Raw genomic sequence first — 245,428 nt, 5'->3', positions numbered from 1 at the left:
ACAATTCCATTTCAGAGAATATATCCAAAGAAACAAAAGCACTAACTTGAAAAGATATCTGCACTCCAGTGTTCACAGCCACATTATTTACAATAGCTATGACATGAAAACGACCCACATCCTAAGTGTTCACTGATAGAAGAATGGGTAAAGAAGTTATATTATATACACATATATGTACGTATACACATATATATGATGGAATATTTATATATATAATGGAATATTGTTCAGCTGTAAAATACAAAGAAATCCTACCATGTGTAACAACATGGATTGACTTTGCAGGCATTATGCTAAGTGAAATAAATCAACAAAGACAAATACTATATGATCTTACTTATCTGTGGAATATATTTTAAAAAAATCATAGAAAAAGAGATCTGACTTGTGGTTACCCAGAGGTGGGAGGGCAGGGTGAGGGGGAATTGGAGGAAGGAAATCAAAAGATACAAACCTCCAGTTATTAGAGATATAAATACTAAGGATGTAATGTACTATATGATAACCATAGCTAATGCTGATGTGTGATATATAGGAAAGTTGTTAAGAGAGGAAATCTTCAGAGTTTTCATCACAAGGAGAATTTGTTTTCATTTCTTCTTTTATGTTTATCGTATCTATGTAAGAAAATGGACGTTAGCTGAATATATAGTGGTAATCATTTCACAATATATGTAAATCAAGCCATCATGCTGTATGCCTTAAACTTACGCAGTGATCATGTCAATTATTTCTCTATAAACTGGAAAAACCCTAATATTTAAAATTTTATTTTGACAGATGATTAAGGAGAAGTCTATAAAACCACTTCCCAGGTTGACTCTGTGGTAGAGAATCTGCCTGCCAATGCAGGAGTCACAGGAGACATGGGTTCCATCCCTGGGTTGGGAAGATCCCCTGGAGAAGGAAATGGCTACTCGCTCCTGTATTCTTGCCTGGAGAATCCCACGGACAGAGGAGCCTGGCGGGCTGCAGTCCATGGGGTCACACAGAGTCAGTGGCAACTGAGCACACATGCTCCTTGCTATATGCTGCCAGTTTGTACCTCAATTTATTTGCTAAATTCTACAGTTAAGTAAGTTATGTAAGGAAGAACATTTACTCTCAAAACTTTAAAAGTATTTTTTAGTTGTGAGAGATTTGAAGAAATAATAAAGTATAACTATTTCAATTTTAAAAAGTCCCCTTAGGATCACCTGTATGGGGATGAATGGTAACTGGACTTACGGTAATGATCCCTTTGTAGCATATGCAGATGTTGAATTGTGATGCTGCACACCTAAAACTTACATAATAATGATAAAAATTCCCCCTCAGTTGTAATAGAGATAAAAAAGGAATCATGGTATTTTCAATGACATCATGGTGACTCAGATTTGCTATATGAAATATGCACTTTGATGTCTCCAATCACTTCCTCAAAGAATTTGCCAAGGAATTGATAGATTTCTCTTTATCAATTGTTGAAAGCTTACACTTGTGGGATAACATGAGAGGAAACTTATCATCATGTTGAAGGTTTGAACTAAAATGTTTTTAAATTGCATCATAACTTCCCTTTCTTAGAACTGTACTTCCTACAAGTAATAAGTTAGTATTTAATTCCAAAGCCATGTTTAATTATAAAATGTAATATGCCATAAAACATTAAGTAAATACTTTAAAAATATTACTGATAAACATTATAGCAGGAAAATGAATCAACTGCTTTATAATCTTAAGCTAAACTAAGGGTAAATCATGACAAATTTCAGTTTACAAAGAGAATTTTTATATTCATGTCAGCAAATGCAAACAGGAATGGAAAGTAATCTATAATTTTACTATGCTATTTGCATTAGCAAATATTAAAATATGCAGTTTAAATACAATTGTGTAAACTAGTCAAGAGTGTGTGAATACACAGTCATATCTTTTTTTGGAAACTTGAGAAACATATAATAGTCACTCACATCTAATCTTTTTGTATGTGTTTTCACACTTGAGGCTTCATTATCTTTTTGTTAAGCACTGTAGTCTCACGATTTTTATTTACATCTCTAAGAATTGTATTTTTAAATTTTTGACCCATTAAGCAAGTTCCCTCTGTTTTTAAGGCACATTTTACAGCTAAGATACTTTTATTTGTTGCATTAAACTTGGTGAAGTATATAGAAAAAAAAATTTAAGAAGAGAACTCTGCATTGAGACAGCTTAACTAAATAAAGTCTTAGAAATGCAAAGCTTCAAAATATAAGTCTTCAAGTGGCATGTGCTTTAAATGATAATGTCACTTATTAAAAAAAAAGAAGAGTTAGTTAAAAAAAGAAAGAAAGAAACGGCATTGTCTATCATCTATCAGTTTTTAGGAGGTGAACTTCAGTGGGAAAGCTCTAGAAGTGGATCATTTCCAAGGCATCAGCCTCTTCTTTTGAAGCAATAGTTCCATCTAGTGGACATTAACTTAGAAACAAAGCTTCAATTTCAAAAATTAGTTTTTTTTTTCTTTCTTGAATGAAATCAGCATTAAAGGAAAATAATAAGGATAATAGCAGAAACAATTTGTTTAAAATACTAAATTCAAAAGTAACAAAGTAGAAACCAAATAATTAATCTGTGAAACAAAAATATCTGCTTGTAAATAAAACACTTTTCTTATGCTTAACACACTAGAAATTTAGTAAAAAAAAAAAAAAAGATAATTTAATGAGTGCAGAGAGCCAAACTAGGTAACACTGGAATGACTAGGATAAGAAACAAGCTACAAAATTGAATTTTTAAAAATCTGGCACATATTTCCAAAAATACAGAGTAATAGAAATCATTCATTTATTCATTTTCAAAGTGGTTTTCCAGGTGGCTAATGCTAAAGAATCTGCCTTCCAATGCAAGAGAGGTTAGAGATGCCGGTTCATTCCCTGGGTTGGGAAGATTCTCTGGAGGAGGGCATGGCAACCCACTCCAGTATTCTTGCCTGGAGAACCCCACGGACAGAGGAGCGTGGCCATAGTGTCGCACAAAGTTGGACATGACTGAAGCAACTTAGTACGCATGCATTCATTTCAACAGTATTTATTGGCCTTCAAGGTCAAATATTTACTGTTCAGTTCCTAGCATTTCTGATACTGACAATTGCTTTTGTCCTATAGCACAGGAGGGGCTTCCTATCAATATTGGAGCCCATCTAAAGTGATCTATTGGCAATGTGCAAAGGTAACCTCTGACAATGGCTCTCATTTGCAATACAGTAGCAAGATGGCCAGTCTAGTCAGGTATTTCTTTTAAATATTAATCATCTGGATGATTCCAAGACACTAATGTGGCTGGATTTTTTCTTTCTTTCTTTTTTTACTAATTTGGTGGAGTCTTACTTCTAATCACAGTATGTCTAAAAGCAGATTGGAGGCCTACAGAGAATACCTCTAACCACTTGGAATAAAGGAAGTCTGAAGTCACAGTTCCTGTTACTGTTATTCTGTTCTCAAGAACTTGAAACCTAGCCTACAGATTGCTCTGTGTCAAATGGATTTCTTATTTCAAAAGAGCAAAATGGTTGACTATTTAGTGAGTACAGTTTGGGGTGAGGAAAAATTCTGGAAATAGATAGTAATGGTGGTTATACAACACAATGAATGTATTTAATGGTACTGAGTTGAACACTTAAAAAAGGCTAAAATGGTAGCTGGTACATCCTGAAAAGTCAGAGGACAGATCCTGAACATTTCTGGGACACATTTGGGATTCAGGGGTTCAGCCCAGTCTGGGTACAAATCATCAAGGGAAAGAGGACAAACAGCACATCAACGTACCTGAGAAAGTGCATTTATTAGCCTAAGATCCTGGTGAAGGCTGAACTTGCTCCCAAATCAAGCCAGGAACAGGAGACATGTTTTGCTTTCCCATATGTTATAGGCTCAATTATATTCTCCCCCCAAATTGTGTATTAAGTCAGCAATGCCCAGTACCTTAGACTGTGTCTATATTTAAGGTTAAGACCTTTAAAGAGCTTATTAGGTTAAAACGAGGCCATTCTAGCGGGCTCTAATCCAATCTGACTGGTGTCTTTCTAAGAAGAGGAAATTTGGACACACAAGAGTCTCCAGGATGCTCACCTATAGAGGAAAGACCATGTGAGGACAGCTTGCCATCTGCAAGCCAAGAAATCAAATTTGCTGACATGTTATCTTGGGCCTCCAGCCTCTGGAACTGTGAGAAAGCAGCTCTCTGATGTTTCAGCCCCCCAGTCTGCGGGGTTTGCTGTGGCAGCCCTAGCAAACTAAAACAAGCACAAAATGTGTCTCTTGAGACATTCTTGTTCTATGGTAGAATAGTTTCATAGGCACAAATTTTTCACGCATGTGTGCTAAGTTGCTTCAGTCATTTCTGACCCTTTGTGACTCTATGGACTGAAACTCACCAGTCTCCTCTCTCCATGGGATTCTCCAGGTAAGAATACTGGAGTGGGTTGCCATTTCCTTCTCCAGGGGATCTTCCCGACCCAGGGATTGAAACTTCCACCCAGGGAGCGAACTTTCCACCCAGGGATTGAACCTGCATCTCTTATGTCTCCTGTATTGGCAGGTGGGTTCTTTACCACTAGCGTCACGTGGGAAGCCCCTAACCCTTCACAGGCTGTGCTGAAGAAGACTAAAGGGGAAGTGAAGGAGAACAACCCTGATAAACATTGCCTTTGGGGTGACTTGAGCACTTGTCTAGATAGGAAGTTGTGAGGACCATCTTCTACAGTTGTCACACATTCTCTCAACCGGAGATTCACCCCTATGAGGCCAGCTCCCCAGTATCGTGTCCTCCTGTGGCTGACGGGATGACCATCATCAGGGTCCAGCCATCTTCATTCTCTGACCCTGTTCCCATGCAGACCTAGAAATAGAAACAAATTCTGCTCTAGACTCAAGCGGCTTAAATACCTGACAAAACAAATGTTATTATTAAGCTAAAAGTAAGCAAAACAACTGAACAAGAAAAAACAGCATATTATTTTTTTTCAAAGAGTCAAAGATCTTTTTGAATGAGTTTTTAATTGATTGGAATTTTTTAAAAGATATTTTTGATGCAGACCATTTTAAAAGTCTTTATTGAATTTGTTACAATATTCCTTTTGTCTTTTATATTTCAGCTTTTTGGTCTAAGGCATGTGGGATCTTGGCTCCCTGACCAGAGGTCGAACCTGTACCCCATGCATTGGAAGGGGAAGTTTTAGCCCCTCCACTACCAGGGAAGTCATGACTGGAATTTCATAGAAAGAAAGCTTCTAGCCCCTGGTACTTTGGGGAGTTACCAGTTCCTAGCCTGGTGACTACTTTATTCTCTGCCTGCTGGTTTGTTTGAATCTTCCTCTTTTGCTTCGTTCTATGTGAAATGAATCCCTACTGCAGACAAAACACTATGTTGAGTTGGTACAAAAATGAAGTTCAGTAAACACAGTTTCTACCCAATCCTCCTTTTGAAGGAGTGAAGTCATGTGAAGAGCCAAGTTGTCCAGTGATTTCCTAAAGTGTGTTTATTCTCCTTGTAGTGCAGTGATGCAGGCTGAGAACAGAGAGCGGGTGTAGCCAGAGGAGATGGAGGCTCAGCGAGGCTCAGGAGAATGATGCTTGAGCTTGATTTTGACGGAGACATTCTTTCACTCATTCAACCAACAAACATTTACTAAGTACCTGTTATGTGTCAGGTATTTTTTTTTAATTAGTTTATTTTCTATTTTTTAACTTTACAATATTGTATTTGTTTTGCCATACATTGACATGAATCCACCATGGGTGTACATGTTTTCCCCTTCCAGAACCCCCCTTCCACCTCCCTCCCCATCCCATCCCTCCGGGTCATCCTGGTAAGACCAGAAACTATAAAACTCCTAGAGGAAAACATAGGCAAAACACTCTCTGACATAAACCACAGCAGGATCCTCTATGACCCACCTCCTAGAATATTGGAGATAAAAGCAAAAATAAACAAATGGGACCTAATTAAAATTAAAAGCTTTTGCACAACAAAGGAAACTATAAGCAAGGTGAAAAGACAGCCTTCAGAATGGGAGAAAATAATAGCAAACGAAGCAACGGACAAACAATTAATCTCAAAAGTATACAAGCAACTCCTGCAGCTCAATTGCAGAAAAATAAACGACACAATCAAAAAGTGGGCCAAAGAACTAAACAGACACTTCTCCAAAGAAGACATACAGATGGCTAACAAACACATGAAAGGATGCTCAACATCACTCATTATCAGAGAAAATGCAAATCAAAACCACAATGAGGTACCATTTCACGTCAGCAGTCAGAATGGCTGCTATCCAAAAGACTACAAGCAATAAATGCTGGAGAGGGTGTGGAGAAAAGGGAACCCTCTTACACTGTTGGTGGGAATGCAAACTAGTACAGCCACTATGGAGAACAGTGTGGAGATTCCTCAAAAAACTGGAAATAGAACTGCCATATGACCCAGCAATCCCACTGCTGGGCATACACACTGAGGAAACCAGACTTGAAAGAGACACATGTACCCCAATGTTCATCGCAGCACTGTTTATAATAGATAGGACATGGAAGCAGCCTAGATGTGTCAGGTATTTTTGTAGCGTTTCCAAGCTTTAGTGTACATTAGAATCATCTGGAGGGCTTGGTTAAATGCAGATTGCTGCTTGCTAAGGCAGGAGGTCTGCAGCAGGGTTTGAGACTGGGTTTCTAATACATTTCTAGGTGATGATGCTAGTGACCCAAGAATTGTACTTTGAGAACCACTGATTTAGGCAGAGCAGTAGGAAATAGGGAAAAGTAAGCAGTGCTAACTGTCGGGTTTTGCAATGTTAGCATGAAACAAAGGCACCAGCATGGCTAGTGGGGTGGCAGTGAGCTTGAAATCCAGCCCCAATTGTACTTGTTAAGCCCCTAGGGCTATGTAAACATAAGGGAAGGGCCACCTGTCTGTATTTTGTCCTCCCAGAAGGTCCCCTTTGTTAAATGTCTGCCCTGTGGGTGTGTCTGCTCAGAGGGACCACGTTTTTGTAACTTGCCCAAAGGCATGGAATAAATGAAAGGCTTGAAGTAACATACAAAGCAGGGCATGTGAGAGGGAAGTAGATGTGGCTCAGCCTGCCCGGAAGGAAACAGTGAGGATGAGGCCATGGTTCCACACTGGCTGACCTGACTTCTGTCTGTGGTCTGTTTCCCTCAAAAATCTCCACCCTTTTCTACACACAGATGGATTTTGTGCTCAGATATTTCACCCACAAGGAGATTGTCTGCATCTCAGCCTTTCTTAGGTTCATCCTGTCACTGTGGACAGCTCCTCAGCTTATCTACATTTAGGTCAGGTGACGCTATCAGATACTAAATAGATGTCAGAGAAAGGCAGAGATAAGGGAGTCAAAGGATTGATCAAAGGAAACTAATAGAATAATGGTTTGGGTTGAAGATGGTGCATGGATGGAGAAAACCACACAGGAGCAAGAAGCCTGAAGATTACCAGAGAACACCAGGGCTCCAGGTACGAGCCTGGTGATTAGTGAGAAAGATGAAAGGCGATTACTCACATGTAAAGTCAAGAAACAACAACAGGAAAGATGATGACAGTGGCTGCATTTGGAACTGACCTGAGAGGATTAGCAAAATGCTGCCTGAGAAGAAAGCCTATTAAGACAAGGCTAGAGTCCTCGGACAAAATAACATCTTAAAGAAGAGATCTAGCTTAGTACGGAAGAGAGAATAGCCACTGAGAAGCCCAAATAACCTACAGACGAGGAGTTTTAAATATCTACAAGGAGCACAGCCTGCTGCTTACTGTGTGGGAGCCACGCTCACTCACGTATCTAGAGTGCTTCCACTGCCTGGAATGATTCACCTGCTTCTTTTCAACAGGACTTGGTTTCAGGGAATAAGATTCATGTGATACAATAGATTACGGGGAGAACAAGAAAATATTGAGATGTCAACCTTTCTGTAGTAGAGGCAAAAGGCTTCAAAAAGATTTATTTAAGGTCCCCCACAGACTGCTTTGTTCAGACTTCCCTCAGCACAAGAGAGACTCTTCTCTGTGTAATCTTGTTACCGTGAAGGTAGAATCTGCTGTCTGCCCAGTATCCCACAAGTATCCCACATCAAGCCCCTGGGACGATTGTTCCGACACCCTCTGGAGCGTCTGATTCAACTTCTTGGATATGACCTGAAAGCTTGCATTTCTAACAAGTTCCCAGCTCATGCTGATGTAGCTAGTCTGGGGGCCACACTTTGAGAGCCACCGTTTGTAAACAGTGATAATATCAGTTCTTATAATCAAGAAATCATGTCTAAATGCCCGAAGTCACAGCTGTTGGACAGTTCATAAAGCATCCTGGTAAAGCCATTGATTTAAGACGGCATCCTAGGGGACTTCCCTGGCAGTGCAGGGGTTGACTTTGACTTCCAACTCAGGGGGTGCGGGTTTGATCCCCAGCTGGGGAATCAAGATCCCACATGCCTTGCAGCCAAAAAAACCAAGACATAAAACAGAAACAATATTGTGCCATGTTAAGTCGCTTCAGTCGTGTCTGACTCTGTGCGATGCTACGGACTATGGTGATGTCCACAAGAAGGTCTGGGAGCCTGGAAATCAAAAGAGCCACTGCTGAGATGGGTTATAGCTCACCTGTGCATTATTTAAGCACGCCTAGATTAACTGGCTTATTTGGCCCCAAATGAATCACTGAAATAATTGGAAGCAGGAAGAGCTTTTGCACACTGTCCTTCTTTATTTGATTCAGGACTCATTTCTTCAGTAAACAGATTCCACCCAACATAATGATAAAAGGTTCAGAACTATGATGGAATAAGCTCAAACTGGTGAACCAACAGCAATGCTGACTCCAAAATGAAACTGTGTGGGCACTGAATAACTATTGTAGGAAAACATGACCGAAACTTATTAGGAATGCTGCTGGAAGTAGCTGTGATGAGAGGGTGGAGTCCCGTCCCTTTAAGAGGAAGGTTGGCACTATTGAGTTCGCCCTCCACTTCTCTCATTAAAGGAGACTTGAATGAAGACTCCTGACTGTGAAGGGGAGGCTGGCCAGACTGGGTGAAGGAGGAGGCTTCTGCTAACAAGCCTGGTGTGAGGCCTTACAGAGAAAATCATCACAATCGACTTCCTTTGTTGCTTCTACGTGGACTGATGTATAGGAAAGAGGGCCTGATGGGTTTGTTAAGGACATCCCTTTGGAGGGAGCCCTGAAGGAACCAGATGGTGAAATAAAGACTGGCTGAGATCAGTGTGACAGAGTCTTCACAGCACCTTTAGTTATGGCTCTGTTATTCTGGGAAAACACTCGTTCCCCTCCTAGTTACACGCTTTGCTCGTGGGTGTGAGTGTCGTGAATGTGCCCCTGTAAATGCAAAATGTCAAGACCAATAAAGAGTGTTGTTTTAACTTGTACACACAGAGGCTCCTCAATTAGACCTCTTCCCATGATTTAAGTATTATGATGGTTGCCATTTTCTACTCTGCCTGTGGGGTAGAGCTTGTTGTTCAGCTGCTCAGTCGTGTCCGACTCTTTGTGACTCCATGGACAGCAGCATGCCAGGCTTCCCTGTCCTTCACTGTCTCCCAGAATTTGCTCAAACTCATGTCCATTGGGTCGATGATGCCATCCAACCATCTCATCCTCTGTTGTCTCCTACTTTTCCTGCCATTAGGTAACCGTAAATCCCAGATGGGCTGATCAGCAAAAGTTCACTCTAACCCACTTCAGTCATGCATCTCATGTTCTTTAAAGCACTTAAGATGTGCTTAGCACATTTGTATCCTCAGTGCTTGTGAATATTTGGGCTTCCCCAACATGGAGAATGAGCTGGTCCCTACAGTGTGTTCCCTACTGCGTGGCCTTCAGAGAGTGTGCTTATTATGGATGAGTTCAACTCAAAGACCGGATTTCAGATCAGATTCAAGGTTAAATGGAATCTGATTTGGTAAGGAAATATATTTACTTCTTAAATGTTAGCTCTGTCGTGTGTTTTGTCTGTTGTTTAGTCGCTAAGTCGTGTCCGACTGTCTTGCAACCCCATGGACCATATCCCACCAGGCTTCTCTGTCTGTGGGATTTCCCAGGCAAGAACATCGGTGGTTATAGTGCACTAGAACAAATGAAAGTTAACTTTAATATTACTACTAGTGATACTAATGGTCAATATTACCACGTTTAATGCCATGGGGGTAATACAGTTTCTGAGGCTTTGCTGAAACATGACTACTGCTAGTAACTACTGCTCTTTTAATGCCTACCATATGTCAGGGGATTTACATACATTATTAATCATCTAAAAGCTCTATCAAATGTGTAAAACTTGGAATTAAGAAATAGGGACTGGCAAAAAAAAAACAGAAAACGAAAAAAGCCCAGGTTAATTCCTTCCAACTGTCCAAGTAGTAAGCAGAAGAGATGGGCTCAAACTGAGATCTGTCTGACTCCAAATTCCATGAGTTTCCACAACACTGTGTTATTATTTTGGAGTTTTTCTTTAAAATGAAGGAAAATTATTTTAATATATTTGAAAACAATTTTTTTATTTTAAAGTTTTGCAAGTCAGAAAAGGAACATAATCTATCATAAAAGTGTGTTCGGTACCCCAAACTCCAGGAAAATAATGGACGCCTTTCCAAAGGACGCAGCCGTTCTCCTCCATTGACTCTTCACAGCATTCAGCTACAGAATGTTTTTTCTAGACTTCTAGTGGAAAATATCCAGATTTTAAGCAAAGCTACTTTCTGCATCTTCTACATTAATGTCACTAATTTTAAAATGTACTAATTAGCTGATGGACAGTGAACTAAGGTATTTTCACCTTCTAGTAAATTATGGGAAGTGGCGGCACCTACTGACGATATACGATATTGCAGACTGGCATCAGAAATTCTGAAGACTTTAGTACAGGAAGAAACTGTTTTGTTCAGGTTCTTTAAATTACAGAATGCATCTTCCTGGAGAAATATAGTATGTCTGGAGTATAAGTAGTTACATAATATGCATGGAACAGCTTTCTGACATCTCAGTTTTATTCAACATTTTTATATGAAAATAAATACATGTTGTGACATAGGATGCACAATTAGCCTATTTTTTAAAAAATCTATGACGGAAATTTTCTAAAAGTGTCTCTGTTTCAAACACATTCATTCTCATCTTTCCATTAGAGGTTCTTCAGTGGAAAACTTTTAGAAATATTGGATCTAGCTCATTCCCTTAGTATGAAACATGAGAAAATCATGTTCCAGCTCTGGGTCTAGACAAGTTCATGAAAGAGAAAGTTCCAGACTCTTAATTCCCATTTCTTTCCATCTGAATTTACCACAGGATCCCCATTTGTATTGCACTTACCCAATCAAAATAGAAAAAAATTCAATTTGGGGAATCACAAACTTGTGATTTTGGGTCAAAAGAATTTGGAAAATATGAGAATTTCTATAACCTTAGAATCACTAAAAATTGATAGCAGTGCTAGAATAAAAATCTCTCATGGGAGAAATTCTGCAAGTCCTTAAAGGGCTGTGAGTGACAACTAGTGATTCCAATAGCAAGCATGTCTTCTTTTTGCTGGAAGATTTAAACTTCTATTCTTCCTGGAAGAATTTTTGGTTATGAATGTATCTTTAATTTTATTATGTAAGACAGCTAATCAATCACCAGCATTAACATTATAGCGCAGTCTGCATTATGAAACACACCTCATCCATAAAATGAAGAACGCTCACACTTAGGTCAAATTCTTAAGTTCAAAGAATAGTTTTAAAATAAGACTACCAACGAATCTATATTGTTTGATTTGCAGCTAGATATCCAGATTTGGGGTATCACAGATGTGTTCTACTTTGCTCTATCAGAAAGCAAAAGAACTTAGATATGGCCTAACAATAGATCACTTCAAAGTTTCCAAATGATCCTTCAAAATGAAATCATAGACTGAGGTTGGCAAAAATAAGAACTGAAAATATGTAAGGATCATTACGATAGCAAATAGCCAAGCCAGGCTCAAAAATGTGTAAATTAGCTGCTACCATATTGCTGAAGAGGCATGTTTTTTCTTTACTTACATTATATTATAAAAAATTAAAAAGTTATATTATTATTATATGTTCTTATCATGTTAAAGTTTTGTAAACCTTTTTGATAGTGACAAAATAGCTTGCAAATTAAAAATTTATTAAATAAATATTAGGCATATGAGCCAGTTGTTCACCATATTTGATGTGTATGTGTTTTCCTAGTTTAAGTTTACATATTTATGTTCTTAAAAAATATTTAAATATATTACATGTAAATACCACATATGATGTGGTGTCTACATAATTATGATTGCATTTGTAGACCAAATCTATGGATGCTTTTAGTTGTTCCTTTCTTCTATTATGTTAAATATCACTTTTAAGGTTTTTACCTCTCAATTCATCTAGAATATATTCTTCAGCTACAATGTAACTTGCAAAACATGTTTTAAAGATACACTGTAGCTATATAGACATTATAGATGTATAGATACTGTAGCTATACATACATGAGCATCTGCACATGGTATAAGAGTTCAGCAAGTACATTGGTTCTCCACATTGTCTCTTCAAAACGTGAGGATCCTTTTTGACTTTTGGGAATCAGTCTGGCTCAGAGAGCTGCTCTCAACCATATGGAAGGGTTAGGATTAGAGGCCTGACCCTGTCAGGAAGGACCACGTGGTCCAACACTGCGGTTGTTGGATCAGTATGAGGAAGATTCTTAGTCAAGAATTATCTTAAAAAAACCCAAGACAGTAATTTCAAGTGGGTGAAAAAGTGAAGAAAGAAGAGAAGCTTTTTTCTTAAGAAAGCTTGTAAAGAGTGGAAAAAGAAAACCCAGTGATTTCAAGTGAAGAATCAGAGCAGAGGGAGTCCCTCTCTGTGTGGACTTTCAGAGCTAACATAATGCTAGTAAGGAACACAGAAGCATCTTAGGCCGTGAAATGTGTGCTAAGACTCAGAAAGTTCAAAAAAGTACTTGATGACTCTTATCCCATAAAGAGCCATAACAGATGGCCTTTCTCAGAAAAGTGTTCCCTGCTGGCTTGGTTGATAATTATGCCATAGTTATACATAACTATGGCATAATCATACATATATATGGGCTGCTAATTTACCAAAGAGGACCTGAATGCTTCAGACATTGACACTTGAGTATAAGGAACTTCTGGCTGTAATGCTCCTGCTGTTCCCAGTGAAGGGAAGGTGATTGGTTTTGCTCCTGGAGTGTCAGATGATGGACATTCTTTGAGGTCATCCTTCCTCCATTTCACTAATAAACCCTCTTTCTGCTAACTGCCTCCTTCCCCTTGTCAAAGTCCAGTAAAATCAGAAGACTGTGAAGAGGTCAATTTAGATAAGAATGGGAGAACAGTGTTTTAAACTTACCACACTCTGAGTTCTGCTTCTTATTCTAGCAATTCTCAATCCCAGAATGTGTAAATGCCACACTGGCATGACTGTCGCTGCCATGTAACATCCTTACAATCACTTTGGACATTGCTTATAAAGAATTTGCATTGCACTCAGGTGGCATGTTTTATTGTTGCAAAAGAACTTTCAGAAAGTTATCAGGAGGGAAAAAAACCCACCAAGTTCTGTGCTCTTTCTACAAAATTTGCTCACTCATTACATTCTTATTTGGTGAAAGTGAATCTCTTACAAGACCTCAGATAGAAGCTCTTAAACTATCTCAACTCTCCCTATTGGGAAGAAAACTTATTTTTACCTGATGGTTTTTTTCATTTTACTGGAAAGCAATCAGCAGAGGGTGAAGGAAATAGATGCTAAATTATTTGGTAACAAAGCAAGAATTAGTGTCCAAAGGTAAATTAAAAATTTGCTAAATATTGTTAATGATAATTTCTTTTGAAAAACATGATAAACCTGGAAAAATTAAATTTATGAATACAAATAAAATGTATATCAGAAACATTGGTCTATCACTTCCTTATAGTTAAAAATTCATTTTAACTTTGTAAATTATCTTAGTGATTTATCCATATCTTGGGGTTAGCTTTAATGTTTTATGGGAAAGATACACATATGCCATACTGTTTGTTAGAGCCCTATTAAACTAAGAATACTATGAAAATAAATTAAAGCCTAGTTGTCCTTTTGGGGAAAACAGGTCTACATTTGCTAATTATTGAAATAATACATTTTGATAAAAATCTTACAAAATTTTGCTAGCATATTTGAATATCATTATAGCTTGCTCAATTTAAATTGCCAAACTTTGACTGACTATCTCCTGTGATTTATAGAAGGAAGATAGTATTTGTACTTCTAGAGACATTGAAGGGCCAAGGAATAGGTTGGAAATTAGAAAGAGATTTAGTCTCCCCTGGCTTCAGTGTATTCTCCCCACAGCTGCTAGAATATTTTTCCTTAGACCTCAGAAACAACAGGAACTGCCTCTGGTTGATATCACCCTCCCAACATGCCACACACAGTACAGTTTTATGCAAGCAAAAGAAATTTTCAGTAAAATGACACTGATAAATAATAGCATCCAAAATAGATAACCGACCAAGATGAGAGTTAGGATATGTGTAGAACTGGCCAAATGTCCAAAAATGTATTGACTGACAGAAAATTTTGCAGCCATCAGGAATTTTACCTTACCTTCTCACTGAGGAACTACACTGTAGTTGAATTAGCATTTTGCTACAGAATAACTCAAAGCTTACAATGCTAGAGTTTAACTTTGCTGGAATGTGGCACCATCATCTCACTGATTTTTAAAGCAGAACCCATTCGGTACAGTGCTTTCACAAAGGAATACTATTTCCTATAATTTATTTATTAACAACCTATTAAAATGTAAATTATCAGTTACATGCAAGCAGGTACTTCATCGAAAGAAATAGGGAAATTAGACATGGGCTTTGGTGGTTTTCTTTCATTGGAACTTTTCCCAAAGTTGCTTCATTAAAATATTTTCTTAAGGGACTTTGTCAGATTTTGGAGGAAATTCAAATGAATAATTGTATTTTATTTGTATTACAGTGTTTTCCACTTTAAAATATATTAAAATGTACTGTGCAATGGTCCTAGGTAATATTTTGTCAGACTTGGAAGCATAACATTTGAATTAACTCAGCTGATTATATTATTTTAAGGCTACCACCAACGCTACTTTTGATTTTCTAAAATATAATAAGGAAAAAACAAAAAATTTATATTGGATATGCACATATATTCGTCACAAGACCATTAACTTAAACTCTGAGCTACATCTTCCACATCTGTGGTTAAGATTCTTTTGTTTCAAACTGGAGAAACTAACTCTGGCTGACTTAAAGAATTGATTGGAGAGATATGGGTTACTCACATGAATAACAGGGAAGTTGTAGACAATGGTCAGTCTTAAGCGGCCAGTATAGCAGCTACCACTTCCTCAAAGCACCCTGCTGGCTTGAGGATCAAGTTCCAGCAAAGGAGAGTGCAGCTGGCCTGGTCTGGATCACAGGGTTTTCCTTGCCTAGGAGAGGACAGGACACTTTAGATCAAACTGGGTCCAGTGGAGAATAATTTTTCTAAATGATATTAATGCACTATTCCAAAACCAAAATGGAATAAATGTTTGCAAATCAAGGACAGAGACTGAATACTCAGTGGAAAAAGGCAGAAGAGAAAGGAAAATAAAAATAAGAAGGCGAAAAGCTATAGCAGAGGGCAAGGCAGGGTACCTAAATACCGGATAGGAAACTGTGGTGGGATGCTGTAAACGCAATCCCTGTGACCCAGCAAATGTTCAGGACAGACTGTGCAAACTGTGAGAAACTCACGGCAGGGATCGGTGACTTGTGGACCCTCTGAGAGGTTCTAAATGTCATATCCAGGCTTACATACAGAGTGACATGAGGCTTGGAGGTCACCATGAGCTGGTACAACAGAGATGGCAAAATAGAGACAGCAAGTCATCCTAGAGGGTTATGAAGTTCATAGAAGCTGAGTGTTTTGGTCAAACTCACGGAGTTACTATGCTGTGTGTCAGAGGTTTAAAAATAACTATGATACCTCTCTCTAGGAGCAAATAAACAAGCAAGGGAAACAGGCGCGTAAACCAATAGTTTATAAAAGAGTGTTACTAGTCTAATATGTGAAGCAGGTGTGGGTGGGATCACAGAAGAGGAAATGAGCAAGACCAGTGGAAGACTCCTCTGAGGGAAGCTCTCTCTGAGGCCAGGAAGGAGGCCACTGATTATTGGCAATGGGAGGATGCTCCAAGAAGAATTGTTTGGGTGTGAATTGTCTTGGAAGCCATAATGAGGATCTCTGTGTTATACAACAGGTTATTTTTTAAAACCAGTTCAGTTCAGTCGCTCAGTTGTGTCCAACTCTTTGCAACCCCATGGACTGCAGCACACCAGGCTTCCCTGTCCATCACCAACTCCCGGAGTTTACTCAAACTCACATCCATTGAGTCAGTGATGCCATCCAACCAACTCCTCCTCTGTTGTCCCCTTCTCCTCTTGCCCTCAATTTTCCCCAGCATCAGGGTCTTTTCAAATGAGTCAGCTTTTTGCATCAGGTGGCCAAAGTATTGGAGTTTCAGGTTCAACATCAGTCCTTCCAATGTATATTCAGGACTGATTTCCTTTAGGATGGACTGGTTGGATCTCCTTGCAGTCCAAGGGACTCTCAAGAGTCCTCCAACACCACAGTTCAAAAGCAGCAATTCTTCAGTGCTCAGCTTTCTTTATAGTCCAACTCTCACATCCATACATGATTACTGGAAAAACCATAGCCTTGACTAGATGGACCTTTGTCAGCAAAGTAATGTCTCTGCTTTTTAATATGCTGTCACGGTTGGTCATAACTTTCCTTCCAAGGAGCAAGCGTCTTTTAATTTCATGGCTGCAGTCACTATCTGCAGTGATTTTGGAGCCCTTTTGGGGACATGAGGCTTTATTTTTTTAATAAAGTCTGCCACTGTTTCTACTGTTTCCCCATCTATTTGCCATGAAGTGATGGGACTGGATGCCATGATCTTAGTTTTCTGAATGTAGAGCTTTAAGCCAACTTTTTCACTCTCCTCTTTCACTTTCATCAAGAGGCTCTTTAGTTCTTCTTCACTTTCTGCCATAAGGGTGGTGTCATCCGCATATCTGAGGTTATTGATATTTCTCCCGGCAATCTTGATTCCAGCTTGTGCTTCTTCCAGCTCAGCATTTCTCACGATGTACTCTACATACAAGTTAAATAAGCAGGGTGACAATATACAGCATTGATGTACTCCTTTTCCTATTTGGAACCAGTCTGTTGTTCCATGTCCAGTTCTAACTGTTGCTTCCTGACCTGCATACAGGTTTCTCAAGAGACAGGTCAGGTGATCTGGCATTCCCTTCTCTTTCAGAATTTTCCACAGTTTATTGTGATCCACACAGTCAAAGGCTTTGGCATAGTCAATAAAGCAGAAATAGATGTTTTTCTGGCGCTCTCTTGCTTTTTCGATGATGCAGCGGATGTTGGCAATTTGATCTCTGGTTCCTCTGCCTTTTCTAAAACCAGCTTGAACATCTGGAAATACATTGTTCATGTATTGCTGAAGCCTGGCTTGGAGAATTTTGAGCATTACTTTACTAAACTGTGAGATGAGTGCAATTATGCAGTAGTTTGAGCATTTCTTGGCATTGCCTTTCTTTGGGATTGGAATGAAAACTTACCTTTTCCTGTCCTGTGGCCAAAGCTAAGTTTTCCAAATTTGCTGGCATATTGAGTGCAGCACTTTCACAGCAAATAGTGCACACCTTTTGTCAAATAACAAAAGATAGAGCTCTTAATTAAAAGATGTGTGTGTTAGTCGCTCAGTCATGTCCGACTCTTTGAGAGCCCACGGACTGTAGCCTGCCAGGCTCCTATGTCCATGGAATTCTCCAGGCAAGAATACTGGAGTGGGTTGCCATTTCCTTCTCCAGGGGATCTTCCCAACCCAGAGATCGAACCTGGGTCTCCTGCATTGCAGGCAGATGCTTTACCATCTCAGCTACTAGGGAAGCTCTGTTAAAAGATTGAGCAAGCATTAAAAGATGCTTACTCCTTGGAAGGAAAGTTATGACCAACCATGACAGCCTATTAAAAAGCAGAGACATTACTTTGCCAACAAAGGTCCATCTAGTCAAGACTATGGTTTTCCAGTGGTCGTGTATGGATGTGAGAGTTGGACTATAAAGAAGGCTAAGCACCGAAGAATTGCTGCTTTTGAACTGTGGTGTTGGAGAAGACTTTTGTGAGTCCCTTGGACTGCAAGGATATCCAACCAGTCCATCCTAAAGGAGATGAGTCCTGAATATTCATTGGAAGAACTGATGTTGAAGCTAAAACTCCAATACTTTGGCACCCTGATGTGAAGAGCTGACTCATTTGAAAAGACCCTGATGCTGGGAAAGATTGAAGGCAGGAGAGAAGGGGACGACAGAGGATGAGATGGTTGGATGGTATCACTAACTCAATGGACATGAGTTTGAGCAAGTTCCAGGAGATGGTGAAGGACAGGGAAACCCTGGTGTGTTGCAGTTCATGGGGTCACAAAGAGTCAAACATGACTGAGCGACTGAACAACAACAGCAGAGCTCTTAAAGAAGGCTCTATTTCCATATCTATTGGAAGGCCGTGGAACTTCTCTCTGGCTCAGGTAGAGGGTCCCTGGCCCTGAGCACTAACTAGTCTTTCTATCACTCCTAGTGGTGGCTCTTAGGATTGCATCAGGGGACTTCATGACCCCAATTTCAAAATTGTGACAGAGCTTCTGCCACTTTTACTGGGCTGCCAGAGTGAAATATAAACTATCTGATTCATTATTTGAAATCTATTATTTTCACTTTTCCCTTCCTCTTCTGTTCTTTGTGACTCTATGTGAGCTGTACACAGATTTATTTTTCACCAACATGAATTATATTCCCTAAGCAATTGCAGAAAATGGTGATAAAAAATAATCTCTAGTATATAATATAGTGGGCTTCCCAGGTGGTGCTAGTGGTAAAGAACTCTCTTGCCAATGTAGGAGATGTAAGAGATGCAGGTTCGATCCCTAGGTCTAGAAGAGCCCCTTATCTAACAGCATCTTCACTGATCTCCCCAAGTCTCTTATTGTGTACCCACGTGCATGTGAGGGATGGTAGAGAAAAGAAGTCAGGTACCCCGGCTGGATGGGGAGGGTAGCTCAGTTTGGAACAGGGTTGAGATGATCCACAAAACTGATCTTACTTATCAGAAGCAGAAGCTCAGGGCCCAGTGTTGCTAAAAAAAAAAAGTAAGTTACTCCTGGAGAGGTTAGGAGGGATGCAAGGTTGAACTACATTTGAACTACAGGTGTAGCGTAGGTGAGAGCTGATGCAAGCATGAACAGATGTTGAGAGTGAAGGATCTGAAGAGGAGCAAAGAGATGCAAGTGACACAGGGGCGGTGAAATGGGCAGTTTGAAGAGGCAGAGGGGAGAGGTGCTGCTGTTTCACAGGCTTCTGTCTTGTGGGACTAGATGAACGGCAATTCTGTAGATGAAAATAAGGTATAGAAAACAGAGTGGGCTTGGAAGGGAAGATGTCATTCCTCACGGTTTGCAATGTGTTAAGCTCTTAATTAGGAACCAGGAGAGGGATCTGGATTGAGAAATAGGAATCTAGAAACCCCCATGTAAGAGAGAACTTGAGATCATACTGTTTCCATGTTTGCTAGCATCCATCTTGCCTCTTTGAAACTTCAGTTACTTAAAAGGAATGTGAGGTGAGTATGGAAAAAGAAATAGAGGACACTGAAGGGAAAGACATGTTTGTGATTCAAGTCATTCAGCAGCAGTCAGGAAACAGGAAGACATTAGGGCCTCCACCCAGGACAGAAAGAAAGAACCTATGGAAGTTAAACAGACTCAAAGGAGGGGACAAGGCAGAAGTCTCATCCTTTACATGCTAAATTCTCTTTAACGCTGTATCCCCTTGTGAGAAACGCAGAGTGTTTCAGCCTAGGCCGGACCCTGAGACCTTGCCCACGTGTTCTCTCAGCCCCCCTTCCAGTGCAGGTGGAGGATAGGGACTGAGCATGGCAAATGCACGTGAAGGGACCCACTGAGAGCTTCACCAGCGTGAAGCCCGCCCTCCTGCCTGCAGAGGGGTGTCTCAGCGGAGGGGGCCTCGCACTTGCCAGCTGCCTATGTGTCTGTACTGGCCGATGTGGGCTGTCATCCGAGGGCTGCAAAGGAGCAAGAAGGGAGCTGTGAGGCTTCCCTGCAGATGTGCAAACGGGCTCACCAGGCCGCCCAAGCACACTCCCCACCAGTCACAGGCGGACTCCAGAAAGTCAGTTCACAGGAGGGATTCTCCCAGCAAATTAATTCTCAGTAATAAATTAAGGGCATTGGGAAGCCCTATGGGTTGGGTTTAGCTGCTTCATGAATCTCATAAACTGGGCTCTTCTTTTGGATATTGGAATGGAATAAAGTGGAAGAAGAGCAGAGAGAAATTATTTTAACTTCTGAGTGCAGGACACAAATTAGTGAAACTCATACCTTTCCACAAACATTAAATTCCCCTCATATAACTTGCAATTACTGGCAAGTTAATTGGTTTTAGATCTCAATGTTATCACTTTCTGTAGGAAGCATGAGATAGAGTTTGTCAATATTCCTGGCAATATTATACACATGCGAGCATTTGAGGCAAAATTGGCAATATATTATACACATGCAAGCATTTGAGGCAAAATGGAAATAAATAGCTTTATTATGGAAAATTTTCGATTCGAACATATCTACCCAACCACAGGTGGAGAAACGGGAGGCCCACAGTGTTGCCTGGGAGGATGGGGAGGCAGAGGCAGGGTGTGTGTGTGTGTGTTTGTGTGCGCGTGTGTGCACACGCGTGCATGCAGTGTATGTAGATGTGTGTATGGCATGTGTGTATTAGCAGAACTTTCCTTTTTTATGGAATCACAAAGGCTGGAGGTGTAACTGTTTCCTATAATACCATTCTCCCTTGGAGAGAAGACTGATGAAAGTGAAGAGATATATATACAAAAAAGAAAGTAGGCAAGAGAAATTATTTCTAAAATTATTGAAAAGTAAAAGTAAGGATTATAACAAATATTTTTCTTTCCTTTTGAGCTTGTACTTGAAGCTTAAGCCAGATCACAGAAGAGTTGCAGCAGCAATGCAACTGATTTTATGTCTTCTGAGGATGTAATATCATCAGGTGATCGGGAAGATTAGAAGGAAAATGAGAGAAATGAGATAAGGCAAAGAGAGCTTACATTGGGGAGAATAATGGCTGCTAAATGACTCTGTCCTCCCCTTCAGAGATGGACTCAATCAAAATTAGTGCATAGAGAAAGAAGTGTGATATTTTGAGCTGCCTGGACATTTTTTTAAAACAAGTGGGTATTTAAAGAATAATTGTTAAATTGAATGGTGGAATTGGGAGATATATGTCTTTTAGATTCAATTCTACCAGTGACTGAGGTATGTGAAACTGTGTCAATATGTGAAAGCAACCTACAAGGCCCATAGTTGTACCTTTAATGCATTTTAACATTAAATGTTTATTTTCTTTTTCTATGTAGGAGCTTAAATGAGATAATTCTCTTTACTCAGGGGTTAGCATAAATTCTATACAATATATAGTATTTTTATAAAAATATTTTCTCCTAAGAAGTATGCTCTTGTACTGCCATTTGGTGAAGACCCAAAGAACTGTAAAACAAGTGGAACTTGCTGGAATAATTTAGAAGCAGGATTATAGCCTGCACAGAACTGGGCAGCCCTGGAGAAGGTTTGAATCCTGGCTCTGTCATTTTCTTGCCATGAGATTTTGATTAATCACCTGTAGCAAGAGGATAATTATACCTCTTTTGCTTGGTGATGGAGCTCAATAAATAAACTAAAGAAAATCATCTGGAAGCTAGCCCATGCTTAATAATATTAGAAATTTAGTCTGAAATATTCTTTTCTGCTGATAAGGAAAGTGAAGTTAAAAAACTCTATGCTAGTGAGGGAGCATTACAAGCTGGCCCCACTCCCAGACCTAACTAGACTCCAAGGAAGGTTTTCAGACGTCACCCCACAACCATGACAAAGTGAATACGCTTTTCTTTTAATGTGATACCTTCAAGTCAAAGATCAAATTCTCCATGATCACTGAAAATCTAAAATATGCCTGGTCTTACTTTTCCAAAGCAAAGGAGACTGAGACTGTGAGTTGTGACTTCCTCTCCTTTCAAAGGGACAAGGCTATTCCTCACACAGTTTCTACACATTGTGTGTGATAAAGAAGCAAGTGCCATGGCCTAGGGGTATGACCTTCACAAGGAGCTGAGGCAGAGAAGGCCCCTAATGATTTAGGGAGAGGGACACAGGAGGGACTGGCTGACTTGTAGATGAGGCGTGTGGAAGTCGGTCTTCTCAGATTTACAGTAGTACTCTGAGCAAGGGTCCTCTTTGAACTTTTGCAGTCACCCACTGGGAGTTCAAAAGAAATTAGGTCTCACCTAAACTGGATTTTCTCCTAATACATCAGCATTTGTACAATCTTGCCAATGTTTGGCAACTTGCTAATTGGTAATAGGATGTCTTCAGTAAATTAATTCATGTGTTATTGCTGCTGAATTGACCTATAACAAGCCTATCAAGGAGTACTTCTTGTATATATGTTCAATTTTTATTCTGGTGGGAACACCTCAGTTAGCAAACATAATCCAGTATTAGACGTTGGGTTACAATGACTTTTTTACTAATTCAAGGAAGTGGGAATTTACAAAAATATAGTAAAATGTTAGGAAGCAACTGTTGTTTTTCTGATTCACTTACACTCAAGTATTGGCCAGGAATGATTATCTCTTTAACAAGTAGTAGAAAAAACAAAGCTTTAGTAAAACAAAGCTTTAGTAAGGAAAGGATAATTCTTTCTCAAGAATCATTAAGAATTAAGCAACCAAAGACTGAGGTTGAAAAGTATTTTACTTTGTAAGACCCTTTAATCTTCCTATTATACAAAGCTTCAAGTATTTTCAAAGTTGAAGTAGAGAAGATTGAGCTGGAATTAAGCAGAATAACATCTGGAAGTTGGAGCTAGATACTCCCAGGTGTATCTCTGGATTATTTATTTCACTGCAGCTTCAACTGATGCTCCTGGTTTTCTTTAGATACTTAGAGAAATACAGATATTCATGAGTCTCACACTCTTGCTTTACACCTCCTCAGAAAGAGGATCTCCAGTTGGTCCTAGCAGAATCATTATAAAATGGATGAACTTAGTATTTTTAAATCTGCTTAATCTTTAGGCAGGCTTCCCTGGTGGTTCAGACGGTAAAGAATCCGCCTGCAATGCAGGAGACCTGGTTTCAATCCCTAGGTTGGGAAGATTCCCTGGAGGAGGGCATGGCAGCCCACTCCAGTTTTCTTGCTTGGAGAATCTCCATGGACAGGGAAGCCTGGTGGGCTACAGGCTTTGGGGTCATAAAGAGTTGGACATGACTGAATCACTAAGCATAGCACGGCACACCTGTAAATATTGTTGATCTGTGTTTGCTGAAAAGTTCTCAAAGGATTGAATTTGGGGCTTCCCAGTTGGTGTTAGAGGTAAAGAACCTGCCTGCCAACGCAGGAGACATAAGAGATGTGGGTTCGATCCCTGGCTTGGGAAGATTCCCTGGAGTAGGAAATGGCAACCCACTCCGGTATTCTTGCGTGGAGAATCCCATGGACAGAGGAGCCTGGCAGGCTACAGTCCATACGGTCACAAAGAATCAGACATGACTGAAGCGACTTAGCACAATCTTTAGACATCTGTCATGTAACTGTATAATTTAACTGCAGAAAAATTTGGATACATCTGTTTTCCATTTTAATTGGTTTGAGAAGACAGAGTTATGCTTTTTGTTAGTAATTATGCAAATGCACAGGAAGGAAAACAGATTTAACTGCAAATTCACGTATTTTTGAACTACTTCTCTAAATACATATGTATGCAGCAAAGCCATCACCATCACATTAGGATTTTCTCTTTCATAATCTAGTCCACCTAAAAATGAAGTAGGCTCACAATTTCTCATCTTAAAGAAATGATTTGTTGATAGTTTCAAGTTTCCTATTTTCTTTTGGTTGAATCCATTTAAGAAAGTATATACACCTCTTCAATTCTGTTTATAGGTTCACTGAGGTGAATAGTCATGAACATAGCATCTAGTTAAACTGGCTAAAGACCTAAGCCCCTATAAAAATAATGGGAGCAATGTTAAAGTTTTATAACTGCAGAAACTTTTCCCCCAGGGAACACATTTAAATCAACACACGATATCACTGCATCACAAATGGAGCTGCTGAAATCATGAAATCATTCCTGAAAGTCCAACAGCAATATGCTGAAGAGAGTTTCAAGGCATCACCCATAATTCATCAGCCAAATCTCATTTCGAGGAAACTGGAAGTTGTGATAAGCTGTAAATTCTGGCTCCTTGGATGTGATCAGGATCTCAGCTGTCTCAGCCTTGTCCTCCATTCCTGCCAGGGGAACCATTCCTGGGCACCCGTAGTGAAGGCGGGGATGTGCAGAGGTGGCAGTCACAAGCCCCAGCAAGCAGGCGGACCAGGGCCCTCCACCAAGCTCTCCCCGGCCCCTGTGCTCCTCCACCGGTGTGTGCATCTACTGACTGGCTTTCTTTTCTGAGGGGAGACCTATGAAAACGAACAGGAAAATGTTTCAGATTGAAAATCAAAGATTCACTTCTCTTCTTCTGGCTTAGGGCTAACATAAACTTTGAGGCTGGCAAGAAAAGAAATCCTTTATTCATGAGCCCCACAAGTTTACACTGGGAAATGAAGAGGGGGCAAATGGAGCATTCAGCATTGACACATGCTTACTATTTCCCAAAATCACTTGTGGCCTAGTTCTAATCATGCCTGATGAGGAATGTTCTGTACTACTTCTCGTTCTTGCTGGCATTTTGGTGGCTCTGGCATTTGCTTATGAAAGTGAATTATATATGTTACTATTAGGTTCAGTACTCAACCCACAAAGAGATAATTGCCAAATATGCTACTTTAAAAATATGATACTGGATGCATTATTGCCAAAGCCATAGAAAAGATCAGAGTTGGTAAGATGTGAATGCGTATTATGAAAACCAATATGAAAAATTTGGAATGTTAGTAGGAGCAGCTGAAAAATGACACAAACGAGTGCCATAGGGAAGACAAAATCAAAGATGTTTACTCACGGCAACAGAATTAAAAGATCATATGAATGCAAAGAAATGGAGTTTTCCTGATTGATGATAACGATTTAGTATGCTAAATGTTTTATATTTGCTGCCCTGCATTTGGCATTTCAAATATATGCTAAACTAACATTTTGGTAACAGGAAGATAAGAAGTTACTTTTTCATGTTTAAGAAATACTCTTCTGAGAACTGTGGTCACTACATAAAAAAATATCCACTGGAAACCACAAATCTTCTAGAAGAAAACATAGACAGAACTTCTTTGACATAAATCATAGCAATATTTTTTTTTTTTGATCTAAGGCAAAGGAACAAAAGCAAAAATAAACAAATGGGATTTAATTAAACTGAAAAGCATTTGCATAGCAAAGGAAACCATCAACAAAATGAAAAGACAAGCTACTGAATGGGAGGAAAATACTTGCAAATGATTTGAATAACATGGGGTTAAAGCTGACATATATAAATAGCTCATATAACTCAACATTAGTAAAAGACAATTGAAAATGGACACAAGACCTGAATAGACATTTTTCCAAAGAAGACAGACATTTGACCAATAGGCACATGAAAAGATATTCACATCATTAATCATCAAAGAAATGATAATCAAAACCACAATGAGAAATCAGCTCACACCTGCCCAAATGACTGTCATCAAAAAGACCACGGATAACCAATGTTGGCAAGGAAATGGGGAAATGGTAAACCTCGGACACAGTTGGTGAGAATGTTAGTTGGTATAGCCACTGTGGAAAACAGCATGGACATTCCTCAAAAAAACTAAAAACAGAACTACCATATCATCCAGCAATTTTACTCCTGGGTATATAGCCAAAGAAAACAAAAGCACTAATTCAAAGCGATATATGTATCCCAAAGTTCGTTGCTTATAAAAATCAATGTTTGTCTAGGAATATGTTTACTACTTGTATTTTCATATGTTCCTGTACATGTAAATGTACTTTTGCATTCTATTTAGTATTCTTGTAGCAAAATCACTTAGTTTACTGGTAGGTTGACCTTTAGAGTATTAAAGGTGAGGCGGCATTTCTCCTATAATTCTTTTCTAACACTCTAGAAACAGGCATAAAATTATCTGCCTCTAAATTTCAATTAATTCTTCTCTATTCACTAAGAAAGTAAAATACGTTACAAAAGAAAAATATTATTTTGTCCACTGGTATTGAAAATTATACAATGCATAGTCTCTAAGTTTCTTCGGTTTCTTACATTTCTTGAGTAGTTTTTACTGTTTACACTGGTTCTGTTATCTCTTCATACAACTGGGAACTGTAAAAAGTCCAACTAACCCAAGCCATTTCCCAATGTAAAATCACCTGTAATGTTTAAATATAAAGACAGCTATAAAAAGACACAAACTGAGAAATATAGATTCTGACTTTCAGGCCAGACCATTAGCATTTATTTAAATACAATAAGTGCAAAGTATGATACTACTACATTTTCTGTAATATGGCTTAGTGGTTGCAATGTGGGCTTTGGAGCTCGACTGTGTGGGCGTGTCTGCGTCCCAGCCAGTAACCAGCCATGTGGGCTTTGACAAGTTACACAATCTCTCTGCTCCTCAGTGTCCACATTTGCAAAACAGGGACAATGCAGTCCTCATTTCACATAGTTGCTATAAGGTTTTGATGAGATAATAAACAGAAAGCACCTAAAATAGTTTCTGGCATGTAGTTAGTGTTATAGGGTGAAATGTGCCCTCTTTAAAAGATATGTTTAAGTCCTTGCCCTGTAAACATGTCCTTATTTGGGAATAGGGGCTTTGCAGATTAACATAAGGCTCTACTGGATTAGCCTAGTCCAATATGACTGGTGTCCTTATATATGTAAAACGGGGGAAATTAAGACACAGACACACAGGGAAGATAGCCACATGAAGACAGAGACAGATTCAGGTTATGCTGCCCCAACCAGGGGACACCTGGGACTACTAAAAGCTGAAAGAGGCAAGGAAGGACCCTCCCCTCCCTGCAGGCTCTTCTAGTTCTGAGAATAAATTATGTGAGAGCATAATTGTTTGATGCTATAAGACACCTAGTTTGTGGTATTTTGTTATGGTCACCCTAGGAAATGAATTCAGCCATTATTTTATTAATTACTTATTACTTGACATTGATAAAGGCCAGTTAGAATGGTTGGGCTTTGATCTTCTGTATTGTAAAGAAATAATGATGTTTGCTTACAACACAATCTTGCATGCCTACATTCATGAGGTTCCAAATATGTAAGAACTGAACTCCAGCTTATTAGACAAAGTTTAACTCTACACCATATGAGAATTTTGGAAGGTACAGAAGTGATTGGTATACAATACAAAAACCATAGCCTTGTAACATTTCAGAAAGGAGGCAACAATGTGTTTTCAAGATTATATTAACTCTACTGTGCCATAATTGTTCTGGAAGCATGGAAATCATTTTGCATCCCATTCTGATAACAGATAAAATGAGATTGAAATATTCTATGTAAAATCACACGTTTAAACAGAAATTGTAACCCATTAACATCTGTGGACTTCAAAGTAGAAAAATGCTATTACTTAATGCTATGCACAGAGAAAGCCAGGAAACTCTCAAAGATTTGAAAACTTCTATTTAAATCTTTAGTTCCAAAAGATTTGCTTTTCAGTGTGTCCCCAAAGCATTCTAAAATAACCACGGATGTAACTGAGAGCAAGCCTGGGGGTCAGCTGACTCGACGACTGTCCCATATGTACTAAATACCTGCTGACCTTACTGCTCAGCCAGGGAGCCCTTCACTGTGCTTGCTCCCCTCTTCAGAGGACCCTGCTCTGGCCCTCTTCCAGCCAGACTCCCCTTCACTATGTGAGCCTGCCTCCCTTTAGAACAAGCCCTAGCACCCATAAGTAGACCCACAGATTCTCTGCCAGGTGACCCTGGGCTGCTTCCAGGCCCCATGTGGTCCTCTTCTGTTTGTAGGGTGGTGAGGGGTATATGGATGAAGTTGAGATATGGGCTGTTCTACAATTCACACTCAAGACCCCTCCCAGGGGCAAGGTGAGAGGGCAAGGTGTGGGGGCACTGCCCAGGTCTTTCCATGCCACTGTGTTCTGGCACTGAACTGATTGAAATCTGAGTGTTCTCAATTTGACACTGGCCTTCCAGCTTCATTTATCAATAGGAAGATTGACTATACTTTGGGATTCCCTGGTGGCTCAGATGGTAGAGTCTGCCTGTAATGTGGGAGACCTGGGTTCGATCCCTGGGTCAGGAATATCCCCTGGAGGAATGCATGGCAACCCACTCCAGTGTTCTAGCCTGGAGAATCCCATGGACAGAGGAACCTGGCCGACTATAGTCCATGGGTCACAAAGAGTCGGACATGACTGAGTGACTTCACTTTCACTTTCTTTTGCACCCACTATACCTTTGAAAAATCAGAAGCCTACTGTTCTATGTGTAAAAATCAGAGTCACTATTTCAGGTTAAGTTATAATAAGAGGAATCACAAAGGAAGATGCTAAGATAAAAATATCCTACATATATTGGGGTCAGAAAAATAGATCTGTCACGAGTTATAGGAAATTAATAAAAACCTAGAACTAGGACAATCTATAAAGCACATGTACTAATTAACATTAATTTAAATATCCATATTTTAAAAAGGATCTTTTTATTTAAAAACATATAAGATATTTAAAGTATTTATTATATGAGTAAAACTTAGAGCAATTTTCAGAAATAGTTTCTGTTTATAGATTATCAAAAACAGAGTCTCATTTTACTACTCAATTTTCTTTCCACTGCTAGAATTTTGGTATTTCTGGCCCCAAACACAGGCCATATTGACTAGCGCTATATTCTTGAATAGTGGAGAATAAATATATTAGTCATATAATGAGACAATAGAAATATCTTTATAATAAAAAGATTTTTAAACCTATATTTTTAAACACTACCATAAAATTATTTTTAAGAATTCTGAGCAATTGCGTTGGATCTACAAAGCAAAAGGAGCTTTCCAATTAAATGAAACAAAAACTAACAAGAATCACTACTGAAATTAACTAATGGTACATGCAATGTCTGTTACAGGGTGATTTCAGAGCTTCTGCCAAGTCCCAAGACCTGGCTTGACCTTGGAAATAGCATCAGCTTTGGAAGCTAGAAGAGGAGCAGGTAGATTTTTAAGTAAGGAGTTTCTCTCTGTGATGGTCCTCTAGTCATGATCAATCCTTTTTCCTGCTATAGAGAAGCCACAGTTAGCTGAAGAGCTGTGTTGGTATGGAGGTCAGGTTTCAAATGGTAATGTCCCTTCAGTTTCCACCAGGACTGCTCAAGCAAGATTTATCTCATGACACATTTATTATGCACTTATTCTTACACGGGCTCCCTCGGTGGCTCAGTCAGTAAAGAATCTGCCTACAGTGTGAGAGATCTGGGTTCAATTCTTGGGTTGGGAAGATCCCCTGGAGGAGGGCATGGCAACCCAACTCCAGTATTCTTGCCTGGAGAATCCCCATGGACAGAGAAAGCCTGGTGGGCTACAGTCCATGGGGTTGCAAAGAGTCGGGCATGACTGAGAGACTAAGCACATTCTTACATGTCTTTTTCCTGTGATAGTCTAAGTGTCAAATGAGAAGCATATATAATATATGCTATGACTTCTTAGGAAGAGGAGATTATTGAGGGTTAGGTACTAGTCCTATAACTATCCAAGATAAGACCCCAATTGTCATTTTTATATCTATCATTTTAGAAAATTTTTAGTATAGCGAGAGAGGTAGGTTTTCAAGGGCACTATAGGATGTAGTTCAAAGCACAGGTTTTGAAGTCTTAATATACCTGAAATCTAATTCCAGGGCTAAATCTTCCTAATCAGTTTCCTCATCTGTAAAATTGTCACTTTATAACATTGCTGTGAAGATTAAAACAATGTTTTAAAAGTACTCAGGTTGCTACATAATAAAGGCTAATTTTTTATTGTAATTTTACATCTGTAGACCATGTCACACAACATGTTTTACATCACAAAGCTCTATATTTCTTATCAAAGACAAAAATCAGTAAGTCTCACACCCTGACTATAAAATTATATATTTGCATGCTATTTAGTTTCTGAAGGTCATCACAATTCATTCCTGTTTTATATAGTTATCAGGTTCTATGATATTGGTCCAAGATGAATACAATAGTGATGTATAAATGGCTTTATGATATTATTGAATTTTCTATTGTATAATTTTTTTCTAGTGCTTAAACTCCAACTCGGAGAAAATATCTTTAATATTCATTCCAGATCAATATAATATAAAATGGGAAATTATAATTGGGTGGCAACTCAGCTATTATATAATAATGGATTTCAAAAACATAGACATTATGCAACAATCATTATGGTTAATAGCATTCCTTTCAATTAAAAACTCTCCATTAAGACTTGAATGCAAGAACTTTATTAAAGCCAATGGTTATATTAGTAGTAGAAAAGAAAAAAGAAAGTACTACAGTTTTCTGATAAATATATAGACATTTTATTATAGAGTTCTCATTTTTTATCTTTCTTCTCCATAACGCTACTGTTAGTTGTGGCCTTTGCCACTCCCACTGCATCTGTGTACAGCTGTCAAGGTTGTGTACTGCACAACTGTAGGAAGCTCCATTTATGCAGACTACCATGAAAAGGCCCTGGACTTGTGAAGAAACTACATATGGTATCCCTGGCCCCCTACTTCCACTCCATGCTGGACTCCTTGCACTAGAAACTAGAATTCTGTGACCTCAGCTATGAACTAAAGGAGAAAACATTTCAAGCATGGCCTGAAACTGGAATACGGCTCATTTTTAGCTTTTCTAGATAGATTCCAATATCTGGATACTAACAACTTAAAGAGTTACAGGTGTGTGTCATGTGGGATTTTTAAACAGGTAGCAGACATTGGTGACTTTTGATTATGTGATGAGAACAGAAGTGGGATTATGATTATAGTCTAGTTTATTCAGCCTACTTCTGGGTGGCCTCACGAGAGCAGAGAAACAAGCAGAAGAATGTCTAGCAGGTTCCGAAAAGAAAGAGGAGCGTGATAAACCAGAGAAATATAAGACAAAAGAGTATTCTTATTTGTGAGTGCTTTGTAAGTGCGTTTTCACTGGTTTCCAGCACACTAAGAGTGGGTGTTGTGGGCCACTCTGGCCTAAACTTGGAGTTTAGTCCTTAGGGAACATGGCCCTGAGCTCTTGGTTTCCTCTGTCTGTCTGCCAGTGACATCTGAAACACCTGTCTAGCAACCTCAACCTGAAATAGTGATGTGCATCTGTACTTTGTAGTAGAATCATGGAACTTTGCTGTTGCTGTTGGTATAACAGAGCTCTGCTGGAATTGCTAACCCCAGATGGAATACTGACTCTAAGACAGAATAAGAACAGAAGTCAGGACTGAGATCCATGCATTGCTGCACTCGAGCATTTTCTTTTTCTAAAGGAGTTTGATTTAACTCCAGGTGCATCACATTAGAGTTGTGTATGCAACACAACTTTATAGTGGGTCCTCCCCAAGTACAAGTGAGTGTATGTCAAGTAAACATCCCCCCCAAAGCTCCTATTAAAATGTAAACATGAAAGAATGCTCAATCCAGCTGGGGTCTTACCATTTGCCTTGTGCTGCACATCTGGCGGAAACTGGTCAGGAGCATACCACTGGTAGTCTGGCTGTGTGGAACAATAAAACATTATTATAGCAATATGGGCTGCAAACCAAACATGGTGGCACCTTAAAAACATAACTATCTTATGTGGCTTTATTACGCAGGCAACACAAAAGTAGTTGCTACCCAAACCTGTTGCCCTCTTATCTCCCTGATCACTGTTACCATCTCCCTACCCACCCCCCTCCTAAATCCACTTAGTGTTCGGTCAGTATTTGGGATTCTGACTTTTTTTTTTTTTGAAACAGATGTGTTTTGAATATGTGCAGAAGGATAAACACATTTGTGAAAACTTACTATAGCCCATAAATAAAACAAAAGAATTTATCATCAACAAATACTCTTTTTTAAAGCCCTCACACAGGAGGTAACAGGAAGATCAAGACAAAAATGTACAAGTTTAATGTTTTCCAGTGGTTCAAGGAAGAAATCTCAGCCCTGAGGACATGGCTTATAGAGGCTCAGGATGGTAAAGCAGGGGAAAATTTTCCTTTTGTACTGTTCCTCTGCAGAAACTGTTCTAAACTGCTTAGATAGTTTAGACTAGAGAGGCAGTGAGAAGACAGGGCACACTGGGATTCTTCTCTTGGGATTTCTCCTAGATGTACGCCAATTAAGAACAGCTAGATATTGAACCTCAGGAAACCTGTCAAATGAACTGCATTGAAATAAACATAAACTATGGGCTTCCCAGGTGGATCAACTAGTAAAGAATCTGCCTGCCAATTCAGGAGATGCAGGAGATGTGGGTTTGATCCCTGGGTTGGGAAGATCCCCTGGAGGAGGAAACGGCAACCCACTCCACTGTTCTTGCTGGGAAAATTCCATGAACAGAGGGGCCTGGTGGCTACAGCCCATGGGGTTGCAAAGGGTAGGACACAACTGAGCACAGACAAACAAAATATAAACTATAGACCTGAATTTCAAAATATAGGTCCAAGGCCAGAATATTTGTATTTACCCACTCAGAACAGAGTAGTCTCAGCTTTACCCATCCAGGAGGTTGGTCTGTCTTCCTCCTTCAGATGCTGATCCCTGCCTCCTCTACCTCTCTCCCTAAGACATAGTGGATATAAAGCTTTTGTTCTGTTATTCAATTACCACCTGAAAACAACTCAGGAACATTTTCTCTAACAACCAGCCAGTAGGGAGCATTTTACAGGGCTGCCAGACCACTGAAAGTAGCCTAAAATTTCAATTCCTGACAAGATGCGAAGAGATACTGGATCTGGTGCAGTCTGACTCCACTTTACCCTCACTCAGACACCTAGGCTCTTGGCTCCCTTTAGTCCATGAAAAAACTAAAAGAGGATATGAGATCATCTCTGTTTTTCATCTCCTCATTTATTTTTAGATGTCTCAAATAACACTGGATAAGTGATGTGAGCCTCAGTTTTATATTCCAGGACAGTTGCCAAAAGAAGGTGAATGTATCATAATTTTACAAACACTATTGCATGGGCTTTAATTCAGGCTTAGAAATAAGCATGAAATATGAAATATTCTTTTAAAATGAACTCTAGGAGTTTCTGTAATTTTTATCCTTATACTGAGATTTTGTTTAACTGAATACTGCTTGAAAATGTAGCCATTACATGACTTGGAATCTAGTTTCAAATATAGACCTTTATTTGGTGATAATTTTATGTGATCTGGACTGCCTTATTGCTTTTAATTGATAGAAAAAAACTCATGAGCTTTTGTAGTAGGTGAATTTCTGCATTCTTGAAGATTTGAAATAAACAGTCATTTTTACTTCCAGGCAAATTTGAATGACTCATTGGTTTTCTAGTTAACCTTCCACAAGAGCATTGCCCCCCAATTTCCTAACCTGTAGACAACTAAACTCCTTAGTAAATTTTTATCTCTTTATGTTTCCCACAATATTAATTTCCTTCTATAGTCTGAAAAAAAATTTAGAATGATAGCTGTGTTTGGAGATTCCCACAAATGTTTCTAATGAAAAGAAAAAAGTAAGTAAATAGGTAAAGAAAAAAAATGGAGGGGGGAGAGTAGGCAGAAGCAGCAATCAACAGCAACACAAAAAGAACCAAATTCTCATCTGTGCACTGTGTCACACCAGGGTCAAATAAGAGATGCTCATTAAATTCTGACATCCTTCCGCCATCCAAAGAGTAATTATCTCCTCTCTTGGAAAAGGGCTTTTGAGTCACACTCAAATACAAAAGCGTGAGAAGTTTCAGGTAACTATGAACTCCTTGACTGTTCTCCTAGGAAAATCCCAGCTAAAATTTCAGATTCTTTGCATAATCAGAAATATGGTTAATAATAACTAAGGGAAAAGAGATTGTCTGAGCCAATCTAAAATGAAGAAAAATGCATGATTTATTTCCCATGTAACAATTCTGTCTATGTAGGCGAAATAGAGAATAGAGGCAAATTTCCAGACCATGGGGAAGGGTGGGTGGAATACTGCCATTGAGAAGGAAAGGGAAGGTGTTTTGGGTCTGACTTATTCAGGCTGACTGTTCAAATCAATTCCACTCACAAATAATTGCTTCACTGTTCACTTCATTTTGCCTGGGTAGATAGCCATAGAAAGCAACTTAAGTGGGTCACTTTTTCTTGAATCCTTTAAGAATACCCTTTCAATTGGAAAATGTCAAAGACTATTTTGCACAGATGTAACCATATTCACAGTAGTTGAATATAAGTTTACAACTGAAAAAGGCATCTCCCAGACTGTTTTGTTAATATTCACTTTGCTTTTCTTTATACACAGAAATGTCTTCTTTGGTAGAGTCAGATGTGTCATTAAAAATGACCCATATCAAATAGTATGTTTTTTCATGGAATTTTAGCTCAAATACCTTTCAGTGAATGTATTCATATCTATATGTCCTGTAGATGCAGGGTTCCAAAGATACTTACAGTGTACATTGACCACTGTAACTCTGCAAATCAGAGGCTAAGATAAATAGAGGCTCTTTATGTAGAAAATAGTATGTGCCAGTATTCCAGAGACAGACATCATTTCTACCGAAAGAAAGTATTAGCACATATTCGAGATATAAGCACTTGATTGTTGGAATGAAAGTGCTTACTTACTGGGTGCTTCTGTAGGTCCTGCACAGCCCCAGGGCCTGTCAGTAGGTATGGATCCCTCAGGTGGAAATTCCAGCCACAGTTACAGGTTGGCAAATACATCTGAGGAGAAGAATGCTGTTAGTTCACTGAAAGCAGGTGAAACTGGGGAGTCACTCTGACCCTTGCTTTATACAACCCCAAGGTTTGGTTGAAATCTTAAGGTTTAGCCTAAATCTGGCATAATCCAAATTCAAGAAAGGAGGTCTGTCAATGCAGATACTGAGATAGATGAAGCCACAGGCCAAATTTTATTCAGAATGAAACTATAGTTATTTTTCCATGTTGAAGATATTAAAAATACTTGAAAATGTATATAGAGTTAATTTTATGTTTCTGAGTTATCTTCACAGAGTCCTCACTTAAGAAGAACCAATCTTTAAGTCATAAAACAAATTTTATTAAACTGTAGCCAGAGACTCCAATAACATAACTAATGTCCAGAGAGGAAATTAGCAATTAAGAGAAATAATATTCATTCCTAAATCTACTAGAGAACCAGTAGAATGGAATGCTCTAATGCCCAAGAAGATATTCTTTCTCAAAAGAAGGCAGAAGTCATCTTTGATGTAGTTTTCCACTGTCTTATAAGCAACTGTATGAACTATCAAGGAAATATATTTCTCAGGTATTTGTAGTATGAAGAAATTTCTATCTGTATGAACACACACTAAGGCGTGTGCTACTGTTAAAACATATTCTGTAAAGCATGTGCTTTTCTTGAGTGTTAGGGTCGAGAGGCCTTGGTACCTAAGTATTATCTCTCCACTGACATTTTAGTTGATAATGAAAAGCATGAGTTGTCCTAGGCCCTCTGTAGCAGAACTTGAATTTGCCTTTAATTGGGACCATGAGAAACTGCTGCATTTGGGAATAAATGTGAGTAAAACTCCGAGTCGGCATTTCTAACATGACAAGAAAGTTGTGAGTAAGGATCAACATACCTGTTTTAATTGCCTCTCTAGTCTTTCTTTCTCCATCTGATAAGTTTTTATCTGTGAACAAGACAAAGGCATTTGTGTATCAGAAAGAGCTCAGATGTCTTAAAGCAACTCTTGGCCCATTTGGCAGGGATCTGCTCACAAATCCAGGGGGCGAAGCCCTGATAACAATAATGCCAATAAAAATAGTTGAGTTTTGGATTTTCCAGGCATAAATTGGTTCTATTGTGAAATTTCCAAATGAAGTTTACAAAGTTCGATATTTTAAAATTGTTATTCCCAATTATTGGGACCACTGCAATTCTGTTTTAGGTTGATGTATTTAGCTCTAGGTATGAATGTAGATATAGACATGGATGTGGGTATAGAAATAGCTTCTGCTGCTTATTGAATGTAATTGTACAGTCAATTGTACAGTCAAAAGTTTCTGCAATAAATTTTAGAAGTTGCATATGCACTTAATACATGCCAGACACTGATCTAAGTGCTTTACACTTAATAACTCACATTCAAGCCTCCCAATACCCCTAAATGACACTTAAAAATTATTATTGCTATTTTACAGAAGAGGTCACTGAGGTATGAGATGCTGAGTAACTTGTTTAAAGTCACACTGTTGTACTTCATCAGGCAGGGTCACCTCCCCTGAGTTCCCCCAACATCTGACACATTGAAGGAAAGCTGGTTTTTCTTGGACTCTTTAGTCATGCTGTTGTCATTCCTGAAGTGAAAGTGAAAGTGTTAGACACTCAGTTATGTCCGATTCTTTGCGATTTCATGGACTAAAGCCCACCAGGCTCCTCTATCCCTGGAATTTTCCAGGCAAGAATACTGGAACCAGTAGCCATTCCCTTCTTGATAGGGTCTTCCCAAGCCAGGGACTGAACCCAGGTCTCCTGCATTGCAGGCGGATTCTTTACCAGCTGAGCCATCTGATACCTTTCCAAGTCCCACCCATTAGAATTAGTCTCTCCTTTCAGTTCAGTTCAGGTCAGTCGCTCAGTCGTGTCCAACTCTTTGCGACCCATGGACTGCAGCACGCCAGGCCTCCCTATCAATCACCAACAACTGGAGTTTACTCAAGCTCATGTCCATTGAGTTGGTGATGCCATCCAACCATCTCATCCTCTGTTGTCCCCTTCTCCTCCCACCTTCAATCTTTCCCAGCATCAGGGTCTTTTCAAATGAGTCAGTTCTCACATCAGGTGGCCAAAGTATTGAAGTTTCAGCCTCAACATCAGTCCTTCCAATGAACACCCAGGACTGATCTCTTTTAGGATGGACTGGTTGGATCTCCTTGAAGTCCAAGGGACTCTCAAGAGTCTTCTCCAACACCACAGTTCAAAAGCATCAATACTTTGGCGCTCAGCTTTCTTTATAGTCCAACTCTCACATCCATACATGACCACTGGAAAAACCATAGCTTGGACTAGATGGACCTTTGTTGGCAAAGTAATATCTCCGCTTATTAATATGCTGTCTAGGTTGGTCATAGCTTTTCTTCCAAGGAGTAAGCGTCTTTTAATTTCATGGCTGCAGTCACCATCTGCAGTGATTTTGGAGCCCTAAAAAATAAAGTCTGACACTGTTTCCATTGTTTTCCCATCTATTTGCTATGAAGTGATAGGACCGGATGCCATGATCTTAGTTTTCTGAATGTTTAGTTTAAATCCAACTTTTTCACTCTCCTCTTTCACTTTCATCAAGAGGCTCTTTAGTTCTTCTTTGTTTTCTGCCATAAGGGTGGTGTCATCTGCATATCTGAGGTTATTGATATCTCTCCCAGCAATCTTGATTTCAGCTTGTGCTTCCTCCAGCCCAGCATTTCTCATGATGTACTCTGCATATAAGTTAAATAAGCAAGGTGACAATATACAGGTTTCACATACTCCTTTCCCAATTTGAAACCAGTCTGTTGTTCCATGTCCAGTTCTAACTGTTGCTTCTTGACCTGCATACAGATTTCTCAGGAGGCAGGTAAGGTGGCCTCGTATTCCCATGTCTTTAAGAATTTTCCACAGTTTGTTGTGATCCACACAGTCCAAGGCTTCAGCATAGTCAATAAAGCAGAAATAGCTGTTTTTCTGGAACTCTCTTGTTTTGTCTATGAGCCAGCAGATTTTGGCAATTTGATCTCTGGTTCCTCTGCCTTTTCTAAATCCAGCTTGAACATCTGGAAGTTCTTGGTTCACCTACTGTTGAAGCCTGGCTTGGAGAATTTTGATTATTACTTTGCTAGCGTGTGAAATCAGTGCAGTTGTGTGGTAGTTTGAACATTCTTTGACTTTGTCTTCTTTGGGATTGGAATGAAAACTGACCTTTTCCAATGCTGTGGCCACTGCTGAATTTTCCAAATTTGCTGGTATATTGAGTGCAGCACTTTCACAGCATCATCTTTTAGGATTTAAAATAGCTCAACTGCAATTCTATCACCTCTGCTAGCTTTGTTCATAGTGATGCTTCCTAAGGCCCACTTGACTTTGCATTTCAAGATGTCTGGCTCTAGGTGAGTGATCACACCATCGTGATTATCTGGGGTGTGAAGATCTTTTTTGTACAGTTCTTCTGTATATTCTTGCTGCCTCTTCTTAATATCTTTTGCTTCTGTTAGATCCATACCATTTCTTTCCTTTATTGTGCCCATTTTGCATGAAATGTTCCCTTTGTATCTCTAATTTTTTTGAAGAGGTCTCTAGTCTTCCCCATTCTATTGTTTTCCTCTATTTCTTTGCATTGATCATGGAGGAAGGCTTTCTTAACTCTTCTTGTTACTCTTTGGAACTCTGCATTCAAATGAGTATATCTTTCCTTTTTTCCTTTGTCTTTCACTTCTCTTTTCTCAGCTATTTTTAAGCCCTCCTCAGTCAACCATTTTGACTTCTTGCATTCCTTTTTCTTGGGGATGGTCTTGATACCTGTCTCCTGTACAATGTCACGAACCTCTGTCCATAGTTCATCAGGCACTCTGTATATCAGAGCTAGTCCCTTGATTCTATTTGTCACTTCCACTGTATAATCATAAGGGATTTGATTTAGGTCATACTTGAATGGTCTAGTGGTTTTCCCTACTTTCTTCAATTTAAGTCTGAATTTGGCAATAAGGAGTACACTATCTGAGCCACAGTCAGCTCCTGGTCTTGTTTTTGCTGACTGTAAAGAGCTTCTCCATCTTTGGCTGCAAAGAATATAATCAATCTGACTTCAGTATTGATCATCTGGTGATGTCCACGTGTAGTCTTCTCTTGTGTTGTTGGAAGAGGGTGTTTGCTATGACCAGTGCGTTCTCTTGGCAAAACTCTATTAGCCTTTGCCCTGCTTCATTTTGTACTCCAAGGCCAAAGTTGCCTGTTACTCCCGGTGGTTCTTGACTTTCTACTTTTGCATTCCAGTCCCCTATAATGAAAAGGACATCTTTTTGGGTGTTAATTATAGAAGATCTTGTAGGTCTTCATAGAACCATTCAACTTCAGCTTCTTCAGCATTACTGGTTGGGGCATAGACTTGGATTACTGTAATATTGAGTGGTTTGCCTTGGAAATGAACAGAGATCATTCTATCGTTTTTGAGATTGCATCCAAGTACTGCATTTTGGACTCTTTTTGTTGACCATGAAGGCTATTCCATTTCTTCTAAGGGATTCTTGCCCACAGTAGTAGATATAATGGTCATCTGAGTTAAATTCACCCATTCCATTCCATTTTATTTTGCTGATTTCTAAAATGTCAACATTCACTCTTGCCATCTCCTGTTTGACCACTTCTAATTTGCGTTAATTCATGTATCTAACATTCCCGGTTCCTATTCAACATTGCTCTTTAGAGCATCGGACTTTGCTTCCATCACCAGTCACATCCACAACTGGGTGGTGTTGTTGCTTTGGCTCCATCTCTTCATTCCTTCTGTAGTTATTTCTCCACTGATACCCAGTAGCATATTGAGTACCTCCCGACCTGGGGAGTTCATCTTTCAGTGTCCTATCTTTTTGCCTTTTCATGCTGTTCATGGGGTTCTCAAGGCAAGAATACTGAAGAAGAAGTGAAGTCACTCAATCGTGTCTGACTCTTTGTGACCCCATGGACTGCAGCCACCCAGGCTCCTCTATCCATGAGATTTTCCAGGCAAGAATACTGGAGTGGGTTGCCAGTTCCTTCTCCAGGGGATCTTCCTGACTCAGGGATTGAACCCGGGTCTCCCGCATTGCAGGCAGATGCTTTACCCTTTAAGCCACCAGGGAAGCCGGGTTTGCAATTCTCTTCTCCAGTGAACCACGTTTTGTCAGAACTCTCCACAATGACCTGTCAGTCTTGGGTGGCCCTACAGGGCATGGTTCCTAGTTTCATAGAGTTAGACAAGGCTATGGTCCATGTGATCAGATTCATTAGCTTTCTGTGATTGTGGTTTTCAGTCTGTCTGCCCTCTGATTGAGAAGGATAAGAGGCTTATGGAAGCTTCCTGATGGGAGAGACTGACTGAGGGGGAACCTAGGTCTTGTTCTGATGGACAGGGGCATGCTCAGTAAATCTTTAATCCACAGCCCTGCACATAAACAGAAAATTGAATTAAAGATTCTCTCCTTTGGCCCTCCCATATAGGGTCTTACATTTATTACATGGCTTTTTGTACTCCAGTGTGTGCTATGTTCAGTCAATTCACATTATTCACAGTAGTTATATTCTATAAAGTAACCATGAGCACTGAAGTAGCAAACACTGAATCTTTGCTTCCAGGGAAATGCAGGCTCAGGTTCCTACCAGCCTCTGGTCATGCCATTTTTGTTAATCAATCAATACACAATCTTGTTTTATGTGTGTTTCTGTTAAAGATAGCTTATTTGGTGTTCAGTCACTCAGTCATGTCCAACTCTTTGCGGTCCCATGGACGGCAGCATGCCAGGTTTCCCTGTCCTTCACCATCTCCTGGAGCTTGCTCAAACTCATATCCATTGAGCCAGTGACAACATCCAACCATCTCATCCTCTGTCATCCCCTTTTCCTTCTGCCTTCTATCTTTCCCAGCATCAGAGCCTTTTTCCAATGAGTCAACTCTTCACATCAAGTGGCCAAAGTATTGGAGCTTCAGCTTCAGCATCAGTCCTTCCAATGAGTATTCAGTGTTGACTTCCTTCAGTACTCACTACTGTGAATACTTGCTGTCCAAGGGATTCTCAAGAGTCTTCCCAGCACCACAGTTCAAAGGCATCAATTCTTCGGTGCTCAGACTTTTTTATTGTCCAGCTCTCATATCTGTACATGACTACTGGAAAAACCATAGCTTTGACTATATGGACCTTTGTAGGCAAAGTAATCTCTCTGCTTTTTAATATGGTGTCTAGCTTGGTCATTGCTTTTCTTCCGAGGAGCAAGTGTCTTTTAATTTCATGGCTGCAGTCACCATGCAGAGTGATTTTTGAGGTGAAGAAAATAAAGTCTGTCACTGTTCCCATTATTTTCCCATCTACTTGCCATGAAGTTAGTATTATAGATCCATAAACAATAGCACTATATTCGTCCCTGAATGAAGCTTATCTGACACATATCTTTGCTCCATTAGGCATTTTGCAGCCTTCCTGCACTTAGGAGCACTGGACAGCACTTCAACACTAGCTTGAGGGCCATTAAAAAATGAAATCCCCAACAAAAGCACAGAAATGTGAAAAATGTGGCACTGAATAGACCATGGAAAGAACACTGTTAACAGTATGAGAGCTGAAAGAAGAAGGCAGCCTCACCTCCTGGACTTCCACTGGGAATAAGTGTGTTAGGAGCTCAAGCATTTTGCTCTCTGTGCGAGTTCACAAATGAACTTACAGATGGTCCAAGAATTGATTTTGTAAAGAGATGAAAACAAATAAATTTTAGTGAGTAAACGAAATTTGTTTAGGGGTGAACAAATATATTTTAGTGAGTAGGTGAATTCACAAAATTGGAACCTGCAAACAATGAGGATAGGCTATATGAGTTCCCCTCACTATATTGTGGGCCTTTTCATAGCATGGATTATTTTTCAGTTCCTTCATAGCATATAGCAGAATGCCTTGCAGAAACAAAGCATCAAAATTAGATATCATGAGGCACTGAATGTGGCAGGCTAATTATAAAACTAAATGAAACTATTATAAATTCTCCCTTCCAATAAACTATTTATGAAATACCTGTGAGCCATGACTTGGGCAGGATGTTTTTGAATAGATTTTTTTTTCACTTAATCCTGAGAATAACCTTGTGACATCATGAGGCAAGTATCATTATATTTTACAGGTGAGTATGGTGGTGGTAAAGAACCTGTCTGCGAATGCAGGAGACTTAAGAGACTCGGGTTTGATCCTTGGGTTGGGAAAATTACCTGGAGGAAAGTATGGCAACCCACTCTAGTATTCTTGCCTGGAGAATCCCCTGGACAGAGGAGCCTGGCGGGCTATAGTCCACAGGGTCACAAAGAATCAGACACAACTGAAGCGACTTAGCATGCATATGGTGAGAGAAGTTAAGCAACTTATTTTAGAGACAGAAGTCTTGGAGTTATATGAAACATTTTAGAGATCATCTAATTCAATTTTGTCATTTTACAAATGAAGAAATGGAAGTACAGAAAAAAGGTCAATATTTACTCAAGGTCCTCACCAACTGTTAAAGCAAGCATGAACATCAGACTTTTTTATCCTTAGATTTCTCCTAAGTATCTTTCACTTTGCCACACTGACTGTTTTTACCAGTCATTGCCTTAAATGATAGGAGGCAGTGATAGGGGGTGATAGGAGGAATCACTGTTCTCAGAGATAGGAGGAATACACTCTGGTATGTAAGCAACTAGTACCAAATTTATTTGACCTAAAAATTCCTTTGGTCAAGTGGTCCATTTGGACCACAGGTAATATATTACTCAAATAAGTACTCTATTATATTATGGCATTTAATCTGCTGTTAGTACACTTAAAACAGATTGTTACACCATCTACTACATTTTGTGAATTCTATCATACTTTTACCTGAGTAAACGAGACTTTCGAAGAATAAATGCTTGTACTATCACTATAAAGAAAATTTTGATAGTTTTAACATATTACTAAGATCTTCCTTTAGTTCATAAGCACAGTCATACAGCACTGTGATTAGACAGCACATTCATTTTGTTGATATCAAATAAAAATGATAGATGACACAGAAAATTACTTTGGATTAGAGTCTATAACACAAATAGATGATTGTGTGTTTCTAGCTGTACTAGAGTTTCTATAACGGGAAGAACATTGCCAATCTAGGTAAATACTTATCATCAATCTGATTTAATGTAGTAGGATGAATAAAATTAAAATATGGCAGGGAAGTAAAATGATTTGTACAGTGGCAAGTTCAAAGAAATTAAGACAGCTTTGCATGTAAGACATAAAAATTGAGAGCAATTTCCTAAGAACAATCAGAACATTTCTCACCCACTGTTGTAAAAGTAGGTTGCATGAATTACTTTCAGAAAAAGCATTTTATTATGTTTTTACCATGTTTTATTCCTTCCAATTTCTTAGAAAGGAAATGGTTGTTCCAAATAATTTTCCATGTGAAATTAGGAATTTAAAGTTAATCCTTAAAAAAGATGTCAAAGAAGAAACTGAATTCAATTCACAATCTACTTTGTATTAGGAAGAAGAGTATGACAAAAAGTTTAAAATCTCCTCTGAGACTAAGAATCTCGAACTTATGGAGCTGTCACAGCATGTCTCACAACAATTTCCTATTTACTGAAACACATGGCATAATTTTGCAAATTAAAAATTTGGTGGTTCCTTTTCTTTTCTTAAGCCTAAATTGTGTTAGCTATATTTCCCTCATTAACATCAATATTTACCCATTATGGCAACTTCTTGAGTCTGTGTTTAATAAATTCTATTGTACTTAATTTTAGCATGCTTACAGTTAATATTCTGTTCTAATAAAGTGGCTTACATTATCTGGCTTCCTTGAGAGCGCTCCAGTTACATTAAATCTGGGAACCCACTGAACAAAATTCTTGGTCTCACTAGATATATAAAATGACATTCCTTATGCATGTTTTTGGAAGATAGGACCATTCCAATATAGTCCTTCAAAGAAAAATGGTAAGAATTTAGAAATAACTTCAATGTATTGGAGTGTTTCAGCTTTGAATTTAAGTGCTATTTAGTTTCAACTCTCATTCTACCAAGATAAATATTATGAGAAAAAAGATCAAAAGAATTGGATTTTGTAAAAGACTTTGGAATCCAATTTCTTGGATAACTCCTTAATATACTTAAGCTAAAAGGAATTGCCAGTCATTTTCATCTCTTTACAAAATCATTTACAAATGATTTCATCCCAGATGCTAATCTCTCAAAAAAAAAAAATGGCCATTAACAGAAGCCAAAATGTCTTGATTTTTTAATGAGAAAATAAATATAAAATACATATGTGCTGGCAAAGGTTATTTGAACTTATACCTGAGAATTGAGACTGTTCAACTGGGATTGAGAAGTCTGAATAATTTTCTGTAGCTCCTCTTTTTCTTGATTAAGTCTTTCTCGGTCTGATCGTTCCTTTTTGAAGTCTTCTTCATATATTTGCACCTAGGAAATATTAACATGTTGTTACTGCTAGCTTCCTTTTCTCTTAAGCCATTTAAATGAGTTCAGAAGAGATGCTGTCTGGGTTTGTCCAATCTGAGACGTGGATGTCCTCTTTCCATGAATATTTCTTTATGGTGGGACTCCATCTTGATACCTGTGACTATAATTTTGTCTTTTAGCTTGTTTAGAATGGCACTTTCTCATTTTTTTTTTCTCACTGAGCAGTAATTCATAAGTAAATTCATGGATATTTTGAAAAAAATTCCCCTCACCAATACTTCTATTGCATATTACATGACTGTGAGGAAACCTTGATCCCCCTGACTCCATCAATGTTAAGTGGCACTGTTTTGGAGCAAATCATTCATCTCTAAAACAAGGCTTTGATATATAAATATTGCTTGAAGTTCTTTAGTTAGTTTACTGACAATAGCTAAGTGAAGCCACTGAATACTGACATGTCAAAGTTTCTAAACAGAAATTATAAGTTGAGCACAAGCTAAAAATGAAAGGCTCATGTATGTGGGAAAGCAAGGGATGTTTATTAAAGGACATTCACCAGAGTTGTCCTTTATAAGTAACTGTGGGCGTATATCATAAAAAAGAGGAACATTTTAGTGGACTGCCTCTTGAGATGTACTCCAAATATTGTAGAAAAGTAATAAAAACAACATTGCCCAGAACAGATTTAATTATTGTTTCTTTTAATTGGCATAGTGTTGATTGGTGGCTTGGAGTCTAGAATGTGGAGTTACGGAAACAAATGAAGCTTAAGGAATGAAGCAAAGGAATTCCTCTAAAACTAGATTGAAATTATAACTTACATGAGAATCTACTAGTTAGAGGTTTGTCTATTACCGTTAAACCACATTGCACCATTATCACCAACAGTGCAACAGATTTTAACTGAAAGACTATCAATTTTAAGTTAATAAAAATAGAACAAAGTGTAATAGGCAAGAGAGGAAAAAATGAAACATTTTATATAGCTCTATCACCTAGAGCCAGACATCCTGGAATGTGAAGTCAAGTGGGCCTTAGAAAGCATCAATACGAACAAAACGAGTGGAGGTGATGGAATTCCAGTTGAGCTATTTCAAATCCTCAAAGGTGATGCTGTGAAAGTGCTGCCCTCGATATGGCAGCACATTTGGAAAACTCAGCAGTGGCCACAGGACTGGAAGAGGTCAGTTTTTGTTCCAATCCCAAAGAAAGGCAATGCCAAAGAATGCTCAAACTACTGCACAATTGCACTCATCTCACATGCTAGTAAAGTAATGCTCAAAATTCTCCAAGCCAGGCTTCAGCAATACGTGAACCATGAACTTCCAGATGTTCAAGCTGGTTTTCGAAAAGGCAGAGGAACCAGAGATCAAATTGCCAACATCCGATGGATCATCGAAAAAGCAAGAGAGTTCCAGAAAAACAGCTATTTCTGCTTTATTGACTATGCCAAAGCCTTTGACTGTGTGGATCACAATAAACTGTGGAAAATTCTGAAAGAGATGGGAATACCAAACCATCTGACCTGTCTCTTGAGAAATCTGTATGCAGGTCAGGAAGCAACAGTTAGAACTGGACATGGAGCAACAGACTGGTTCCAAATAGGAAAAGGAGTACGTCAAGGCTGTATATTGTCACCCTGCTTATTTAACTTATATGCAGAGTACCTCATGAGAAACACTGGGCTGAAGAAACACAAGCTGGAATCAAGATTGCCGGGAGAAATATCAATAACCTCAGATATGCGGATGACACCACCCTTACGGCAGAAAGTGAAGAAGAACTAAAGAGCCTCTTGATGAAGGTGAAAGAGCAGAGTGAAAAAGTTGGCTTAAAGCTCAATGTTCAGAAAACTAAGATCATGGCATCTGGTCCCATCACTTCATGGGAAATAGATGGGGAAACAGTGGAAACAGTGTCAGACTTGATTTTTTTGGCCTCCAGAATCACTGCTGATGGTGATTGCAGCCATGAAATTGAAAGAATGCTTACTCCTTGGAAGGAAGGTTATGGCCAACCTAGATAGCATATTTAAAAGCAGAGACATTACTTTGCCAACAAAAGTCCGTCTAGTCAAGGCTATGGTTTTTCCAGTGGTCATGTATGGATGTGAGAGTTGGATGGTGAAGAAAGCTGAGCGCTGCAGAATTGATGCTTTTGAACTGTGGTTTTGGAGAAGACTCTTGAGAGTCCCTTGGACTGCAAGGAGATCCAATCAATCCATCCTAAAAGAGATCAATCTTGGGTGTTCATTGGAAGGTCTGATGTTGAAGCTGAAACTCCAATACTTTGGCCACCTCACGCGAAGGGTTGATTCATTGGAAAAGACCCTAATGCTGGGTAGGATTGGGGGCGGGAGGAGAAGGGGCCGACAGAGGATGAGATGGTTGGATGGCATAACCGACTCGATGGACATGGGTTTGTGTAGACTCCGGGAGTTGGTGATGTACAGAGAGGCCTAGCATGCTGCAATTCATGGGGTCGCAAAGAGTCGGACACGACTGAGCGACTGAACTGAACTGAACTGATATGCAGATATACATATTTAATTTCAAGCCTTTCTTCTTCAGAAGCATTGCAAAGGAACTATATGCAGCCAAGCTGACATTTTGTTTCTGGTGTTGGTTTTTTTTTTTTTTTTTTTTGGTTAAGAGTCGTGATCCAAAGGCTCAGATACAGTTTAATCAATGTATAATTAATAGACAATTACCAGAGGCAACTGAAGTAGGAGAAGCCCATTGAATAGAACAGAACACACTTATAGCGATGTCATCACTTAGGTGGCCAATTCAAGCTCAGTTTCTTTGTGAATTTAAATTCTCTAGAGTTTCATGCAGCACTTGGTGGTGTAATGATTGTAGGTATCCAGTTAGAAACGTGCACAGTTAAAATGTGAATGCAGAAAGCTAGCAAAAGGGCCATACACAAATGAAGGAGATGAATTCTGGTCTACTCTTGGGGGTTATGAAGAAAAGAATACTTGCCACTGTCTCTATCAAACACAAACTAAATCATTACTGCAAACATTACATGCAAGAGCAACTCTCCTGCATGAAATTTACATTACGTGAGAGCAACGAAGATGACTCAAGTGTCTGAACATAAGCAGTCCTTTTTTCAGAGGCATCCTGGCTTGTGCCAATGATATTTCAGGGGTTGAGAATTTGGCAGAATTTTAACACTCTGACTATACCCTTATTCTCTCCATGGGTTTATTTTTAAGCTGTATATTTGATCCTGAATGTAATGAAGCAGATTATTCAAATAGAGTTGATAGAAGAAAAAAATCCAACTTTACATCAAATGCTCTGGATATTTTAGATTTATAAATAGGTTACATCCTATTAAGTAATAAGAGTAACGTAAATAACAATATCACAGTTGCTCAATTCTTCTATGTATTGCATCAAGATTCCTTGTAATTGGCACTTGCTCAGAGCAAAACAGCCAAAAAGTTACTCCCAGGGACGTCAGAAAATAATACATCTCCACTCTTTGTTCTATGACATCCTATCCCACAACCTGCCATTGTTAATATATCACCAACAATGTGTGCTTTGAGGATTGGAATTCCTGTGTTTCCTATATTTATCAATATCACCTTGAACTGTTCCAGCCCTTTACCTATATTAGTTCATTTTACCTCTCATAGGAAAAGAGATGTGATATGCTCGAGTGGCCCCTTGGCTAAGCTAGTTGCAGCTAGATGAGCTAAATTTAGGCTCCGGTAGCTTAGGCAGTGCTATGTCCCCATAGCCCTATGCTGCTGATGCATGCAGGAGCTTGTTAGAGCATCCTTGACTCTTGCCGTGTACTTGGCAACAGTGAGTGAAGCAGGGTGGGTGGGAAGGAGGAAGCCATAACTCATCAGTAAATTTCTAGGCAGTGCCATCCATATGTGGGAGTAGATAAACAGACGTGCCTCTTCTGTGATCAGTGCAGAGTATTCCCTTTAAAACTGCCCTCATTGTTCCAAAGCCTGGAAGGTCTGCAGCTCCAGAGGAGCAGCCCAGCTGCTACCATTTTCTGAAAAGGTCCAGAGTTTGGGTTAATAGTGTCTTCGAAATAAATTGTGTCTCCATGAAAATCTCTGGAACCAGTGCTAATAGAATTTCACTAAAAGGTTAATTAGCATGCCCTTCTTTTAAGTTGTGTGATCTTGGGCAAGCCACTCAACCCATCTGAAATTCAATTTTCTCTTTTATAAAGTGTGAGAGTTGGACTAGCTGATCTAAATTTTCCCATAAACTTTTAAAATTAGGTAATTATAATTAAATACATGCAAAAACTTTTGACACAGAGTGAAAAGCAAGACTTCTAGAAATGTCTAAAGCAGCACATGAACAACAGGCCCTAAGTTCTCCTCAAGATTGCTCCACTTTCAACTCCTTACCTGCTGTTTGAGAACCTCCATTTCTGTTCTCATCTCCTCATGGCTGCACTCCATTTCAGACTTCTCCAGACAGTCCTCAAGAGATGAAGAACACTTCATTTTCAAGGCATCCTGAAGAGCCTGTGTTATAAGATAAGCACACTTTTGACCCAAGAGTTGCCACATATGTATTTCTCTGCAATTATTACAATCATGTCAAATGCACTCACAAGGTAGAATTTCATTTTTAAGGCCTCACTAAATAACATTATTCTGATTTTCTAGCATATATGCATTTTTTCCAGAATCTCTGTCTTTTCTCCATGATGGTGCTTATGTTATTCAACTCTCATTGTTACTTAAGGTTTTTGATATTACAGACCCTCCCTCCCACGTGGCTAATCATGGTTGGAAAACAGATAAATAGTCTTTCTCTAGAGTCTCTGCTTCAGTCAAATATATGCTCCATCAATAAAGCTCAAACTTTAGGAAGCATCAAAATCACCTGGAGAGGTAGCAAATATGCCCATCCCTGGGCATTGTCCCCAAGGATCCTGAATCAGTATATGTGGGGATAGGAACTGAAAATCTGCATTCTTCAAAAGCTGCAGCTGAAGATCTCAGATGACATTTTGAGTAATATATTTCTGCTATATAGCCATGTCCCCTACAGGAGAGATGGGAATCCATGAAGATTCGTTACCATTAAATCTGTGGCACTGTTCTGCTCTGCACTCCTTCAGCATACCATGCCCTGGCCTAGCTACAGTTATATTTATTTTCCAATAAAACATCCATTAACCCACCACAGGGTAGAGAGTTGTTGTTGTTTAGTTGCTAAGATGGGTCTGACTCTTTGTGACTCCATGTGCTGTAGCCTGCCCAGTTTCTCATCCATGGGATTTCCTGGGCAAGAGTACTGGAGTGGGTTGCCGTTTGCTTCTCCAGAGTATCTTCCCGACCCAGGGATCAAACCCATGTCTTCTGAATTAGCCAGGTGGATTCTTTACCACTGAGCCACCAGGGAAGCCCACAAGGTGGAGAGAGTGCTCTGCTTTCTTGACATTCAGTACAATTTGGTGTTTCCACCATGGAGTGAGGAAGTGGAAGAAATAAGAGACTCTAAGATTTGCCAACCAGATCATCATCCTTACTCATAAATCCATAGTACTCTTACATATACTACACTTTGTCAGATTATATAAAAGATACTGTCTATTCTGAAGACCTTTGCCTTGTGATGAGTTAAATAAAGTTGCTTCAGTGATGTTCATTTGATGATTCTACTAGTAACTCACTTCCTTGTATTACTATGCAATATGGTTGTAAGGTTAGAAAAGCAAAGTAAATTTATGGTGTTAAATGTGTATATAGTTAAGACTAGAAACTTCCTAATAGGATGTCATCTAGTCTATGGATACTGTCTAGCCTGATGCAAATATAATTTTTCAGGAAGTTGTAAGAAAAACAAGAACTTCTTTCTTCCTCCAGGAATTCTTAAAACAACAGAAGTTGTTTAATAATTTATGTTTTGTTAGAATTTATTGCTAATCTATATAGTTCTAGGAATTATCATAATAGCTATATTAAAAAAAACATGTTAGTAGTATCAGAATCTAGGTGGGGTGAGTGAAGTGAGTCAAGGTAATCAAATATGCTGGCTCCATGTCCTGCAGCTATAAATAGACTTTTTGTGGGTTGTGTAATATTTGAATTTCTTGATCTATCTTTCATGCTATTCAGACTTCTAGAAATTTTGCAAATGAATCATAAATGAAAGGTGAGTTTAGTAGATATTTATTTCATCTTGGGGTTTTCCAACTTCCCTGAACAAACACCTGTAATCTATTATAGAATAGCAGTTTATCATCAGCACAGATAAGATACACTAAACACATTGATGGTGAGATGTCAGACACATCAATTCTGCCCATGGGTAGCACTGGTTGACTAGCCCCAGGTAATTTTTTCTCTCTTAGATTAAACAGCTGGATCCTCTTGTCTAGAACTTTATGAAAACAATACCCTTAGGTATCTCCTTCAAAGCAAAAAAGCAGAACTGAGTACATGTAGTTGTGTGAACTTGTGAAAACCATCTGCTAATTGCTAAGCTGACATGCTATGAATTTCTGCTGGGAGACTGGGTCAGCAGGCAGTAGGTTTGAGCAAGCAGGGTGGGCCCCAAATTCCTTCCTGTGATGAATGGTGTGCACAATTAGCTACCCAAATCATCATTTTTGAGTAACTTCTATTTATTACAGCGGTAAAAGAGAAAAGAAAACTCTGCAGTATAAAACAGAATAATTTCTTACATTTCATTAGACACTAAATGAGAAAAAAATCTCTTTGTACTAAATGAAAAAAAAATGAGAAAAAAGAGAAAAAAAATCTTGTTATAGCTCATCACTTTTTATCTGTGTTTTAAAAGTGACAGTTGAAGATATAGATGTGGGGGATGAAATCTCGTTTGAAGTACACTTTTATATTTTCTTACTACTCATAAGTAAGAGTAAAGCATTGTGCCTATTAAAGCATAAATATCAAGATCAAAATTGGCTCTTGAATATATTATGTTATCAGTAAATTACATTAGTTAGTTAATTTATCCATTCAACAAATATTTAAGAACATATTGTGAGCAAGGCCCTGTTCTAGGCACTTTGAATACAGCAGTGAACAAAAGAGAGAAACTCAGGGCCCCATTATGACTATTGTCCTTGTGAGTCTCCTCCTTCAAATAAATATGTGTTGATAGTAAATTTATGTAATTGCATTATTACAAAGATAAATATGTTAATATTAATATGAAATGTTTTTTCGACCTAAAACTTTCAGTTTTTTTTCCTCTGACTTTAAGAGAAATTAAGCATCTCAATGGGCCACTAAAACTTTTGTGAGTACTCAACACTGGGTCTACCATGCCTAGGAGAGATGTCTGCCCTGCAAAAATCCTGCCCACATAGAGCTTACAATCAAGACTGGGAGACAGCAGGCAACTATGATAATAAACATGAGACATTTTGCACGTATTAAATAGCAATGAATTCCAAGGAAAAATTAAAACAGGAAATTTTAGAGGTGTAGTATGTAATTTTAGTTAGGATAACCAGAAAAAATCCTCTTTGAGAAGATGACATTTGTATCAAACTCTGAATTTTACTCAAATTAATTTTTCTCATTGAGATTTCAGGATTATAATCATGAGCTATAAAGTTTTTACTTATTAAAAGTTATTTTTTTTCTGTTGACTATAAAAATGGATACACACAAAATAAGGTTGTATATGGGCTTCTTGAGTTAAAAACAGAGTTCTTGACTGTTCTAACTTATAGAGGCTTTATATCCTTATGTCCACATTTAGAGAAACAGAGAAGAAAACTAATAAGCGATGACATACCAAAAGTGGGAGACATTTCAAATATAATCTCAATTAATGTCAGTTCCTCTAATTCATTTGCAGAGAATCTCTAGCAGAGAATAAGAGAGAAAATCCATTTGTCCTGAATCTGTATCTCTGAACATTGTTTTTCTCTCTTAAAGGATAGAGAAGTACACTGTTTATGAAGTCAATCTCCAATTTTTCACATTACCCTGAATAATAGCTTGCCTCATAAATAGATCAAATACAGCATCACATTTGTAAAGCATCCTATCAACTGTCCAGGCACATAGTTAACACTCTGGGAATCTTTAAGTTATACCTCTGAAAACTACTTAACTACAAGACAGCACACAGTCCAAAATGTAAGCACTGAGCATGTGTTTAAGGCCAATCATCTACTCGTTTTAGAAGACAATTTCTGTTACTTTGGCCAAGAAATACCTAGCTTGAGAGATGAATATTTCAACTCCTACAGGTATTTCTATGGTCCATATATCAAAAAGTCAACAGCAAAGGGTTTAATTTTTTTCCCCTGAACAAGTCAGCAATCCCTTCCCACAGAAAATTAAGGTTTAGTCCATGAAACAACACACAGACACACTCACTCACTCACATGTCATTCTTTTGCAGCAATTCAAAGGTGGCCCCTTTGAATAGTTAAGATGGAGCGAAGGCATTAAAATCACCAGCATTTTCTTAATAGATCTATCCCCACTCTCTCCTCTAACAAGCTTATTCTCAGAAAGGCCACCACTCTTGGATTTGGCATTTAGCCTGCTTCCATATAGTGTGCTTCACACCCAGCAGCTCCACAGTGATGACTGTAAAGTGCAGTCTGTTTCCTCAGGAAACTTTTGTGGTTGACCAAGACATATGCTACCGTTCGCAAACGCCCACTTGCTTTATGTGGTTCTTTGAACTACCAAAAAAGAAATTCTTCCTCTCTTTTATAATATCTCCTTATCTTTTTCATGACAATCTTTGCAGGGACATGAATTCCCCCAAAAATCCTTAGCCAAGTATAGCTGAACGAGGAATATAGAAGAGATTTATAAAATTACAGAGACCTTTTGTGCAAGCCCCCAAGACTGTGAGCTGCATTGCAGCATGAGTGGATTTCGCTGTGAGTCTCAGCCCAGAATGTACTCTTTATACAGAAACCTCATATTTGACCTCTCCAACTTCACCTGGCTTGATACCTTATTGAGACGTTTTATTTCACATTCATAATGTTGCTTCTTGTGGTTCATGATAGCATTTTTTTCCTTCAAAAGGTTATTCTCTATCTTCAATTCATGTAATTCTCCATTTAGACTCTCCTTTTCCTTCTGAAATAGAAAGCAAGAAAACAAATTCCAAATCAGTAAAATTCAGATGAGATGATTTTATAGGACTACTTCTAAAATTAAAATAAAAAACAAACAAGACCTACTAGATTTTCACTTAACATTCCACTTGAGTAATAGTCTCTGGGTGGGCTTCCCTCATGGTTCATCTGTAAAGAACCTGCCTGTGAATACAGGTGATGTGGGTTTGATCCCTGGATCAGGAAGATCCACTAGAGAAAGAAATGGCAACCCACTTCAGTATTCTTGCCTGGGAAATCCCATGGACATAGAAGCCTAGTAGGCTACAGTCCGTGGGATCTTAAAAGGGTCAGATGTGACTTAGCAACAAAACAACAACTCTGGGTGGGGGTCAGGATTAGGATAGAAGAAATCTTTATGTTATCCTTACTGCTACTAAGTTTTGTGACCCCAGAACAAGATATCAAAATCCCCACTCCTCACTTTTAAGAATCAAATGAGTCTGCAGAATAAGCTAGTCCCTATGCACTGTTATAAGGTGGTGATAAAAGACTGATTCACTAAAAAATAATTGAAAGTTCTAAAATGCAAAATGGTATCTGGTCCCATCACTTCATGGGAAATTGATGGGGAAACAGTGGAAACAGTGTCAAACTTTATTTTGGGGGGCTCCAAAATCACTGCAGATGGTGATTGCAGCCATGAAATTAAAAGACGCTTACTTCTTGGAAGGAAAGTTATGACCAACCTAGACATCCTATTAAAAAGCAGAGACATTACTTTGCCAACAAAGATCCATCTAGTCAAGGCTATGGTTTTCCCAGTGGTCATGTATGGATGTGAGAGTTGGACTATAAAGAAAGCTGATCGCCGAAGAATTGATGCTTTTGAAATGTGGTGTTGGAGAAGACTCTTGAGAGTCCCTTGGACAGCAAGGATATCCAACAGGTCCATCCTAAAGGAGATCAGTCCTGGGTGTTCATTGGAAGGACTGATGTTGAAGCTGAAACTCCAACACTTTGGCCACCTCATGCGAAGAGTTGACTCATTGGAAAAGACCCTGATGCTGGGAAGGATTAGGGGCAGGAGGAGAAGGGGATGACGGAGGATGAGATGGCTGGACGGCATCACCGACTCAATGGACATGAGTTTGGGTAAACTCCGGGAGTTGGTGATGGACAGGGAGGCCTGGTGTGCTGCGATTCATGGGGTCACAAAGAGTTGGACACGACTGAGCGACTGAACTGAACTGAACTGAAAATGCAAAAAGTGTCACTGCAACAAAAAATACCAATATCTCAAAGCCCTGCTTCATTCTGGCCTGGAGAGAGACAGAAGAGGATAAAGGATAAAACTTCAGGCAATAAGACCCTACACCACAGATAATTATTCAGTGTGCTGTATTTTTGTGATGATTACTTTTAAAATGTAGAGATGGGCTGGTCCAACTTCCATCACTCCTCCACTTTTCAGATCACCTTCAAGCAATCCAGTGTTTTAACTGCCTGAAGCAAGGCTGGTGGCTTAAACACATGTTCTGGATTCAGATAACAGCTGTCTCCTATCTCTTAATTTTATATTCTGGGCAGTAAACTTTTTGTGGAGTGAATTGGATTCTTAATGAAATGAAAATTTTAACCTAGTAAAATAAATATTCTGGAGTTTAGGTAAATCTATATGTTGAAGTATATTGTTTTAATAGCTATTCTTTCCAAAACAACGATTTAAGAAATCAACTTTAGGTGAGTTGCTTTCTTTAAAACTGAAAACATTTCTATTTGCCTTTGATTAACCAGAATAGATCCATATGTACACCTAGAAAATTCACCAATCTTTTTCTAATTTAGCATAGCTTAAGAGAAAATTATTTCAACTAAAAAATGATCCAAATGGCATAGGGGAAAAAAATAACCATGATTCCTGTGCTGGGTGTAGATGGAACAGAAAGGAACTTTTACATGGCAGAAAGGGAATTGCTAAACTTTGCTTTCTTTGTACATTGCCAAAAATATCCTTAGCAAGGTGGGAAATCTGAAGAGATGTTGTCATGTACTAATTTGTGAAACTGCCGTAAGACTGGTACATGTTGTGAAACACAACCACTTCATCACAATATCAGCCACAAGACTTCAAATGAGAAAATTAGCCTTATTCTTCTTTTCCCTGTCTGAAAAAATGAGGCCATTAGAGCTCAAGGGCCTCCACCCTTTTCCTACAATATTCATGAAGTCCCATCAGTTTAGTGCAGTTCAGTCTCTCAGTCGTGTCTGACTCTCTGCGATCCCATGGACTGCAGCACGCCAGGCTTCCCTGTCCATCACCAACTCCCGGAGCTTGCCCAAACTCATGCCTATTGAGTCAGTGATGCCATCCAACCATCTTATCCTCTGTCATCCCCTTCTCCTCCTGCCTTCAATTTTTCCCAGCATCAGGGTCTTTTCAGACGAGTCAGTTCTTTGCATCAGGTGGCCAAAATATCGGAGTTTCAGCTTCAACATCAGTCCTTCCAATGAATATTCAGGACTGATTTCCTTGAAGATGGACTGGTTGGATCTCCTTGCAGTCCAAGGGACTCTCAAGAGTCTTCTCCAACACCACAGTTTAAAAGCATCAATTCTTTGGTGCTCAGCTTTCTTTATAGTCCAACTCTCACATCCATACATCACTACTGGAAAAACTTTGACTAGACTGACCTTTGTCAGCAAAGTAATGTCTCTGCTTTTTTAAAATTTATTTTTATTGAAGGATAATTGCTTTACAGAATTTTGCTGTTTTCTGTCAAACCTCAACGTGAATCAGAGGGGTGGAATGGGGATGGAGATGGGAGGGAGCTTCAAAAGGGAGGATATGTCTCTGCTCTTTAATATGCTGTCTAGGTTGGTCATAACCTTCCAAGTAGTAAGCGTGTTTTAATCTCATGGCTGCAGTCACCATCTGCAGTGATTTCGGAACCCCCCCAAATAAAGTGTCTCACTGTTTCCATTGTTTCCCCATCTATTTGCCAAGAAGTGATGGAACCGGATGCCATGATCTTAGTTTTCTGAATGTTGAGCTTTAAGCTAATTTTTTCACTCTCCTCTTTCACTTTCATCAAGAGGCTCTTTAGTTCTTCTTCACCTTCTGCCATAAGGGTAGTGTCATCTGTGTATCTGAAGTTATTGATATTTCTCCTGGCAATCTTGATTCCAGCTTGTGCTTAATCCAGCCCAGCATTTTGCATGATGTACTCTGCATGTAAGTTAAATAAGCAGGGTGACAATATACAGCCTTGATGTACTCCTTTCCCAATTTTGAACCAGTCTATTATTCCATGTCCAGTTCTAACTGTTGCTTCTTGACCTGCATACAGGTTTCTCAGGAGGCAGGTCAGTTGGTCTAGTATTCCCATCTCTTGAAGAATTTTCCACAGTTTTTTGTGATCCACACAGCCAAAGGCTTCGGCATAGTCAATAAAGCAGAAATAGCTGTTTTTCTGGAACTCTCTTGCTTTTTTGATGATCCAACGGATGTTGGCAATCTGATCTCTGGTTCCTCTGCCTTTTCTAAATCCGGCTTGAACATCTAGAAGTTCAAGTTTCACATACTTTGAAGACTGGCTTGGAGAATTTTGAGCATTACTTTGCTAGTGTGTGAGATGAGTGCATTGTGCGGTGGTTTGAATGTTCTTTGGCATTGCCTTTCTTTGGGATTGGAATGAAAACTGACTTTTCCAGTCCTGTGGCCACTGCTTAGTTTCCCAAATTTGCTGGCATATTGAGTGCAGCACTTTCACAGCATCATCTTTTAGGATTTCAAATAGCTCAACTGGAATTTCATCACCTCTACTAGCTTTGTTTGTAGTCCCATAAATGTAAAGTCCAATAACTAAAAGTAAAACCAGGAGTCCACCTTAAGAAAAGGCATCATCTCGATGTCACCTTCTAGTTCTCAGGAGGATTAAAGGATCCTTCCAATCTGGAGACTGGGTTCAAGTCCCATTTTCCCATGTGCTACTTTTAGACATTGACAAGCTGTCTAAACTCTACACCTCAGCCTTCTCATCTCTAAAATGACAAACGTAAGATTTTCCTCACAGATGGGCAGAGAATGTTAAATGAGATGAGGAGGATGAGGCACTTTTCAAAAATGTTTTCTTTTTAGGCTGACAAAAGTCATACTTACTTGTAAAGCTTCTTGTAAGCTGAAAAGCAGCTGTACAAAGATTTGTAATATTATCAACAATAGCAGTAAAAATAAATCAGTACGAGTAAAAGCAAAAAAGCAAAATGATTTTTTTCCTAGGCTGCAATGCCCTAGAAAAACACCCCCAAATCTGTGGCTTGGTTCTCCCTGCGGAGGGAGCCTGCTGTACGACAAAAGAGGAAGCGAATGGGGCACCTCCTGCCTTCTGATTCTAGAGACGTGGCCCCTGGTTTGGGGTGCTTGCATAACCTGTACACCCTGGCCCGGGTCGCCGCTCTGCAGATGGTTGGCTGGAATGAAGCGCGGGTTTTCAACGGCAGGGGCCCCGCCCTCCTGGGGGCGGGGATTCGCTCCCGAGCCCCGCCCACCTCCGCAGGCCTCAGCGGCTCTCGGGTCCAGCAGCGCGGCGGGAAGCTCTCCCTCTGGCTCTGCCGGGGCTCCTTCTCCAGGGTTCCCAGGAATCTTTCTGCGGAATCCAGTTTCGATTTCAGCTCTGCGACCTGCAGGAGTGGTTCACAGACAGCTGCAGACACCTAGTCCGAAGCCCACCAACCCCTGTATTTTTTACCAACCTAACACCCCGGGACAGAACTGGCTCACTCCTGGGCATCCCCTCGGGAGGGGCTGCTCTTCCCACTGCTCCAAACCAAGATCAGGTCTTTTGCTTTTAAAAAAAATGCTTCCTCTACAAGAGAAAAAAGCAAACACCAAAACAGCTTGTAGGCTCCTTTCTCCAGACTACACTTCTTTGGAGGGAATAAACCCTTAGACCTCAAGGGAGCCATCGAGGCTTGTCATTCTATTTTCAACTGGCAAGGTGTGCCTTGCCTGATTTGAAGAGGGCAGCGAAGGATGGAGATCAGTGAACATGCTTACATTGCAGAAAAACAGATATGGCCTTTAACTCCTCAGTAACCTGCAGCACTTGACCTGCTGTGCAGTGCGTGCCAAGTCTCTTGACCTGCTATTCAATTCCAAATTAGGTGTCTGGGTGACAGAGGTCCAGCGAGAGAAGCCTTGGGAGCAAGCACTTCATCAAAGGTGGGGAGTGTGACCATTTTTAATCCTGGGTCTTCACGCAACTGCAAGCCCTTTGGGAAGGTAACTAAATGTTTTCTCTGGGATCATGTGATTTAAAATTTGGAGACACAAAAGCTGCTCCTCTGAATATTATTATATAAGGTGGCTTGACCATGGCCTGGTGTAGTGAAAACTATCCTGCTTTTTCTAAATGTAATACTTTGAGTATCAAAATGGGGAAGAAAAGAGCAATTCTGCTGTATTTCTCACTTGTCAAATTTCTTAATTCTAAATTATTTAGGGAGCTTACTTTCTCTTCTCTCTCTTTTGAAACATGAAATGATTTTAAACAATAAATTGACTTTTCCTCTTTAAATATGTATTTTTCCAAAAAAAATTACTTCTCACCAAAAAAAAGTTTCTTGCCTGAGAACATGCTTTAGAGAGAAGAGGGTTTGCCCCATTTCCCCTCACTCACTGTTAGCATTCTTTCCTTATCTGTGGGAAACAGCTTATGCTATAAAGAATTAGAAAACTAGCCTTGTATAAAATAGTATGAACTTTAAGCCATCTCTCACCTCACATATAACTTTGTGCTTTTATGGCTGCTAGTAACAGCCAGGATGCTCTGTGAGCTATGATAAATGTGCCTAAGAACTTAGAGATATCTGGAGGCTATTTTTAGTATCTTTATTTTTACATTCTCAAGACAATTCACTGACACCTTTGCTTCCTTCATTAATCTTCAGTACCAAGAGGCTAGTAATACACTCAGCACCCTCCCCCTTATCATTTTTCAACAGATGGCTGGCTATTCACAAATCTCCTGTAGTTGAAATCAAGGAAAATCTTCACATATTTGGCTCACTCAGATTATTGATTTAAAGCAAATACCAAACAGAGAGGTGTTTACCTTTCTTTCATATAACTCTTTCATGCTTCTAAATTGTTGATCCCATTGCTGGTTAACTTCCAGGAGCTGCAATTATTAGAATTTGGTAAATCAGCAAAGGATTCTGGCCATTTGGAAATTTAGTCAAAATGAAATCACTTTTTGAGGTAAGATTTTAGAAGTCATTGGTGAAGACAGTATTCTTTCCACCAAGTTCTGGTAGATCTGGTATGAGTTAACACATTCACCTTTCATAATTGGCTCACACATGAAAAACTATTACATCTTAGGTATATCTTGACTAGTCAGCCAAACAATTTATTAGAAACTTTTAACTTTGCATACTTATTTGAATTTTCATCTTTGTTCAATCCAACCAGAACCTGATACAAATTTCATTAATCGTTTTCTGTAGTATTTATTCATATTTGAAGTCTTTTTTCAAATCTTTCCATATTTTTCTACGTGCTTACTTGACTATTATAATGTAATATTTCTTATAGCTTTAAAAGGCAGAATTTATATTAAAAATTCCAAGTCTCATTAACTGATAATCATTTGCTTGCAATAATGTGTTTTTTTTTAAATCAGTACATGATTTGTATAATATACTCAACTAATAGATAATATCACTTTTTTGAAAGCTTAGATTATTCAAGGAATAATAGTTTTGTCATAAGACAATTTTAGAAGCAATTTAGGCTGCGAACAATTTGCAACTTTGTTTCAAACTTCAAAACTATGTGCTAAATAGATGAAAGGAAAAACACTATGACCTCTTTTTAGTTTTCTAGTCAGGGAAGTCTACGCTTTCCACATTAAAAGAAATTCCAACAGCTATAAATATAGGACAGACATGGAGAAGATGGACAGAATGACTAAAAAGATAACAAAACATTCTCTTAGTTACAAAACAAAATATCTAATCCAGAGTAGCAGTAGCTAGGTAACTCTTATGCTAGAAATAGATATGACTTTTTAGTATAAGACTAATATTATTTTATAAAGATCCTTGAGCTGCTGTCATTCTAAGGACTAACATTTCTATGCTCTGGTAACATTACTTTGCTGAAGTTCAGTACTTTTCCAGAAGAGCACGCTATTTTATGCAGTATCAAAGAAGGGTGGAGGACACCATAGACGAAAACAGAAAGGCTGTACTGTAGAAAATGATTTAGAAAAGGAAGTACCAAATTGACAACATAGTGCCAAAATTGGTGTTTTTTTACCTTTTCCTCTGTCAAGGAGAATAAAGAAGTTCTAATATTCATTAAACTCAGAAAAATAGAACTCAAAATAATATCCATTTCATACCCAATGACGTTCTAAAACAAACTTCTTTTGTGATAATGTTCCTTAAACCCTGTTGGTCAGATGCCAACTCATGATGTCATAGTACCCAAGTCAACTATACAATAAAGCCTTTGACAGTTTGAGTTTCAAGGTGTGTCAAGTTGCAGAGCATTAACAGCCCAGATGATAAACTCACTTGGCCCATGTGGAAGAAACATCTAATTAAAAAAATTAAATGATAATTATTGAATTTATGGGTTTGTCAGTTTTTATTCATTTGCACAAGCGCTGAGAGACCGAGTAAGAGATATGTAGGTGAGTAAGAAATAAGCATTTGCTCTCAGTATAATGCAGTCTATCATTCTAAAGATAAATGCTGCAACCAATAACAAAAACAGAGGCCCTATGTGCCTCTTTTATTCTCAGCGTTAATCCAGGGCCCATGTTGCTTCATCCAATATTACAAAATTACCTCTTTTCTCTGCTTTTCCAGACATCTTATCTTTTCTTCAAGAGAATTTAAGTTCTTTCTTCTTGACGACTGAGCACACTTTAAAAAAAAAGAGCAAAGCAGGATAGTCTATCAAGTAAACAGGAGAAATGCTGCCCTTTCACAAGCTCTCATGTTGTAATTTATAAAAATTTGCTAAAATATTATCTCTTTCATAGAGAACTGTTGATGAAAAAGCTTTATATTTTAGAAACTCTTTTATATAAATTAACTACCTAGACAATAATTGAATAAATTACAAATGTATCTATATAAGAGGTAAGCAAGAAATTAGAATTTTATGAATTTGGATTTCAATCATTTTCCCCAAAACATGAAAATACAGAATATAATGTATATAGAAATCAGGTAAGTTTCATAGATACATGTTCGGTATTTACCTGGTAAAATTAAAAAAAAAATTCATTTACGTAGACATGCCCATGATTTGGAGTGGCCCTGACAAAAGTCAGAAGAGTGATAGAACCAAGGAAAAGAGGCTGACACAGTACATTACACAGAGACAATCTCATTCTGAAACAATAATAATATATTAACTACTTCAGTGACCATCATATGATTATCTTAGAGAGGTGAGCATAGGTTATCTGGTGTTGTGTAATTTTAACCAGCCCTATGTATAAAGTTGCTAGGTGACAAATTTAGATTAATAATCAATCATTGGCATAGTGAAAAATTAATCACTTTTATTTTTAAGAAAATATTATTCATTGAAAGAAAGCACAAAAATTCTGGAAACTGCCTACCATCTGTCTAAAGCGATCACCAGCAAAGTTCACTAAAGTACTGTTTTCTCTGTTCTAACTCAATAGTCTTAAAACCACTGCATGGCTGAATCATAAAGTAATACAATGAATTGGACGATGAGGGTAGTCTGGAAATCTGCCATTTAGTTTCAGGCTCAATAATTATTGTGAACCAAGAAATTGCTTAAGGGTATTCATGAACAATAGAAATATTTTCAAAACCTGTTGACCTTTTCCAGAAATGTTACAAGAAGTGTTGTTTTGTAATCATCATGGAATTTCAAGGACTTTTTTCATTAGAGATGATTTATAAAATTATTTTTCTATCTTTGCTAACTTTTGTCTCAGTGTTTTAGGGTTCCATGGTGTTTTACACCTCTATAGATGCTGTTCTTAGTTTTCTTAGTTTCTTCCTATTCAGACACATGTGTTAACTAAGACTGCATTTAAAAAGAGGCATTCTTCTGTAGGTCAACAAAAATCAGAATGATTATACCTGCTTGTTGACCTCGGACTGGTTTAGCCCAGTGCCAGAAGTGATATCAGTTTCCAGGTGACAAGTATGTTGGGTCCTGCAATTGAGATTTCTGTTTTTTCAGGAAGACTTCTAAGGGACAGAACTTATTCTGGGTCAGAATAGACAAAAAATTAGTCATAGTTGATTTGGAAAATGCTGTGAACCAACCCTCCTTCGTGTGTGCTGGGCTAAAGGAGCAGAGATGCAGTAAACCTGGATTTTAGACTAGTGGTTCGCTCACCACTAGGGTGCATTCACCCTGGGGGGTTGCTAAACATAGGGCACCCAGAACATTGATCAGACTTTCTTAAAGGGAGCTATAGCATTCTATCTTCTTTTTAATCGACTTTACTTTTTAGAGCAGTTTTAGGTTCACAGCAAAACTGAGTGGGGAGTATAGCGATTTCCCATATATCTATCGCCCCAACACATGGGTAGCTTTCCCCACTGTTGGCATCCTCTACCAGAGGGGTATATTTGTTAATAGATGAGCTTGAATTGACACAGCATTATCACCCAAATCCACAGCCTACATTACGATCCCCTCTTGCTGTTGTGCATTCTGTGGCTGTAGATGAATGTGTAATGACATGTATCTATCATTATAAGAGCCTGGAGAATGTTTTCACTGTCTTAAAATTCTCTCTGCTTCACCTATTTATCCCACCTCTATTTTTAATAAATACCACTGATTTTCATGATTCATATTAAAGTTCAAGGTTCCTCCATTCCACACCATGGTTCAGAACTTGAATTTGGGGTCCTCAAAAAGTCTTTTTTCTATTCCCAACAAAGACAAAAAAAATTCTGTGACCAACAGACATTTGTATGACCCTGCCTTCTGGGAATTTAGACTGAGAGTAATCAGACAGTTTGCATTTTTTCCATATACAATTTTCTCTGAAAGATTATGAAGTATTTTGACCCTTGATTTTCTTTTAAAAGTTATTTTTAGATAATTCTTTATAAAATTATTTATAAAATGATTTAGTAAATATATTAAATCTGCAAGACAGATAAAGCACAGCAATAGGTATGACTTACAAGTCATAAATATATCACTAAGAATTTCTGTGGAGATTAATTAACATTTTACCACCATTCATATGACTTGGATGTGTATTAAAATGAAACAAAACAGTCAAATACAAAGTTTTGGAGAAACTTTTCACTTGTTTTTGCTGTGCTTCTTATTTGCTAATAAAGGCATAGAAAGATTTTTAGGTCACTGGTCCTTCTAAGGGCTCCTTTAAAGAAAAATTACTCCCTATAAGATGTAATCTATGTGCAAAGTATTCAGACCTTGCTTTCTCATTTAACCTAATGCCTAGATCAGCTTTTAAGAGATTCAAGTTCTGGGACCGCCAAATTAAATACCTGAATGGACGAAAGAGTCTGTTTCCTATTATATCTTAGTTATCATTAAAAAATACTTTAAGAAAGCACTTTCAATTAGTATCTGTTGCAGTAAACAGTAACAGAACAAAGAATGTGATATTAATTGCATGTATATTTTAACACAGATACTCTACTGCTGTAATAGATTTTATTTCTAAGCACATCAATATAATATTCTCTTAAATTTTACATTAAACCAAATTCATTTTTAAGTCAAGAGCAAAATATGAAACATAGAATTGAAAAGCTGAAAGGGCAGGATTTTATTTCTCACTTTGTAAAAAAAAAAAAAAAGAAATGTAGCACAGAGGTGTCAAAGAAAATGCAACCAGTCACCTCGATATTTTTTCTTTATTGAAGAGCATTGTTGAAATATATAGAGCATATCTTAGCTAAAGAAAGCAAACTAGCCATTTCTGTTCTTATTAATCATTGCATAATTAGCCATTACCAATGCTGTTGATGCTACGTATGGTCGATTCATCTCCCAGAAATGTGTTCTTACCTCTGCATGATCCGTAGAACTTTCTGCACCACTCATTCTAGTTGTGCTCTGGAAGAAATGTGCCACAGAAGCTGTTTTTCCTGGAGGCTTGGAGAGCAGAAAGAAAAAAAGAAGAAGATGTGTTTTAAAGTGAGAGCAAAATATATGTAATTTAAAAACTACTACAAAAATAGTTAACTTGTGACAGAAAACAACAGTAACAATTTTTCACTGAAACTGTACAGAAGTGACTCTGTATGTGAATTATACAGAATAAGGCTAAAAGCAACTGCGACGATAACTTTTCTTCTCTTCCAGCTAGGGATTTCCCAGGATGTCTCAAGCTGGCAGGTTGTGACTAACACACAAGGCAGATAGCCTTGCTATGGTATGTAAATTGTCTTTCTTCCTTTACTGGCAGTTTCTCTCACTGGAGGAGGAAGTTACCACAGACTAGCCTAGGCACACCAAGTCTTTCCTCAGTTGCCGAACTGCCATAACTTCACTGTATTTCCCAGATCAATTAAGTAACTGTTGACTTTTTGATGACTCGGGGTACTTGCTTCCCTAAGGGCTGGATTTTCTGGCAATGTCTTATGTGTATCAGCTCAACTGTGTGAAATTTAATGTCATGCATAATTCTGTAAGTGCTACTAATTCTTGTGAAACTAAAAAAGAAAATAATTCATTACAAAGTTATTGGGTATTGTTTGGGAAATTAATCTATATTGGCAGGAAGTTTAAACTTGGTTCTCAAGCGTAAAGTCTCAAGACTGTTTTTTCTGTAGTTGGTCCACATTTTCTCCATAACTCCAGGGAAGTAAAATCTTTTTTTTCACTAACATTCAGCTTTAATGAGTTGGCTTGTAGTTTTACGGGGAACTGAGGTAATGGAGCACTTGATAGGAAGTGCAGATAAAAGCACGGAAAGCAGATGCTCTGAGCTACACACAGGGGCCGTGATGGAGCAGAAGACCTCATTCTTGACTTGGAGGAAAGGGAACAAAGGAAGAGGCAAGAATATAGAAAGGAAAGAATGTGTGGCTGAAAGGAGAAAAGAATTTAGTTACTTAGTTTACGTTTTTTTTATACCTCTCTATTTGATATCAACATATACGTAGGATAAATCCTAAAACTCCTGAAATTCAAACTCTTTAAAAGGGAATGAATGGGTGGCTAGGATTTGACTCTGCTTTGTCTCCTTAAGCTCTCCATCTCGATTCTTGTGTTCCTGCCACACCGAATTCCCTCTGCTTCCTGAACTGTCCACACCTCTGATATCTGTGGGTCTCTCCATCTGGGATGTGTGTTTGTGTGTGTGTGTACGTTCTGCTGGTTTCTTGGTCTGTTTAGGGGGTACACTTGAGTGAAATAGAATGATATCTCCTTAAGGCAATATCCAAAATACAAGTGAGAAACAAATTGTTCAGAGTTCTAAAGGTAAAATGACTCATGTGTGAATTGATTTTAAGGAATATAAGCAGGGGTTTCCTGGAGACTGACACTTCATTAACTGTCAAATCCACTTATCAAAAAAAAAAAAAAAAAAAGACAATAACATAAAAATGTATTCTTTTCTCTCCCAACGCCTCCTCCCAAATACACACATACTCAAAGCACAGTTATATACGGTCAAAGTTCCCTTCAACCTTATCTATATTTTTAGTAAGAATAATCCAGTGGATGCGGTTCAGTTCAGTTCAGTCGCTCAGTCGTGTCTCACTCTTTGCGACCCCATGAACCGCAGCACCCCAGGCCTCCCTGACCATTACGAACTCCCAGAGTCCACCCAAACCAATGTCATTGAGTTGGTGATGCCATCCAACCATCTCATCCTCTGTCGTCCCCTTCTCCTCCTGCCCTTAATCTTTCCCAGCATCAGGGTCTTTTCAAATGAGTCAGCTCTTCGCATCAGGTGGCCAAAGTATTGGAGTTTCAGCTTCAACATCAGTCCTTCCAATGAACACCCAGGACTGATCTCCTTTAGGATGGACTGATTGAATCTCCTTGCAGTCCAGGGACTCTCAAGAGTCTTCTCCAACACCACAGTTCAAAAGCATCAATTCTTCAGCGCTCAGCTTGCTTTATAGTCCAACTCTCACATCCATACATGACCAATGGAAAAACCATAGCCTTGACTAGATGGACCTTTGTGGACAAAGTAATGTCTCTGCTTTTTAATATGCTATCTAGGTTGGTCACAGCTTTCCTTCCAAGGAGTAAGTGTCTTTTAATTTCATGGGTGCAATCACCATCTGCAGTGATTTTGGAGCCCAGAAAAATAAAGTCAGCCACTGTTTCCACTCTTTCCTCATCTATTTGCCATGAAGTGATGGGACTGGATGCCATGATCTTAGTTTTCTGAATGTTGAGCTTTAAGCCAACTTTTTCACTCTCTTCTTTGACTTTCATCAAGAGGCTCTTTAGTTCTTCTTCACTTTCTGCCATAAGGGTGGTGTCATCTGCATATCTGAGGTTATTGATATTTCTCCCGGCAATCTTGATTCCAGCTTGTGTTTCTTCCAGCCCAGCGTTTCTCATGATGTACTCTGCATGTAAGTTAAATAAGCAGGGTGACAATATAAAACCTTGACGTACTCCTTTTCCTATTTGGAACCAGTCTGTTGTTCCATGTCCAGTTCTAACTGTTGCTTCCTGACCTGCATACAGGTTTCTCAAGAGGCAGGTCAGGTGGTCTGGTATTCCCATCTCTTTCAGAATTTTCCACAGTTTATTGTGATCCACACAGTCAAAGGCTTTGGCATAATCAATAAAGCAGAAATAGATGTTTTTCTGGAACTCTCTTGCTTTTTTGATGATCCGGCAGATGTTAGCAGTCTGTTAGTAATCTCTGGTTCCTCTGCCTTTTCTAAAACCAATTTGAACATCTGGAAGTTCACAGTTCACGTATTGCTAAAACCTGGCTTGGAGAATTTTAAGCATTACTTTACTAGCGTGTGAGATGAGTGCATGTGGTAGCACTGTCCTAAAGATGTGGTTAGAAAGAACATTTGCTTGCCAGGCATTGCTGTCTGTAGGTCCTCTCTGTATGGGTATCCTGTTGAACATTCATTGGTGTAGTCCATCAGGGTGTGAGTGATTCTACTGAGTCAAAATCCTGTATTTTTGCATTTTTCATTATATTATTTTTTGCCTCTCCTACCATGGCAGTTTAACAACAAATGGATTTTCTAGTAGATCCAGAGAGCCATGTGGTGATTTATGAATAAATAATAACTCTTCTGGAGTGCCCCACGTTTGGTGGGAGAAAAAAAGGAATTTGCATTAGTACAGGCCTAGGAATAAACTGGATATTTTCTGTTATACCTGCTCTTTTCGCCTCACCTCCACTGCCTCACATATGCTGTATACTTTCAGTGTCTGGCTTTTAGTCGAACTTTGTTCCCTGAGAAGCCTTAGTAGCTGCAATAACTTTCAGAGAAATGGACATGTCACTCCATGTTTCTAAAGCAAGTTTGAGGAGTTCTCATTTCTCAAGTGACTAAAATAATATTAATATCTAGAGGAAAATAACAAGCATAGGGAAATACGGTGAAGTAAAGGACCAAGGAGCTACCAGTCAGTGTTCAGGAACTGTCATTCCGGTTGATGTTAACTCCCTCAAAATTAGTCCAAGAGAAATCATCACATTTCTATAAATGCTTGGAGAGATTCTTTGGTATGTGAAATAAACATGGATTTTTCTTCAATATCCTTTTAGAATGGGGGTTGAAAAACTTCCTTTGCTTTCTGGATCTATTTGCATGGATTTTAAGTGAATGTGCTATCTAAGGGGGCTTCCCTGATAGCACAGTTGGTAAAGAATCCACCTGCAATGCAAGAGACCCCAGTTCTATTTCTGGGTAGGGAAGATCTGCTTGAGAAGGGATAGGCTACCCACTCGAAGCAGGAGTACTTACCTACTCTAAGCTATCTAACTAGGAGACAGAGTATCTAGTGGTGACTAAAACATCTGCCCTTGGAAAGCAGTCATTTGGATTCATATTTCATCTCTACCATTCACTGCTTATAACTTTGGGAATGATTCTTAAGGCCCTTAGGTCTCAAATTCCACATATTAAACTAGGGATAGTAGAGGTGTCCTCTTCCTAGGGTTGCCGTTCATAATAACACATATAAGAGCTTAGATATTAATAATAATATGGCCTTAGGAGAGGTCATTTACATATTGCTTACTATGCACATGGCCATAAGTGGGTTCCAAAGGAAAATACAAGTTCCTACTTTCAATGAAACACACGTATATATGAGCATGCTTGTAAGGATTCAGAAGGAGCTCATTCTGAGCCTTCGTAGTTATGGCAGGAGTTGGAGTTTTTGCTGGGCCTTGAAGGATGGATTGGATGTTCATAGATGGTAAGAGCTGAGATATATTCCTGTTAAGGGGAGCAACTTAAAGGAAACAGAGATGGGCAAGCCTAAGTATGAAGGATTCTTACAAGCCCAGTGTAACTAATGAGGGGCTCATGTGCTCTACCTAAAGTTGATTTGGATCAAATTGGGAAAAGCTTTTAATTTCAGACTAAGAAATTTTAACTTTATTACATAGGCCATGGGGCGCTACTGAAGACCTCTGAGCAAAGGAATTACATAATCAAAGTGGCTTTTTAGTAAAAATAAACCTGGATGTGTACATTATGTATTGAATGGGTTAGACTGACAACTCTAATACCACTTAATAGATATTATCAAAAGTAATGTCCAAAACATTTAACAACTCATGGTGATCAAACTGCTTAATAATCAGTTCACCTGGGGCATGTAGAATGAACCACAACTCTGAACTCCAAACACCTATATTAATTGCAAACACCTATATTATATCATTCTTGTTTGGATGCTTAATAGATACCTCCTTCACCACTTGTATGAAAGTTATTTCCTGATCTTCCCCCACAAAACTTGTCTTCCCCATCACAATCAGTGACAACTTTCATGCCCTGGACTAAGAATCTTGGAGTCACCCTTGACTAACTTTTTCTTCGCAGCTTTACCCAATTCATCGGATATTTTTTAGGGTCTCTGAAAATACATCCAGAAAGGAAAGCAGCATGTTGCCACAAAAGCCAAGAGTTTTCCCAGTTTAAGGAAAGAATGAAATAAACATGCCTTTTTATAAATTCTCAAAATGGAAATGTCAATAATTGCTTCCTGATTTTGTTCACATGAAAATTCTTAAAAGAGCATCAAGTAGTGACTGATATCTGTCCCTGCATCAAATCCTAGTTCGACCCTGTACTGGTTACATGACCTTGGCAGGATGCTTAGCATCTTAGCACCGACCAAGCCACCATCATCTCCCACCTGCATTACTGCAATAGCCTAACAGTTTCCTTGCTTCCACTCTTGCTCCTTTCCCATCTTTTCTCAGTCCGGTAGCCACTGCAAGCTTTTAAAATATGTCATTTCATGTCACTCCTCTGCTCAGAACCTTTCGGTGGCTTCCTATTTCACTCGGAGTGAAAGCAGAACACTTTATAGCTATAGTGGCCCACAGGTCCTCCATGCTCTTGCCTGCGCTCCCTTGACCTCTTTCTCAGTATCCTCCTGTTTGTTTACTCCACCCTGCCCTGGCCACACTGCTGGTCCATGAACCTGTCATGTACACACCCTGTTCTGTCTGCTCAGAACTGTCTTTCTCTTAGATAACCCCATGGCTCATCCCCTCCCCTTCAATGGGTAATTACTTCTAGGTCATCTCTTTATTGAGCTCTTACCTGGCCTCCTATTTAAAATTGCTCTCCATCTCAGCCCTTTCCTGCTATATTTTTTCCATAGCACTCTATGCCATACCCTATATGTTTTTATTGTCTGCTGTGTTTATTCCATATTTCTTAAACCTAAAATAGTGCCAACTATTTTAGTACCTGTGCAAGTCCATGCAGTGCTCAGACACATGGAAAGCCTTCTCCCAATCCCAAACTAAATCTGCAATGTTGGTGAAATGGGTACTCAAGAGTTTAAAAAAGATCTCAGGATCAGGAACATCAACTTCTTGGCTTCCAAACTAGTAAATGACCTCTGTTTCATCCCCCAGACCTGGGCTTGGACTAGATGAATCCCCTGAGAGGCATGTCCCAAATTCCACATCCTCCTGGGGGGATACAGGCTTGTTTCCCTCCAGGTTGGAATTTAAAGCCCTTCTTCCATGCAGTACATGCATGTCTATTTCCACTGCACACTTTTAGTTTTTAGTGAATCTCAGTTACATCATAGGGCAAATTGGATTTTGCCGACTATTCTCTAGTCTTTATGAAACTGCAGACTTTATGAAACTTTCAGTCTAAAGGTTTCTCAACACTGCCCAAATCAGTAACCCATCTGATCCAGTCTGACCACCAGCCCCTTTGAAGGCTTCTCTGGTTTGCCAGAGGAGTTAGTTACCTCCTCCTTTGTGATCCCAGGTTGCTGTGTGAGGCATCAATTTCTGCACTTATCATAAAATCGTCATTTTATGTACCTTTCTTTCTCAAGGTTGTAAGCTTCTTGAAGGTAGAGTCAATATCATTTTAGCCTTGGGAACTAACATAGTATCTTTAGAGCACAGGCTAGTGATATATACATTTAAAAAAAATCTGTTTATGTATAAATCTTTATTTCGTAGGAAATCATAGTATACTGCTACTTCTTAGAACACAATCCAGAGGAGAAAGACCACAGGGATAAACAAAGATATATATTTTTGTCTCCAAATAAGAAAGGATCAAGGAGTATCTACCCATTTTTAAAAAGCTGTTCTGTTTGAATGTATTTTATTTTTATTCATTTTATAGGTAAATATTTCACCTTTATTTTGTTTAAATGATCAGTATTAATTTCTCTCCCTGCAAACTCCTTAAATTTTTTTCTCCTAATGATAGTTAATATTTAGTAGATACATAATATCAATGATTACACATGCTATAGGGGATTTTTTAAAAGGTATAAGTGTGGTTTTCAATAATATTTCCTACATTTGTATAGTGCTTTATTATATCTTATAAGTTAATGTCCTGAAATATTAACTGGTGATTCCGCCAAACATACACGGTTCTTTGTTTCATGTAACTAATCCTTTTTTGCTCAGTGAGAAATACCTTTGGTCTCAGGGCTGAACAAGTTTGTCATTGAATGCAAAAGGAAAAACAGTCCCTATTCAGCCTTTGAATTTCAAAATAGACTCTTCAAACTCTAGAGGCCATCCTGAAAACTAAAGCTTTGAATTGCAAGGCTAGTATTTCTAGTAATATATTTTTAAAAAGTTAAGATTAATTCCTTTTGTGTAACTTATTTTGAAATGTCTCAAAAAGCAACATGGATTGACGGATGAAATGAGCAGTAGGTAGATGGATAGATACATGATAAACAAGTAGAGTGAAATTTTTAACGGTGAAATCTATGGGTGTATATCACAAAATCTCTTGAAGTTTTCATTACAAAATGTTTGAGAAAAAAACAGAATCAAGGCATAAAATCTTATGCCATAAATGTTAAAGAGGGAAGATGAAAAGATGGTATAACCTATTCCTTTACCTCTTCCAAACTCCCCACTCCCACCCCCACCCAGGGAATAGTAGATAAAGGTAGATAATAGCAGATGAAGGTCCTGAGGAAAAATGGGGAAGGGATCAGGGAAAGCCTGAATGTTGTGCCTCCTCTTGGGGAAACTCATCATCACTCATCATCTATCGAACTGCCCAGATTGAACATCAAAGGGCAGAGAGGCCTTATCCCCTGAGTTAAACCTGGGGAAGGGGCAAGTCTTGAAGAGAATTTCTGCAGAGTCTCAAGGCACCCAGCTGGGACTTTGTCTAGGTAGGGGGGTCCTTAGACAGACACCTCAACCCCAGAGTGTTGCGAAAGCACAATCAGAAATTTCCTGCATTCCTGAGAATGATATAAAAATGGTTAACTAGAGTTCTGTGGATTTAAGAATGCTTTGCTGTCAGATTGAGGAAAATGCAGTATTTATCACATGAATCTGGGGACAAGAGATGAGAAGAGGGACCTAGAAGCTTCAGTGACTGCCAGTGAAGATGTAAGCCAATGAAAAGACCATAAGGATTAGATTATACTGGTGCTAATGGCAGTGTAAGATGATGGATTATTGCAACTTGATGCTTTCCTCCTAAAGTTGCCAAAACAGCATAAGACATCCAGATAAATTTGAGTTTTAGATGCAGAGTAGTTTTTTAAAAAGTATTTCCCATGAAATATTTTGTTGTTTTATGAAATTTAAACTTAACTGGATATCCTATGGGCTTCCCAGGTGGTGCTAGTGGTAAAGAACCCACCAGTCAATGAAGGAGACCTAAGAGACCTGGGTTTGATCCCTGGGTTGGGAAGATCCCCTGGAGGAGGGCATGGCAACCCACTCCAGTGTTCTTATCTAGAGAATCCCAGGGACAGAGGAGAATCCCAGGTGGGCTACAGTCCATGGGGTCACAGAGAGTTGGACACGACTGAAATGACTTAGCACACATGCAGACATTCTATATTCTTATTTAGCACATCTGACAACTCTACTCCAGCCGGATTTCTTCACAAATCTGCTTCACAGATTGTAGGTGCTGCTATGGGAAGAAGACAGAGGAGAGAATTCCTGCAAGTGACTGCACTGAAAATAGAAACTGTCTGAGCAAACACCAAAGTGGCTGAGATTTCCTACAGTCAACTGGATTAAATTATTTTCCAAAAGGTGGATGGGGGTCCTAGATTGAAACAAACAGTTTAAAAAATAAAGAAAATTATAATTTTGCACATGTGAGTTATGTGGATTGCAGTATTTTATCTGCTTCAATTTGAACTTCATAATAGCCCTGTAAGGCTGTCAGAAGAGGCATCTTTGATGTTAGGGAAGTGAAGTATTAGTTGCTCAGTTCGACTCTTTGCGACCCCATGGACTAAAGCTCGTCAAGCTCCACTTCCATGGAATTCTCTAGGCAAGAATACTGGAGTGGGTTGCCCTTCCCTTCTCCAGGGGATCATCCCGACCCAGGGATTGAACTTGGGTCTCTTGCCCTGCAGGCAGATTCTTTACCATCTGAGCCACCAGGGAAGCCTGAGCTTCTTTGATGTTAAGAAGGATTAAATTGAAGTTCAGAGATATGATGAGTGGGTAGCTGAACCCATACCAGAACTCAGCCCTGCTGGCTTATTCCCTGCAAAGAGCATTTTACCAATGTGAAAAGACATGAATAACATGGCTAAAATATCACTGGACAAAAGATAATTTACTTTGTTTGATGCAGGAGTCTGAGCCATTAAGAAATATAATTCAGAAAACTTTTGAGGGAAGTGAGCTTTCTTGTGGGGTGTATATAAACCAGATTGACCTTTAAGATCATATTCAAACAAAGTCTTACTACTTTCTACCACACTTGCTTAGAAAATAATTTCTATTGCCAATGAATGGTACTCAAAAAAGAGAAATTTAGCCTTAGAATATTGTAAGCCTGCAATTGAATTTTTAAAAAATGTTCTCTGTTCTTCAAAGACTTTAATCCATGATCACTCAGCATATTTGCAAATCACTTTTTTCTTGTACTTAACTTACATGTGTTGACTTCACCTTCATTCACGTACTCATTCTTAAATATTTACAGGTTATAGACTGTGAACTGGGTATATGTTAAGTACCGGATAATCAAAACAGAGATGTCTTTTATGTATTTTCTGGTTTTTGAACATAAATCTGAAGTTTAGAGGGGCCACTCCATTGATGATGAAATCCTTTCTGCATCACTTCATAATCACCAAGTGATTAGCCTGGAGACCTCAGGTGAAAGATATTACTTTCTTCCTAAGACAATGCATTTCAATAAGTCATAGATTTTGATACTACTTTTAAATAGCAAAAACCATAGTTACATATAATAATTAAGAAAGGGGATATACATATGAAGATGATGTAGGAATAATGGGAGACTACGGTGATGACTTCTGGAAACATAAGTGATCAAATAGTGTATATCAGGACTGTTTTGTCTGAAAATGAGCCTGACTCAAAGACAGTCTTTCAATATGATAGCCTGAAAAAAATTGCAGATATTTGCTAACTGATCTTTAGTGATCTAAGGAAAATTTATTTTAAAAAGTAACCCTTCCTCACTGGAGGGGGAAAAAAGGAATACATGGTTCTACTTATTGCTGCTTATCCCAGAATCCCAAGATATTTATACACTTTGTGGGTCAAGTCTCACTTTCCTCACAAGTACAAAAATGGTAAAAAGAGCCTTAAGATGCATTTTACCTAGAAGGTAGACATTAGAATGCTATGAGCCTTTTTCAGTGAGAGCTGAAAATGCCCATTTTGCTGGTACTTTCCCCACACCCATTAAAGAAATTGTTTCTAATCAAACTAGAAATGGGAAGGCTTGCTTGAGGAAAAAAAAAAGGACTTTTGAGGCATTGGATTCCCAAACCCAGCTTAGGTTTGGAAGTCCCTATGAGAGACCCAAGTTCTGTCAGAAAGCTGTTGGGTTGGCCAAAATGTTAGTTTCCATAAGATCTTGAAAAAAAAAAATCTGCACAAGCTTTTTGGCCACCCAGTGAACAGATCTAGAGCATAAAGAACACATAATCTGCTCAACAACTCTTAAACAAATGTGTTCATTCATGTTATCTTCCAAGCCAAGAATTTTGCTTCCTTTAGTAGTGTCACAAATTTACAAATTTCTGAATCAAGAGGCTGATGTTATTCTTCCTTTTGCATAACAAGAAAGACACCTTTTTTTTTCAAATGTGATTGCTGAAGTCATTTAAATCTAGGAGAAGACAATGATTCCAAAGGTGAAAGATAATACCTTGAGCTCAGAAAGTCTGTTCAGTGGAAACCCTGAGACTCTGAATTCTCTTTCTTCTCTTTGCAGGCTCCTGGATGCCTTATGTTTTTTTAATGTTAAAATGATAAAATCTGTTATAATTTCCACCCAGATGTCACCCTTCCCTTCCAGGCTTGGTGCCCTCCTTCACCAACACCCACTAGCGTTGTCGTACTCCTCCTGGGGCCGCCAAAGTGGCCTGGATTGGAGCTTCTAGGATTATTATTTTCACGGAGGCAGAAGGAATCCTTTTGCACCTATCACTCACATCTTCCAAAGGACAGCCTGCATCTTCCAGTGTTCTCTAATTCCACCTCTTGTGGAACTTGGGGCAAATCCTCCCAGTGATGGAAGAGAAAACTTTTGAGTAAGAAAGTGTCCTACTCAAAAGTGTCTCTTACTTATCAAACAAGAGGAGCCTGAGTTTATTGCCCCATTTCTCCTCTCCTGTAGATAGACATCTGTCCAACAAATGGATGCCTCTCAAATGGGAGGAGATCTTTGTCCCTCTTCTTTTATAAGAGTTTTAATTCTTGTGCCTTAGAGTTTGATTTTAGCTTACAGACTTGTGCCTCTGTTTTTTTGCAGTGTCTGGTGTTATACCTTATTACAAAAATAGAGTTCAAGGTGAACATACACAGCAAGATCTTCTTATCTAGACATATACCTGATATTTACATAGAGTGGAAGCTTTTAAAATCTTCAAAATGAATGGAAGGAGTCATATGTCATATATTAGGCATGGTGATAGCTTGGGAAACACAGCTTGGTCTCTCTGTCCACCAACCTGTCTCTGTCTCGTTTAGTTTCGAGATTTGATTATACTTTTAGAATTATAAAGCTAAAAACTATGAGCTGAACTTAGAGATGAAAGATACATAGCTCATTTAAATGACTTCACCCAGGTTGCCTACTCTGAGCTTCAAACACCTCAAAGTGCAGCAGCTGAGTTGAGACAGGCCTTCTTGTTGCCTAAGAACTTGCTGTTTTCCTAGCCAGCTATTCAGACATTGCCCAGAGAATAGTAAACAGCTGCTCCTGCAACAATGCAACTTATTTTTCCTAACAGAAAAAAAAAGATCAAAACATTCCACAGTTACCACGACTCAAAATTAAATAACAAGATTCAAAGAGGAAGCTAGTAACTATGAGAAAAAATAAGAAGACTTTGAGGCTGAAGCTAATCTCACTATCATCATCATCATAAGAATAGTGTTTTACCCTCTTTGGGCTTCCCAGGTGGCTCAGTGGTAAAAAATCTGCCTGAAAATACAGGACATGCAGGATATGTGGGTTCGATCCCTGGGTCAGGAAGATGCTCTGGAGGAGGAAATGGCTACCTACTCCAGAATTCTTGCCTGAAAAATCCCATGGACCTTGAGGTCACAAAGAGCTGGACACGACTAAGCACATATGTATGCAAGCAATTTAGCCCTCTACATTTACAAAATGCTTTCACATTTTCACTCACTTTATTCTTATCACATCCCAGTTGAGATGAGAAAACAAGATTTTGATAATGAAATAGCTTAACTTTTGAAAAAGGGAAACAAGGAAATGGAAATGAGTGTTTTTTCCTAACAAATGTTACAGAAAACGTTTGTCAACTTACTGTAGTTTCCAAGAAGTTTTTCTCTCATAATCTTTTAAAGTGTCATAAGTTCATATTGGGACACTTTAAAAGATTATACTCTCTGAGCCATTCAAAGCATTTTACCAAGACTTTGGGCCTTAGGAAGAATGTCCAGAGCTAGAATTTGTCTCCAGTTCCTGGGAAATTGCTCCTCAACTGGTACCAAAGTTATTAAAAGCCAATTTTTAGTGCTGTGTCTTAGTTAAAATAAGAAAAGCAAAATAGAATCTAAACACATGACAACGCTCTTAAGCAAATTCAGTTTTGGAGGATCGTAAATTCGAACACTTTTCCTTCCCATCCCAGGTTGAACCCTGGTTTCCAAGCAGTACTGGAATATATTTGTTTGTCCAAGAAAACATCTCAAGTCTTCTATCATTTCCTTTTGTATTTGAAGACACACAATTACAGGGTAATACATTAATGTCCATATATTAATTTTGTCACTGTATTGAGACCACGTCTTAGTTGAAGTTCCATTTAATGTCCACTTTGGAATTGAATACTATTCTCACTTAGAAAATGATTTGTTCTTTGCCTACAAGACTTTCAATACCTTCTGTTCACCAACTTTCTACTTTCAACTGTCTCAGAATATTAAAACCTGCTTTCATATTGACAGAGTTCCTCATATTCATCAATAATGTTTTTCTGTTTCCTCAAAGCAATGCATTAGTCTTCTCATTTTCTCTTATAGTAATTTTCCCTCTTATTTGTGGCAAAGGTAGACCAAAAAGGAACCATGACATATGTCTCAGGACTTCTCATTTAATCATATTTCTCTGATTAGAAACTTACTTAATCTTTTAAAAAATTATACTCTCTGAACCATTTGAAGCATTTTACCCATCTCATAAAGTCATAATGAAGTACATTTCTTCCTGGAAAGGGAGTCTCCCTTACTGTTCTTACGCTTGCTCCATCCTGTGAGAAAATGAGAGATGCCTTCCACAGTTTCTCTGTCATTGACTCACCCTTGCCTTACTCCAAAAGAATTTTACTTCTACTTTTTTTCAGTTCCATCAGTATACCAGTGAGAGTGGAAAAAATTTTGTTTGTTTTGAATGTAGTATTTCTTTCTGAGGAGTGCTATTGCAAATAGTAATTCAGCAGAGATATCAGCTAGAAATTAAGTGTGTTTACTTAAGGAATCAAATATTTGAAGATACTTCAGATGACAATAGAGAAGGAGATGCCAGAAGTCTGGGAGATGAAGAGACACTTCTGGGGATTGTTCCTGGGAGAACTTATCCTCAGAGAGAGAGAGTAAAGGCACTGCAGCTTGATGCAAGGGTGATGCCTCACACAGGAAAGGGGGGGTTGCTCTACAACAGCATTGTTACTGATAACAGCTTGAGCTCAGGCCCAGTCACTTCAAATGATTCTTATTTGAGGAAGAGATAATTAAAAGCAGGATGTATAGAGCAACCTAGACAGATTTGGGTTTAGGTCCAGAATGCAATTCCTCCTAGCCATAGTAGAAACCACGAGAAATGTACTTAGCTTCACCTAACCTCAGTTTCCCCATTGCAGAAAGATGAAAATCAAAAAGACGGTCACACATATTTCTGGCAAACACTGGATGTGTAAAGTAGTACTGGGGGCCCATTTAGCTAAAGTTGGGAAAGAAGGGTCTTTCCATTGAAATGGAGAGGACAATAGTGTTTCGCTCCCTTTGGGCTCTGGAGAACACATTCACATATTAGGCTTACTTGTCACCATGAGTGATACCACAAAGTGCCCTGGGAGTGGTATAGCTAACATCTTGAAGCAGCAGTGATGGGTAGGCATCTGACAATCACTGCCAGTCAAAGGCTTTAGGATGAGAAGCTGAGCTTTTAAGTGTATATTCAATATCCCCCCTGTAGACTTTGAGATTATTTGTGAAGGATTCTTAGAGATAGAGTGATTATAAGTCTACTTTTCTCATAGTTCATGAAACCAAACATGTTGCATAACACGGGTACCTTCTAGAAAAACCTATGTTATGAGACTTTAGACACATTCTTGTGACACTTTACACTCCATCCTCAGGAAGTCTGTGAGTAGTAAGGAAGACACATCTATACAGAAATGATTACCAAACCAAGGTGATAAAGCCTATGAATGAGGTTTAAAGAAGGTATTTATTTAGGACAGAGCAAAAGGGGACCAGAGAACTCGGTGAGACTAAAGAGGGAGGTCCTATGATTTCACAGTAATTCACATGAAAACACAGTTTGAAACACAGTTCATCCAATGGGCAAGGAGGCAAGGGTTTCCCTGAGGAATAAACAGCATGTGAAAAAGCATAGCACGTGCCACTGCTGGTCTGGTAAAGGATGGTGGGCTGGTGGGACTTGGGTGCATTTTGGGAAGTGGGAAATGGGGAGTGGAGAAACAACAGTTTTAACAGGAAAGATACTCAGTGCATCTTTGAAAATGCTGAGTGAAGTTGATATGAATCTAGAAAAGAACTGCATGTTTAGTAAGTGTATGTGTCGGAAGTCATCAGCATATATTCTGAAGTTTCGTGAGCCAACCACTACGTACAGATCCCTGAGTGACACTAGTGGAACACAGACAGGTGATACAAGAGAAGCCAGTAACGGCGAGTGAAAAGAAAAGATCAGAGGGAAACAGAGGGGGCTGAAGGACGCTTTTATAGATGTCAATGGAGTAAGACATTTCAAGAAAGTTAGTGAATAGTATCAAATGCAAATGAAAGGATAAGTGAAAAATCAGGTACAAAATGGCCATGGATTTATCAAGGTAGAGCTTGTGAGTGGTATGACAAGTGGTTGGAAAAACTTGGATGTCATGATCAACATTGGCTAGGATGTGAAAGAGTGAATTACATTACTCATAACGTGAGGGGAGGGAGGGAGGGATTAATTAGGAGTTTGGGATTAATAGATACACAATGCTATATATAAAATAGATAAATAAGAAGGACCTACAATATAGCACATGGAACTATATTCAATATCTTGTAATAATCTATAATGGAAAAGAACCTGAAAAGAATATATACATATAACTTTGCTGTACACCTGAAACTAACACAACATTGTAAATCAAGTACACTTCAATAAAAGTTAATAAATAAAATCATACTTAATGGTGAACAAAGAACATTACCCATAAAATAATATGAAGTCTCAATATTTAAAAGTTGAGGAGAATTAAGCTGGTAAGAGGTGATGGAGAGATTGAAGATTTAGGAGCCCAAACACTCATTAGTGATTGGTCGTATAAAGTGGTCCTCACTGCTACTCAGCAGCTCATTTTAGCTTCACAACCTCTCTCCTGTCTCTGTCTCTCAATGGCCATTTCATATTGCGTGTGTGTGCTCACTCAGTTATGTCTGACTCTTTGTGACCCCATGGACTATAGCCCACCAGGGTCCTCTGCTCATAGAGTTTTTCCAGGCAAGAATACTGGAGTGGGTTGCCATTTTCTTCTCCAATGGATCTTCCCACCAGGTCTCCTGAATTGCAGGCAGATTCTCTACCGCTAGAGCCACCTGGGTATCTTCCCCTATTTTAACCACTGGACTTCACCTTTACTCTCTCATTCTCTGTAGATGTCTTTACCTTACATTTCACAAAGAAAACAAAACAAAACCAAACAAAAATCAGCCAGATACCTGCTCTCCTTTGCCTGGAAATGTATAGGAAGATGAGCAAATTTCATCAAAGAAGAGCTAGGGGAAACAATATCTTAAAGAGAGAGAGAAGTTCCAGTTAAGTCCCCAGAAGAGAAGGAACTGATTACCAAGAGGGTGGCAATAAGGCTGTGAGGTTTTCACCATACAAGGAGGAACCCAGAGAACAAGTGAGCAGAATGGGCAGGGAAGTCAGTCATGAGCAAATGAGTCTTAGGAGCTGATAAGCAGAGAATACGAGGATCAGGCTACTGGAGGGGATTCAAATTCTCATCATTAAAATTCTTTTTGGGGTTAAACTGCATGGCCACTACAAAACAGCACAATTTCCATGAAGGAAGCAAATCTTAACTGGGAGTTAGAGGTATGTTTATGAGAGTGGGTGTGGGGATGAAAAGAGAAGGAAGGAAGTGGAGAGAAAAGCCTTTTTGGCCCCTCATCATTAGCAGAGAGGCATTTCTCACTTTGAAAACAAATGCTTCTTTTTCAGGGAGAAGTGGAAAGAACGTACACAATACTATTTGTTCATTAAGTGAATGAAAGAGGGATAGGAAGATCCACAACAAATTATTAAGTGAAAAAAGTGTTTGACAGAACAAGGTGTGTTTGTGTGTGAGTATGTGTGTCAAAGACAGAGAGTGTGAATGTGAGTGTGTGTGTGTGTGTGTGTGTGTCAGAGAGAGAGAGAGAGTGCCAGAAGGAGACACACAGATCTCAAATGCTAAGCGAGGCTCTGTAGGAGCAGTGGACATGGAGGGGATTTCAGAGGCTGATCCATGTTTGGTGAGGCCAGAGGCTTATACAATTCCAGAATCTCCTTTAATAGAAAAAGACACAAATCTCTGAGTGTAAATTAGTTATGAAAGAAAACATTCATTTAGGGGAATCCAAGCTCCGTTAGCTCCCCAATAAATCTCTCTATACATGATTTCTATAGTTTTCTCTATGCTTAGTGTAGCTTTTCCATAACGAGCATGGATCATTTTAGAACTAAGAAACCAAAGCAGAAGTTATGTAAATATTTTTAAGGTCAGCCACATTCTCTAATTTACTTACATTAGAATTGTTTTGAAATGATCATTAGAGATGGTTTCTAATTGGAAGGACTGCAGAGCTTAAGAGCTTGTGATGTCATTTATGATGTATTTCTAGAAAGTTATCTGCAAAATTCCTAGCTTGAGCTTACCCTTGAAATCTATTTGTTACATAAAGCACCATAGATAAATATCCTGAAACAAGAGAAAATTCAAAGAACTTATCTAATCAGGAAAATCTTGTTTTTTTCCTTTAAAAAATGGGCTTGAATTGTGCGGATTTTAGTAACCCAATGTAAGTGAGTTTACATACGTTAAGTTAGCTCCTCCCAATAAAAGACTTGCTGCTGCATTAAGCATTCTTTCTAATGGCTTGAGCTCTGCCTCCCTTTCCTGTAATGACGGTCCCCTGATATGACACTTTAAACTGGAAGGAGCTTCTCTGGAGGGTTTTTTTAGTAACAGGAAGTGACTGTGTAAGAGACGTTTGCACTGGTTCACTTTGTCCTCTCAGCCGTCAAGGAAGTGCCTTACTGGAAACGATTCGGGGACTCTCCCCGTGCGTTGCTCTCAGTGACCACGCTGCTGAAGGGTGTATTGAGAAAAAGCAGAAGGTTTTCCTTACCTTCACAGAACATGGACTTCTATGGCTCGACGTGGCCCCCAGGGTCACCCCTCTTGGATCAGAAGTGTTCCTCTCAATCAGACCGAGGATTTTATTATCCAGCTCCATGCTTTCACACCTGCCCCCGGGGGACATGGGAAAGCCACATTTTACAAAGGTAATTAAAAATTATTATGTTCGTGAATGACATGGAAGTGTTATTTATGTATGATACCCCCCACCCCTAGAATTTCCAGGTCTCTAATCTCATATTCATTTGTTGCTGCCATTAGAGAACTTTAAAGAGTATTGGAGTTTAATTTTCACCTACCTGCACATTTATTCTAAGTAATCTAGTAAGATACAAACAAGTTGAGGGATTTTCACAGGCTTATAACAATGACCAGAATTAAACACTCCCAGTAGACCAGGTGCTTTACATTCATTTTCTTATTCATTACAGTAGTCAGCATTTACCTGCATTTTACGGATGAGCAAACTTGGATTTAGTAACTAACTTACTGATTTATGTGAAGTCAAACTCCAAAACAGTGGCAGGGCCAAGATCACACTCAGATCTGTAGGATGCTATAGCCTGTCTCTTGGCCATTTTACATTCCCATGACTATTAACTGATAATGTAAAAATTTAAATTAGATTTTCTGACTCTAGTCCATTTTTCTTTCTGTTGTATCATGCTGACATGATGGAGAAATCTTCTCATTAAAAACATAATTCAAGAGAAAAATGTATTCATTATGTTATTTTTCTTTACATTTTTTTTGCCTTCCTCATCATTTTTCATCCCCTGAAAACAACCCGTTGAATTGTGGTAGTAATTTTTTTCAGGAATACTTCTCAAAGTTGTCTCCAAGTAAAATAAATAGGTGGATGATCTAATCACATGTCGATGTGGCAGAGGTTACTTAGGCTGTCTGTTCAACCTTCTACCTTCTTTGAGAGTGGCTCCCAGGTAGAGGCTCTGACAGCTATGCTTGTTGATACTACTTGACCTCATTTCCTTGGTTATAGCTGATTGGACCAAGAGTAAACAACTGATTCCAGCTTAGCCAGTGAGATTCTCTTCTGTGTGCAGAGGGAGCTAAGAATGAAGCAGCTGGGTAGGGAAATGCAGAGCTGTGAGATGGAGAGTCTTCGCAATTTTCTAGTCTTGAATCAACCCTAAGGCATGACTGCCTTCCTACCCTTATATTCTGCTAATTACCCCATATCTTTTATAACAAATTATCTGTCTTGTCTTAAGCTAGCTTTTTGGTGTCTGTTACTTGTAGTAGGAAAAATATCTCTGAATAATACACCTCAACCCTCATATTTCTATTTATACTTTCCTCAGGCTGTGGGATATCTGTGCTTCATGTCCCACAAATGATGTCACCATATACAGCTACTGAGTGTACAGTAAACCCTTCATGGCCCAAAAGCTTATACATGTGTAGTATCAAGTTTGTTAGCCTATCCCCAAGGTTTCCTGCAATCCTCTGAGAAGAGTCTCAAAATTCCTTTAATAAGTGCCCCAAATCCTTCAGGTTAATTAGATTACCAGTTAATTAGTTAGTCCAATGGAATTGGACTAGACTGAATGTTAAGCCTCTGAGGCAGCTTTTCTGACCTATTCGGAACCAGACTTGCCTGCCAAGAGGTCACAGTCCTTTCTGGTGTTACATTCCTTTGTGACAAACATGTTATTGAGCCCAAACCCCAGAGGGGACCATTTTGATATGACCCTCTGTGACCTCCAAGACCCCAAATGACCCAGCTCCTGTGCTATGTTTCTGAGCTCATATCGTCCACTCCCCTCCACCTTGCCTTTCCAGGCACACTTACCCCATCACAGAACACGCCAGGTGTGCTTCCCACACAGGAGCTTGGTGTCTGCGCTTTCCTCCGCATGTCTTGCTTCCCCCATGCCCTTCAGAGTCTGTCTCAAATGTTACTTTATTAAGAAAACCTCTGCTGATGAACTTATTTAAAATGGCTTTCTCATACCCATCACTACTGGCCTTTAATTCTAATTTTCTCCTTAGAATTTTTTATGATCTTGATTTCTTATTTGTTTACTGTTCTCCCCAGTTCCCATACAGGCTTAATATATGTCCCATGAAAGAAGGGCATCTGTCTGCTTTTATTTGTTGCCCTGTTTCTTGGCACATAGTATGACCTCCCTCCATAAATATTTGTTGTTGAATAAATATGACAGTGTGATGAAGTTTAATTCAAAACATTAACTCAAATCTAACAGTAAATTAGATGCTTATTTAAAATGTACACAAATAACCTCAAACTCAAAGAACTGATCAAGTTGACACAAAGGAAGCATCAACAGCAGCTTTAAAACTCTGCTTTCCTCTATAGATCACTAAATAATTGCAAGCAACAAAGTTATAGTCTTAATATGACATTATGACCCAAAGTTTGGAGTAGAGTAAAAAGAAGAAAAACACTCTACCAAACTTTTAAACACAAACAGAACAAAGCCTTCAAAACCTTGCACTAGTTTTACTGGGTCTGTATTATCCTCACCGGGATCGTTCACTGATTCTGTAATACTTAGCTGATTAGGTCAGGGGTATGGCTCTAGATGTCTTTGCTCAGGGCCCTACCCCTTAATCATCCTGATTTTTCAATTAAACTTGAGCCTTAGTGAAGTTAAATACCTTTTCCTAAGGTCATTTGACTTATAAGGGGCAGAATAAGAATGTGTTCTGAAACCCATGACTTTTTAATCTACCTTTGAGTTGCTAGTGAATTGTCACTACAGCAGGACCATAGAGGACTGTGTTATTCCCAAATAATCGGGCTCAGGTTTTCCACTATGAGGGGCATTTCTGCTTCAGTTCCAAAGAAAACAACCTATCATTGCCTGCACTGAAAGTTAGCTGACTTACAGAGTCGGATATCAGGAGAGGCTTGGGAGACAAGCTATGAGGACCAAATGCTTCACTGATGGCCTTTTAGGTGGCTCCTTGTTTTTCTCAGTTGAGAATTATAGATCGGGATCCAGGATGAGATGAAGGGGGTCCCTGAGTCACCCCAAGTCAAATTAAGTACAAAACTGTATTATATCTGTTATGTGTTCAATGTCTCTTTCTGAAGAGAGGGTCAAAATCTTTTTGACCTTCCTAAAAAGGTAATCGGAGAAGGCAATGGCACCCCACTCCAGTACTCTTGCCTGGAAAATCCCATGGACGGAGGAGCCTGGTAGGCTTACAGTCCACGGGGTCGCTAAGAGTCGGACGACTGAGCGACTTCACTTTCACTTTTCCCTTTAATGCACTGGAGAAGGAAACGGCAACCCACTCCAGTATTCTTGCCTGGAGAATCCCAGGGACGGCGGAGCCTGTTGGGCTGCCGTCTATGGGGTCGCACAGAGTCGGACACGACTGAAGTGACTTAACAGCAGCAGCAGCAGCAAAAAGGTAATAATCACTGACACATTTTAAGTTATCGCCATGAGTGGCCACTTTAAATTCAAATCTTACTGTGGCTTTCTTTGTCTAAGAGTACACTTTGATTTAAAAAATGCATTTTTTTTTTTACCATGGAAAAACTATGAAAATTTAAAAAAAAATGACTCCTTGCATTAAATACTATTAAGTAAATATTTGAGGTGTCCTCCTTGTGACATTTCAAGTGAACAGAGAATTATAGAGGCAGTATTCTTGGGCTGAGTTTTCCAAGATGATGGTGACAAAATTCTAAGAAGTCTAGTAAATCCCCGTTAGACCCTTGGCTTATTCATTGCTTGCTTTAAACTTACATCGACATAAACTTCCTGTGTTACTGTTGCTCCTTCCTACCCTTCACTCAAAGAATAAATCAGCCTAGAAAGTTAATAGAAATGATATTAATATGGATTATATTTTACCAATAGGATAGTAGGTTAGGCCAATGTGACTATGAAGCTTATTTTACAAATAGTTTTCCCTAATTTATGTATGATTCTTGAACTACTTTTCCCTTAGACTTGAGAGGTAACAATCTGCCCAGTAGCCCAGCAATTGGAGGGATCAGAGAAAGAGGTGTATCAGAGAAAGTATATTTGGAGCCCTCAGACTTTTATTACATATTCAAGGGTCTTCAGTGCAAACACCTCCAAAAAAACTTACCCAATAAAGTGAAGTCTTTTTATGCCATTGTTTAATAGGCTCATTAAAGATTATTTAATTATTTAAATTCTACTATTTGATTAGAGCCAAGACATTGTTAATTTGTAGAATCCTCTCTGGTAGAAAAGAATCTCAAAGTTTATGGCTTACTGCCTCTTAGGGCATTACCATTTTTGTATCTAGTCTAGCATCTTATTCTAACATTTCTTTGTTAAATTGCCTGTAAATACCCAACTCTTCAAATGTTCTTTGAATGGAAACCTCATTAATGAGTTGAATTAAAACTGTGGACATATGTTCATTTTATATTTGTAGAACAGCCGTGGTTTTAACTCTTTGTGCCTCGTACATTAACAGCACTGGATATCTATACTTTAAACCATGGAATTTCCAGTCACTGAAAATGACTTCTGGTGAGCACACAATCCCAAAGCCCCAGACTTGGTTTTTACGGTTACATGCTATAGTTGCCTCATTAGTACTCGCAAGGAGTATAAACTCCTAAGGAAAACAATTACACTCAATAGAGAAAACAGAAGCCACACTCTTGGGAATAACCTGAAGATCATTTAATATCTCTCTTGCATTTGGAAGACAGAGAAATGAGACTCAGAGGGGTTAAGTGGCAGATAGCAACACCAAGGCAAGAATTAAGGACACTAGTGTTCTTTTTCCCTCAAATGTCCACATTTCCTCCCAGCCTGCCACCAAGGTTGCATGTTATGTTTTGATCTTAAATCATAAGCCAAGTATTTTTAGGGAAGATTCTGGAGAACAAAGCATATTTTCACATATAAGGCAAGGATAAATCAATAGCATGTTCTTCTATAATGGAAAAGCTTCCAGATGGTCAAAGACCAGGACTGCAACCTCTGGAGACACAGAATGAGCGGTGTTGTCTGAAATACGACAATCAAGCAGTGACTTTTAGGTTTTACATTTTGTTACTGTGATTAGTAGTCCGAGTGTGCTCCTGGCTATTTGGGGGAGAAACAAATTACTCAATAAAGAAATTACTCTGTGTAAATGTGTTTTAGATCCATAAGGCATGGTATCTGAATTATTTTAGTAATTGGGAGAGCTAACAGTTGTGGCTTAAGGAAGTAATAGAAGAGAAAAGGTCTGCTCACAAAATTTTCAAAGTAGCATTGGCCTCGGGCAAGAATGAATATTTCGAGAGTTTAACCCAAAGCTATGTGGCTTAATAATTTTAAAAAGTGTCTAAATGTGGTCTTTGCATGTCTGAAAAGAAAGCCTAGAGAATGGCGATATTGCTTATACACATGAACTCTGTGACTGCCCTCAATCTGCATTCTTGGCTGGATCCCTGTCTATTGCACTGCTGCTTTTGTGATGTGCCAAGTCGCTGAGCTAATGCCACAGCCCTCTGCCAAAACTCTTGTGGCGGTGCTCTGGAGGAGTGTGCGGGCAGGGGAGCCAGACTGGACCAGAGATAAAGTGTGGCTGCAGGTGCTGGTCAGACCACGAAAGGTTACAGGTGAGCACAGTTGTGGAGAAACCACATCCTCTTACAACTATCCTGCGGCAATAAGGTTTGGCCTCCTTGTTGGGACTGTTCTGAGCTAGTGAAACATTCTCATTCACAAGGGCAGAGTGACAGGTTGAGACAGGATACAGCGTTGATGAATATACACTGTTTTGATAAGAGATACTGTGATACATGCAAGCCTTTTTTTCTGGCTAAATGTTAGCCATCGTGCAGTTCTCACCTGAAGTATGGGAGGGTCACATAAAATGTTCCAACTGTGTATTTCCATAGCAACCTGTATTTGCTACATTAGGCTGCTAATTACACTTGATTGTAATTGCGTGTTTGCTCTATTAGATTAGAAACCCCTGAAGGCAGGCAGGCGTTTAGCTTGCTGATATCATTGTGCCTCCAGAGCCTCACAATGATCATTAAATGTTTGACAAGAGAACAAGTAGTCAGGAACAACTAGGACTGAGGTCAACAAGGATACCAGAGGATCCTGAAGCTGGGGATGCTTGTATTACAACGTCATGGGTAGGTTGCTCATCGATTCTCTCTAGATGCCTTCTCTCCACGGAGTCCATGTGATTTCTTCCCTCCTCATCTCAGTACTTCTGCTTGTAGGAGAAGGAACTGAGGAAGTCCTAACAGCTATGAAGACTCTAAGAGGGGACCTTTCTGCTGCAACCCATAGAGCTTTAGGCATCAGCAAGCAGGGTGCATGCATGCTAACATGTTTCAGTTGTGTTCAACTCTTTGCCACCCTATGGACTGTAGCCTGCCAGGCCCCTCTGTCCATGGGGATTCTCCAGGCAAGAATACTGGAGTGGGTTGCCATGCCCTCCTCCAGGGGATCTTTCCAACCCAGGGATCTACCCATGTCTTACTTCTCCTGCACTGGCAGGTGGGTTCTTTTGGCTTCCCTGGTGGCTCAGATGGTAAAGCCACCTGCAAAGAGGGAGACTCTGGTTTGATCCCTGGGTTGAGAACATCCCCTGGAGAAGGGAATGGCAACCCACTCCAGTATCCTTGCCTGGAGAATCCCATGGACAGAGGAGCCTGGAGGGCTACAGTTTGTGGGGTTGCACAGAGAGGGGCACGACTGAGCGACTCACACACACACAGCGCCACCTGGGAAGCCCCCAGCAAGCAGGGTCCTGGAGGGATTTCAGAGTTGAGGAGTCCTTCCCAATTCCCTGGAATCAAACCTGTAGTCTGGTAGATGCTTGAGAAGTATAACTAAGGATAAAATCTTATCCAAGAGCAAGTAGTAAGCATGATTCTCTCCTCTCCTAACAAGCTCTGAGTTTTTAAGAGAAAAATGACCCCGTTTTTAGATCTTAGATCTGCTGGATAGGCTGACATTGGAATACCAGGGTTTGTTCCGATGTGAGTTTCTTTATAGGGACAGCAGCAGAGCAAGGAAGTCATCCAAACATTGCTACGCTACCATTTATTACTGGGTTGAAAATACACAAAATAACAGCCTCTAACAGGGCTATAGGAAGGACATAGCTTGAGAATTTTATGGGTCAATAGGAGTAGATTCCTTGGTGTTTTTTGTTATTATTGTTGTTTTACTATGGCATACTACCATCAAGGTTGTTTTTTATTTACATAAAATTCCATTCTTTTGAAGAAGCAGAGAGTATAAAAAGTGAATACTCTTAAAGATTCAGGTGATAGGAAACATAATTCTCAACCAGCATTATAAATAAGTTAAACCTCTGTTTTTATGTCAAGAAAACCTTGGCACTTACTCTAACATTTGTATCATGTGGTTAATGCTTTTGCACACTATCTGCAGAGGAAATATGCTCATATTGATTTACTGAAAACAAAATTGAACTAGCTATATATGCAGAGCAAAATTATATGTTTTATTGTGATGTGGAACAATGGCAGAGTATGCCACCTCAAAATATGTCACTTCAGCATAAGGATTATTTTGAACAAAAGATACTTGAAGAACAGCAGATACAAAAAATCATTCTGATCTCCCCTCTTTCTTCCTGCAAACAGGAGATAAAATTCACTAGTGAAAGATGCCCTCCCTATACTAGGAAGAAAGAAGCATTTTTATTATCAAGGATGGGAAATTAAGAAGAGGAATCCATACGAACAGACCTCATTAAAATAATTCTTATCTTCCTTTAGCCTCATCATATGTTACAGTTATTTTTCCACAATTGTCTTTCTCTGATCAGTTTAGTATAAAAGTATTTAGATTTTGCCACTTCTTCAGGTCTTCATTTCCTACGATGGGTCCCATGTCACAGAAAATTTGTGAGCTTTTTTCTTATTAAGCTGTTTTTTCTTACAGAGCCCAGACAAAAATTTTCCTCCTCTACACTGTTCTTGGAAATAAGCATTTCAGCAGGAACATTATATATTTTATAATTGTGTCTATATCAAAAAAGCAAAGTAGAGAATTAGATCAGGTTATATTCATATGAATATAACCACATTTTGGTGTCAACTATAGTTTTCCTTTAATTTATCAAAATGTATTGCTCAGATCTCTACATAATACCAAGTTATGACATTCTCTAGGAGGATTGGAAGACTAAATTTTAAGTCATGTCCAATAATTATATTTTCCCCAGTATGTCATAGCTATTTAATATTGACTGTGTGGATTTAGGTAAAAATATCATCAAATAAAACAATATGATCTTAAAATTATTCCCTTAAATCTATATTGTTAAAGTTGAATTTCATTGGGACGAATATTTGAAAGGACTTTTTTCTTAAGGACTAGCCATTGGCAAAATAATTTTATTCAAATTATTTTAAATTATTGCAAAGGAGGTGAGAAAGTGATACTTCTAATAACTATATCTGAAGTATTGAATAATTTAGTCACCATATTCTTGAGAGCTATATAAAATTTTTATAATAGGAGAAATAGTTTACCTTTCTATTTAATTGTTCATTAAGTAATATTTATTTAAACTATATTGGTTTAAATGTGAATTTTTTACACCTGTGTTGGAGTTTCAAGACGTGACTACAGTTCTTGATTTAAATTCACCAGCAGTTTTGAAGTTTGCAGTGGCACAAGCAGAGCCAAGTGAAGACTGCCAAGTGAGGCAGTTTCCAAGTTGAATCCACACTGATTCATCTATAGATGGTGAGGAAATAATAGAATAAATTATGGAGACGTTTCTTCTGCATGAAATTTTGGGGAGGTTTTGAATTTGCTAACAGCTTTACCAAAAGTCACAAACTAACATATGACAATTTGATGTCTTGTCTTGTAATCACACGCCCCAATTCTTTTTTCTAGCTGATAAAATGGAAGCCCGTTTTTTTGTTGGATCGCTTGCATTAGTTTTGTTAGAGGTGGCACACAATACATGGAAATCATGATGAGTTATTAGTATGTGTACAGTTGTTTAGTGGCTAAGTTGTGTCCAATTCCTTTGCGACTCTATGAATTCCAGTCTGCCGGGGTCCTCTGTCCATGAGATTTCCCACGCAAGATTACAGGAGTGGGTTGCCATTTCCTTTTCCAGGGGATCTTCCCGACCCACGGATTGAACCCACATCTCCTGTATTGGCAGGTGAGTTCTTTACCACTGAGCCACCAGGGAAGCCCATGTGTAGAGTAAAGCCTACATAGTTAAAGAGAACTCTTTCTGAAAACTTTACATGGAGATACAAATAGGTTCACTTGCAGCTGGAAACATTGGATTGCATTGATTAAATGGTGCCTCTAGAGGGCAGTCTGCATTCAGTTCAGGTAAAAACTACAGTTTTCTGATGTTGCTCACATTTTCTGTTGATACTGACTTTGAATTTTGAGTTCAGAAGAGAGAAATGTGTGGTATGCACATTTGTACTAATTGTAGTTTGCTTCCTTTTTTTTTTTTACTGAATTTAAAGTTTAAAAATAATTTTTAATTCTTTTTTAATATGTTTTTTAAATTTGCTGTCATTGTTTAACATTTATATAATAGACTTACACCAAATAGCTTTCCTCCTATAGTGGTACATAAATTTTGTTAAAGATTGCAATGGTCCATATTCCTTTCTTCCTTCCTGTATTTCTTTCTTTCTTTCACAATGTTCATATGCAGGTGAAAATGATGAGCCTAGAATTTCTTTTTGTGCCAGAATTAGGAAATACTTAAAGAACTGGTTAGATATGGGACAATTTCAGCATCAAAGTAAGTAATAATAAAATATATTGTAACTCATTAAATAAGATAGGATTGATTAATGTATACTTATAAAAATTTAGAAATAGACAAATAGGGACAGAAGAAATCTTTTCTTTACATTAGAATGGTGACTAATAAATGTAGAAGAAATTATGGTGTTAGAAAATCACTATTTGGCAGCCAGCACAGTAATAATTTAAATAGAAATCTCAATGGATGCTAAAACTCGTGCCTGAAATTTTGATGAGGAATGGGATCTTTACATAATTTCACAGGATCTCCCTCCCCCAGTACTTAGTGAATACTAAAAGAAATACTGAAGAATAATTTTACATTGGCGAATCTTGGCAGATTCCACTTTAATGAAATGATCAAGATTAAAATCACCTGTAATGAGAAAAATCCAGACATCTGATAAGATTCATTCAAAAACACAGCTTCACATTTGTGGTATTCCTGCTAAAAGTGTGTAAACTGTCAGGTCGTGAAAATTAAGCAAAGACTGGGGAGCTGTCCCAGATTGAAAGAGGCTAAAAATCATGAAAACTACATGCAGTCTCTGATCCTGGGTTGGATCCTTCTTTTTTCTAGGAAGCACATGAATAGAATAATTGGCAAAAAATTGAATGACCGAGTATTATATGGTAGTATTTTAGCAGTGTTCATTTTCTGATTTTGATGTGAAAGGGATCAGAATACACCACCCTAAAAATATGCTACTTTGATACGAGGATTGTTATGGTCTCCCTGAAAGCAGGGCATCAATTTCCTCTTGTGAAGGCAGCATAAATTTGGTCCTTTTTCTGTACCAGGATGAGAAGAACAACTTGTCTCTGGAGATGAAGCACTAGCAGGCACAATGAATCTGCGTAAATAAACCTTATATAAAATACTCCATTTATCTCCTAGTTACTTCCCTACAACTTATTGCCCCCTGAAGCCCAAATCTTACCTTATTTGCTAAGAAGGGTAAAGAAGTTCCTGAGTCTGTTTCTTTGAATTTCATTTCTTTTCTGTGAACTCCCATGCAAATAAAAATATTAATAAGTGTGTATTCCTTTTCTTCTGTTAATCAATCTTTGTCAGCTAAATTAGCAGGCCCCCTGACACTGAACCTGAGAGGGTAAAGACAGTTTTTTCTTTCTTGTGTTTACATGGGAGAATGTCCTTGGTTGTAGGAGATGCACACTAAACAATCTAGTAGTAATTTATTTCTGAGTAATTCAGTAAAAATATAAAATGCTCTTATACTTAGAAATTCTTGAGAGTTTGAAATTACTTTAAAGCAAAAATACATAAATATTAAACCTAAAAAATCTTATTTGACACAAATTATCTTATATCCAATACAGAAATCATTTTATGAAAATGAAATTAGCATTTCATTATGCTACAGAAACTAAGACACAGACCAATAAATCTTCTCTGAGATTTGTGAAATTAGTGAGAATCAGAACATAGCAAAGATGATTTAGTGTTTTGCTTTGCTTTTATAAAAAAATGTGGAAGAGCGTTTGTGTGGATCAAATTACTTTGATATTCTTTTCTAGCCCAAGGATTCCAAAAATTAAATGAGCTATTTTCACCATAATATTTAAAGCCCAGATAGGAAAATACACAACATAAACTAACAGAGCCCCCAAATCTTGAATGTCTTCATCTTTACTCTGTAATATCTGACATTTCATATCCCTGTGGACTTCTCATAGTAAACTTACTGAAAATTGTCCAAATACTCCGATTGTAGAAGACTGCTTTTGGAGATGTAGGTTAGTGCCAAAATTGATACCAGGTGGCTCAGTGATAAAGAATCCGCCTGCCAATGCAGGAGATGCAGTTCAGTCCCTGGGTTGGGGAGATCCACTAGAGGAGGAAATAAATGCCAACCTCTTCTAGTATTCTTGCCTGGGAAATCCCATGGACAGAAGAGCCTGGTGGGCTATAGTCCATAGGGCTGCAAAGAGTGAGACATGACTGACCATGCACGCACACTATGCACAATAGAACAAAAACCCAAACTCAGAAAGGCTTTTTTCTCATTTAAGTCAACAAATATTTCTTTAAAATTTCCTTATGTAATAAAGTCCATTAATTTTCATAAGCCTATGTCCTCATGATTTTGAATGAGATTCCAAAAGAAAGAAATATGCATAAAAGATTTTTATTCTTTTATTAATTACCTTTTTAAAACATAATGATATGACTTTGAGCATTGAAGAATATCACAGGATTTTAAAATGGATTTTTTTTTATCACAGCATTATTTTTAGATACAAAAGCTATAAAAACTACTGTTGACCTTGTCTATTTCCTATTACAGAGAATGGATCATTTATCCTTGAATGAAATGGACAAAGAAACATTGGCTTCTCTTTGTTTCAAAACATCAAACCATTGCATTCAGTGGAAATTATTAAGGGTCATGATAATGTGACAAACCAGCAAAGTGAAACAGTTATTTGGTATAAAATTGTTTTTTGTTCTTCAAAAGTCTTTACAGGATTGACATAAAAATAACTCAGGTGCTTGTATAAATGCAACTATACAAAGATTAGAGGAGCAATTCCTAAAACTGGGTAAGTTGGAATATCTGACAGAAGAAGCAAATCTCACATTTAACTGGCATTTCCAAGATCAAGTGAAAAAAAAAAAATCATCTCTAAAGGCCAGGTAGCATTCTATAGTGAAAACAAGACCAGCAGGTGGGTGAGGTGACATTGTTCTTAGGAGTGATTGGAATAGATGGGAAACAGTGGCATGCTACTAAAAAATGACACTCACCCTTGCTCAGCTGACTTGTTGAAATATGTACAAAGACGCAGTTGCCTGACAGTGATGGCAGTATCTGTTGAGCCAGGCACTGCACTAAGCACGGCAGATGCTTGATCCCATTCACCTCATAGAAAGCCTCCTTGAGTCAGGAACTGCTTCTGCTGTCTTTCAGTTGAGAAAACTGAGGTTCACAGAGATGAGGTAACTTGCTCAAGGCAAGTTCTTCTCATTGCATTTCTTTGAGCAGAGCTTTTGTGTAGATTGCCAAAAGTAAAGAATTAGAACATATCAACTGTTCTAATACTGGAAGAGACAGATCTTTTTAACAAGTAGTTCTTTTTTCTTTAATAAGGACTTTTTAAAAAAGTAAGAGAAAAAGGGCCATGTACAGTGTTCAGTTTTTAACAGCTAAAAATTAGGAACTTGTTCAGGAAGTAATTGTGTGTGCTTGACTATAATGGAGATCATAACACAATTAAATTCAGAATGCCAGTGAAATTTGAAAAACCAAAGCATTGGTCAGATTTATTTTTTAAAAATGGGATTATAAATAGCCAGTATTTAGTTCTGAAGATGGAAAAATTAATAATTAATAGTATTAAAATTAGTAATTAATAATTGCTTAAATATTCATTCATATCAAATATAAGTATGCATATCTAGGAAAATTTTCTGTAATAAGTATTTTTATAATTATTATAATACTAACACAGTTTTAATATAGAAAATTTAGGATAAAATCTTGGTAAATTTACTCTTTTCCTTTATATGCACATATATATTTTTGTAAATTGGGACTAGGGGTATATAAAGTATTTTATTTTTTCTAGTCAGAATATTAAAGGCCTTTGCTTTAGTAAGAGACCCATGGGTATAATAGAAATTCAGTGTAAAACATTCAAGAACAAACATGAACAGACTTGGCTCAAAGTATTAGCTTTAATGAACTTTAATAAAATACGATGCATTTAAGGACATCGAAGACTGGGAAAAAACAGTTAGAAAGCAGTAGGGCTATCAGAACATTGTACTGATGTATGATGAAAGTAGAAGTTGTACTCATCAAGTAGATGGCTGTTCAGAGTTGAGAAGCTTGATTTTTGACTTAACTGTTAAAGATTTTGAGTCTTCCTTAACATCTAGGTCCAAGCTTAAGTACACATAGGATCTATTGTAAGCCTAGCTATGATAGTGGGACTCACCCAAGAATTTTGAAGGAATATGGGACAAATTTAGGCTTCATTATATGTTAGCCACCAGAGACACAAGGATTGCTAATACTACTTTAATTAATAAGAATAGCCATATAAGAATTTCAAAGACCTTGTCAGTGAGCAGTATAATTTATAATATAGTTTTAGTAACATGAAAGTAACAAGCTGTGGAAAGAAAAGTTTCTGTAAGGACAAATCTTGCTTGATTGATTAAATACACACATAAAATCTCTTCACTAAGATTATACGCAAAGGCAATTCTAAAAATTGAGTACATGTAAAAATGTTTTGTCATGTTTTAAAAAATAGATTCTGTAAAGAACTAAAGGATGTAAGATTATAGACATTCTGGGTGAGCACAGGGATCTAGTTTCTCTTAGGATCTGGGCTAAGAAAGAGTTCATTTTGGTATTCTTGTAAACTACAGGAAAGAAAAGATAAACGATAACAATGACAGTACAGGAGCTTTTTCAAACCAAAATGCTAAAACAAAAGGAATGGACTATAGGAAAGATATATAAATTTAAGGGAATAGGCTGAAAAGTAGTACACCCCCTTCATTGTAGAGAATTACATTCAGAGAAACTATAACCCAAAACATAGGAATTTGATGTGTGTGTGTGTTAGTTGCTCAGTCGTGTCCGACTCTTTGAGACCCCATGGACTGTAGCCAGCCAGGCTCCTCTGTCCATGGAATTTTCCGGGCAAGAATACTGGAGTGGGTAACCATTCCCTTCTCCAGGGGATCTTCCCAACTCAGGGATAGAACCCGGGTCTCCTGCATTGCAGGCAGATTCTTTACTGTCTGAGCCATCAGGGAACCCCCAAGAATTTGATATCTGTGGCCTAAATTTTTAGTTACAAAGAGGTTTACATGGCATCAAAAGCATTGAAGATTTTTTGCCTATGAACTCATCCTCACAATGCTACAGAGGTAAAAAAGTGAAATAAAAAATGACCTGATTTTATCGTTTATCCATTCAACAAATAACTATTGAACATCTGTTATATGCCTGACACTCTTTCTAGTGGTTGGCACAGGATATAACGGAGCAGAAAACAAAAAAAAAATGCCCACATTTGCGGAGGTTACATTCTAGGATTTCTTTAAAATAGCAACTTTTCCTGCCTCCAAACAAACTGTAGAGAATTTGCTGTCAAGTTCGTTAATAAACATGGCTTAGAAGACCCAGTGAGGGCCAAATATGCTGATCAAAAAGATTAATTGCCTTAACATTATCAAGAGTTCAGTATACCTGCTTAAAAAACATGAGCTTTTAGGGCTTCCCTGGTACCTCAGTTGGTAAAGAATCTGCCTGCAATGAAGGAGATTGAGGTTAGATCCCTGGATTGGGAGGATCCCCTGGAGAACGAAATGTCTACCCACTCCAGTATTCTTGCCTAGAAAATCCCATGGACACAGGAGTCTAGAGGGCTACAGTCCATGTTGTCCCAAGAGTCAGACACAACTTAGTGACTAAACCACTACTAACATATCTGCTTAAAAAACATGAGTAGGTCCAGAGAGAGTGTTAACAAAATTGTGGAATATGTTATGAGAAGAACCCATCCTCTCAAAAGTGACATCAGCTCTGTGATCCTAGAGTTTTTCCTCATAAAATAACTCATACAGATCTGAGATATTGAAATAAAGAAAAAAAAAAGAATTATGGAGTATACTAAGAAAGAGATTATCTTTAACATGTAATATTTTTAAAGAGGTCTTTTGAAAAGGGTATAGGTCTTTTATGATGGCTAGAGATACAAAATTGGAAAAAAAATTAGAAAGTTCAGTGAAACTCGAAAACAAATAAAAAACTTGAGGGAATCCAGATGCCACACAACAGGCCCAGTTGAGAGCACTGTGGAAGGACAGAGGAGAGGAGATAGTTCAAACTCAAAACAACAAAAAAGAAGAAGAAAATCTAGAGGAAATCCAGAGGAAAGGAAACCTGAGAAGCAATCAAGGAGATGGACATTGGCACAAACTTAAGGACCCATAAGTGATGAATGCAAAAGCCAGGAAAAGTTTAATAAAATATTTGTAACATTGGTAGGATACGGAGCTCAAAGATACATAGATGAAGCTCATTGTTACTTTGACAGCAGTTTTCACTGAAAAGTAAAAGAAGTCAGGCATGGGGCCTACAAGAAAGGAGTCCTGCTGTTTGTGTAGCTTGGAAATACCCCTGCCTGGTAGAAATAAGTGGGCAAGGAGGACAAGGACTCCAGGTGCCCTGGCCACAAGTCAAGGTCAATGGATTGGAAAAGGAAGTGGCAACTGGGGACCACTGATTGAAGGTTTCAACCATGACAAGCCGAGAGATGTGAGACTAAACTAATAACTGAACTGATTTTTATCTTCCAAATTCCCCTATGCTGAACTGGGACTACTTGTGTATACCAAGCTGCAATGGCTGGGGAAGAATGTCCCAGAGAAGAGGAACGGATCATGTCAACCTCAAGTCACAATGTCTGGAGTGGAAACATCCTTCTGCCACCCTCAGATAAGACAGGAAGCTTCCTTCATTCTTTTGAGGTGATAGAGCAGGTGCCTTGTCAGGGCAGCTCAGTGACAGGAGCTGCATGGGTGGCTGGGTCAGGGCATCTGGCAGGCGCTGGGCAGGGTGGGGTGAGGACCCAGCCTCCTCCTGCCAAGCGGGGCACCCCTGTGTGGGGCTGCACACACTCAGAAGAGAGAGCCCCTGTTTCTCAATCACACAGAGGCGCCCTCTGGGCTAGTGGTGCCCTGCTAACCCTGTCTGCTCTTAAACCATTGTCGCAGGCCTAGTCCTTACCTGGCAACTGGGGTGGAACCTGGCGTTTCTTCTGTCTGTGTGTCGAGACGTGGCAACCACTTGGAACTGGTGCCTTTACTGCCCCCAAGTGGACACGGACACACAAAAGGAAACTCCTCTGGCCTTTGTTCTCACCCAAGTAGGTGGCACCATGGACTGCAAGGAGATCCAACAAGTCCATCCTAAAGGAAATCAACCCCCTGAATATTCACTGGTAGGACTGATGCTGAAGCTGAAGCTCCAGTCCTTTGGCCACCTGATGCAAAGAACTGACTCACTGGAAAAGGCCATGATGCTGGGAAAGATTGAGGGCAGGAGAAGGGGGTGACAGAGGATAAGATGGTTGGATGGCAGCACCAATTCAATGGACATGAGTTTGAGCAAACTCCAGGAGATAATGAAGGACAGGGAAGCCTGGTGTGCTGCAGTCCACAGGGTGGCAAAGAACTGAACACGACTGAGCGACTCAACAACAGCAACGATAAGAACCGTACCTGAGAGTGTTAAACAATGGGTTGACTGGGACAACTGCAGAAAAGGTTTTGATGAAGGGGACACTGTACAAATTACGAATTCCCTTTGCATAATCTTAAATTAAGAAGAGGACACTTTTGAGTCCAAGATTTCTCAAAAACCTCACAGTAGGGGCCTCAACTGTCTTTATTTAGACCCAATTTCTCAAAACTGTACCTAGTTAGAACTTGCTAGGCTCAGGGGGGTTTCCAGACTTCTGAGCAACATTTTTCATCTTTACACAAAGTTCTGGCAGTTGGCAGGTCTCGGATCACCGGCAGTCTCTGGATGCCAAAGGGGATTGCTAAACACACATGCCCTGACCAGCAGGCTCCCAGCTCCTGTGGTGCTGTAGTAACCACCAACTGCTGATTAAAAAATATCCTTTTCCTATGACTGAACAATCTAGTTCAAAGAGAGCTGTGGCTGACACCGACTGTGTGGTTGATTTAATGATCAGGGAATTACTGCCAGTGAACAAGCCTGTTGTCTATCTTTTTTCTCTCAACAGGTTTGTATTTATCTGTTTTTGTTTTTATTCCCTCGGAGAGCCTTTTGTTCCTTTTCATCCAGCAGATTTCTGGAACCCCTTGCCCTCCTGGCCATTTTAAGACCTCTGCTCAGACTCCGTTTAGAGAAACAAAACAAAACTGTACTGGAAAATAACATACCTTTAGGTGGAACTAAACCCAGAGGGAAGTAATACAAAGTGAAACTAGTTCTTTGGATCTGCTAGATGAGAGTGAAAGTAAAGGTCACTTTTTGGTAAGAGGCTCTGAATGTTAGTAAAAGCAGAACTATGTATTGGGAAAAAGAGTAGGAGTTGAAGGTCAAGGGGGAAATTTGGTGGCTGAAATAACTAGGGTTAATTTATGAATGGACTCTAAGCTACGTCAGTGGACACTTCTGACGAGCTTGAATGAATAGAGGGCAAGAGAGGAAGTTTTGGGGTGTGAGGAAAGTCCAGAAAACACGCTAATCAAATGTTCCACAAAAGGGAACAACTGGGTAGCCGCACTGATGCTTTATTTAGTGCTTGGAGGGATCAGAGGAGGACCCAACACAGAAGCCACGAGGCCGTTCTGCTGGCCTGCTTCTAACAGAGCAGCAGGCCCCAGAGCACAACATCTGGCTGTCAGGCATTGTTTTGGGTCTCGTGTGTTTAAAATGAGTTTCTGAAGCATTGTTCACATGCTTCAAAGAGCAAAACACAGAAGTAGAAACAAAAAGCCCGAAACAAAGAGTAATACGCTTTCTAAGAGGAAAAGATAGTCATGGACCTTTACTACCCACATTGTGATTTTTGCCTTAGGCAAATATACAGCCAGAGTTTATCACTGCCTTTGGATCTTCCTGACCCACACATCTTTCAAGTTGCTGTCCCAAGTCTATGTCCCAAGGGAAAGAGCCCTGCAACTGGAATCTGAAGATCTGTATTCTAGATGTATCTCTGCCATTAACTAGCTGGGATTTAGGCAAGTACTTAGCTCGTGCTTTGTCTAGTGATTAATGCATCCATTCATTTATTCAGTGGCCTTATACTATGAACCTACCTTGTGCATGATAATCTCATTTTCTTCACATGTAAATTAAAGGAACTACCCTAGATCAATTCAGCATTGGGATCATATAGTTAATTTTAAATGTCACCTTTTTTGGAGAACTATGATAAAAATCTAGGTCCTCTGATACGGTACATATCCTGCATTGATCAAAGTATTAGCCTATGTATTTTCAAATAATAGCCCATTTTATTTTTTCTTTATTGGATATTTTCACATTGTAAAATGTATTCACTTTAACAAGCCAACAACAGAGAAGATTAAAAAATAATAATCTTACTCTTCCCTCAGTTCCACTTTACTGTGATAATTAGTATTAGCACCAATATTTCACATTTTTCTCTATGCTCATGTAAATATGTATATGCTGCTAATATGAATTATAATTATATTTGATTAATTTAATTATTTACTAATTATAATTATACATAATGATATTACTTTCCCTTTTATAAAAAAATAAAAATATAGTCACACATTACTCTGTCAATTACTTGGTTATTTTGTATTTTTCTGAACATTTCTTTGCTGCTGCTGCTGCTGCTAAGTCGCTTCAGTCGTGTCCGACTCTGTGCGACCCCATAGACGACAGCCTATCAGGCTCCCCCGTCCCTGGGATTCTCCGGGCAAGAACACTGGAGTGGGTTGCCGTTTCCTTCTCCAATGCATGAAAGTGAAGTCGCTCAGTCGTGTCCGACTCTTAGCGACCCCATGGACTGCAGCCTATCAGGCTCCTCCATCCATGGGATTTTCCAGGCAAGAGTACTGGAGTGGGGGAACATTTCTTTAGGTTCATACATATTTTTATAGCCAAATAATATTGAAAATTATAAATAGGCCAAATTTATTTATTTCTCTGTGATGGAATATCAAGTTGTTTCTAATAGTTTTTTCTTTTAAGTGTCACAATAATCAGTGCAATAAAAGAAATACTTGTCTATATATATTCTTATACAATGGTACTTTATTTACACACAATAGACTTATCAAAGTTAGGTTGTTGAGTCAAAGGGTATAAAAGTTTAAACTTCTAATGATGCTTCTAGATGACTTTCCAAATTGGTTACAGCAATTTTCATTTCTATCAGCTATATATAAGAATTCTTATTTTCCTACTACTGACGTTGGCTCTAGATATATTAATATCTTTGCCAACAATGAGTGTTCTATTGGTATTTTAATTTGTATTTTCCTAATTACCAATGATGTTGATCATATTTCAATATATTTGTTTTTATTTGCTTGTTCTCTTCTTAATTGTTAGTCTTGGTTCTTGACTGACTTTTCTTTGGGGGTATCTTTTCACTTTCCCATTTGCAGTATTTCTTTGTCTAGTCATCATTTTAACAGCAAGAGGTGTTATAGAAAATAACACAAATCAAGGTAAGTGGGGTCAGAACTATGGCGTGTTGGCCTGGGGAGGTAGGAATCGCAACATTATATAAAGTGATCAAAGGCAGGACTTACTGAGAAGGTGACATTTGAGCAAGCCTCACAAGAAGTACAAGAGTGAGCCATGATGTGGTTTACTTAGGAAGCAATATTTCATTCTCTATTGAGGTAACTAGTGCCAAAACTCTGAGGCTGGAGCTTGTCTGGGGTGTGCAGTGAACACCAAGGAGGAAGGCATGCCTGCAGTAGAGGGAGATTGAAGGGGGAGTTGGAGTCAATAATACTAGCGATAAAAGAGAGCCAGCTCATGGAGGTCTGTGGGTATGAACAAAACCTTGACTTTTACTCTGAGGATATAAGGATTTTGAGCAAAGGAGTAATAGGATGTGACTTATATTTTGGAAAGATCACTGGTTGCTAGGTTTAGAGTTGCCTGCATGGAGACTAAGAAAGCTAGTCAGCAATCTAGCAGAGATGGCATTAACAGTTCCTCTTTACTGAAACAGAAGACTGACAGAGGAGCAAATTTGGGTAGTTTGAGAAATGAGAAGTCTACAAATTATTCATTATTGTCAGAGGCACTATATCATAGTTACATTACTTAGTGTTCTGAGTGTTTAAATACAAATTTACTTAAAGGTGTTGAAATGTTAGACTTGGATATGATCTGGATTTTTTTCTTGTACTAAGCCCCTGAGCTGGACTATAAAGAAACCTGAGCACCGAAGAATTGATGCTTTTGAGCTGCGGTGTTGGAGAAGACTTTTGAGAGTCCCTTGGACTGCAAGGAGATCCAACCAGTCCATCCTAAAGGAGATCAGTCCTGAATATTCATTGGAAGGACTGATGTTAAAGCTGAAATTCCAATACTTTGGCCACCTGATGTGAAGAACCGACTCACTAGAAAAGACCATGATGTTGGGAAAGATTGAAGGCGGGAGGAGGAGAAGGGGATGACAGAGGATGAGATGGTTGGATGGGATCACTGACTTGATGGACATGAGTTTGAGTAGGCTCCAGAAGTTGATGACGTACAGGGAAGCCTGGTGTGCTGCAGTCCATGGGGTCACAAAGAGTTGGACACGACTGAGAGACTGAACTGAACTGAAGCCCCTTAGGGTACAGAGCTAACTAATTTTATATATATGCAGATTGCTTCTTAACATTTTACTTCAAAATAGAAATAAATTTAAGCTTGACTCCAAAGGGCAAAGAGCTAAAAGCAGAAAAAGTTGGTTAGGTAGAAGAAAATCTTCTCACTGGAAAAATGGAGAGCCACATTAGTGAGACTGGAGTTTTGTTTTGTTTTTTAAAATATTTTTGCTGTTTGTTTGTTGGTGTTATTAAATACCCACAACTGAAAAGATGAAGAGATCATGGAATTTCAGAGAATTATTCAAAAGAGCAGAGTAAAACATCCTTAAGATCAGTAAAAAAAAAAAAAATCAATGGTATATGACCGAGAACTAAAGAAGACATTAAGCTTTGACAGCAGGAACTTCTAAATCACAAAGATAAATTAATTTACAAGTCTTAGGAAAATAAAAGATTTTATTAACATTAAATCTATTCAGGTTTGTAGAAACCAATTAGTGTATACTAATGCAGATCTGCCTCGATTTACAGTGGGGCTGCATCTCAATAAACTCTTCATAAAAAAGGATTGAAAATACATTTAATATACTGAACCACCTACCTTAAAGGTGCTCAGAACACATATATTACTCTACAGTTGAATCAAATCATCTAACACAAAGCTTATTTTAATGAATACTTAAAGTGAAATACAGAATGATTGTATGGGGATGGAATGGTTATAGGTGTATTGGTTGTTTATCCTCATGATCACATTACTGACTGGGAGCTGACACTTATTGCCACCACCCAGCCTCACAAGATGGTGTGGTACCACATATTGTTAGACAAGGAAAAGATCAAAACTCAAAATTCAATGTACAGTTTCTACTGAGTGCATATTGGTCTTGCACCATCATAAATTAAATAAATTATACATTAAATCATCATAAGTTGGAGACCTCTGTACATGATTTATTAAATGTCAATTAATTAAGCACCTAATTCTATGTAGATGCTACATTTCTTTAAATCTCTATACCCTACTTCAAAAGTCTAGTTATTTTTAAGTGTTCTATTTAACTGCTCTAACACTGAGTTAAAATTTCAACATTCTAGCAAATTATAGAACCTGAGGAGAGGTTTATGGGACATCCCCCCGCCCTCCAAATTGATAACCAGTCAGTTAGAAGTATAGCTGGCCCCTGTGACTGCAGTTCAAAGTGAGACCAGCCTTGTGAGCCTGAACCCTTAACCTGTGGTGTCAGTTCCAACTCCGGGTATTTAGGGTCAGATTGATTTGAATTGCTGAACACTCAGTTGGTGTTGGAGAAATGGTTATGGAAAAAGTCACTCATTTGGTGTCAGAAAAGAGTGTTACTAAATGGGCATAAGTGATGCTTATATAAACACAAGCAGTGTTACACACAGAAAGAATACTGAGCCCAGAGAAAATAACAAAGCTCCAAATTAGCCTTGTAAATTCAGATCAGGAAAGTTATGGAATGTGCTCTTGCTCAGTTGTGTTTGACTCTGCAACCCTTTGGACTATAGTCCGCCAAGCTCCTCTGTCCGTGAGATTTTTCAGGCAAGAGTGCTGGAGTGTGTTCCCATTTCCTCCTTCAGGGGATCCTCCTGACCCAGCGTTCAGACTCGTGTCTCCTTCGTCTCCTGTATTGCAGGAGCCACTGGGAAAAGTAAAGTATGGAAAGTCTTACCTGTACTCATGTGTGGCTCTGAATCTATAAAATAATTGTAGAAGAATCAAGGTCCTCTGTACTTTGATCCAGAGAAGGCAATGGCACCCCACTCCAGTACTCTTGCCTGGAGAATCCCATGGACGGAGGTGCCTGGTAGGCTGCAGTCCATGGGGCCGCTAAGAGTCAGACACGACTGAGTGACTTCACTTTCACTTTTCACTCTCATGCACTGGAGAAGGAAATGGCAACCCCCTCCAGTGTTCTTGCTGGAGAATCCCATCAACGGGGGAGCCTGGTGGGCTGCCGTCTATGGGGTCGCACAGAGTCGGACACGACTGAAGCGACTTAGCAGCAGCAGCAGCAGCAGTACTTTGATCCCAAATGGGGTGGGATAAAGATCACTTACATAGTTTATTATGTGATTTTAATTCACTCACTCAACAAATACTTATTGAAACTTATGATAGGCCAAGTACTGCCCTCAATGCTTCTTATATTTCTTATTGGAAGAAAAAAGTCAGTGACACATTTGGGAATATTAGATAGATTTATACCTAATTTTACATAACTGCTTCTAAGAATAGAGAAAATTATTGACATTTAAAATATTTTTAAGGCAAAAGATTGTATGTAACATACCTAAGTTGGTTGTTAAAATACATCTGAAGGATGACTGAATGCTTACGATGTGGCAGGAGCTCTATATGTATTATCTTATTTAATCCTCACAACAGTTATTATCCCCATCAGAAAGATGAGAAAATGAAGATTTTCAGAGAGATAAGTAACCTACCTAAAAAATGTGATTTGACCTCAAGCAGTCTAACTCAGCAGCAGCAGCAGCAGTCTAACTCAAGAAACCGCACTCTTAACCACAAAACTGTCTTTAAAAGGTGTCAGTGAGATAGTGGATGCTCTTTACTTGTCAATAAATAAGAATTTCTACCAGCTGAGCTCAAAAGGATAGGTAAGAGTTTCCCTGAGCCATTGATGAGGTGTCTCATCATCCTCTAATAAATGACACCATATAATAAAGAAGGATTACTACTGTATGGAGAGTGTGGGGCAAGTTGAGGCAGTAGTATTGACACATATACAGTACCATGTGTAACATAGATAGCTAATGGGAATCTGCTGTATAGCATAGGGAGCTCAATTGGGTGCTCTGTGATGGCCTAGAGAGGTGAGATGCGGGGGTGAGAGGGAGGCTCAAGAAAGAGGGGATATATGTATACTTATATCTTATTCATGTTGCTGTACAGCAGAAACAACACTGTAAAGCAATTATACTCCAATTAAAAAATAAGTTTAAAAAGATCGCCACTATATAGAGATAAACTAAATCCTTGTACTCTAGAATATTTCTAATAGTCTTAAATTAAACCAGGTTTGGTAATCATATTTTTGATGATACAAGTCCATGTGTTTCTTTAGGAGAATATTTGTTAATACATTGCCTGGAATTCTAGCTTCCTGTTATATTTTAGCGGTTGCCCAATCCAAATTCTTTCATGCATCCTCCAAAGTTCTCACAGATCAACAAGAAGGGCAAATAAAACCCGTAATAGGTATCTGTAGCATAAATAAGTGTCTCAGCCTGCTTGAACTTTCGTAAGAAAATGCCACAGACAAGGTGGCTTCAACAACAATGTATTTCTCACAGTTCTGGAGGTTGGAATGTTCAAAATCAAGGTGCCAGTGAAGTAAGTTTAATTCTGAGGCCTCTCCTCTTGACTTGCAGATTGTGCCATATTGCTGTGTGCTCACTCGATCTCTTCTTTTTGTGTGTGTGTGTGGAGAGAGGGAGCTCAAGCCAGCTCTCTGATGTCTCTTCCCGTAAGGACACTAATCCTATTGCACTAGTACTCGACCCTTATGACTTCGTGTGCCCTGTGTGCTAAGTCGCTTTGGTGGCATCTGACTCTTTGCTTCCCTTTGGACTGTAGCCCGCCAGGCTCCTCTGTCCATGGGATTCTCCAGGCAGGAATACTGGAGTGGGTTGCCATGCCCTCCTCCAGAGGATCTTCCCGACCCAGGGATCAAACCTGCATCTTTTACATCTCCTGCGTTGGCAGGCAGGTACACTATGACTAGTGCCACGTGGGAAGCCCCTAATTACTTCATTTAACCTTAATTATTTCCTAAGGGCCCTATCTCCAAATACAGTCACACTGATTTAGGGATTCAACATAGGAACTTGGGGAAAACACAATTCAGTCCATAGCAATAGGGGTCAGCGAATACTACAAATTTTAACCTCAAACAAACAGAGCTAGGTTTGAGAACCATGCCAGGACAGGATCTGGTGAAGGATGGGTTGAAAAGAGCAGCACTGGGGTCTAGTGGTGATGAACATCAATAAAATCTTCCTGAGGAAAAAAGTCCTCATTATTTAAAAAGCAAGTACATGACAGAATCAACTTGTTTATATTGCCCCTCCTATATGATCTGTATCTCAGAATAGTCATATAGTTTTGGGGGAAACTTTTTAAATAGTAGAATGTTCTATGGCTATCTTAAAATCATAATGATAAATGAAGGATCTAGACAAGTATCAGAGGTTGATGATAGTAATCCAAACAAGAGATGAGCAAGCAATTATTTTCTGGTAGAAGTGTGTGATATCACCTATAAAGTAAAGTAATCTTGCCAAATGGAATTGTTAGTTGCTCACTCATGTCTGACTCTTTGCAACCTTATAGACTGTAACCCACCAGGCTCCTCTGGCAATGGGATTTTTCAGGCAAGAATATTGGAGTGGGCTGCAATTCCCTGCTCCAGGGGATCTTCCCAACTCAGGGATTGAACCCAGGTCTCCTGCATTGCAGGCAGTTTCTTTACCATCTGAGTCAAATGAATAAATAAAATCTGATTCTGACCAAGCCTTTAGATCTAGGGAGCAATTTATAGTAAATACAGTGGACAGAGGAACATCTATTATACGATCAACATGATTGCTATTGGCAAACTGTACAAAATACCCAGTTCCTTCAAGGGACAACAACAGTAAAACAAAACAACAAAACTGAAAGAAAAATTAAAGAAGAAGAAGATAGAGGAAGCTATAGACCAAAAGATAATTAAGAGCTATAAAAATCAAATTAAATATTTGACCCTAGTTCAATAAGCTGTAAGTAGAAACAAGTTAATTTGGAAAAATCTTAACACTGGGTATTTTGTGATGTTAAGGAGTTGTTAATATTGTTAAATACCCATTTGAATGCAGAGCTTCAAAGAATAGCAAGGAGAAATAAGAAAGCCTTCCTCAGTGATCAATGCAAAGAAATAGAGGAAAACAATAGAAAGGGAAAGACTAGAGATCTCTTCAAGAAAATTAGAGATACCAAGGGAACATTTCCTGCAAAGATGGGGTCGATAAAGGACATAACAGAAGCAGAAGTTACTAAGAGAGGCGGCAAGAATATATAGAAGAACTATACAAAAAAGATCTTAATGACCCAGATAACCACGATGGTGTGATCACTCACCTAGAGCCAGACATCCTGGAATGGGAAGTCAAGTGGGCCTTAGGAAGCATCACTACAAACAAAGCTAGTGGAGGTAATGAAATTTCAGTTGAGCTATCTCAAATCCTAAAAGATGATGCTATGAAAGTGCTGCACTCAATATGCCAGCAAATTTGTAAAACTCAGCAGTGGCCACAGGACTGGAAAAGGTCAGTTTTCATTCCAATCCCAAAGAAAGGCAATGCCAAGGAATGCTCAAACTACCACAAAATTGCACTCATATCACACGCTAGCAAAGTAATGCTTAAAATTCTCCAAGCCAGGCTTCAACAGTACGTAAACCGTGAGCTTCCAGATGTTCAAGCTGAATTAAGAAAAGGCAGAGGAACTAGAGGTCAAGTTGCCAACATCCGTTGGATCATCAAAAAAGCAAGAGAGTTTCAGAAAAACATCTATTTCTGCTTTATTGACTATGCCAAAGCCTTTGACTGTGGGATCCCACAACAAACTGTGGGAAATTCTGAAAGAGATGGGAATACCAGACCACCTGACCTGCCTCCTGAGAAATCTGTATGCAGGTCAGGAAGCAACAGTTAGAACAGGACATGGAACAACAGACTGGTTCCAAATTGGGAAAGGATTATGGCAAGGCTGTATATTGTCACCCTGCTTATTTAACTTACATGCAGAATACATTATGACAAACTCTGGCTGGAGGAAGCACAAGCTGGAATCAAGATTGCTGGGAGAAATATCAATAACCGCAGATATGCAGATGACACCACCCTTATGGCACAAAGCAAAGAAGAACTAAAGAGCCTCTTGATGAAAGTGAAAGAGAAGAGTGAAAAAGTTGGCTTAAAACTCAACATTCAGAAAACTAAGATCATGGCATCTGGTCCCATCACTTCATGGCAAATAGATGGGGAAACAGTGGCTGACTTTATTTTTGGGGGCTCCAAAATCACTGCAGATGGTAACTGCAGCCATGAAATTAAAAGATGCTTGCTCCTTGGGAGAAAAGCAATGACCAGCCTAGATAGCATATTAAAAAGCAGAGACATACATTACTTTGCCAACAAAGGTCCATCTAGTCAAAGCTATGGTTTTTCCAATAGTCATGTATGGATGTGAGAGTTGGATTACAAAGAAAGCTGGGTGCTGAAGAAATGATGCTTTTGAACTGTAGTGTTGGAGAAGACTCTTGAGCATCTCTTGGACTGCAAGGAAACCAAACCACTCAGTCCTAAAGGCAATCGGTTCTGAATATTCATTGGAAGGACTGATGCTGAAGCTGAAGCTTCAACACTTTGGCTGCCTGATGCAAGCAACTGACTCATTGGAAAAGACCCTGATTCTGGGAAAGATTGATGGCAGGAGGAGAAGAGGATGACAGAAGATGAGATGGTTGGATGGCATCACCAACTCGATGAACATGAGTTTGAGCAAGCTCTGAGAGTTGGTGTTGGACAGGGAAGCCTGGCATGCTACAGTCCATGGGGTTGCAAAGAGTCAGACATGACTGTGTGACTGAACTGAATAAAGATATTTTGGATGTCTTTTTTTAAAAGAAAGTCTTATCTTTCAGAAATTCACAGATGAAATGAAATGACATCTTCAATTTTCTTCAAAATAATCCAAAGTTGGGGGTTAGGTGTGGATAGAACCTGAAATAAGATTTCCCCTGTAGTGAATATTATAAAAACTGCTATGATGATTAAGGGCTTCAATAAAATGCTCTCTCTGCTTTTGTATATATTAGGAAATATTCATAATGTATTTTTAAAAGGAATATATCAGAATTTTGAGGAAAAAAATGAGGGGAAATTCCCATTCCAAATGAGAAAATACTCAGAATGTGTCTTAGAACTGGTTTCTGGGCACCCAGAGATCAAAAGGCCACCATCAAGAAGTGTGAAGAGGCTGATGCTTTCTACTTGCAGGCTAACAATTTAGCCTGTCAGTGTGTCATGGATATAGAAGCAATGAGACTTCTGTTTCAGAAACAAAAGACTTGAGTGCTCACAGATACATGAGCTCACAGAGTATCAGTGTTTTTGATAAATCGGGCTAGTCCCTCAAGCCCAGTTCTCAGAGTGAGATGCAAAGGTGGACTTGTGACCAAGTTTATTGCACTACAAAGGAGGAGCTCTGATCTTAGAAAAGTGAATATTTTATACTGGACAGTAAATATGCCTGTCCCTGCTATTAAGAGAGACACTATAATCTAAAACTGTAAGCAATTGTGCCCTTTAGTTCAGAGAAGACATTACTTTGGTCTTCTAAGAATGTTTTAAAATGAAAAGCTTGGAAAGGTAGCCCAGAACAAAGGCAGTCAGTTCCTCTGCTTGTAAGACATGCATGAATGTGGGAGCCTCATGGAGAACTGTCTCCTGGCAGTGACAGCCTTGAGAAGGCACCATTGTGAAGAAGAGGATAAGACTTGGAAGAAACCCACCTCCCAGAATATTGGAAATAAAAGCAAAAATAAACAAATGGGACCTAATTAAAATTAAAAGCTTTTGCACAACAAAGGAAACTATAAACAAGGTGAAAAGACAGCCTTCAGAATGGGAGAAAATAATAGCAAATGAAGCAACAGACAAACAATTAATCTCAAAAATATACAAGCAACTTCTGCAGCTGTATTCCCGAAAAATAAACGACCCGATCAAAAAATGGGCCAAAGAACTAAACAGACATTTCTCCAAAGAAGACATACAGATGGCTAACAAACACATGAAAAGATGCTCAACATCACTCATTATTAGAGAAATGCAAATCAAAACCACAATGAGGTATCATTTCACACCAGTCAGAATGGCTGCTATCCAAAAGTCTACAAGCAGTAAATGCTGGAGAGGGTGTGGAGAAAAGGGAACCCTCTTACACTGTTGGTGGGAATGCAAACTAGTACAGCCACTATGGAGAACAGTGTGGAGATTCCTTAAAAAACTGGGAATAGAACTGCCATATGACCCAGCAATCCCACTGCTGGGCATATACACCGAGGAAACCAGAATTGAAAGAGACGCGTGTACCCCAATGTTCATCGCAGCACTGTTTACAATAGCCAGGACATGGAAGCAACCTAGATGTCCATCAGCAGACGAATGGATAAGGAAGCTGTGGTACATATACACAATGGAATATTACTCAGCCATTAAAAAAAATACATTTGAATCGGTTCTACTGAGATGGATGAAACTGGAGCCCATTATACAGAGTGAAGTAAGCCAGAAAGAAAAACAACAATACAGTATACTAATGCATATATATGGAATTTGAAAGATGGTAACGATAACCCTATAAGCGAGACAGAATAAGAGACACAGATGCATGGAACAATTTTATGGACTCTGAGGGAGAAGGTGAGGGTGGGACGTTCTGGGAGAAAGGCATTGAGACATGTGTATTGTCATATGTGAAACAGAGCACCATTCCATGTTCGATGCATGTGACAAGGGCTCAGGGCCGGGGCAATGGGATGATCCAGAAGGATGGGATGGGGAGGGAGGTGGGTGGGGGGTCCGGGAAGGGGAACACATGTAAACCCATGGCTGATTCATGTCAATGTATGGCAAAAACTATTACAATATTGTAAAGTAATTAGCCCCCAACTAAAATAAATAAATTTATAAAATAAATAAATAAATAAATAAATAAATAAATATTTTTTCCCTAAAAAAAAAAAATAAAAAAATAAAAAAATAAAAAAATAAAAAATAAAAAAAAAAAGACTTGGAAGAAGGAAGCATTCTTGGACTCTAGTGGTGAAGGGATATAAGAAAGAAGGCTGTGGAATTCAACCCTATAAAAACAAAACCAGAAGATACATCAAATTTGACAACATAAACTAGCAAAAAACACCCAAAAAGTATTTATCTTATCAGCAACAGGTCCTCTTGAGCTAAGAAACCTAGTAAGATATTCTCAGCAAGTCTATACATAAAGAAAGTGAAGTTACTCAGTCTTGTCTGACTCTCTGCGACCCCGTGGACTGTAGCCTGCCAAGCTCCTCTCTCCATGGGATTCTCCAGGCAAGAATACTGGAGTGGGTTGCCATTTCCTTCTCTAGGGGATCGTCCCAACCCAGGGATTGAACTTGGGTCTCTCGCGTTGCAGGCAGACACTTTAACCTCTGAGCCACCAGGGAAGACAACTATTATTCCCAGTCTATGAAATGATTATAAAATGGATTGTTGACAACCACTAAAAACTACAAGAAGAAAAACAGAAAGTGAGAATCAACAGATTTTAGCTGATCAAAATATTCTCTAAAAAGCCAAACATGAAGTTCAGGAAAACTGTAATAAAACAGCTATCCCAACAAACATTAAACATCTCTAAATAAGCATTTTTAGATATAAAAGGGGACCTTAAATCATGAATTCAAGAAAACCCAGAATAGAAGTAAGCAAAATCACAATGTAAGATGAGATATGACCAAATTCAGGAAAGAAAATTGGAAAAAAAAAAAAGATAAAAATAATCTCATAGGTAAAGGCCAAACTACATGGTATCCAAGGAGGGATAGATCTGACTACAAGTCTCATAAGAGATTTTGAGTAGAGGGACAAAAATATAATGAAATAAGTAGTATCCAAAAGAAAGTGCTCAATATAGAATAGCAAAAAAAAAAAAAAAATCCAGTACATATTTGATTTTTCTGAACAAGAAAAATAAAACGATGAAATAAAACTAGCATTAAAACTATAATCAAAGTAAAAAAATGAAGTATTAATCTTATTGTTGAAAGGTTCCCCCTGCCACCATATACCTTTGAAATTACAAGATAGAGTCTAGTAAGACTATTCAGTTTTTAAGAATCAGTCCTCTGGGGGAAAAAGGAAATACCAAGAAACTAGTTTCTTGACTGAAACAAAAGAAGAAAGACAAAAATGACACAGCATTTAAAAAAACAATAAGGAAAATATGAGTAAAGAATCTTATATCCAAGTAAGCTGTTTTACATGTATCAAAACTAAAGGAAAATTTGGCAAAAGGACTGCTGATGAATATTAAAATATTAGATCTAAGAATATACTCAAGACTGAAACAAAAGTGAGAACAAGTGTGGAAAAGTTTTATCTAAATGTGGGTTCGGACAAAATAAAAGTAATTTTAAAAGTTATAGGAGAAGGAAAAAAGTAAAAATTAGAATAAGTTCATTGCTGCATAGACTATAGATAGGAGTCAGAGTATCATTTAAATCTAACAGTTTAGGGAGGAGAAACCTAACTAAGGGGGAAAAGAGATCAAGGGAATTTTAAGAGTTATTAGCAAAGAGTTAGGTACCCACTAGCATCAAAATACAAGCTTTTCTAAATGCAAAAGTAAGTACTAAAAATAAGCAAACAAGACAGATCAAGTGGGGAAAGAAACACAGTAAATCTAAAGTTAATATTAGTATTAAGTAATAAGACAGAACTGAGAACAAACATGCTGATCATATCAACAAATGTAAATGGGTTTAACTCATTTTTCATGAACAAGATTTTGATCATGGCTTACAAAGCAAAACCCATCTCTGTGCTGAGTAGAAAAGACACTCCAAAACCAAATGATCCTGAGAGGCTCACAGTTAGGGTTTGGGCTAAGAGACAAATAAAAACAACAGTAGGAGCACTGGGGTTGATTTCTGCAAGGTAGAATTCGGGTGTCAATCATTAAATGAGACAAGTTTATACTTTCTGAAGTTAACTGAATATAAATACACTTGATGACATACCAAGTCTCTGGCCATTGAATTGAAAATGGCAGAAAACATGAAGCCTCAGTATCTAAACACCAAGTCTCACTTATGGAATTATTCTCAAAATTGATCTTGACTTACTGTTTCAGTAATGGGCAGATATTCCATAAGGTATATAGCACATATGAATTTCACTTTTTTCCTTAAATCCCTGTTAAAATACCAAGAAACAAACTCTTTAAACCATCATTAATCCACAAGAACACAGAGAATTGGGAGAGAAGACAACTTAGATAATTTTTTTTTCAATCAGTTTTTGGAAAAAGAAAAGCAGAAGTTGTAACTGAACAATTGGAGCAGAGGAAGTTAAAACCTATGTCTTTAGACAGAGACGCTGCCAAGAGGTGAGACCAATCTGCCGCCATAGAATCTCTGAGAGGCTGAGCATTTGAAAGGAGTGAAAAAAGTGTTGAAACAAGGGAACTGATTTGCTCTCTGATTTTGGATCATTTGAATTCCTGAGGTCTGTTTTCAGGAGAACCTGGGCAGCCAGGCAACTATCTTAATACCCATGCATGGCCAGAGGCTGATTCTTCTGGGAAGATGAAACCCAAGGTCTCTGGATTCAGGGACAAGAGGCACAGAAGAGGTCTGGAGAGGGGGCAAAGGGTTGCAAGAAAATCTACATAGTAAATAAACTGTAAACAGCCTGAGAGCTCTTCCCTCCCTTTCGCTCTAAATAGTACAGCCGTTCGTATATCTCAAGACTGCTAGTTGGAAAAACCCTTACTAGAGAGAAGTTCTGAGGTAGTAAAGAAGGTTCTAGGAAAAAGACTGTATGGTTGGCCAAAGAGTAACAGTCCAGATTGGAGAGAAGGACAGAGAACTCAAGAAGTGAGGATGTTAGGTAAAAAGTAACTGATGGCGTTGACTGTAGAGCAAAAAAACCTACTATGGGTAGGTTTTCTCAGTTTGTGAGAAGGGCTTCTAGAAAGACGACCAACTGAAGTGGCAAAGCAGCTTTAGCTCCAGTAAAGGATAGTATTCTCAGGAAAGACATTTTGACTGGAATGAATTACTTGGTTCAACAGTGAATAATATCTGGAGCAATAATAACAATGTAGAAAAATTACTCTATTTCTGGAGGGAAAGTGTTATTTTGCTTGAGTACGTATCAAAACTTTTAAGTTTTTCTGTACTTTCACTCAATATTCCACTTTTAGGAATTTACCCTAAGAAAATAAAAGTGAATGTGTACAAAGATTTAAATATAACTCTGTCTGTTACAGCACTGTTCCTAATAGTAAAAGATTAAGTACAACTGGAATGTCTCAAATAGGAAATCAGTTAAATCAGTAGCAATATGGCTTAATAATTGGATACTGTAGATATGAATATTTACTCAGGAAGATATACCTACTTAAAATTTTTCATAAGCAACTTTTTCTCTATAGTCTCATTTTTATGGAAAAAAGATAAAAAAAGAAGTAGAGATCTGAAAACTTCAATTAGTAGACATTTTGAGGGTTAGTACTAAACTTGAGTTTTTCTTTCTTTCTTTTCATCTGTATTTGCAAACACTAAAGCCGTCTGCATAATTGAAGCAACTTTTAAAGTTGACACACACATAAAGAACTGACTTATAACTCATGTTTTAATGTTATAATTAGAAAATAGAAACTATTTTCAAAAGGAAAGAGAGAGACAAGAAGAAGAAGATGGCATGGCAGCAGGTTAATTTCTAATGATCAGAGAAATTTTCTGCTTAGCAGAGGAGTAATCTTTCAGGCTAAACTAGTCTCTACTCACTCAGTCATTCAATAAATATTTCAGGGCATTTACCACATTTACTCATTATGATCAGCTCTTTTCCTATAAAGAGCAACTAACCATTAGGCAGATAAGAGAGAAGCTAATTGTAAATAACCAAGAATCATATACTGAAGTTAATATTTCCGTGTAACTTGTAATCTACTTTAAATTTAGATATAAGAGTGAAAGGACTATCCAAACTGCATAAAATACTAAGTAGTATAAATCCAATTACGAATAAGGGCACCCCAAGAGTGTCATATTCAAATATTGATAACAAGGACAGTGTAGAATGGGAAACTCATCTAAGTTTTGTTGCTATTATTTACATTTACTTTCCTGTTTATATTCTAAAATAAAGTGTGATATAGTACAGAGTAAAATAAAAAATTTTTAAAAGACAAATCATCCAAATGATTGGAGTCTTAAATTTTATTTCACTTTAATATTTTCCGCAATAATTGAAAACACTGAGCTGGTAATATAAGGAGAATAACGGAACTTACATGATTAGAACAATGTAAGTAATTGGGTTTGGAAAGCAGATATCTTCAGCTTAGAAATATATCCTAGATGTAAAACAGAAAATTGATTCTATATTGCAGTTGCCTTGGAAAGTGAGGTGATGCAACTTAAGTAATTACAATCCTTCCTTAACAGAGCAATGTATTCAGAATATAAAGTGAGCACAGCATTTCAATATAAAAATTAGCAAATGACATAAATGACTAAGAGCAGGGAAAAAAATTTTATTTCAAACAAATTCTGAACATAACTTCCCTACTTTCTAAGGTAAACCTAGGTTTGAACAGAGATGTATGTAGTATTTGAAATATTAATAGAAGCCTACCAACAATGAAAAAACCCAATTCACTAAGGGTATTAAACTTAATGGACAGAGGAACCTGGTGGGTTACAGTCCCTGGGATTGCAAAGAGTCAGACACGACTGAGAGACTTTTCTTTCATTAAACTTAAATTTTCATTTATATGAAGGAATAAAAGAGAAACACCCAAACCAAAACCAAATCAAATTTTCCAAACTCAAGTCTCTGCATTTTTCTGTGTTCTTTCCTCACTTAGTGCTTTGATACAACTTCCTGTCAGGGCAGCATAAAGAGCATTGTCAATTTGTTACTTCTAAATTGCCCTGAAAACTGGAATTTTGCTAATGCGATGTCTTCCGTCCTGTTGCTTGCCTTTGAACTGCATCAAATTCAAGCCATGAAAACTAAATGTACTGCCTTAGAAGGGTCCATGTATTTAATAACCACATCGGAGGACAAGCCATTAGCTTAAACTGTGAAGCCTTCTGCAAAAAAAGGGCAACTCTTAAGAGCTGCCACACAGAAGGTGCAGACTCTTAACTCCTTCAGCTGGCTGTATGTTTTTTGTAGCCTGACTAGAGCCTAGTTAGACCTCCAAGAGAGCTCTATGCCTCCACAATTAATACCAAAAATGTTTCCACTGAGGTAAATTCTGGCAGATTCAATCTCTAGAGACAAAATTTCATGCTGAGAGGTAGTCTCAGTTCTTCCTAGATAACTGACAACTAGCTCCTTTGGAGAATTCTAACTTAGTATTTTTTCCAACAGTATTTCTCCAAACACTTCCTAGCATATAGTAGGAACTTTAGGAGTGATTGTTGCATTGAATGAAACAAAAAGTTATGTAGGCATAAAGTGTTAAAAACATTCAGAACAAAAGATATACTGTGGATATTTTCTTGGGTATTTTGTTTAAGCTAGGCCTTAGAAAATGGAAAGTCTATGTTTATCCCATGGGTGCTGTTTGCATGGAAAAAAAGACCTTTTCCTAAATGTGCTTTATGGAATCTGGCTGAAAACACAAGTTTCCTAAAAGCCCCCTGTCTTAAGTCTCTGTGAATGTATCCATCCAATAAAAGTTAATTTTATGCAATATATTACACATAAACACATGCTCAAGATGCTACTTTCTTATTTTGGAAAGAGAAGAGATTTAATTAGACTATTGTCTAGAAGCCCAATGTAACTTTGATGTTTATTAGTTTGAAGAAATATAATTTCTGAAAAACTGACAGATTTGTCTTATGAATTTTAATACTGAAACTATTTAAATTAAAGCATGACTAAGAGTTAGCAAAATGTATGAGAAAAAAACAGATGGTGATCTGTGAGGTTCAGTGAGTCTTTAAAATACTTATTCAGCACTTCAAAATTAATTTCTCTTTTATCTGACGAACCAATTTGAATGGATAGAAATATGTCTGTCTGAGCAAGTAGATGATACCATTAACTTCTCTCTTCACCATGTGGATAGCAACTGTATAACTGTATAACTGTATAACTGGTCTTTTATTCTGCCCTTCCAGAACAGTTTAATTTAGAGTCAGGTTAGAAGTAGGTTAAAAACAGAGGCCAAAAGAATTGTAAAAATGCTGATAATATCATAAAAATGATCGTGTTAGCTCTTGCTTACCACATAGTCTTGCTCCAACCCAAACATCTGCCTATCACCCCATAAACGTCCCTACACTACTCTTCCCTTTATGAGCAAAAAATGAAGCTTTTAAGGGACCTTTAATAGTCAGCAGCTGTTTGGCTGCCAAATGCTACATCTGGAGGGGAGTGTACTATTTATGTGGCAAAAAAGCCTATTGTTTAATTTTCTTTAAGCCCACCAGTGTTTTACATAAAGACATTTAAATGCTTCGAACATGTGGAAAGACACGGGAGGTCCTTAACCAGTATATTGTTCAAAACCAGTATATTGTTCCCAGAAGACAATGAATAACAGAGATTGTAGTTGATCATGTTCAATACATAGGATGAACAAGTGCTAACATGAATGAGTTTGATGCCAGTTAAAGGGCGTACGTCATGGGAATTTAACATTCATTTTACTCTACTGAGATTACCTCTACTTGAGTCTATAATGAATCATAATAGTTCTTCTTGCTAGGTAATAATTATAATTTTCTGAATACATTATTTTAAAAAATACTTACATTTCTTAAAATGAACATTAGAACAAGGGAACAAAAATCTGCTTTAGAAAAATTCAAACAGGAGCTGATCTTATGAGAGAACATCAAAGCCAGGATGACCCCAGGATCATATGTTGAGTGGGATTTTTTTTTTTTTTTTTGATGTGGACCGTTTCTTTCCAAGTCTTTATCGAAGTTGTTACAGTATTGTTTCTGATTTATGTTTTAGTTTTTCAGCCTTGAGGCATGTGGGACCTTAGTTCTCTGACCAGGGATCAAACCTGTACTCCTTGCATTGGAAGATGAAGTCTTAACCACTGGACAACCAGGGAAGTCCCCCAGGTTGCTTTTTAAATAATGTGACTTGAGATTCTGTTAACAGGAAATACAAAAACCATAAAATATTATATTTACTGTGATAGTTTCTCACTGGGATCAAAGTTGTTTCCTCTGCTCCTTTACTTTAAAAAGAAGTTTCGTATGCCAACCATGATACTAGTGTATCACCTTCATGAGGTGGCAAGTTTTACCCTTGCAGAACCTAAAATGGTTCAAGTAGAAAGGAGCTGGTTTAGGAGAGAAGTAGGGGAAGATGACCAGCACTCACTATTCAGTTCCTACCCTGTGGTCTCTCATAGCCCTCCTTTCTTCTGTCTTTCTCACCTCCCCTGAGATGAAGGCATGGACTGCAGCCTTCATCCACCTATTCTTCTTCTGGACCCCAAGTCATATACACTAAAACATTAACCTGAAAACAATCTCCTGAGCATTTTAAATTGCTGTTAAAGGACCTATCTCTCTCATTCTCTTAGAAAAACAAAAATTTTACTACTGTAGAGAAAAATATGTTAACTACTAAATTCTGAGTAATTTTCATCATAGGTAAATGGAGAGAATCTAAACATTAAATTTGGGTTGCTGAGGAGAGGAGGCAATAGAATGGGACTCAGGAGCTTACAGTCTTTATAATTCTCCACATTCAAGAAAATGGTGTGTGTGTGGGAGATGGGGAGAGGGGGGTAATCCCTACCTTTTTGCATCATTGGTTATACAGAAGGAAAAGCTTCGTAGGGTATATAAAGATACGTAGGGTATATGTATCTTCAAAACACAGAAACAATAGATTTGTCTACCTTCCTTCCTTTTTTCCTCTCTTCTTTTTCCCTTTTCTTTCTTTCGCTCATTTTCTTTTCAACTGGTAAAATTTGCCAAATATTGACCTTTGCTACCAAAGGAGAATGGGGTATCATCTTTCCTAGAAACCATTCAATGTCATATTTTGTCTTTTATAATATCTATAGTATCTTAGAAGTTGTCAATAAAATCAGTTAATCCTCAAAGTGCTCCTGTGAAGTGAATTCCTATTTTACTTACACATTTTATAACAATTTATATGAAATTGATCAATGCTTATTGCAGACCTACTGCTAAAGTGGGTTATATTGTTGTATGCCAATTTCTTTTCCTTAAGGTAGATAAAATCTTATTAAGAAGACATGACTTATACATACAGCACAAATTATAGAATAATAAAGAGTAGCACATAGCAAAATGTTTGTTATATAATTAAAGGCTAAAATGCTTGTTATTGATACTGAATACAACTAGTAGAGAGGAATGGGAGAAATCAGCATTTCTACATATATTCAAACTTCTGGTCGTCCCCCCTACCAAATTCAGACACTGTGACAAGATTAGCTGATTGTGAACCCTTGTTCAGAAATCTTAATGGCTTTCCTTGTGCACAATTGTGATTTTCACAGTGGAAGTACACATGAGCTTCTTTTAATGAAAAAATTTCATAATCTAAGAATCCTGAGAATATGTCTCCAGATTCACAGGTTATGAGAATCCAAGTTTGAGTACTCCTGAGTTGAGAACCTGAGGGTAATTATTTAAATTACCCTTCACATGAAAGAAATTGTCTTTATATACAGAGAAACGTTGGCCTGTATAATTAATCCTCAGCTATTGAGTCTCTCACTCAAGATGTAGTTTGTATTCCATACTGGATGTGGAAGTCAAACTGAACTGCTCACTGGTCCAATACAAGTCCTCAATTTACCTACACAACTTTTTTGTATACTTTCTGCCTTTAGCCTGGGATATGCTTTCATTTTTCTCTTTTTCCATCTATCCCCCTATTTTTTTTTTTTTTTTGCCAGAAATTAGGTCAAATAAATCCTTCATGCATATCTTAATGCTCATTAATAGGATTCTTACCTTCCTCTCATATCTCAGGGCAGATTATCTGTGCCTCTTTTATGAGACAAAACATTCAACATACATTATATACTTAGGGGTGTGTGTGTATGTGTGGTTTTTTACTTCTAAACTGGAAATAGCTAGAGGAAAAGGACTGGATCCAATTTACCATCTAGAAGCGGCTGGCACAACATCTTGTGCCAAATAAGAAGTTAAGAAATAACTATATGAGTCAATGAATAGAGTGAAGCTTGAGAAAAGCCAGAAACGATCATAGAATATAGCAAGTGACTGGAGAAGGAGTTTTTTGATAAGGGGCTTAGTAAATTTCTCACCCTATATCTGAGCTAAGGATTTAATAACTCAGGAGAGAAGATATAGCTACTCCTCATCTTATTAATGAAATAGGTTGCTACCTAGGAGAAAATGTGTGCTCTTCAAGAGAAATTATCTCAAGATCCAAACTTGTCAAGGGAAATTTACCAAACATGTTAAAAAATATCAAATGGGTTCAAATGCTCCATGCTGTTATCCACAATGTCAGCTTTCTTATCAACTAAAGAGTTGATACCTGTATCTGGATATCTGTATCCAGATAAGTTCCAGGGCTTGCTTGCTGGCTCAGATGGTAAAGAATCCACCTGCAATGCAGGAGACCCCAGTTCCATCCCTGGGTTGGGAAGATCCCCTGGAGAAAGGAATGGCAACCCACTCCAGTATTCTTGCCTGGGATATCCCATGGACAGAGGAGCCTGGAAGTCTAAAGTCCATGGGGGTTGCAAAGAGTCAGACATGACTGAATGACTAACACCAGATAAGTTCTCATCTACTCTTAGTAGACTCAAACCTTTTGTCTGAAAGCTGAAGTGCTCCAACTAGAATATTTCTATTAGAGGCATACATTCTCTAAATAAAGTATCTGCAATTACCTTTCAGAATCTTCTGACTGATTGGTGAACATAACCAGTTTCTCTCCGTGTTTCTTGGTTTTATTTAAGGGTGGTCCACATGGAATCTAAAAGAAAAAAAAATGAAAGACTTGAGACTTGGCTGTATCTCAAGGGAAGATAAATATATCTGTCAGTGGAGGAGAAACAACCTATTAAACACATATTTCCGAAAAGCCATGTTTTTATTCTCATCTCTTGTTTTCAGCACTGCCAGTTATGAGAAGACAGACTGTGAACTTGCCTTCTGTCTAGTTTCCATCAGAGGTAAAATACTGGGTGTAAACATAAGGACCCATTCTTCCAGTTAAGGAAGAACCTCATGACAGGGAGAAATTGTCCAGGAGTAAGTGAAGAAAGCTGGACATTCCAGTGTGCGAGTCATAAACTGTTAATGTTGTCAGACTGACATGTTTGTAGTTCAATTAGCCACAGTCTATGAATGAGTTTTCCAGGAGTGCCTAATGACCCAATGACACCAAGAGCTTTCTTCTCAGAACCACATTCATTCCAACTTTTTCTCCCATTGAAGTTCGTGATTATTTCCATGATTTTCAAGATACAAAGAACTAGTAATGTGATTATTAAAAAAGAAGTAGGAAATTTAGAGATGTATGTAACACACAAAGTTTTTTCCATTTTCCACTTTTTTTCTTATTTTAATATTAATTGTAACTTAAGCAACAAACTGTGGCCAAACGTTATACAGACATCATAGTCCCTCATGGGGATTAAAGTAGATTCTTGAGACTGAAGCATTGGAAGACTTGTGTATGTTTTAAAGGCCAATTCCTGCAGGCACTTAACACATTTGAAATGCATCTGGAAACCACTAATTGCTGTGATCCCATTAGAAAAGTTAGGCAGTTCAGGTCTGTGGGAAACATGAAGCCCTTTTGTTTGAGTTTTATGAGTTTCTATTTAAGTGTAACAATAACCAAAAAAAAGTTTGTTTGTTAAAATACTCCAAGAAGGGTTTGTTTTAGGTATTGGCAAGCTGTCTTTACATAGTGTGGGAGGGTGGCTTTGAATTTTGTTTTGTTTTCAGCTTGTGACAGCTGTTTAAAAGTCATCCATTACCACCATGGTAGCCAGTTACTAGATGAAAGCAAATGCCTTTCAGGACTGCTGTAGGAATCAGGCCACCAACTAGTATAGCTATCTTTTATCTATATAAAATTGCAAAATTGCCCCGTTTCTTCATGTGGCATTCTGGAAATACCATACAATTCTGCAAATATACTGAAAAGCCATGCCAATGATATGCTACCTGACAAAGCATGACTTGCAATAAGGGTGCACTCTATAATTTCTGGAAGATGAGGTTTTTAAAAGTTAATTCATTAATAAATTACAATTGAACTAAGGTTTAAAAAATATCCTCAAAGGTTCATTATTCCTAAAATTACTTTTAAAAAAATGTTAATTTCCCAGCAGATCTGAAATGGTACATGGAGTCCGAGTATTAGAGAATCATAGAATTTGAGGCATTGGAGAATACTGAGAATTATGACACCATCATTTTTACAGAGGAAACAGAAGCTCAAAGAGGACAAATGATTTGGCTAATTAATGACTGACCTAGGATAAGATGTTAAACCCTAGTCCATGAATTTCTATTGTTGTCCCACAGCTGAACATTATACAGATATAAGCCACATGTAATTTAAGTTTGAAATAGGTGAAATCTAGTGGTAATGTTAAAATATTTAAAAAGTAATATATAAATGAAACCTCGTTAAAAAACATTTCTTAGGCAAGGACATTGCATTATTTGAACTCTGATAGTAAAAAAGAAAATCTCAAAACAGCCTGTGGAGAGGCAATTTCCAGACTTAAAATGTTATAGTTTAAAACTCATAGATAATAACTCCAAGGCACTAGAAGATGAAGATAGTCTCAAATGTGTAATTTACTGAACACTGTATTTTCTTCTAAAGAGCCTTTTCATAGGCTGGAATTTTACACTTCTTATGCTTCTACCAACCCAGAAAGTCAAAATATCAAATAGTGATAATCACAAAAGTCAATATTATGGGAATAATCATAATTTCCAACAATTTATCCATTTCTCCCATGGGGGGTATTTTTCCATTGAAACAAAAACAGACAATCAGAGAAAGACACTCAGCAATTAAAGTGATTCTCTTTCAAGTGGAAACAAATTAACCAAGTCAGCCCTGAAGACGTGGGGTCTTTCTCAGTATCAGTGCCTCACTTTTTTTCAGTTGTAGAGAAAATGAACCACTTGAGAAGTTTCATAAGACTTAGGAAACCTGTGTGTGCCTCTCAGCACTTTACTAATTACAAGTTAGGGTGGGGTTAAACCATAAGATAAGGAATTCTTCTGAAGTGCTTGCTTCTTTAATTTTTCACAAAATCAGCCTGGAAGGGAGGGCATGGACTTCCCAGATTTGAGCTGGCTAATGTGGAGACATGAGAACAGGCAGGTCCAAGGCATCTGTTACATAGAACTAGGAGACACTGTCTTCAGAACTCCCTATTCCAGAGCAGCACACCTCATCCTACTGCAGCTTAACTGAGGTTCATTCATTCCTTGTAAAATGTGTAACCCAAACTTTTTGCTTTGCTAAACATGTTCAATATTTGAGTCAGATCCTAATTGGGATAACTAAATCAGACATAGAGCATGGTGAGCTTTCATTAAAGAGAATTGTACCTGACTATCAAAAGATAAAGAAAAGATAGGATACCTCTTAACCTTGGTCTTGGCCCATTCAAGGTGAATTTCTCAGATAGCTTGTCCTGAAGTACTTAAAATATAAGCCAGTCAAGTTTACACTGCTGATTTTGATGTCTGCTTGCTATACTCTTATTTCTGTTAACTTTCAGGTAGATATTAACAGATCTTTCCTTTCTTTCATACCTGTGACGTTTGTCTCTACCCTGCAGGGACATCTGAGAAGCCATGGTTTCTCCCAGATATGTTGACGTATGTGGTCCATAAGACACAGAACCTTTGTACGCTATCATTCTTAATGAGAAGTGTAACCATAATATGACTGCTCCCTGCCAACAAAGCTACTAGGCATTAAATACTAGGACCTCTCTTCTGAAATTACTTCTAGGACCCATGGAGCATTCTTTTGGAAATTTTTGGAAAAAGCCTAAATTATTTTGGCCTTTTAAAGTTTGGTAAATAAGGTGAAGACAGTAAAGCTAAGTAATATTGGTGGTTTAAATATATAGGGTGAAAAATAATAGGTTGTAAACTTTTCTTTTTTTTTTTAAACTTTTAAAATTTTACAAACTTTTTTTTTTTTTTTTTTGCATCTACAGGAGCAGAGTATAACATAGTGATTAAGAGCAGACTCGGAAATGAGACTGCCCAAGTGCAATCCTTTCCCTTCTGATGACTAGTTCACCGAGATGTTACAACCTTTGTGTCTCTGTTTCCTCTTACGGGAGGCGGGGATAATAATAGTATCTTCCTCGTTAGGGCTGTAATGAGGCTAAAATATGGTGATACATGTAATATTTATACAGTAGTGCCTGGTGTTTAGTTAGCACACTATACTTGTTTATGGTGTCATTGTAATGGAGTCTTAGGAGGAAGGAGGCACATAATTGTGATCATTTCACTACCTTGCCTCATGGTGGGTGGAAGGATCTCATATTGGGAGAGCTTGGGGTATGGGGATTGGAATAGATGATATCTTTTAGGGTTCATTTTGACTCTAAGATTCTCTCTTCTAAGATTCCAAGTAAATAGGTGTTTGCTTTCAAAGAATTCATCATCCTGTTGAGAAAATAGGATGCTAGATCTTACAGGCCCAAATCTAGGTGTTTCTCATTTTCATATCCCCAGGATCCTACCTGGTACTTATATCACAGTGAGGATCAAATATTTTAACAGTAGAATTAAGAAGGATACCTAATTGTATAAAAGATGTGTGACATGTGAAAATGTGAGAGAGATGTGAAACTAAAAAAATAACTGATATTGCAAGTAAAAGTATGAGAATAATAGGTTTTACTATGGCCAACAGCAGTTTCTCAGATGTTTTTGGTGGATTATTTGTATTTATTTTTACCATTTGCATGAAAGAAATTTGGAAACAAAAGAACTTAAATTTTTACTTAAAATTGTTTAATACTTTTGTTTTCCTGGGGGAAAATTAGTATAAGGCACGTGTAATTTCTGGAAACCAAAAGATTTACAATTAAAGACCACGGAAGTTAGAGTACCTAACTAGTTGACAGCATCCTCTCGGCTAAAACCAAAAACATTTGTTTACATCATTTGGTTAATTTTTCCTTCCTCTTCTCTTCCCCTACCAGTTTTTCCTCTTTTCGAGGAGTTTCTTACTGCTCAACAAACAGCTGTTGCTTTCTGTTTAACTAAACCAAAAGATGTCTTGGATTCTTGGATGGATTTCAGTACCTCAGTGAAGATCATAAACTGTTTGATTGTTTAAGCAGAAGTTTACAGAATTCACAGTTCCAAAATAACCCAGCTTTAGAGGATAAACTTACTTTTGGAAGTAAACCAAGTTTTATGAATGTTTTGCCATTTGTGGTGACAGCTTTTAATACACTTGGCTGTTTTAAAGTCAGGTTCAAGGACCAGGGTGTGAGCATTACTAGTCATAGTCAACTATGCAGAAATGGGTTTTACAGACCTTGAAAATATCACATTAAAAAATTGCCAGAGAATTCTTCTACCATTGTATAAGTTTGTTTTGTTGATCAAGACTATGCTATAGCATCAAAACATGTCAAAATAAATGTGCAATTAAAGGCATGAAAGTTTTACTTAAAACAGAATCTGAAGCTGACAAGTGATTTTTATCAACATAAAATGCTCTGCCCTCTGGGGTATACAATTTAGAACTCATAATACTTACCCAGAAAATCTGTTTCATTCCAGAGGCCACCTTAACTAAATTCAAAATTAAATGTTAACCAGGTTCAATACATTTAGGATGAAATGTCCTAGGCAAATACTAAACCATCATGAAAATTATTATCCTTATATATGTATCTGATAAATAATATTTTGTAAGACAGTATGCTGAAAAACATACATATATATATACTCATATTTACATATATTAAATCAGTTATATTGATTTTAAAAGAAATAATGTATTTTAGTTTAATATACATAAATGCTTTCTCATCATCACATAGGAGACTTACAGGTACTCAGTGGATCAAAAACTTAGTTAAAACTGAGACTCATGAAGAATCATACATTAATACCATATTCATTTATTGTCACTTAAGATACACAAGTGTGCATGAGTTGCCAAGCCTTCTTTTCTCAGGAGGGTCTACTGATGGTATTCCACGTACACTTTCAGGCCCACAACAAACCCTCTGTGAATTCTAGCTTTAGTTTCTTTACAAGGGAACTAGAATTGTAAGCCATTTCAATGCTGTCTGAAAATAGAATGCTTTTAGATCTTTATGGTCTTTTTCCAAGTTTTTAAATTTGCCTTACCCACATTTAATTTAAATTTGGCAAGTTACCTTCATTGGATGTTTCCAAGGTACTCAAATTAGCTTGCACTGAACAATTCTTTATCTTTTTTTGTACTCATGAATCATCAGCTTATACAAATTTTATTTAAATTATGTAATTACAAAATAAAATTAAACCGGTCACACATCGCTTGGGGGAACAAATAAGACCTACTCTTGGTAAATGTGCCACTCAATTTTTAGAGGCAGAAATAAGTGAATGTCCTTAGCTATGAGCATGCAGTATGCCTTGAGTGCCAGTCTACATTTTAGAGAGAGAATAGACAGCATGGTTAGTCCATGCTGAGCCGGTTAGGTAGAATCTGGAAAAAGAGCAATGGTTTCAGTCAGGAGTGGGAAAATGCCTGCAGGGTCAGGAAGCTAATGTAAATTGGTGATATTACGTGGCGGAAGGGCCTGTCGAGAACAAGCAGATGAATGTCCTGCCTAAAGGCTTTAAAATTCATTAAAAAAAAAATAAGCAAAGTGAACAAACAAAAAACAATACTCTTAAAAAATATTTCTGTTGACTTTCAGCAACTATTAGGTCTATTTTTCATAACCGTTCATAATTTTCAAAGCATCAGTTTATTTGTTCCCAATATGCAGATAATCATGCATACTTTTTGAGATCCTTGCAATTATTAGTAAGAAAGAAACATAAGAAAAACACTAAATTAGAAAGTAGAGTTTGAAGGAACTTTTATTATTTTTTTATGGCTCCAATTCCTAAGTTAACTAGATGTAAAATTTTAAGCATTTTAATTATTTTGTCTGATTTCAGCCCTCTTCTGCAGAATCAGGGCCCAATTGGATTACTTCTAATGTCCCTTGAATTCTAAAATTCTGTGATGATCACTGCCAAATATGCACTGTCAGCACTGGGGACGATGACCAGAATCACTACTGGGTTAACCTCTCTAGTGGGAAGGAGACACGGGGGCTGCTATTTTGTGTTTGTGTGGGTGCTCAGTAACTCAGTTGTGCTCAACTCCTTGTGACCCCGTGGATTGTAGCCTACCAGTCTCCTCTGTCCTTGGGATTTCCCAGGCAAGAATACTGGAATGGGTTGCCATTTTCTTCTCCAGGGGATCTTCCCAACCCAGGAATTGAATCTGTGTCTCTTTTGTCTCCTGCATTGACAGGTAGATTCTTTACCACTGACTGTGGCACCTTGGAAGCCAGTCTTCTGTGTTTGGTTCTCCTTAAAACAGAATTAAGTGACTTGTACAAAACTCAAGAACAGATTGGGGAAAGAAAGGGCCAAATAAACTTCTCTTTATGCTTACTATTCTATTACATTGGCTGGTAAGAAATTATTTCAAGTATTTTATAGCTTCTTACCAATGCTTGCAAACCACTGATGATATTTCACCTGGACCACTAAAGTTGCCTCCTAACTAGTTTGCTTCATCCCAGTTTTGGCTCCCTTCAGTCTGTTCTCTAAATTGTAGACCTAGTGGTCTTTCCAAAACACATATTTGAGCTTGTCATCTCCCTTCTCTCCACCCCTAAAATAAACCACCTTCATGGCTTTCCATTACAGTGACCAAAGTCCTTATCATCACTAAAAGGCTCTGCTTGTATCAAACTGGTCACTATTGGATGTAGGAAGAGATGGTTCTTTCTTGTGTGGCAAATCTCTCAGTTTTGCAAGATGCTTGACATCACTGGCACCCAGTCATTATGATACCCAAAAATGCTCCCCTCTCCCGTATTGACCCAGAAGCACCTTCCAACCAGTTTTCTTATCACTCACTAGACTTTTTGTCAGTTCCTTGAAGGTGCCGTTCTCCTTTCTGCTGTAAATTTTGAAGCTGCTGTTGCTTCCTTTTAGATGGCTCTTCCCCTCAAAGTAAATCTTTCCTGACTTCAATTGCACAAATTCCTTTAACATGATTCTTACAGCTGTATGCATCTCGTATTTATCATAATTGTAATTTCACTGTTTTGGTGTGTGAGCGAGTATCTATTTAAGGCCATTCTTCTCCACTAGACTGTAAATTCTGTATTTTTTCATCTGTTTTGCATACCCTGAATTCCCAGTGTCTGGTACAGTGCCTGTAATATGCTAAATGCACCACACTATTGAATGAATTGAAGAATATTAATTATGCCAGCAGTTAGTTGTACATGGAACTGTAACATTTTTAATACAAAATCTTGAATAAGATTTCCTAATAATACCTTGCGTGTGTGTGTGTCAGTCACTCAGTCATGTCCAACTCTGCGACCCCATGGACTGTAGCCCACCAGGCTCCTCTGTCCAAGGGATTCTCCAGGCAAGAGTACAACCTTAGTTTAGTCTAAATCACTCTTGAAACCTTTTTCTGTTCAAGAAGTTTTATCCCCAGAGGTCCCTATTAAAACCATTTTATATTGAAAAAGGAAAAGGAATTCCCTTAGCCTGGAAAAGGGACTATAAAGCATATCAAGTGTTTAAAAAAACAACCTAAATTTATAAGCAAACAGCTAAGATTTCACGGAAATATTTCACAAAATTTCTATGCTAAATAAGACATATGCTCAAGGCTTTTAAAGAATACAATAATGCCATTCAAAAAAATATGCATTTGTTCTAGGTTTTCATGCATGTATTTTCTCTGGTAAGAAAGATTCCTATATATAAACAAATATTTAAGGCCCTTTGATTGCAGATGTGGAAGAAATTGGAAGAAAGGAAAATTACACATTACTCTCATTTACAGTAATGATGAGGGAAATTAAAAATAAGAAAGAGATTTTGGGGTACCCATTGTTTGGCTAAACCAAAAAAAAAAAAAAACTTAAAAGAAGGGCTGTGTTGTTTTTTTTTTCTTTTCCACTTCATATTTCTGAGAAAGGTGCCAATTCAGGGGACTTTTATCATCTATTTCCTTCTAAGAAGCGTTTTTTGTTTTTTTTTTTTATGGTAGTAAAGTAAAATTCTTCACAACCACAGATTCTCTGTTGTTCAAGCACTTCAGGGCACCTACACTGCTTCTATATGAGAAACTAATATTTGGGGACTAAAATTGGAAAAGTTCTTGAATCAGAAGTCCAGAGACCAAGATTCTGTCATCAAGGCTGTCACTAAACTCGCTCATCCCTGGATAAGTTGGTCCCTCAAACTTGAAGAGGTTGGGTATCACAATGGCTAAGAGCTTTCTCAACACTTAGGTGCTGTGAAGTTGGTCATCCTAGAATGACATATATTGCAATATCACTTGTGACACATAAATCTTAAAGCCTTGCTGAAATGTGACCAATGGCCAATTCTTACCCCGTAGAGAGGAATGTGTTGTCCATAGAATGACCCTTCATTCTACAGCAAGACAAACATGTGCTTACTCTGGGCCTTTATCCAGTTCTGTCTGAGGAATTATTCTCAAACTGTGGATTTCTGTTGAAGAACTTCATTGAGGTCCCCTAATTTATAAATTCACCTTTCTTAACACACATATTCTTCACCATCCGAGCCTATTACAAAAAATATTGGATTAAGTAAGTGTAAAAAGATGTGAGTTCCAGTCTATCTCTAACACTCAACAAACTTTGTGACTCTTGGCAAATTAAACTCTCTGAGCCCCAGTATCCTCATCTGTGAAGTAACAGTAATACTTCCTATCTTCAAACGGAAAAACATAAAGGTTAGACAAGAGGTTACTCTTGAAAGCATTGCCAATTTGCCTCCACTACAAGATTTGCCCTGACTTGTCTGGTGAATAGTAAGTTCTAAATAAATATTGTAGAATTTAAATATGCTTTAACATTCAAAACTCACTAGAAAACTGGTAGAGAAAGTATTCTAATGGGACATGAATGCTTTATATGTTATTATTTATGAAGCTGATTGCTTTGTTGATAATCATGAAAGCGAGAGATTAAAGATGTATTGTTTTATGGCAATATGCACCAAATTTTTAGCAATAGAAGCCATATCAGTGACTATATTGTCAAAAGAATAATAATAACATGTTATTATCATTATTATTAACATCAAGGTATTGTGATTATTCTAAGTATCCATGACTACATATAAATTACCTTGGAATTTTAAAGTCAAGGTAATTATCACCAGATTAACAAACGTATATATAAAGAACTGGGCTATCTCCATATGACTCAAATGAAAATAAATTACTGTTTAACAAAAATACATGTATAATAAAAGTTAATAATTATTAAGCTCAGTCCTGAGATTTTAATAAATATTTTCTGATTTAATAAGAAGTTGAGATGAAACCTGACCCCTGAACACAGGATTTCAAATAGAGAATCTATCCTTTCATTTTCACTATGAAATTCAAGATCCTTTCAGACTAATTATAGTCTCTGTTACAGCCTTATCTAATGTTAATGTTTATGGTTTTATTTTTTTATATTCTTTCTTGTTTTTAAATATGCAACAGAATAATCTCTAATTAGAAATCTATGTTATTTTTAACACACACTTAAGTAGGATTAAATTTGTCTACATGAAACATTTTAAGGTTAAAAATCTTCCTACTCATATTTTTCAATTATAAATCAAATTTTATTTTTTTAATACTCTTCCAATATTTTATGTTCCTCTTTACAAGAAAAATTCAAACGGGGAGCACATTTTCCTATAGTTTAGACTGAACAGTTTTTTGCATGTTTTAATAACTTCAGTTGTTTTGCCTTTTGTAGTTAAAAAAAGAGTAAGCTTTCTTCCCAGAACACTTTTGAACACTTTTCTTCTAGTAAAGAGTTGGTTAAAAAGTGATAATGTATTCCTTAAAACTGAAGGAAAAAATAGCGAATATGGCAAACTACTGAGAATCTACTGATATACCTTGTAAGCATACAATCTGTCATTTGGACATAACTATTTATCAATATTTATTCACATCAAAAGGAAACATTTCACCATCTTTGTAATTTAAGATATCTTTTAAAACTGTGAAAAAAGTGATTTACTTTCAAATGTATTTTATTAATTACTCCACTTAATATGTTTCTTCTTGCAGAATTTAGTGCGTCAGATTAGCAAAAGCATAGAATAATTAACTTTGATTATTTACGATAATAATCTACTAACTGTGGGCTAACTGCCCCACTGTGACTCTTTATCTATCACCCAAGGTTTTTTACATTCTTAGATCAATCAGGGGATCCATTTGTTGTAACTGTGCTTTGCAGTCACTAGAATAATTACCACTCATATGTTGTTTTTATTTTAAAACCCTGGGAATGCTTCATGTTGGCAGTGTTTTCAAATAAAATTGATTTTTTACTCTTTCTCTGGGCAATTTCAGTAGAAAGACATTTTTAAAATTCTCTCCTCTTTCTTAAAGACTTGAGGACATATGTGTGTAAAATATGTTTTCTTCTATTTTAAATCCTTCTTCCTTCATGAAAACAATATTTGCAGTATCTAAACTGTCACAACTCCAAACAGATGGCAGAATAACTGTGACTAACAGGTTTGCCTCTGAGATTTCTTTATTATCTAATCTTAATGAGGAAGAAATGTTTACAAATTGATAGCTAAAACACTGAAGAGTAAAACATTAAAAAGCAATTTTTTAAAGCTAACAGTTAAAATAAGGCCTCAGGCTTTATCCTTGGCAGGAAGTATTCAGTTGACAAAGAACTTAGTAAGCATCTTCATCCCCTCCTCCCCCTCCCCCCTCACTATGTAAAAAGACGCTTAACCCCAGTGGAAGAAGGTGGTCAAGAAGTCAGGACCTCGACTGATGAGGCATCTAGGATGGTGCCTATGTCTTCATTGTTCCTCAGGTCCCTCTGATGTCTGTGTTTCAGGTTCCTTTAGCAGGAGCAATTGAGTTTAATACTAAATTTCCTATGCTTAAGAAATAATATTTCTTTCCCATTCATGCTTCATTTATCTCATTAAAATTGGAAACTTATTCAGTGGCTAAAAATTTCAATGGAAAAATTATACTGGAAGCCAATGATGTACTAATTAAAATGTAAACTTAGTGAAGAGTGAGGGAAACCAGCTGAGAGGGAGGCAGAGAGGAGAGAGAGACCGAAAGATGGGAACGAGTCAGAGATATAAAGAAAGTGAAAAAGAAAGGAGAACATGAGAAGATTTGTGTCTCTTTATTTTCTGGATTTTAAAAATATGTTACAATTCTTATTAAAATAAGTAGATTCCAAAATTTGAGGAGAACATTTCTGAAAATAGCCCGTGTTAACACTGATCCGTTTTACAAATACTTGCTTGTCACTCATAGCGTTAAGATCCTGTGCAGGCCTTCTGCTGTGAGAGCAAGTCCTTGGATGCTTTGCCACTTAAAAAAGGTCTTTTCAAGTTTCTGCAACAGGGCACTGAGATTCCCAAGAATGAAGTCTCTTAGTATTTCACAGTAGAAAATTTTATGACTAAACCAGACACTTAATATTGCTAGATCAGTGAAAAAATCATCGCTTTGTCATAGTCATCTTGAGGACATTTGTTCACTGTTGGCTTTTAGAATGAATGTTCCTGGGATGTCAATCTGATTGCTGACATTAAAATTATACCTATGAAAGTTTGTTTTCCAATATCCTTTGGAAAATTTGACTAAATAAATCAGCCCAGTGACTTTGTAACTTTATATTTAGAACTTTTTATGCTTTCCATCAACATGATGCTACATGAATCATACATGAAACGTATAATGAAGGCTATCCACCACAGTGACACACTGCCTGGATCCTTGCACTGATTACAGCATACTCAAGACTGCTGAACCCTGCAATATCTCCTAAGAGGACAAACGTAATAAAACTATTCATGAGTGCCTAAATTTAGTTATTATTTAAAGATTTGTTAGAAATAGTAAATAGGATACTGTCGCTTAGTTAAATGTGTCATTTCAGAAGCTTCTCTTATCTGACATGCACCAAAGGACTGACTGGTGAAAGCTGTAAAAATTTTAAAGGAGAACATCACACAATATTACATTTTATAAATTCGACCTAATTTCCCACTGGAATACACGAAACCAGATCTTAGTTGCTAATACTACCAAACTCAAAAATCAATCATACATACCATTTTAACATGAAAGCTCTAGGCATTTTAAAAAGAAATTAAGTTACAGTAAACTCTGATAAGTAAGCGAAATGAAAGTAAAGGCAGGAGGATATGTTACTTACCTTGTTCTATACTGAAAGTTCCTCTCAAATCTAGGTAAGTGTACTATAAGGTCTAACAGAGACGTGGAGAGGTTGTCTTTATGACAGCCTTTGAATCAAACAGTAACCAAGTGGTTTAAGTAGAAACATATATTTTGAAAGGTTAATCCACCCATACACAGGGAAACCCCTGTTTTAAGAAAGTCACTCTGCTGCCAAGAGGCTATTAATATTCACGTCTCAGATACAAACACAACCTACAGATAAAAGATTCATAACCTATGTGAAAATACCACAGAGGATTCCCTCTGAGTCGCTATGTTGTAATGGAAACACAAGAAAACAATACACCTCTTCAGGCACTTGGAGTACTACAGGAAATCCACCTGCCCACTTAATGGAAAAGTTATATCAGCTTAATAGGGCCACAACACATAAACATCAATGTAGAATTAGTATAATTTACTGTAAGGACCACATAGGTCACACACTCATTTCTAGGAATGTTCCTCTGTTTCATCTTCCTATTTCTTTCCCTGAGAGAGCTAGCACCCAGGTTAACATTTAAATACTCATTCTTTAAAGTAATTTAGAAATAAGCCCACTCCCTTAAAAAAAAAGAAGGAGTTGCTGAGTGTTTTCTTAGAGGAGAAATTGTATTTATGGCCTCTATGTTGCTTCACTGGCATTACAGGATAGGAATTATGTATATTTTTTCTTATCATACAAGAAAATAGTTTATATAATTATTAGCAGTGGCAAACCTCTCCAAAGTAATAAAAAATTTGTATGAGTTCAGAAATGAAATCATTGTGGATAAAATACACAACAGGTATCATTAGTGGTTATTTATATCATTTGATTATGTTGATGTATTAATTTATCTGGTAGTCATGGTGAGAGAAGTAACAGCCAATAGTATGTGGGCAATACACTGGAGAAGACAAATTGTATCAGAGTTTGACTGTTGGTATATTTCAGCTTTTATCACAACAGGCATTATACTTCAGAAAAATAGACTGACATCATGAGAAGATCCCACTTCTATAATTACACTTCTACAAACACACTTGAGAAAGTCAATGAATTCCAAAGAGGACTTCGACTGTTTTTTATGACAAAAATGTTAAAAATATCAATTTTGAGTGGCAAAACAATCAGCGTTTGCTGTATTTTTTTGCTTTTTTTCTCTGTATTTTCAAAAATTTTCAGAAGAAAAAAATCTATAATGCAGTGTAGATTGCACATACCATCAACTTAAAAAAATCTAAACAGAAACTAAGAAGTATGCACTCTGTCTTTAATCTGAGTTATTAAAGTAAACATATTTGATATGAAAATACCAATATTGTTATTTTAAGATCTCCTAAAGTCTTTATAACGTGTCTTCTAAAAGGTCTTTTGAATTAACACAAAATTACATTTACCCAGTCAGTTTCTTTCCATGTGAGAAAAATAATTACTTAGTATTTCACAAGAGTATGCCATTTTAGTGTAATACCAAAAGAGCAAGGAGACATTTATCAACTGACAGCAATAAGGTGGAAAGTCAAGTTATTCTTATAGACTGGAAGTTTTAGATCTAACTGATATTTTCATTTTCTGAAATTTCTTTTAAAACTACAGAGTGCTATACAAATGCACACACAATTGCTGCTATTAATTGCAGCTATTAAAACTTTGAATTGTTCCCAGAATGAGTCTCAGGACCAACTTTGGGATGATCCTATAAAGTATGTGGAGAGAACATAGAAGTTTCTTTCAGAATTTATTGAAGATTAAGCAAGATTATTTCCATTTAAATCTATGTGCTAGAGGACTTCCCTGGTGGTCTAGTGTTTAAGAATCTTCCTGCCAATGTAGGGGACATGGGCTCGATCTCTAGTGTAGGAAGCTTCCACGTGCCTCAGGGCATCTAAGCAGATAAGCTGCAACTGAGCCTGAGTGCCGAAACTAAGGAAATAAATTTTAAAAAAATATTGAAAAAACACACAAAGCTATGAGAGGGACAATGGTGGTGGTGGTTCTAGTCAATGGAAGATGGAGTAGACATCATTTTCATTTACTTCATGAAAATGTTGGAGAAGGAAGAATCTCTAAAACACAAGGACAGATCTTCTTACCTTGACCTTCCACCACTCTGACTGTAAAAGGGAAGCTGGACCCTCCCTAGAATCCTGTCCTGAAGTAAAGGTATTACTGGTCCATAAAGCACTGTAATGCTTCTGGTACACATCTAAGCCAGTTAACATCAACTGCAAGCAAAAGCTGGCGATCTGCCGACCAAAAGATTTTTACTGTTCACAAAAGAGCATTTTGTTTAGAGATTTACCTTCGGGGAAAAAAAAGGAAATGAGCTAGCCTAGTACCTAAAGTGATTGATCCAAAATTAATTTCACATGGTTTGAGGGCACAAGTGTCTGAGGGAAAAGGGGAGAAATGGAGAAAATGAGACTTGGTTAAGAAAGAGAAGGCCATTGAGAGTTGAGTTTGGGAAAATAAAAGTCATATCCAATATTTCATCCTTTGTCCAGAAGTAATATGAAGAGTATTAAAGAGGCTAAGGAAAGGAAGTTTCCCAGCTTTAGGTTTGAGAAAGGACAAACCCAATCTGTCTTTAAAGATGAGCTGAATGTGTCACTCAATAATCAGGCTCCCATGGACCTCAGCTGCGCCTCCTGCTCAGCCGTCCACAGGCGTCCTCAGGAAAACAAAGTGTTTCCACATGCTTGCTCTCTGGCGTGATTCCAGACTTCTCTCCCTCTCTACCACCTACTCAGGTTCCTTTTCCTCTCAACTTCTTAATTTCCCAGATTCTCAATCGTAAGATTGGTGATCGAATGGAGACAATTCATGTAGGTACCACCATTGAGAAATTCACTTCTGAAGGCTACATTGTCATAAGGTTGTTTTAAGAAATGTGGTAAAAACAACCCAGCAATGTTTGTCCCATTAAAATACAGTGTCCTTGGGAGCTGTTCAAACTAGATTCTGTCTGTTGGGTGAGAGCTTCCTGCAGGTTGGAGACTTTTGAGAGTCCTCCAGAGTACTTCAAGAGGGAGGCCATGGCCTCTTGCCAATCTTTGGTCATTGTTTCCCTGAGAGATTCAAACTAGAGAGTGTATTTCCATTACAACTTCAGGACATCACCTGCAATATTACTTACAGGATGAGACGGTTGTGCCAGGAGCCTCAGCTGGATGGCTGTCAAACCAGAAGAGTAATATCATGACTTCTGCTCTACTGTCTCCTAGCGTAGTTTATGAAGAATAAACATTAGTATTAGTTTGGGCTTTTGTATCTCTGTTGATTCTGTTCCTGATGCCAACTGTCTCACTGTTTACACTCTTCGCATTGTTCACTGAACCCAGGGTAGGCAAGGTGTGAGCCAAGAGGCTGTAAGGAGACTAGAGGAGTTGTAGGAACTGCACACACATTTATTCTCTCCTGGCAACAGCCACAGCACAACCTAACACAACACAACCTCTCTCCTGACTGGCGCAGCAGCCACAGCAGTATTCTCTCCTGGCTGATGCCGCAGCCGCAACAGTAAACACACTATATTTTTTCCTCTCATGGCTGATCGAAGGGACACAGCCGCGAGGCAGCAGTAATTCCCGCCATCTTATGAGTGGAGCTCCTATATCCATTATCACCCAAAGCAGCTCCTAGCCATAGTGCTATAAGCAATATCAGCCGTTACATAATTATTTACAAAACGTGGGGGGAGAGAGCCCGAACACGCCATCTTCGCTAATTTGCACTCTCCCCACAGCTTTCTACTACATACAAGATGGCATTTTTTTCTCTCAAATTCCCATAACAACCAGGATTAGAGCTGATTTCTCTATTTGATAAAATTTCACCTGGGTAAAAACTGACACAGAAAACAAACAATTTTTGTCATCACTTTGTAAAATTGAATACTTGTTCATAAAGCTCTAGGAACAGTTATACTCATGGTGTAGTGGTAAAATTTGGTTTTTGTACATTCTTTTTTTTTCCCAATAAAACTTTCATTTTAAGAATTGAATAGTTCCATACATTTTCACTGAGTTCTTCCTCATTACCACATGTATGTGCGTGTGTGTGTTTGCATGCTGTTTAAAAAAAAAAAAAAAAACTCCAGTATAGATAACAAAGGGTTGAACAGCAAATAATGTAAATAATTAAAATATCACAGATCTACTTTTTCATAAGGATGAGATTCAACTTAAAAAAAAATTCTGCCAAAAAGAATATATATTAGGCAAACAACTGGGTGGGAGAAGAGGCATAAATCTCATTTCTTAAGAGAATGAAAGAATGGATATGAATCATGGATCTAGATAAATAAAAAGTGCAGCTGTTTGGAACCTAAATCTCCTTATTGCTCTACACCAGGCCTAAAGACGTGACGATCTTTAAAGAGCAGCCCCAGCTGTTGACAATGCAGAGACATCTCAAGGGAACACTTTGACACTCAACCCCTTAGACTTTTACCCTCAACAAAACTGTATCCCTTCTGTTTTTGATACTCATGAATAAAATTTCTCATCCAAATTCAGGAATCATACCTGTTTTCAACATTAAACTTGCTTTGATCATTCCTATCTTAATAGGAATTACCACCCAAAGAGCATTCACTTAGAAGTCAGGCATTTTGGACCAAATTTTATAAGACCAACAGTGAATATACATTCTCCATCTGTGCAAAAGCTGAGTTTGGGTATTGGAAGGCCTACACATCCTATTGAAGAGACATTTTTCTTATAGCAGTTTCTTGTTTTCAATTGAAAATCTAAAACAGAAAAATAATTTCTAATCATAAACTCTGATTTCCACCTTCTATGACCTTCATTTAAAGACAATTGTTTTCATGTGATCTTCTGATCTTAACTCCAAATCTATAGCGTCATGGGGTTCACACACTTGGGAATAGACAGGAACTTTAAAGTTGTAGAAACAGTTCCTAAAATGGCTATTTCAAGGAAAAGTCATTTTCTTTGCTAAAGCTTGGGAGGGGCCTTAAGTGTTTTATCCCATAGGACTCAGAAGGTTACATAACAAATGTAAGACTTTACCTTCAGCACTTTGAAGCTCACAAAATAATTTTGAAGCTTGTATTGGAAATAATTTTGTACACAAAAGAACGAAATGCTAAGATCTGTTTATAGAAGTTTAATCTAAGCCAATGTATTATTCTGTGGCATTCATTCTAACAACCTCACTACAAATTGTACTCATTTAATCCCTGGAGATTTCAGTTCCTTTACCTAAAAATGAGACTGAAACAGATGATGCTTGAAAATTCCACTCAGGTCAAAGATACTATAATTTGATATCACCCTAAATAGTAAATAATACATTTCCATTTTGATTGGTTTTATACTTTTTAAATTATCTTGTATAGTTGAGGAAAAAAATTGCAAAAATTTAACACTCCTATTGTTGTGCAATGTGTCTACTCTGAGTTGATTCTACTCATGGAATTATAGTAACTCTTTCAGCTCTTAAACCAAAGTATCAAAGACAGAAGAGTTGAACTCCCAGCACAATTAAAAAGCTGTATACTGGAATGCATAATCTACTGGCAAGTAGTAACTAGGCCTTGAGAAAAGCTTATCATGTCCTTCATTGTTCTGTAAAAATGTTTAAGAGTAAAGGAAAGCACTTCCCCTTGAAAGATATTTTCTCTATTTTACAAAGATGCCAATTTGAGAAAGTCAAGAGTAAACAAGGGCCCAAAATAATAATTTTTCCTTTAATTTTTAAATTACAAATGTCAAACATATGACTTATGCAAAGTTTAAGAGTATAAAACTACATTAAAGAAAGAAAAAAATAGAGAGGTAACTCCTGATACAAAGCTGTGATTTCCAAATATAACCACATTTTTAGATAATTTAGGCCATGTTCCTCCAATTTTTTTCTTCTTGGTATGCATAACAATTGGTGTCATTATTGAGCATAATATTTTGTTACTGAATGAAACCAACCAGTATTACTATTGACAATAATATTTTTTGATTGGGTAAAGTAGGAATTGAACTTCTTGCAATTCAATAAATTATATTTTCTTCTTTATATACTAAAATGGACATAGATATTTAAAAAAATTATAAATTAAAGATATTTTCATGGTCATTCTCTCTGGTTTTTAAAATTGTGCATAATGAGCCATGTAATATGAAAATAAACACATAGCAACAGAGGCCATTGCTGAGATTAAGCCAAGTTTATATGAAAAATTAGCTTGGGTAATTTGATAACTTATCATTGTTGTGTTGCATGATAATTAAATGTAAATGGAAGCAGTTTACATTTATGAGTTCAATGAGGATAATTGGAATAATGACTAGCAGTAATTTCAGATCATCAGTTACTTCCCACATGCTTTACAAACATTATCTCATTGCTACTTAACGTGAGGTCTTTGGACCATCAAAAAGCTTGTAAGAAAGGCAGAATCTCAGGCCCCATTCCAAACTTACTAAATGAAAACCTGTATTTTAACAAGATATCCAGGTAGGGATGAGAGGGAATCTTATTAATGAATGGTAAAGTCTGAGATGATGAAAGTGAAAGGTGAGAGTGAACAAGTTGGCTTAAAACTCAATATTCAGAAACTAAGAACATGGTATCCAGTCCCATCACTTCATGGTAAATAGATGGGGAAACAATGGGAACAGTGAGAGACTCCAAAAATCACTTCAGATGGTGACTGCAGCCATGAAATTAAAAGATGCTTGCTCCTTGGATGAAAAGCCACGACAACCTAGACAGCATATTAAAAAGCAGAGACATTTCTTTGCCAACAAAGGTCTGTCTTGTCAAAGCTATGGTTTTTCCAGTAGTCATGTATGGATGTGAGAGTTGAACTATAAAGAAAGCTGAGCATCGAAGAATTGATGCTTTTGAACTGTGGTGTTGGACAAGACTCTTGAGAGTCCCTTGAACAGCAAGGAAATCCAACCAGTCCATCCTAAAGGAAATCAGTCCTGAATATTCATTGGAAGGGCTGATGCTGAAGCTGAAACTCCAATATTTGGACACCTGATGTGAAGAGTCAACTCATTGGAAAAGACCCTGATGCTGGGAAAGATTGAAGGCAAGAGGAGAAGGGGACGAGAGAGGATGAGATGGTTGGATGTTGTCATTGACTTGATGAACATGAGTTTGAGCAAGCTCTGGGAGTTGGTGATGGACAGGGAGGCCTGGTGTGCTGCAGTCCATGGGGTCGCAAAGAGTCAGACATGACTGAGCAACTGAACTGAACTGAAAGTCTGAGAAACAACCCATTATCTCATTTATTCTTTTCAGTAACTAGCCCCCTGTTGGCTTCCCTGATGACTCAGTGGTAAAGAATCCACCCTCAATGCAGGAAAACCTGGTTCAATCCTTGGTTCGAGAAGATCCCCTGGAGAAGAAAATGACAACCCCCTCCAGCATTCTTGCCTGGGAAATCCCATGGTGAGAGGAGCCTGAACCACTAAGCACACACACACGTATGGGAAGATGCAAGAGCCTAGGCTCATTGAAATCTTTCCTTGGATGTGCACCTTAGCTATCTAGGGCCAGTGTCCTGTTTTTTCTATCTTAAATCCCCTCCAATTGGAATGGAAAGTTGAAGCCATGAGAATCCTAGTCACTGTACTCTGAATCACTTGTTTTTGGGAGTTGAGGTCATTCTACCTGGTGTTCATCTCTCTGAGATCATGAGCCACTGCAGCAATCTCTCTTTCAGCTCTTGGTTTTTCTCATCCTCTGAGACTTCCATACTGTCTTGTGTCACTGATTGAGTTTAACAAGACTCAGTCTCCTCCTTAGGCTCTTAGAGATACATACTCTCTGAATTTCTCTGGTTTATGGTGAAATATCTTATGCCCATAATTCAAAGCTTGCCTGATTACTAGTCACACGGTGATAGCCACCTCCATAAAGAATCTGGGATTGATTAGTGAAACAGAACAACAGGTCTGCAATCATCAAATCAAGAAGCATACCCACATAGGTATATGTCACTTCTCAGGAAACAGAGCTTCATGGATGTTGGGTGAAGAGTGATGACAGCTCAACAATTTCATAGGAGAAATACTGAGTTTTCCTTAAGTTATTGAAGAAACACAATATCATGTAAATTTTATTCTCTATCTGATGGAGCCAATTATGAACTATGCATTTATCTGCTTATTGCAATTCCGATTTCAATAACATCTCGTTAGTGTTTCATTGGCTTCCCAGGTGGCTCAGTGGTAAAGAATTTGGTTGCCAATGCAGGAGACGCAGGAGACGTGGGTTCAATCCCTACGTGGGAATAACCCCTGGAGGACAAAATGGCAACCCGCTCCAGCATTCTTGCCTGGAGAATCCCATGGGCAGAGGAGCCTGGGGGGACCTAGTTCCCACCAGGCTCCTCTGTGACTTGTAATCAAGGTTCTACAAAAAGAGAGCAAACAGGCTTAGAAATGATACAACTTGGCTTCCTACCTGTTAAATCAGCAAAGCAAGCTACACAGTCCAGATGCAGGGAGCAGAGATATAGACTCTACCCCACTGTTGGGAGAAGAAAGATGACTTTGCAGTTTCCCCCAAAAAGAGGAGGGACATGTATCCAAGATGCCCCCATCTCCTGCCTCACTGATGGCCAGCAACCCCCCAAAGCCTAATTGCCTTCCTCAACCAGCTGCTGACTACCAACATACATGAGTCCCACTGAAACAAAAATTGCCTGTTTGAGCCCAGGACAATGCACAGAAATGTGAGTTCAAAAATTAGCTGTTTTATTCCATCACTAAGTTTTAGAGTGATTTGTTTCACAGCAAAAACTAAGTGATAGACTGGCCTATGAGATACTAAAGAATGTACATTAACATTAAAATTTAATTCCGGTTTTATTTTTGTCTTTTGAGAAACATGAAAGGGTATCCAACTCACAGCTCACAGCCTCACTTCTGAGAAAAATAAACAAAACAGCACAAACCACCCCCTATGCTTTGCTCTCTAATCCCTCAAGCTGATCTGGAGCCCTTCTTGCCTCATTCTGAAAACACTCCTCAAAATTCTGTCGAAGGCCCTGCCCACCCACGCTCCTCACTTCCTGTCTCTCAAAAAGTCACACTCCATGAGTGAGGGGGTGACTCTGCGGACCTGCCCTGCCTGCTCAGAGGCGCCCCAAGGTCCAGCAGCCTGCCCTCCTGTCCTTGCCTGCTCATAGAGACAGCTGTGGCCCATGCTTCTTGGAAAAGCTGGGCTCTTTCCTCACTCTGATGGCTTTTCTTACAAAGAAACTCTTTAAAATCTTTCCAAAAAACCACCATTTCTCCACATTTGGAGATGAGATGTAGAAGGAGCCTGGGAGTGGGAAACTCACTCGCACCTTCAGATGGGGGCTGGCTAGACTCTCTGCTGGACATGCGGCTACGGTCATCCCTCAAGAACATACCCAGACTAAGAACTTGATTGGGGAAGAAAGGGTGAGGTGAGGCTATGAGCAAACAGAATTTGCAAATAGAAGATAACTTTTTAAGGTGGCTCAGATGGTAAAGTGTCTGCCTACAACGCCAGAGACCTGGGTTCTATCCCTGGGTCGGGAAGATCACCTGGAGAAGGAAATGGCAACCCACTCCAGTACTTTTGCCTGGAAAATTCCATGGATGGAGGAGCCTGGTAGGCTACAGTCCATGGGATCACAAAGAGTCGAAGTCGACTGAGCAACTTCACTTTTAAATAAAAAATGCGTAATGTCTTCAAATGGGTAAGTATCTCCAAAACAAGTGGAAATTAGAAAGCAGTGGTTATAGTAGTTGCCAGAACTTTAATGGGAATGTCTCAGCATAGATTCACCTTTAGCTGCTAGCATTGCTAGACAGTATTAATACTCCCATGTAATACTGGTACTACTAGAGTGCTGTACAGGTGAGCTGTGGGGATTGGGGGCTCCTGTGGTAGACTGGGAGGTCTGACTTGCCAATTAGTACAGAAAAAAACTCAGTCAACACAACAAATCGGGATATTAAGTTACTGGAGAAATTCAGGAATGAGAACCAAGGGATAAACAAGCCAAAGTATTCAGATAGGGAACCGGGTCAGAGTCTGTTATCACATTTTGGAATCAGCCATGAATGTCAGGACTAAGAAAAACTATTGTAATCCAGACCTCATTGAGATGAGACGCTAAACTTTCTTACTTGGTTCTTTCCTTCCTAAAATGTGTCTGTATCTGTGAGTGGAAAGTTGTGCAGAGCTAAACGAATGTTCCTGCCCACTGTTAGGAAAGCCCCAGGGGGAGAGTGAGGTGAGGCTTTAAGCTTGCTGGGCATGAGCAGCAGAAGGTGGAAAAGGTCAGAGCCTCAAGTGAAATCATCCAATTCCCAGGTCCTTTCTTTGGGTCCACCTCATCACAGTCATGGAACAGAAGTGCTAGAGATTAAAGGTCTTATCCTGGACTGAATTTTTTTTTTGACTCTTCATTTGATGGTTATAAGTAGCTGGAAAAACTAAGTTGGCCAAAAATGATGAAGAATAAAGGTAAACATAAATGAAGCAGTTAAATAGAGTTGAAAATATCTGGAAGAGATCAATGAAATAATTGTTTACTTATCAGAAATCATATATATGTACTTTTTAGAAATTATATATATATATGTTATATATGTATGTATATTTTCTAATAAGTAAACAATTACATATAACATATATATGCATTCCCAGGTGGCACAGTGGTAAAGAATCTTCCTGTCAATGCAGGAGATGCAAGCGATGCCGGTTCCATCCCTGGGTCAGGAAGACCTCCTGGAGAAGGAAATGGCAAACCACTCCAGTATTCTTGACTCAGAAATTCCATGGATAGAGGAGCCTGGTGGGTTACAAAGTCTATGGGGTCTCAAAGAGCCAGACATAACCGAGCATGCATGCACAGAATGCATATATATATATATATATGTACGAAATAAGAAGCACAGTCTATCGCTGACTTGGAGAAATTCTCTCAGTATGATTTCATTCATTTGCCATTTTTTAAGTAATCTTGACCAATGAAAGGATGACTTGAGATCATGCATGTGGCTAGCTGAACAGAAGCACTAAGTTGTACTGAGTCAGAGTCTGGAAAGTTTAGTAAAACATAACTTCCAGGGAAGGTCATTTTAGGTAGGGTAGGTTCTAGTGTTAGCACATGGACACTTTTCTTTAGGCAGGATTGTTGCTGGCTGTTTGAACGATGCTCTTTGACTGTTAGTCAGAGAATTTGGATTTGTAGTCAAGTTTAGTTAGAGAATAGAGCTAAAATATGTTGTTCAGGAATATTTGTATATCATTAGTAATCATCTATATAGCCTGTCTGGGGAAGAAGTGTGCTATTTTGGTCCTATTTTAATCATCTTGAAGACAGTAAATATTATATTGTTAGGATAGATTTCTGCAATAAAATCTCATGAAGCATTCTACTTTCTCAGCTCAGATTTTAACTTGAGCACACACTCCTTAAATTCTACAGTAATTGTTGTTACTATAGTTGATACTCAGTGCTTGCAAAATCTTGAAGGTAACAGTGCTGTGACTTGAAAGCTGTTGCATCAAGTAATTTGAGAGAGCAGAGGAACCAAAGTAATGAACCATTAAAAAGGCTGTATTTTCAGAGTAGTCGTATGCTCTACGTGACAATACAAAGAATACCATCTCCAGTGAGTTTAATTATGCCAAATGGGTGTAACTACAAATTACTACTCATATTTTTGAGGAGGAGAGGATGTGCATTCTTGCCTGTCACTGATGAATATTTTGCGTTGATCTTATTGCTTGACTCCTAACTGTCCACCAGGTATAGACCTACTGTTCCTTGTTCACCTCTGCCCTCTGTTCTCTCAAGGGGTAAACATCCTCTTGTGGAGTTCGCACACCATATCCTCAGCCTTTGCCTTTGGGTCCCCAGGATCTGGTTTTTGGCTCTATAGCATCCACATCACTTTCTATGTCTCTGCAAGATAGCACTGCAACTTCTGATGTACACATATATTCACCTTCATAGGCCAAGCCAGCAGATGGATCATGGCTTACTTGATGCTTACCTATAAGTATCTTTCTATTCTTTAGAACAAGAAGGAAGCTTTCTCAAGGAGAATAGAAATAACCCCGTCCATCAGCTCTCTCTCTTTCTTCCCTAATACTCATGACATTGGGAGTGGAATATTAGGATATGTTTTGATTTTTGTCACAAGGTGAGGCAAATGGGGCTCAGTTGTGTGCCCAGAGGAAGGTCTTTTCCTCTGGATTCAGAGTGCATACTTTAACACTGAAAAGAGTGGAGGTGCTATTTCAGAGTCAGTGCTTCCTCCTAGCCCATCCAGAGTGTAGGATGTTCCTCTCCCCCACTCCTGGCTTCCTCCTCATGGCAAGTGCCCCCCTCATCCCCTTTACCCAATAATCTGTAAAAATTTCAATAAATCGTGTTTGAGGTTAGCTCTCTGAACACTGCCAGAATTGTAGTTGCCTCTAGATTCCCAAAATGAGGGAGTTAGACACTTCTGGATTTCAAATCCTGGCTTTGTGATCTTGAGCAAGATGACTTTTAACCTCTTTGGACCTGATTCTCCTCCGTTGTAAAGAGGATTGTTATGGTGGTGGTTATTATTATTGTCATTATTACATGGTTGCTATGAGGATTGAAAATGGAGCATAAAAAGTGATTAGAACACAGCAAGCATTCTGTCAACCAGCCTGGGCCAGAGAGAGCACGTCCCTTCATCAGGGCCTGGAGCCTGGAGTGCCCGAAGTTTGAAGCTTCCTGTGAGTCAGGGGTTACACTGTCCTTAAACGCAGGCTCCCCAGAGTTATAAAGGGTCATCTCTGAGGTCTCTAGTGGTAGATGTAAAATACTTTGGGAGTTATGTGTCTGTTATCTTTAACTCTTCAGGAAATCCTTGGAAAAATCCCACCTTGGTCTTAGTTGTGTGCTGAAAATTAGGGAGAAGGGCACCCTTCCAAGGCCAAGGAGGGAGCCCCAGCTGAGTCACGCTGCAGGACTGTTCTCAAAGGACCACAAGACTGTGAGGGTCTCTCAGTCACAGCCACTGAGTGACTGCAGGTCAACTCAGTTGGAATCTGAAAACCCAATTCTCATTGTGTAGGGTATGTGACACGATTCCCTAGGGCTCTCAGATATAACTGGACTGATAATTGGAGCTAATTTCTGGAAATTAGGCCAAAGAAGTTTGTGCCAGAGTTGTGGACAAATAGGGAGTACCTCCTTACCTCCTCAGGTTGTGGTGACAAATCAAGGAAGTAAGCGTGTATTCAGTTGAAATGCCCTGTAATAATGAGGAGCAAGAGGGCTCCTTGAATGGCCGAGGGGCATGGCCTCACCATCATTCAAAGCTCTGGGGAAACCGTGGGTGCACGCAGTCATCTCCATCTGCTCGGTTCTCCATGCCTACCAGTGATCTTTTCTGGGAGTGGTAGGATTGCAAAAATAACAGAAAAGTTGTGCAAATGTAACGTTCTAATTTGACTTCTGTTTTATTTTTTATTTCATTTACCTTTCTCTTTCTCTGTGTGTGTGTTTACATATGCAGAATAGCAGAATACATGTAAAGCCATAGAAATTTACACATATAAATACATCTACATAAAACACACATAATACAAAAGTTTGAGATTGGTTTTTGACAGAATAAAAACTAATTTACATTTTAAATCAAGATTTAAAAACTAGTTCTTTTAAATTTTGACCCAAGACCTTGGAGAATTTCCTATTTTAAGAGGCAAAAATTAACATTCAGCGTATTAATTCCTGTTCGATAAGTGTTTCTGTGGAAGAGTTCATCCTCTGCCAAGGTAAATTTGAGCCACAATCTTAAATAGAACGATGCAAAAGATAGATATTATGTCCTTGGCAAAACAAACAAACAAAAAAACAACATGGACACTATGACCCAAGACCTTGGAGAATTTCAGATGAAATGCTGAATTTAATATGTTGAATGACACAGCATCTTTATTTCTTTTTCAATGGAACAACTCAATAAGAAATTTACAGGAACACGTGGCTTGAATGATAAAATGTGTGTGAATAAGCTCTTAATAATTTATTCCACTTGCTGATGCAGGTTGATAGAAACGCAAGTGCTTTAGTGAGAACTGTTAGCTGTTCTGTGAATGTCTGTGTTGAATTCGAGGGACACACAGAGAGAGAACAGACCAGCCAAGCAATTGAACGTAGCTTGGAACTGCTAAAGTAGATGAGAAGGAGTACCCTCTTGGACTTTGAGGAGTCCCCAACCACCTACAGCTTCCCACAGAGATTGGAACCTCTTCCCACGCTGCCCCCACCACTACTTCGTGTAGGAGTTTATCTTTTCTAGCTATCACTATGGGTAGAGTAAAAACTACTTTTATAAAAACTACCTTCATGGTTACTGAAAACTGAGGAGGAATACTTCACTAATCGTGGCTCATGACTCATAAAGACTGAACTAGTAAGCATTTATAACATTTCTAGGGGACTAGATTTTTTTCTCATATAAAGATTACTTTCATTTCATTTCATCTACATCATAGTGACACTTTCTGGATGAAGTATTTAAGTCTCTGAATTCAGCCCTTCACAGGGGCACAGAGAATTTTGATGGCTATTTCATTTATGCTTCCTCTAAAAAGCAGTTTTCTTTTTAGAGAAGGTCTTTCAAAAATGGCCACTGTGTGTGAAAGACTCAAAGGAGTTTACAAAGAGTTTTTAAAAAGGAAAAAGACATTTAGGTGACAAAAATTAACATACACAGTCCACTTCGGCTGTATATTAATTCATGTGTCAAAGACAGTGCTAGAACTTAGGAGACTTGATGCAAGAAAAAATTAAGAATGAATGATGATTTTTGTGGGAAACTTCTTTTTTTATGACTGCTTTTCCAACTCGTGTGTGTGTGCACATGCGCTCTGTTGTGTCTGACTCTTTGCAACCCTATGGACTGAGCCTTCCAGGCTCCTTTGTCCATGGAATTTTCCAGGAAACAATATTGGAGTGGGTTGCCATTTCCTCCTCTAGGCGATCCTCAGGAACCCGAAATCAAACTTGCATCTCTTGTGTCTCTTGTATCAGAAGGTGAATTCTTTACCACTGCTTCATCTGGGAAGCCTCTAACCCTTTAATTTGGGCAATTAAAATAAAGGGAATTTTACAAAAACCTGAAATGAGAAAGGAGCCTGGTCGTTAGATACCAAAATAATCTGTCTGCATTTTCTTTGAAGGGTGAGGATGTTCACTGGGGTACAGATCTTATAGCCCAATGTCATGGACATAGGGAACTTCAAATTGCGCTAAGGTTAGACCTTATCCTTTGCCTTAGAGAAACAAACATTCTCATGTACAGTTCCCTGCTGTGATTCTCTCCTTTATCTCACAAACTATTTGCTAAAAAGTTCCCTGATAGCTCAGTTGGTAAAGAGCCTCCAATGCGGGAGACCTGGGTTCGATCCCTGGGTTGGGAAGATCCCCTGGAGAAGGGAAAGACTACCTATTCCAGGATTCTGGCCTGGAGAGTTCCATGGACTGTATAGTCCATAGGGTCACAAAGAGCTGAACACCACTGAGTGACTTTCACTTTCCTAATATATTTATACATTTGTTGTTGTTTTGTCGCTCAGTGGTGTCCGACTCTTTGCGACCATGTGGACTGTAGATTGAATAAAATATCCATTTCTACAATCTCCAGGAGACAAGGGATACATTCAAAGGAAAAAGCAGGGGGGTTGGGTGAAATCCCATTAACTAGAATAATAAGATAAGGAAAATTTAGAAAGTGTTAGTCGCTCAGTTGTTTCTGACTCTTTGCGACCCAATAGACTATAGCCTCTGTCCATGGAGTTCTCCAGGCAAGAACACTGGAGTGGGTTGCCATTTCCTTCTCCAGGAGATCCTGGGGACCCAGGGATCGAACCTGGGTCTCCTGCATTGCAGGCAGATTCTTTACTATCTGAGCCACCAGGGTAGCTCCAAATAACTTCAACAAATAATATTATCAAGCAAATTATAGTCTATCACTTACCTTTGTATCTTCACATATAACATTTCTTCAATGATTTGATATCAGTGAATTACATATAATTAACAATCCTATTAAACCTTTATTTTTCAATCTGAAATTAAGTATTTTACTTTTCACAGTTTGTTGAGGTATAACTGACAAAATGGTAAAAGACGTGGATTTAATGTTTCATTTTTCAGCTTCCTTGGTGACTCAGCGGTAAAGAATCTGCATGCCAATGCAGGACACATGGGTTCTGTCCCTGATCCAGGACAATCCCATATGCCATGGAGCAGTTAGGCCATGTGCTACAACTACTAAGTTTGCATGCCCTAAAGCCCCTGTTCTGCAATAGAAGAAGATAACACAATGAGAAGCTTGCTCACCGCAACTAGAGAAAAGCCTGCACAGCAACGAAGATCTGGCACAGACAAAAATAAATGAATACATAAAATTTTGCAAAAAATTTTAAATAATGCTTCATTTTTTAGTTTCCACCAGTGTTGGTTCTAAGGTCTATAAACTAGTTTATTGGTACTGTTGTCTATAGAAGCACCATATATTGTAGTATAAAATGTATACGCATAGGATAAGATGTGTCTGTGTGTGTGTATGCATGTGAGTGTGAAGGAAGGGGTTGTGTATGTATAACATGCTTGCACCTGTTTAACTAAGAGTGCTTCTGGAAGTTGATTCCAGTGAGATGGGAGAAGATGCCAGGAGAGTAGGCCAAGGTTGAGCGAAAGGAGGTAAACAGGGGAAGAAGGGTACTGCCTCACGGATTCCTTGGATATTTTTAGTTCTTGGAAGCCTCGGGTTGGTAGATACAAATATTATGCAATGGATTTGGCAGTAGAAAGGAAGCCAGACATTTACAGACTTCCCTTTGGTTTATCTATCATCTTCCCCTCAATGTCTCTCCTCATTATTGTCAAGTTCAAACCTGCGTCCCACCATCTCAGTCTCTTGGATTCCTGGCATTAAGCTCATACTATTGAAAACCAGTCCCTTGAGGATAATCTTAAATACTCCCTTTGTGAAAGAAAAAAAAGGCTCTAGGATATATTTTACAAAAATCTATTTGAAAAAAATGTCGAATTTAATTCATTTCTAGGTAAGCTATTCCCTAACCTGATTTTAATTTAACAAAGAAAAGTTCCTTGTCTCCAGTGATTAAAATGATACTTCAATGGAATTTCCCCATTTAACATTGAACTTTTCCTTTGCTCAGTGCCTTGGCTTAGATATCATTAATGCTTTAGCAGGAAAATGGTGATAAGACAAATCATCACCCTGTGTTAAAGTTGGTCAGAGGCTGTTGAATAGTTTCAGGGCTCTTCCAATTGGCACTATGTGGATGATGTAAGGCTTTTCTTGATTTAAGCAAAGCCTATTTTGGCTCCAATTACTATCTCATCCATAATCTAAAGACTTCATAGCAGATCAACAATAGGAATAAAAAATTGTCATCTGACTTCAATTTTTAAAAACATATTTGTATCTACTTGTTTAATTCTTTAAACACTTGCTTCCACTTTATATCCCCTCAATGTGATTTTTCCCTCAAATCTTTTATAATCATTGTATATTTAAATTTTTGTTTATATTTAGTCTCCTGGAAACTTAGCTCTCATCAGATTTTTTTCCTTATCAACTTAGTTTTTTTAAACACTTAAATGTCTTTAAATATATATGATAAAACCATGATAAAAAACAAATGAGTGGGGAGAAAATGTGTCTTTAAAACCGTCTACACAGAGTAACATTATTAATTGAATTTTTCTTTTTGGAGGAAGGAGGAAGGTCATGCAATAGAAATAGCAATTTATTTTTGTCATTCATTCATTCATTCAGCCAGTCTCCATTGGCACCTACTCTGTGCCAGACCTTGTTCTAGGTGGGGACCAGAAGATAACAGAACAAAATCCCAAGCCTTGTTGGAACACAAGATTAATTGGAGAGACAGAACATTAACTGGAGAGACAGAACAGGCAAGTAAAACATAGAATATGTCAGGTGGTGATAAATGATATGCAGAAACATAAAACCTAGAAGTGGTGGGGGTGTGGAATTTGATAGACAAGGCACCATTGACAACGTGGTATTCAAGCCAAGACAAGAGGAGGTGAGGTGGGTGAGCATGTAGCTCTTAGGAGCGGAGTTCTCTGGGAAGATGGAACAGCAAGAGCAAACGTCCTGGGAGGGTGTGGGCTGGAGGGAGAGAAGAGGTCAGACAGATATGAGGAGCAGATTGTGTAGGGCTTCTTGGCCTTTGAAAAGCTGCTAGTTTTTACTCTGGGAGCCACTGAAAGACACTGAATAGTTTTGAAGAGGGGAACAACATAATCTGATTTTGAGACTATTTCTATTAATAGGTGGTTGCATATACTAGCTGGGAGTTAAGGAGAGATGTCCAGGTCAGATATATTAATTAAAGAAGCATTCATATATAGAAAGTACTTAAAGCCCTGAGACTAGATGAAATATTACCAACATAGTGAGTGTAGAAGAAAAAAAGTCCAGAGACTAAGCCCTGTGTTGAAAGAATGAGAAAGAGGAGGAGTCAGGAGAAAAAAAAAACTGGAAGGAAGCACTAGTTGAGGCAAGGAGGAGAGGATTAGTGTGTGGTGCCCTGGAAGGCAAGTGGAGAAAATGTATCCAGGAGGAGAGAGGACCTGGCAGGTCAAGTGAAGTGCCTCAACATTTCCCACTGGATTTTCAAAAGTTCATTTTGGTGACCTTGACATGAGCTGTTTCGTTGGAAAGCTGAGGTGAAGGCCAGATTGGATGGAGTTACAGAAAAAATCGATTTGGGGAGTCAAAACAAGTTTTAATACTAACAGCATTCTGCTGTTCAGTTGACCCTGTGAACACTAATGAAAGGAAACCACATTTAAGATGGAGTCTCGAAAGGGGAGCTCCCAGGCACTACCCATCATTGCCATTCGAAGAGGGCAAGCAGAAAGAGACCTGCATCTCCAACAAGAGCAGGGAAGTTTTTCTCCTAGATCAGCAGCAGCCCCAGCCAATGAGAAACTGTCAACACCCTGAACTCTCACTTTCTTCCAACGGACTTTTGTTTGAAGCATTTCCTCCCAACCTCCTCCCTTTTCTATATAAAGTAACCTTCCTCTTTGCCTGTGGTTTTGCCTTAGCCTGCCTATCCCAAAATGCAGTTCCTCTACTTTTCCCGAATAAATACACTTTGCTGGTAGAATAGCGGGCTGTTTTATTTTTAAAGTCAACAATCCTCTCTGCTTCAGCCTAGATGGGCCAGATGATAAAGGGGTAGAAACCGTCATGGCAGCTCACCATCCTGAATCACTGGTGAATCATGACTAGAACTCTTCTACTAATCTTGGCAGATGGAATATAGGAAAACAGAGATCTTCCTTTCATGGAGAAAAAGTGAAAATCAATATTATTATCTTTAATTCCACTTTTCCACTCTCTTCCAAGCTGTGACTTCTCTCCATCCTTATATTTTCTCCTGGACTGAAACTTTAGTTACTACCACCCACTAGTTGGTAAAGCATTCTGCCTACAATGCAGGAGACCCGGGTTTGATTCCTGGGCCGGGAGGCTTCTCTGGAGAAGGAAATGCCAACCCACTCCAGTGTTCTCGCCTGGAGAATCCCATGGACAGAGGAGCAAGACAGGCTATGGTCCATGGGATCTCAAGGGTCAGACAACGACTTAGTGACTAAACCACCACCACCAGCCTTCATAGGGCTTCCCAGGTGGCTCAGCGGTAAAGAATCCACCTGCCCAAGCAGGATATGCAGGTCTGATCCCTGGGTCAGGAAGATGCCCTGAAGAAGGAAATGGCAACCCCCTCCAGTATTCTTGCCTGGGAAATCTCACTGGCAGAGAAGCCTGACAGGCTATAGTCCACAAGGTTGCAAGAGAGGCAGACACGACTTAGTAACTAAACCACAACCACCAGGCTTTATAGATAACTTTCACAGTAGAAAATGGGATAAAAATCTCCAAAAGACCAAATTTAGTGCCTGGGTAAACCTTGTGAGTGTTGGCTTGCCTCCTGGCCTGCAGGAGAAGGGAGCAAATGGTAAGAGTCTAAATCTTCAACCACAAACACAGAGAGGGAGGCATGGTCAGCCCAGTAGGGCCCAGCTTCAGCAATCTCCAGGGAGTTATGGGGAATGAATGATTGTGCCAGCAGGGTCAAGGATGGAGTGGTGGCTCCAGCCAGGATCATGAATGGGAAGTAGGTGCAGTTAGGTGGGAAAAACTGGCTGAAGTATAGCCAAGATAGTAAGGTCAATGTCAGCTCAGTAGTAAGACCCAGATGTTTAGACCACAAATAACCTTAGCAATTCATTGTACACCTTTATATGGAATACTCACATCTTTCCTCCTCAGCCAGCTTAACCCCATCCATAAAGAACTTTCTCCCCAACTGATCTTCCACATTCAAGTCGACAGCTGGCTAGCTCCTCAATACTTACGGCATGATTGAAGTTTAATAGAACATCTCTCATTGAGAAGTCCTTAGATTTCTTCCTCTTGCATTAAGCCTAGTGCTGAGACTGGAGGTTGACAATGATTGGACCCAAGTAGATAGGATGGCAAATTGCCTCAGCTACCAAATTCTTTCCTTTTAACTCTACCCTTTCTAGTCCCCATGACCCTCCTTGTCCTGACTGACCTACTGGTGATAGCTAGAATTGTCCTTTGTGTCAAAAACAGGAGAGTTTTCATTGCAAGGGACAGAAATCCAAAGCAAACCAACTTGTTTACATAAGTTACAGTACTGTGGGTGTAAGGCACTTATGGAACTGTATTTACATATTCGAAAGTCCTTGCTCCCTGACAAACCCAGGGCAGGACATACTAAGCATTCTCTTTCAAATACTATAAAGCTTGCTTTCCTTAGAAAATTCAAGATTTTGTTCTATCTATACAAATTATGAGAGATTCTGGGTCTTAGATAAGAAAATGGTTCTCTGACTTGAAAATCATGTCACTGAAATCCTTTCTGAGGCTTCCCTGGTGGTCCAGTGGTTAAGACTTTGCCGTGGAGTGTAGGGGTGCAGATTTGACCCCTCCGGGGGAGCTAAGACCCTGCATGCCTGGGGGCCAGAAAACCAAAACATAAATCAGAAGCAATGTTGTAACAAATTCAATAAAGAAGCAAGAGCTAAGACCCCACAGGCCTCTAGACCAAAAAGCTGAAACATAAAACGGAACCAATATTGTAACAAATTCAATAAAGGCTAGATTTTTTCCACATCAAAAAAATCTTTAAAAAAAAAAAAGAAATCCGTTCTCACCTCATATGTGATGTCTTCTGTGGACAGCTAGCAATGTGAATTTACTAATGATTTTGTAGAGGAGAAGACAGGAGAACTTGCAACAGGTAATGTATGATATTTCACTACAGAATCGCATTAACTTTTTCTCCATCAGCCTTTGATTCCCAGGCAAGAATACTGGAGGGGGTTGCCATTTCCTTCTGTGGTTGATTATCAGCCTTTGGGTCTCCCTCTTGCATCTTTCCCCAGTGAAGTCTCAGATCCCCCCCTGCACTCTTCGTTTTTTTTCCCCTCCCCAAACCTTTTATCTTTGGGAGGACTGTAACAGATTAAATTTTTACTGTTTGTAGAATTTTGCATGTATGTATGTATATATTTATTTATATTGAAGTATAGTTGATTTGGGGCTTCCCAGGTGGTGCTAGTGGTAAAGAACCTGCCTGCCAATGCAGGAGACATAAGAGTCCTGGGTTTGCTCCCTGGGTTGGGAAGATCCCCTGGAGGAGGGTGTGGCAACCCACTCCAGTATTCTTACCTGGAGAATCCCATGGACAGTGGAGCCTTGTGGGCTATAGTCCATGGGGTCCCAAAGAGTTGAGTACTTCTAAAGTGCCTTAACACGCACGCACACATAGTTGATTTACAATATTGGGTATGTTTCAGGCATACAGCACCGTCATTCAGTTATATGTGCGTGTGTGTGTGTGTGTGTGTGTGTGTGTATACACACATACTATGTATATTCTTTTTCAGATTCTTTCCCTTACAGATTATTACAAAGTATTGAGTGTAGTCCCATGTACTTTATAGTAGGTCTTTGTTGGTTATTTATTTTATATACTGTAGTGTGTTTATGTTAATCCCATCCTCCTAATTTAATCCCCTAATCCCTCTCCCTCCTTCCCCTTTGATAACTATAAATTTGTTTTCTATGTCTGTGGATCTATTTCTGTTTTGTAAATAAATTCATTTGTATCCTCTTTTCAGACTCTAGAGTTCTCTGTTATTCCTCTCAATTCATCTCCTGTGCCAGCCAGCCTACAACCCTGGAAACTCCAGAGAGGCTTGTCTCAGCATTGACTCCAAAACTGAATCTGCCCCTATGGGAAACTTTTGTAACATGGCTAAGAAACTTTTTTCTTTGTTATTTACATTCATATTGATATCCTCAAATCAATCTCCAAGTCATACTTTTTAAAATTTCTTTAGATAAAGCCTGCATGTGAATAATTTAATTACTCTCTATGTCTGAAAGAACTTTCAGTTAAGAGGCTGGTATCTATAGTTAGTGGGCTACCAAGAATCTTTAGGAAGATTTTCCAAAGAGCAAATCTAAATCGTGAGTAAGTAAGGAACTCACATAAACACTTTCTTTCTACTTTTATTCCCAGAACAAAAAACTTGAAGTGGTGGAAAGGGGTTTCATAGTTATATTTTATGATGATAATGACAATGATTAATTGAGTCAAGAGTGGAATATGCATGGTTTGGCATGAAAAATGCAGCATCCCTCCCAGCCAAAAGAGTGAGACGGGACAGAAGAAGAGGAAGAATCCTTTTCTTGTGATTCAAGACTATTCAGTGAAGAAGACAAAACTCAGAAAATTTGATATATAAATTTGCATGAATTATTAATATTTACCATTAGTTCAATTTGATTAAAAGGAGTTAAGGGTAAATGAACAAAAGGAATTGGATTTGCATATAATTTAAATTTAATTTTTATTAAATTGTTGCTAGCAAGGCTGTTTTCAGTAACACTGCTTACTTTATTCATGCCCATCCACTGCATTCTATACTTTCTTAAATCCACTATATATTCAGAGTTGCCATAGAAAGGGAAAAATGAAAATCCAAGCAATATACACAGTCTGATAATATATAACTTCACTCAGAGGGCCATTCAGTGGAATATAGTGAACTCTTGATTTTTTTTTCCCCAGTTTTATTGAGACATTGTTGACATACAATACTGTATAAGTTTATGGTATACAAAGTAGGACTTTTGTGTACACTGTGAAATGATTACCACCATAAGCTTATTTAACATACATGGCTTCATATGGTTATAAACTTTTCTGCCTGTGATAAGAACTTTAAGATCAACTCTCTTACTAACTTTCAAACATAATACAGTATTGTTGACTATAGTCACCCCATTGTACATTACATCCCCCAAACTAATTTATCTTATACATGAATAAGTTTATATCTTGACCACCTTCACCCAATTTTCCTGCTCCCCTAAACACATAGTTTTTAGCAGAAGAAACTTTTAGGGGAAGTTAAGTAGTTTGTGAAAAAACCTTTCAACATTTTTTGTTGAATTACATCATATATTGAACTTTATCACATTAATGAGATTCATTTTGAAGGAGTGGAAGATGAAGCCATGTAATAAGTATCAACCCACCTACTGACTGAAATTAGTACTTCAGATATTAGCAGGTTCTAATACTGAGCCTTGCTAGTGTCCAGATGTGTCAGAGTGGAAACAGTGCCATGGTTGCAGCTCTGAGCTCTCCAAAGACACGATGCCTTAGCCACAGATGCCCTGTTCCTCACTGACAATATGAAAAACTTGGCAAGGACACTTGGATTCACAATTTAAATTGTAGGAAATTAACTGGCTTCCTGAGAAGTGTTCTGGTAATCAGGAAACATGAGATTTTCTAAAATTAGCTTTTTTCTTCCTTTAGAAACTAAAAAGATTTTGGATGCTGTGGGTTTTTTGATCTCTCTCCTCCATTCCTTACACCTGTAGTCAAATGAAGTAGACTGTTTGAATTCTTTAATAAATTAATATAAATTCTTATCTGGTTTTTGCAAAAGTTTCCATTATTAAAAGATCATCTGGGCTGCAAGAGACTTCTTTTAGTTATGATAATAAAATCTTGTTATAACTAGATGTGTGGGTGTGTCTGTGTGTGTGTGTGCTCAGTCATGTCCGACTCTTTTTAAAAAGTCAGGATTAAAATGCAGGGTGGCATTATTTAAGGTTTGTGATTTACTTCCTGTTGGACCTATGCACGCAGCTGGCAAGACATCTGCAGGCATAACGTAAATCTCTCTAGGTCCCAACCGCAGAGTGGCGCCACCTGGTGGCAGCTATCCAAAAACAGTTTAACTAGGGAGTGGTGGGCTTTCCAATGATTTCCAGGAATCCTCTGGATGTTTGGCCCCTGTTTCCCTGGCTCTAACTGGGGGGGCCTGGGCTAGGAAGATGCTGAGGCTGCATGGATCCACTTATCACCCACTTCACCAGAAAACGTTGCCTATCATCCCAAGGTAAGAACTTTCACCTGTTCATTGAGAAAATAATAGGAACCAATTATCAGTTGTTTTCTTTCAAAATTTGCACTGTCTTGGTGCCATCGTGTGCAAGAATTTTGCTTTAGTTTAAACGTATGAAAAACAGCAGAGGGCAAGAGCAAAATCCTGAGGCTTGGTACCAGATGATTTTTCCATGTATTCCCAGTTTTGATATATAAAGAGAATGGGCGTTCTGCAGGATGTCAAGAAGTACTCTGTGTCATAGGGTGTGGATTCCTCATAGAACTGAAATGCTTCCCCCCTTTTCTACTGGTGTGAAATAATTGGGTTAACACTGCAGCTCAGTGCCTGGAAAGACTGAGCACAGGGGAGACCTGAATATAGGCACCAGATTATCAGGCCTGGCAGGTGCACCTGGGTGGGGGATATTGTGGACTCAGTAGCAGAATTCTACATGCAGAGAGCCCCCCACTCCACGGGCTGACCCTGTCCCCACCCTGCCCCAGCCCAGGACTGTTACTATGACAGTCCTAGTACCTGCCCTACTTGTGCGCACCTCCCTCTGTGGAATCAGTCGCTCTCCCAGGAGCCTGCTCCAGATCTCCTAGGCCTGTCTGGTCATTGCCAAAGGCAAAGTGTTTATTGTAGAGCCACTGTTATACTTTCAACACATAAAATTTAAAGAGAAATTTAAAATTCCGATAATCTCACCATTCCCTCAAATTTATTCCTTAAAATAATATATACATGTGTTTCAAAAATTCAAATAGTGCTAAGAACAATAAAATGAAAATTCATAACCCTTCTTTTTCTTAATTTCTCCCTCAAATAACCACTATCAACTATTACTAAGTTTCTTTTATACTTGTGCAGTTATATGCACATACCTGAACAGTTCTGAATTTTACTTTTGCACTTAATGATATATTTTGGAAATCTTTCTGGATCAACACATGTTCATACAGATTCACTTCACTGAAAAAAAACATACAGAGAAAATCATTCATTGTCTTAGTACAGTTTCCACCCAAGAGCAGAGACCGAGATAAAGATTTTTATACAAATAGTTTATTGGAAGTGACTCCAGGGATCATGAATGAGGGGTAGAAGAAGTATGGTAGGCAACTCTTGGTGTGTGCTAAGTCGCTTCAGTCATGTCTGACTTTGCAACCCTATGGACTGTAACCCGCCAGGCTCTTCTGTCCATGGGATTCTCCAGGCAAGAATACTAGAGTGGGTTGCCACTCCCTTCTCCAGGGGATCTTCCCAACCCAGGCATCAAACCTGCATCTCTCACATCTCCTGCATTGGCAAGCAGGTTCTTTACCACTAGCACCACCTGGGAAACCCTAGCTGTCTCCTAAGACCGCCCAATGTCTCCACCTCTTGGTATTCACACTCCTGTGTAGTCTCCTCCCACACCACACCAGAGTTGATCTGTGTTGTTGAGAGCCTACAGCAGACATGATGGTATGTCCCTTCCAAAGTGAGGTGACAAAAGACACTGCAGCTTCCTGCTTGCACTCTCCCTTGTCCTCTCTCTTGGTCACTCACTCTGGGGACGGCCAGCTGCCATGAAGTGAGCAGCAGTCCACACTGGAAGGAATGGAGTGTTCCTGCTTATGACCACATGAGTAAGTTTAAAAGTGGATCCTCCAGCCACAGTCAAGCCTTCCAATGAATGCAGCCCTGGCTGACATTTAAACTGCATTCTCATGAGAAACCTTGAGCCAGAACCCCCACGTCCCATGGCATGAAGCTGCTTCTGATTTTTTGACCATGGAAACTGAGAATAAAAATTTGTTGTTTCAAGTCACTAAGTTTTGAGGTAACTTGTTACACAACAGTAGATAACTAGTGTGGCAAGTCAACCAGAAAGGGAGGAAAGTCAACATAAGGATGTGTTCATTGCTGCTATGATCAATGGCTGTTCCATTCAGCAGGACTTTCTGAGGAGAGTTATGAGGAAGGCTTATGTCAAGAGGAAGCATTCATTCCATCAGCCCCATCCATCAGGGGTCAGTCATGCTCCATGCATATGGACTCTCCAGCATTTCCAGAAAACACATACATGAGTGCCATGTGAGTTCTTATGGGCTTCCCATGCCACATCTGAGGCACATGACAGGGTTCAAAGCAAGACAGGCAGGTAGTGCCTGTGTAAACATGCTTGAAACCTGCTCCAAATTGCAGGCTTTGTAGCTTGAGGTGTGTATAAGATACAACCACACACTTGTAACCATACACATCATAAGGTATTTCCCATCCTCTTTATTTCTGCAAATATATGCCACATCTCATTTTTAAACTTTGTTTTGATGCATTTATTAATTTTTATTTTTGGTTGCACTGGGCCTCCGCTGCTCCTCGGGAGCCTTCTCTGGTCTCAGTGAGTGGGGATCTACTTACTCTCTCCTTGTGTTTGCGGGCTTCTCATTGTGATGGCTTCTCTTGCTGCAGAGCACAGGCTCGAGGGAGCCTGGACCTAGTTGTCCCTGGCATGTGGAATCTTCCTGGGCCAGGGATGGAACTCTTGTCCTCTGCATCAGCGGGCAGGTTCTTAACCACCTGACCACCAGGGAAGTCCCACATGTCTCATTTTTAACAGAATATTCTTTTTTGGGGGGTGTGTGTGTGTGTGTTTAATACTGATATGGAATACCTTTCTCTCAATTTTTCCTTCATATGATAAGTTAAGGTTTATTGTTAGTGTGTCTCTGCTTAACTCTATAAGAATTTATAAATTAACTATTTTCCTTTCAATTTGCAACCATTAAATTAATAAAGAGATGTATTTTATAATTTATAGAACTAAAAGGAATCAAAAGAATTTCAAGTCTCCACATTGTTCATCCACATTTCTGAGATTCCTTTGGAGTCTGTGATGAAGTAAAGCAAGAGAGATTTTGCAGGTTGGGGGCCCATTAGGAGCCGAGATGAATCACCACTTCCTTTAACACATTAGAAATTGCAGTTAAACTCAACTGTGAGAGATGTTGAAATGTTGATATTTTTCTCTTAGTATGAATTTTGTATGAATTTTCTTTTCAAAATAACCTTTCTATTTTGTGGAGGTCAGTCTTAAAAGTAGGAAGGCATTTTACCTGCGCCAGGGAAAGCAAGATCCTGCTTCAGTGGGGACACTCTGACTTCGCGAATCTTTCTCTTCTGAAATTGGATGGAGAGATCCGTCGGCAGAAACAGCCTTTGAAAGAAAAGCAGCAGTGACTCACCTTCTGAAGCAGAGCCAGGTTCTCAGGCTGCAGGGTGCTGGGTTGGCTGAGAGAGAACTCATTTCAGGAGCGCAGAGGAAGTTACTTAACGCTGCTTATGAGTCAGAAGAGAGTTGGATCGGTGACGACTGAACTCTTACCTCGTTACATGTATATGCAGATATTTTAGTATGTGTGTGTAGAACATGTATGTGTGTATTTCTATCCATCTTGGGTTCTGTGTTTTGCTTTGATAGGAACCACTCCCCCCATCCTTCCTCAGCTCTTTTAGGTTGTAGTAATGAGTCCATGCTGCCTAATGCTTTGAAAGTAAGGACTTTCTAGGTCAGAGGTCTTTTTTTGTTTGTTTGTTTAAACATTCCCCTTAATTCATTCCCCTCAGTGGGATGTGATAAAAGTGTATGTAGTTCAGAGAATGCTTGCATGAGAAAAGAAAAGTTAATCTATATTCACAAGACATCTGCTATGTGCTAGGCACTTTATACATTATTTTATTTAATTCATAAATAGGTATTATGCTTTCCTCTGAAAAATGTGAAAATGGTAACAGGGGCTTAGCTGTGCTAAGAGACTTCTCTGGCATAAACTAGGATGTGGCAAGCTGGAGGTGGAGTCAGGGTTTGCCTGAACACATAACTTGTTCTCTTCCCACCACATCACACTCTCTTTGCTTCTTTGTAATCAGGCCTTTGCCAAGGTCCACTGCTGTGACATTGGTCAGGTCACTACCTCTCTATATAATTGTTTCTTTTGTAAAACGAGATGCTTAAAGAACTCTAAAGCCAGTTCAGTTCCAACATTATTTAACTTCATTTTATTTTCTATCAGGGGCTTTTAGGGTCTGGCCACTGATAATAAACATGCTGAATAATACTCATAAGCCATGTCCGGTACTACTATGTCTGCCTTTATTGAGATGCTGCCCCGTTTTCAGAAATCTGTCCATTTGTTCAGATGTTTAGATATAATTTTGTAAACAGAGGGGCCACAGATAGTCTGCACTCAGTTGGGAACCAGTTTAGGTTTTCTTTCTTTTTTAAAGATTTTTTTTATGTGGACCATTTTTTTTTTTTTTTGTCTTTATTGAATTTGTTACAATATTCCTTCCGGTTTTTTGTTTTGTTTTATTTTGTTGTTTTGGCCAAGAGGCCTGTGGAATCTTAGCCCCCGAACCAGGGATCAAACCCACACCCGCTGCACTGGAAGGCAAAGTTTCAACCACTGGACTGCCAGGGAAGTCCTGGTTTTCTTTATTGAACTGTGGACCTTCAGATCATAATGTCTCTGGAAAGTTTTAGAGAATTATGCTAGATAAAACAATTCCACGAGTGAGAACAGAGCTTCTCTTTGGTCTCTAGAGCCCTCTTTCCATCTTTGGCAGCAAAGAGGAATAGGCAAGTAGCTGGAAAAAGCAGGATTTCATCCCAGTATTCTTGCAGTCATCACTGTATCTGTATATTGTGCCCTCTTAATTCTAATAGGTGATCCTATGTGCAGAAGTTGGATGACATTTCTGACAGTTTCAAAATAAGTTATTTTGTTGGAGGTGGTCTTTGACATAGTATTAAAAGATAATATCATCAGATGCCATTACTACCTTAATAGGACTTTAATAATCCTATTTCTTCCCCCTGGAGGCGAAAGAGCCTGTCTTACAGGAAGCACTCAGGTGGCAGAAGCCTTCTTGCCAAGAAACCTTCTTGTTGATATGAAGAGCTCTCCTGAAAAAAATTCTGATCAACTCCATTCCTTTTGTTCTGTTGGTCAAACCACATTTTTAAAGATCCACTTTGAAAACCAAAGAAATAGAAAATGTGATCACTGTCAATTTCTGTTTGATAAGCCAGTAAAGAAAAAGGGCAAATGACAATAAGTGAAAACTAACAGGACATGACTGAGCCACTAACATGCACACACAACATCGGACAACTGAATGCAAAGATTATTTCTTAAGTTTGTGTGCTTGATACTCTTAGCTTTGTTTGGCTTGAACAAGATAAAGTATCAGGCTTTGCATGTATTTTATGCTTTGCCGTCACCTCTCTCTCCTTGAAATTAGAAGCCAGGATTCTGTATTCAGGTTGTGAGGGCAATTTGGCTGAAAATATGCTGGAATCAAAGACAAGTTTCTGCTAAATGGAGTCAGTTAGATTCTAACAACAAAAAGCTCTTCTTTCTAAGTAAAATTGAGACAGCGGTTATGACAACAGTAATTAACTTTCTCATAATTGGATTTTTAAGAACTCAGTGTGGTCAAATAAAGGAGGAATTGAACAGGTTCACTTTTATTTAAATTAGCCCCCCAATAATTCTATGACACAGATGAAAGAGCCACAAAATAAAAAATAACAGAACCACTATCACAAATATTGCTAGTACTTACTACTACACCTGTCACTACTAATAATTGCACTTTCTTATGCCCCGGCCATGTATCAGACACTGTGTATAATGAAGCACTGCTTCTTGGCAGGGCTGAGCGCTTCGTTTTTTCTACTCCACGTGTTCAAATCTGTGCTTCTGGAGGCATTTAAAAATTAGACTGATGTTCTCAATAGTGGCACATGACTGGTGAGTAACATTTTGTAATATTGAACAGTTCATATTCATGTGTGAAATGCAATACTGATATCTCACATCTGAAACTTGCTGAACCTTGACCTCTAGAATTGTGAGTTTTTTTTTTTTTTTTTAAGAAAAGGAAATTTAATTATATTTTCAAGCAACCAAATAAAAAGTTCAGTTCAGTTAAGTTGCTCAGTCGTGTCCGACTCTTTGTGACCCCATGGACTGCAGCACGCCAGGCCTCCCTGTCCATCACCAACTCCCAGAGCTTACTCAAACTCTTGTCCATAGAGTTGGTGATGCCATCCAACCATCTCATCCTCTATCATCCTCTTCTCCTCCTGTCTTCAATCTTTCCCAGCAACAGTTCAGTCTGATTTAAATAATTTTGATTTAAATATTTGATATCACTATTTTTACTTTACATTTTAATTCGCTTGGCTGTGAATATCTAGAACACAACTTGAAATATTTGTGAAAAATAATTTTTATTCTTAATTTTTGCATTTCTTATATTTGTATAAAGCACATTAAAGTTTTGTACAGCTTGAATATGATTATATTTATTTTTAAATCATTTAGATCCCATCAGTAGAACACAAATTATGAAGAAGTATTGATGACGATAACATGATTAGTAGCCTTATTGAATTAAAAGCCAAAAAAATTAGAATTAATATAAAATTGGTGGAGGAACGCATTCATAGTGATCTCAGGATGAAAGAGCTGTGAGAAAAATTCCCTAATTTCCCTCACCTAATTTTCTCCATCTCTGGCCAGGGCTCCCCATGGGTCAAGTCCAGCTAGAGGTCAGAAGGAACAGAAACTTTAAGGATGTAACACTTATCAGTCACAACCAGAGCACGTGAAAAAGGGTAGAAGTGCATTTACAAGGGCAAATGGCTGAGATTTGACAGAGCAAGTGAGTCATTTTGTCATATCTTGGACCTTTTGATTGTCTCGCTTAGCAGAGTAAGTACCAACAAGCAGTAGACGGCGGGACCAGAACACTCTAATACCTGGGCAAACAGGCTGCCTGCTCAGATTGCCTTTCTCAAGTTTCCAAGACCCTTCTGGGGGTTGGGACCAGGTGAGACCGGCAGAACCACCTGGGAAGCACTCTGAGAGCAGACCAGGACCTGTGTGGGCCTGGTGTTTGTCTCCTTCCGTCACTGCACTTTCTGGTGTCTGTCACACACTCAAGGGGGCATTAGAATTTGAGGAGCTTAGAGACGTGTGCTGCGGGATTGTCTCCAGTCATCCTGGCCAGATCCTAGCTGGAGGAAGGTAGCTGGACAGGAGGCTTACTCTGCTTGGCGTATTTCTTTTATGGGGTCACATGAAATTGGGCCACTAGCGTGGTGGTAACAGACTGACCTGATGTGATTCTCCCTCAGGTCAGACACAGGTGAGTTGAGGACACCGCTCCGTTGCTGACCCTTGGTTTCCAGCTGCAGGTGTGGCCTGGGATGTTGCTCTCACTTGGGTAGGTTTCCGCCCAGGAGCCGCCTCCCATCTAGAGAACTCATGGGTGGTAGGTGTGGCAGAAGACTCCCTTTGGCTTGTGTATTCCCCACCACTGGTACCCAGAGAGGTCTCACACCCTGCCTGTGGGCCCCACGACACATATCAGTCAGAGCCCCAGAACTGGCCACCCGTGTGGGACTGAAAGTGTTCAAGACCAATGCACCGCAAGCCCATGGGTCCTCCCACCGCACGTCCTCTCTTGTCTCTGACTGGTACTGTGATGTGCTCTCAGGCCTGTCTTACACTATGCCAGTCAAGGGTGACAGTCCTTGCGCAATGGGACCACTCTTCCCATTTCAGTCCCTGGCCTCTTGACTGTCCTTCTTACTGACAACATTGTAGGAAAGGCAAGGGTTTAGGCTACAGGGAAGAGAGGACATTCTAAGAATACAGGCCTAAAGAGTTCAAAAAAAGATACGGTTGGAAAATGTGTTGCTTTGTATTTAAAATACAAAGTTCTGGATGGTAAATTTAGCATCATCATGCATAAATTATTGCTTAATTTTCTTGTGTAGGTGGGGTGAGACTTACATTTGTGGGCTTCTCCAACAAAGCATAGAAACAAACACAATTTCTAAGAGTCACTGGAAGCCAGCATTCATGGGCAGCATAATTGGTAACACAGAGTTTAAAAATGAAAATATAACCAGCATCACAAAAACGGTGTTGAACAACTGCAAAGGTGAAAGTGAAAGTGAAGTCTCTCAGTCGTGTCTGACTCTTTGAGACCCCATGAACTGTAGCCCACCAGGATCCTCCGTCCATGGGATTTTCCAGGCAAGAGTACTGGAGTGGGTTGCCATTAAGAAGAGCTTTTATTTCCCTCATACAAACAGGTTCTAAAGAGTCATGGCCTTGTGAGTTACAACTGCATTGCTACAATTTGCTTGTGGTGAGAGATATGAAATTGGCCAGAAACTTCACATTTGTCAATAAAGAACTTGAAAAGATGGTTCTTGGACCAAAATGAAAAGAGATGGTGCTGGACACCACAAAGAATCTTTACTGAGCCAATTAGTCAAAAAACAATAACATAAGTACTTTTCTCCTGATTATTCTAAATCTTCATCAATAAAATACTATTTCTCTCAAAGGCCCATGACTTTTAATTTTTACTTTGAAGATTTTTTTTTTTTTGATGTGGCCCATTTTAAAAATCTTTATTGAATTTGTTGCAATACTGTTTCTGTTTTCTGATCCTGAGGTATGTGGAAACCTAGTTTCCTGACCAGGAATCAAACCTGAAGGCCCTGCATTGAAAGGCGAAGTCTTAACCACTGGATTGCCAGGGAAGTCCCTCATGACTTTTATAATGCATTTTAATCAAGATATGGATATAGACAAAGGATCCAAAAGAAAAAAAAGAAATTATTTGCCTAGAAGGAGCTCTGTGGAGGGATCTGTAATTCACTTTCTCCCTTAGTATCCAGGAACAGTTGATGTAATGATGTCATGAGATGATCACTGGCCCACCAAACTGAAAGCTAAATTTAAGTTTGGGCTTTAATTCTTATGAGCTGTGTGGCCGTTTTAAGTAATGTTGACATCACAAATTCTCAGGTTATTCATATACAAAACTGTGGTAGTAATATGTGCCCTACTTACTGAGTAGGTTTATTCTATTGAAAACAGAAATTCATGTTTATGAACAAATCTTGTCAATTTTACAGTGATTTGAAATATATATTTTGGAATAGCAAATTTTGTACAAAGACAGTGAAAATTTTTTCCCTTAAAAGTAATTCAATACTCTGTTATGCAAATTGTGTTTGTTCTATTCTAATTAGGCAGTAAGAAATAGTCTCTCTAAGGTCACCTTTTCCTTTCGGTGGTTCAAAGTAGCATTCATTATGCCACTTTATGTAATGGAACCAGTCAAAATTGCATTAAAATTATTAAAAAGCCATCTCCCCTCAAAAGCTATTTGATTTGGGCTTTCCAAACCACTGACAATTTCACGGCTGTGTGTTTTCAGCAAACTGTGCATTTAAAGCTTAGATAGAAGCTGACATTCTCCCCCAGGATATTAAAACTACCACAAGTTTCCTTTGGTGTCTTTTGTATTATGAATTTGATTACTTCTTGACATTTCAGAAGAGAACGCTTTGGCCTCCACACTCTATGCCTTCAAAAGATGGAACCCATTAGATCAGTAAGTGGGCCAAGGGACTGAAGCAGTATTTCATACTGCCATTGCCATTCAATTTCCTTTCTAGCCTGGAGCCTCTTTTACTCAGGAGAAGATGAAGACAAAGTGCTTCAGTCTAAACAGAAAGCCAAGTGGAGAAAAGACTGGGCTCTATTTTCATTATTTGGCTAAGAAAAACAGAGATAGTGCCTATCTCTGTCTCTGATTTATTACAGCTCTTCATTGCAAAGATGAGTCTACAGCCAATTTGTCATTGCAGACTTGGAGTGCCTAAGCCCTTATCTCCTTGGAACAAGTTTATCTGGTTTAGACCTCATGTCAAAAACCACGAACACACAGCCATGAACTCTGGAAGGGAAGTCGTGGTGATATTGACCAACTTACCCCTAAATTCTTGTGTATTGTGAAAAGGGCAGGTGATACAAGTGAGGCTGAGGCACCGTCACAATAGCATAGATGTAAACAACCACACTACTGTGGTTTACTGATAGAAATAAAGATCTCTCTCTGTTTCTCACCTCAACTGGACCATTATTAGAAGATTGTGAAATAGACTCATTTGGAGACAATGTAATTAAAAATAAGAAAACCTAAGAAGAATTCAGAGGTCAAAAGTGACTATAAGGCTAGGAAGGTCTTTTGATAAAGGCCTAAAGGTCTACTTTGGGTTAATGCATATATATTTAAGGGATTTTATAGTAACCTTCAAATCAGAGAAGGTTTTTAACAGGAGACAATGAATTTCTTTCTCATTTTCTTATTTTGCCTTTATTACTTTGCTTGAATTTATTCTTTCCATTTTCTTCCCAACTTTCTGTTCTTTTAAAAATTAGTTCCTTCTTAATCCTAAAGACATTCATTTCAAAGTTATAATAAATTTAACTTACCATCACAACAAAGGGCCTTATATGTATACGACTCCATTTCCTAAAATCTGTGATTTTTGTCCTCTCAACCCATCTTTCAATCACTGCTTTCTTCAGCTCATTGTCCCATCCTTTCCTCTTGACTACCTAATATGACTCCTACCCCAGGGTCAGTCATCCTGCCACAGGACTTCTAGGTCCTGCTGGCTTTCTAGTCTCTGAGTCTCTGCCCTCCCTTAGTTGGAGATCTTTAATCCATGCCTGCAGATAGTCCTAGTTGAAACTCCAAGTCTTCCTCACCAGTTTACCCAGTTAGCAAAAACTTAGTTATTCTTTCTTCCAAATACTTCTTGTTCCTTCTTCATTATGCTTAACTCCAGCTCAGGTCATGGTAAACCTTTTCCTGCAGCAAGAGTCAGCATACTAGAGTGTCAAAAATGTTCACACCTTGAATTTAGACAGTTTGCCCCTTGCTAGCTCTGTGGCTTGGGACAAATTACTTAATCTCTTCAAACTATAAAGAAAAGGTATTGGTACCATGAACCTACAGAGCCAAACAACATGAAACTAAGAACACTTTAGCTTTAGGGTTCTTCCCTTACAGGGGTTCCTTTCAAAGTCTCTGGTGACGGAGCCCTAACAATGTGTTTTACTTAGTCATATCTTCTTAAAAATTTTGCAACAGTAAGATATGTTTGATGTCTGACTTCCTCTGTTGTAATGCCCATCATTGTATGGTATCTGGAGAGGCCACAGACATTTCTGGGATCCAGATACAGGGAAATTCAGTTTGTTATACATTTTATTTGCATATGGAAAGATATAAGTATGTGTTTCACAATTACTTTGTCATATATGATTAAATGTAACTTGCTTCCAGGAATATTCTTACTGCAGAGTATGGCATCAGAAGTATATGGATACAGGAGAAAAATCAAGATTGAAATGTACAAAGTCAGAAGATAATTTGCATAAAACTCTTCCAATTAGATTTATAAAATTTTAATTAGAGGATTCCCATCCTGTAGAGAGCTATTTAAAGTGGAATAGGAATATATTCAGTAAGGCAGCAAATACCAATATGAATGTGTCTATGCTTTTTGCTCTAGTTTGATAAATATCATTTGAAATAGAGACTTTCAGAATTCCCATGTTTGTAGGACACAAACCAATATAGCAGTTATTAATAGAGAAGGCAATTATGTCTGTGACAAGTGTTAAAGAAGTTTCAGGTGTTTCCTGATCAGGCAGGGACTCATCTTTAGCCTCAACTCTTAGCACTCATCCTCATTCTTTCTTTTAAAAAAAAAAAATCAAAGCCAACAGTCCAAACAAGGGGAGAAAGGGGGCTTTCCATCCCCTAACTGTCCTACAGTATCTTGCTGCTGATCACTTGGGCATATCATGCCTTCTGCATGAAACAGCTTCCCTCCAACTCCCACCCTCACTCTGTCCTGCACCGAGTATATGTATGTATTTCCATCCATTACCTGTCCTTCCTATTCCTCCTTTAGGGCTAAACTCAGAACATACTTTTTCCAGAAAGTCTTTCTGGAAAGCAGCCCTTCTCAAACTGGCTTAGAGTCTGCCCTCTGGGAGTGCACTGACCTGTGTACTTGACCCCATTGTAGGCTTAATCACTTTGAAGTTGTCTCTATATTATATGTATCTGTCTCTCTTCTGGGTGCAAGCCTCCTATGGCCAGGGACTGCATCCTCCCCTCAGGACAGTAATCCAAGTACCTAGCACAGTGCCTGACACAGGAGAGGGACCAAATATTTGTTGTTTTCAACTTAGCACCAGAAGAGAAAAATAGGGATAATTTCATTTTTATATCATTGTAACCAGAGATCTTCTGAATGCAGTTAAGAATCAGCATTACTCTCAACCCTTCTTGCTTAGTCATCTGTTCTTTCAGTTTTTCGGGACAAAATGCCATCAGTATTCTAAGGATAAGGGAATACACATTGTGATTTTTTCATGCCTGAGGATGCAGTGAGTCATAACAGGATGCTAATGTTTGCTGGAAACACCATCTCTCTGTTCTGTTAAGCCATTGTCCTTTGTATTCAGTTGTGTTTTCTCTAGATGTGCTCTTTTGCTATAAGCCATCAATGGATAGCTTCATCTGGGAAGCGCATTTATTCTCTTAGACTACCTGTTACTGGAACAGATCATATTCAGGGAATTCTTCTATAACTGATCTCAGTATTTCTTTAGATCCAGGTTTTAAGTAATTACAAAAATTAGAACATGTGTGTAGTGTTAGAGAGAAAGACAGAACATGTAAAGAGGAAAGAAATAACAGAAAATCTATGCCTTCTATCATTACAATAGGAAAAAAATCTATTATCTATTATATCAGATTTAGGGTTAGGTGGTGTGTGACCATTTTGCATTCCTGGGTAAGGAATTACCTCAAAACAAGTGTCTCCTTGATTGCAAATGGGATCGTGCATTTTCCTATTGTTATGCTCACCAGCTGTACTTCTTATAGTACTCAACTTTTGTTTCAAGACCCGTTACTCCCTCCCCCGCCTTCCACGTTGGGTCTTAGTTGTGGCATGCAGAATCTTGGAATCCTTCCTTGAGCTAGTAGTCCTACAGTGGCCTGTGGGATCCTAGTTTCCCAACCAGCGATCTAACCCTCTCCCCTGCACTGGAAGGCAAATTCTTAATCACTGGAACACCAGAGAATTCCCTATATTTTTAAAAGTATTGAGGACCTCAAAGCTTTTGCTTACGTGGGTCATATCGTCTATATTTTTACCATATTAGAAATAAATAAATTTATCATATTAGAAATAAAAACTATGAAGTTTTAAAATATATACTTATTAATTAGTTGAAAAAACTTTTTACATGTTTTCATATATAAAATTTTAATGTAAAAGAATGATTTCCAAAACCAAAAATATATGAGAAGAGTGATATTGTTTTACATTTTCACATTTTAATGTGAAACTTGTTAGAAGAAAACTGAATCCTCATCTTTGCTTTGGTATGCAATCAGTCAAATGTGTTATTTTGATTGAATTATAAGAAGAAAATTCAGTATCTCTTAGATTTATAGTTGGAAAAGGGAGACTATTTTAATAATAGCCTTTAAAAAATTTTTTTTTGATATTACACAAAACTCATCAAGTGACTGTTTCTTAAAACTTATTTTCAAAACAGAATCTGAAATCATATCAATGAAATTTTGATGTTCTTTTCATTGAAATCCATTGGTGCCTCTAGGACTTTGAATAGATTTTTTTTACCCATGCATGATTTCAAAATGTCTAAGCTGCTTAGAAAATATTAGCTCGTTGAGGTGTACAAAACTTCCAAATATTATCACATTTCATTACAAAGAATCAAAAAGTCAAATTTGTTAATATTATCACCAAGCTCATCAGAAAAGTATTGAAGAACTGGAAAGCAGTTCAAGTTCACATTTTTAAATATTTTGATTTTCACTGAAAACTCAGCTTTTTTGTCACTGGCAACAAATACAGTTGTTTTCCTTAAAGTGACCACTTACTCACTTCAGCTTCAAGAAAAGGTATGCCAAACACCTAAGTTTGAATAACATAATTTGTCTATCAATTCTTTCAAGTACAAATGTTCCACAAAGAAAAAAATGGATAGTTTAGCGTGCAATTCAAATGTCGTGAAGTGCTTTCTCTAGACACAATTGTACTTTACTGTTCAGCAAAATGCTTTGTTTGTGCTTCTCATTTTGTCACAGAGAAAACTAACAATATATGTCCTCAAGGACTGAGGTTTAGTTAAATTCTTAACATCATGCTTACTGCTTCATCAAGGACATTATTCAGTAAAATTGGCCTTTTTGTTTTGCTTTGTTAATTTTTGCTTTGTTTACCACGAGTGCAGAGTGGTGAAAACAGTGACCACAGGTTTGGTGCTGCTGTCTTGGTTTATTCTGAGGCACCAGGAGTTTGCCCACCATGCTTTTGTGCAGTGTCAACACACAGGGTCTAGTATCAAAAACATAAAGAACTCATACAACTCAGTGGCAGAAAAGCAAGCCGATTAAAAAACGGGCAGAAAATCTGAATAGACACTGTTACAAAGAAGACATACAGATGTCCAACAGGCACATGAAATGGTGCTCACCATCACTAATCATCAGGGAAATGAAAATCAAAGCCACAGTGAGGTACCACCTTATACCTGTCAGAACGACTATCATTAAAAGTATTGGCAAGCACTGGAAGGAAAGAACCCTTATGGAAAGCAATATGGAAGTTCCTCAAAAAATAGAACTATCATATGATCCAGCAATTAGACTTCTGTCTATTTCATTCAAAAAGTGAAAACATTAATTGGAAAAATATATTCACGTCCATGTTTTTTTGCAGCATTATTTATAATGGGAAGTATATGGAAGCAACCTAACTATCCATTGATGGATGAATGGATAAAGAAGATGTGATACACACACACAAAGAAAAATCTCTCTTGGCTGATATGGCTTGGGGTGAAAGTCAAATGACACTTGTAGTTCTCTCTACAAGCCTTACCTGGGAATATACCTTTCTTTCACCAGGGAAGAAGTATGAGCTTGCCGAATAGAAGCACTTATCCAGGCTAGCGGCACTGTGTTGGTCTGCAGGTATGAGGAAGAAAGAGATGAAGCCCAAGACTTTTGATAGGCTACCTCCAACCACCTGAGAAACATGGGCCCATGGCTGTTAACAATCAAGGAGGTAAATTTCTCAAAGATTTGAGGGATGAGTGCTTCCTGACTGGTAATGATTATTGCTGCTGCTGTTATTAATAGTCATAATAAACTATTTAAATAAAGTTAGAATTTATATTGGCCTATTATATAAGGTAAGGATGAAGGTGAAAGTGTTAGTCATTTAGCCTTGTCTGACTCTTTGTGACCCCATGGAGTGTAGCCCGCCAGGCTTCTCTGCCCATGGGATTCTCCAGGCAAGAATGCTGGAATGGTTTGCCATTCCCTTCTCTAGGTGATCTTCCAGACCCAGGGATGGAGCTAGGGTCCCCTGCATTTCAGGAAGATTCCTTTCCATCTGAGTCACCAGGGAAGCCCATAGCTGACAGGATTTATTTGCTTTTATGTTATTGTGACAGTAATTGTATAAGTGGCATGAAAGTTAAAAACAGGGGAAGTGTTAGTCATTCAGTCTTGTCTGACTCTTTGCGACCCCATGGACTGTAGCGCCCCAGGCTCCTCTGCCCATGGGACTCTCCAGGCAAGAATACTGGGGTGGGTTGCCATTCCCTTCTCCAGGGGATCTTCCTGACCCAGGGATCGAACCTGGATCTCCTGCATTGCAGGCAGATTCTTTACTGTCTGAGCCACCAGGGAAGCCCATAAGGTAAGGAAGGATATGACTAGATTTTTCTTCTAAATTGCTAGTCAACTATACCAATTCACAAATTATTCTCCTTTTCCTGACACATATCTTATAATTCCCATTTACAAAAAATACAATCTGTGTTAGGGCTTAACTATCAATTTTGTGACTCTGTCTCCAACTGTGTTGCAAATATGCTGTACTCTTTATTTACCTTTATGTGTTTTATTAGCCTGTAAAACCAGTTTCTCCCACCTACACCCACTACTAGTTGCATTATTTCTTAAGAAATTTCTTTGCTATCATTTCCTGATTATTCTTTCAGATGACATGTTTTATAAAGAATATAAATTTCTATTATTTGAAAAAATTATTTTCTATTTTTAAATATATCTTTGACCTCTTGACCGAGCAAATGTATTTGGGACCCAAAAGAGGGTACTGGCTCTTTTAGAAGGAGGTTGAAGATAAATTCCATTTGTCTCATCGTTATAAGCTGCTTTTTAAAACTTTGACATATTTGTATGGGCTTTTTCATTTAGAATGTGAACTCATTCACCACTTTCTTACACCTTAAGGAACCCTCAATTTTCTCTCCTGCCAATGTTTGAGGTCATTCTGCCACACAGAAAGTCAAAGCTACTGTGACAATTCAGAAACAATTACCACTTGCAAGTACTACACAGTTGAGACCATGATAAACACTAGCAATACAAACTCTTGCAACAATTGTGTTAGGTAAGTATGTGTTACTGAAGAGGAAACTGACTCTCAGAAAGATCAGTTTACTTATAACTCAAGAATTTCTGGCTGCTATTTCAGTGGAGTGATAATAAGACGGACTATTCATCATGCACCTCAGGTAAACTTGAATTCCTACTATCAATGAAACTTGTAAAAATATCACTGCAGTAGGCAGAACTCTAATTTTATCCTTAATAAGTCTTGCCTTTGTGTAATTTCCTACCTTTGAGTTTGGGTGGACTCTGTAAATGTGATAAGATATCTCTCCTGTGATCCTGTGATTATCATGGGTTTTTCTTCCAGGAATCTCACCAAGTCTTAACAGTGAGGAGCTAGGGAAAAAAAAAAAAACAACAAAACCACAAAAAACCTTTGTGGTTCTGGCTAGGTAAAGGTAGCTATTTTGAAATGTGCTTAAAAAGAATATTCTCCAAAAGAAAAAGCTATTCTCCAGGGGCAAATGCATTACCAAAGCCTTATTCAATCTTGGGAGAAGAACATTCACCCTCCTCCAGCTCCCTTTCATTTTCCTGTCTTACTTTTAAAAAGCGGGAAAAAAAAAAGAAATCTAAGAAGCACTTGTCAAGGTAACAGTCTGGAGCATTGGTTCACTAAAAAAAAAATAGAAATTTAATCAGAAGATTATAAAACTCTTCCCCTTGCCATTAGTTTATCATCACAGCAACCGGACTCTAGAAAAATAACAAGTGGAAGAGCTGGAAGGCTCAGACTTTATTTTAGAAGGAATTTCTAGGAAAGTCTAAAGACAACAGGGGACAAATACAAATAACCTAAAGAAATTTAAACTCTCTGTTACCTACAGTTACAAAAAACATTAAATATAGCCCAAGCCCTAGGTGTATTATGAAACTACATAATAAAGGCCTTTAACTTAGTTCTTATTACCCAGTGAATCACTACTCTAAGCATGCTTCAATAAAAAGACATATTAAAAAGCACAGTCTAAAGAGACAAAGGAATCATCAGAACCAGACTCACATATGACACAGATATTGAAATCATCAGGCAGAGAATTTAACTAATTATTAATATGCTAAGCATGCTAATGGAAAATGTATAGAACATTCAATAACAGATGGCTAATGTAAGTAGAGAGAAACTCTAAGAAGGAATCAAAAGGATATACTAGAAATTTAAAAAAAAACTGTAACAGAAATAATGAACTTGATGGGCTCATGATTAGACAAGGGAAGAATCAGTGAATTTCAAGATATATCAATTGAAACTTGCCAAAATGAAATGCAAAGAAAAATGGAAAAAAACCCCCAAAAAACCTGGAACATCCATGAACTGTGGGACAATTTTTAAAAATGTAATATGTATATAATTGGAACACACACACACAAAGAAGAAGAGTGAAGAGAGGAAATATTTGAAATAAAAATGGCCAAGAATTTTCCAAAATGAATGACAGTCAGCAAACCATAGACCCAGGAGGCTCAAAGAACATCAAGCAAGATAAAGAAACAGAAAGAAAAAGAACGCAAAACAAACCTCACATAGGCATATCATATTCAGAAAAAAGAAAGCCAAATCCAAAGAGAAAGCCTTTGGTGTGGGGGGGAAACAGAGGGGGTAAAAAACACTTCAAATATATAGAAACAAGTATAAGAATTACAGTGGATTTTGTGGAGCCATGTACCAAGGTCACAGGATAAAAATCTCTGGAACAGACCAAGTCCCATAGCAACTGTTGCCATGAGCCTCTGGATCCAAACCAGCCTGTTCCCTGATCGCATATCAGGTAAAGTGTCCACCCTATAGCATCCTAACCAATCACCTAATGCCACCATTTCAGTAGGAAGTTTCTGTCTTGAGGCTATAAAAATTGGCTGCTAGCCTGTGAAAGGTTCAGCTCTCCCTTGAGCTGGTCTGCTGTTCTAACACTGTCTCCACTCTAATAAACTTTATCCTCTTTTCATTCTGCCTCATGGCTGGAAATTCTTTTCCAACTCACCCACAGACCACTACAGATTTCTCATCAGAAACCATGTGAACAATGACTACAAGAATGAGATACTTACAGTCTTGGAAAAAAATTCCTACCAATCTGGAATTCTATATCCAGGGAAATTATTCTCCAAAAGTGAAGGAGAAATGAAAGCTTTCTCAAGTAAACAATTAGGACTTCACCACCAGCAGAGCTGCCTTAAATGAAACGTTAAAAAGGAGTGATTTAGGGGAGAGGAAAACCAAGTAGATCAGAAACTATAATTGCAAAAAGGAAGAGTGTTAGATGATCATAAAGGTAAAATAAAATCTGTAACTTAAAAATTTTTAACTGATATAGAAGATTACCATCTAAGTTAATAACACTAACAAAGTATTGGCTGATTATAACATATAGATAAGAAAATTAATGACACCAATGTCATAAGATGGAAGGTAGGAATTGAGAATAACCTGTTATGTTACCTTCTCTACCTGTGACATGGTATTTAAGTGTTTTCAAATGTACCCTGAGAGTATTTGTAAATGCAGATTACAAACTCTAAGGTAACCACTAAAAAAATTTGAAAATAACTAATATATATGACATGAAATATAATGGGCTTATAAAAAATGTTCAATTAAAACCAGAAAAGGCATAAAAAAGGGGGAAGGAAAAAAACAAGTACAATGAAATAAAAAATAATTACTAACATGATAGGTATTTATTCAACTATATCAATACTCTCTTTAAATGTGAATGGCCTAAATTTACCAATTGAAAGTCAGAGATTGTCATAGTGGATAAAGAAATAAAACCCAATTATCAGTTCAGTTCAGTCACTCAGTTGTGTCCGACTCTTTGTGACCCCATGGACTGCAGCACGCCAGGCCTCCCTGTCTATCACCAACTCCTGCAGTTTACTCAAACTCATGTCCATTGAGTCGGTGATGCCATCCAACCATCTCATCCTCTGTCATCCCCTTCTCCTGCTTTCAATCTTTCCTAGCATCAGGGTCTTTTCCAATGAGTCTGCTCTTCACATCAGGTGGCCAAAGTATTGGAGTTTCAGCTTCAGCAACAGTCCTTCCAATGAATATTCTGAACTGATTTCCTCGAGGATGGACTGGTTTGATCTCCTTGCAGTCCAGGGGACTCTCAAGAGTCTTCTCCAACACCACAGTTTAAAAGCATCCCCTCTCCACCTCAGGATCGTCAGGGAAAGGAATATGACCATGTTTTTTTATTTCCTGGTGCTCTGTATGCTTTTCTCTTCCATCATCTGAGTCTTCAGGATCCAGCCTGATGAAGAGAAGCTTAAAGGGAAAGGGTCAAGATGAGGATATTCAAATACAGGCAGTTTCTCAGGCATAGATGTGGGTTCCTTGGGAATCTCTGAACTGCAGTTTCTCAACACGGGCAATACAGTCCCTAGCTGATGTCTTGTGACCCCTACTCAACTACTGTCTCTACTGATTTGTCCCGTAGCACTTTGTCCTTGTAGGAGACCCCCAATGGGAGAAATAGTTTCCAGAAACTTGAGACTCTCTACCTTTGGAGGTATCTACTTGGCTAACGGGAGCAGTATTCTTGCCATAAACTTTTCTGTAAGTGGGGCTGCTCACACCACTGTCTGGTTCATTGCTTTCCCTTTACAAGCTATTCCCACTGGCTCCCTGACTTTAGAGTTCTTCACATAGAAGAAGGGACCAGTCCTATGCCCACATTTCCTAAACCAGGGGAAACTCCATTGCTTCTCCTCAGAGCTCTTCCACTGCATTCACTCCCAGCCTGGGGGTTGACTAGAGATGGTCTACAAATTTCCAGAGTTTAACTATTCCTTCTTTAGGAGGGCCCCGAAGGTTTAAGTCAGGAAAGGGAGAAAAAAGCTAAGTATCCTCCACTCCCATGTAAGCTCTTTACTGAATTCTCTCAAAGAATCTCCAGTCCTCTCTGATAAAGACTGGAGGTATACATTGGGATAGAGGGCAAAGGACAGGTTAGCTACTTCTGAGTGGGTCCATAGAGATAACATCTTTCAATTTTCTTTAGAGAGTGAGGGTACTTGTTACCCATTCTCCACAGCTTTAGAGTTGGAGAAGTACTCTAGGGTAATAGAATAAATTTCATTTCCACAGAATTTTCTCTCCCCGAGTAATGTCTACAACTGCTGAATAAGTAAATATATGTAATATATATTGCTAGACAGTATTCTAATAGCTTAATATGTATGTACCAATTTAATCTTTCCTATAACTCTATGAAGTAAGGATATTTGTCATTTTACAAATGCATACAATAAGACACAAATGGATTGTGCAAGTTGCTCAAAGTTAACCAGGTAGTAATTTCCAGAGTTGGAATGCAAATCCCTTTAATCTGCCTCAAAAATTCATGCTCTTAACCCATAAGCCATCCTGTTACATCAACATGCCACTGTAGTTTCTAGGATTTCTTAGTCCATAAAGAATTACGGAGTTTTTTCACCACTGACAGGAAGCATGAATTAATGGAAAAGATCATAGGAAAGCTGAAGTTTACCTTTCAGTTCAGTCCAGTTCAGTCTCTCAGTCGTGTCTGACTCTCTGCAACCCCATGGACTGCAGCACGACAGGCTTCCCTGACCATCACCAACTGCAGGAGCTTGCTCAAACTCATGTCCATTGAGTCAGTGATGCCATCCAACCATCTCATCCTCTGTGGTCCCCTTCTCCTCCTGCCTTCAATCTTTCCCAGAATTAGGGTCTTTCCCGATGAGTCAGCTCTTTGCAGCAGATGGCAAAAGAAGTTTACCTTTATAATAGTTATTTAATAAAGAGCAACAACGTATTGAGTGGTACTGTCACCTGGGAAGTTACAGGACTGTAGGGGAAGACCAAAATAGACATGGAATCTACCCTGCTGAAAGTTATATTATGAGGTGGTCTTTCTCAAACTGTTGGTTATAACCATTACTAGGCAGTAAATCAGTTTTGTGCAACAAGATCTACATTAGTTTTTTTTTTTAAAAAGAACCCAAGACTAGTATAGAATGAAACATAAATTATTAGAGTGTGTAATATCTAGTAAAGGTAAATTTTGTTTGTCATATACTTGTGTATGTGTACAGGATAATAATATTGGAAAATTATTATTTCTTATTGTGACTGTGTGTATCAGAAAAGGGCACTGGACTTCACAGGACAGTCTTGAAGATTAAAGAGGTCATTTCATGTATATATGTATATGAATATACATATGTATACACCACACACAAGCATATATACACACGTAAAGTTGATGCTTTCTTTTCCAAAATATAAGGATATAAGGATTCAGGTCATTTTATAGAAAGATACAGAAAACAGAAAGATAATGTCAATTCAAAAATGATGTAGAGAGACAAGAAGGTAGTGACATGTATTAGAACCGGGAATGAGGGTGCGTGCATGCTAAGTTGCTTCAATTGTGTCTGACTCTTTGCAACTCTATGGACTATAGCCTGCCAGGCTCCTCTGTCAATGGGATTCTCCAGACAAGGGTACTGAAGTGGGTTGCCAAGCCCTCCTCCAGGGGATCTTCCTGACCAGGGATCGGACTCAAGTCTCTTATGTCTCCTTCATTAGCGGGTGGGTTCTTTACCACTAGTGCCACCTGAGAAGCCTCAGATATGAGAGTGAAATTTCTCAAGTGTATTCCACGAAGTTCTAAATACTTGTAAACTGGAGGACTCAATTTTAGCTTTAATTTTTGTAGTTAAGAAAAGAACAAGAAAGGGAAACATCAGCTCTATCGGTTATCTAAAAGATCAATGCTCAGGGTTGCATGTAGTACATCCAGGGAGACCAGAGAGAAGTTGGTCCCCAGGGTTCTAATTAAAAGTAAACTCTAAAATGCAATACACAGTTTCACTGCAACAAGTAAACACTTAGCTCCATGACTAATTCAGGTAATTAATTAAGGCTATTGCTCTTCTTCCTATCCTATTCTATAATACTCTTCAAGCTCAGATACACAAAGAAAAGAATTGCCTTACAAGTCTTAAGAAAAGCCAGGGAGAGTGCCATTTGAACACAAATGAAAATCAATACAGAACCTACACTCCAGAATTGTCAAGTTTAAATAAGCTTTCTTAGGAATTTGTTCTTCAGGGAACAACAATTTTACAAGCTGTCATACAATTGTAATACATACAATTGTAATATGTAAATATAACTTTTGCCTCTTAAAACTAGCAAAATTTATACTCATAGGAAATAAAACTTCCTTAAAACACATTTATCATAAATTGCATAAGAACCAAAACTTGCTACTTAATAAATATGCAAAAATATAACACTCTTCAAGTAGCAGAAAATGAGATATCTTTGGCTCGTTATGAGTATTTCTTAAACCCAGTTCCATAGATAAAATGTCAAATTACTAACCTAGGTTACTCATAATCAAATTAAAAAATGATGGAAATCAATTTCTCTAGAGGAGAAAATGTTTGAAAGTTTTACAGGACGCAGAACAAATCTATTGAAATGAGCTGCTCTGGGGCTGATTGGTGGTTGTTATGACCTAGAGAAAGGATTTGACAGGATTTTAACTTTCAAATCTTTCTCCTGTTGCCTACAAATATACCAACTTCCTGAGAAGTATTGACAGTACGTGGTTTGAGTATATTTTAAACAAATGCTGTCGCTTGATTACTAGCTGTCATGGGTCCTAAATCAGTACTTCCTGCCAGTCCTAGTGACATTTTGGTCTGCAGCATAGGGACAATACCAGATTACTCACTCCGTGGCTGTATCCCCTGATTCCATCTTTGTTCCTGTTGGTCTTCCAAAGACCAACCCAGCAACACAGTGGAGCTGTATGAAGGAGCAGAAGTCCTTGTACATGGAAGGGATTCCCAAAGGAGTAGGATTTGCCCTACTCCAGTTTCATAAAACAAACAGAAAACCAAGTTCTGTCTGCTTATGTGGTTATCTAATTGAGAGTCCCTGAAAATTCTATTTTCTCTGACTTGGTTTAGAGAACAGCCCTTGCAAGATGTGGCCAGGGGTTGGGAGAAAGGCTAGGGTGTGCCTAACACACATTGCCAGAAGGGCCTAGTTACAGCATCTGCCAGCTTGCTGTTCAGAGCATGACCCTGATAAGGGTAAGTGACAATAGCATTTAGATTCCTGCTGCACCTGGTGAATAGAATGGGTTTATCTTGCAGAACATTCGGGAATTGACTACATTGTTCTCTCATCATGTCCTGTAAGCATATCCACTGTCAGACATTCCTCTCAAAATCATCTTAGGTCCTGAAGCTTTTCGTTATGCCTCTTTCCAGTAATTAGGGCTTGCTTTCAGGCTTTAGTCCAGCTCAGTCTAACGTAAAACGTCAATCTTATACTCTATAGTCAATGTAATAATCTTATGATGGCTTGGAAACTTCAGTGGGGAGGAGGGATAGCCTGTTTCCCCTACTGCTGTTACAGTTCTGCTGTTTCCACACCTTGCTCCCTTCTCTGGCGTGCTGCAGCCAGAAGGCAGGTCTGGGGAGAGGCACAGACCTCTGCGTCCCTTCTGACAGTGCGGTCACGGGCTGACAGCAGGGGCCTCTGTGAGGCGGGCAGGGCCAGATGCTCTGGAGCACTTCATGAGTCTCTATGGGAGGCTTCCTGTGTAGCTTTCTGAAATGGTGAATGACTCTTTCAAACATGGCAAAGTACAATCTTCCCTTTATTTATTCAGGAGTTGTATTCCCTAAATATCAGAGGATGTTAAAAAGGCACCCAAAATACGAGGTGTTTTCATGTACACTGAAGTTAAGTTCTGCGTTCAGGGAGGCATAAAGAGTCATTTCACCAACGGGACATCTGAAGGGGGTGGAGGAAGTGGGACAGCTCTCTCCTGTGTGGGAGAGTCCTATGTGTTGCAGGATGTCAAGCATCCCCACCTCCTCCCACTAAATGTCAGAGGCGGTACCCCACCCCCTCATCATTGTGACAGACAAAATTACCCCTTCAAATTTCCAGAAACACCCCATTGGGGGTTTCACTGCCCTCACTGAGACCTCTAGCGGTTACTGTTTGAGCATGGGGACACATTATCGCCCCTTCTCAACTCTGAGCCTCTAGCTGAATCTTGAAGACAAGGTCCTGAGTAAGGAAATCACTACAAGGAATTTCAGATTAAGCTACACTTACTGTGATGTGCACTAAGAATACAGATTCTCACAAAACTGTGATAGGGTAAACTTTTGCAAATGAGGAAACTCAGGACAGTTAAATAATTTATCAGAGGCCATTCAGTTCACAAGCGGCAATAGCAGAATTTGAATCACAGTCTTCTGACTCCAATGTATCACAACAACTCAGTTGGATTTATATGAGAAAGATGGAGCAAAGAAAAAACAAAAATCACGTTATAAAATGGAGCCACAGATCAAGTTTATACTTATAAAACCCTTGCCATAAAGTTCCATAGACTGCCTAAGTCTGGACCACAAATTTTGTCCTGAAATAAAAAACAGAGAAACATTTTCAGTGATATGATTCACAAAAGCTAAAAGATAAAGAGAATCACTATCCTTAATTTTATTCTCACCTTTCTTTCTAAACTTCTGTTGTCCTAATTATCTATTGCCCTCACCTAGCATTTAGTATGTGGTAGTTTGTACAGTTATTTATCTCTCTGTGCATGTTCTCCTAACTGTAGACTTCTCAGAGCCGGACCATTTCTTACTGCTTTGTATTCTTTAGTGCATACATCATACGAGTTCTGCAAGTCAATGAGGTTTGTTTTTTTTTTCATTTTGTCATTTTTATAAGAAACTCTACTGGAGTATAGATTGCCCTAATTGATGCTGAGGTAGAGGTCCAAGCCCCTTTTTTTCACCATCCCTTGCACCTTCCTGCACACCCATGCACACCCGTGCCCCACCTGCAGCCCCGCCCTGCTGCAGACGCACAGAGCTCTGTGGGGCACACTTTCAGGAGGCGGGCACTGCCAGTTTTCCTGGAGAAGGCAATGGCACCCCACTGCAGTACTGTTGCCCAGAAAATGCCACAGACGGAGGAGCCTGGTGGGCTGCAGTCCATGGGGTCGCAAAGAGTCGGACACGACAGAGCGACTTCACTGCCAGTTTTAGCAGGACGATGAGCAGCTGCATCCCCTGGGCAGTCTCTCATCCAGAGCACCAGGAACTCCTCGCTCCCCTTGTCTTTTCTGGCCAAGGTGGGGGAAAGCATTTTTCCTGTCTCTTACAGCTTCAGAAGAACTTGTTGGTTTGAATTCAGCCCACCTCTTTCTAAATTGTTCCTTCATTAAATTCCCACCAGTTCTACCCCATGACTGTGCTATTTGCTTCCTGACAAACAGCAATTCACCACAAAGCAATAAAAACCCACTTGCCAAAAACTAATTTGCTGTCTTACTGAAGTTGTTTTCCTCAAGATTTTCTCTCGCTGTAGTTCTCCCCCCACCCTCCTCAATCCTTACCCCAACTCCTGCATCTGCCCAGCCTCTCCTCTTCTGCATCTTAAGGTTGTCCTAGACTCACCTTCAATTGTCCTTTGGGGGGAAATTAACTTTCAGTTGGCTGGCTTTAAATAAGTTTGCCTTTGGCTAATTGATTTTCAGTGAACTGATCATTCAGAATCTTACTCTTTCTGAAAATTAGCTGTCAGTAAATTTGACTTTTTGAGAACTTCCTCCGAACTCGCTTTGAAAAACATTGTAGAACGTTGATTTTGAAAAAAAAAAAAAAACTCATGATGCTGTTGATGACAATCTTTCTCTTTAAACGGTATTCATTTACTTATGGCAAGAATACACAGAAGAACTGTACAAAAAAGATCTTCACGACCCAGATAATCATGATGGTGTGATCACTCACCTAGAGCCAGACATCCTGGAATGTGAAGTCAAGTGGGCCTTAGAAAGCATCACTACGAACAAAGCTAGTGGAGGTGATGGAATTCCAGTTGAGCTATTTCAAATCCTCAAAGGTGATGCTGTGAAAGTGCTGCACTCGATATGCCAGCAAATTTGGAAAACTCAGCAGTGGCCACAGGACTGGAAGAGGTCAGTCTTCCTTCCAATCCCAAAGAAAGGCAATGTCAAAGAATGCTCAAACTACTGCACAATTGCACTCATCTCACATGCTAGTAAAGTAATGCTCAAAATTCTCCAAGCCAGGCTTCAGCAATACGTGAACCATGAACTTCCAGATGTTCAAGCTTGTTTTAGAAAAGGCAGAGGAACCAGAGATCAAATTGCCAATATCCGCTGGATCATGGAAAAAGCAAGAGAGTTCCAGAAAAACATCTATTTCTGCTTTATTGACTATGCCAAAGCCTTTGACTGTGTGGATCACAATAAACTGTGGAAAATTCTGAAAGAGATGGGAATACCAGACCACCTGACCTGTCTCTTGAGAAACCTGTATGCAGGTCAGGAAGCAACAGTTAGAACTGGACATGGAACAACAGACTGGTTCCAAATAGGAAAAGGAGTATGTCAAGGCTGTATATTGTCACCCTGCTTATTTAACTTATATGCAGAGTACATCATGAGAAACGCTGGGCTGGAAGAAACACAAGCTGGAATCAAGATTGCCAGGAGAAATATCAATAACCTCAGATATGAGGATGACACCACCCTTATGGCAGAGAGTGAAGAAGAACTAAAGAGCCTCTTGATGAAGGTGAAGGAGGAGAGTGAAAAAGTTGGCTTAAAGCTCAGTGTTCAGAAAACTGATATCATGGCATCTGGTCCCATCACTTCATGGGAAATAGATGGGGAAACAGTGGAAACAGTGTCAGACTTTATTTTTTTGGGCTCCAAAATCACTGCTGATGGTGATTGCAGCCATGAAATTAAAAGACGCTTACTCCTTGGAAGGAAGGTTATGGCCAACCTAGATAGCATATTTAAAAGCAGAGACATTACTTTGCCAACAAAAGTCCATCTAGTCAAGGCTATGGTTTTTCCAGTGGTCATGTATGGATGTGAGAGTTGGACGGTGAAGAAAGCTGAGTGCCAAAGAATTGATGCTTTTGAACTGTGGTGTTGGAGAAGACTCTTGAGAGTCCCTTGGACTGCAAGGAGATCCAATCAATCCATCCTGAAAGAGATCAATCCTGGGTGTTCATTGGAAGGTCTGATGTTGAAGCTGAAACTCCAATACTTTGGGCACCTCATGCAAAGGGTTGACTCATTGGAAAAGACCCTAATGCTGGGTAGGATTGGGGGTGGGAGGAGAAGGGGATGACAGAGGATGAGATGGTTGGATGGCATCACCGACTCGATGGACATGGGTTTGGGTAGACTCCGGGAGTTGGTGATGAACAGAGAGGCCTGGCATGCTGCAATTCATGGGGTCGCAAAGAGTCGGACACAACTGAGCGACTGAACTGAATTGAACTGAACTGGGTCTTTGTGGTGGCACATGGGTGCTCTAGCTGGCATGTGGGCTCAGTAGTTTCAGCATGTGGGCTTAACTGTCCCACAGCATGTGGGATCTTATTTCCCCAACTAGGGATCGAACCCATGTCCCCTTCATTGGAAGCAAGATTAAGCACTGGAGCACCAGGGAAGTTCCTAACTTCTCTACAGCCTGCATTCTCCTCTCCATCCTCATCACTTCTTGCCGATATCCTGACTTATCTCTTGCCTGTCTCCAACCCAGTCCCCCACATGCTAACTTCTTCTTTCTAAAATACAGATCTAACTATGTCTTTTATCTGCTTTAACTATTCCAATGGGTTCTTAATACCTATTAGATAGATGGTAAATGCTCATATTTGGCAATGAACCCTTCTTTGACATTCTGGTTCCTGATTATTCCTGTCTAATCCCACACCACACCCACACCTTGCATTACAGCGCACAGCAGCATTTACAGAACTGAAGGAACATTTTTGTGCTGTTCTTTCTGCTTGGAAATCCTTTATACTCTAACTTCCTGATATGCATGTCTTCCCTATTTCGATCAGGGATCGTCGTGGTAGCCAGGTTTTAGTTGCTATAGGCTAGTAATAAAAAAATCCACAAATTTTGTTTGATTGCAACTGCCATTTATCTCAAGCTCACAAGTTGGCAGGTCAGCTAGGGAAGCTCTGTTTCGGGCTGTGGCTTACAACTACCCTTCATGTCCCTTGTTATGGGACCTGTGGCTACCAGGTGCCTATTTTTCTCCTGGTGCATGCCAGGTCAAGAGAAGCAGTCAATCACTAAAGCACATTTAAAGCTCATTAACATTCCATTGTTCAATGTGAGGCATATTGCCAAGCACAAAGTCAATGGGATGGAAAAGTTTATTTTGCCGATTTCATAGTCAGAGTTACAGTTGTGTCCCATGGTTACGTAATTCTGTTAGAGAGAGGTAGTAAAGACCCAGGAACTATAATTCAATTGGTCCTAATTATCTTGGCATGAAGCTTCCCCTAACTACCCCTAGCCCTTAACAGAACAGCTGCTTCTTTCTCTGTGGATCCACTCCATCTTAGATATAAATTCTATGATAGCATCTTAACAATAGACATAATTCTGTGATAGCATCTTAACAGTAAATATATGTCTTCTTCTGTTAGGTGATAAATTCTTATTTTATTCCTCTTTTGTTTTTACAGTTTATCACAAACCCCGGCAGACATTAATAAATTGTTGTTGAATCAATTATTCAATTTTATCACTAAATACATTGAGAAGACCATAAAGAGTCTAAATGGATCATGCTAACTTTGACCAGACACAAACAAGTTGTAGATCATTTAATCAAGTTCATAAAGAGAGGAGGACTTTTACAACCCATCTGTCTTTGAATGATGTTGCTGTTGCTTAGTCACAAAGTCATGTCTGACTCTTTGTGACCCCCCAGACTGTAGCCCACCAGGCTCCTCTGTCAGTGGAATTCTCCAGGCAAGAATACTCGAGCGGGTTGCCATTTCTTTCTCCAGGGGATCTTCCCAAGCCAGGGATCAAACCTGAGTCTCCTTTGTATCCTGCATTGGCAGACAAATTCTTTACCACTGAGCTACCTGGGAAGCCCGTGTCTTTGAATACATACAATAAAGATAGCCAAAGCAAAGAGGTGGCACTTGGGACAGTGTGCTTGGTTTCTTCTCAGAAATGGGGCAAATGTTCAAAATTTTTTTAATCCAGACAGTGGGTAGACATGGTGGAAGAGAGAGTCAGGGAAAATGTGAGGGGCTGTTAGGAGGAGGAAAACTCAGATGAGAAAATAGTCTTGAGACTGTATTTATGAGAACATTTTGTGGAGCTCTTTAAATAGGAAAATAGCTACTTTTTAAGCAAAAATCAGTCTGCTGACAAAAGAAAAGTGTTCGTTGGTTATAAGGTTTTATAGTTAATGCACAATAAACTTAAAAATATCTCAGAAATATTGCACAGTGTTTATTTGTAAGATGAGATTAAATATATTTGTGAAACCACATTTTAATTAACATAACATTACATTTTCAACAGGCCATAATTGTCTTCACAGGAATGTAATTTCCAGTGTTTACTCAAGCTCTTTAAAGTGAATATTGATTATAACTTCTGCTTTTTTACCAAGTAATCACTCATTATGCCTCATTTAGTTAGATTGTGCAAGATGGGGGAAATATTGTCAAATCAAAAAGAAACTAGAGTTTTAAAACTAAAACATCAAACTTCTAATTTCTTATTCATCATAAGACTATTTTTCACTATCTGCCTTCCAGGTCCAGCAAAAGAGGCATAAGAGTAGAATTAACTTACTGTAATTCTCTGGATTCAGTTTTTTTTTCCATCATCTCTAAATTTGCAGAGTTCTCTCTGTAGGGTTAGGTCCCTTAGAGGCTAAGAAAGACCTCAAAGTAAGAGCTCAGATTGCCTGACAAAAATCTATTTTCCTTTGAGCTTTAATTTTTAATCTTTCCTGTTGGGAGATAAAATCTATCTTAAACTCCTAAGCTTCCAGGAAGAGTTTGCTTGCATTTAGTGTCATTTCTTACTGACCTCAACCTGTCTGGATCCAATTTCCACCACCTTCACTTCACCGAATGTGCTTTCATCAGAATCACCAAAAATCTCCCTGGCCTTCTCCAAGGTCAGCACTTAACAATTAGTGTTCCTCACTCATCTGGCTTAGCAAGTCTCCTCCTCTACACACTATTTTTCTGATGACTTAACTTGACCCTCAACTGTACCCCCATGGCTTCTGTTCCCACCTTTTTGCTCCTATCAAATTCATCACGGCAAATAAGACAACCTCACCCGTGGCTGCCCAGTCCCCCAGCCCTGGATCAAGGTAGTCACGGCCAACCAGTCACATCCATGTAGTAGTTTCCAATGAAACTCAAATTCAGTTTGCTCCACACTTGGTAATATCACCATCCACATACAGGTCAAGTCAGAAATGTGAAAATCTTTCTTGACTCCTTTTTCTCCTTTGCCCATTACTTCCAGTCAATGATTAATGAGTTTTTTCCCCTTAACATTTCTTGAATAAACCTTTATCTTTTTGTCTTCACTGCCATTGCCTAAGGTCAGGCTCTCATTAACTCTCATCTGACTTGTAAAGACCAACTCATCCCCAAATCATTTTCTATGCTGCAACTGGGATGTTTTTCTTTAATACAAATATGACTTTATTACATTCCTGCATTAAGCCTTTCCATAGTTCCCTACTGTCCTCACAATAATTCTTAACAGTATAAAAGACTCTCATGATAACAACTCAAATATGTCCCTGGTCTCATCAGATATTATGCTCTCCAAGCCATTTCCACAAAAAATTAATTTCTCCAGACATACTGAATGGCTTTTATTTCCTAAAATGCATCATACTTTCTCCTTCCAGGCTCTAAATGTGCTGCCTCCTTTGTCCTCCACACACCACCTCTTCCCGCATCAACTCAAATACCGCCTTCTTAGGTTCACCTTCTTGACTTCTATGAAAGCTCTTTACCTTACCATCTCCAAAATGTAGCTTATAGAAACCAATCTACCTTTGCTTAAAACAACACACATGATGCTCTTAATGAATCCCTTTACTTTGCCTTCTTCTCTGTAAAATTTTTGCTTTGATTCTAGACGTGAGATTAATCTTGTGCATTTATCTCTAGTACCTAAATTTCATTACTGTCTGTTCTGAACTCCCGAGGTCCTCATGGAAAGTGGCCAAATGATGTAGTTAGTTAGGCGCACAGACTCTGAAATGGGGGTCTTGCCTTCTCCACTTACTGATTTGTGACCTTTGACAAATTATTTAAATTCCTGTGCTTATAGTCCTCACCTGTGAAATAGGATTGTTTAGAGGTTTAAGTGAGTTACTAGATATAAAGTACTAAAAACAGAAGCTGGTATCTAGTAACTCTATATGTGCACTATTATTATTTATGAACAATTAATGCTTCAATATACTCTCTTATCTTGAACTGCATTGACTCTCTAATATTCAGCCTTAATAACTCCTTGTGGAGTTACTACAGCCATGAAATTAAAAAAATGCTTGCTCCTTGGAAGGAAAGCTATGACAAACCTAGACAACATAGTAAAAGCAGAGACATCACTTTGCCAACATGGGTCTCTATAGTCAAAGCTATGGTTATTCCAGTAGTCATGTACAGACGTGAGACTTGGACCATAAAGAAGGCTGAGTGCTGAAGAATTGATACTTTTGAACTACGGTGTTGGAAAAGATGCTTGAGAGTCCCTTGGACTGCAAGGAGATCAAACCAGTCAATCCTAAAGGAAATCAATCCTGAATATTCATTATAAGAAATGATGCTGAACTGAAGTTCTTATACTTTGGCCACCTGATGTGAAGACCTGACTCATTGGAAAAGATCCTAATTCTGGGAAAGATTGAAGGCAAAAGGAGAAGGAGGCAGTGGAGGATGAGACGGTTAGATAGCAACCAACTCAATGGACATGAATTTGAGCAAACTCTGGGAGGTAGTGGAGGACAGGGGAACCTGGTATGCTGCAGTCCATGGGGTCACAAAGAGTTGGACAAGACTTAGAAACTGAACAACAATTCTTTGTGGACAGGTACCATGTTTTAAACTTCTTTATACTCCTAAAAGCACCTAGACTAGGATGAGATGGATTGCAGTTCACTAAGTCTTGATTCTGGTGTGATTTATAACTTCGGTGTTCTCATTCACCAACTCAGGATACAAATATATTCACACCTCTTAGTTGTGTGCAGTTAATCCAGGCACCTTCTATTTGCCCTCAGGGACTGTGCCATCCAGAAAGAGTCAGCTCCACTTCCAAAAACCATGCAGTGACTGCTCCATGGCTACTCAGATCCTGCACACTCTGGTGGCTGGAATTGCTTTAGCACAGGATGTCCTTGCTGGCCCAGATCCCTGTCCAAGGTCATGTCTACATGCTCAGTTATTGTTCCCAAGCACTTTACTCTGGTTGAATCCACAGGGGCTTCTTATCATGAGCAAACCTTGTGACAGAATCAATCCCAGGCCATGAGCTTTGGGTCCTCAGCTTAAATCAGTCTTCTTTCCCTTGAAGACTCAAAGATGCTTTTTCCTGTCCTCAGGTTCCAGTTAGGGCCATCTTGTTCCATCATGGCCTAATTGCCTAACTTCAGGTTTTAAGGCAGTGAGGGTAGTAGGGCTGGGGAGGGAAGTTGACTCTGTCCTTTCCTAAAGACTTTTGGGATCATTATGCTCATTCATCCACTCCTTCCCTAAGCTTTGCACACCAAAGGTCAGGGCCACATTAAAAATCAAATAAAGAAAAAAAAATCAAAATCTCCAAAAAATCAAAGTTAGTCAAAAGACTCTGAATTTGAATCATACCTCTAGGGGCAAAGGGGGTCTGTTGTCCATTTAGAAAATTTTCAACTCTCCCTTCCAGCAATGCTCCATCAGAGAAGTTCTGCTCAAGATGACTTGGTAGATTTTGGAGTCAGTGAACGGAATAGGCAGCTGCTAGACTTCCTTTAAAGGTTATTTTTTAACAGCTACCTTTTGAAAGGCTTAATGATTCTTATTCTTTCCTATTTTTTTCCTCATTTAGTCTTTAATGCAACACTAAAGCAAGAGACTGGGAGCTGACCGTGGCTAAGATCATGAACTCCTTATTGCTAAATTCAGACTTAAATTGAAGAAAGTAGGGAAAACCACTAGATTATTCAGGTATGACCTAAGTCAAATCCCTTATGATTATACAGTGGAAGTGAGAAATAGATTTAAGGGACTAGAATTGATAGACAGAGTGCCTGATGAACTATGGACAGAGGTTTGTGACTTGTACATGAGATAGGGATCAAGACCATCCTCATGGAAAAGAAATGCAAAAAAGCAAAATGATTTTCTGAGGAGGCCTTACAAATGCTGTGGAAAGAAGAGAAGCTAAAAGCAAAGGAGAAAAGGAAATATATTCTCATTTGAATGCAGAGTTCCAAAGAATAGCAAGGAGAGATAAGTAAGCCTTCCTCAGTGATCAGAGCAAAGAACTGGAGGAAAACAACAGAATGGGAAAGACTAGAGATCTCTTCAAGAAAATTAAAGATACCAAGGGAATATTTCATGCAAAGACAGGCTCGATAAAGGACAGAAATGGTATGGACCTAACAGAAGCAGAAGATATTAAGAAGAGGTGGCAAGAATACACAGAAGAACTATACAAAAAAGATCTTCATGACCCAGATAATCATGATGGTGTGATCACTCCCCTAGAGCCAGACATCGTGGAATGTGAAGTCAAGTGGACCTTAGAAAGCATCACTATGAACAAAGATAGTGGAGGTGATGGAATTCCAGTTGAGCTATTTCAAATCCTCAAAGGTGATGCTGTGAAAGTGCTGCACTCAGTATGCTAGCAAATTTGGAAAACTCGGCAGTGGCCACAGGACTGGAAAAAGTCAGTTTTCATTCCAATCCCAAAGAAAGGCAATGTCAAAGAATGCTCAAACTACTGCACAATTGCACTCATCTCACACGCTAGTAAAGTAATGCTCAAAATTCTCTGAGCCAGGCTTCAGCAATATGTGAACCATGAACTTCCAGATATTCAAGCTGGTTTTAGAAAAGGCAGAGGAACCAGAGATCAAATTGTCAACATCCACTGGATCATGGAAAAAGCAAGAAAGTTCCAGAAAAACATCTATTTCTGCTTTATTGACTATGCCAAAGCCTTTGACTGTGTGGATCACAATAAACTGTGGAAAATTCTGAAAGAGGTGGGAATACCAGACCATCTGACCTGTCTCTTGAGAAACTTGTATGCAGGTCAGGAAGCAACAGTTACAACTGGACATGGAATAACAGACTGGTTCCAAATAGGAGAAGAAGTACGTCAAGGCTGTATATTGTCACCCTGCTTATTTAACTTATATGCAGAATACATCATGAGAAACGCTGGGCTGGAAGAAACACAAGCTGGAATCAAGATTGCTGGGAGAAATATCAATAACCTCAGATATGCAGATGACAGCACCCTTATGGCAGAAAGTGAAGAGGAACTAAAAAGCCTCTTGTTGAAAGTGAAAGAAGAGAGTGAAAAAGTTGGCTTAAAGCTCAACATTCAGAAAACTAAGATTATGACATCTGGTCCCATCACTTCATGGGAAATAGATGGGGAAACAGTGGAAACAGTGTCAGACTTTATATTTTGGGGCTCCAAAATCACTGCTGATGGTGGCTGCAGCCATGAAATTAAAAGACGCTTGCTCCTTGGAAGGAAAGTTATGATCAACCTAGACAGCATATTAAAAAGCAGAGTCATTACTTTGCCAACAAAGGTCCATCTAGTCAAGGCTATGGTTTTTCCAGTAATCATGTATGGATGTGAGAGTTGGACTGTGAAGAAAGCTGTGCACCAAAAAATTGATGCTTTTGAACTGTGGTGTTGGAGAAGACTCTTGAGAGTCCCTTGGATTGCAAGGAGATTCAATCAGTCCATCCTAAAGGAAATCAGTCCTAGGTGTTCATTGGAAGGCTGATGTTGAAGCTGAAACTCCAATACTTTGGCCACCTCATGCAAAGAGTTGACTCATTGGAAAAGACCTTGATGCTGGGAAGGATTGGCGGCAGGAGGAGAAGGGAACGACAGAGGATGAGATGGCTGGATGGCATCCCTGACTCGATGTACATGAGTTTGGGTAAACTCCGGGAATTGGTGTTGGACAGGGAAGCCTGGCACGCTGTGATTCATGGGTTCGCAAAGAATCAAACACGACTGAACGACTGAACTGAACTGAACTGAACTGAAAGCAAGAGAATTAGAAGACTTTATAAAATGCTAAAAGCAATACATAAAATCCTGTTAGGACAAGCTGGACCTGGCAGGGGCTTCTAGCTCTAACAGTGTGAAATTAGAACGTAATTTTACTTCAATTCTGAGTTTTAAATTTGTCATGATGTATACAAATGAGTATTTTGGGGAAAACATGCAAAGCAAGGAGTCTGCCTCAAGCAGTTTCTCATCTGAGAGAGTCAGTGCCATCTTCCACCAAGAAAAGATCGTGAACTACATTCACTCTATTCACTTAAGAGAACTGAAATTATTTTTATTATCTGTATACCACTCACCTTTCTCAAGAGGAGAGCACAGCAACCCACTGGAGTATCCATGTCTGGAGAATTCCATGTCTGGTGGGCTACAGTGCATGGGGTCGCAAAGAGTCGGCCACGACTAAAGTGACTGAGCACGCATGCATGCAGCTCTCTCAAACTGCACCGAAAACAATGAAAGGTCTGAACATCAGGAAGAAATGAATTTACAATATCATGTTCTAGATTTGATGACAGAGGGAAGAAAAGGGTGGGAAGGCTCTGTTTCCTGTTTCTACTTGCATATAAGAAAAAGCAGGAATTTTCCCTCCTAGAGAAAGAACGGCCTATAAGATGATGCTGTGTGTATGGCTTTCTCCTGGTTAGTCATGGTTAAGATGGTTCTGAGGTTGTCTTTGGAAAATCACATCATCATTTATTCTTCCCACTCATGTGCTTATCTCCTCACTCCTGGTATTAAAGTTGAAGTCAGGTTTTATGATGTGGGGGTGCTTCTAGGCCCCATGAGGAAGCCAGAAAAAGAGGAAGGGGATGGTCTGCGAACTGGTAGAGGGCCTGGCTAAGCCTGGGTTGTGAAAGAGGACACAGAAGAGATCTCAGCAGCTACTTCCTACTCTTAGAACAAGGATGGTATTTTTAGAAAAATAGAATGATGTATTTTATTTCTTCCTAGGAATCCTGCTCCACTGAAGCCCCTAGGCTGAATTCTGAGGTTCTGTAGGAAAGGAGAGAACAGACCCCTCCAAGAACAGAAGGTCTGCCATCAAATCAACCTTGCCTCTTAAAGGTGGATTCTTTTTGGCCAGATCAAGACAATAGCACTGAAGCACAGACTTTATCAAAATGCAAAAGGATATTGTAATTTACTCTAATTTAGTCTAATCCTGGCCTGGTAGATCTGATCCTCCAGTTTTCAGGAAGGGAATTCTTTACCTGAGAGGAAGAGTGGAAAAGTCTAGCTTATGGGAGAAAGATGAGCAGAGAAGACTAGAAATAGGTAAGGTGACAGCATTTCTAGGTGTCCTGTCTCTGAGCAAAAGTCCTGGATGTAGAAAGCATGCTACATAAGTTAAAGGCAGTGCAACACACAAACATGTACACATCACCACCACCAATGACAAGAACAACAGTAAAGACTTTTGCACCTCTCTTTTAAGGATCCACAAACTTTGTGGGCATATTGAGTGGAGGGTCTGAGTCTCCATCTAACTCATGGCATGAATGTGTTCAAATCACCTTGAGTTCATGGGGAGGGATGTGGAGAGCAGGCAATGGTCCTGGTTGACCAGCTCAGGTGAAGCAGGGGTGTCACTGAAGCACAGGCAAAATGCTGGGGGACCTAAGGCCACAAGCTTGTGCTCAAGTGGGAGTTATTGCCTGACTTCAAGAAGAGCAATGGAACCAATAGTAGTTGAGGTAGGGCTGAGTGAGAAGGGAGGGTCCCTGAGAAAGCTGAGTTCATTGCCTGAAGAATTCAGCTTCATATTCCAATAGGTTGCACAGTAATCAGGTAGAAGGGACACTGTGTGAAAGCCGGAAGAGCTGCGGGGTCTATGCAGAGACCCCTTACCACCTTGCTAATCTGCTACTATGAGAGGATGCTAACTCTCCACTCCCCACTGTACATGGCTGGTGAGTCTCTCTGTCTGGTGAAGTCTATCTGTCTAGAGCACTGGGGTGGGGGAGGAGGCAATTTCTGGAAGACAGTTACATAAGAAAATATTTGTCTTATTAGATCAAATTTGTTTCTCCAAGTGGGGCTAAATGGTTTTCACTATGGCTCAGATAAGTAGGAGGTCATGAGAAGGATCAGATGCATTCTGGAAAAGGAAGAGACTGTATTTTTGCTTGAACATCTGAATTAATCTGCACCTCTGCTACACATCTCTGAAAATGGCCAGAAGGAAGTTCAAATGTTCTCTTAAAGTGATTGACTCTCTGCAAGTAACTGAATTTGCCTCCAAAAATGTCAGTTGGTGGATTGGTGTGCCGACTTTCCTCCAAGGAAGGTAACTTCCTGACTGGCTGCTCTTTACTTCACGTATTCTAAGCTTCCTGCCCTCTCAGGAGCACCCTGTTGGCAAACGAGTTAGCTGAACTAAGGAGAAAAGGACTGCTACTAGTTCCACTGTTTCTTTAGCCAAAACAATGCAAAATCTTTAAGAAAAAGTCTTCAGCCTCTTATCTGGTGGGAACTGATATGACAGCTCTCACAGGTGAGGCTGACCCTACACAGGGGTCTCAGCGGGGGAGCCGGGTGAGGCTGAGGAGCCTGCGGGCTGGGGCAGTCCACACTGGCTGGAGCCCAGCCCACCTGCGGGGAACGTGAGGGCCCTGGCTGGTTCCTCCTTAAGTGCGTCATGCTTCCTGGTGCTGCCAGTTTTAACTTCTGCAGTGTGGAAACAGAAATCTTGAGAGCCATTTAGATACATTGGCAGGGGTGTGATTTACTTTTAGATTTTTATCTGAAAGGTTTTATTTTATTAAGACTCAGCTCCCCCCAGCAGTTTTGACTTTGGTTGGTCGTGGCATGAAACAAGGTCAAGGGAATAGACTAAATATAGACTTCCATGGTCTTCACTTCTGGATTTAGTTTTTACACAGTATAGAGGAGGTGAGTCATGAAAAAAGCTCACGTTTGGAAAATTGTTTGCGGGGAGGACGTGCCCCAGTAATTGCCTGGTTATCACACTTTTTCAGGGCTTGTTGTATGTGTCAAACTGTGTGTGTAAAATTTAACAAGCCATTTTCCGTTCCTGCCTTGTCCCAATAGTAAATAATGAGTTCTCCTTTGAATAAGATGCTCTAGGGGACTCACCACCACAATGTCATGTATTAGTGATTGCTATTAACTCACCCATCCCCCATGGGCTCAAAAAGCATTTACTGAGCATCCACTATGTTCCAGGGATGTCATAGGTAATGTACCTTCAGAGGTCAGCAAAATCTAGTTCTAGGCTTCAAACAGTCCACAGTCTCATTAAGGAGAAAAGTCTTCCAGAATGGAAAATGAACATCGTGCATAACTCATTACAACCGAATGGCAAGACATATGTATGCAATATAGCAGCCTGAAGTGAATGCCATCTGCGTCTGTGAGCCAGAAAAACTTGTACAAAAAGTCCAGAGGCCGTATCTGGATCCATGTCATAATGCCACTCCCCAATTTACCCATACCCGGACAAACCTTTTTGACTAATCTACAAGATATTTTTAGATTACACACAAAAAAGTTGTAGGTGCTGGGGAGCAAGTTCCTGTAAAATATTATTTTGTAAGAACATTCCAGGTGACCATGATGCATGGCAAGAATGACCCTAGTTTTGGTGACAAGTGACATGTATATGCTTCCTTTAAAGCTTCTTCTGAATTTGGTCCTCCTATTCCCCACTGTTGTCTGCCCCTTTCTTCCTATCTGTCCTTATTTTCTAATGACATGGTTTCTTCTTCCACTTCCTAGGTTTTCATCTAACTCCATTTTCCAAATTTGGAAGTTCTTTTTTTATCTACCTCACTATCTCCCACTTTTAAAATCTCAGATTAATTTTCCCCCTAAGCACTCCTCCCTTAGCCTCCTTCCACTGTCTTGAACAGGGAGTCAGGATAACAAAGTTTTAATACCAGTTCTGCCACTGCCTAGCTGTGCAACAGCTTTGGATAACTCCCTAACCTCATGGGGTCTCATTAGCTCCATCTGTCAAGGGAGGGGACCTGCATCACTTGTCTTCAGGCTCCTTTCTGTTACTATGATCTCATGGTTCTGTGAAATTTCCTAGAAAAGTCAAGTCTCAGATGCTTTGTTAATGTTTTTATAGCCATCCTCTGACGTTCCTAAGCCCTTCTTCCTCTCATTCTTTGGGTGAAACTCGCAAACACAGAACTACATGGATCTCTATAATCCTTTATCTTTGGGGAATGTTGATATCCCAGAGCTAAGAAAGAGGAATGAGGGGTTTCCTAGATATTCTCAGACACATGGACATATTGACTACTGAAGCCTATGCTTCTTTCACTGTGATAGTTACTGCCATTCTCCCTGGCATTTTCATATTTTCAGAAATACAGGGCCTACCACATGCCAGGAACTATTTACAGATGCAGCCATGCTCTTTCACAGTATCTTTGAGGAAAGGACTCAAGTGTCTATGGCTACCTGAGAGTTCCTTTCTTCCCAAATTCCTATCTTGGTCTCATTAAACAAAAGTACCACCTAGGCCAGGGCTCCTTTGAGGCTCAAACGGTCCCTTTAGATGTATAATACATAGTAATCCAAGTCAGAGTCTTTTTTTCAGTTTAAAAACTTTTTCTGCATACTTGAATGTTGAGTCCACCAACCCAGGGTCTCCTGAGGATCTTCCCGATATCTGACTATTCTGTTACAACTTCTGCACACACTTCTGTTTCACTTTCAGGTCACTATTCTCCATGGCCTTGCCAGAGCTAGTTCATACTCCTGTGATGGTAGATACTCAGATGGGCCTGTGACTGAGATAAAAACTCTGAAACATCTGGCGTAGACTGAGCCCCAGGTAGGCTCAGCTGTTCCAATATAGTCCTGAAGATTGTCCTCAGGGTTCACTCCTAGTACCTAAGTCCTACTGGTAAGTTCACTCACCTCCTCTGTAAAGTTTATTTTCTATAATAGATTGTACTTGTCCAACTAATGTGAAATGTTATCACCTAACTCCTTTAAAAAATTGTTTATTTATTTGGCTGTGCTAGGGCCTTGTTGCTGTATGGGCCTTTCTCCAGTTGCAGTGAGCGGGGACTGCTCTCAGGTTGCAGCCCCTGGGCTTCTCATTGTGGTGGCTTCTCTTGTTGTGAAGAACAAGTTTAGAGGTTTTGAGCTCCAGTAGCTATGGTGCATGGGATTTGTTGCCCCGTGGCATGTGGGGTCTTCCAGACCAGGGATCAGTTTGTGTCTCCTGCATTGGCATGAGTGCATGCTTAGTCTCTAAGTCATGTCAAATTCTTTGAGACCCCATGAATTATAGCTCAACAGGCTCATTTGTCCATGGGGTTTCCCAGGCAAGAATACTGGAGCAGGTTTCTATGTCCTTCTCCAGGGAATCTTCCTGATCCAAGGATTGAACTTGCATCTCTTGCATTGCAGGTAGATTCTTTACCACTGAACCACCAGGGAAATCCACCACCTAACTATTAGCACTACAGTTTGGTCCATCCTAGTATAGGTCTTTGGGATAGTTTGCAATGAAACAAAAGACATCCCATATCTTCCAATATTTTTTCCAATCTTTTAGGGGGATTATAACTAAAGTGTCTATATATCCCAGTTAACTGGGGATGAAACCAAGGATAGTCATCAGTCAGAACCACAAAACTGTAACTTGATTAATAATGAACTGCAACCCATCTTCCCTGATCAAATTTGTTTCAATTGTTTTTACAAAGCTTGCATATCCTCCAAGTGTCACCTAGCCTAAACAGTAAGATGTTTGTCTAAGTTGTTTTCCAGGAATTTGGAGTCACCTGAGTCTAGTTTGAGTTTCAGCCTTTTAAGACTGATTAGGACCACCAACTCTCCATGTGGGCATGCATGAGTGTCTTTGGTGGCCTTTTGATGTCAGAAGGCCAAAAACTCTACCTTCAGGACATGCTAATATGGCTGACATTTTCTGAATGTGGGTTTGATGAAGTGGCCTGTAGCTTACTTGCAAGTGCCCAGAACAATAATTATTTCACCTTTTCTTGTTTCCAATCACCTTTCCCCATCCTCCCCACCTTGGTGTTATTCCATGAAAATCCCTTGTCCCTTGCCTTTGGAGAGGAAGATTTGAGAGTCATTCTCCTGTCTCCTTGCTTGGCCCCCTCATGAATACACCTTTTCTCTGCTGCCAATCTTGGCATCTCAGGGTTTGGCTTGCTGTGTGATTGGCAAGTAAACCTGGTTTGGTAGTAGGGACAGCCTCAGTTTGTGCCTGTTTTCACTTTGTCTTTGTGAATAGAGGCCCCTTTCATTCTCTTAAAGTGTCCAAATTTAATTTGTTCATGCCCCATGGCATGTAGGAGTTCCCCAACAAGGGATCAATCAAACCCATGGCCCCAGCATTGTAAGCTCAAAGTCCTAACCACTGGATGACCCGAGAAGTCCCCCTAAAGTGTCCCAGTTTAGATAATACATGATGCAGTCTCCCTGGTTCAGATGTGTTCTGTACATGTGTGGCTAAAATCCTGACTCCTCATCTCCATGCTGCTGTCAAGTGGCCCAAGGAATTACATGTTGAAGCTAAAGAATGACATGGTCACTTGTGTTTCTGAAGCATATCTGGCCTATGATAGAAAGAAAATCAATGAAATGAGCCTTGTTAAATTTCTTTGATTCTTTACAGTAAAAACAGTGGTAGAACTTCTAACAGTATGGAATTAGTTAAAAAGAAGAGACCATTTGGTTGAATCTATTCATGATAAAATTATAAAGAAAACTTTCTAAGAGAATGCAAGCATGACCTGCTGTGTTTCTCACCTTCCGTCACAACCTCATACACACCCCCACCCAACCCCAGGCAGGCTGTCTATTGATATGTTTGCATGCTGATAGATAACTCTTCATGGATTCATGGTCCATCAGTGAGCTGCACATTCATTCAGTCTTGGCATATTCCCACATCATGATGAAGTCAGGAGCCAGTTCCACCTTTGTCAACAAAGTAAGCCATTCCACTGAAAAGAAAAGATCAATTTAAAAATGTTGTTTCAACAAACAATGAATCAAACATTCAGGAGAGGATAGATTTTGCTTAACTGAGATAATTGAGTTATCATGTGCAATTTACTTATACTTTAGAGAAAGATGACTTTTAATTAATGGCTCATGTTTTATCTGCAAAAGAACACATCAGTGTCCCGAGAGATACGGCCATATGGATAAAGCACTGCCATCATATTTATAATGAAAATAATAAAGCTAAAGTTGATCAAGTTTTCTGAATGTAGCACATCACACTAAACACTTTGTGTGCCATTCTTCAGTTAATCCCACGGAAACCTGCATCAGAAGTCCTAGAGGGGACTGCCCTGGTGGCATAGTGGATAGGAAAATGCCTATCAATGCGGGGAACATGGGTTGAACCCCTGGTCCAGGAAGATTCCATGTGCTGCAGAACAACTACTGAGCCTGCTTGTTGCAACTCCCGAAGCCCGTGCACTGAAAGCCTGTGCTGCACAAGAGAAGCCACTGCGATGAGAAGCCCCCACCACAATGGAGAGTAGCTCCGGCTCACTGCAACCAGAGACAGTCTGTGCAGAGTGATGAAGACCCAGAGCAGCCAAAAATAAAAATAAACGACATAGACACCAAAAAAAATTAGTAAAAAAAAAAAGTACTAGAGGGACATTGTAGGATCATATTTGTGGGAGGTCTCAATCTATCTCAGTTCAGTTCAGTTCAGTCACTCAGTCATGTCCCACTCTTTGCGACCCCATGAACTGCAGCCCACCAGGCCTCTCTGTCCATCACCAACTCCCGGAGTCTACCCAAACCCATGTCCATCGAGTCGGTGATGCCATCCAACCATCTCATCCTCTGTCGTCCCCTTCTCCTCCTGCCCCAAAACCTACCCAGCATTAGGGTCTTTTCCAATGAGTCAACACTTCACATGAGGTGGCCAAAGTATTGGAGTTTCAGCTTCAACATCAGACCTTCCAATGAACACCCAGGATTGATCTCTTTCAGGATGGATTGATTGGATCTCCTTGCAGTCCAAGGGACTCTCAAGAGTCTTCTCCAACACCACAGTTCAAAAGCATCAATTCTTCGGCGCTCAGCTTTCTTCACCGTCCAACTCCCACATCCATACATGACCACTGGAAAAACCATAGCCTTGACTAGACGTACTTTGGTTGGCAAATAATGTCTCTGCTTTTAAATATGCTATCTAGGTTGGCCATAACCTTCCTTCCAAGGAGTAAGCGTCTTTTAATTTCATGGCGGCAGTCACCATCAGCAGTGATTCTGGAGGCCAAAAAAATAAAGTCTGACACTGTTTCCACTGTTTCCCCATCTATTTCCCATGAAGTGATGGGACCAGATGCCATGATCTTAGTTTTCTGAACGTTGAGCTTTAAGCCAACTTTTTCACTCTCTTCTTTCACCTTCATCAAGAGGCTCTTTAGTTCTTCTTCACTTTCTGCCATAAGAGTGGTGTCACCCGCATATCTGAGATTATTGATATTTCTCCCAGCAATCTTGATTTCAGCTTGTGTTTCTTCCAGCCCAGCGTTTCTCATGATGTACTCTGCATATAAGTTAAATAAGCAGGGTGACAATATACAGCCTTGACGTACTCCTTTTCCTATTTGGAACCAGTCTGTTGTTCCATGTCCAGTTCTAACTGTTGCTTCCTGACCTGCATACAGGTTTCTTAAGAGACAGGTCAGATGGTCTGATATTCCCATCTCTTTCAGAATTTTCCACAGTTTATTGTGATCCACACAGTCAAAGACTTTGGCATAATCAATAAAGCAGAAGTAGATGTTTTTTTGGAACTCTCTTGCTTTTTCGATGATGCAGCGGATATTGGCAATTTGATCTCTGGTTCCTCTGCCTTTTCTAAAACCAGCTTGAACATCTGGAAGCTCACGGTTCACGTATTGCTGAAGGCTGGCTTGAAGAATTTTGAGCATTACTTTACTAGCATGTGAGATGAGTGCAATTGTGCGGTAGTTTGAGCATTCTTTGGCATTGCCTTTCTTTGGGATTGGAACGAAAACTGACCTCTTCCAGTCCTGTGGCCACTGCTGAGTTTTCCAAATTTGCTGGCATATCGAGTGCAGCACTTTCACAGCATCACCTTTGAGGATTTGAAATAGCTCAACTGGAATTCCATCACCTCCACTAGCTTTGTTCATAGTGATGCTTTCTAAGGCCCGCTTGACTTCACATTCCAGGATGTCTGGCTCTAGGTGAGTGATCACACCATCGTGATTATCTGGGTCGTGAAGATCTTTTTTGTACAGTTCTTCTGCGTATTCTTGCCACCTCTTCTTAATATCTTCTGCTTCTGTTAGGTCCATACCCTTTCTGTCCTTTATCGAGCCTATCTTTGCATGAAATGTTCCTTTGGTATCTCTAATTCTCAATCTATCTACCAGTGATATATTCTAAAGATTTTTTCATGAATTTTCTAGTGATATACTTGAATGAGTCTCTGTTTCATGGGTGGAAAAATATTCTTATGAATATGAATGACTGTACATGGAGATTATAAATTATTTGTATCAGTCAGAAGGTAGATAGATGAAGTAATAATAGATAGACTATATTAAAGTCTCTCTCTCTAATCTCTGAAAGATAATATCATAAACGTTGCTAATTAAAATTTTTGTGAATCTTAATCTGATGACTGAAATGTTAATCAGAGGAAAATTGTGTGTAGTATTAAATTAGAATTATATGTCAAGGTGTAGCCACGCGTTCCGGGAAACAAACTCACTCAGAATGTCAATGCAGATAGTAGAGTGCAGTTTATTACACCGGTGGGCCCAAGGCAGAATCTCCTCTTAGCCAAGGACCCCGACCAGTTTTTGTGAAAACCTTATATACCCTAAGTGTACGTGCCCAAACCCACCTCCTTAAGTTCCCTGAAACTAGTCTTAACAAAGGAAAAGAAAGATAGAATCAAAGTTAACCTGTGATTCATATGCCTTAAGCCTAGGGAGTTAACAGTGGACAATTATCAATAGGCCTGTGGTCATACCCTAATAAGAATAATAGAATTTATGATTCTATTTGGTTACACAGATAACTAGGGTATTCTTTTAGATGATGGAGAGTCTAGGTACGAGCCCTGGGGCTCTTCCTTCTGGGGGGTCTGGTTTTCCAGTTGGTTTGTCATTTCCATAGGTACTGGGCATAGAGCTCAAAGTCCACAGTCCGGCCCAAGATGGAGTCCAGCTTTCAAGATGGAGCCTGTTCTGTTCGCCTCCTCCTTCAAAGGTAGGGAACCAGGGTTTAAGAAGGTGGATGGGTATTACTGGGAACCCTTAGGAAAATCCCCTATGTGGGTCTCAGGCCCTCTTGACACTCCCATGTCCAATTTTTCCTTCTAAAATAACAAGTTAGTTTAAGTAGACAATGACTTTTATCTATTATTAAATAAGATGTGCCAAAGGTATCCATATTTTTTTTCAAGAGCAAGGTTAAACCAAATCAATCTTTTATTACATGTAATTTTATATTTACATATATTTTCCCCCATATAGTCCAAATATGACAAAAAATTGTTTGAATATAATTATGGGTTCATAACGTGGCAAGCTAATAAAGAGGGTCAGAAGACTATCAGTGGCACCCCACTCCAGTACTCTTGCCTGGAAAATCCCATGGACGGAGGAGCCTGGTGGGCTGCAGTCCATGGGGTCACTAAGAGTCGGACATGACTGAGCGACTTCACTTTCACTTTTCCCTTTCATGCATTGGAGAAGGAAATGGCAACCCACTCCGGTGTTCTTGCCTGGAGAATCCCAGGGACGGGGGAGCCTGGTGGGCTGCCGTCTATGGGGTCGCACAGAGTCGGACACGACTGAAGCGACTTAGCAGCAGCAGTAGCAGACTATCAGCTCCAACCATCTGCAGGAACAGACCCCAGTTATCCTAACAGTGGATTGGCCTTAGTCTGTATTAGGGTGAAGGATCCATCTAGATTCACACTGACTGACAAGTGAGTGATGGGAGGGGGAAGGGACCCAGAAATGTTAGCATCAAAAAAGAATCATCTCCATTTGTATAGCACTGCATACAAGGGAATAATGTAAAAGTAAAAGAGAGTCCAACCTTTTAAAGAGCCCATACCCCTTGGTATCTTTTATTTTCTAATATATAGCAATAAAAATAATCAGCTTCCAATATACCCCATAGGATGGAGGCATCCTTAATTTTGGCAGACTGCAACAGTGGGCAGCTCCACAGCCCAGACAAAAGGCAGGACTCTCCTCTTAGCCTAAGGGTCAAGCCCTGGAGATGCAAGGTAGATAATTTAGACTACCACTGTTCCACAATCTGATCACTCCCAATTGTAGGACTAAAGATTTTGTGCAACACCTCACATTGGAAGCATCCAATTACAACGTCTGTCCTGAAATCCCGAGAATTTTCTCTATCATCTACTCATTCATGGAGCACAGAGAAAACCATAGACTCATTCCTCACCAAAGCACAAATCAGGATGGCTCTCAACCTCTTCTAGACCTTTTGTTCTCTGAGTTCAAGTGACACAGAAGGAATGGACTCAAGAGGACGGATGAAGTCATTTAGAAAATGAAAAATCCCAGCCCATATTTTCTTTAGTTTTTCTCCTTGATTAAGTTCTAGGTAAAAATCAAAATTAAGGAGAAAATCTACGGAAATGTTATCAGTTGCCTAAAGCTCTATTCAAATTCAAAGTATAAAAAAAGAGTATCATTCCTATTTTAGATATGAGAAATCTGAAGCTTATAGTTAAGTTGATTTGCTAAACCAGACTTTAACCCAAGTCTGCATTTATTCTAAAGTGAGTCCTGCCAAGCACTCAGATTTTTAACTCTTTATGGGTGTATTTATCACTTCAGACTTGATGGTGATCTTGACGCAGAGAAAATGTGGCAATACTCTTTTACTCTTTCATCTACAGAATCAGGATAATTCACCATGTATAAGCTAAAGGCTGGGATTGGCAAGTCCTTTCCTTGAGCACAAAGGCTAATATCACGAAGGACACCTTTTCCAGCATTTAGCTCCTAGTTGCTAATCATCTAAAAGGCTCATAATCTAAAACAAATTTATATTAATATATATGACCTAAAGGGGTATAAAGGATAAATAAATCTGGGACTATCATCTCCTGGAATTATAGAAGAGAGGGTGCCTTATAGTAAAGACATATTCCTTTATGAGTTATTCTTGATAGTACAGCTTTCATAAAATCTGATGGAAACAAAAGAAAATGAGTCTATTTAAAAATGTATGAGGCTGGTTTAAAATGGGTTCAGGGATTGCACTCTCTTGAATTCCTTAGATTTATTCTCCTTTCTGCCTTAGAATTAAGATCACCTCAGACAATGTTTGATTGAGGCTCTTCAAGTACAAAGCACATTAACATTTGCATTTCAGGGGAAATTCAGCTTGGACTAAATAAACCATTCTGGCATCAGTTTATAAATAAAGAATATTTGTGTAGTTCATATGGCTTTGAAGTAGCTTAAGTAATAAAAAGTTATAGCTAGAACATAAGAAGTGGACTTGATAAATTAGGAAAGGAAAATGATTCTGTGTGAGCTATAATTTTTGAAAGGAAGAGATAATCTTTTTCATGTTTGAACAAATCTAGAAGATTTTCATCCCTTTTTTGAAAGTAAACAGTAAAATAAACATTTTTCTTGCCACTAGTAATAATAATGTCACAGAGAGAAATGTAGGCACAGATAAATGAAGCTCCTCCTGACCAGTAAGTGGCAGACAGCGTCTTGGTGGATATATTTAACAAGAATGATCCTTAGATTCCAGCACTTCATTTTGCATGCAGTGGTCAGACATAGAAATATAGTGCCTTAAAACACTATTCTTAAGGTGTGACTTTTCGTCATCTTTGAAATACAAAGAACTTAGAATTCTCTGCAATTGGTATTGAAAGCTATGTTACAAAAAGGTTCTTTTTCCAACTCAGACCTCATGAGAAACAAATGGTATAGGAAGCAGACGAGAACCTGAAATATTACAAAAACACAAAATAAAGTGGTGGATATCAAGAGACATGAGATAAAGTAGACAGTAGACACAAGCTTTAAGATTAAGATAATCTGGAAGTTGTAGTTAGCAGGCAACACTCTAAGTAAACGTGATTAATAATTGCTTATTTTAAATTTATGTATAAATTAAACAAAATTATATTGTCAGAAGCATATTGTTTAGAGTTATAGAATCTTAATAGCAAATGATTCAACTGTTGCTAAATTTTAATAAACTATATATATAAATACTTTTTTTTTTACAAAGAAAAAATAAGTTGAACAGAATATAGAGGGAAATATGGACAACATGGATGAAAAGTTGGAGGGTTACAATAGAGAATTAGAATCCATAAAAAAGAACCCCAAAATTCTAGAAATGCAAAATACAGAGCAGGCTGAATTAGAAGTCAGTAGTTATGTTATCAAAATTGGTTAATGGAAAACATTCGAGAAGTACAGACAGGAAATAAAGGAAGGAACAAAATAAAACACAGAAGAGATGTAAGACCTGACTAAAATGCCTAACCAGCATGTACACGGAGTCTCTAAAGGAGAGGAGAAAGATTGAGACTAAAGAACTATTTGAAGAAATTTTGGCTGAAAGCTTTTCAAATCTGATGAAAAATAATTCACAGATTCAACTTCAGTGGACTGCAAGCAAGATATATAACAAAGAAAATTTTAGCTCTTATTATTCTAAAAATTAAGAGAAAAATCTTTAAAACAGAAAAAAACACATCACCTTCATAAAAATAACAGTAAGAAATACCACTGACCAAATCTATATACTAGAAGACATGATTAAAGAACTGAATGAGAAAAACAAAACAAAATAATACCTTCTAATCTAGGATTCTATACAGAGTGAAAATACCCTTCAAAAAATACGGAAGAAATTTTTCAGATAACCAAAACTGAGAGGATTGTTGCTAGCAGATCTACAATAGAAGAAATACTGAAGAAAGTTTTGCATGTCAAAGGATAGTGGTTCCAGATAATGTTGTAGAAGTTCAAGAGTTTATAACTAATGCACAAGGAAAAATGTGACAGCTATAGCAAAAATGATAGTAAGGGAATAAACAGAATTAAACTATTATAATCTCCTTGAAATATTTAGGAAATAGGAAAAGTAGGTGGCTCACTGTTAAAGAATCTGCCTGCCAACGCAGGAGATGTGAATGTGATCCCTGGATCAGGAAGAACCCCTGGAGAAGGAAATGGTAACCCATTCCAGTATTCTTGCCTGGGAAATCTCCTAGGCAGAGGAGCCTGGCAGGTTACAGTCCGTGGAGTCCCAAAGAGTCAGACGTCACTTAGCAACTGAACAACAACAAAAGTAGACTGCAGTCATGGTTACATTTTGTAATTTCAGGCTAACTTCTAAAACAGTATTACAAAAATGTTTAACAAAAAAGCTAATGAAGAAGATAAAATCCAATAATAAAATGTAATTTATTAATATTAAAAAATAGTACCCCTAACCAGTAAAGAATAAAAAAATCATATGACTCTGACTCTTTTTTATGACAAAGCTGAAACATTTAAATTCTACTTTGGGTTTTTCATATTATTTTAATACACTGATAGAAGCAACACTTACCTTATTGCAGTCTTTATCTTCTGTCCCACTCCATATCGGTATGCACACAACCTAGGTCTATGTAAGTTTAAATTATACACTTGTGTGCCTTAGCTTCCACCACTTTCTCAATTTCAAGTTTATAACACTAAGATGAGTAAGATAAGAGTGCAGCCAAAGAGAGAAGCTTATAAAGTATCTGGCCAGCACAAAATTTACTATATTTTTTACCAAAATTAATTTTATTCCTCTACTAGATATCAGAAGGTATTATTCTACTCTTAGTATATTAAAAAGAACTTGAGAGAGAAAACAATGTTGATCAAGGGGCCATTGGAAGTCAGAGTAAAAGGATTTAAATTCCAGAGTTTTGAAACTCAAATCTCCACTTCTCACCTTCAGCCCTTCCTTTTATTCATTTCCGAATTTTGAAAGTGCAGAGTTTTCTTTATTTTTTTTTTTTTTAGTATTGTATCACAAATACTGCGAGTGTAGCCATGCTGTTCCTGGTGTCTAGCATCACTTTTCTTATTCCTTTGTATAGGCCAAGATCTATCAAATTTTTGGAGTGATTTATAGAGCATTTATGAATGTAGATTTTCAGGTATTGCCTTAGAGCTAACCACATCGTAATCTTAGTGGGTAGGGTTCACTACCTGCAAATGTATTAGTGCTCTATAAAGTATTTTCTTTGAAGCATATAGCAGATCAACGTGTAGGAAAGATGGTAGACTTGCCTCAAAAGAGCTGACACAGAGTCATCATTGGGTGGATCTCTACTAAGTGTTTTTATTTTTCATAGGGCTAGCTATCAACCTAAGTATGTTATTAATGTGACTGCATACTTTCACAAATATGTGACTCAAACATATTTCTCAGTTACTGAGGTTTTCTAGGAATTTTTATTCTTGCACCTATTTTCAAATTTGCTGGAGGATTTCAAGAGTTGAAGGGAATGCAGTTACATTGTCTGGCTCCCTGAATAGGTCACTGAGCCTCAGAATTTAATTTTATTTGGGCTTTATTATTCACATTCATATTCTACTTTATTATTTCTTCCAAAAATAAAGTTTGGAGGGGATAATTTATTCCATAAAGCAAAAGTCAGAAAGAGACACAATGTTTTGTTACCAAGATAAGAAAGGGCATTTGGACAAGAGGAAGAAAGACGAGGAGTTTGTATGAAAATGAAAGCATCTCCACTGTCATGTCTTCCTCTCCCAGGCAGCTGTCCTTGCCCACCTTCCCACAGGTGAAGATGGAAGAAAGCAGGGTGGCATGTTTTTATTCCAGCCCAGGGGAGCCCTGAAAGGAGCTGGGCTGTCAAGAGCATCCCTCTGAACTGCACCTTCTCTTTTGCTAACAAACTCAAGCTTGTTTTAACTTTTAATTCCCAGAGAGTAAAGGCACCCCACCAACATCTCAGCACAGATAAAACTTGAAAACACTTAGTTCTGACCCAACCACAAGCCAGAGTTTCAGAGTGATCCTTCAAATTAACCTGTTTCCAGTCCTCTTAAAGGCCAGTTTTTATGCAACTGACCTGGTGCTGTGCAGCAATGGCGCCACCTACAGAACAATGTGTGAAAAAAAAAAAAGGACAAAGCATTGAAGGTCTCCTTTAGGGGGAGGGAGAGGAATAACACAACTTTTGTCAAGTGTAGCACTTTACAGTGTATTTTATATATGCATTTGGTAGGCTAATGTTATGGTTAAATTTAAATGGAAGCTCTGTATTTTTCATCACTGATTATTTTAAAATGTGAACTGCTAAATCGCTTCAGTCGTGTCCGACTCTGTGCGACCCCATAGACGGCAGCCCACCAGGCTCCAACGTCCCTGGGATTCTCCAGGCAAGAACACTGGAGTGGGCTGCCATTTCCTTCTCTTAAAATGTGAAAGAGGGATACAAAAATAAAATAGAGAAAATAATGAAGTTGGAATGAATACATCACAATTCATTTAGTGCATGCGTGCTTGCTAAGTCACTTCAGTCATGTCCAATTCTTTGCGACCCTATGCGCTGTAGCCCACCAGGCTCCTCTGTCCATGGGATTCTCCAGGCAAGAATACTGGGGTGGGTTGCCATGCCCTCCTCAAGGATGTTATAAGATGTTAAAGATGTTATAAGAATAAAAGAGAACTTATCCAATTTGATAAAGGACATAAATAAAAAACCTATGATATCATACTTCATGATGAAATACTGAAAGCTTTCCCCTCAAATCAGGAACAAGTCGAGATGCTCATTCTTATCATCTCTATTCAACATTATTCCAGAGGTTCTAGCCAGGGAAATTAGACAAGAAAAAGAAATAAAAGGCATCTAGATAGGAAAGGAAAAAGTAAAATTATTTCTATTTAGAGAAGATGCAAAATTATACATAAAATATCCTAGGAATCCACAAAAACTTCTCAAGCTAATAATTCAACAAGATGGCAGGGTGCAAGATCAGTATGCAAAAATTAGTTGAATTTCTATACAGTAGCAATGACCAATTAGAAAAGAATTTTTTAAAAAATTCCATTTATAATCACATCAAAGTGTAATATACTTGGAAAAAATTAATTAAAAAAGTATAAGACTAATACACTGAAAACTATAAAACATTGTTTATCAATTAATCTGTTGATACTGCTATGAACGTTCATGTATAAGTTTTTTATATATAAATTAATTTTTTAATTGAAGGATAATTGCTTTACAGAATTTTGTTGTTTTCTGTCCAATCTCAACATGAATCACCCATCAGTTCAGTTCAGTTGTTCAGTTGTGTCCGACTCTTTGCAACCCCATGAACTGCAGCACGCCAGGCCTCCCTGTCCATCACCAACTCCCAGAGTCCACCCAAACCCATGTCCATTGTGTCAGTGATGCCATCCAGCCATCTCATGCTCTGTTGTCCCCTTCTCCTCCTGCCCTCAATCTTTCCGAGCATCAAGGTCTTTTCAAATGAGTCAACTCTCCGCATGAGGTGGCCGAAGTATTGGAGTTTCAGCTTCAACAACAGTCCTTCCAATGAACACCCAGGACTGATCTCCTTTAGGATGGACTGGTTGGATCTCCTTGCATATCACCCATAGGTATACATATGTCCGCTCCCTTTGAAACTCCCTCCCTCCCATCTTCCTCACCATCCCACCCCTCTAGGTTGATATAGAGCCCCTGTTTGTGTCTCCTGAGCCATATAGAAAATTCCCATTGGCTATTTTACATATGGTAATGTGAGTATCCATGCTGCTCTCTCCATACAAATCACCCTCTCCTCCCCCTCCCCATGTCCATAAGTCTATTCTCTATGTCTATTTCTCCATTGCTGCCCTGTAAATAAATTCTTCAACCATTTTTTTTAGATTCTGTATATATATGTTAGAATACAATATTTATCTTTCTCTTTCTGACTTACTTCACTCTGTATAATAGAGCTATATGTTCATCCACCTCATTAGGACTGACTCAAATGTGTTCCTGTTTATGGCTGAGTAATATTCCATTGTGTATATGTACCACACCTTCTTTATCCATTCATCTGTCGATGGACATCTAGGTTGCTTCCATGTTTGAGCTATTGTAAATCGTGCTGCAGTGAGCAATGGGATACATGTGTCTTTTTCAATTTTGGTTTCCTCAGGGTATATGCCTAAGAGTGGGATTGCTGGGTTATATGGTGGTTTTATTCCTAGTTTTTTGAGAAATCTCCGTACCATCTTCCATGGGGGCTGTATCAATTTACATTCCCATCACACTGCAAGAGCATTCCCTTTTCTCCACACCTTCTCCAGCATTTATTGTTTGTAGACTTTTTGATGAGGGCCATTCTGACCAGTGTGAGGTGATATCTCATTGTAGTTTTGATTTGCATTTCTCTACTAATGAGTGATGTTGAACATCTTTTCATCTGCTTGTTAGCCATCTGTATGTCTTTGGAGAAATGTTTGTGTAGGTCTTTTCCCACTTTTCGATTGGGTTGTTTTTCTGGTATTGAGTTGTATGAGCTGCTTGTATATTTTGGAAATTAATCCTTTGTCAGTTATTTCATTTGCTATTATTTTCTCCCATTCTGAGGGTTGTCTTTTCACCTCACTTATAGTTTCCTTTGCTTTGCAAAAGCTTTTAAATTTAATCAGGTCCTACTTGTTTACTTTTGTTTTTATTTCTGTTACTCTAGGAGGTGGGTCATAGAGGATCTTGCTTTGATTTATGTCATCGAGTGTTCTCCCTATGTTTTCCTCTAAGAGTTTTATAATTTCTGGTCTTACATTTAGGTCTTTAATCCATTTTGAGTTTTTCTTTGTGTATGGTGTTAGAAAGTGTTCTAATTTCATTCTTTTACATGTAGCTGTCCAGTTTTCCCAGCATCATTTATTGAAGAGGCTGTCTTTGCCCCATTGTATATTCTTGCTTACTTTGTCAAAAATAAGGTACCAATAGGTGCATGGGTTTATTTCTGGGCTTTCTATCTTGTTCCATTGGTCTATATTTCTGTTTTTGTGCCAGTACCATACTGTGTTGATGACTGTAGCATTGTAGTATAATCTGAAGCCAGGAAGGTTGATTCCTCCAGATCTATTCTTCTTTCTCAAGATGGCTTTTGCTGTTCGGGGTCTTTTGTGTTTCCATATGAATTGTGAAATTTTTTGTTCTAGTTTTGTGAAAAATGCACTGTAATTTGTAATTACTAATTTGTAATTTGATAGGGATAGCATTGAATCTGTAGATTGCATTTGGTAGTACAGCCGTTTTCACAATATTGTTTCTTGCTACCCAGGAACATGGAATAAAACTCTCCATCTGTTTATGTTGTCTTTGATTTCTTTCATCAGTGTCTTATAATTTTCTGTGTACTGTTCTTTTGTCTCCTTAGGTAAGTTTATTCCTAGATATTTAATTCTTTTTGTTGCGATGGTGAATGGGATTGATTCCTTGATTTCTCTTTCTGACTTTTCATTGTTAGTATATAGAAATGCAAGTGATTTCTGTGCATTGATTTTCTATCCAGCAACTTTACTAAATTCATTGATTAGCTCTGGTAATTTTCTGATACTATGTTTAGGGTTTTCTATGTACAGTATTATGTCATCTGCAAACATGAGAGCTTTACTTCTTTTTTTTCCATTCTGGATTCCTTTTATTTCTTTTTCTTCTCTGATTGCTGTAGCTAGGACTTCCAAAACTATGTTGAATAATAGTAGTGAAAGTGGACACCCTTATTTTCTTCCTGATTTTAGAGGAAATGCTTTCAGTATTTCACCATTGAGAATAATGTTTGCTGTAGGCTTATCATATATGGCCTTTTCTATGTTGAGGTAGATTCCTTCTATGCCCATTTTTTGAAGAGTTTTAATCATAAATGGGTGCTGAATTTTGTCAAAGGCTTTTTCTGCCTTTGAGATGGTCATATGGTTTTTATCTTTCAATTTGTTAATATGGTGTATCACATTGATTGATTTGCATATATTGAAGAATCCTTGCATCCCTGGAATAACCCAATTTGGTTATGGTGAATAAGCTTTTTAATGTGTTGCTGAATTCTGTTTGCTAAGATTTTGTTGAGGATTTTTGCATCTATGTTTATCAGTGATATTGGCCTGCAGTTTTCTTTTTGTGTGTTGTCTTTGTCTGGTTTTGGTATCAGGGTGATGGTGGCCTTGTAGAATGAGTTTGGAAGTGTTCTTCCCTCTGCAGCTTTTTGAAAGAGTTTTAGAAGTATAGGCATTAGCTCTTCTCTAAATGTTTGATAGAATTCTCCTGTGAAGCCATCTGGTCCTGGGCTTTTGTTTTTTGGGAGATTTTTGATCACAGCTTCAATTTCAGTGCTTGTAACTGGGTCGTTCATAATTTCTATTTCTTCCTGGTTCAGTCTTGGAAGATTGAACTTTTCTAAGAATCTGTTCGTTTCTTCTAGGTTATCCATTTTATTGATCCTCAGTTCTTTTCATTCTTTTTGCTTTATTCTGCTCTTCAGAAGTTATTTCCACCATTTTATCTTCCAGCTCACTTATTCGTTCTTCTGCTTCAGGTATTCTGTAACTCATTCCTTCTAGAGTATTTTTAATTTCAGTAATTTTGTTGTTTGTCTCTGTATATTTATTCTTTAATTCTTCTGAGTGTTTGCTAATTGATTCTTGCATTTCTTCATTCTGTTTTCAAGGTCTTTGATCATCTTTGCTATCATTATTCTGAATTCTTTTTCAGGTAGTTTGCCTATTTCCTCCTCATTTATTTGGACTTCTGTGTTTCTAGTTTGTTCCTTCATTTGCATAGTGTTTCTCTGTCTTTTCGTTATTTTTTTTAAACTTATTGTGTTTGAGGTTTTCTTTTCCCAGGCTTCAAGGTTGAATTCTTTCTTCCTTTCGGTTTCTACCCTCCTAAGTTTGGCCCAGTGGTTTGTATACGGTGAGATTTGTGCTGAGATTTTTGTTTGTTTGTTTTTCCTCTGATGGGCAAGGCTGAGTGAGGTGGAAATCCTGTCTGCTGATCATTAGGTTTGTACTTTTGTTTTGTTTGTTGTTTGGATGAGGCTTCCTGCACAAGGTGCTACTGGTGGTTGGGTGATGCTGGATCTTGTATTCCAGTGGGTTTCTTTGTGTGAGTTCTCACTATTTGATATTCCCTAGGTTCAGTTCTCTGGTAGTCTAGGGTCTTGAAGTCAGTGCTCCCACTCCAAAGGTTCAGGGCTTGATCTCTGAATATTGTGGTGAAGTGTTTGTGTTGGCAGGCTCAGGGCTCCTCTTATGGGTTTATTTGTATGGGGATGTTTTTTTCTGGGGAGAACATGCTAACAAGGAGGTGGTAGGAGTTGTCTTGAAGAAAGAGTTCCTTTTTCTCTTGGCACAACTCTCCACTCTGTGGCTTCAAAATCAGACCCAAGTAATGGCTCCTGAAAGCCTAGGCTCACTTCACTGTTATTACTGACCATTCTAGAAGAAAAGAGCCTCTGCCTGTTGCCCTAACAGGTGCAACTGCCCATGTATAAGTTTTTGTTTGAATATATATTTTCCATTCTCTTGGATATATATTCATAGGATGGAATTGCTGCGTCATAAGGTAACTTTATGTTTAACTTTTGGAAGAACTGCCAAACTATTTCTCACCATTTAACATTCCCATCAGCAAAGTTCCATTCAATGGAGTATTATTTATCTATGAAAAGGAATGAACTAATGTTAATGTGACCACATGATAATCTTCATAAACATTATACTGCATGGAAGAAGCCAGACACAAAGGTCACATGTTATACGACTTCGTTTATATGAAATTCCCAGAAAAGACAAACCTATAGAAACAGAACATTAATTAGGGGTTTCCAGAAGGCACACCACTCCAGTACTCTTGCCTGGAAAATCCCATGGACAAGGAGCCTGGTAGGCTGCAGTCCATGGGGTTGCAAAGAGTCAGACACGACTGAGTGACTTCACTTTCACTTTTCACTTCCATGCATTGGAGAAGGAAATGGCAACCTACTCCAGTGTTCTTACATGGAGAATCCCAGGGATGGGGGAGCCTGGTGGGCTGCCGACTATGGGGTCACACAGAGTAGGACACGACTGAAGCGACTTAGCAGCAGCAGCAGCAGCAGAAACTAGAAGAAAGTCACAGTGAAGAATGGCTGCCAACAAGTACAGGATTTCAATTTAGGGTCATGAAAATATTCTGAAATTAGTTAATGGCAATGATTGTACAACTTTGTGACTATAATGAAAGCTATCAGATTTCATATTTTTAAGTGTCAAATTTTATGGTATGTGAAATACATTGCAATAGAAAATATTTAGGTCTTCTTTAGAAACAAAGGCAAATACTTTTTGCTAAGCACTAAGAAAAATAGTTTTGAACCAAATCTAACTCTTTACATGACCTTTTAGAGATATTCTTCCCTTTCTCAGCCAGAAAGGAGTTAAATATTTCAAATTTTTCAGTTCCCAGAAATAATCTTTGGGGATAAGTGAGTTCTTAGAAAAATTCAGAGGTAGAATTCTGAAGAAAAGAAACTAGTATCAGTGGAATAGACAAGTGCTTTCATGCGGATCATAATTTTGGTGTATTCACATAAATGCTTTCTTAATTTTCACAACAGCATGATATGCTGCATTTATTTATTTACATATTATATTACTATCATTATATACTTATTTATATTTATTTATCATATTTATTATATTCATGGAGAATATAAGAAAAAGGCTACACAGTAAAATGCAATCAGGAGATTTTAATGAAGTAATCCCGATTGGAAAAGTCTCAGTCTTAATTGAAGATTGGATAATGATTCTTATGCATAAAACATAAAGAAAAAATTCTTCAGAAAAGCCGTGAGACAGAATAAATAGGAAAGTAATAGAAATTGATGGAAGACAGGAATAAAACACATGTGGAGACATTTTTAGGGCATAGAAATTCAATATTTCATAAATCAGCTTCTGACTAAAAGTATTAAGTACTTTTAGAAAATACATCTAGTCATTCAAGGCCTTATTCTTTCCATTTATGGTCAATTCTATCACAGGCTTATGCTTGATTGCTATTTATCACCATCTCCAGCATAGCTTCCTCCTCTGATTCCAAACCAGCCGACTTCTTTGTAGCTCTGATTGTTCTCTTAACTTGCCCATTTTACCTGAAGTTCCTCTCCCTTTCTTACACCAATACAGACTATAAACTCTCAGTGTGGGCACTTATTTTGTGTTGCATGCCCCGTGTTTAGCCACAGTTGGCACTTAATAAACACATTAAATAAATGGCTACATAAAGGACAACTTCCCTGTTTTTGTAAAGTAATAAAAATCTCAACATTAAGCACAATCACAACACCAAGTACAATCGTGATTTAAATATACTCGCATTCTACTCCTGAATATAAATGGGTCTGTCTATTTATCCTTTCCACCCTATCTTTCCAAATGTGAGGCAATAAAGATCTATAATCTGAGAAAAGTAATACTTCAATTTCAGTGGACAAAATAAGAGTATCTGGGAATTCCCTGGTGGTCCAGAGGTTAGGACTTCTCACTCTTACTGAGGAGGGCTCCAGTTCCGTCTCTGGTCAGGGAACAAAACTCCCACAAGCTGCATGCCCCCCCCCCAAAAAAAATCTGCTTTCTTTTTAGGTCTTGACTTTTATATTCTCAATGATCTGTAAAAGTAAAAACAATTAGCAGATAAATGACTCTGAACAGCTACTGGAGATTCCTCATATCTCTATTCTCTTTACTAAAAGGAAGTTTATAGTCTGCCTCTTTTTTTTTGTAATTATGTGCCTACTTTGTCTTTTTTTTTCTTTATTCATGTTCCTGGGAAAACTGAACAGGCATTTAAATTCAACCTATACAATAAGACCAGTTCATGGACATGAACTTGAGCAAACTCTGAGAGAGAGAGGGACAGAGAGATCTGGTGTGTTGCAGTCCATGGGATCCCAAAGAGCTGGACACAACTTAGTGACAGGACAACAACAACAAGATACAAATGTCCATAACAGCAAAATATAAATAAATTATTACTTTCAGAAAGAGTTCCCAGTGACTCAATGTTTAAAATAAATTTCTCACTAACCTGGTAAAATGGAGACTCTGATGAGATCCAATTTTATTAATTTTTGCATGTATTTAATTTTATTTAAAGCAAATAGATTAATAACTACACAATCTTGTTGAATCATCATAATCTAACCTCAATCTATGAATAAGAAAGGTGAGAGACAACGATATCAGGTGACTGACCCACGTCAAATCAGCAAATAAATGGCAAAGTGGGATTAGAACTCAAGAATATCACCTTAGCCAATGTTCCTTCACTATCCCACAGATGACTAACTAGAAAAGAAGTGGGGATGGGGTGCAGGGAAGGTATTTTAGGCCATCATGAATGTTCCTCCTCTCAGATTAAAAGCTTTTTTCCTCCTCTTGGAATGAGCAGAAGACCCCAGGTATTATCAACCCTGGATAAAGTCTTCATGATGACCAGTGAATTAACCAAGGCTTCTCCATCCTTCAATTCTTCCTATATACCACCTTGGACAAGAGAATCTACACTGTGACCCAGAACTTATGTTCATTTTCTTTGCCAGCTTCTTACCTTGACTAGCACAAATGTTTCATTATTGGAAAATCAGAGACCTCCCACAAAAGTTTCAAGGATTCCATAACCAAGAGACATAAAGTTAGGTAAATTGAGAGCTTTACTGCACCAACACTGCAGATGGTGACTTCAGCCATGAAATTAAAAGATACTTGCTCCTTGGAAGAAAAGCAATGACAAACCTAGGCAGCATATTAAAAAGCAGAGACATTACTTTGCTGACACTGACAAAGGTCCACCTAGGCAAAGGTATGGTTTTTCCAGTAGTCATGTACAGATGTGAGAGTTTTACCATAAAGAAAGCTGAGCATCAAAGAATTGATGTTTTTGAACTGGGATGTTTGGACTGCCAGTCCATCCTAAAGGAAATCAGTCCTGAATATTCATTGGAAGGACTGATGCTGAAGCTGAAACTGCAATACTTTGGACATCTGATGCGAAGAACTGACTCATTGGAAAAGACCCTGATTCTGGGAAAGATCGAAGGCAGGAGGAGAAGGGGACAACAGAGGATGAGATGATTGGATGGCATCACCGACTCAATGGATAGGAGTTTGAGCAAGCTCCAGGAGGTGGTGAAAGACAGGGAAGTCTGGCCTGCTGCAGTCCATGGAGTCACAAAGAGTCAGACACAACTGAACAACTGAACAGAACTGAACCGAAATTGAGAGCTTATTATAAAGTTCTCAAAAGCAATGATTCAGTATCAGGTTTTACGTACTTGCAATTCTATGTAGAAGAATGCAATTCTCCTACACTGCATTCCTATCTTTAGTAGGGCTTTAATAAGTATCACATGCATTTTAGAACTACTACATTTCCTCTGTGCCATATGGATCAGGTCGTTGATAAATACAGAATGAAAATAAACTCATGTGATCCCTGGAGGAAAACAGGATGCATATCCATTAAAATAAACAAATAAATATTTCATCACTGTGAGGTACAAAGCACTGTGCTTTGTATATCAAATATATGTGTGCATATATGTGTATATATAATATATATGTGCAAACATATGTGTATATATGTAATATATACACATACACACATGTGTTTTATATATGTATAAAATGTACATACATATATATGTGTGTATACATTAAGTGTGTGTATATGTATATTCCATTGAAAGGAGTCTATAAAATAAGGCATAAATGCAACTCATACAGTATTGAGCATGAAATAATTAAACAGAAATTTCTTAAGCTTTTGGCAAAGAAAATATTTAGTACTTTTACCAATATATTCAACTGGCTTTTTATGATTTCTTGGAAGTTTCAAAACAACTCAAAATGTCCATGCTCTTCTCCAGGGTCTTCCATCTCATCAAATGATACCACCATCTACCCTTACATTATGTGGGAACCTGGGATCCATCCCCCCTATACCTACTCCCCACAACCAATGCACCAATAAATCATGTCTATTCAGCCTACAAAGTCTCTCTTCAATCTCTTTAATTCTTCACATTTTGATTTGATGTGTGTCTCTCTTTAATAATGTCTGGCCTCCCCACTGACAGTAAGCTCCACTGATCAGGAACCACATCTCCTTTTGCTCACCACTTCATTCTCAGAATCCAGCAAAATATCTGATGCTGATTATGACCTCACTAGATGTATTGATAAATTAATAAGTAAACATATAGAAAATATCAAATCAGTAGTAAGTCAGGGATCCATTTTCATTTTGAACTCCAAGCAGTCAGTAATGTATTCATTAAATGGTTTTTGAAAATGTGTATCTACACAAACACCTTCATACAGATGTTTAAAGCAGCTTTACCCATCCATGGCTTATATTTTTTTCAGTTGTAAGTGACCAAAAAATGCAAGTAGCTTAAGCAAAATTGAATCTATTGAGACATGTATTTGAGCATTCCAAGAGCTGATTTCTTTTAGTGAGTCTTGATCAGGTCTTTTTTGTTTTGTGCCTTCACTTCCTCAGTGAACATTTTATTCTTAAGTCACCGTTTGTCTCAGGATGGCTGTGCCAGCACTTGTCCTGAGTCCAGCAAGAACGTCAGAGCTTTTCTGTTTCACAGTCAGCAAAACTTCCAGTCCTAGGACTGACTCTCATTGGCCAGAATGGGACCATATGCCCATCCCTAAACTCATCATTGTGGTTAACAGTAGTCATGGAACATTACTGGAGTTGTGAGTAGGGACAATTCCAGTCAAATACCATAGTTTAAGCTGGAGAAAGAGTGATTTACCAAAGAAAATTTTTTTGCCATAAAAAAAGGATGAATGTTTTAAATATGGCAAAACCTACAAACAACGAATGCCCACCTCAGGGTTTTTACATTTTTCAATTACTGCTGTCACAAGGAAAGAAAAATACTGATATCTATAATATCTCTATATTATAGAAATAATTAATATACTCAGATGGGAGAGAAAGAACTGTAGCATACACCACAACTCTTCAATGGTATAGGTGGCAGGGTAGGGCAGGAGTATTAAAATATGGAACTCAGTATTTGGAAAAAATGAAATAAAGCAAAGCCGCTAAATATGGACCTCAAAACAAGACTGGAAAAGCCCTCAGCAAACACAGCCTTGAGAACAGAGCACAAGACACCACACAGGATGTGTTTCTTTACCCCTCCACAGGCAGGGTTACTATTGGCTGACTAAAAATTTAATGACTTACTGAAAAAAAAAAGCTCCAATACTTTGGCCACCTGATGCAGAGCCGACTCATTGGAAAAAACCCTGATGCTGGGAAAGATTAAGGGCAAGATGATAAGGGGGCGGCGGAGGATGAGGTGGTGGGATGGCATCACTGACTCAATGGACAGGAGTCTGAGCAAACTACGGGAGATAGTGAAGGACAGGGAAGCCTGGTGAGCTGCAGCCCATGGGGTCACAAAGAGTTGGACACAACTTAGTGACTGAACAACAGCAACTGAAAAATACTGTCACATTTACTTACATATTTATGGTCATTTAGATTCTGGTATCCAGAGTGGGCAAAACCAGGTAAACAACCCACCCACTCCTTACTTTTACAGAAATTTGTCTATACGTATCCATGTTACGGGAGGATGCAGAAACTTAAGTCCTAAGTCAACGACAGAAGGCAGAGCAGGACAAATTACCAGAGAAATGTGCTACAGGCAAAGATGCTTTTAGAGCTGGGAGAGAAGTCAATTCAAGCTGAGCTCTTCAGGAAGAAATACAGCCAATAATAGTTTGTCCTTCCCATATGAAGATGACACAGGAAAAATAAAAATATGTGCTTTTACTTCCTTCCTTCCCCTGGTAAACAGTTACATGAAATGACTTAACCACATATTTTTACTTTGTCTCTCTTGTGACATAGGCCTGTACTGATGAAACGATAATTAAGAGGTAACATTTCTCCTACCCAGTTCTGAAAGCCTCGGTGAAATTTCATTCTTGGAAGGCCTTATTACGAGCAAGGCCAGAGCCCAAAGGGGAGAAGCATCTTTCCCCTTCTCCCCCAAGGCAGGTGGGGAGGGAAAGAGGCTGTCTGGAAGCTCAGCCACATCAAATTGTCAACTGCAACATTGATGCCAGACAACTCTCAATCTCACCTGCTCTCAAAAATCTGCTACCAATGTTTTCTGGGCCACAACTAACACTTCTTAACCTCTAACCTCCTCCTATATCCACTCTTATTATCTGTGCTTGATGACAGAGGGGTAACATTTCATATCTACTCATTCCTTTATAAACCCTTATCAGTTCTCTGCCTCCTTCCTGTCTATTTTCTTCTGCGTTCTCATCATTTTTTCCATTATTAAAAATAGAACAGCTGTTACATTTTCAGGAAAACTCCTCTTAATTTATCGTTCTTTTTGTTTCACCTTCTCTGCTGATCTGAATTTCCCAGACAACACTGTTTACTCTTTGACATGGTTAGAAAATGTTACTAGACCCTGCTGCCTCCCTTGACCACTAAAACTTGTGAGATCTTGCTTTAATCTGGCCCACTTTGTCACACAGAAACTCTTTCAATCATTTCCTACTGACACATTCCCCATAGCTGAGTGTTCTAGACAATTTCTACAGAGTCTGACCATCCAAGCACTATTTGTTACTCACAGTAGAGGCCTTTCCTTTAAAACCATCTTATTAGAATTTCTATAAAATTCTCCCTCACCACCTCCAGGAACCTAAATTTGCACTACTTTCCTTATGTAGAATGTTCTTTCTCCCCCTGGTCATTCCACCCCCACATCTGCTCTAAATACTTCAAATGCCAGCTACTATTTCTCTCCTGTCTCCTTGACTGCTCCAAGACCGTCTCTAAATTTCTGTATTAATGTTATATCTCTCATTTAACACATCCTTTGCTGTTTAGTGTTGTCTAAACCTCCAGACAGGAATCTTAACTCTTATTGCAGTATCTTACAGTTTACACTTAACCAGACTGTGTCTTAGAGTATAAATTATTTTTTACAGATATAAGTATTTTAGTTTTGGCAAATTTTATAAATTCTGGTTTTATCATATTCTTGAAAATTTAGAAAATGGCCACTAGTAAAGTTATGAGCATGTACTTATATTCAAGATGATAAGTTAGTTTTTTTTGAAGACTTAGACTATTTTATGGACAGAGTCAGCAATAACTAGAATTAACTATCTTGCATATGCAAATTTGGCATATAGAAGTCATCCAACAGGTAGATATTGGATAGATACATAAATGGATATGGTAAAAATGTGCATGGGTTCATCCTCACTGAAAAAAGGAATTCAGCTGACATCATAGTAAGATGGCCAGGTTTGCTTGAGGATAAAAGGAACAACCCAGAATGGCATAGTCTAAACTGGGGCACTGATCTGCCCCTTTAGCACATTCTTTCTGCAAACTAAGAGGGCAGTATTCAGGTCTTTTAGGTTCTCTGCATATTACTAACCAAGATCTCTGATACTTTAAGAGGGAAATAAACTCAAAGGGTAAATTAAGGAGACATCTAAAAAACACAGCTACTATTAAAGGAAGATAATAGGTTGAACAATCTATGCAGTAATACAAAATAAATGGAATGAGGAGATCAAGAACTTAAAATACATCATCATAAGTATCCTTCAATAAATGTTAAGGAGGATTTTGGTGACGTGAAAAGGAAACTAACAGTTGCAATGAAAAGTCAAGTGGATACACTGCATATGAAAAATATAAAATTTGAAATAAAAGTATTGTAAAGCAGAGTGGGTTTAGAGCAAGAATGAATTATTGAGCAGGAATATTAAGATACTCTCTGAGAATGACATCAAGGAAGTTTTAATGGTTGAAAAAAATCATTAATTGAAACTTCAATGAAGAGGAGAATAGAAGTGTCAAATCCATACAGTAGAAATCCCAGATGGAAAAGTAAATAGAAGGAAATACTTGAAGAAATAGTAACCGGAACTTTTCCAAAATATAGATTAGAAACCTCAGACTGAAAGTACTCAAAGGGTACCAAAAAAAATACACATATAAACACATGATAGTGAAATTTCATAGGATCAAAGGGTGAAGAACTAGCCTTAAAATACCAAAGAGAAAGAGGGTACCTCAGACTTACATCAGAATTCTGAACAGCCACACTGGAATCAGAGACAAAACATTATAAGCTTAAATGTATTGAAGGAAATGAACTTAGACCTTTTACATCCAGCAAAGCACCATTTAAATATGAACACGTGACCATCAAATGTTCAGGGACACATGTACTGGATATCTTGTTTGCCTACTCTGAATCATCTACCCTGCATCACTTTGCCCCATGCTTGGATCCAGGGGCTCCCTAGGCATTTGATTGTGTTGAGGAACAGAGACCACTTATAGATCAAAGAGAGGGGGAATCAGGTCAGTTATAAAGGGTCACAGGCCTTCCCATGAGGACAGCATTGCCTGGCTTCATGCTTCTGCCCAAAGTCATCACTCCAATTCAGTTTCTCTCCCCACATAGCTTTCTCCCTCTCTGTCTCTCAGTCTCTTCTTTTCCTTCTTCTGCTACTCCTTTTCTCTCTCCTCTTCTTTGTTTTTCTCCTGCCTCTTGTCGTCCCTCCAGGCCCAGGGATGGGAAGAGAGCCTTGCTTTTAACAGCTGCTGCTGCACTAACTCCTCTATTTTTATGTAGCCTGTTCATTCCTTTGTGAATGGTCCCTTTGTTAATCTCACCTGAAGGTATTTGGTTTGAATGTGCCATCTGTCTCCAAACAGCACTCCAAATGATAAACATATGCTCATTGAGGTTGTCATACAAACATCCTTTAGAAAACACTTTTGCAGAAAGCTTTGCAGAGGCTCTTACTAAATATATGGGAAATAAAGATGAGTAAATTATCCGTTTTTAATCTCAGCAATCTATTTCTTAATTTCCCAGTGTTTTATCAATCCAATTGTTCTTTTTCACGGCATGCTCGTTTTTTATTTTATAAAAGCAATAGTTTCTTAAATCTCTATGAGAATAGCAATTAAATTTATGTCCAAGTTCTCTTTTGTTACATTGTATTTGATTATTCTAGAGTTAGTTTTCTACTTATCTTAATCTTATTCTTTCACTTTTCAGGATTTTTTAGAATGTCTAACAATCCTTTAAGAATGCAGAAATGTGAACTGACCAAGAGTTCTATGGAACATGGGATGGTGATTGGGTGTGGATTCAGTCATCATAGTTGGCCATTCTAGCATTCCAGAACACTGCAGTTTCTGTCAATATTAACACTAAATGCTGTGGTTCTCCTCTAATTTCTCTCAAGAGGAAACCTGTGCACCTGTGCATGCATGCATGTGTGTTTGTGGAGGGAGCAAGTGTCGAGGCCTGAGGGGTAAATGCCTTCCTGATGCCTATTCTGTCCATGGTGAGTGCTAGAGTGGACTGGGGTGGCTAACTGTTCTGTAGACAAACCATCAGTGAATCTGCCCTCTTTGTGCATTTCTTTCTCTCACTCTCCAATTCAGATACTATCTAAAATTTCCCGAGTTTCTCTAGGATTCTGCTGAAGAGACTAATTCTCTCCTGCTCCTGTGGTCTCCTCTGAGTTTATCCTAATCCCTGACTTCCACTGTTTTTCTTCATAGTTATGTTATTGATCCAGGCTCATTTGCTTGACGTGCAGTAAGCCAAACTCTGAGACACTGAGATTTGGAGCACTTCGCTCGTGTATGACACTTTGCGACCCCTGGGATTCTTCAGGCAAGACTACTGGAGTGGGTAACCATGCCTTCCTCCAGAGGATCTTCTCAACCTAGGGATCAAATCCATGTCTCCTGCATCTATCTCCTGCATTTCAGGGGCATTCTTCACCCCTGAGCCACCAGGAAAGCCCTAAGTTTGCTGCAGAGAAAGGGTTTATACATGAAGCAGCTGAGTGAGGAGACAGGAGAACAAATCTCAGATCTACCTCCCTGAAGGTGAGAGGCTCAGAACATTCATGGGTAAAGCTGAGGAGTGGGGAGTGTGGGGAAAGCTGACTGGAAACAAGAAAATGTTGAGGTGATCATTCTTCTATGCAGGAGCAACTAAGCTAAATGCTTCTCTATAGGATGCACGTTCAGAAAAGTGTCCTGAAAATGGAGTTTTTGGCCCTCTGATGTTAAAAGGTCACCGAGGACACTCACACATGCCCAGGTGGAGGGCTGGTGGCCCAGTCCTAACTGGCTGGAGCTCAAACTAGACACAGCTGACTCCAAGTCCCTGGAAAATAACTCAGGCAAACATCTTACTGTTTAGGTTAGGGGACATTTGGAGGATATGCAAGCTTTGTAAAAACAATTACAGTAAGCTTGATCAGGGAAGACAGTTACAGTTTGTTATTAATTAAGCAAGTTACAGTAAATGGATCTAATTGATGACTACCCTCGGCTTCAACATGATGTTCATAATCAGCAGCCTATTTTTGTTTTCAAGAAATGTATTCAAAATTCTCATTCATGTGACTATTCTCTTTTTCTTTATTGTTGTGGATTTATACACTTTCTTTCATTGTCACTCTGGTAGGATCTTGGGAGAAAAAATAAATATGTTTAGACAGTCTTAAGAAATTATTCCTTAATTAGTTTTTAAACCACTCATGTTGGTGGAGTCTGGGGTCTGTCACACTGAAATGCCCACTCCCTACAGAGAAGAAACGTAAATTGAAGTTTTCTTGGATGCTCTTTTCCCTTGTGATCTCCCCCTTTTAATTGCCTTTGCCAATGCATTAAAAGTTAATTTTAAAAATAGTTTCTTCATATCTATTTTCCAGGTTTTTCCAAGCTAACACAGTTTTATAAGCATAACAGTAGTCAAGAAATCTGGCATAGTGACCGGAAACCAAAGGAGTCAGAACAGTAGCATTTCCTCGTATCATCTTATGGAACGCTGTATAGGAGTATTTTATTATTTTATCTCATTTCTTTCTGATTTTTTTCTTTTATAGAGAACTCATATTCTCGGTTGTGGGAGGTTTTGCTGAGCAAGAGGAAAAAGAATTTGAGATCTAAGCCAGTAAAACTCTGTATGTTTTTAAAACTTATAGATTCAATGGATTTTTATGACTCTCTCCCCTCCCCCCGTCCCCCACCCCCATTCTCTAATTTGCCAGCGAACTCTTTTCAGCCTCATCTGATTCAGAATAGAAATGCTTTTGCTGATCCCAAAATGGAAAGAAGGTGTCTAGGAGCTCAAAAAATATTTGTTGACTCAGTTCTCTGGTGGTGAACAACACTTTTTAATAGGTGGGTCTGTTTTTGTTTCAACATTTCAAGTCGTAGCTTACAGTGTCGGATTCTTGATGTCTGAAGAAGAAGATTTAGCTTTGGGACAAGGGACCAGGTTTGATCACTCAAGAGCTTTTATGTAGCAGAGTTTCATTAAAGTAAGAAAAGGGACAGAGGAAGCTTCTGACATGGACATCAGAAGGGAGATGGAGAGTTCCCCCCTCTCTAGTGTTAGCGAGGGAGTTATATAATTTTTAAATTCAGTTCAGTTCACCAACCCCCAGAGTCCACCCAAACCCATGTCCATTGAGTCACTGATGCAATCCAACCATCTCATCCTCTATCGACCCCTTCTCCTCCTGCCCTCAATCTTTCCCAGAATCAGGGTCTTTTCCAACGAGTCGACTCTTCACAAAAGTTGGCCAAAGTATTGGAGTTTCAGCTTCAATATCAGTCCTTCCAATGAACACCCAGGACTGATCTCCTTTAGGATGGACTGGTTGCATCTCCTTGCAGTCCAAGGGACTCTCAAGAGTCTTTTCCAACACCACAGTTCAAAAGCATCAATTCTTTGGCACTCAGCTTTCTTCATAGTCCAACTCTCACATCCATACATGACTACTGGAAAAACCATAGCCTTGACTAGATAAACCTCTGTTGACAAACTAGTGTCTCTACTTTTCAATATGCTGTCTAGGTTGGTCATAACTTTCCTTCCAAGGAGTAAGTGTCTTTTAATTTCATGGCTGCAATCACCATCTGCAGTGATTTTGGAGGCCAGAAAAATAAAGTCAGCCACTTTTTCCAATGTTTCTCCATCTATTTGCTATGAAGTGATGGGACTGGAGAATCCCAGGGACGGCGGAGCCTGCTGGGCTGCCGTCTGTGGGGTCACACAGAATCGGACACGACTGAAGTGACTTAGCAGATGGGACCAGATGCCATGATCTTAGTTTTCTGAATATTGAGCTTTAAGCCAGCTTTGTCACTCTCCTCTCTCACTTTCACCAAGTGGGTTTTTAGTTCCTCTTCACTTTCTGCCATAAGGGTGGTGTCATCTGCATATCTGAGGTTATTGATACTTCTCCTGGCAATCTTGATTCCAGCTTGTGCTTCCTCCACCCCAGCGTTTCTCATGATGTACTCTGCATATAAGTTAAGTAAGCAGAGTGACAATATACAGCCTTGATGTACTCCTTTTCCTATTTGGAACCAGTCTGTTGTTCCATGTCCAGTTGTAACTGTTGCTTCCTGACCTGCATACAGGTTTCTCAAGAGGCAGGTCAGGTGGTCTGATATTCCCATCTCTTTCAGAATTTTCCACAGTTTATTGTGATCCACACAGTCAAAGGCTTTGGCATAGTCAATAAAGCAGAAATAGATGTTTTTCTGGAACTCTCTTGCTTTTTCCATGATCCAGCGGATGTTGACAATTTGATCTCTGGTTCCTCTGCCTTTTCTAAAACCAGCTTGAACATCTGGAAGTTCATGGTTCACGTATTGCTGAAGCCTGGCTTGGAGAATTTTAAGCATTACTTTACTAGCGTGAGAGATGAGTGCAATTGTGTGGTAGTTTGAGCATTCTTTGGCATTGCTTTTCTTTGGGATTAGAATGAAAACTGACTTTTTCCAGTCCTGTTGCCACTGCTGAGTTTTCCGTATTTGCTGGCATATTGAGTGCAGCACTTTCACAGCATCATCTTTCAGGATTTGAAATAGCTCAACTGGAATTCCATCCCCTCCACTAGCTTTGTTCATAGTGATGCCTCCTAAGGCCAACTGACTTCCCATTCCAGGATGTCTGGCTCTAGGTGAGTGATCACACCATCGAGATTATCTGGGTCATAAAGATCTTTTTTGTACATTTCTTCTGTGTATTCTTGCACCTCTTCTTAATATCTTCTGCTTCTGTTAGGTCCATGCCATTTCTGTCCTTTATCAAGCCCATCTTTGCATGAAATATTCTCTTGGTATCTCTAATTTTCTTGAAGAGATCTCTAGTCTTTCCCATTCTATTGTTTTCCTCTATTTCTTTGCATTGATCACTGAGGAAGGCTTTCTTATCTCTCCTTGCTATTCTTTGGAACTCTGTATTCAAATGGGCATAACTTTCCTTTTCTCCTTTGCTTTTCACTTCCCTTCTTTTCACAGCTATTTGTAAGGCCTCCTCAGACAGCCATTTTGCTTTTTTGCATTTCTTTTTCTTGTGAATGGCCTTGATTCTTGTCTCCTGTACAATGTCACAAACCTCCATAGTTCATCAGGCACTCTGTCTATCAGATCTAGTCCCTTAAATCTATTTCTCACTTCCACTGTATAGTCATAAGGGATTTGATTTAGGTCATACCTGAATTGTCTAGTGGTTTTCTCCACTTTCTTCAATTTCAGTCTGAATTTGGCAATAAGGAGTACATGATGTGAGCCACAGTCAGCTCCCGGTCTTGTTTTGGCTGACTGTATAGAGCTTCTCCATCTTTGGCTGCAAATAATATAATCAATCTGATTTCGGTGTCGACCATCTGGTGATGTCCATGTGTAGGGCCTTCTCTTGTGTTGTTGGAAGAAGGTGTTTACTATGACCAGTGCGTTCTCTTGGCAGAACTCTATTAACCTTTGCCCTGCTTCATTCTGTACTCCAAGGCCAAATTTGCCTGTTACTCCAGGTATTTCTTGATTTCCTACTTTTGCATTCCAGTCCCCTATAATGAAAAAGCCATCTTTTTTGGGTGTTAGTTGTAGAAGGTCTTGTAGGTCTTCATAGAACTGTTCAACTTCAGCTTCTTCAGCGTTACCGGTCAGCGCATAGACTTGGATTACCATGATATTGAATGGTTTGCCTTGGAAAGGAACAGAGATCATTCTGTCATTTTTTGAGATTGCATCCAAGGACTGCATTTTGGACTCTTCTGCTGACTATGATGGCTAGTCCATTTCTTCTAAGGAATTCCTGCCCACAGTAGTAGATATCATGGTCATCTGAGTTAAATTCACCCATTCCAGTCCATCTTAGTTCGCTGATTCCTAGAATGTTGATGTTCACTCTTGCCATCTCCTGTTTGACCACTTCCAATTTGCCTTGATTCTTGGACCTAACATTCCAGGTTCCTATGCAATATTGCTCTTTATAGCATCGAACCTTGCTTCTATCACCAGTCCCATCCACAACTGTGTGTTGTTTTTGCTTTGGCTCCATCCCTTCATTCTTTCTGGAGTTATTTCTCCACTGATCCCCAGTAGCATATTGGGCACCTACCAACCCGGGGAGTTCCTCTTTCAGTGTCCTATCTTTTTGCCTTTTCATACTGTTCAAGCAAGAATACTGAAGTGGTTTGCCATTCCCTTCTCTAGTGGACCACATTCTGTGAGACTTCTCCACCATGACCCGTTCATCTTGGGTGGCCCCACATGGCATGGCTTAGCTTCACTGAGTTAGACAAGGCTGTGGTCCATGTGATCAGATTGGCTAGTTGTCCTTGATTATGGTTTCAGTGTGTCTGCCCTCTGATGCGCTCTCGCAACACCTACCGTTTTACTTGGGTTTCTCTTACCTTGGATGTGGGGTATCTCTTCATGGCTTCTCCAGCAAAGTGCAGCTGCTGCTCCTTACCTCAGGCGTGGGGTAGCTCCTCTCGGCCATGCTTGTGCACTGTCGCAGCCACCTGCACTTTTTAAATTAGTCATTACAATAAATCAAAAGAATGTCTCAAGATTGTGAAGACCTTACTACACTCACTCCTATAATTTGCATTTTAAGATAACAAGATTAGCCAGAAGGTTTTCAGGAAGGAAAAACTGTCCTCAAACAGGATACATTGTTGTTACATAATCCTTAGTACAGAGTTTAAACTGAGTTGTTTGTTGTGTAATCATCAGTTCCCAGCTTAAAGAAAAAACATTTTATGTGACTAAGACTAAGGAATGTAGAGAAAATAAGACGTTTGTCCCTTCCTCCTCCTTGAGAATTCCAGACCCTTATGTCTGCTTTGAGAAGCAGACCCCTTTCTCATCTTTGGGGACCCTGGACTGCTCATCAACCTGCCTAGGAATTGACTCTCTCATCCTCTCCTTTTTTTCTAGGAGAATTATGTTGCCAAGGAAAAGGGGTGTTGTTTTCATTCCATCACTACTTCCTGCTCTTGAGGGGCATCATCCCTAAATTGTTGCAACATATTCTCCTAACCCCCATATGGAGGGTCTCTGATCCAGGGGCCACAAATAATAGTTGGAGGAGTCTATGTACTCGTAGGAGCCTGGACAACCATTTGTAACTTAAAAGCTTTCAAATAGTTAGAAACAAACCCAGTTATACAGTTACAGATGCAGGGAGCAAAGAGTAAAACCAGAACAATTAGAATTGTTACTATTAAGATAGTTTTCCACCATGAGGAGCTAGTTAACGTTTCCCAAAGTGAGGTGACTGAGGCTTCAGGAGAATCCATAACCTGAATCATCTTGTTCACGTGTTTAGTAAAGTGAGTAACATTAGTAGTCATATCTGGTGTATATGTACAACACTGAGTATGAATAAAAGCACAAGTTCCTCCTTGTGTGGCCGTTCGAATATCTAAGGCCAATCTGTTTTATAAAACCACCTTTCTAATTTGTATTTGTTTAGCATTAAGGGCTGAAAAAGCTTTTTGAAAATCTTGCAAAGCCTGTTGAGTAAAGTTAGAGCATTAACTCGTAGCATAACATCTGTAGTTCCCATAGAGGGAACAAATATTACTGCCAGATAATCATACTGGTGAAATACAGACCTTGTCCAGTGAGTTTTAAGGTGTGGCAGATTAGCAAGCTTCTCTGGAAGCTCTGGTAATACGAAGCCATGAGTTAAAGGTAAACCTAGGGTGCATCTCCCTAGCCAGGCAGCAGGGAGCCACACCCATAGGTAAGAGCCACATTTGGAGCAAACCAGCATGACTGAAGGATACAGTCCCAAAGAGCACCTGGCCAGGCAAAAGGAAGACTTGAACTGGGATTGGAAAACACATATTTCTTGAGGCAAAAATCCCCATTGTTTCCAATCATTGTAATTAAGTTGTCAGCTAATTTCTGGGTATGACTCTTTTGTTCCCAGCATATGGGAGCATTAGATAGTAGGCGTCCATTTTCAGGAGTTAGCCATATGATCTCATCCCATATCTGATAAACATCAGGTAGGAAACCAGCAGATCTAGACCCATTTACCTTCTTATGTGTAGCAAAATAGTCATTAAACCAAGATAAGGTATAATCAAAGTTGAAAGTCACATTATGTCCATAGTTAAGGTACAAAGTGTTACACCAGTCCATCTTAGGACTGCTAGATGTCATCAGATTATGATTGTTGTTGGTGAAGATATTGAAAGAGTTGAAGAAGGTTTTTTCCTTGAAGTGGAGGAACCCACCATGGGAAGTCTTCAATTGATGAGGAGAGGGAGTGCTCTGCAGACACAGCAATTATATGATTGTGGAATGCAGCATAAGAAGGAGCCCATTACAGGAAAGCATTGTTTTGAGGGTCAAACGGCAGACTTGGGACTTTTGGAGTCAGCAAAAGCAAGCCCACATAGATTCTCAGGCCCATCTCGGTTCCTGGCTCAAACTCTAGCTTGTTTGACTCAAAGGCTGGGTCAGGAGCTAACCTCCTGGTAAAGTCTTTTTGAAAAGGCTGAAATCTGAGTCACATAGTTAATTCTAAGGCTTCAGGGTCTATAACAATGTCTGTGCACAAAACAGTCTATCATAGACTGTTCTGGGGGTGCAGTTCGAGCCCTCATTAAAGCAATGGGTAGAACTGTGAACCAATTTTCTTGTGCTTCCTGAGTTAACTTACATGGATATCTTTTAATAATGTCTTTAGCCTTTTCAACTTTTTTTGAAGATTGGTGTCTCCAGGAACAGTATAAGTGATATTTTATTCCTAGAGGTTTTGACACCCCTTGAGTTACAACAGCTTTAAAGATGGAGCCATTGTTACTCTGAACTTTAGAGTTTAAGATCCCACTTACATCATGAGAAGTCAGTACAGTAAAATTTTGCCCATTAGTAAACTTATGAGCTTTAGACATTAGCAAAACAACAGTAGCAATTACCCTTAAGGAATGTGGCCATAGCCTTTTTTTTTCAGTAAGAAACCAAACTCGGATCCTGTGGGCGAACTCAAAGTTGGAGCCTGCAGGAGAGCAGTATGAAGAGCCTTAAAAGTCTTTTGAGTCTCTGGGGACCAAACCAGTTTGTTGGTTTGGGTCTGCTGAATCTCAGTTATAAGTTTATATAAAGGCTGGCAAGTTCCTCATAACCCAGAATCCAAATGCAGTAATAGCCTATAATGCCCAAGAATCCTCTCAATTGTCTTAAAGTCATAGGAGGAGGAGGATTTAGTATAGATTTAACTCTAGAAAGCATCCTTCCATTTATCATTTGACATTTTTATACCCAAAATAGGAGTGTTGCATGGACTGTTATAGGGAGTTAATAGCCCTTGTTTCTTTAAATTTTCAATGATGGGTTTTAACCTTTCCTTAACCTCAGGTTTTAATGGATACTGCTTTTGATGTGGAAATAGATGAGGGTCTTTGAGTTTGATAATGACAGGAACAGCATTTTGTGCTTGACCCATAGTTTTTCCATCAGCCCACACTTTAGGATTTACATTTTGTTCAGTTAAAAAGAGCAAATTGCATATTCATGAAAACAAAGGCCTAGACCTTGCTCATTATATCCCTTCCCAGAAGGAGTGTGGGGGACTCCAGCAGGATCAGAAACTCGTAGGGAAACAGCACAGAGTCCCAGTTGCAGCTTAAAGGATGACTGAAATAATAGCATTTGGCTCGTCCAGACAGCCCTGTTACAGTAGTGGATTGGGAGGAAAGCAGACCAGGGGCTTTAGTGAGCAGAAAGTTGCCCCAGTGTCCAAAAGAGATCGACTGATTGGCTCCCCAGGGTTATTAATACCTGGGGCTTCTCAGGTGTTATTAAGACGGGAGCTAGTGTGGGGACCCCGAGGCACCTTCAGTCCTGATTGTCCTGAGAGCCTGACCCCTGGGGCCTACACCTCTGGGGGCAGTCTCTCCTACAGTCCTTTATGGAGCCAGGGGCGGCTTAGACATCTGAGGGCAATACCACTTGAGATGCCCCTCCTTTCCACAGTAATAACAAGTCCACTCATTTCACCTGGGTTCCTCTGGGCATTTTTCCTCAGGCTGTTTCAGAGCAGATCTAACAGACATGCTGGGGCTTCAGCCTCTCCCTGGTCTTTTTTGCCGCTGATTTTCCTCCTTGTATTGTCTACCATAATATACCATCTGAGCCAGCTGCAACAAATTATCTAAAGACTGATTTGGTCCATACATCTGTTTTTGTAACTTAGGGAAGATATCTGGAGCTAACTGAGTGAGCAATCTATCTTTCAAGATTATCGCTCCTCTGCACTTTGGGGACCAACATCAGTAAACTTGTAGAGAGCCTCCTGTAATTATATAGGAATCTACCAGGAGTTTCCTTCTCTCCCTGTTTTATGTCAACCAACTTGGCATAGTCTAAAGCCTTAGCGTGCACTTGCTTAAGTCCTTCAAGAATACATCCAGCAAAGTGGCTCTGTTATGGGAACTACTTGTTTCCCAGTAGGGAGGAGGGCTATTTCGTGTTCCCTCTTTCCCTTTGTCTCACGTTCAAGCCATTCATCTCCAAAAGTAGTAGTTTCCCCCAAAACTTGAGCTCTCGAGTCAAGAGTCAGCGTCTGTCCCAAGACATGCATTATATCTCTTCAAGTAAGCTCATAAAATAGTCAGTCCTGTAAAGGCTTCTATGTACCTTTTGGATCCACTAAATAGTCTCAACCACAATTGGTACTGTTTGAATTTCTACCTACACTGAGGCAACCCTTCCTGGAAGGGTACCCTGATTCTCAGCCTGTTTAGTTGGGAGCCCCAGATAAAGGGGCAAAGTACAAGAACAGGAGGCAGCTGAAGGTTTCACACCCAAATCTGTACCTGTAGGACATAAGTCTGGCATGTCTCACAGAGAGATAAAGAGCAGCACATATGTCACTTCTTCCAATTTCCCTTATTTTCTACAGAACTGATCTAGTTGTAAAACAGTAGCAATTGAGATCCTTCAACAGGTCAGCGTTCCCTGTCTTCCAAAGTATACCTTTGCCATTCTGTATCACAGAAGAAGATCAGGAATGTGTTTTTAAAATTTTGGGGATCAAACTTGTCCCAGTTTTTAAAATACATTCTAAAGGAATGGTTCTGGAAATGCTAGCTCCCATCTGTAAGAGAGAAAAAAGCAGTATCCACAGCCATGGCTTTTTTCCACTGGAAGCATCCTTCTCTGCTCTAGGTGAGGGTGTAGACAGACTTTCCACTGAAGCTTTCCTTCCCTGGTCGGACTTAGTCTGTCCCTTACCGACACAGGCATCTTACTCATCCCTCTCGGCTCAGCCACTGAGGTGGGGTGGAGATGCACCAGGGGTAGACCTGATGGCATCGCAAATTAATTTAGTTCCATACCACCAAGACCTTTGTTTGATTTGCCCTTTTCTCTGATGCCACCTGGGGTGGAGCAGAGTAGCTTTTCAGAATGTTTCCCAAGCTAGTACTACCAGGGGGAGCATCCATCTTACCTGTGCCCATGCACATTCCTGAGTACAGTCCTGACTGCAGTAGAAATGGTGAGTTATAAAGGGATGAACAACAACCAAGATGTCTCTTCTGAGTGTCACCAATCCAGTAAATGTGATAGCAAAAGAGGTGGTGGAGGGTTGGCCAGTGAGGAAAAAGTGATTTTTGTCCTTGAACTATTAAGTCCAATCCTTCCAGTTCATTTCCACAGATTCCACAAAAGGACTATCCAAGGAGTTGAAACAGAAACCACTGAGAGTTTCCTCCGGTCCACTAAGAGCTAGTGCCACCAAAGGAAGAGGCCCATTGCACTTCCAATCTGACCAGATCCTGAAATTCCCAATCTATGTCCTCAAAAACCTCATGGTCGCCAGCAGTGCTTCTCTCCACATAGATAGGAGACACAGCCGTGACAAAGACTCACTTTCAGGTCGCTGGCCCCTGAGGCAGGCAGCCAAGACCTCTAGCCTGAGAGACATTACTGGAACTAGAGTTCCACCTTGCTCTCAAACATGCTCCTGTAACTTCTGGCTCCTAGCAAGGTTAGGCACTTCCATACTTGGGGTCTAAGTAAAAGTACACAGTAGCCGCATGGATCACAAGTCCCTTGAAAGTCTATGATCCGACAGATTATCTTAGTAGTTCTAATTTCCCATGCAATTATGAAATGATCAAAGAGACCAGGAAAAGGTGACCAAGAAGGGAAATTTTGGTCCACACGCTTTGCCCATCTGTGGCCGCTCCCCTTGCAGGGACACTGGGTGTCTCTGGGCATTGGCAGGTCTGCATAAAGCCCTGACAAGGCTCCCCTTTTGGGGGCCGCCTTCAGTCATTACAAGGCACTGTGAAACCACAGAGCAGAGCTCAGCTCTCACTTTTCACAGGGCACATCATCCATTCACACAAGCACACTGTAGAATTAGTAAAGTAAAGCAGAAAACGTGAATACTGAGAAAGCAAAGACACTACAGCTCTGAGTGTTCTTACCTTGTCCTGAAGATCCTGGACAAGCCCCCAAGATGATAGTTTACAGTGAGAAGTGTCAAATTCTTAATCTCTGAAGAAGATTTAGCTTTGGGACCAGGGACCAGGCTTGATCACTCAAGAGCTTTTGTGTAGCAGAGTTATATTAAAGTAAGAAAAGGGACAGAGGAAGCTTCTGACATGGACATCAGAAGGGGGATGGACAGTGCCTCCCTCCCTAGTGTTAGCAAGGGAGTTATATACTTTTTAAATTAGTTATTACAATAAATCAAAAGAATGCCTCAAGGTTGTGAAAACCTTACTACACCCACTCCCATAATTTGTATTTTAAGATAACAGGATTAGCCAGAAGGTTTTCAGGAAGGAGAAACTGTCCTCAAGCAGGATACATTGTTGTTATATAACCCTTAGTACAGAGTTTAAACTGAATTGTTTGTTGTGTAATCATCAGTTCTGGGTTTAAAGAAAAAAACATTTTATATGACTAAGACTAAGGAATATAAAGAAAAAAAGACATTTGTCCTTTCCTCCTCCTTGAGAATTCCAGACCCTTAACTCTGCTTTGAGAACCCCAGACCCCTTTCTCCTCTTTGGGGACCCCGGACTTCTCATCAACCTGCCTAGGAATTGACACTCACAAGGACTCCTGTATTCCCCATAAAACCTATAAATACTACATTCAAAAGGTAGCTAAATTTCTTGTTTACCTCTACTCATAGTAATAACCTCTCAATATTATATTTAAAGAGCCCACTAGCCTTATGGATAATTAAATTAAATGACTCCAGGTTGAATTTTAGAGCAGTAAAGCAGAAAAACACATTAAGGCTACTCAGTGGGCTGAGAATGTAAAAACAACTCTTTATGGAATGATAAAGAAAGGAATTTTAGTTTTACAGACTGCATGGGGGAGTAGAGAGGGTCAGATTGAGTATTAGGAGGAAATTTCTGAATGTGCAGTTTTCACTTTTTCTTAGCATTACTTCACCTGCCACACATGACAACAAACATTCTTTGAAAATACAGGTTTTGTGGATGTAACAATTTATTTGGCCATTCCCGTATTGGTAGGCACTAAGGTTTTTTCCTATCTCTGAATTGTTTCTATTGATAAATACCAGTACACATCATTTTATTAAATATATTTAAAGATGGACCTAGAGACTGTCATACAGAGTGAAGTAAGTCAGAAAGAGAAAAACAAATACATATTAACGTATATATGTGGAATCTAGAAAAACGATGCAGATGAACCTATTTGCAAAGCAGAAATAGAGACACACAGTGAGGACAAACATATGGACACCAAGAGGGGACAGTGGGGTGGGGTGAACTGGGCGATTGGGGCTGACATCTATACACTACTGTGTATGAACCAGATAAGCAATGGGAACTTACTGCACAGCACAGGGAGCTCTACTCAATTCTCTGTGGTGACCTAAATGGGAAGGAGATCAAAATAAGAGGGGATACATGTGTACATATAGCTGATCCACTTTGCTGTTCAGCAGGAACTCACACAACATTGTAAAGCAGCTATAAAATTTTTTTTTAATGAAGATATTTCGATAATGTTTTTTTCGCTTTGAAAACTTCCTTGTTGCTACTGGAGAGAGAAAGGAACATTTCATAATGATTAAATAGCCAATCATAATGACATATATATGAGTCCTAAATGTCCATGTACTTGACAGCATAACCTTAGCAGATTAGTAAAAGCTGGCTGATGTAAAAGGGGAAATAAATAAATATAACACCAGAGTGGTAGAATTTGAGACATCTCTCTCAGTAACTGATCCTGTAACAAAGAGGAGACTATCCATGTGAGATAAGGAAGAGACATTGGTGCAGGACTGGTGAGGGATATGGAGGGTGTGCCACCTGTTTGTGTGCTCTGGACCTGCTCTAAATGATCTTGGATGTACTACTTCCCTTTTATTATGAATTGTTTATGGGACTACCCTATCTATGACTTAGTAGATGTGACTGCCCACCTCATGGTAGGCACTTTTGGCCACGTGATGACTGGATGATATGACACTTGGTCTGGAGCTACATTTTGACGGTGAATAGATGACAGAGCCTTGCTCCAGAAATCCAAGAGTATGCACAGCAACTCTTTAACTGGAGTTTGCTAGAGGCTTCACATGACATCTCTATCTCACACAGATACTTTTCTATGGGATTTTATGGGGCATATGATCCAGCTGACCACATTTCTCATACTGCAACCTAGACTATTGGATCTTCTAGATCATCTGGTCCAAGTGACAGGTCTGCTTGGATATAACCTAGATCAGTTACAGAGCTCCTTCTGGCTCTGGGACCCACTCAAAATTAGCAATCTACCATTTTACCAATAAATGGGTCAAAACTAGAGGAGAATATAATGCCTCTGAAACTTAGGAGAGGTCTATTGAGTACTATACTTTGTTAGTGGTAGGATGTTCAAGGTACAAAAACCCATAAATTACTTTGAAAGCTTTGTCTTAAAACTTCCTAGAACATAAGACACCCTAAAAACTTCACCAAGGTTGCAGCCTCTAAATCTTTTAAAGTTTTATCGCTATTATTTTCTTCTCTCTGGAGTACATGTGATTATGAAAGCAGAGTCCTTACCAATTTTTTCCTGCTTATCAGATCTAAGTAATGTGATAAATATAATGGACCAAAATGATCTTCTGAGGAATATCCAGATTGTTCATTTCCTTTTGGATTATATTGTGAAGAAGCAGGAAAAGTAACATAATCTTGGTTAAAGCAGTGGAATGTACATTATTGTCTATCTCATGTGAGTGTAACCTGCTGATTCTCCTTATAAGTGGGCACTGAGAACAGTGCATTTGCTGATCCACAGGTGCATTAAATAGACCAGAGGCTTACTTCACTCTGTATAATGGGCTCCAGTTTCATCCATCTCAGTAGAACCGATTCAAATGTATTTTTTTAACAATACAGTATACTAGTGCATATATATGGAATTTGAAAGATGGTAACGATAACCCTATATGTGAGACAGAATAAGAGACACAGATGCATAGAACAATTTTATGGACTCTGAGGGAGAAGGTGAGGGTGGGACGTTCTGGGAGAATAGCATTGAAACATGTATATTATCATATGTGAAACAGAACACCATTCCATGTTCGATGCATGAGACAAGGGCTCAGGGCCGGGGCAATGGGATGACCCAGAGGGATGGGATGGGGAGGGATGTGGGTGGGGGGTCCAGGAAGGGGAACACATGTAAACCCATGGCTGATTCATGTCAATGTATGGCAAAAACTATTACAATATTGTAAAGTAATTAGCCCCCAACTAAAATAAATAAATTTATTAAAAAATAAATTAATTAATTAATTTTAAAAAAAAAAAGAAAAAAAAAATAGACCAGAGGCTGTGATAATCTGCTCTATGAAAGACACTTCACCCAGCACAGCAGCAGCACTTGGAATTATGACCTAAGTTTGTGTTAACCCACTGTCATTAATTAAGATCTGTCCAGCTTTGGGGTTTTTTCCTGGTAGTCCAGTGGTTAAGAATCTGCCTGCCAGTGCAGGGGACACGGGTTCAGGCCCTGGTGTGGGAAAATTCCATATGCCACAGAGCAACTGGGCCCATGTGCCACAACTACTGAGCCTGTGCGCCCTAGAGCCTGTGCTCCCCAACAAGAGAGGCCATGCAATGAGAAGCACGAGCACCGCAGTAAGAGATTAGCCCCTGTTCTCCACAGCTAGAGAAAGCCCATGGGCAGCAAGGAAGACCCAGGGCAGCCAAAAATAAAATAAATAAATTAGTTTAAAAAAGTTAAACTAATTAGTTTTAAAGACCAGCTTTTTCAGGGGTCTGATTGGTGAGTTAAATGGGAATATGATGGGTACCTTATGTGCATCACTTAAATCTTTGAGAGTGGCTCTAATCTTTGTTCATCCTGGGAAGCAATATTGTTTTTGATTTACTCTCTTGGTTGCTGGAAGTGGGGAGAGGCAATTTCAAAAACTTTCCTACTATGGCAAATCTTGCGCTACCAGTCAAGGAACCAATATAAGGATTTGGCACTTTTGCATTGCAAAATGAAATTCCCTTATGTATTTTTTAAAATTGAAGTATAATTTTCATACAATAAATTCATTCTTTTAAACTATACAATTCAAAAAATTTTGACAAATGTATAAAGTCAAGTAACCATGACTAGAATCAAGATGTGGAACATTTCTCTCATCCAAAAAAGTCCCTCATGGCCTTCTCATTCAATTGCCTAGATTTAGGTAGCCCCTGGGGCTTCCCAGGTGGCACTAGTGGTCAGGAACCTGCCTGCCAATGTAGGAGACATAAAAGATGTAGATTCCATCCATGGGTTGGGGAGATCCCCTGGAGGAGGGCAAGGAAACCCACTCCAATGTTCTTGCCTGGAGAATCTCCATGGACAGAGGAGCCTGGCGAGCTACATAGAGTCCACAGGGTAGGAAAGAGTTGGACATGACTGAAGCAACTTAGCACGCACGCAACTAGCCCCTAGCGACCCCTTGCTTGTTTTCTATCCCTATATACTTGACTTTTCTGGAATCTCACATAAATGAAATCATAGAATATATATTCTTTCCTGCATAACCTTTTTCACTTAGCATAATACTTTTGAAATTGATTCTTGTTGTTACATGTATTAATAGTTAACTCTTTTTATTGCTGAGCTGTATTCATTGGATAACGTTACCAAAATTTGTTTATTCATCCACTAGTTGACAAGTATTGGGGTTGTTTCTAGTTTTTGATTATTTTGAATTAAGTTCCTGTGAACTTAATTGGTTAAAGCAGTGGACAGATTTTTTTTAAACAATTAATTTATTTATTTTAATTGGAGACTAATTACTTTACAGTATTGTAGTGGTTTTGACATACATTGACATGAATCAGCCATGGGTGTACATGTGTCCCTCCATCCAGAATCCCCCTCCCACCTCCTCATCCCATCCCTCAGGGTTGTCTGAGTGCACTGGCTTAGAGTCCTCTGTCTCATGCATTGAACCTGGACTGGTGATCTGTTTCACATAAGATAATATACACGCTTCAGTGCTATTCTCTCAAATCATCCCACCCTCTCCTTCTCCCACAGAGTCCAAAAGTCTGTTCTTTATATCTATGTCTCTTTTGCTGTCTTGCATATAGGGTCATCGTTACCATCTTTCTAAATTCCATATATATATATGTGTGTGTTAATATACTATATTGGTATTTTTCTTTCTGACTTACTTCACTTTGTAGAATAGGCGCCAGTTTCATCCACCTCATTAGAACTAATTCAAATGCATTCTTTTTAATAGCTGAGTAATATTCCATTGTGTATATGTACTACAGCTTTCTTTTCCATTTGTCTGCTGATGGACATCTAGGTTGCTTGCATGTCCTAGCTATTGTAAACAGTGCTGCAATGAACATTGGGGTATATGTGTCTCTTTCAATTCTGGTTTCCTCGGTGTGTATGCCCAGCAGTGGGATTGCTGGGTCGAATGGTGGTTCTATTTCCAGTTTTTTAAAATATCTCCACACTGATCTCCATAGTGGCTGTACTAGTTTGCATTCCCACCAACAGTGTAAGAGGGTTCCCTTTTCTTCACAATCTCTCCAGCATTTATTGTTTGTAGACTTTTGGAAAGCAGCCATTCTGACCGGTGTGAGATGGTACCTCATTGTGGTTTTGATTTGCATTTCTCTGATAATGAGTGATGTTGAGCATCTTTTCATGTGTTTGTTAGCCATCTGTATGTCTTCTTTGGAGAAATGTCTGTTTAATTCTCTGGCCCGTTTTTTGATTGGGTTGTGTATTTTTCTGGTATTGAGCTGCATGAGCTGCTTGTATATTTTTGAGATCAATTCTTTGTCAGTTGCTTTGTTTGTTATTATTTTCTCCTATTCTGAAGGCTGTCTTTTCACATTGCTTATAGTTTTCTTCGTTGTGCAAAAGCTTTTAAGTTTAATTAGGTCCCACTTGTTTATTTTTGCTTTTATTTCCATTACTCTGGGAAGTGGGTCATAGAGGATCCTGCTGTGATTTATGTCAGAGTGTTTTGCCTATGTTTTCCTCTAGGAGTTTTATAGTTTCTTGTCTTATATTTAGATCTTTAATCCATTTTGAGTTTATTTTTGCATATGGTGTCAGAAAATTTTCTAGTTTCATTCTGGGAGTTCAACTTTAAGGAATCCAATATGTTGCACTTTTCTTCCTTTGTGTGCCATTTCTCAAGGATTCTCTGTTCCTCATCAGTTCCTATTCTGGGAACGAGTAGAGCTGAATGCAGTTCTCAGGACTGAGATCATGGGAAAGGGTACCTGCTTGGATTCCTTTCAGTAACTCCTTTCAGTGTCTCTTTTCAGCGTCAGTGGCCTTGTATGTATTAGACTATCAATTTTGTTGCAACTGATGGAGTTTCATCCTTTGTAATGGCTGAGTAATCATTTTACTAAAGATACATAAGCCTGCATTTCTGCTAATAAAATACCCTTGTTCCTCTAGAGACTTGGGTCCCCCATGTCCTTCTTTCTGTCTTCATTCTCTTCGGAGTGTGGAAGCATGCCAAGCTCACTATCTCTCCTGGGCTTTCAAGACCTCCTTGAGAGGACACCCTGTGCTTTTGTAAGTGCTACAAGTCCTGTGCAAGGGCTTTATTTGTTTTCCACATAACCAAAGGGATACTGCTCTCTCTCTCTGTCTTTTTCTCTTTCTTTTCTTCCACTCTGGTCCACCAGGTTCCAGTCTGTATTAAAGACCAACAGTTTTGCCTATGTTTTCCTCTAGGAGTTTTATAGTTTCTTGTCTTACATTTAGATCTTTAATCCATTTTGAGTTTATTTTTGTGTATGGTGTCAGAAAGTGTTCTACTTTCATTCTTTTACAGGTGGTTAACCAGTTTTCCCAGCACCACTTGTTAAAGAGATTATCTTTTCTCCATTGTATATTCTTGCATTCTTTGTCAAAGATAAGGTGTCCATAGGTGCATGGATGTATCTCTGGGCTTTATATTTTATTCCACTGATCTGTATTTCTTTCTTTGTGCCAGTACCATACTGTCTTGATGACTGTAGTATAGTCTGAAGTCAGGCAGGTTGATTCCTCCAGTTCCATTCTTCTTTCTCAAATTTCTTTGGCCATTTGAGGTTTTTTTTGTATTTCCATACAAATTGTGAAATTATTTGTTCTAGTTCTCTGAAAAATATCGTTGGTAGCTTGATAGGGATTGCATTGAATCTATAGATTACTTTGGGTAGTATACTCATTTTAACGATATTTATTCTTCCAATCCATGAACATGGTATATTTCTCCATCTGTTAGTGTCCTCTTGATTTCTTTCATCAGTGTTTGATAGTTTTCTATATATAGGTCTTTTGTTTCTTTAGGTAGATTTATTCCTAAGTATTTTATTCTTTTCATTGCAATGGTGAATGGAATTGTTTATTTAATTTCTATTTCTGTTTTCTCATTGCTAACGTATAGGAATGCAAGGGATTTCT

General features: G+C 38.8%; 1 protein-coding gene, 1 long non-coding RNA gene and 1 other non-coding gene across 4 annotated transcripts; 1 reads left to right on the top strand and 2 right to left on the bottom strand.

The window, feature by feature from the left end:
* Positions 1–17,951: 17,951 nt before the first annotated feature.
* On the bottom strand, positions 17,952–18,023 carry TRNAC-GCA (transfer RNA cysteine (anticodon GCA)). Its single transcript has one exon. It is a non-coding gene; the product is annotated as a tRNA-Cys (tRNA).
* Positions 18,024–22,720: 4,697 nt separating this feature from the next.
* TNIP3 (TNFAIP3 interacting protein 3) lies at positions 22,721–135,088 on the bottom strand. Of its 2 annotated transcripts, XM_081566108.1 has the most exons (14): positions 134,893–135,088; positions 122,275–122,360; positions 82,411–82,528; positions 64,671–64,757; positions 61,466–61,543; positions 59,722–59,787; positions 58,157–58,288; positions 53,499–53,627; positions 48,939–49,058; positions 44,417–44,542; positions 35,971–36,021; positions 34,991–35,089; positions 31,865–31,925; positions 22,721–24,685 (listed from the first exon to the last, which is right to left on the bottom strand). In XM_081566108.1, exons 2-14 carry the CDS (start codon positions 122,304–122,306, stop codon positions 24,654–24,656), a joined length of 1,131 nt encoding a protein of 376 aa, XP_081422234.1. In that variant the 5' UTR covers positions 122,307–122,360; positions 134,893–135,088; the 3' UTR covers positions 22,721–24,653. The 2 variants fall into 2 exon arrangements, with proteins under 2 accessions (XP_081422234.1, XP_081422308.1); XM_081566182.1 differs by lacking the exon at positions 82,411–82,528 and having other exon boundaries at positions 134,893–134,939.
* On the top strand, positions 82,290–158,960 carry LOC145536667 (uncharacterized). The gene is made up of 3 exons (XR_014075950.1): positions 82,290–82,567; positions 152,755–152,860; positions 157,133–158,960. It is a non-coding gene; the product is annotated as an uncharacterized LOC145536667 (long non-coding RNA).
* The last annotated feature ends 86,468 nt before the right edge of the window (positions 158,961–245,428 follow it).

The sequence above is a fragment of the Giraffa tippelskirchi genome, chromosome 1, assembly GCF_054371585.1.
Source record: "Giraffa tippelskirchi isolate mGirTip1 chromosome 1, T2T-mGirTip1v1.2.pri, whole genome shotgun sequence".
Classification (NCBI taxonomy): Eukaryota; Metazoa; Chordata; class Mammalia; order Artiodactyla; family Giraffidae; genus Giraffa; species Giraffa tippelskirchi.
This window is presented reverse-complemented; position numbering and strand designations above follow the sequence as displayed.

Coding starts and splice junctions, on each gene's coding strand:
- TNIP3 (XM_081566108.1), bottom strand. CDS start 122,306: ATGTTCACCAATCAGTCAGAAGATTCTGAAAG. Junction 59,788..61,465: donor TGGAAAAGCAGAGAAAAGAG/GTAATTTTGTAA, acceptor TAATAATTGCAG/CTCCTGGAAGTTAACCAGCA. Junction 49,059..53,498: donor AAATAAAACGTCTCAATAAG/GTATCAAGCCAG, acceptor CTTATAACACAG/GCTCTTCAGGATGCCTTGAA.